Source organism: Candoia aspera, chromosome 2 (assembly GCF_035149785.1).
Source record: "Candoia aspera isolate rCanAsp1 chromosome 2, rCanAsp1.hap2, whole genome shotgun sequence".
Lineage (NCBI taxonomy): Eukaryota > Metazoa > Chordata > Lepidosauria > Squamata > Boidae > Candoia > Candoia aspera.
In genome coordinates this window covers 138,944,866-139,180,233 of record NC_086154.1, presented here as the reverse complement: position 1 = coordinate 139,180,233, position 235,368 = coordinate 138,944,866, and the positions used below count along the sequence as shown (strand labels likewise).

General features: G+C 43.1%; 1 protein-coding gene across 1 annotated transcript; it reads left to right on the top strand.

The window, feature by feature from the left end:
• Positions 1-53,987: 53,987 nt before the first annotated feature.
• ZNF385A (zinc finger protein 385A) lies at positions 53,988-204,524 on the top strand. The gene is made up of 8 exons (XM_063293871.1): positions 53,988-54,253; positions 107,916-108,058; positions 150,842-150,952; positions 154,513-154,678; positions 194,239-194,577; positions 201,921-202,099; positions 202,811-202,906; positions 203,032-204,524. The coding sequence occupies exons 1-8, from the start codon at positions 54,244-54,246 to the stop codon at positions 203,260-203,262; spliced, it is 1,275 nt and encodes a 424-aa protein (XP_063149941.1). The 5' UTR covers positions 53,988-54,243; the 3' UTR covers positions 203,263-204,524.
• The last annotated feature ends 30,844 nt before the right edge of the window (positions 204,525-235,368 follow it).

Sequence of the window (235,368 nt, the reverse complement as noted above, 5' to 3'; positions counted from 1 at the left end):
GGCAGGGCAGCAGCATTGGCATAGGGTTTAGAAACCCTAACCAAGCACTTGCGCACAGTGGACGAGTGGGGATGCCAAGCAGGTCTTCTGCAGCCTTTCACAAGCAGAGCAATGAGCCTCGGTCACTGTTTATCTCCCAGCAGTTAATATCCAAAAATAAGTTGGGTCTGCACATGAAAGCTCCATTTATTAACTAGACAACTCTGTGATCCACTGAGTCATCCTTTGAGAGAAAGTAGCGCAGTCTGACGTGACCAGAATGAACATTAAATTTTAGGCTGACTGTATTTTTCTTAACCCCAGTGTGGACAGTCCCATGATCATCTAAGAAGAGTATATATCATAGATAGAAAAATAATTGAGTGGCAAACAAACTTCAATAATAAGTCAACTCTTCCATAGCGCCTGCCCTCTGGAACATCCTCCCTCCAGAAGTTAGGATGTCCCCGACCCTGCTGGCTTTTCGTAAGGCCATGAAGACCTGGCTTTGTGCCCAGGCCTGGGGCCTCGAATGTGTGGATGGTCCCGTCTCTTGGCTGTATTAACATTCATGCATTGCTTGCTTGGCAGCCATGTATATTTATTCTGTATTTATTTTATATTTTAACTGTTTTAATTGTAATTGTTTTAATTGTTTTATGGTTTTATTGTTGTAAGTCGCCCAGAGTCACTCTCTGAGATGGGCAGCTATAGAAATCAAATAAATAAATAAATTTACTTACCTAAACAGATAAACAAAATGACCACGACTGGGCAAAAAAGCAGTGGGAGCGGAAGCAACTTCCAACTTCCTGCTGGCTTCCCCATTGATTTTGCTTGTGGGAAGCTGGCAGGGAGCTTCAGAAATCATGATCACGTGACCATGGAGATGCTGCAACAGTCACAACTTTGCGAATAAAACTGGTGTAAACATTATGCAAATTTCAATTCCACAGGAATAATGGGTCCCAGATTTTTTATGCATTCTTTAAGTTAGAAGATTTTGGGTACCTTGATTAAAAAATTGTTGCAAGTATAACACACCATTTGGGCTAATTTGAGGGTACAAACAGACAAAAAGATAAACACCATAAGAGTTTTAGTAGCATATAGATGATGTTAAATAGGAGCACTGCACACTTGAAATGTGAGCTGCTGTTGAATGCAGAATTTTGAAATCCATGCTGGGATGAGATGTGCTCAGCCATATGGACGTCACAGGTCAAAGGAACCTGTTACTATTCAGTGTTTTTCCAGTTTCCCCTGTATTCTCGGGGATCAACTAGAAACACTGAGAACCACAGATCTTCCCTCCCTCTCCTCATGGGTGGGCCAATAAGAAAAGAAAGCAAGAGGGGAGGGAACATTTTTCAGGCCCTCTGAAATACTTCTATTTCTTCTATAGGACAAAGGTAGCATTCTCCCTCATGGATCTCTCTTTCTGATCTCCTCCCACATCTTGGGTTGGCATCCACGTGACTCCCACAGCACTGAGTTTCCTTGTGGCTTCTGACAGGCTCCAATGGAAGCAAAGGTGTGTAAGTGCCAACCTCAGTTGTCTTGCTTCCATCCCTCCTATTGTTGCCTGGATTTTCCTGTGCCTTCCTCATGTTTCATGAGATGCTCCAATTACAGGTAATCCTCAGCTAACAATGGTAATTGGGACTGGAATTTCCATTGCTAAGTGATGTCGTTATAGAGTGTGTTGTCACATGACTGCATCGCTTAGCAATAGCAATCCCAGCAGTCCCCACTGCTGTCATTAACAAAATGCCACCACAAGGACCCACCACAATCCAAGCCATTCCTGGCTTGGTCCCTCCCAGTCCCAAGCCTCGGTAAAGTAAGGGACTGCCTCCTCTGCCTCCTCTTTTTTTTTTAAGGAATTTTATTAAGTTTCAAGACAAAGATAAAAGCTACAAAAGAAAAAAGAAAAAAAGAAAAAAAGAAAAAAAAGAAAAAAAACTGAAAAGATGTGAAAACACAAGAGAATTTTTTTTTTCAAGATTACAGAAAGATGTGACTTCCGACTTTACACCAAGGATATATAAAAAATTTCCATAATCAATCTCTTACTCTATATTAAACCAAAACCACATTATTTCTATAAGCCATTCCACTTTAACACGTTATAAAAATCACTAAGTAGTTACTCCCTCCCCTTATATTGAAATAAAGAAAAAAAAACATTCATATAAACCTCCTAAGCAACTTTTTCCCCTCAAAAGATAACACTTATTTAATTATTCCCTTCCTACTACTATTCTATACATTTCTGTCTACTATAATAAAAAATCAAACTAAAAAGCACATAAATTGTCTGCCATTGTACTTAATAATACAACAGTTTTAATAATCTTAATCTTAATAAACCCAAAAAAGAAAAAAAATTGAAACAGTAACCTTAAATCAAATCCTTATAACCATCCAAATAAACATTTTTAATACCCTAATAATCTTAATCCAAATCCTTAAAAACAAATAACATCAGTCAAACCCTAAAAGCAATCCAGGTAAATATTCTTCAACCCTTACCCCACTTCAAAATAAACCAAAGCATTTATATATCCCCACAATGTGCACAGAGCTTTTCTATTGAAAAAATCAAACAGCCCAACTACCCCCCTCAAAAATTCCAACTTCTCTTCAGGAAACCTCCCATGCATAATGACCCCTTCTTTTTCATGGCATTTCACCAGGAAGTCAATTTCACTCATTGCTTGCAGATCCCTCTCTCCCTTAAATTTCTCCAACTCCACTATCCAATCTTCATACAGCATCTCAGCAGAAATCCCAATCTCATTCTTAGAAGAAACATTTCTATCACTGTTGAATTCCTCAGTTTCAACTACCACATCCCCAACCAGATGACACATTTTAGACCTCATGTTTTCCATGATGTCCTGAATGTCTTGTACAAAAGCTTGATAGGAGTCAGAAAAGATCTGTTTAAAATCTTCCATGTCTCACGCAGTAGATTATGGCACCCCCTAGGAGCTTAGCCAGTGAAAGTTGAAGATATGGAAAGTTCTGGAGTATGTTTGCATAAAGTGAAAGTGAGATAAGCAGACAGTTCCCAAGGCAAAGCAGAAACAGAAAGCTGAAGGTTTAAATTGTTGGAGATATTTACAAATCAGCATGTCTCATGTTACCATATTTATGAGTTGCTCTAAGATGCAGACTCTATGTGCGAGGAAGCTGTTTGTTGCCACTCCCACTTCCTCTCTCTCCCTCCTTCTTCACCATCTGGGAAGAAGTGTGCTTTGCTTCTCTCTCCATCTTGGGCCTAAAGCCATGTGCTTGCCCCTTTCTTCCATGCAGCACTTAGCAGCTATAGGGCTAAGAGTTCATTAAGTTTAGGGAAAGAATAGAAGAAACAAAGAATCTCCATTTTTCCACCGAAGATGGATGTAACTGAACCAAGAATAAAGTCAGTAAGACTCTTTTTACTTATTTTAAACCTACTATGTCTAAGCACGTGATTCTTTATGCTTGGGAGGGCTGAGTGAGTAAGATCAATAACCTATGTTTCTCTAACGTGCTCATTAAAGCTATTTAAGATAATATTCTTTTTCTGTGCACAGCTCCTCCACTGTGTTAAGCTCTGCTCCATTCAGTGGTCCTAGCTGTCCACTAATAGCTTCATAAATCAGCCGATTGAACGTGTAGGAAAATGCTAATATCTTCAAATTTAATACCAAAATAATAACAGGAAGACATTTGTTTACTCTCAATCCTCCTTTATATTTGGAAGGAAAACAAATCCCAAAACTTTAAAAAGAATTTTAAAAAAAAGTAATCACAAAAATAATAATAAGCATCAAGAGATCGAGCTTCTCCTCACTGTAGAAAGCCGCTCTTAGGATACGTGTACGTTAAAAAAAAAAAAAAAATTTGGTGATTTAGAAATGGGGTGGCCGGTCTTAGTGTCCCTTTAAGGCTACAACGCGGCTTGGAAAATGGTCCCAGCTTCCCAGCTGCTCTTACCAGTCGACCATGAAATGCTGTTTGCAATCTTCTGGCTACAAGCAGCCATCCGGAGGACAGATGGGGTGATTCCAGGTGTTTTCCTTTATCTGGAAAAACACTCCTGGGCTTCAGGAAAAATCTGCCTGAGCACGAAAAAAATTGCTGCATTGTGAGTTCCAACCACTAAGTCTGTGGGTGCAGCTGCTCAGTCCTCCAGATCCACACCAGAAGCCCTGCTCCTCTGCCTCCTCTTGAACTCCCCTCACCTGCCTATCTCCCCCCCCCCATCTCTGCCCTTTTGGCCACCTGTGTACCTGCTGCAGCCAGCTGCCCCTGCCACCCAGCCCTGCCTGTCACCACCATGCCCGCTGCACTGCACATCACTACTGTACCGGTTGGGGCCTTCTTTCATGCTGGTGCAGCCGGGGCTTCTCTCACGTACCAGCCAAGGCCTCCATTTGTGAAAGAAGGACCTGGCTAGAAGGTGCGAAAGAAGGCCCTAGCTGGTAAAGTAGCAGTACATGGTGTAGCAGGTGCAGCAGTGGCAGGCAGGACTGGGTGATGGGGGCAGCTGGTGGCACTAGGTAGGCAGGTGGCCAAAAGCAGTCATAAATGCAGATGGGCCCAAGTGGGCCCACATTTTGTTTATGTGAGTGCAAGGGCACTGCAACAACCAGAATTGCAAGCACTAGTCATATGTCTCTTCGTTCAGCACCATCCTAACTTCAAATGGCCAGTGAATGAATGGACTTTCAGTGAGGATTACCTGTAACAGCATGGCAAATTTCAGCTCAGGTTAGGCTCAGGTATATCCTAGGATGACTTTTCCTCCTTGGAGCTTTATCACTGTTAGACTGATTAGCAACTGATCTGCTCAAGCAGAGGGGCAAGCCTGATGCCCAAAGGCAGAAGCCCTCAGAGACCGGTGAAAGTTGCTATTAATTTGCAATATTTCTGAACAAATGACCAGAGAATAGTGACTATATGGCATGGGAAAAGATGCTAAGATTAATTTTAATTAAATGTACGAGAGAACAAATCAAATTTTGTCATGGCTTTCTGTATGTGAGCCAGAAATGCTCTTCAAAGACCAAGCATGGGTTTTGGCTCAGAAAAAGTTGTTCACCCCAGCCCTAAAATCAAGAACAAGTTCCTTTTACTCAGGACCATCTTATTACAAGTGAGATATTTAACATGGGCCCCAGTGTTCCTTGCTACTTTCAGATCTGTTAGCATTGTATAGAAAGCGGCCTTACAGCAAATCATACCATGGCAGAGTTTATACACTCATTAAACCATGAGTGTGTAAACTCTACCATCTCCTTAGTAGACTCCATCTGCCTGGTCCCACCAGATGTAGCTCCTTAGCAGACAGGACCCCCAACATACCCGCTGGATCTAATGGGACAGGCAGATGTAATCGGGAAGAGGTGATCCTTTTCCTGAAGCATCATCCACTTGGTTCATATTATCTCTCCGGTCCATCCTGTTCCATCTCATCAAACGTTAAAACCAGAAAACTGCATTTTAACTTACCTGACTCTGAAGATTGGTTGACCATTTAGTGCTCTTGAGTGAAGAAGCCAGGGGGAGTTCTGGGGACCCTGGTTCAGCCCTCCTTCTGTTTTTGCAAATAAAGACATGAGATTACAGTTCAGAAAGAAGAAATGTGAAGAGGGACTGTGGCAAAGGACTGTGTGTGTGAAACAGGGGGTGGGGGGGTGGGAGAGAGAGAGAGAGAGAGAAAGAAAAAATGGAGACAAGGAGGGAAGGTAAAGGATAGGAAAGATGGAGTGAGCTGCCCCAATTTTCTGATGGCAGATGTGTGCATTTTCAGCAGTCAGAGAACCAGCAGAATAGGCCTGGAGGCCATATAAAAGGCTGCGGGGCATAAGTAGGTCTGCATTCATGATGTTACAATGGCTAACAGTTTTGCCCTTGTGCTTTTAACATCCATCCAATATGCAGAAACGTAGCAAGGAACATTTTCTATACTGCATGCCTTCATTTTTGGAACCGTTGCTCATTTACATAGTATTATTAATACCCTGCTTTCAGGATTAGATCCTCCCAAACTGGCTTACAAATGGTACTCATTTTTAGGTTTTTTTAAATAATTTCTTAGAGAGAGAAACTGAGTTGGTCACCTTTGATGACTCTCATTTCACTTCCCTGGAATGTCCTTGATGTGGGATATTAACTATTCATTGTGCCTACCACAAAAATAGCCATTCCCCTGAAAAATGTATCAGAAGGATGCAAAGTCCAACATGTTCTGGGAAAATGAAACAGTAGCCAATAGAAAAAGTTAAAGGTAAAGACTCCCTCCACTCATGTTTGACTCCTGATGCTACATGAACACATCTGTGTGGTCTCCTTGACAGCACTATTGAAGTGGTTTGCCATTCCCTTCTCCCAGGATTTTTTAAAATTGCCCAATTGAACCTAAAGCCTGGCATTCCCTGGCCAAATAACCAGACCTGACTTTACAGAAGCTAAAAATCAGCTGTGCAGCTGCTACCAAAACTTCCACAGCCCTGAATGAATGGGTGCAAATAAAGAAATGAAACCAAGCTAATTAGCACCAATTTGTTACTGTACTCAAGACGTTTATTCAGGAACAATGTGTCATGTTCACCATTTCAATGTTCTGTTAACATCGTAACGTTTCACATGTCAAACCTTTAATCCGTGTATTACATGCTTGAACGCTTCCTGGTATTTTCCATTATTGCTGTGCTCTTTATTTTGCTACTTTGGAACGTATGTTTGGGTTTGCAACTCTGTTCAAGGTTACTTTCCCAGGCACATGTAACGGTTGCTAGCACCTGGGAGGGGGTGGTTGCTAACGAGCGCTCGGGGCGGGACTGGGTTGGAAGCAAGGCTTTTAAGTTTGTATTTGGCGCGCTTTTGCTCATTCTCAGCTTTCTCTGTATTTGCATACTATTCCTTTAATAAATCAGTTATCTTTAAGCCCGGGCTTGTGAGACTGAGTATTTGGGATTAGGCAACCATTACATAAAGCTGAGAATCATTTATATCATCTTCCGCTATTTGGGATTAGGCAACCATTACACAATGCAACCAATTAGCTCCCATTCAGTTCAGTGTTTGTATTTATTCCAAAATGTCTCTCCAGCTGGGATTAAGGTTGTAGTTTTGAGTAGAGATAAATAATATCTGCTTTAATCTCCAAATGTTTTCAACTCCCATCAACCCCACCTAGCATGACCAACAGCAAGGAGTGGGAGTCTCCAAACATCTGAAGAGCACTGGGTTGCATGCTTTTAGGTTAGAGACTCACTACCTATTATTCTATAAAGGAGAAATATGTTTCTTACTCACTGCTGAGCGTGCTGGTTCCCAGGTGAAAATGCACCCTCTTTCCATAGCTAATAAGCCCAAGCATATGGAATTCTAGCTGCTCCAGCATCAGCCCACCTGCCTCAGGTCACAGTAACTGAAAAATCCCAGATTTTGCAGCCTGTAAATAGTGCTTGGAGAGGAGTACGTGGGACCATAAGCCCTGGCTCTGCCCCATGCTAAGCAATGAGAAAAACCAGTGTCGAGGTCTTTTTGAAACAATCCCATTGAAAAACAAGCCAGCCTGGAGACTGATCCAGGAAGTTTTAGTTTTTTGTTTTTGGCCCTAGTAAATGGCAAAACAGGGATGGATATTCATTCTTGGATAGGTTAGTTTAAAACGGGAAGTTTCACTACCTATTTTATAATTTGCAAAAGTGGTAGGCATACAAAGGATTAAATCTGTTTTCAGTGATATTTTTCTGTTCTGTTTTGTTGGAACAGGAAAAAAATCGGCGTACATTATTCAGCAAATGCTGGTTGAATGGTCTGCGGATTGCCTGCAGGATTGTCCCCGTTGTTGGCTGTGCAAAAAGGAGAATTTGGAAGTTGACAGCGTTCTATGTCACACTGCCTAGGAGTATGTGCTGACTTCACCTGTTGTTCTACATTACTATTCCAGATGTCCCAGCCTTTTTGACAATGAAAGATGTTTACAATGGTAATTAAATCAGATTTAACATAGTGTTCATTGCACTGAAGAATAAAGGAGTAGTTGTTGTGGTTAGGGTAGGATCTCAGCTGTACAGTTTTAATACAAATCCATGCCTAGATCCCTTAACAGTTAGCAGCGTTAGTTTTTATTAGCATTTACCTTAAATTTATTGTATTCTTCTTTCAAGAAACAAAGGGTAATAAATATATCCATGATTTTCTTCCTTCCCCTTTTTATCTTTACAACTGTTCTGTCAGATATCTTATGCTAAGGATTTGCTGTAAGGCATTTAAATCTGTATGTCTAGTCTTACTTTAGATAAAATAATTTATATGGAATTCATATTATGGGAAGATTTCTCATACTTTTAAACCACAATACCCAGCTTCGCTTGATGTTCTAGATCTCCTCTTGGCCACCCAGTAGCAATTCCTATTCAGTGGCTGAGATCAGAAAATCTTCATTTATTTATTTATTTGTTTATTTGTTTGTTTATTTATTTTTATCAAATTTGTCACCGCCTATCTCCTCCCACCAAATCCACTCTATTTGTCTGTATCAGGGAAGTATTCTGATCCACTGTGAGTTTAGCTTTTTTGAATTTAAAAAGTATGTACAAAAGTTATCTCCCTTTTTGTCTGCAACTATCTCTAATGTATGGAGTTTCCCTATGCAACTTCCACTGTTGTACATAGTTTTTAATATAAATTTCTTGATGCGATGAACTGGGACCTCCCACTTGCACCAGTTCTGTTAGGATCAAACATTATTGGCTAAGAATCAGGCTTATGCATTTAGAAAGTCTAAAAAATAAGGTTATAATTAATGATTGATCAATATATTTTATTTAAGAATATTTGTAATGGCATGTGGGAATGACCTTGGGAGACAGGAGGAAGAGCTGCAGACTAGGCAATGGTCAGATGAGAGGCAGAAGTTTCTGCTAATGTAACCTTACAATAAAGATAGAGCTAGTACTCCTCAGTGTGCTTCTTATCTGGACTACCTTGCAAGGCTGACATCAGTCTTGCAAGTCTAAAGGCCACATCTCTCCCCCCTCACCTTTACAGTCCAAGAAACTAGGGAAGGTCCCTTCTGGAACATTTGCCACACCCCCATTCCTTCTGCTGGCTCAGCTGCCTCTTATTTGATCATTGCCTCGACTGTGGCTCTGCCTCCTGTCTCCCACTGTCATTCCCACATACTGTTACAGTATTTGAGGCTAATGAATATGCAGAAATCAAATAGTCACCTGGTGCTCAATAGTTACACTTAACCTTTTGCAGGCTAACACTGAGATCTTAAACAGTTAACATTTATGGGGAATTTAGGACATTCAGTTCAAGGACAGAAAGGCAAAAGGCAAGGATAAAAGAAGGCTGGAGAAGAAAGGTATTTTGAGTAGTAAATAACTTTAATGGAACATTCAAGAATTCAGCTATATGATGAGAAAGCAGAAGAGGTGTAGTATTAAGGCTTCTTGACACAGCAAAGAAAAAGATAAGTTTTAAGGCCTCCTGTTACAGCAATAAAAAGGTTAAAGATGTAACCTTATATTCACACCACATACACTTAACATTACAGTTATACACAAATACATACGCTAAGGGGAGGCACTTGAGTGTGTTGCAGGGCACAGCTCAGTTTGGGGGAAAGGGAGGAAAGGAAAGGGAAAAAGGAAAAGGGGGAAGGGGGAAGGGTAGGGAAGGATTTCTGGTTATGGAGAGATACAAACTTTCTGGGCAGAACTGGGCTGTTTTAGCTTATATTGTTGACATATCCGAGTCATCTAAGAAAATAGGGTGTCTCAAGAAAAAAGTAAAAGAGGGGCATGTTGGGAATGATACTATGTTGACTTACAGGAGAAAGACAGTCTGAAAGAAAGAGAGAGAGGGAGAAGGAGGGAGAGGGGGAGAGGCCATTCAGAAATACGACATACTCTTTTTGTAGAGAATTTCTTTCCTGAGGCACAAGTATTACAAGTTTACCAAAGAAGAATAAGGAAAAAGAGAATGTGGCAGAGAGACTAGAAACAAGGGATAGGAAGAGATAGATTTTGCCTGGAGGCTGGATTGTTTTACTCTTGGCATGAGCAAAGAATTGCAAAAGTTCTAGCTTCTTCTCAATGACTTGTTGAAGAAGAACTCACGATCCAGAGACATTCCAGCGCAGATATCCTTCCGTTACGTCTTTTACTGTTTTATTAGGACACACCAATTCTGCACGCCTTTAGAGATCTATAACTGTTTGAGAAAGTTACCTAAATACCATATCATTTCCTCCCAAAAGCTTCCAGCTGAGCAGGAGAACATGGATAGGCTCTGAGGAAATCCTGCTTCTCCATAGGTTAAGTTCCTTGTTCAAGGTAGCCAGACTTGCTTGCTAGCTCCTTCTAGAGCAGGATTTCTCAACTGTGGCAACTTGAAGATGTGTGGACTTCAACTCCCAGAATTCCCCAGCCAGCATTCTGGGAGTTGAAGTCCACACATCTTAAAGTTGCCAAGGTTGAGAAGCAGGAAGCAGGAAGATTTGGAGAGGCTGATTGGGCAGAGTCCAGAGGAAGGTTTGAATCTTCCAATCAGTGCTCAAGAGAGGAGAGAAAAGAAGCACGTCAGGCAGAAGGCAGCCCGATTGGCTACAGAGGAGAAATGGCGAGAAAAAGATGGGATAAAAAGGCACCAGAGCAAAGAGCAAGTTGCTGGAGACAACCAATCCTTTGAGCTGCCAGCATTTGCAGAAGAGTCCTTGACAGGAAACGGAGCTTTGCCTGTAGATGATACAGAATCAGCGCCAGCTTCTCCTGCCTCTGAGGATCCTCCTTCCTCACTCCCTGATTCAGCCAAGTTGTGCCTTGTTCGCAGCTCTGAGCCTTGTCTTGCTGCCTTAGCCAGATACAGCCCTGCCTCCAGATCTCTGCTGCATCTTACCACCCCAGCCAAGTTCTGTCCTGCCTCCAGCTCCAAGCCTCTACCTGTCGTTCCAGCCAGATCCAGCCCTGCCTCAAGATCCCAGACTCTACCTGTCGTTCCAGCCAGATCCAGCCCTGCCTCCAGCTCCAAGCCTCTACCTGTCGTTCCAGCCAGATCCAGCCCTGCCTCCAGCTCCAGGCCTCTACCTGTCATTCCAGCCAGATCCAGCCCTGCCTCCAGCTCCAAGCCTCTACCTGTCATTCCAGCCAGATCCAGCCCTGCCTCCAGCTCCAGGCCTCTACCTGTCGTTCCAGCCAGATCCAGCCCTGCCTCAAGATCAAAGCCTCTACCTGTAGTTCCAGCCAGATCCAGCCCTGCCTCCAGCTCCAAGCCTCTACCTGTCGTTCCAGCCAGATCCAGCCCTGCCTCAAGATCAAAGCCTCTACCTGTAGTTCCAGCCAGATCCAGCCCTGCCTCCAGCTCCAGGCCTCTACCTGTCGTTCCAGCCAGATCCAGCCCTGCCTCCAGCTCCAAGCCTCTACCTGTCGTTCCAGCCAGATCCAGCCCTGCCTCAAGATCAAAGCCTCTACCTGTCGTTCCAGCCAGATCCAGCCCTGCCTCCAGCTCCAAGCCTCTACCTGTCGTTCCAGCCAGATCCAGCCCTGCCTCCAGCTCCAGGCCTCTACCTGTCATTCCAGCCAGATCCAGCCCTGCCTCCAGCTCCAGGCCTCTACCTGTCATTCCAGCCAGATCCAGCCCTGCCTCAAGATCAAAGCCTCTACCTGTAGTTCCAGCCAGATCCAGCCCTGCCTCCAGCTCCAAGCCTCTACCTGTCGTTCCAGCCAGATCCAGCCCTGCCTCCAGATCCCAGACTCTACCTGTCGTTCCAGCCAGATCCAGCCCTGCCTCCAGCTCCAAGCCTCTACCTGTCATTCCAGCCAGATCCAGCCCTGCCTCCAGATCCCAGACTCTACCTGTCGTTCCAGCCAGATCCAGCCCTGCCTCCAGCTCCGAGCCTCTACCTGTCGTTCCAGCCTGATCCAGCCCTGCCTCCAGCTCCAGGCCTCTACCTGTCATTCCAGCCAGATCCAGCCCTGCCTCAAGATCAAAGCCTCTACCTGTAGTTCCAGCCAGATCCAGCCCTGCCTCCAGCTCCAAGCCTCTACCTGTCGTTCCAGCCAGATCCAGCCCTGCCTCCAGATCCCAGACTCTACCTGTCGTTCCAGCCAGATCCAGCCCTGCCTCCAGATCCCAGACTCTACCTGTCATTGCAGCCAGATCCAGCCCTGCCTCCAGATCCCAGACTCTACCTGTCGTTCCAGCCAGATCCAGCCCTGCCTCCAGCTCCAAGCCTCTACCTGTCGTTCCAGCCAGATCCAGCCCTGCCTCCAGATCCCAGACTCTACCTGTCATTGCAGCCAGATCCAGCCCTGCCTCCAGATCCCAGACTCTACCTGTCGTTCCAGCCAGATCCAGCCCTGCCTCCAGCTCCAAGCCTCTACCTGTCGTTCCAGCCAGATCCAGCCCTGCCTCCAGATCCCAGACTCTACCTGTCATTCCAGCCAGATCCAGCCCTGCCTCCAGATCCCAGCTGCGTCTTCTTGCTTCATCCAAGTCTTGTTCCCAGCTCTAACCATCTTCTTGCTGCTCCTGCTGTGCCTAGTTGTGCCTCCAATTTTGAGTCGAGTCCTGCTGTTCCAGCCATGCCTATTCTTGCCTTCAGTTCCAAGCCGAGTCCTGCTGCTCTAGTCATGCTGTCTCGCCTCAAGTTCTGAGCCTTGTCTTGTCACTCCAACTGCACCTAGTCCTGCCCCCAGCTCCAAGTCTTGTCTCTTTGCTCCAGCCGTGCCTAGCCTTGCCACTTCTGCCAAACTTACTCTCACCTCCAGTCCAGAGCCTTGTCCTGCTGTATTGCCAAGAACCGGTTCTGCCTTCGATCCTGCAGACTTACCTTGTTGCCTTTCACTGCCTAGGTGGACTTGATTATCTAACTTACTAAGGACTTTCTTCTGATGTAAATAGTTGTTGAAAATAAAGAATTCTTTTGTAATTCTGTCTGGCCACCTCTTAGTCTGAACAGGACAAAGGGGTAGCAAACCAGGAAGCTACAGTTGGTGCAGAATGTGGCCACACGAGCAGTTTTGGGAGCCCCAAGGAGGGTGCATATAACACCACTGCTACACAAGCTGCATTGGGTGCCAGTTTGCTTCCGGGTCAAATTCAAGGTGTTGGTTATCACCTTTAAAGCCCTATATGGCACAGGACCAGTTTACCTGTGGGACTGTCTCATCCCCATTACATTGACCTGTCCCACCCAGTCAGGCAGAGATGGCATGTTACAGACCCTGCCTATAAGAGACTGTTGATTGGCAGGGTCCAGGAAGAGGGCCTTCTCTGCCATAGCACCCGCCCTTTGGAACAAGCTACCCCAGAGGTAAGGCAGGCCCCCACTCTCCTGGCCTTCTTTAGCAATCCTACTTTGCTTAGCTGCTGTGCCAAGTAGGATGCATCTCATTTGCCTGGGAACAATCCCAAGTGATGTAGATATTTAAATGCCTACCCCTATCATCATTCCCTTGCAGGACAAATAACATTATGTGGGGGCAGAAAAGGAGTAAGCAATAGTAAACAAAATAAATTGAAGGCATGACATAAGAAAGAAGGAAATACAGCTAAATCACCAACACCATTCAGCTCATACGGTCTATTCTTCCTCCATCAAAACCATCCTTCTTTCTATCCCTCATCTATACAGTGATTCATATATTGCCTTTTGTTCTTTAAACTTCTCTCTCTCTCTGTTTGAGGATCTCATTAATTTAATCAGCCATAACTTTCTCAAACTTCTCCTTCTTCTGGAACAATTTGCTCTTCCATTTTTTAGTTCAATCACAATTCATCCTTTTGATATCACCAACCAGCTCAAAATATTTATGTCATACTGTTCACTCACTTTCGTTTTCAATCCATATTCATTCAGGACCCATTCATTCTTGATTCTTTGTCTTCTTGTTTTACCACACACACTTATTATGAAGCCTGTTTCCATTGTACTCAACTTTTATGTTTCTCATCCAGCTTTTAGGTTTACTAAGCTCTCATATCCATATAATAAAGTAGGCAGAAGCACACTCATACAGCCACTTCTGTTTCTTTCAACAAACATTCGTTACTCACAACAGCTCACATATTATCCACTACTTTTCTACCAGCATCTCTGTCTTATAATTTCTCCAACCATTTTCCTATTTCTTTTGGAAACAGTTTACCAAGGAACACAGATTCAGCTACTTGGGTAGCACCTGGGTGCTCTAACCTTGCACTTCAAAGGGAAGGCTAGAGGAGAGACTACGAGCAATGGAGGGGCAAGGGATAAGAAGAGAGCTGATGGCAGCAACCCCATTCACAACTGAGAGACTGAGAGGCCACCATCACGCAAGCTGTCAACGCAGAGGAAGGGGTGGGACAAAGAAAAGGCGGGAGGACAAAGCAGGGAGGCGGGAGGAAGTGGAGCCAGTTGTGGCTTTGACAGTCTGAGGTAAAGACCTAATAAAGAACTTCACACATCCATTGTGGCTTGTGCTGTGAGTTTCTGAAATTAGGCCTTAAAATAAAAACCTCACAACCAAGGAACACAGTTTCAGCTACTTTCTCTTAGTTTTCACCATTAATGTGTAGTTATAAATATATATCTTCTTGGTTGCTCTATTTTCCGTGACAAACATATCTGCTTTGGTCATTGATATATTAATTTTCAAATCCATACTCCTCACGGCATCAAGCATGCAGTCTAACATTCACTGAAAATCATTTGGGTTCTCAGACAGTAAAAAAAAAAAAATCACCTGTATACAAAAGACTCTAATGTCACAACAAACATCAAACAATCAAAGGGACATCACATATCCATGTTTTATGTTGACCCGCTCATTAAGCATTCTATTTATCTCCACACATTTTTAATCTCATTCAAATGCTGCTCTAATCAGATATAGCAGCCATCATTCAACTCCATATTAAGCAACGCTTGATTCGAGTTATTTTCTTTATGTTTTCTCTAACCCAAGAAACACAGTAATCTTTCTTTCTCTCATTCATGTTTTTTATATTACCTTCTGAAAAGCAAAAGTTTGGCCTGTACATCTCATGTCCAGCACAAAGCACACTGCACTTCTCAGATGTTGCCCACTGTAACCACTTGTACCCTTTCACTCAAAAGTTTGCCACTTTCCCAACCACACTTAGCAAACTGATCCCCCTGGAGTTTTTGCATTTATTTTTAACTATAGTTCCCTTTGTATAGGTGAACAATAGCAAAATTCTTCCAATTGTCAGACATGCATGCTAGCATCGCACATAAGTTAACCAAGATACACAAGCATTCCATAAGGAAACTGCATCCATATTTGAATGTTTCTCCATTTTCACTGTCTACACCTGCAGCCTTAACATTTTTTGACATTTTTGCAGCATTTATGACTTCTTTTTCTTTTTTTTTCTTAGCCACTAACATTTATAGCATTCATTTCAATTCCACTGAAAGTATCACCATCATTCCCAAATAAGTCTCTAAAACACCCATTCCAACATTCCCTCACTTCAGTCTCATCTCATCTCATCTCATCTCATGATTGCATTTGTTCTTATTTCCATTCATTCTAGAGGTTCCTTGTTAAGCCCTTTTCATTCATTTCAAAAACTATTTATTTCCATTAAAATTGGTCTGCATTTTCTCTTCCTCTTTTAGTCTTAATAGTTCCTTGTTCTCTGACTATACTCTTTGCAACTTTTTCTCTTTATGACCATTATACATACCTTTCTTGGTCCATTTTTCCAAAGATTCACTCTTGGCACTATCAATAAATGGTCAGTTCCACATTCAATACCTCTCAAAACCTGTCTTACATTCAGAACTCCCATTAAATTATTTTCTGAGTAGACATGGTTCAGATCATGCTGGTAAAGGTCTGTGACTATTTTTACTAGTCCATCATCACAAAAATCCATATATATATATATATATATATATATATATATATATATATATATATATATATTGTTCTAGTATCTTGATTGTAGTTGTAAGGAAGCCTGATTTTCCTCCTGCTTAGCTTCTAGAACTTACTTTTTCAGCCTTCTGCAATTTGGCATCTTCCAGTTCTTCAAATCCATATTCCCCAGCCAGTTGGGAGGATAGCCTTTGCTCCTAATTTTTATTTTTTAATTTTACATGCCAGTTGAAAATTGTCAGGTTCATAGAGCAATAATTCTAATCTTCCTTGATATATCTACTCAACTGTGGCTACATTCATTCATTTAGTTTATTACGTTTTAATATCTTACCCATAACCCATATGTTTACCTAGAGCACTCATTTAGTGGGAATGAGTTGGAAAAAAACTGTCAGCAGTGGGAAACTGAAAAAAAGCTAACAGGGCCACCTATGAATCTCTTCCAGACGTTGCTACCAGATGGGGACTGACCATCTTATTCTTGAGTTGCTGTATTTTGTTTAGACAAGTAAATAATTTAAAAATAGTACTTAAACTTTTCCCCATAGAACACAGAAACTGCTGAATTAAGGAGCAGCTAATCACTAACCCTCCAGCTGCACTGAAGAAGAAATAAACACACAGAACAAGCAGATAGGAATTGCAAAAGACACAAAAACTTATGCCCCAGTTAAGCTGGGTCCTGAAAAATCTCACTGATTTTGCCAACTCACATTAGTGCTGCAACAGTGTTTTATCATGTGTGCACCCTGCCAAATTGGTCAAATACGAACTCTGAAGAAAACATGGGAGGACACGATAGGAATGCAGTAATTTCTCAGCAGTGCCATTTGGGCTGCCTGTAGAAAGTGATTTTAAAAATGGTATTTCAAAAGAAAGATCTAGCATGACTAACCAAAGATATTGTATTAAGCCATATGGTAGCTTGTTTAGTTTTGCCTCCATGTTGAGTGAACATGGCCATTGTGGTTTGTCAGCCATGGTTCATGGCTTTATGCAAGGTATGAGGCCAGAAAATTGTGGTTTATTCAATAGATCATTGTTAAGCAAAAACTGATGTAATGGAATTTATGAATCCTGTCATTGCATTCTGCCCTGTTTTTCCACCCTTACCCTTTTGCATACCTTCAGTCAAAGTTTTGACTGGCGACTGCTAAGCTTGAGGGACTGGAAATGCCTAAGCAGGAATAATTCCCAGCCACCACCATCACCAAGACTTAGAAACTATTTCTTTCAAAGTACCCCTTTTTTGCATATCTTTGCAGGTGTCTTATATCCTATCAGGAGAGCTCTGTATAGTTTGTAATAATACTGCACAGTGTTGATTTAAGCCCACAGCTTTGGAATATCCTCTGCTTTTCTCACTGGTTCTCATTCCAATGAAGTCATAATACCGTTTCAGTTATTTATTTATTTACACCATTTCAGTGACATCACCATTGTCTTATGGCACTTAGAGACTGCGTGCCCAGTCACAGAGGTCAATACTGAATCAGTGGAGGGCAGTCAATAAAAGAGGAGGGTTTAGAGAGGCTGGGAATGTATCTGACATCCATGAGAGATGTTATATTTAGATAGCATGGTAAGGGAGGCATTCACAGTTCTGTAATGAAGGAGTTGGAATTGAAGCCTGGACTTTGCCTAGATACTCAGCCAAGGTGCACCTGGACCTTATAAATCATGCTTTTGTCCTAATAGAAGTTTCCCCTTGATGCTTCCTGTCTCCCAAAAAGAGGGTGGTGAAATCTGAATGTTGTGGAATCTCCTCATTAAGTCACAATAGCTTTCCCACTAAGTAGGCACTTTACTTGAAAAGATTTTGATTTTTTTCCCCCTCCATGTTTACCTTGATGATAGCTTGCAAATGAGTTTAAAACCTTTGAAAAATACTAGTGTTATTAAAATATTTGAGAAATGTCACAGAGGATAAGAATACCCAAATTCAGTATATATTCAAAAATAATTGTTTAATATATGAATAAATACATTGTTATTTATTGGCATCAATTCTGAGTGAAACTAGTTAACAGAGTATTCTGCAATTCACCCAAAATGATTAGTTAAGTGCATCAGAGCTGGAAGTGAAGTGTGAAATTTGGAATTAAACAATAAAATGTCAGCATATAATACCAATTTATATTTTAATGAATTGGAATGTGAGAAAGTTCTGTGCACAGTTGTTAATTTAAAGAAAGCATATGATAAAATGAATAACCCTGAATTTTGGAACATTTACACAAATAGGCAGCTAAAGCTTGATTGCTGGACGTGTTAAGGAGTGGAATAGGATATGATGGAAGTAAAGCAGGAATAAGAATGAAATATTTACGATATGATTCAATGCTGAATAGGAAGTAAGACAAGGATGTGTGATGTTCCCTTGGTTGTTTAATGCGTTTATGGATAAATGTGTAAGGCATGCTTGAGATGTTAGAAGTGTATTGATCGGGTACATGCATGTGTATATATTTTATATGCAGACAATGCTATGGTATTGGCTGAAGGCCTAAATGATTTGCAGTAAACGTTAGATAGATTGTATGATGAAACAAGGAATATGGATCTGAATATTAATATACCGAGTATCAAGGTAGTTGTGTTTGACAGGGGAAAATGGAGTGAGTGATTTACAAGTTATACATAGAAGGTGATACCCTGGTAGAACTTTTACTAAAGATGGGAAAATAGATGGAGAAATTGTAAAATGTGCAAATGCTGGTAGAAAGGTAGTGAGTAGTATGTAGTCTCTTGTGAGAGTTGAAATTTTGTCAAAAAAAAAGAGCAAAAATTGGGCGGTTTTGCCCACTTATGGAAGAGAGAGGTGTGCCAGGAGAAACGTAAAATATTTGGTATATTAATGTTCAGATTCATGTTTGAACGTAATGAGAATATGATACTTTAATGTGGTGAAGCAAGAAGAGATAAGGTCAAGAATATTTTACTTTATTTTTAGACCATTCATTTCATGAGGGCTGAATGAATATGGCCTAAATATAAAATTACAGTGTGTGACTGGTATGAAAGAAGTATTTTGAGGTGGTTTAGCCATATAGAAAGAATGAATGAAAGACTGAATTACAAATCAAATGGATGAAGGGGAGGTCCAAACAAGTGTGGCTGGATGGAACTGATTAGATCCTGAAACAGAGAATGGTGAATTGTTTAAAGAATGAGAAGCAATGTATGGATCAGTATATGAATGTGGAGAAAGCAAGAATGGTTTGGTATGGAGGGATAGAAAAATATGGAGAGGTACAGTGAATGGTGTTGGTAAAAATTAAGTTTAGTTCTGCTACCTGATCTAATTCTTAGCTCATTCCTTTAATTTATTTGGCTTACTATTTCTTACGATATTGTCTTTCTGAGCTTTCTGTAACCATGCTTACCCAAAGGGAACAACATGATATGTATTTATGTATCCATGCATACAAAGTTCATAGGAAAGCCATTTAAAGCTACTAAAAGTTATGAAAAAGCAAAGCCACTTTTCAGAAGCTGCCATATATATTCCAATATTAGTTATAGGTACAGTTTTGTTTTCTCCTCATCCTGACCACATGAAAAGGAAGATGCTTTTATGGGGTACATATCCTGATGAACAAAATAACGTGTTGGAATAAATCTACCTTCCCAGTTCTGAAAATTATTTTCTTTGAACAGTGATAGCAACCATTCTCTAAATATTTACTCAGGGTGAAACTGTCACCTGCAGCATAGGCATTTATCTCCAAGATTTTTCACTAGCCATCAACATTTGACAGTCTTTGACAAATACCATCATATGACAGTATTTGACAGCTAACATTAAACAACATTCTGTGTGACAGTATCAGAAAGAGATTTTATTGCAACTCCACTTATTTAAGAGTACAGAGCAAGTGACTTTTGATATCACATTTTAAACTTAAACTTCTAAAAGAACAATTTGAACAATTTTGAAATACTGTAGTGTCTGCAAGTACATTGGATGATGTTCCTAATACCAGGTATACAGATCAAACCAACATTACTTGTTTGTATATATGTTACAGGAGATGAGAACAGGTGCCATTTACCCATACATTAATAATACTATTTTTAATGAAAAGCTAGATTGTCAGGACCTTTTGTGATCAGAGTTCCAAAATATATACAATTTTGCAGACAATTGGGATGGAAAGGGATTAAGTACCTGTATAGCAGCTATTTATTTGCCCCAGTCTATGGTGGGAAGCAGCCAGGAGAAGAGTGGTATAAGAGGGGCAGCATGTTGGAGAGCTGGCATAAACAATGGAGGGCTGGCATAAGCAAGCTGTGCTTTGCACATTATACTACTGAACCGTCAGCCTGGGCACCCTTTACTATTGGTCAGATTGGCTGGGTTTGCTGGGAATTTCCTCACCCCAGATGTAAGGTATGATGGGAAAAACAGCCCTAGGGAAAACTCAAGGCACCTGGCTGGCTAACAACAAAGCTAGAAATGTCCAGGGTCAAAGGCCTTCCCTAGCTTGTCAGTTTGACTAGAACAGTGTTTTTCAACCCTGGCAATTGTAACATGTATAGACTTCAACTCCCAGAAATCTCCAGCATGCTGGCTAGGGAATTCTGGGAGTTGAAGTCCACACATCTTAAAGTTGCCAAGGTTGAAAAACACTGGACTAGAGATTAGAAGGACTGACGAAACCATCTTTGTGTTATATGTCCCAATCATACAGCCGGAGGTAGCAGTGAGCAAAGAAAAAGAACTAGGTACATGATGTAAAACAGTTAGTTAGTTACAAAAAGGGGGAGAGCTTAAAATATGAATATATATTACATAATATGATGGAAGAGAGACAGCAGAAAATGATGGCTGAAAATGTGCTTTGGGTAAAATACAGTTCATAGGTTGTGCATGAAATGCAGAAAGATTATAGAGTAATTATAAATCTGCATTACTGAACAGCCACCTGCTGGGTACAAACACATCTAAAATAGCCATTTTGTCTTTCATTCGTGTATGGTAACAGGCCCAAAAACAGTTCTGTTGACATCTGTGAAATAAAAGGCTGTTTACTGCAAAGTGGGGAGCATAGCCCAAGAAAAGGTATGCTTCCATACTTTTGGAGATTAAATCTGATGATACTCTGCTGAATTAGATATTTTTACATTAGAAAAATGTTATGGCCTGAGTTCATACATTGTATTGAATGACAGTTTGTTAAAGAAGCTATAATTGGCTGGATTCACACAACATGCCAAGACATAAAACATGGTTTAGAAATTACAGTGGCTGTGTTCAACTAAGATGCTAAGCCAATAAACACAAATAGCAGCAATTTGGGAGCAGAATGTTCTAGAATGCCATGTCCTGAACATCTTGAACAGCTTCCCATTTGGGAAATTTACTTCTGGAAACAGAGACATTATTCCTGGAACAGCCTGGTCCAGAGGGGGTTCAGCATAGTGCAGAAGGGTAATACAAAGTTCTCTAGAAATTCCATTCCTGAATTATAGAATTTTGTTCATCCCTATCTGGCTCATAAACTCTGCAAGCCCTCTTTGGAATCCTGGAAGTACGTGGAAACTAGCACTCCTCACCTAAGGAGAGTGACTCACCACGTGCTATTGAAGACACCATGGGTACTATTGTCCCCCATTATTTTGACACCATCCAAAGGCATGAACAACATGAAATCTGTTAAACTTTGTACCTATTTGGAGGGAAGGCAGATGACTGCAAAGACTTTCACAGAGGCAACAGAGGGAGGCTAGGGATCAGCAAGCATAATGCCAGTATAGTTTTCTGCTGACTCAAGGATAGTTGGAGAGGACTTCCACTCAGCAGTGGAAAAAGGTGCCATGTTCAAGCAACTATTGCTGTTCCTGCATTTGTTCTCTACTAATACAGGCAAGATGTGGCTGTCTTTCCCTCAGATACTACTTTCAGAGCACTTTACATTCCAGCTAATGAATTACAGGACTACTGGGGAGGAGAACCAGGTTGCAGAGCCATCCCAGTTGGTCAAGGAGAGAAAACACAGGCAAGAAAGTGAGAAGGAACTGGCATTCTCTTTTTTACACACTAGAGGGCACTAAAAGTATTCACTTAAGAGCACTTTTTAGCAGTGGACAGAAACAAAGTTTGTGCACTCTGCACCGTCAGCTGCTGAATCACAGGAACAGAGGGAAGAATCACAACTTCCTTATTTTGTGCAAACAGGATAAGATCTGCTAAGAGATGATAATGGTCACCAACCTGGATGTCTTTAAAAGGAAAATTGACAAATTAATGTGGGATCAGTCTATCAGTGGCTATGCAAACTTTAATCAGTGTTGGAGGCATCATACCCCTGGATTCTAATCTCTGGGGATCACAAACAGAAAGGTGCTATTGCACTCTTATTTTTGTGGGTTCCTCACAAGTACTTGGTTTGACCACTACTGAAACACAATATTGGACTAGAAAGGTCTTGGTCTGATCTAGCTATACGGCCCTTCATTTGGTCATTAATTGCACTCAGGTGTAATAATTTTCAGGGACAAGTAGGAGTCCAGTATACCTAAATAAACTAATTCAGCGTGTTTACTGGAGTCATTCCTAACTTGATGATCTTAAGGCTTTTCATTTTATGAAAATTTAAGTGCAGCTCCATAGGCTATGCAATCAAGGGGGTTCTAGCATAGCTAGGCTGACCATATTTCCTTGAGACAAAAATGGGACATTGGGATGGCAAAACGGGGCAGGGCTGGGTGACGGGCTGGATCAGCAGGCAGGAACTTCTCTGGTTTTCTCGGGCTGGGAATCTTCGGATTCCTCCGTTTGCGAGAGGCAAGGCTGGGCTGGAGAGTCTAGTGGTTGTCCTGACAAGCCATTCCTCCTCTGGCTGTGCTTTTACGTTCTTTTCTTCCTGCCAATCGGCTCGCCCTTTGATCACTGCCTATCAGCTGATCCTGTTTTTTTCTTTTTAGGTTTCCTGCCAGGTTGAGTTCTGCGGCTTTTTTCCTGCTGTTTCTGCTGAGCTCCCCCTCCTTCCACTCAAAGTCAGACTGCATTCTGACAGGTTTGCAGGAACTTTCAAATTTTTAAGTAAGGTTTTTAAGAAAATGGGACAAAATGGACATTTATATTAAAACGATGGGACAGTCTGGAAATGTTAAAAAAAGGGACTGTCCTGTTCAAAATGGGACATATGGTCAGCCTAACCCTAGCAGATCAAATGATTCATTTCCAGAAGATTACAGCCTGATTAGTCTGTTGCAGACAAATTTAAACACAGTTTATTATGGCATAAACCTTTGTAGACTACAGGCTACTTTCTGAAATAACGGGTGGTTTGCTGAGGCCTTTCTACCTACTGTATATATTCCTCTGCATTCCATTTGAGAAATCATAGTTTGACATTAAGATTTCAAAGATTATTCTTCCCTTAACATCATGCAGTCATTTCCTCTCAAAATATAATAATGTATCTAAGGCAAATATTGCAAGATGTAGCTCTTAAGAAAAACAAACCATGTTTACGACCAAAAGTAACAGAGAATAGCTGCTATTATCAAAAATAAGAAAATAAAAAAATAAAAAGCTGTAACAACTTTGTAAAGCTACAACTACTATATATAAGGTAGACTTAATGGCTGCTCCAGATACTATAGTTTTTGCAGCCTACAATGAGAATACAATGGACTTTCTCCAGCTGTGAACTTAAGCATGATAGTGGGGAAGAGGTGGTTCTCCTGATGCTGTTGAACTAAAACTCCAGCATTCCTAGCCAAGGAAAATGGGTAGTAGGAATTGTAGTTCAGCAATATCTGGAGGGATACAAGTACTCTGTCCCTGATTTAGGGTTGGAGACATCCTCCATCGATATCAACTCCAGAGCTGGCTTGGACATGTCTGCTTCCTACTCCACAGACTAAAGAATCTGACAAGCATTCTTCTTACAGACTGGGTTCACAGTCTCACAAAAGTACAATGAGACATGTTTGTTTTTGGCTTAATGTTGTTGAGAGTCAGCAATATGTACATTTAATAAATCATTATTAAATTATTAATTATTATTAATGTGCTTTGTGAACCACTGAGGTTTTTAAACCACCATTTATGGCTTATTTGTATATGTAAATTCAAGTATGATGACTTGTTCAAGAGACCATGGTTAAAACAAATCATGGCTTAGTATGTATAGAATTGACTGCCCAAAAGGTCCATGATGCTATCTTTGATCTTATGATTGGAAAGACATCTGCTAAGCAGAATTCAGGTCTGAAAGATTCAGGTCAAGTCTTAAGACTACAATAACACCCTGAATTGGCCTAAAAAACTGATCAAGAGCCAGTAGGGTTGGTTTAAAGGCTCAGCTGCACTTTGGCCATCCATATGCCAGGTGACATGTTTGAAATTAGAGCTTCCAGGTTCTAAGAGGAAGCCACAGCAGTTTGAATGGCTCCCCTTTGTAATGCACATAGGCAATTGTATTGCTGCAATGAGAGAATGGATGCCTATATATTTTCTTCAAACTAGGATAGTTTATTCATAGTTTAGATTTCTGTTCCTCATTTCTAGGTTTTAGACTTCAAGCAAACAGAATTGATTTCCTTCTGTTCCATTTTCCTCCATGTGGCAGACAAATCTTTTATACAGTACTGCTAGTAAAATAAAGGCAAGGGAACGCCTCCTTCAAGTCAAACATGACTGCTGATGACTTCATGGATACGTCCATGTGGTTTTCTTGGACATAATATAGAATGGAGTAGCTACTGCTTTCTTCTGAGATGTTTTCCTAGCTTCCTAGTCTAGCCTACTTCCCTAGAGTTTCCTGATGGTCTCTAATCCAGGTAGCAATCAGGTTCAATCTGACTTCAGCCAAGGTTTGTTAAGGGCCGTCAGTGCAACCTTCAAAGTGCCATTTCCTTCACTGTAGCTGGGAAACTTCTTCCAAATTTTCCAAGCAATAGAAGGAGCTCTGTTAGCCAGGGGAGGACCAGGGATAATGAGAGCTGTAGCTCAGCATACCCAAAGGAAACCAAGTTAAAAAAGGCTGCTGTAGCTCCTGCCTTGCACCACTAGAATGTATCTGCACAATCTGTCTCTCATGGGAGGAAGAAAGGGCTGGAATTAAGAAAGAAATGTATACTATGTGTGTGCAAAGGCAATCTCATGATTTAACACTAAATAGCATTTTTCAAATATCCAAACTACTTCTGTTCATACACATCTCGGTAATCCTCACAACAAATCTGTAAAATATTCATTTTAAGGAGGTGAGGGTAGTAGGAGCAGCTTTCAAGTTATGGGAAAATGGTACGGAACATTAGTGAAATCTAAGCAATTTAACCAAATTGAGCTCCTTCCTGTTAGCCACCCAAAAAGATAAGGAGGCCATATTCAATCTGACCTCTTTGCAACTAGAACATGGGGAGAAAAGGCTTTGAAGTGGCGGGGGTAGTTTGCCTAAGGCTATTTAGCTAGTGCATTCATAACTCAGTTAAAATTTGAACTAGCCACTTCCTGTCTCACAGTTTGCACACTACATCACACACAGTCTGCTGACTTCCAAGGCACAATCCTAGCACATAAAAACAGGTTCGTCTCAGGCTAAGTCCTGGAAAGAACCTCCTGCAACTGAGCTGGGCAGGTTTTAGTGCTACTTTTCTCATCTCCTGAGAGCTGCAAAAACATATGCCTAAAGCAGAATTCATCCCAGAGGCCCTCCAAATGCAGATGCTGGCTCCCACATGGACCTCCTTTGGTAGACAGAAGACTCATTCGGATGGAGCAGAAGGTGTCCTTGGGATAAGTGATACCTGAAGGTGTTTTAGTGGGAGGAGGAACCATCCTCAAATTTCCCTGATCCTGTGGAAACCTGCCTATGGCAAGGCAGAGGGGGTGGCATGCCCAGCACCTGAGCCAGGCAGCTGGCAGCATGGCTGGGTTGGGATCCAGCTCTCAGGTTTCCCCCCTCTCATCATTACATCCATTAAAGTCCCGTTCAGCCAGCATACAAAAGGATGGAACAGCAAATTAGCAGCAAGCTCTTGAGCACAACATGACCCAGCCTGCATTATTAATGTCACCAGGGAATGGGTAATGTGAGCTTCCCTGCAAGGTCGGGGCTGAAGCTTGCTTGGTGGTAGTCATCGGTGACTTTTCTTCTCACCTGCTGGTGGGTCTTTCAGAGGAGATTGGTGGAAAGTGAAGCTTCTCATCCTATGATACAATATTGGATATGCAGCAGCAGTTTAGCAGTGGGTGTAACAGATGTTTTGGCACTCTTGGGAAAATGCTAAAATCTGATCTTCCAACCCAGACTTTCATTAGCCTGTTCTGGTAAGAGCCCTCTCCCCTACTTTGTCCATTCGGTGCTTCATTCCATCTTTAAATGCCCCAGTCCACTTCTGGAGAACTTAAAAGCTTACATGGTTTTGTATAAAGTCATATAGAGATCTTACCCAACGATTGATTTTGGATTATAATCTGCAGTGTGCTGCAAGTTCAGTCATGCATTGTAGCAAACAATCACTTAAGCCATGTGCAGACTGCAACAACTGCAAGCAGTGGGGAATGCAGGGTTAGTGGCTTCTTTGGCTAAGTTATAGAGAGCTTCAGATCATTCTGGCCACCAACTGCTTCTATTTCTATCAGAACAGAACCCGTTCTCCAGCCTTAAAGAAGATGCTAACAGCCTTTCTCTCCTACTAAGTTAGTGCTCTCCACCCATCCTTAAGTCACCAGAAAACTCATGAAACTTGCGGTCCCCATTAATGACCCTACCTCTATTGTGTCTTTTCTGACTCACTGACAAATAACACTGTCCTGATTTTACATGTGTAGCATGTGATAAGCAAAGCAATTGGTTGATTCTTTGACTTTGTCACCCCTGCCTTTCAGCACATAATCAGCTGCTGAGAAAAACATCTGCCAGTCATGGGGCTCCAGCAGGAATGGGGTGAGTCTGGTTACAGGACCCTGTCAAACATCTCTAAGCTTTTTCCTGGGCTCCTCTCCTTCTATACTCCATTCTGTTGTAACCTGAGTTGAATAAAAAAAACCAACAACAATGCTTTGGAATCAGGAAGAGGACTGAATCATAAGCAGTAGCTTTATTTCCAATTAATCTCCTTCTCCACATGTTCTTTATATAGGCAACAAATGCCAACTTCAAGATTCCTCAGGGCTGTATTAGGAAGGCTTTGGGAGGGGGTCAATCCCACTATTTCAGTATTGCACTATTTCAACCTGTTATACATTTCAGTTTTGCACTAAGTCAGTAAACGTCTTAAGGCCAAAGCACTTAGGATATTGCTGGCTGAGCAGTTTAGCACCATTGCACAATTTGAGTAGACCACTGTGATGGAGTTTTTAAAGGTTAATAAAAGAATTCCAAGTGGCTAACAGCAATCTTGCATAGTAGAAGCATGAACCAAAAAGGAGAACTTGCACATTAAGCTTAATTATGTTCAGAAATAAATTCAGTCTTCATACTGTAGTTAGATGAAGAAAATAGAGATAGCTTACTTTTATTCAGTAGATCTGGATACAAGTAGATTCATAGTAGAAAGTGTCCATCACTGGTTCTTTGTAGACACTTTCTATAGGGTGAGAGCTGCATCCTGCAGCAGTTCCTGCTTGCAGGTCTGCCCACGAGGTAATGGAGATTGTTAATCCCCAAGCCTGAGTAGGAGGAGGAAGTGGAAGTCTGGTGACCCATGTGACATCCAACAAGCACAACAGAGATGCATTTGCTAGAGAGACCCTCTTATGCTTATGAGACAATGCTGAGTTGACCCTGATAATTCCAACACACTGAACATATTGCTGGTGTATCCAGCTTTTTTAGGAGATCACAGCAAAATGGCAGCAGACAAGATTCACCAGGAACTGGAGGAGAGAAGGCATGCCCACATCAGCGTGAAACAGCCACTACATACTGTTTTGATCCCATTCACTGCTGGTCACCTGACATTACCATGACTCCACATGATAGGTGGAGAAGCATAACAGAGCTTGTATTTCTTGCATTGACTTTGGATGCTTTCAGAATAACGGTGGAAATACTACTTTAATGCTGGTACAGCAAAGATGTCTGAAGCCTGTCTCACTCATGGGTTGGGGATATGATAAGAGCAACGTCATATGGATGTGGCAGAACCACACACACACACACACACACACACAAACCCATGTTGTGGGGCATGTTTGCCTTGTGTTTAGCAGGGAAGGCCATGTCAGTCACTCTGTCTACAACTGACCTCCTTGCTTTGTGCCCGCTCTGTCCATTTCATTCAATATATAGCAAGATTTTTTTAAAAAAAAATTAGGATTAGAAGGTATGATCTGCCTTGATCAGCTGTGTTTTCCACATAACAACCCCATCAGCACCACCAATTTTGCAAGATGGTGCATGCTAAAATAAATTAAACCAATGCAATAAAACCTTGGCTTGAACAAAACAAAAATTCAGGAAGACGGTGTAGGAACAAAAGAGTCTGGAACTTACTCAGAGTCTCCTCAATAGGCTGGGACAGGTTTAGGCAGGCCTGGGATTCCAGAAAGGGTGTGCCACAGCAAGTGAGCCTCTCTAGGCCACATCCCCATCCAGTGAATATTTTTAGCAGAGGGGACACAAAACTAAATCCCTCCCGCAGATCTTAGGGAGCCTACAGAGGAGGAACGGAAGGGGATTTCATACAGGTAGAGTCTGAAAATAAAAATCATTATGTACAGTGTAAGTCTATCAATTTCAAATGTAGCTCAAGTCTGAACTGGAGGGTAATTACTAAACATCACCACTAGTGAGGGCAGAGCAATCTGCATACCTTTGCGTTTTTTCAGAGAATCCTTTTATCTAAACCTTTTCCAGGGGAATATCCTTCCCTCCTGTATACAACCAACACAAAACTGAAATAGGCACCTCATATTTGAGGTGAGCACTACAATTCCCAAAGGTTGCATTTATGAGCTAGGATGGCAAATCTGAACGGAAGGCTTTGTCTATTTTCCCATTTCATCGTTTTTTAAATAGTTCAACCTGATGCATCTCTATTCAAGCATAAGCTTCAATGAATTTGAATGGATCTGAATATAAACACCCTATTTGGAGTAGTTTTAATTTTGTCCATACTTATCTGGGATTAAGCCCCTGTGAGCTGGCTGGATCTTACTTCTCAACAGGAATGCAAAGGACTGCATTATTAACTATACCAAGTCCTGTGGATTAACTATCACTTATCCATGAAGTGGAACAGAGACATCAGGATAGCTTCTTTTTTATATTATGAATCACATTTATAGGCCAACTGACTCCATCCTGATTTCTCGTCTTCTAATGTGCTGGACTTAAGATGTGCTTCTTAAATTTGAAAGTTGTGTTTGACCACTTTATACTTCGTAAAACTGTTTTTAATGGTAAAGGGCTTTTGCTCTGTATGTGTTTATGGATGTATGTGTTTATTTATGCATATGAGATTTTAAATTAGAGCTACCAGGTCTGGGCTGCAAAAATCCAGATGATTGCTAGTTTTCTATATCTCTTTTGTGCCATCTAGTGGTTGCACAGATTTTTGCAGCCACAGTCCCACAACTCTTCTTCAAATCTGTTTCTTTCCTTTCCTAAATTGACTGCTTCCCAGTGCCATGAAGTGGAAATGTCTCTTCTTCAAAGGCTAAAAGGAGATGTTGCCATCACATAGTAGGAAGTAGCCAGGAACAAGCAATCCCTCCCCATCCCTCCAGATGATTTGATGAGACACGTTTTTATGCCGGAAGACATGCTCATTCTTAGTATAACCAGGCTTAGCTTCCAAGTTTAGGAAATCAGGCTAAGTGGGGCTGCACAGGAGGGATCACTCCCACCCCCACCCCCAGGTGTTTGAAGGATTCACTCAGGCAAGGACCATATAAAGATCAACCCCTTAAAAACCCTTCTCCCAAAGGCTGTGTCGAAAAAGCAGTATGTAAGTGACCTCCTGTTCCCTTGGGAAGTTGCTTTCCCTCGCAGGCCTAGAAAGCAGAGACTGAGTCCCCACTTGGGCAACTATTATCTAGGTTCCCACTGCCAAAGGACGGCAGGCACGGAGGACACCTCAAAGTCACAGGCCATGTCAGGAAACCAGGAGAGAAAAGACCAGATATTTGAGAGCCCAGCATTGAAGCAAAAACAGAGAGGGACCAGGAATACAAATGCAGGCTTGGCTTTTCATCAGCACTAGTCACCTGTGTGCACCCAACAATTTTCCACCACCAGAAAGGGAAAGCCTTGGAATGTTCATTGGTCCTTTTGAGATGAGATCCTGACCAGCAACAAACAGAGCTGTGTGAAGCCAAAGGAAAATAGGAATTATTCACCAAATCACCTTTAGAGTAGACATGACACAGATTAAGCAATTTTGAAATATCTTTCTGATTCAAAGGAGCATGCCTTATAATATTGGTTACTCAAAATCAACAGTGGAAAGAGGCTGTGGCCCTGCAGGTCAGGTCTGTAAGCTTCCCAAACACATCCAGTTAGCCACTGTGTGAAACAGAAGGCCAGACTAGATGGTTCTAAGACTATATAGAGCAGGGTCCTTATATTTTTTATGCACCAGGGTGCAATCTATTCCTTTACTACAGTGTTTCTCAACCTTGGCATCTTTAATGCTGGCTGGGGAATTCTGGGAGTTGATGTCCACACATCTTAAAGTTGCCAAGGTTGAATAACACTGCTTTACTGTAAGACGGTATAGGCAACCTAGTGCCCATGCATACCAATTTGCCCATGGACGGCCCCCAGCCCCCATACTTTATCCCACCTGATTTGAGTTTTGTAAGGCAAAGGAGGACGTTATTTCAAGAATGCCTTTGGGGCATGTATAGGCCATATAGGCTATCTTGGAAAATAACAATGATGGAGAGAGAAAGAGAGAATGATAAATTGGTATAGTAGAAAACATCCTGGGACTTCAGGAAATAATGAAGAGCAACTTTTCCAGTTTACTCAGCAGCCATTTTGTGAGAATGCCTGTAACATGTTCTCAAAATTTCATATATACCCACTGGCCAATACTGCTTTATGAAATATTGTGTGAGTCATGGAGGATTCTGATTTCTTCTTCAGGATTATGAGATTACATAAGGCATCTTTCACTGACATGTCGTCTCAAACCAATTATCAGCAAATTTAAGGGAAAAAAACCTATGAGAGTCAGTCTGGTGTAGTGGTTAAGGCATCACACTAGAAACCCAGAGACCATGAGTTCTACTCCTGCCTTAGTTACAAAGCCAGCTGGGGGACCTTGGGCCAGTCACTTTCTCTCAATCATAGAAAGGAGGCAATGGCAAACCACTTCTGAAAATGTTGCCAGAAAAACATTTTTTCAGATAGTCACCAGAAGTCAAAACTGATTCAAAGGCACAAAGACAAAACAAAACTAACTCTTCCCCCGGAGATGAGGCAAGCCCCCTCTCTCCTTACCTTCTGGAAAAAGCTGAAGACCTGGCTCTGCCATCTTGCTTGGGGCAGGAAGGGGAGTAGTCATTCTTGGGAATGGCTGGTACCTTAAAATGGTCCTCATATATACATTAATTGGATTAGAACTTCTAACTGCCATCTGGATTCTATTTTATACCCATATCTTGTATTTATATTTATATTTTATGTATTATTAATGGTCTTACTGTATTTTAAATTTTGCAACCCATTTGCATTGCCACAGTTCCAGTGAAATGGGTTGCCGCCCCCCCCGCCCCCGCTGTTGAACCATCCAACTGCGTGAAGATCAAAGGATGCTGGAGGGGAAAGCTAGGCAGGTCCAAAGCAGCGACCAGATCAGGGTGAATTAAACACCTGGAACACCCAGAGTCAACTAAAGCCCATACCTCTGTAGTCTTTGTGCAGGAACCTAATTTCACTTTTACTGCTAAAGTGGGACAGTCAGCACTCACCATAGCATCTTCGCGCCCATCCTCTTCCACCTGCCCGCTGGAGCTCTTCATGGCAGGTGGCTGGCGTTTCCCGCCGGCTCCTTAGAGTTGTCTTCAGCCTCTCCTGGGAAGTAGATTACTTCCTCAGCTTCGGCTGTCCCTTTGGCTGCTGTCATTCGCTGCGAGGGGGGGGCGATTTGGCCGGCGGCTTCCCCACTCGATCTCCAGCCTTGGCTTTTGGGCAATCAGCTGCTTGATGGCCCTCCTTTCTGCATCGGAGACACTGACCCCTCGCGTAGCGCCGATCTCTCTCCTCATCCCAGGCTCTATAGCTTGGCCGGGCAACAGTCGCATCACTTTGGGGTCCCCTCATGGTGGCGGGTGGTTTTTCAGATTTTCTAGTTTGCATGAAGGTATGCTGAGCGTGCTCAGCCTTGCCTGCCAGACAAATCCGGTCGTACAATGACTCCGGGTCGTCTCTACACAACGCCCAATGCAGGACATCCTGGTTGAGTCCCTCTTTAAAACGCTCTATTAGAGTGGACTCAGACCAGTCAGTGATTTTCCCAGCCAGAGCTTTAAACTCTAAGGCATAATCAGCTACTGACATTTGGCCCTGGGTGAGATCCTTCAGCACCTTCTTAGCTCTTGCCTTGGCCAGAGGATCTTCAAAATGCAGCTTTAACGCCCACATGAAATCATCGAAATAATCAAGTGCAGGGGAGTCAGCATCACTTAATTGAACATACCAGTCAGCCGCTCGACCCTTCAATTTGGTGGCAATGGCAGTTATTTTAGCCTCTTCGGAAGGGAAGCATGCCTCAAACTGCCTCATATAACTTTTAGCATTAGTTAAAAAGGAAGATAACTTTGTTGGATCCCCATCAAACTTGACAGGAAAGTCTCTCACCCCCACTCCGGTTGGAGCGGAATCAGCAGCCACTTGAGTGGCTGGGCCCCAGGTTACAGTAGCTTTCCCTTTTCAGGGTGGGGATACTGATGGCTGGGCTCTGCAGGGTGGAGATTCATCCCGGAGCCATCTCCGGCCCCGCTTCGCTGGCGGTCTGGATGGGGGGATGGGGGATGGTTGCGGGAAGCTGGGATCTCCTCCGTGCCTCCCCTGCCCCTCCAGTGACAAAGACAGGTTTCTCAACATGTACTCCATCGATTCTATTTTGGCTTCCACCACTCTTAGTCTCTCAGGGGTTCGAGAGTCCCCTCTCCTTCGCCTGCCCAGTTTCCTCTCAGTTGACACCGTAGTAGATTCTTTGTCTGGGGTTAGCGGGAACCGATACTTCCAGGACGTCCCCAACATCCCTGGTTGGGGTTCCCCCACTTCATCCAAGGTGATCAACTCTGTGAGCAATTCGCTGGGTGCCAGTTGCTTTGGCTCTTCCCCGTTGTCAGATTCCTCTGCATCAGAATTGGAATTTGATTCATCCCTTGACAGGTCTCGGGATTCTGAAGGTTCTGGGGTGAGATTCAGTTCTCCGCTCTTGACCGTCGACTCGGGCATCAAGCTAGCCGTCTCCTCGAGTCCCCCGGTCATGGATTTTGACTCAGCCATCGTTAACTATTTTCCCTCACAAGAGACTGATCTTGGTAGGAGCTAACGGTACAGCTTTGGGATTCTCAGCTTTATGTAATGGTTGCCTATTCTAAAACACCGTCAGACTCATGAGCAGGAATTCAAAGATACCTGATTTATTAAAGAATTGTGTGCAGGATCACAGAGAAAGCTGAGAATGATGAAAGCGTGCCAAATTCAAACTAAAAACCCTTGGTGCAAATGAAATCCCTTCCCCCGTAGAATCTTCCCAAGTTCACAATGCCAGGTGCTCCTAACGGTTTCTGATGGTCTGCGGGGAAAAGGCCTTGAGCAGAGAACATAACCCAAACACATTCCATTGTACTGATTTCACATACAGAGCTTGGTACAAGGTCTCACAGCAGCTCCCTCCCAAACAGAAACGTGCGTCAGCGCCATGGCATGTGAAACGTTACGATGTATAAACTACACTGAATCAGTGAACATGACAAATATGCGTAATGATATGAATAAAACACTGAGTGATTATTTTTCCCTTAGGGTACCTAAAATTAGTGGCTGTGTTCACAGATCAGATTAATTAAGCCATGATTTCCATATCATAGTTTATTAAACACGTCACATTTTATTGAATTTGCTGGATTTACCCACAAACCGTGGTTTACAAAGTGCAGTGGCTGGGTTCACACACCATGCTACCACAAACCCAAGTAAATCTTATTATGGTTTAGTTTGACGTGTGAAACTAGTTACAGGATCTGAGAATAACCATTTTGAAAAGCATGCTGCCTTCTTGCCCCTTTGCAAGTTTCAAGGAATTTGTGAGCACGCCTTCTGCTTCTTAGGCCCCATGCCAAGCCACTTTAGAAGCACTAAGTGCAGTGATGTTTGTCTTCACACTACTTTCAATATATTACCATAACCCAGGCAAGGATACTGGCTTGAGTTCACTTTGGCCTGATTTGCCTATCACAGGGTTTCTCAACCAGGGTTCCATGGAGCCCCAGGGTTCTGGGAGAGGTAACTAGGGGTTCCCTGGGATATCACAATTTATTTAAAAAATTATTTCAAATTCTGGCAACTTCACATTAAAGAGGAAAGTTTCACTATTTTTAGTTTAAGAACACTGTTAACGCGTATATACAGGCTTACACATGAAATGAATATACAGTAGATTCTCAGTTAACCAGAACTCAAGCAACAGGCAGAAAAATCACACAGGTACTCTCAAGCAGCTGGAAGAAAAAAACAAAACCGGCACTCTCAAGCAACAAGCAAAAAAAATCTGTATCTCTCTGCTGCCATCTAGTGGGTATTAGGGTTTAATAATAACTCTCAAGCAACAGAAACTACATTTATCCGGCATCTACCAATCCCCATGGGTGCTGGTTAACTGAGAGTCTACTGTAATAATTTTGTAACTTGTGGCCTATATTTGAGCCTGAATGTGCAGGGGTTCCCTGAGGCCTGAAAAATATTTCAAGGGTTCCTCCAGGGTTAAAAGTTTGAGAAAGGCTGGTCATGCTAGGCAAAGCAATCTTGGCCGAAGTATGATTTTTTTGAATATCTGAACCAATCCAATCAACAAATCACAGTTTGAAAACCCTGCTGATTGTTTATATATCCTTGCTTGTTTTAACCATGGGTTATTGTTATAGCTGGCTTACTCCTAGTCTGGTTTTGTGCTCTTGTCCACATATCTTGCCAACCCACAAAGATTCCTTTAATCCTCTCAAGATTGCCTGCAGCTTGTTCAGCAAACCATGACTGAAACACTGCCAGGCTTCAACTTTATTCTCTCCTACTCAATGCAACGTTTTCCTACCCTTAAAAAAAAAAGACAACTTCATAATCTGAAAAGGGGGGAAATTAATATATTAGAAGGAAATTTAAAAACTTTATTCTTTACAGATTGCAGTGATAAAATTATTCCTATAACTTCCCTCTCCAGTTCCTTGCATCAGATGTATTATAGGAACTTTTGTTCCTTGGTTGCTTCTATACTGATTGGCACCCCTACTCCCTGTTTTTGTGGGCTTTTAATTTTCCTGGAAATTGTCTTTGGAATGGCTCTGAGCAACTGGGCTGATTCTCCTTTTGCTTTGATCACTCTACTTTTTGGACCCATGACAAAACTGAACCTCCATAGCCAAGTTGTATGCCCTTTTTAAAAAATAGTCTCTGTCACACTTCGTGATATTTAACTTAACTTCCTTCCCCCTCCCTCCATCCGTCAGTCATCTCATTTGAGTGCTCTTTCACAATAAAGGCAGTTTAAAAATTATGTCTATGTAAATATATGGCAAATCTTTAAAATGGGACTCCCAGAATTAACGCCATTCAAAGTACCAATCCTTCCTACCCTTCCTTAACTTTAGCAGTACTGCAACACAAGATGCTTTGAAGTAACTCCTGGAACTAAGCAGATACACAGTTGTTACTCAGGTGTTGCAAGGAGGGCAGGCCAGCAGGAGCCAAACATCTTTGTTCAAGCAAGAAAACCATGCTGCAGGGAAATACGTTTTTGGAACAGAACATACTGTTGATGGAAAACTGTGATCCTCTTCCCTCCCCCAACCCCCATACAGAGTTTCTGTTTCACTATGGCTGTATAATGCCCTACAGGCACTGAGTAGATAATGCAATACCACAGGTGAAGGCTTGGAAGAATGATTTCATTCACTTGTCTATCTTTCACCCTGAAACAAAGCAATGGGCTCCTTCTGGGTCTGCCGTCTGCTCAAAGTCTGGCACAAGGATGGGGTTGGGCAGGAGATGTGCAGCTGGCTCACCTTGAAATCCAGAAGCAGAAAGTAAGTTCTGTGGCTGGAAGCTGGTACAGCTCCTGCCACTAAGTTCTTCCTCTTCTCCCTTCTTTATAGAGCAGCAGGGATGAATCTAAAAACCCTGGTCACCCCTAGAATTTCCCAAAGGACATTTTGAGAAGAAAATGGAATCATTAGGGCTATCATATTGGGGCTTTGAAAAACAAGAAAAGCATTAGTTGGCAGCAATGAGCAGGAATTTTCAAGGATCACTTTGTGGCCCTCAGATGGTGGTCTGGATTTCTGCAGGCTAAATCTGGTAGTCATAACAATAGCTGCAGGCTAAGCCTGCCCCCAAAGTGGCCTCCTTATTGTGCCACTCTGTGCTCTCTTCATCTACATTTATTCTCTTTTTTACACTGCAGTCTTCTACAAGAGCTCTCCAGCTGTGTTGTGACTCCTAACCCAGATTTGCCAGCTGGTGTGGCCATCTCCTGTTACTGTATCCAGGAATCACCTGGGAGGTCAGGAGGAGAAAGAAATATTTTCTTTAGCCACCTATTTTCCTTTCCACACAGCCCAGTCATGACTGATGAGGCTGGCTGGTTCTCTATATTTTGCTGCCTGAGGCAAAGCTGCATATCCCTCCCCTTCTCTCTCAAAGTCAATAAGCATCATATATAACGTAATAGAAAATCTGGCCATTGTTTGCTCCCCTCCCTGGCTGTGCTCAATGTGTAAGGAGATTGGATTCATCATAAGCCAGGATCAGGGGAACGTGAGGTATGGGGGCTGAACGAATATCTGCTAGGCTTTCCTGATGTCAAAAACTCAGCTCTCTTCCTGCTCATTTTTCATCTTTGGAGGGCAAATGGTGTCCTCTCTGGTCACTGGCATTGATCGGGCTGTTGCTAGTGTGATACAGCCTGATTAGAACTTGCACAGAATTCTGTCAAGGGAAGTGCACAGTGTGGATGAAAGCTTGTCATGAAACTGATGCTGACCAAATCAAACCAAGCAGTATATAATAGATTTATCACTTGAATATTTGGGGACATCTGGCTGAATTGCCCGGAAGTTTCCTGGCATTGACATCTACCTATGCTTCTTGCTATTAACAGAGATTACAGTGGTTTGGCCTGGTTGGATTTAAAAGCTGCCAGCACTTGATCATGGAAAACTATTCCAGGCTGGAAATGGGGCTTGCTTTCTACTGCTTGCACTGAGACCAGCAGCTGTGTGTTTAAAAGAGGCCTTAAGGATTTCTACCCTGTTCTTCTACCAGTGCACTTTCTTACATAGTGGATCCTGCATTGAAGGCTTGGCTTCTGCATCTGGCCCTCTGCAACCAATGCCTATGAATGTTTCAGCTATTTAGGTAAGAGTGACATGATAACACTTTCACTTCTTACTCAGCCAGCTATTTGGGACAGCAGGAGTTGGGGACTGATTGGCTGGAAGTCAAAATGGATGTGCCTATAACACAGGCCTTTCCTCTTGCCTTTTGGTGAAAGAGAAGGGCCAACTCGCATTAATTTGCACACATCACACTAAACCATGGTTTGTCAAACAAACCATAAATAAACCTGTCAGGCTGTGCTCTCACTTTATACTAAACCATGGGTGGCTTAATCATGGTTTACTGAAGAAATCATAATTGGATGAGTTCACAAAATATACTAAGCTATTATCCTGGATAATTATCAGCGGTTGAATATATACATTGCCTAGGCCAAAATGAAATAAGCTGCATTCAGTGTTAGGGTAAACATATTTACTTTGAAGTAAATTCCATTGTGTGTTATTTCCTTGTGAAAACATATTTAGAACTGTTGCCTTCAACCAATTTGTTAGTTCTGTTTTGGCCTGCAACTAGTGTGCATTCTAGGACCTCCAGGGAAAGATTTTAACTCAGCAGCAGAGCACATGCAAAAATTTATTCTGTAACATCTGTGAAGATCCAAAGAAAACCAAAGGGACTTCAGTTCAACAGAACTGCAGGAGGCAGATATTCTAAAGTCTCAATTTATCTACTGAAGGGTTATTTATTTATTTATCTGTCAAATTTATATGACCGCCCATCTCACAAAAAGTGACTCTGGGTGGTGTACAATAAAATGATAAACCAGTAAACATAAAAAACATTATTTAAAAAATTTAAAAATCACAAGGCTAAGAGGGAAGAGTGGATGTCAACAACAATAATGGAGCCACCTCAAGATCTCGCTGGTCCCCTGGGACCCACAGGCACGGCCGCAACTAGGGTCTGTGTCACCCAGGGCAAACATGGATTCCGCACCCATTTTGGCACCCCCCAGTGCTCATTTTGGCACTCCCCCCAGTGCGGCACCTGGGGCACATGCCCTGCTTGCCCCCCCCCCGTAGTTGCGCCCCTGCCCCCAGGCCTGATGACACAACCAGGTTTTGAGGGACATCTGGAAAATCAAGAGGGATGGAGCCAACCTCACTTCCAGGGGGAGAATATTCCATAAGGCAGGCGCCACGGCAGAGAAGGTCTGCCTCCTGGGACCCACCAAATGTAAATCCCTAGCAGACAGGACCTATAGCATGCCTCTTCTGCTGGATCTGATGGGCTGGGCAGATGTAATTGGGGAGAAGCGGTCCCTCAGACAACCCGGCCCCAGGCCATGAAGGGCCTTAAAGGACAAAACCAGCACCTTGAATTGGACTCAGAAGCAGACTGGCAACCAATGCAGGTTGTGGAGCAAAGGTGTAACATGTGCTGTTCTAGAGGCATATGTAACTGCCCATGCTGCTGCATTTTGCACTGGCTGAAGCTTCTGGATACTCTTCAAGAGCAGCCCCAGTTATGGGCCCTCTATGCAAGAGGTACCTTGACTAATTTTCTTAAACTAGCAAGTGAAGTGGTTAGATAAAGCTTCTGACCAGGAATTTCATAACTGGGGCTGCATCACTCCACTAAGAAGCCTGTTAGTCAATGTTACTGCTTCCTCACATATCTTGATGGGTGCAAAGAAATGGGTTGAGTAGACTTCATCAGGAGAAGGGATAGACCACTCAGTGGTAGCTGCTTATGAGTGAATGTAATAGATGAACTTTATGAAAGTTCAGAAGAGACTTCATTGAATAACTAGGTCTCACAGAGATCCTAGAGATGATGATGATGGGGGAAAAAGTCATTCTGACTTTGGATGTTATCTCAAAGTTTCAGCCACAGAATTATTTTTTTCTGATGGGAGGAACCAAGCTGGAGAAACCGAACAGTATACAGAACAATATCTGCTTGTGACATGAAGCCAGGATGCTTCTGAAATCTTCTTGTTCTGGCCAAACCCATCAATGAAAAGTACATTTGCTTCTATCTTAACTAACAGATGCAACACTCTTTAATGTTGAATAAAAGTAAACTGCATGTTCTGCATATTTGGCTCAGTTGTTATATCTTGGTTGTAATTGTTCTACACTGATAGTCCACTCCAGTGTAACCATAAGGTGCTCTCATTTAACTTCTTGGTTTCAGACATTTTGGAGGGGGTGAAGTGAAAAGTCTTACACATGCTTCCAGTCCCATTTACATATAAAACAATACAGATAAAACCCCTGAATTTCCCCCCTGTATCTAGCCATTCCTGATAGACGACCTACGGGCAGAGCCCACATTATTGCCTAACTACAACCTATACTGCCTTTCAAGGTGTCCTCAGTTTCAAAACTGTTTTGTCCTCTCACTTTTTCTTTAATGTGGTGATGCAACAACCTAATCCCACAAGCAAACCCATGTCTCCTCATGCAGTAAGGGGAGAAGTACCCTCTTCCCAAGTCATATCACTATAAACTGAAAATCCCATTTGGCTTGGATACGAAACAGTCAGGTGTCTTCCTTTCCACATTATCAGCTTTAACAGGCATTGCAGAGCTTCAGTGCATCTTTGATGGTCACTGCGTATCAACACAAAAGACAGTGAGGTACTGTAAGGCTTTGTAAGTAACCAGTATAATTCAAGTTGCAATGCTCTAGGAGTCTCTAATTTTTCATTGGGGAATGTGTAAGAATATGTTTGTTTCAGTTGTTCTAGCAACTCTGATATTCTTTTGTGTGTATCTCCAACTGCAGACAGACAGATAGATATACACATGCACACTGTATATATATATATATATATCTACAGTTGGAGTAATATACTGTACATTAATTAATCCAACTGGGATCAGAATTAACTATGATTCCCTAAGGACGGAGGAACAAACTGGCCTTCCAGAGGCTGGCATGAGCACCACTTAATGTGGCCAGGGGTCAGTGATAATGAGTGCTGGCAGATTCCAACCTCTGCAGGGCCATGGGCTCCCCATCATAGCTGAAAGCTTGCAGGGCTAAAAGCAGCCACCTGTTTTTCCTTTGGACATCCAAATTCCCTTGCAGTGAAGAACTACCCTGAAGCTGGACTGCCAGTTATCCCATCTCAAAACGATATTGTAGAGATGAGAAGGGTTCAAGGAAAGACCAGTTGGCTATAGTGAGGCTATAGTGAGACAGAGTGTGTGGAAAGCTCTGAGCTGTAATGTGGTTTGATATTTTGTGAACTCAAACATTTGTGGTTGTTTCAGTAAACCATAGTTAAACCATGATTTATGGTAATGGATGAGTCCGGTAAGTGATTGTTCTCAATCTTCCTAAACACTAAGAAACATCAGATGAAGCTGACATCCATCTTAGATTAAGCATAATGTAGTATTTCTTATTACAGGGGTGAACAACTTTTTGTGATTGGGTGCTACATTTTTAAAATAAGTTACTTGATTCTGAGGACCACGTGGAATGTGATTGGCAACAATGTGACATCACTGGATGGCTGGCCAAACTTTTTGGCCAATCTTTGGTATTTGGGGTAGAGAATTTTTGCTTAACTCCCCCATGGTGGGGAGGACATTTTTGGCAGGGTTTGGTGGTGAGTGGATGCCTTAAAAATCTGCATGGCTTAAGGCAATTTTTCCTCTTAAGCCCCCACCTTAAAAAAAAGCTAAAATTTTTAATACCACCAATCCCAGAATGTGCTTGGATTATGTGCTGTCGACTTGTTGTCGACTCTTAACCACATAGACAGATCTTCTCCATTATAGGAATGTCCTGGGGGCTTCAGAAGGGATGCTGAGAGACCCCTGAAGCCCATGGGTCACATATTGCACACCTTTCTTCATGTGCACATTTAAGACAGAATTTTTACCCACAAGATGATATGGATCCATCCATTGTGTAGATGCATACTGCATGCAAAAAAATCCTAAGACATGCAATTTATATCCCATAATAAATGATGGTGCTGATAAGGAGGGCAAGCTCTAGGTAAGGGAATTTGGGGTAGAGCAGCAATGAGCCACCGCTTCCCCATTTCAGTCTTTTTTCTAGAATCTACGTTTTTTTCTGAAGAGCAGCCATTTGATTTTCCTCAAGTGTGCAGTATGAGTCAATGGTGTAGTTAGGTTCACAAGCTGGACTTGCGAGTGTTGTGGTGGCTCAACCTGCCTGGTCAGGTGCATTGCTTCACTTCCAAATGTGGCAATCTAGCCCTATTGTGCTTGGGAAACCATCTGTTCTGAGGGGGCCCTGATCTTTTTGTAAAAACCTGCCCTATAATGGTCTTTAGGTACCATGGCATTGAGCAAAGTCAAGGGTGGAGTAGGCATGGGGATGTTAGCCATCAAAAGCTAAGAATGGAAGAGAGAGCTTCAGCAGCTGTGTCTCTATAGCTGTTGGGGGTGGGCAACAAACAGCTTCTTAAAGGCTGCCTTGCTTGCAAACTTCTATAGGGCACTTGAGGGATAAACCAAATGGACTGGACCAACCATTGATCTGATTCAGAAATTCATGACAATTCAGTAATTCTCATATTCTTGTGGGTATGGTGAGACCAGTCTGAAGATGCTGCTATATTTCTACTGATGATTCAGAACTTCCCTAGGTGCTATCCACACCACTGGATAGGTGGTGTGTCAAAAAGAAAATAATTAAGTGTTGCTATTATATAAAAACACTTTGTCCCCTGGCTTTAAAATCATTGTGTTTAGCTGCATTTTGTAGGAAAAGGACAACCGGGGCATTCGTCTGTACTTATCCCAGGAGTAGGCTGTGATCGTTGCAATTAAATGTGGCTTTTTATAAGCATGTCTGCACCTGTCTTTGTGCATGAGTTAACATACAGGCTAGTAGTTGTGAATGGCATTCAGCGGTTCACATTATGGAGATGACTGAAGCATTTTGCTGTGGTTAGTTTTTTTTTCTTTTTTTGCAAAAAGCTCCAACAAATTGCCTAAAAGAAAATTTCTCAAAATGATCCAGTCTTTAAGAAGACCTCACACTAAGCGTGCAAACTTGCTTCCTATTCTTCTGTTCTCACTGTGGATTAATTCAAAGGACCACACCAGAGGCCGATGAATCACACAAAAAAGCAACTTTCTTTTGCAACGCTCACATGATAATGTGGGAATCTCATGTGGTTTGAATGCAGACTTCAGCACTTGTTAAAAATTAGTTTTTCAAAATGTCCTGATTGTGCCATTGTGGGGAGCTTTTATAATGTACATGTATAACCTGTAGGGTCCATTGTGGCTCCTCAAAGCTTAGTATGAAGCTTTCAGAAATCCTCCAAGAATTGCCACTGTTGGTCATTTTTAATATGATGGACAAAGGAAATGATTAAATATATGTTAACTGAAATTAATTAAAAGTCATTTTAATGAGGTTTATGACTAAATTAAATCAAATTTAGATTTTGGTCTAGCGCAACACACTTTTCAGAATACATCCCCTGGAACACCAAATGCCAGGTGTTGCCCCTGACCAAAAAATCAGACACACTTCATTATGAAATCTGTTTTTTTAATTAATAGCCAGTATGGGAGGGGGGATTTAACTGAGATCCCAGCAGGCTGAGTGGGGAGGTTTAACACTTCGCTTTCCCATCCTAATCTTGATATAAATTCTCCATCTCACCAATTCTCTGGTCCCATATTAGCTCTATAAAAAGCTCTCTGATAACAATAGGAGGTTTTAAAAAAAAAACATTTTGGGGCCTATAGTAATTCTAGAGTGCAATGCAGGAGGAAAGGAATGCATTTCCTTTCTGAGTGTGTTATGATCCCAATGGATCTTCTTTCAAAATCCCTATTGCTCTTTAAAATTCACATCCACACGACCCCACTTTTTATGATGTCTTTAGCATCACACCAAGCCTGGCCCTAAGAATTGTATTTCCAGCTTTAACAAGGATGGAGTGGATACTCTCTATTATCACTGCAGAGTATTCTTCAAGTCACTAACATTTGAATAAGCCAATTTCTTTCATCAAAGAAAAATTCTGGGATATTGTCCCATAGCTGTCACACTGTTCGCAGAGGGAAGGCTGGGGGCCTCCTCTGGATATTACAGGAAGAATGGGTGCTTTTGGATCTGCTTGCATAGCAAAAGTGATAGTGGACCAGAGGGGGGGAAAAGATCAGCGATATTGACTTATCCAATGGATGTTGTTCTGAGAAGACTAGAATTGGATTATTGTCATCTACGCTTTAATAAAGTTTGGGATCGAGATTGGAATGCTTTATGTCCCTTTAAAACTATTCATAAATAGTTTTCTCAATAAAGATAGTACAATTTTGGCCTGGAATGTTGAAAGCATATATGTTTCTGTTAGGTTTTTGAGAAGGGTCTCATAATACTGTCTACTTCTAAGATGGAATTGTTGGGGGGGGGGTTGTGTGTGTTTGTGTTCTTCTCTCCAGTTGTGAATTTCTCTTTTCTGTTAAAGCCCTGCTGTGTATTATTTTATAAGGACAGCAAACACATGGTTATTTTATCAGGGCTTTATTAGTGAATCTAAATCTGTTTCATAATAATTGGAGGGCAATTTGTTTTTACTCTGTATTAAAATGTTATGCTTTGCTCACAGCTTTGTATCTCCTTTTTAAAAGAAACAGGAAGATGGGAATTCATTCTAAGACCCAGATGCCGTGAGAGTTGTGGAAATGCTTTGATCCTGCAACAGCCACTGAGAGTCATTCCATGCCTGGCTTCCCTTCCCTTCCACCACCATGCTGTCACTTAAGCCTGTTCCTTCATCTCAGAAAAGCTCCATACCCTGTCCCAGATCTGTCCTAAGCTGAGCGGTTTCTACTGCCTGAGCCCATCCCAACCTAGCACCTTTTCACAGATGGTAAACAACACAGATAGCACTGCAGTGCCTCAGTAAAATAGGGGAAGCAAAGTGTTAACGTTAGATAAAACCGGTGACAGAAGAGAACAGAGGTGCGCAATATTATATTTCAGGAAGAACCACAGAAGCCCAGGTGCTTCTTTCTTCCATCTGAAGAGGTCTGGGTAAATGAAAGGCTTCTTTGTCAGCCAAAGATGGTCTAATGAAAGATATCTGATTACAGGAACAAGTAGCGAGGTATGGTGTTAATGGGTTGGAATAGGACTGGGGAGAACTAAGTTCAAGTTCACTCTGAGCCATGAAACCCACGTTGAGCCAGTCACTGTCTCTCAGCCCAACTTCCCTCTGAGGATTGTTCTTGGGGTGATAAACTATTATCTCGTCCTGGGATCCATGAAGGAAGAACAGCCTATTACAGAGTAACACTAGACTTATTCTTGGAATTTATGTATTCATGAAAGAGGTATTGCCAGGTTTGAGGGAAACTTAAAAATATAACCATGCTCTAGTGCCTTTTACAAATGCATGACAAAATGGAGATTCATCTGGAGCAGCTTTCCTTATCATTGCATTTCATCTGCATTCTGAAAAAGCTTCGTCTGCTGAATTTCTGCTTGTCAGAAACATGGGAGCCTTGCCTTGCCCAAAAGTTGGCAACCCTGTTAGTGATAATAAATATTTACATGCAAATTCATCCTGGAACCATACATTTCCAGAGCAGTAGCTGGTTAGCTTGCTGCCAGAAAAACTTCATAGAGACATGACATCTTAAAGAGTAATGGATTTGTTGCATAGATTTCTGAAGACCGAAGTCTCTTTACCCAGATGTGTGAAATGTAAGCACAATTTTCACTCTTCAGACCATAGCTTGATTTTTTTTTTAACATGGAAAGAGGCAGGTGGTTAGCAGTACAGTGGTTCTCTGTACATTAACTCAATTATGCAGTTTTTATAGGAAACTAACTAGATCTCCTGAGGGCCAGTTTGGTGTAGTAGTTAAGGCAGCCTAGCAACCAGGAGACCATGAGTTCTAGTCCTGCCTTAGGCACAAAGCCAGCTGGGGGTCCTTGGGCCAGTCACCCTCTCACCCTTAGGGCCATAGCAAACCACTAATTATTGTTTATTTAATAAGCCATGGTTAATTAATGCATAAGCCCAGCCACTGATTTTTAAATCATGGTTTATCTTAGCACAATGGATATATCCAATTAATTGTGCTTTATTCTTTTTACTGATCCATGGCCTGTTAGATAGTCAGAGTTATACAAATCCTGGCTTAGTGCAATGTATGAAGCAGTTTCTTTCACATTTAGACCCACTAATGAAGCTTGTTAGTCATGGATCCAACTTCATGATATTTAGATTATTTTTGGATAGATATTAAGAATTTATTCAGCAGAAGCACCTTAACGCTACTCTGTGTGTGTGTGTCTGTGTGTATTTACTAGCTTCATAGTTTCAAAGTTCTTTTTCTGAAGAGTCAGCTCTCTACGGACGAAGGCCTCATTTACTGAGCACAGTCTGCTTACGTCTTCCCACAGGACTCTACCTCTATTACTGAGATAATTAATGTTCCTAGTACTTACACTGCAGTCTTTTGCAGACAGGGAAAATATACTTCTGTCCCTGGATACTACATTCACTGCTGTTATGGTTGCCATGTGGAATGTGGATCTACAAACCTCATGCCTACCTACAGCATATCCCTTATGATGTCATCCATAATGAAGGCTGCAACACCTTGTCTCAAAAGCAGGCAGCAGTAGCTGTGAGCTTTTCCCTTATTCCACAATGGCTGTACACTCAACCACGCTGCACCACTAATGCAAGAATGCTCACCCAGATTCTTTTTGCAACACACAAGAGCAGGAATGTATACATTCTTCCATACCCCTCTGTGTACGTGTGTGTACATACTTTGAAGTACTATACTGGGGATAGGGGGAAAACCTCAGTTGCTCTTGTTGCCATTTTTAGCAGTATCTCCATGGCAAGATTAGCATATGTTTCATCCTTCACTGGATCAGCCTAAAGGTTCACCAAGAAGACAGCACTTCCTTGCAAGTAGACAGAGCAATATTCTGGAAAACTCACATGTTAGATATTGTAGAGATCTCTTTACTCAGCTATTTGCCACAGAATCTGGATAAATGTATGTAGCCTTCACCAGTTTATGGCACTTGCTACTGTATTAGTTGGTCATATTTATAAACCACATATTCCTAGCAAGTCAACTTATAGTGGTTAATACCATAACTCAGAAACAATATAAATAAAATTCAACAATATAATAAACCTCAAACATAAAATTTATAAATATTAATACCACCCAGAGTCGTTATTGAGATGAGCGGGGAAGAAATGCGATAAGGAAAATAAATAAAAATAAAAATACTGTATTCAAAGCAATGCCTGAATACAAACTTCAAAACATCAGGATATAGCAATGTTAAAAGACAAAAATCCTAGGGGAGGAAGATTTGAGAGTAAAAGCGAGTCTTAAGTCTCCTCTTGAAAGAGGCCGGGGAGTGAGCCTTCGGAGGGAAGTAATTCCATAAGGCAGGTGTCATTGCTGAAGCTCTTGCTCTACTCAGCTAGGTCCCCCTCCAGGCTGGCCTCAGCCACACATCTTTCAGCTGATCAAAATAATTGAAACTCTTGGTTCATAATATACAGGAGAAGCCATTCTTTCTGATCAGCAGGGCCCAGGCTGTTGAGAGGTTTGTGTGTCAAAATACTTTGAATTTAATCTCAAAAGTTAAGAGGTAAGCAATGCAGCTTTGCCAGATCATGAGGTACATGTTCCTGCCAGGAAATACCAAATAAAAGCTGATCGTGGCATTCTGGATCCACTTTAATGTCTGAGTTTCCTTCAAAGTCACTCCCATGTAACTACATTAAAATGGTCTCCTAGGAAGGCAATGAGAATGTAGGAGGAGAGCCATGTTAATCTATGGTAGCAAAAATCACAGTCTGGTAGCACCTTTTCCAACTAACAAAAGTCGTTAAAATCCATAAGCTTTTATGAGCTGTGGCTTGTTTCATCAGATGCATAGAGTGGCTAGACAGGTATAGGGTTTAAATTGGGATGTGGGGAAGGAGGGGAAGACAGGTTGGTTGTGCATCTGTTTATGCCTTTTAACAAAATCTGTTGGTTGGAAAAGATGCTACCAGACTCTGATTTAGAAGAAGGGCAGTAGACCTACCGAGGCTGGAACATACAACTGTTGTGTTGTATGCTTTTTAAACTTTTAATATGACTATTTTTGACATGTTTATTGTTTTATATTTTTGCTGTACGCTGCCCAGAGTCACTTATTGTGAGATGGGCAGCCATATAAATTTGATAAATAAATAATATAGCTGGTAAATCATTTGTAGCAGGAAAAAGGTGCTCCTTGCCATTGCATTGAGCTGAGTGCTCATGGACTGCACAGGCTCAAAGGTACCCCTAGAATGGATAATTACTCCTTCAAGGGAAAAGAAGCCCATCTAGGGCAGGTAGAGTCCCATCCAAACAGATTAAGCCTCCCCTGACCACCAAACCATCTGGATTCAATTTTAGCCTGTTTTATCTCATCCAGCCTGCAATCTGGCTACATCAGGAGTCTACCAGAGAGCCCAGCACATCTAATAAAGATGGAACATCTTTGCTGTTGGACACTTAGTGGGAGAATCTGAGAATAGATGACATCACCGAGCTGGCCTTTATCCAGTTGTCCATCATATCAGGTCAGCCTGTTTGTCCCAGATCTAGTCACCCAGAAAATGGGTTTTATTCACAATCAATGTGGCATCGATAGAAGAGAGGCAACAGTGGGATTGCTGAGATGTGTCCATGACTTCCATTAACTGTTAACTGTGTCCATGACTTCCCCTGACTGCACCTCTGCCTCCTGAAACAGCCTTACTGGTCCCATCACAACAGCACTTTCTCTAAGTGCTCTAAATTATTTTGTCTTTCTCTCTGTAACTGAGAACTAAAAAGCAAATACCCTTCCCACCCAGGCTACAACCCCACAGTCCAGCCAAAAATGTATCCATCCAAAATAAATGACCTGTCCTGCTATTTAACACTCCCTTCTCATATCACCCTCCCCCCAGCCCCCACCAAGTAGCCATAATACCTAGGCAATAACTTACCATTTTCTATAGGCACCAGTGTGGACCAGTTTCAATAGTTGTCCCAGAGGCATTGGCCTGGTGTTTCCTCCAGTGTGTCCCAAGGTCAAACTGAAGAGCCATAGCAGCAACACTTGAAGAGACAGATGGGCAATGGAGATCCACAATGGCAACAGTGGTAGATGGCAGAAGTCACAGACGACAGTGACAGAAGCTGCATGAAAAGCTCTGTCAGCAGCAATAGAAAGCAGCAGCAGCAGCGATGGAGAGCAAGGGCTGAACATGGCAAAGACCATGACAGGTAAACACCCAGTGACACAGTAGACAAACACGAAGCAGTGCACAACACAAGCATATGCATGTGTGGAGGCAGTGAAAGGAGCCACCGTGACAAAACAACAGCAGTCTTCCCCAACCTAGAACAAGCATCAATGGTGAAGTCAGGAGTGATGATGAAGAAGTGGTAAGGCTGATGGTGAGATAGCTGAGCCAACAGTGGTAAGGCCAGTGGTGATAGTTATAGAACTGGGGCACAAATCATCTTCATAATTTTATTAAAAGTTTTTTTTAAAAAAGATAAAAACTAATCCCAACTAATAAAGGTAAGAAAGAAAAAAGAAATCAAAGAGAAAGCTGAAAGTGCAAGAAAGGAAAACAGTAAAAGAAAAATAGAAAGAAAAAGATACAGAGAAGAAGCTTCTGATCTTTACAGCAGTTATAATTATAAATTTACCTCTTTCTCTAAAGTTGCAGCATGTCTCTCTCCTTTCTATAATCTATCCTGTCTAATCATCAAAACTATAAATCATAAGTTCATTTTTTTCTGTTTTCTGCAAAAAGTCCATAAGAGATTTCCAGTCAGCAATAAATATAGATACTGTCTTTTCTCTAATCAAAGAAATCAATCTGGCCATCTCAGTGAGTTCCATCATCTTCACCAACCATTCCTCCATTGTGGGTATTGCCGAGTCGTTCCATCTTTGTACATACAATAATCTCGTTGTGGTTATCATATAGAAAAACAAAGTTCCATGACGTTTTCCCTACTGTTTCTCTATCAGTCCCAAAAGAAAGATCCCTGGTCTCAATTTGTATAGTAATCTTTAAAATCCTCCCAATCAGAGTATGTATTTGAATTGGCCTATAGTTTCTTGTTAAAGTCAAATCTTGTCCCTCTTTAGGTATTAGTGCTATATTGGCCTCTTTCCAACTAAGTAAAAGGCAAGCTTGCCCCTTTTTTTAAATCTTCCTATGCCCTTAATACCTCTGTCTCAAATGGCACTCTGTAGTTACAGTCAGAATCACCATCTGGATCATATTACCTTTATATTTTGTTTTGTAAAATCCAACAATTGTCTGCACTCTTTAAAAACAACAAATATTCCCATGAGTTCCTGTCCGTTTGTCTGTTTTAATTCCAATTTGTTCAAAAGCACTTTCATACACACACACAAAACCTCTTTCAAAAATACTGTCCCATTTATCTGTTTTAAACTTTCTTACATCCATTCCTTGTTAAGCTTTTTGCAATTTTTTTTTAAACTTTAAAACCCCCTTTTCCCCCTTTTTAGCCCAGAAAGAATATTGACTCACCAAGTGGAATTCTCTTATCCTGCCACTCAGAAAATCTCTCAGCCCAATCAAAGAACTCCCAAGGAGAGAACAACACCCCTACCAACACAAGCAAGGCAAGCCACAGGATATAAACTGAAAGCCCATTCCCTCTTTGCACTGAAGATGTTGCCTAGTCTGGCAATGAAACGTCTGCAAGAAAACAACAAGGCTCAGAGAGCACCAAGGACTCCACAAATCTCTTTTAATTGTAAATTAATTACATCTGAAAGTGTTTAAAATAGTGAGTCTTGTGCAAACCTTGTGTCCATATAAGCTGCATTATGGCTGTGAGCTTGGTTGAAATCCCTTGACTGCTCAACTCAAGGATCAACTGCAAAAACCTCAGTTTCTGCAGTCTACTTATGAGGAGCAGCTGTCCAGAGTGCAAATGGGTCACAATCCTTCCTTTCTCTGGAAAGACAGTGCTGGCAAGAATTCACTGTCTGGCCACCAATCTCTGCTGCAGTGCTGTCCCTGCTCCTTCAGGGACATCTAGTCCACCATAGATCCTCACCTGGAAGCCCAGCTGTAACACAAATGTTCTGATCATCACACTTTTCCTTAGAGTTGGTATAGCAACATCACGGTCCCTATCTCTGTACTCAAACATTCTTTAGGGAAGGGGGGAAAGCAGGAAGTTTCTGGATTTAAGCTGGAGTAGAAAACTCAGCTCAAACCATACCATCTGCCATCTTTAGGGGAATATTCCTTTTGTTAAAGCATGCCCATTTTTGTTCATATTCTGTCTCAGAATGATGAGGAACCATCCTGCCAATTTTCAGCACCAATGCCTGAAAAGGCTGGCTATAGCCACTCTCAGCATAAACCTGGGTTTATAAAGCTCAGTGATTGGGTTCACACAGCATACTAACCATTATGTAGTGTGTGGCAGGAATCAGGTCACTATGACTCAACAAACCCTTGTATAAACTCTTGGATTAGGGTAATGTGTTGAACTCAGCCACTAAGTAGTCCTCTCTCCTAGAGTACAGGAAACAAGGATCAGTTGTGATTTGGCTCATCCCTTTTGTTATGTCATGTACAGTAATGCTTAAAAATGACCTAAAATGTGATCTGTTTCCCACACAAGTCCCAAAACTAGGCAAAGAGAACCCAATTAAACAAATGAGTCAGAAACATCATACTTGTTCATTTATTCGTTGAAGAAAGTGATTCAAAGCTACATATTTGTGTGTGGTGAAAGTATGTGAACCTTTGCTTTCAGTACTGGTGCAACCCCCTTGGGCAGCAATAATTGCAACTAACATTTCCGATAACTGCTGATCAGTCCTGCACCTCGGCTTGGAGGAAATTTAGCCCAATCCTCCTTACAGTTCAGTTTTAACTCAGGGATGCTGATGGGCTTCCTCACATGAACTGCCTGTTTCAGGTCCTTCTACAACATTTCAATAGGATTGAGGTCAGGACTTTGACTTGGCCATCCCAAAACATTAACTTTCTTTTGCTTTAACCCTTCTGTGGTCATTTAACTTGTGTGTTTTGGGTTGTGGCCTGCTGCACAGCCCACTTTCTCTTGAGTTTCAGTTCATGGACAAATACCCTGACATTTTCCTGTAGAATTTGCTGGTACAATTCAGAATTCAAAGTTCCATCAATGATGGCAAGCTGTCCTGGTCCAGAGGCAGCAAAGCAGGCCCAAACCATTACATGTTTCACAGATGGGATAAGGAACTTATGCTGGAATGCAATGTTTGCCTTTCACCAAACACAATGTTTCTCATTCAAGCAAAAAGTTCCCCTTTGGCCTCATTCGTCCACAGAACATTCTTCCAATAGCCTTCTGGCTTAACCACCTGGTCCTTTGCAAACTGTAGACAGGCAACAGTGTTCTTTTTGGAGAGTAGTGGCTTTCTTCTTGCAACCCTGCCATGCACCCCATTGTTGCTCAGCATTCTCCTTGTGGTGGTCTCATGAACACTGATATTGGCCAATGCAGGAGAGAACTGTAGTTCCTTAGACATTACCCTGCAGTTCTTTGAGACTCCCAGAGTATTACACACCTTGCTCTTAGTGTGACCTTGGTTGGTTGACCACTGCTGGGAAGGGTAACAACGGAGCTGAATTGCCTCCATTGGTACACAGTCTGCCTGATGGTGGACCGGGGGAATCCCAACTCTTTGGAAATAGTTTTTCCAGCCTGATGAGCATCAACAACTGTTTTTCAGAGGGCCTCAAAAAATCTCCTTTGTTCAAGCCATGACATACACATGTCAAAAAGATCAGACTTTGATGATAAATACCCAGAATTCTGTTCTTTAAATAAGGCAGGACCTCCCACACTCACACCTGATTATCATCCCATTGATTGAAATACCTGGCTCTAATTTCTCCTTCAAATAAACCGATAAGCCTAGACGTTCACATAATTTTGCCACACACAAATATGTAGCTTTGGATCATTTTCCTCAATAAGTGAACAAGTATAACTTATCCATTTATTTACCTATATTATTTAAAGGTTATATTTAAGCAGAAATATTGAAAATTCAAAAGGGTTCACAAACTTTTAAGCACCACTGTAGTTATTGGCTTCATATGTCATGCTGAGGCTTTACAAATACAGTGTAAAATACAAAGTTTACAAATACAGTGACTGGATTCATGTAATATATTGTCAAAACCAAGCAGAACAAATGGATGCACGCAATGTGTGAAAAAGGCTAGTAGCTTCAATATTTAATGTTGTGAAAGAAAACTGTGAACGTATAAGGTTAGATTGTGGGGCTCTCTCTTTAAATGGTAGAGTGTGTGAATCATCAAATCATTTCAAGTAGTAAGCTACCTATGCTCTACTTAGGTACTTCAGTGGGTGAGAGATTTCAGATTTTGCCCCAAAGCCTACATTTATAGTAAATTTCTTAGCAAGAGAGAGCCCTATAAAGGAGAAAGTAAGTCCATTCACAGGTTTGTTTTGTAGAATACATGAGATTAAAAAAACATATGGTTAATATGCTACACTGATGTGTTCACACAACATGTCAAACAAATATATCATACAGTGGTGTGACATGATGGCCTGGGTCACTACATTCCTGAGATGTAACATGTTTTGTCTGGCATGGGATTATCTTTTGTGCTTTGTAAATAAGAGCTTGTGATGTCACCACAAGTGGCAGTACTTGACTGATCATGGTTGATGCCAAAAAGCTGAGCAGGTTCAGCTGTGGTTAAGATTTGAATGGGAGGCCACAAGGTTGCATACTAATACTTGCTACCCAGATGGTAGCACAAGCAAATCAGGTGAGTAATGATTTGAAAAAAGCTGTATGAGCATATTTATGAAGTCAGCTTGACTCAGGGGTCACTTCTGAGATGTGAACCAACTGGTTCCGGCTTTGATTTAGAAGGTTCTGTAGCACCAGGCAACTGAGGCTTAGTCAAACCGTATTTCAACAATTGGCTTCACTTAATGAGTGAACCCAACCGAAGACTTAACTAATCCGCCGACTGAACTGCCCTCTTCGAAAAGTCTGAATTGCTACCGCGAGCTTAACTGGGAAGACCAAGGCAGGTCTGCCGGTGGTGCGTCCACACGCTTTGCGGCGTTCGCTGCGCCCCTCCTCGCTTCTTTTAATGCCACCCCGCCAGGTAGGGATTTGGAACTCGGCCCGGACTCGCTCTTTCAGCTGTCGGGCGTGCACGCTCGCTTGCGCGCGCGCGCCTCAACACGAGCGGCGGCGTTTCAGGCGCGTCGAAGGTGCGTTTTACCTGCTGGCTGCCACTGCGGAGAGCCTTCGCCAGCTCGGCGTTGGGCGTGCGGGTGGGGGTGGATGGGTAAGTGAAAGGGCCCCCTCCCGCTTGCGGTGGGGTGGGTTTTTTTTTTTTGGAACGAGTTGGCTTTGGTCCCTCTCATTGGGCGCCCGAATTGGCGCCGCGACCAATTGCAAGCCAGGGAGGGTGCGCGAGCCGCCTGTCGGGGGTGTAGAGCGAAAGCTTGTGCTCCGCTGCGCTGACATTTTTTGGCGATGCCTCCTTTTACTCCGGCTCTCTCTGTCGCGAGCCCTGCTGGACCGGGGGCCCCTGCATTGTTGCTGCCACCGCTGCTGCTGCTGTGTAGTCTGGCCCGTTCCTAGCGCCGCCGCCGCCGCCGCCGCAGCGGACACGGGGGAGGCGGAGGAAGAGGCGGCGGCGGAGGCAGCAGCAGCTGCTGATCCTCTGCCTAGGCAGCTGCCATCCCTGCTGCGCCGCGGCCAGACCAGACGCAAGGTGCTGCCCCGGCAGCGTGAACTGAACAGGGATGATCCTAGGTGAGTGGCGGCGCCTCCGGCTTCTCGGCTTCTTTCTCATCTTTGCACCTTGGTGTCGTTCGGTTTTCCCGATCTCCTCGCTCTTCCTCTCGCCGTGCTGTAGGCAGCCTATTCCTTCCCCTCTTTTCCTCTGCTTCTCACTTCACTTGTTTTTGCCCATACGCTCTTCTGTAGTGCTGTTCCTTATTTCCTAGCATGGGCACTCTAGTTTGCCCTTTCCACAAGTAACCGAGGTGTAGCAAAAGCTCCCCTCAACCAGCATAGACTGCAACCTCTCTTTCGGATGGGAAGTGATGGCCGTCTGGACGCTGGCTATTCCTGTCAAAAAAGGTGGTAAGTGAAGGGCACTATCCTTAAGCTCCCTGCTTGTACCCCCCCCCCCCATGTCTATGCAGTTTTAAGGCATCGGAATTCCAAAGAAACCCACAACCTGATGGCATTGCACTATACCTTCCCCCCTCCCCTCTCTTGACAGGGCTCAGGTCTGCGTCACAAGGTGGAAGTTATTGAACTGTTCTGAACAGCAGGATGGGGGAGCGGGGAGGATGAGGTGAGGAAAAATGAGATGAATGAACTGTGAGGATGAGAGAGAGAGAGCTTGGCAATGCAGTGGGGAGGATATCTGGGCAGAAGAGAAAGCTCTGTGGGGCACTAATGAAAACTCTAGTCATGGAAGATTGTTGTTCTTTGTGCACCTTTGAAAATAGTGTCTCCAGATTCCCCATCAACTTGGGGGCCCTGTTTCAGCATTGCCTGGCTGTGGAATAAGCCCCCCCCCCCCCACATTCAAGGGCTGTTGGGGGAGAGAGAGCTGGTTGCCAGGCAGGAGATGTGGGGGGAGAGAGAGACTGGATGAATCCCTTATTCTGATAAACTGTTTGATAAACTGACGCTTGAAGCATCAGTGTTGACCTAGATCTGCGTGCATGGAGAGGGAGGGAGCTCCCACACGCAGCCAGATGCTCCTCCTTTTCTCTTTCCCCACCTTCAGAGGCTCTTTCTCTCCCTGTTTTGGATGGGAGATGGGTCAAATCATCAAGCTCCCCATTATTTAGAATTGGCAGTGACGTTGTTTGGGACATTGTCTTGTAATTCTCTTTACATACTTATGTAGAATCATTTTGAGTTAGTTACATGTTGCTGTAAAGGAGGGGCAAAACATGGGCTCAAGGTTCAAGAGTACCTATCATGGATCATTTCCCCCCCCCTGCTTTTTTTTGACCCATTAGCCCCTGTTGCACACTTCCCATTCAAGGTGTTGGAGAAAGGTCTAGTCTTCTCTCCATGTAGTGCCTGCTAGGGATAAAAGTTGGGTTCTAGCAAGTTCTTAGGTGCTGGTGGTGATTCTGGGTTACTCCATTTATAGCAAAAAATGCTGTGTTTATATGAACAACACTCCTCTTGGGGGGCCCTTGGTCACAGGAAGTGTCCACACTGATCTGGGTTATGGGGTTGGCCCAGCTTTTGAAATAAAGTCTCAACTATGAGCAAGCCTGGGTTGGGGTGAGGAGGGGGGTAGAAAGAGGCACAGCTTGGTTGGAGGTACACATAGAGGAAGCTTGTTCTCTCCTATCTCCCTGCATTCCAGCAGATATAATTGAGAGCCTTCTGATCTCTGTTGCCTAGGGGGATAGACAGAGTTTGTAAAGAAGAGGAAGTCTCAAAATAACAGAGGTTGGAAATGAAAATGAGGACATACTATCCTGGTCAGCTCTTCCATCACTGAAAGTACTGCTTTTGTGCTGCTCAGCATTTGGTGGGTGGCTGGGGGAGCAAAATACCTAAAGCTGTCAGGGTTCTGGAGTCAGGTCACACAAAGAAAACATAGGCAACAAAAGGACCCAAGCAGGAATACCTCCAGCATCCCAAACTGATGTTCTTTGGTGTCATACTTTTCTCACCCATTTCACCATTTGCAAACTCCTTATCCAGTTCTGTAGAAACCCATTTTGACCTTGCAGAAAAAACCCACATGCTTCAGATTGTCTTTTGCAATCTCTTTAACTAGCTGTGTGCTTTGCCTAGGGCCAAATTGTGCTCAGGATACGTTTCCTCCATCCCTGTTTTCCCCCAATCTTTGACACTGTATCCCTCTGTCAAAATAATGTGTTGTGTTTCTCTCCCACCCCCATTGCTACAGATCCGATCGCAGCGGCTTCCACTTTCCTGGATACCTAAGCCTCATCCAAGATGGCCCAGGAAGGGATGCAATTCTGATCTGTGACCTCTGCCACTGAATCATAGGGATTGTCTGCTAATCCTGCCTGACTTCTTGATTGCAGTGGCTCTTCACTTTGCCTTCCTCCTGTTTATAGGCCTAGCATTGACATTTAAGGGAGTCAGGCTCTGGCTAAACCAGTGTCTTTTCCCCATTTTGCAAAACAGGAGAAGGAACCACAGCTCAGGAATGGAAAGATGGGTTGGAAATGTTGGGTTACCAACACCATTGTAGGGGAAACTCTCATTGCCTCTGATCACTGCTCACATCCCTCATCATTTTGCCTTTTCATCCCTTAGGCTTCCTTGCCTCATTCTCGGTCTGCCCTTTGTCTAAACCTTGGTGCTTTTCCACAGTTTCTCTTTGCAGTACACCTTTCTGTATCCATTTTTCTCTCTCTGATCTAGTGTGGGGTTTCAAGCTGCATAGCAGTTTGTGTGTCAGAGACATGCAGTTGGGCCAGAATCCCTGGTGTTTCCCAGATAAGTGCCTGACTTGCCTTTGGGAAACACCAAGACTGGCATGTGATCCATGACCATGGGTTGATCTCTTTGGAGGGCTATGATGGATGTAGATGTACATGAACCATGGCATGGTCTAGTTGAGACATTACAATGAGGTTTCTAGTTTGCTTAGTGTGTTGCAGTCTTATGTTCACAATTTGTGTATTCTCCTGTATTCATTGGACCAGGTGAGCAAGAACCAGCATCATGCTTACATTTGTAAAATGGGAAAAATAATCATGAACTGTTTCTGGATGGTTATGAAAATGAGTCATGTTGCTTTAGAATTGACTAATAAATAAGGGATTTGCAACAGAGTATTTTAAGGGGTGGCAGTTTTCAGTAGTGACGTTCCAGGGAAAGTCCATGGGAGCACAGTTAGAAAACAGGGATTGAAGCCAAGGAAAGTAGCCCTGTGGAGCTGAACATGGGGGGCGGGGGTTTCCAACTATTGGGGTTTAATTATATGCTCTCTGAACAACAGAGAGTGGTGAGGCTGGCTTTAATGCAAGTGGTATGAGTTTTGCAGACCTGGTTAATTGGATGAGAAGTCACTGAACAATTTGGTAGTAGAGGGATCTGGGGGCAGCAGTTGCAGTCAGGGAAAGGATTATGGTGCAAATGGCAGTGACAGTGACTAGGATGGGGCGGGAGGACAGGCTATAGTGCAGCATGTGTTCTGGAAAATGGTGATGTAATTTTATGAGCCATGTTGGGGTTCAGGGCAAGGGAATTACTGCACAGCAAATCTTCCTGCACTGTGGAGCAGCCAATCAAACATGCTTATGGACAGTTTGGGCTAAAAGCAATGCTTCCCACTACCTTCTCCCCCAAATAACCTAACGTCTTTTTCTGCTTGGCCCAAGATTTGAGAAGCCTTTGCTCCACAGAGGCTTATGCTCTCCTCCACATTCTATCCCTCCTGTTTGACTATTGAGTGCCTTCCAGGGTGCAGCCTACCAGACCATCAGGGCTCCAAGTGAACTTGGTCCTTGTTGCTAAAGCTGGCAGCAGGCACCGGCCTGGCCATTGCCTTCACTTGAGCTCCCATACCTGATTTCTCAGCCAAATCTGCTTTGCGCTGCCTGTGGCATGGCTGAGTGGTTGTGGTCAATAATGCCAGCAGCTGAGTGTTTTCAGACTGTGTTGCTGTCTTTGGTTTGGAGTCGCTGCTTTTTCTAAAGGCCTCGGTTGTTTTCTTCCTGGCATTTATCTTATCTCCTTTCTCGTGAGGTAGCGGGGAAGAGGGTGCCATGGAACTGAAGTACAGAAATATCCGGGGTAGAGTTGCAGGTCCAGCCGTATCGCAGGCATTGGTCTGGAGGAAGAAGGAAAGCGAAGAGCAAGGCTCCTTGGGTTGCCCTTGGCTGTTGTGGTGAATTAAATATAGCACATTCTGTGTCAATTTGCTTCACTTCATCTCAGGCCTGAGAGCTGTATTTCCGATCGCCAAGGAGCCTTTATCAGAAGGGAAAATATCGGCCAAGATTGTGGGGGCTTCATACACAGGGCAAATGGTTCCAAAACCTATCTTGCAGAAACTTGCTGAAGTGAACGTTTGGGCTTGTGTGTTTCTGTATTAGCTAAACAGAGGCAGAAAGAGAGAGAATTGCAGCCATTTGGTGAAAGAAGGGAACTTTTCCTTAACAGCAGCTTAGGGAGCCAAAAATATACTGCTTACCCAAGCAAGAGTAGGTACGTGTGAAGAAGTGTAGGATATGTTTTAAAACAAAACATCTATTAAAAAAAAACCTTGATTCTAAACATATTGAAGTGCAGTGATGGGTGGTCAGGCCTGGCTTTGGATCACTGAATGCATCCTTGTTGTTGGTGTTATTCTTTTTTCCCTGGGGATTATCTTAGACAAAACAGATCCCAGCATCTCCAGCCTCATTTCACTATTAAGGCCTGTAGTTTTCCAGTTTATCCTTCAAAAAGCTCTGTTTCTTGCTGGTGTGGAGAAACATACAGTGTCCAGAAACAGAGCAGCCTGGAGACAGAAGAGGGGCTGGAGGCTGGGGTTCAGAGATGGGGGTGGGGGGGGGGGCTGGGCGGCCCTGCTCAGAAGGAATGAAGAAGGGAATCTGCCGATGCTGAAGGTGCCCCTGCAGAATGAGAGGAATGGTGTAGCAAAGGCAGGAAGAATGGAGTGCCGTAGCATAGAAAGTGTGTGTGCGTGTCTATGTTCCCAGGGAATGTTTTTTGCGCTTTTCAGTCCTCTTGCAGCAAAATTTAAGGAAGTTTCCCTGAAAGTTTCCAAGGGAGGAAAGCATCTGATGCTGCCTTTTCAGTGCTTCACTCTTCTCTGCCCAGTTGTTTAAAAGCTAAGCAGCAAACGCAGAGAATAAGTTATATAAAAGTGCTGACGATTGAATGTGGGTTTACTGAGTGCCATTGATTGTGTTGCTGAGAAATGCCCAGCCTTCTACAAGGCTGTCTCTGGCCTTGGCTGCCTCAGCTCCTGGGGGGGCAGCTGAGGCTGGCTGGGAGCGGGGTGGAGGGCGGGGCCAGAGGCAGCCATGGTGGGAAGCCCCCGACTGCCGAGTCCACTGGGAGAGGCTGCTTCTGCCTCACCTCCTTTTTTCAAGTGCCAAAGTAGTGAGGGAGCCAGTGTCGGTAGAACTTGGTGCCAAATATTTTTTTGATAGGTTCCCACCTGTAAAAATGGGAAGTTTAATATATTGTCATTCATCTCTTCCCTTGCTTCTCAGCACATAGTGAAAGTGAACACATTTGTACTGTCAGTTAAGTTGCCTAGAGTTGCTGCCCCAATTACTGTAAGGCATCATCCAAGTTTGTTGAACTAATTAAGTTCCCATATTACAGGTAGTCCTCACAACCATTTGTTTAGTGATGGTTCGGAGTTATGATGGTGCTGGAAAAAACAGCTTATGACTAGTCCTCACACTTACGACTGCTGCACTGTCCCCACAGTCACGAACATGATTTGGGTGCTTGCCAACTGGTCACATTTATGACCGTCACAGTGCCCTGTGGTCACGTGATTGCCATTTTCTACCTTCCTGGCTGGCTTCTGGCAAGCAAAATCAGTGGGGAACCACATAATTCACTTAACCATGTGGCTTGCTTAATGCCCGTGGTGATTTGCTTAACAAAAAGGTGGTAAAATTGGGTTGGATTCGCTTAATAACCTGTTCACTTAGCAACTGAAATTCCAGACACAATTGTGGTCATTAAGCGAGGACTTACCAAGTCTGTAGCAAAAGAAACTAATATGGATCCCAGAAGTTTCTGAGTAGGTCTCCAATAATAGTATGTTAGAAGGGCAACAGGTTTAGAGATTTCACAACATTCCTTTATCTGAAGAAGAATCCTGTGCAATTCAGAAGCTTGCTTTTCTTATCCTACCTAGCACAACCAAATCAAGCAAATGCATCATTTGGGTATGTTGAATTTTGTCTCTTTAAAAGTTACATTTTAAAAATACATGTGAAGAGCTTCCCAGAGCTATTCCTTTACTAACTAAAGTTTAGTTTAAATTTTTTCCATGGATTCTGTCCCATCCTTTGGGGTGGGGGACAGAATATTGAGACAGCTATTGCAAAGATGTACTTCTGTATGGACAGAAGCAAGTTTTGTGTTAAAATGACACTGCCTTAATTGACCGCCCACAAGTGGGAAGGAAATTTGGAAATCTTGATCTCCAACATTCCTAGACTGTCTCATGAAGGAGATTTAGGCTGTTTGTTGGCCTAGTGCCTTAGCTGAAAATTGGATCTGCCCTATTTGCTTTGCCAGTTATCCCTGCAGCTAGGTGAGCAAGGTGTGGGCTGCAGCTTTCCCCACGTATCTAGAAGTACAGTACAACATACAGCAAGCGTGAGCATTTCTTCATTTTTTGGCTTGGTTCTAAACCATGGTGTAGGCTGCCGAGAGCTTTGGTGCCAAGGTATGAACTGCCTGTTCCAACATTTGCATTTCTGTTGTTTTGCATTGTGTGCCATAGTTGTGCATCTGCTGCTGCATTGCATTTTTTAATGTAGACCATTGCAACTTGTTATGAACTGGGAGGAGTGCAGGTGAACCCTTTCTTCAAAGGGTTCCTTTCCTGACACAGCTTAATCTATCTAGCTGGGAATGCTTTGGGGCTGTTCCAACATTTGCATTTCCAGTTTAAAATCTGGGATCTTAGCTCTGCTGTTAATGGGTATTTTGGATCTCCTTGCCCTAAACCCAAACATACTGAATTTCTTTTAAAATTGTGGGAATGCTGAAACAAAAAGAATAACTGTGCAACTGTGACACCCAGTTTTGCCCAGGCAAAAACAAAAACCAACCCCCCCCCCCAAACCTTCAGCTCTGTTACCATGGGGCTATCCTCCAAATAAAGTTGGGCGATTAACTCACCTTGTAATGATCTTAAGCAAATGATAAAGGTGCTGACTAGTTTTCAGTCCTTACGGTATACAGTAGTGTAAAAGTAATTACAATGAAAGGGCACATACAATGAGCTATGACCTATTCAGGCCCCCCAGCACAAGGCTGACTTACCTGACATTCTAGAGGAGATTGTTGAACCCTGTCATCATAGGGGTTTGTCATACTCTGGCTTTCGAAGCAGATTAAAAGGGAATTGTGCAAACCTGTTTAATTGTTTGCCCATTTGTTGCTGGCACTCTTCCTCCTCCTCCTCCTCCTCTTGAATGGTGATTGGTGTGAGGGCATTTTAGCAACAACATAGTCTTTTTAGAAGCCCAGGAACCCAAGTTCCTTGTCTATGGCTTTTAACAGATGAGAACTTAATCTGTAAGGGGCATGTAGGTACGGCGCTCTAGCATTCTATAGTATCCTTTTATCTGACATCACATCACAGTATTTCGAATAGCCCATATGCTGCAATACAGTTCAGCAGTGTTGATAGTTTGCACCTAGCCTCAGAAATGAATCTGTTCTCGCTAATAGTCTTCATCATCCTGTCTAAAGTACCATGAGAGGTATGACAGATCTATCTTTGGAAAATGACATGGCGGATATCCTATCCCAGTTCAGTAACAATGGGAGCCTCCTGTCTCGTGGGGCAGCAGAACAAAGAGAAGACCGGAGAGCTGTAAGGCATGAAATCAGATCAGGCTCCCTTTTTCCTTCTTTCTTTTCCCCCTACGTTCATGTCAAAAATATAAAGTGTGAATGGTATGAATTCATTTGCAAATACTCCTGTGATGCAGATGTGTCCATCAGAGTTATGATGAGCTAAAGTTTTCCCATGAATATATAGTAGAAGGCAAGCTAATATTTGCTCCTATGTCAGGTTGCAAGTGGATTTTGACAAATAGATTTCCGGGTGTTTTATGAAGGTTTGGTTGGGGAGACGTTAGTGAGAGTGTAATGGTTGCACCCACTGAATAACTGGAGCAATCTATTCTACCTTGTGTCACAAAAAACTGGTAATCTGTATCAGAACTACATAAGGAGAAAGTGAAAATCTCCTTCCCATTGCCATCCCATAATTTCATATTACTGAAGACTCTTCAATTTCTATTTTTTTAAAAAAATCACAACTAAAATGTATTATTATTACCATACAGGTAGTCCTCATTTAGTGACTGCCTTGTTTAGCGACTATTCACACAACAGTGATGAAAAAGTAACTTTGCAACCAATTCCTACATTTTACAACCTTTGCAGGTCTGTCAAACAAAGGGAAGCTGAACTAAGATTGTAAGCACAGGCGTGGTTTCACTTAGCGACTGCTTTGCTTAACAACTGAGTTGCTAGTCCCAATTGTGGGTGCTAAACAAGGACTACCTGTATCTATCTGGGCCTTTAGTTTGTGAAGTACCTGAACACCACATTGTTTATGGTCCCTCTGAGGGCTTTTAATGTAGTAAATCCTATTTGTCTTTAAGGGATGCCTCCCCAGCCACCTTGATGCCTCAGTGAGATTGTTCTTATCTTGTATGTATGTGAATACAAATCCACAAATCATGGCTACATTTACTGATTTTCCCAATTGGTTTTACAAAGGGTGTCCCTTTAAGTGGTCATAGTGGGTGGGCTCCTCTTGGAGGCCAATAGAAAGTCAGACTGCGTGACTGTGTCATTCCAGTTCCTCATAAAAGGCAACTGCAGAGGAGCAACTTAACTTCAACATCTGGAGATCTTGATGTAACAGAGGTGACCTAGTGGTTCAGATTGTTTGATGTACTTGATTTCCAGTAGAAGGAACTTCTTAAATAGAACTCTTCAGTCAGGAAAGTCCTATTTATATTGTCAAGGGTCAGATATTATTCTAAGCAATAAGTTGGCTTGCTTAGTTCTGGCTTAGCATTTATGTTGGCTCCAGGTGTTGTGGTTTGTAAACCATGACTTATGACCTTGATGTGTCAGTTGTGGCTTATTCAACAAGCCGTAGTTAAGAAAGCTGCGGATGGTGCAAAATGTGAATTGGTGTGCATTGTTTGGCCTTGACATGGTAATGGTACTCCAGCAGTCCATCTTCCTGTTATTTAACTTTCTTTCCTGTGCTTTGGACTAGAACATGAATAATTCCAGGAACAAACTAGATCAGCCTTTCTCACCCTTTTGACCCTGGAGGAACCCTTGAAATATTTTTCAGGCCTCAGGGAACCCCTGCATATTCAGGCTCAAATACAGGCCAGAAGTTACAACATTACTATATTCGTTTCATGGGTAGGCCTGTATATATGCATTAACGATGTTCTTAAACTGAAACTTACCTCTTTAATGTGAAGTTGTCTGAATTTGAAATAATTTTTAAATAAATTGTGATCTCCGAGGGAGGAACCCCTAGTGACCTCTCGCGGAACCCCAGGGTTCCATGGAACTCTGGTTGAGAAACTCTGAACTAGATGCTCAAAGAAACCCTGAGTGTCTGATCATCTCAGTATTTAATCCTGACACCTAGAGGGTCTGTCTCAGTTTCATGAGGGGATGTGATAAGGTACTCCTGCATAATGATTCAGATCAAATCAAATCTTTATTATGGTCACAGACCAGAATAAGCATAATGATTGGATATCATACATAAGCCAAAAAGCAAGCAAGCCAGCAAACAAGCCCTCCAACTCTTAAATAACACTTATTTGTTACACGATATCAGCAGATCTTTTGAGTGTCACTTCTGTTGTTGGAGGCATAGCATTGGTTAAAAACATCTGGAAAGCAGCAGGTTAGAAGTCTGTCTCAATGGAAGTTTCAGCATTCTGGTGAGCTACTGTTCCTAGAATTCTAGGAGGTGAATCCACAACAGTTAAAGTAATCTAGAACTCATTTTCTTACTGGAGTGTTCAGCTACTTTCATTTTTTATAAAGAAAGGTGGCAACATCTAGAGGTCTTTAGCTGATCTCAGAAGCTAAGCTGTGTCAGTCCTGGGTAATATTTAGATGGGGAGCACCTGGGAATTCCAGAGCTGTTAGCTAGACTGGAAAGTTGAAAAAACATCCCAAAAGACAAATCAGTTCCGCAACATTGTCAAGAAAATGTTGTGGATAAAGTCTTTAGGAGTCAAACTCGAAGACATGTTTACTTTTAGTAGAAATGCTGCTACTACTAAATTTTCCCCTTCAGTGTTTGTAATCTGGATGTGGGGAGGTGGTGTCAAGATGCCGGATTGGGCTCAACTATTACAGAATGGATAATCATGTGCAGAAAATGTTCTTTACCTGCAGGATAATAAGCGTGCATGTGTTGTCGAGTGATATGGCAAGAACGGTTCCTAAAAAGAAAAGTATGGGACTTAAAATGGGAAAACAACTGACAGCAACTATTGACTCAAGAATGTCATGGGGAACTATCTACCACCCAGCGTGCACGACTTTAATTGGGCCTCTAATATGCAGATGATGATTTTTGATTAGGCATCTGTTTGGGATCCTGTTGGAAAATGCCAATTTCACATATGGGTACTTCCTAGGCTCTGAGGTCTCGTGTAAGGTTTCTATTTGCTGATTATGATCTCTGATCATTCTTCTGCTTACAAGATGCTCCAAATTATCCCTCTGAATGGAGGATCCCAGCTAGAGCAATACCTGCCCCTCCTAAGGCCTTCTCTGTCACGGGCTGAGTCAGGCATCCAGACAGCTTTTACTGCTTTTATGTAACCAGGTAGACACAGCTTTAGTGGCTATTTTTATCTCCTGAGCAGCATCTCATTTGTGGGTTAGTTTGTATCAATTGCCCAGATTTTCAGCTGCAGTAAATCTAATGTTCCTCCAGAGATAGCAAGATGCAAGGCACTGTTTATCCCCTGGGAAGAGAAGAGGAGATACTCCAGGCGCTGATACCCATGCCCACCTCTGACTTCCTGGATGACCTTGAGTTGTTGGGCTCACTCTGCCAAGATGCTGCTTACACAATTAGCCAGGTTGCAGTCAGAAGCTGGACTTCGGTATCTTGGGAATATTTTCTGTATTCACAAGCAAGAAGACCAAAATCTTTCCCTTCCAAATAGTGACTGCATGTGGCATCTCTTAATAACTATTGGCATCTTTTAGTTTGGGAAGAAGAATAGCCTGGAAAGTCTTGAGTTATCTTCATTCCAAAGATTTGCTGGTTAGCAATTCCCAGTTCTTAATTCTTTTGTACCTGCATATTAAAATAAGAATAATCAATGGTAACTTTGTGGATCAAGGACCCACTAATTTTTGGTCTGGATATTGCTCTGTGTCTGTGGTGAGCTATGGCTCTGTAGTGAAAAGGGAAAGATATATTGTCTGTCTTCAGAGGCTTTATTATCTTCATTATCGAACAGCAGATGAGTCTCTGTATTTCTCTGCATAGAATTTGCTCCATGGATTCCCTTTTGAACAAATACAGGTGTAAGAGTCAAGCATAACTATTCATTATTCCTGATGATTCTTGGGTTGCTTCAGGATAGTCAGGTGGCCGTACACATTACAAATTAAAATGTTATTCCTCAACGTGTACCCTAAATAATCTCCTCCTATACTATTGATGTTGCTATCTGATTATTGTGTTCACTGTACTTCTGCTAAGTCAGAGTGCTTGTTTTATGCAACTTGGACCTGGTCCAAGTGGTGTCATCCTGGGCTGCTTTCTCATGGTTCCATTTCTATAGGGTGAGGAAAAATGAAATGGGGGTGGTAGCCGTATCAACACAGTGCAAAAAAGTTAATTGAGTTAGATACCTAATTGGCCTGAAGGTAAATGACTTGCTCAGAGCTGAATTACATCTTTGGTGGTTTCTTTCTCTTTGGGACTCTGCTCCTTGAGAACACAAATGGAGGCATCACTTTGTTGAATCCTGCCTAGTCTTAACTCCTTGAAGCATAGTAGCTTAAGTCCTTGAGCATCTTAGAGAGAAGAGCCATTCTCTTTGACATAATAGTTTTCTTTGATCATCTTTGGATATTAAATGTGTGCTGAAAGTTATGAACCACAGAGACTGTAGACTAAATTGGAAAATTAAAAAAGGCAATAGCAAAGCAGTTACATATTACCTTACTTCACTGATATTCTGTCTTTTCCCCTGAGAACTTGAAGATGATGTGCATGCCTTTCCTTCCTTATTTTATCTTCACAACTGGTGGGTTAGGCTGGGCTGAGGTCAACAGTAGGCTTCATAGCATGATGAGGATTTGGAGTCCAGTTTTTCTACTCCTTAATCCAGCTCTCCCCGTTTCTTGGCACCATTGTCTTTTGCTGCTGTTTCTGGCCAGGCATCTCTTGATGAAGTGGGTCTGGTTCAGAGCCCTCTTGGCTAGCTCCATGGGCTTCTGCTTTCTAGTAAGAGGTTGCTGAGAAAAATTTTAGAAGAGCTTCTCTCTTACATGCTTTGAACTGTTTGCTAAACCTGAAAGTGATGTAGTTTTCTCCTGATCATTTTATCTCATTTCAGAGAAAGCTTCATTTGAAAATTTATGAGAGCACCTCTCCAGATTAAAGAGAGTTCTTATGCCTATGAATTATGGCTTGAGAAACTTTCTTTCATCATGTTCTGGTTATGTAAGCTGATCTGTGATAACTGTTCTTCAGGATTGTATTGTCATTACCATCCCAATGCTTCATCAATCACCAGAGGCACATGCTTAGATCTACCTCTCAGCCCTTCTCTTTCCATCCACACCATTATCTAACCTGTCCTCATTTCCTTTTGCAGTAGCCTGTCTGTGCTGTTTTAAAAGACCCAGGGGCATCTGTCTCTGTCCAGTTTGTTTTCATGCTTCAGACAGAGGTTCTTTGGCATGTAAAGTGTGCTACGTGGCCCCTTGTGCATTGAGGTACATGCAAGAGAGATAATTTCATTTATCTTCCAGTCTGACATCTGGAGACCTCGGGAAGAAGCTGAGAAAGAACTCTGAACAGTGGCAACTCGAACAACCTGCAATAAGAAAATGTTAATATGGGTTCTGTAAGAGAAACAAAATAAGGTTGCGGATTTGGGGGGTGGGCAAGCAAAGATTGTTTTTGTCAATAGGGGCAGTGAGATCAAATGGGTTGATCTCCCTTGACAGCCGTGCACAAAAGTGCACAGCACTTCACATACACACTTTGAATTGTGTTACACTATAGTAAATGGCCTGAACTACAGTTAGGTATTCTAGTTCAGATATAAAGGTTTGATACACTGTAGGTTTATCTGACTGTGGAGAATGAACGTGGGTTTACAGGTATCCTCCCCACTTTTCTCTTCCCCTTGAGTGCAAAAATTGAATTTTTGCCCTTGAATGCAAAAATCCCAAGATTTTATATAATCACAGTATGCAAGGATTGGGGATGATCTAGTCCAACCCTGTGCCCAATGTAGGAATCCACTAATACAGCATGCCCTGTACATGGCCTTCCAGCCTGTTTGTGCACTCCAGAGAAGGAGGGACTCCCAAGGTGGTCTGTTTCATTAGTGAACAGCTCTTATCATTAGGAAATTTTTCCTGATGTCCAGCTATCTCCTCCAAACAGTTCTGCTCCATTGTCTACATGAAAGCCCTTCGGATACTTGAAGAGAGCGAACATGTCTCCCTATAACCTTCACACTAAACGTACCCAATACCTTCAACCATTCCTTGTAAATGTTTCTTTCCAGATCCTTTATCATCTTTGTTGCTCTTCTCTGGATCTACTCCAGCTTGTAAATGTCCTTCCTAAAATGTGTTCCCCAAATTGAACAGAATGTTCTTGGTGTAGTCTGATTAATACAGAATAGAGAAGGCTAATGGCTTCTTCTGATTTTGACACTATACTTCTGTTGATGCAGCCTAGGACTGCCTTTGCTTTTTTTGCAGCTGCGTCCTGCTGCTGGCTCATGTTCAGCTTGTGATCCACCAAGACACTTGGATCTTTTTCACATATGTGGTGAAAGATCCCCCGTGCAAGCACCAAGTCATGTCTGACCCTTTGGGGGGATGCCGCTTTCGTGACGTTTTCTTGGCAGACTATAGCGGGGTGGTTTGCCATTGCCTTCCCCAGTCGTCGCCTTCCCCAGCAAGCTGGGTACTCATTTTACCGACCTTGGAAGGATGGCAGGCTGAGTCGACCTGAGCCGGCTACCCGAGAATCCGGCTTCCGCTGGGATCGAACTTGGGTCGTGGGGAGAGTTTTGGTTGCAATACTGCTGCCTACCACTCTGCACCACACGAGGCTCTTTCTTCACATGTACTGACACCCAATATAGTTTGCTGCATAATTCACATGTCTTTTACTTTTCCTGCCCAAATGTAGCTCTTTCTATTTCTACCCATTGTTCCAGTTTGTAAAGATCCTGAATTTTGATACCGTTCTCTAAGCCTCCCCATCTTTGTGCTATCTGCAGATTTGATAATCATATTTTCTAATCCCTTGTTCAAGTCATTTATAAATATGTTGGAACAGCGCAGGGCCTGCAGTATGCCCCTTAACACTTCCTTCCAACTTGATATATGCTCATATAATTATCCAAACAACACTTTTATGAATCAAATGGTAGAATAATCCAGCCTACATTCTTCCAACTTCTGTAGCAGAATCTCATGGAAGGCTGTTTATTGTTGTTGCTAAACTGGGAAACCATAGTCTGATCATATACTGTAGTTTGCAAGCTAGTTTTGTAGTTCAGAGCCAAATGTCAGTTTCCAAGTTTGCATGTAATGGGCAAGGTATTTCACAAAGTTTAAGATCTATGGCAGGAGGGAGGGGGAGAAAGGAGAGACTTTTCAGGCATGACCCTTGTCTTTCATTCGATAAACATGATATATTCGCTTGACATTGCTGTGTCTGGATTAGGCCATTTTGTGCTTGCACAGCATTTAGTATTGAGCATAAAATACAGCAATCTCAGACAGTTTTGAAAATAATAGACTCTGAGAGCAAGCTTGAGAAGAAGTGAACAATAACTGGTGTAATTTCAGATTAGGTAGTAGGCAAAACAACTGAGGGAGAACATCATTTAAGAAAAAAAGGGCTGCAGGACTCTGCTTGTAATTTCATATGAATTATATAGTATGTGCAAGTTTATGCAGTGCACGCTTGCATAATATATGTAGGCTTTTCAAATTGGCACAAGTTAAAGGGTAGATTGTACCCAGTTCTGATTATGATCTGAACCCTGGGTGTAGCTTAGCAAAGTTCCTTCAGGATACGGGGAGGATTTTGATTGTTGGCTGCATCTATGCAGGGCATCTTTGGGATCTGAGAAGCCATTCTCAGCATTTCCACTTTCTAGAGAAGTGAAGTCTGAGAAAAGAAAAATCTGGAAAAATTAAGCAGGAAGAAAGTGTGTTTTTCCTTTCTCTTTATTTACAGAAGAACCAGACACCTTGTGGAACTCTGAAAAGTTGGTTACAAAATAGAAGTTGAAAACAAAAGTAGCGAATGAAAGAAAGCGTATGATCTAGAACAAGGGGAATGCTATGTAAAACAAGATTTTGACTTACTGAAATGTAGAATATGATTTTTTTTCTGGTTTTTTTTTCTGCAAGAAGAGGGAATGAAATTCCTGTATATACAGCAGATACATCCAATATTCATATAGTTTCCGGTGTTGTTCTGATGCTAATTTCTGTCTGGATGCACATAGAAGAGAGTGCTGCAAGGCTACTGATTGACTTGTGTCCCACAGGGCTCTATCTTGTATCAAGCTTAGGCAATGTTTGAGGAAGCAGTCACTGCCTCAAACATTGCCTAAGCTTGATAACAGACTGGATCAAAGATAACATCTTGAAATTAAATCCAGACAAGTTGGAGGAGCTGCTCATAAGGAGAAAGCTGGATCTGGGGATTGAGGTGATAGGGTTGGGCTTGCCCAGAAAGAGCAAGTTTGCAGTTTGGAAGTGTTCCTTGACCTCTAGATGTTCCTGGATTTTCAGGTGACACCTGTGCAAAGGACCACTTTTACCACTAATTGTGGCTTATGCAACACTGTGACCCTTCCCTGGGCTGATTGAATTTAGCAATGGTTATTCTTTCCTTGGTCCCACTATTTAGGAAAACGTCCAAAAACAAAACCAAACCAAACCAAACCCATTTTCATCAAGCTTTCAATTGTCAATTGAATTGATTTTGATTTTAATGCTACTGATTTTAATTGCACTGGTTTTATTCTTACATTGTTTAATTTGTACTTTTATTTGCTATAAGCCAGCTTTGGTGTTGTATAAAGAGAACAGTGGGATATAAATTTAGTAAATAAAGAAGTACTCTGTCAATGGCATAAATATGTCAAAGAAAGCAATTAAAGACAACAATTAAGAGATCAGGGTTTTAAATGATGCTTTTTTGGACCACACTGTAGAATTAGCATGTATTTATAGGAGAGGAAGTTTTACATATATGTTTTCATAAAATGTCCTTAGTGTGAAAAAAAAAAATCATTTTTACACACTTGTAGCTCATCTCCCAAGTATGCACAGGAAGGGTAGGCAGTACTTGGACAATGGGATCAGTGTGGATAGAAATGAATGGGATATAAGCAACATATTGTTTCCTCTTTCGTGACTTTTATAGGGGTCTCAAGCATTATTTCTAACACTGCCAGCTGGCCAACAGGGCCGGAAACTCCTAAGCAGTTTTTGGTAATGCTTTCTCCCACCTCTGTCTCCCAAATTTAACTGTGGTGTTAGAATGCCAGAGAAGGAGTGGAGGAATGCAAGAGATGTGAGCCGTAATGAGTGATTATGACTTACTTTTGTGGGTTTGTGGTGATCGGTGTAGTTTGATAGTCCAAAAGGAGCCCTCTTCAAACTAGTGTGATTTTTAAGAAGGAACAGTATCTGTTCTTGGTGAAGATTAGAAAGGTCAGGATCACTTCTTGCATTACTGTTTATTGACAGAAGAAACTTCTGTTATAATCTGAGAATGGTGTGTGTCTGTGTAAACATACGTGCATGCATGCACACATCTGTAAGCTAGACATGCAAAAGTCACAGAACTCAAAATCTTCTCTGCCTCACAACTCCAACAAAAGAAAAGGTAAAAAGCAGAAAAAAGGGAGGAGAATAAGGTAGGGGTCAGCTGCTGGTGCTCTTTCTTTGTAGATGTTTATGTGTGTCAACCTACGTATTCCAATCTGGAGGGCATTAGGTTAGTAAATTCCACTGAATAACAGCTATTGTTTCTTATAAGAATTGCATTTCCCTTTCATTTGATTGGAATGTGCTGATCAATAGCCAAAAGAGCATGCTGTCTAATCAGCCGCGGTGCCTCTTCTTGCTTCGGTTAGTGGTGCGTCTGTATGAAGAGGCCTGGTAAGCCTGCCTGCCCATCAAGAAGCATTATAAATAGATGTTGTTGATTTTCAGTTTCGAAAGAGGAGCCTCTGCTGATGCTTTTTATTCTTCTCTCTACACCTGTGTGTTTATGTATCTGCCAGTTCTGGATATCATTCGATGCATCTAAGGCAGTGTTTCTCAACCTTGGCAGCTTGAAGATGTATGGACTTCAACTCCCAAAATTGCTGCCTGGGGAATTCTGGGAGTTGAAGGCCACACATCTTCAAGCTGCCAAGGTTGAGAAAAACTGATTGCAGGTAAAGCTTGTATGACCAAACAGACTTTTTGGCTGCACCAATTCTGTTAGTCTTCAAGGTGGTTTTGCAGCAGTCAACTAACATAGCTGGATATTTTTACCAGTGTTTAAGGCTGCTCTTATATATAATACTGCTTTCGCTGAAGTCCTACAGTTCTTTGGAACAAATTTTGTCAGAAGTACTGAACCTCTAGTGCTAATAATAGTCATGCTTCCAAGGTCAAGACATGTACAACCCTCAGGTCTTACTACTCTTAGCTGGACAGTTCACATTGCATATTGTATGTGTGCGCTCCTTTGAGTCAGTCTTGACTTACGGTATCTACATAGAAAACTCCTTGCAGTTTTTTGGCAAGGTTTTTTGGAAGTGGTTTGCCATTACCTCTTTCCTAGGGCTGAGCGGGAGGGACTGGCCCAAGGTCACCCAGCTGGCTTCGTGCCCAAGGCGGGACTGGAGCTCCCAGTGTCCCGGGGTTCTAGCCTGGTGCCTTAACCACCACACCACACTGGCTCTCGGTGTTTTCTCTGGACCTAAGTAAATGTTTTTGTTCTTGGCTAAGCAGTCTACCTTTTTATATTTTTACGTATATTGACCACTGAATGTATTACTGAATATATTACATATATTGGCCACTGAATATTTTCATATATATTGGCCACTGAATCTTGTTAGAGCTTCATATGGGTCCTACTGCTATATAAAGGGTTGAGTGAATAAATAGCATCAGACTTTGATGCTTCTTTCATTTTCTTCATAGACAAAGTCATTCAGTATGCAAAGGGCCACTGTGAAAAAATTCCTGCTTCAGTTAATTCAATTAAAGGGAGAATTAAGTTGTGTGAGTACTTCATTAAACAATTAGGGTTGATTTGGGCTAGCCCTGCCCTTCATATATTTCACACTCCCCTCATCACAGTAAAGTTCTCACCACAGAGATCCAAGAGGATCCCTATGCTCTGCTTAAAAAAAAAAAACCTCCATAAAAAGTAATTGATGCCTATTAGTGTAGAAGAGGTTACACAACTGTTTTTAAAGTACCAGGGTTTCACTTATCCACAGTCAGAGGCGTAGACTTTTTTTCTAAGTTAATTGTTTTATAGCATTATAACATATAAATAATACATTATAGGATACAGATAATAACTATTATAGTGGTATTTAAACTGGAAACTGTTAACACTGTGATGATTTAGATGAAGTAATCCTTTAAAGATGAAAAATGTTCATATCATTGTTAAATATGATTTCTAAGATATCAGTGAGCCTAAGGTTCCTTAAGTTGTACAATTAATACTAAGTATGACGTTGATTAAAAAGTTGCAAAATGCATTGAACTATTTTATGTCAGAGACATAGTCTTGAAATGGAGGTTTGGAACCATAGTGAATCTTCCCATGACTGGCTATAATATCAAAATCTTTCCAAGAGCTCAGTATAAAATTGTCCAGGAAGCCACAGAATATCCCAGAACAACATCCAGGTATCTCCAGGGCTCTCTCACCAAGGCTAAAGGAATTGCTCATGACTCTACCAGTAGAAAAATACTGGATATAAATGGGATTCATGGGAGAGAAGCAAGGCAGAAAGCATTGCTTACCAAGAAAAACATCATTGCTATTATGAAGTTTGTCAAAAAGAACCTGGATGACCCTCCAGACTTTTGTAGAAATGCTCTATGAACAGATAAATCAAATGTGGAACTTTTTTTAGAAGAAACTTTATTAAATTTCAGAATATAAGTGAAACATATAAGAATAGAAAGAACTTGAAGAAAGAACGAAAAAGGAACAAACTTAGAAGTGCAGAAACAGATAGAAAAAAGTGACTTCCGACTATCTTCAGTACAGATACAAATATAAAAATACATTTATTCGATCTATAAAACACATTATTTCTATATTCTTATACAGTCCTAACAAATGTGGAACTTTTTGGTTTATATGGATGACATTAGGTTTGGTGGAAACTAAAATTGTATTCCATAATAATAACTTGGTACTAGTTGTCAGCCATGGGGGTGATAGTATTACGGTTGGAGTTGCTTTTCTGTCTCAGGCCTGGATGACTTCCCGTCACTGAAAGAAGCTAGACTTCTGCTTTCTATCAAGGAATTGTCTAGGCTATTTGCCTGTCAGTTGAGACTAAATCACCAACTCTAACCCAGACATCAACTCCCTACAAATGTGGCAGGACCTAAAGCAAGCACTTCATGCTAGAAACCCCCAAAAGTTCCTGAGTTTAAGCAGTCTGCCATAGAGAAATGGACTAGAATTGCTACACAGCCATGTGACAGCTTGAACACCAACTGCAGGAGTATTAGTTTCAGTTATTGCAGCTAAAGATGGTTCAACTAGTTACTGCATCCAAGGGAACGAATACTCTTTCACAAGACTACACTTGCCAAATAGTGTGTGGTGTAGTGGCTGTCTCAACTTTGGGAGAAGGTGACCTGCAGTCAGTTCTTCAGCCATGAAATTCCTGGAGAAGATCTTGGCTTAATCCCTATTTTTAATTTAACATATCTCATTGGGTTGTTAGATTAAATCATGGAAGACTTTTCTTCTCGAGATATGCATTCCTGTCTCCAGAAGCACCACCATTGTCCCAAGAGAAGAAAGATTTTCCCTTTTTCTAAAAAAATCTGTTCCTGAAGAGGTCTCAGTCAAACAACAATGGAGTGCAGTGGAGTGAGCAACAGTCCATTTGTTCTTATAAAGATTAGATCAGAAACTAGGAAATGACTGGAGAAGATTTTGGGGTTGAAAGAACTCCTCTTGGTTATCTGTCTTTGAGATCCACAAAAGAGGAGAACAGGAAAAAGAAAAAAAAAGGAAAGACGGTGCTATATCAAAAGATCAGAATTCAGTATACATTCTATTTGAGCTTCACAAATATATTTTCAGTAATTTATCAAAAAATATATTTGAATTCTTGCTAATCTGATACTTTGTGGATGATCACCTGCTGTATTTTTGTGATTTTATAAGCAAATTTATAAACACAGTTGTGATGATAGTAACATATCAGAACAACTTACCAGGACTCAAAGTGCCTGCAGTATTCCTATTTTCCCAAAACAATGGTGTAGGAAAATACTGTTTGTTTTTCCCTTTTTTTTTTTTCCCCTTTCCAGTTACAAAAATTTCTAGAAATGTTACACCTGAGTGACACGCATAATATCAAGAGATGGGCTTGGAGATGTAGTTAGGCTAACAGCTACACTAGCTATTTATCACTGTTCAACAAGGCTATTTGCAGCAGCCTCTGAGCTGGGGGTATCAACAGTTCTGAATTTAAAGTGGGGCTCAGACTATTGAATTGCAAACAGTTTCTCTGGAAGCTGTTTAATTCTGTAAGATAAAATACAGAGTTCTACCCTACACAGAAGTTATGCCCAGTCATCTTAAAACAGGACATTTTAATGTTAGGATCATAAGATTTGTAGTGGTTTCTTAGCAGAGAAGAAAGTGTATTGCCACCTTGGTGCCTTGAGTTGGCAGGCTCAGCAAAACCCAGATAGCTCATCTCATGCATGGTTATAAGCTGATGCTAGTATTATGCTGACTTTTGAAACATCTCCTAGAGTTCTGGTTGAAACTGAGATGATTTAAAATCAATCAGTGGCCTGAAGAGCAAGACATGAGCTGGGTGGGTGGGTGAGAAGCATCTTGATGCTCAGTTGACTGTGTCCAGATCTGGCTGGTTGTCATGTCACAGATGGTTGTGCATGCATGTTGGGGGCAGATGTAATGGATAGAACAGGCTGAGGGTCATCATCTCTCCTGCACAGAGCAAGTGGCATCATCTGCTGCCTTGGCTGCCCTTTGCAGTTGCCGGCTGACTCCGACACACCCTGGATGTACTTCGGGTACTGGGAATAGAGAAGGTTGTATTGGGGAGGGGAGTTTGGGCCTTTGCCAGACACCTGCTGTTCAGGGGATTGGCCTGCAAGAGATTTCAGCTACCAAGGAGGGCAAGAAGAAGAGCTACTTTGTGCTCTGAGTGTATTTCAAGAGCTCATCCAGTTCTTCTGGGTAGTAATGTTTAGAAACACTTGCACGAATGACGTGCAGAATGTAAAGCAGAATGCAAAGCATGAGGTGTTCTTAAAGCACCGCATTGGGGACAACAGCGTATTTTTGATCTCCGATATTGTTCTGTAGAGCTGGGTCTGTGTTTCACCATCAAGGTCACAGGACATCATTGTTTCCTTAGAGCCTATATGCGGAGCTATCAAGACAAATATTTGATAGGGATTTCCATCCATTTTATGTAGTAAGTAGGTGGAAACATGTCATGCTAATTACGTGATATAAAATCTGTCTGAACCCCCCAATGTGAGATTGAGAGCCTTCCTAAAATCAGCAAAAGTTGCAGTCGGATGTAGACAGTGTTGATGGCATAAGATTTTCTTACTAGCTGCAGGTATTGCCCATCCATAGGTACTCATGAGAGAAGAAGTGGTTTAGTGTTGGGGAAGTGTCGGATAAGAACAAGATTTTAGGTTTCAAAGAATGGAAAAAAGAACAACATTCCAGTTCTGATTATTATAGAAGAAGAATAAATGCAGCATCTCTGAGCGTGAGCTGGCTGGTGAATTTCATTCCTGCAAAGGAACTTTTTTCTGTCCTTTGTTTTTATGTATAATGCAGTCCTTATTTTGCCCCAGTAATTTCCACTATCTCAGGAAGTTCCTTCCTCCTCCCTCTTTTGCCATTAGAACATGGCTGTCTATACTGGATTGCATGATGCTGTTTCAACTCAAAATGCTCATTGTTGCAGATGTGCAAAACTCAGCAATGTGGGAATGGAACATTTTGGAGAACTCTGGAATGTTCCATTCACTCAGCGGACCATGCTGAATCTCCTGCCAGGATATGGCTGAACTCACCCTTCCCTGGAATGGCATGGTCTGAAAGGGGAGTGGAACATTTTGGAGTTCATAAAAAAATTATACATTTTGCATGTCTTGACTACTTCTGTGAAGGAGAATTAATCCTTGGAATATGGGTGGCTCAAGTTTCAAAGTCCTTTTTTTTTTTGAGTGAAATAATCTAATTTATAGCACTTCCACTATTTGCATTATATACAGTATGTGTGTGTGTGTATGTGTATACACTAAATGCAGGCCTTAGCTTCCTTGGTAATAGCATGAGATCTGCAGTAAAATAGTGTCTCTTGAAATTAGATTCTATTTACCTAAGTTACCTATGGCAGTTTAAAAGTTTCCCCAAGTCATCCAATAATGCCGGAAAAGAATTAGATACCAAATAAGTAAAATGCATATCTAAGTATTTGGAGATGGGACTTCATTGAACACATACTGTTGCATGGGCCCAGCTTTAATTTTTAGCTAAATGTAAATAATGTAAAGCAATCAACCCAGAGTTCTCACTCGAAGCATGAATACCCAGGCTCAAATTATCCTACTTCAGACACATTATGTGAAGACCTACCCTCTACAGAAGGCTCTAATGTTGGAAAAGGTAGAAGGAAAGAAGAAAAGAGGATGACTAGCAACAAAGTGGATGGACTCAATTACAGTGGCGATGAAGGCACTGTTGGAGGACCAGACTGGGGACAGAACATCATGGAGAAAACCTATCTCTGTGGTTGTTAAGAGTCAACACAAACTTAAGGGCACATAATCAATCCAATAATATAAAAGGCCTCTGTCTGAGAGCTTGAGGAACTGTGCCAGACTGTGCGAAGCAGGGATAGGCCACATGAAGCCCGTGGACAACCTCGCAAATACTTTGTTGAAGTTTCTGCTAAGGGAGTTGCACTCTCCTAGCGCAGAAACTCCTAGAGGTGTCGGAGTAATTTCACTAAGATGTCTTCCATTGAATGATTATCACAGCAGCCATTTTGTGAGTAGGGAGGCCCTCAAGTAGCACCCCTTTTGTGAGAGAGACAGCAAGACTTGCTCTCAAAATTCCAAATGTGTCCCCTGGTCCAAAATTCATTGCCTACTCTTGAAGTGGATAGTGCTGGTCTAGCTGGACAAGTGGGTGAGTTCATGTCTTGTGCTAAGCCATGGCATGTTTTACCATGGTTTATTGACTCAGCCACAACTGGCTGGACTATCGCAACATGCTAAATCAGAACCAGATAAACCCTATTATGCTTAGAATTATGTGTGGACCAGGTATAAGGCAGCTTGTTCAGTTCATAATGCACTTTAATGACACCCAGCAAGCTTTGGGCATTCCTGTTTCATCCTCACTTTGATGATAAGCCAGACCTAGGAAAGGTGGCTTGCCCAAAGCTGCTTGTACTCTGTGACTGAACAGGAATTTAAAGCTCCATCTTTCCAGTCTAGCTCCAGGATTCTGTTGCCTCTTGTATGCTGCCAATTGGCAGAATCTTCACTATGCTCAGCATAGAAACGTGAGGTGCCTTTCGGTGTGAATTATTGTATGACTCCAACTGTATTTAGGTCTGCAATTATTTTATGCAAAACCTCCTGCAACCAGGTTGTGTGCCAAAAAAAAAAAAGATGAGTACTGTCATCTATATGGATGATGCCATTTAGGGAAATCTGCCTATAAAAGCTTATTTGCATAACATTTTCTAGATAAGTTGAAAGGCAAGGAATTAAGCATATCCCACACCCTCCTAACTACTGGAAAATCTGCTTGTCCCTGTTCTGCTTCCTGCAACTTGTCTGAGTCCTTGCCTGTACGATTTCAGACTTACCACCAATTATGGTTTTAACCTATTTGGAAAGTTGATGGTGGGCTTTCTAATTACATGCTAATTCAAACCTGGTAAAATCTTATTTCGTCACTAAAGCAAATAAACAAATCCACCTTACATGGAAAAGAAGCTAATTTTCTTGACTTCTGCTATTTTGATTTGGGTAAAAATATATTTCCTAACTTCAGAATTCTACTAGAGCAACCACTGCTATATCATAAGATACAAAGGCACCCTATGTTCTGCACTTAATCTTTCAAAATGTCATTTTACTGGTTTACCTGGGAAAGATCTCCAGAAGAACCAGGAGAATCTGATATTTTCCATTGCTGGGCTGAGAAAGAAAATGAAATTCTGCTAGTTCCCAGTAAATCAGAACTGAGGTCCTGAAGAGAAATTATAAAAACATTGCTCACAGCTGGCTAGGGAATCCTGGGAGTTGAAGTCCACACATCTGCAAGTTGCCAGGGTTGAGAAATACTGCTGTATCCTAAGTAGTGAGGGTTAACTGTATCTAAAGGGAGTGTTTGTCACTGGGAGCAACCTTCCCCTAACCTGAAAGACACTGAAATAAGAGAGATATAACCAATACAGAAATGAGCCTTGTGTGGCGCAGAGTGGTAGGCGGCAGTATTGTAACCGAAAACTCTCCCCACGACCCGAGTTCGATCCCAGCGGAAGCTGGATTCTCTCTCGGGTAGCCGGCTCAGGTCAACTCAACCTTCCATCCTTCTGAGGTCAGTGAAATGAGCACCCAGCTTGCTGGGGACGGTGACGACTGGGGAAGGCAATGGCAAACCACCCCGCTCTATAGTCTGCCAAGAAAAAGTTGCGAAAGCGGCATCCCCCCAAAGGGTCAGACATGACTCGGTGCTTGCACAGGGGATCTTCCACCTTTCACACAACCAATACAAGCAGGTATTTCATTTTATTTACGCAGTTAAGCCCTGCATGAGAAGGCTTTTGTCCCTGTTCTCCAGCAGCATGAACCACAAGAACCCGCCAGTCCAATGTTTGCCTAGCAGTGGTCCGTAATGATGTACATGGAAAAAAACTAATGACATTTCTGTGGTAACTTCCTAGGCATGTGCATTTAAAATTAATGTCCTGATTCTTTTGGCTCCCTCTGCAACCTACTAGGCTTTGTTTCTGGAGTTCAGGTCATAAAACTCTGATCCAAAATATTCCTATTTAAGCAGTCAGCTGCATTCTCAGCTCATGATTAATTTTGCTCAGGCTGTTTTTAGTACTTGTTTCTTTTCATGTGGTCTTCTACACCACACCTCTTCTCTTCTCTTCTCTTCTCTTCTCTTCTCTTCTCTTCTCTTCTCTTCTCTTCTCTTCTCTTCTCTCTGACCTTCAGTTCCCCTTAGCTGCAGCCTCCATACCTCTGGCTGTTGTGGCAGCAGCAGCAGAAAACTGGGCCAGGCTGTCAGGACAGATCAGAGTCTCTTCTGCCTGGGTGCTTGCCTACTCTGCACATAGCTTTGGTTAGATTGGGTTGGGGGTGAGAAGACGGCTGCGTGCGTGCCAGGCCGCTAGGGACTTCTCATTGCTCAGATGTGGCCAAGCCTCGAGGCCCAAGAGAGCCTTCTGCATAGGTGGCCAAGTGATGCATAATGTAGGGCCTGGTCCTCTTTTTTCAGGGCTGCCAGTTGCAGAGGAATGAATTCCCTAACACCTGAGCTTGGTTCATAACCTTGGAGTCTGCTTTTGAGGCAGAATCTCAAGGGACCCCTCACAGTTCGCTCGCTCGCTCGCCATTAGAACAAGGATGGGGGAAAGGATCCACAGGGCAGCTTCCCACCAACCTCTCAAATCATCAGTTCCAATCGAGATTTTATTTTATTATTTATTATTGAATTTATACAGCACCCATCTCACTATAAAAGTGACTCTGGGCGGCTTACAAATAAAACTTTTTTGAACCTCATCCTTGTACTGGTACCTGGGAGGCAAACGAGATAAAAGATGGCAGTATGCCCATTGTAGTATTCATAGTATTTTTATTTAGTAAATCCAAGTCTAGTATAAGAGCTATCTGCCCATTTTCTGGATTTTAAAAAAATGATTACATCAAGGTAACTAAAAATATGCTCCTAAACTAACTAAATCCTTTGATTGGAATAAATTGAGCAAATTAAATAGATTGATTTTTTTTCCTGGTCATCTGCATGATGAATTCTGTTTCTGGTAGTCTTGTTTAGGGACTAGGAACTTTGTGAATTTAAAGTGTTATTTCCTGGGTATTGGAAGTCTTAAGGGTGTGTTCCTGAGAGTTCCATCCAAGTGCTGCATATTTCTTTTTCTCGCCCCTGCCACCAAGTTATGAAGGCTAGAAATTTACTAAAAGAAATGGAGAAGGGGAGTTTGGTCCTCAGAGTGCAAAGTTCTGTGCTCTGCTTGAAAATTGTGGTCACCTGATACGTACAAATACTCCTGCTTGCAGCGAGAGGCATGATTGTTTAAAGGTGGGTTTGCTAGGTTTCCTGTCAGACTGGCAAAGAACATTCTAGTGATCTCTTTTGTGTCATCTTCCCCTTCCATTTTTAGTATCTCTCCCAAGCATAATAATTTCTTCTAGTCAGTGATTCATTTGCATGACATGCCCAAAGTATGTGAGTTTCTGGTTGCTGATCATTGCTTGGGGAGCAGTCAGCCTATGATTGGTCCAGGACTGATTAATAGTTTATTCTTGCAGGCCATAAGACTCTTGTAGGTAAAGGTAAAGGTTTCCCTTGACGTTAAGTCCAGTCGAGTCCGACTCTAGGGGGCAGTGCTCATCTCCGTTTCTAAGCCTTAGAGCCGGCGTTGTCCGTAAGGACCCGTCCGTGGTCATGTGGCCGGCATGACGACACGGAGCGCCGTTACCTTCCCGCCGAAGCGGTACCAATTAATCTACTCACATTTGCATGTTTTCGAACTGCTTGGTGTGCAGGAGCTGGGACTAGCCACGGGAGCTCACCTCGCCGCGCGGATTCGAACCGCCGACCTTTCGATCGGCAAGCTCAGCAGCTCAGCGGTTTAACCCGCAGCGCCACCGCGTCCCTTGTAGCCATCTCCAAATCCATAATTCAAATGCCTCTGTCTTCTTTCTCTGGCCCTTAACGTTCAGTGTTTACGCATGTACATAATCTTGGAAAGGCCCTTGCTTATTTTAACTGTTCTTGCTTTAGCTGTCATTGAAATATCTTTAATCTGCATGAACTTGCCCAAGTTTGTCATTGCCTTTCTACATAGGATTGATCTCCTTTTTATTTCAACATGCTGTCCAATCTATACTTGAGCCTAAGAAGACAAAACTACCTGTTTTCGCTTTTATCACCCTCACCTCTAAATTCATTAAGCATGCAGTTTTTATTAATTCTGTCCTAGGTAAAGGTAAAGGTTTCCCTTGACATTAAGTCCAGTCGTGTCCGACTCTAGGGGGCGGTGCTCATCTCCGTTTCAAAGCCAAAGAGCCGGCGTTTGCCCGTAGACACTTCCGTGGTCATGTGGCCAGCATGACTATATGGAACGCCGTTACCTGCCCGCCTAAGCAGTACCTATTAATCTACTCACATTTGCATGTTTTCGAATTCTGTCCTATTAATACAATATTATTATTAATAATAACCCAGATTTTCATTTTCCAATTTTTCTTTTGTAATGGGTTCTTTTAAGTTTATCTAGTTTTGACTGACAAGGTGGTGAGCTGTCTGTGTATCTGAAACTGTTACTATTTTGACCTCTAATTTTGATTCCAGCCATCATTTCTTCTAGTCTTATAATAGGTTTGCTGTGTTCATTGAACAAATTATGAAGATGATCTGCATCTTTATTTTCTATTTTAAAGCGCTCTGTGTTTCTTTCAGTTCTTAAAGTAGCATTTCCTTCCATGTAAAGATTCCTCAGAAGAATAATCAGGTGTTCTAGAATATTATTAGCCTTAATATTTTCTGCTATGAAAAAAAAGGACTACAAAGCTCTTGCTGTAGTCAATGAAGCAAAAGCAAACTTTTTTCATGTACTGTACTTCCTTGTTCTCTCCATTATTCATCTTATTTTAGCTGTCTGATCTCATGTCCCACTGGATTTCCTGAAATCTGCCTGTTCACTTAGCATTTCTCTCATGAATTTAGGTTAATTATTCGTTGTAAGCAAAATTTTGCATATGTGTGGAAAGTCTAATGGTTAGTGATTTGCACATGACTTATATCTCCCATTTCCTGTACAGGCATATACACTGATCTTTTCCTATTGCTAGTCTGCACAATCTTCTCTATGTCTGTTGAGACAGAGCTGGTAGCTCTAGCTGTCTTTTCCTATAGCTTTAAACTGTTCAGTGGGCATTTTATCTGCCCCTTTTGTTTTCCCATTTTACAGCTGGTTTATTGTTTGACACACCTCACTTTTTGGTGAAGCTGATTCCTGAATATTTTGCTTCTCCACATATGCTTCTGTCATTGTATGGTCCCATTTATAAAAGTTTCAGTATATTTAGTCTATCCATTTAACCTAATTTTTTTCTATCAGATGTCTTCTGCAATCAGTTTCTAATATTCTTTCCTTAGCTGTGATCAGTGGTGATATCCACGTACATTGGTGCTGCTTGAAGCAGAAGTTGGCGGTAAACAAAGAATGATATTTTCAAAACTAACTTTCTGCTTTGTTACATTTGTCCAGTCCAGAAATTCCTGTGATTCTGGGTTCTTCCACTTCTCCAACTTGCATTCGAATCACCCATTTGTTGTAGTGCATCCTTAATATTAAATCTAGCATCTCTTTCAAGTTGCCGGAGAATTTTGTGATGTCTGGGAGTTGAAGCAAATCTGTAGTTAGTACATACATTTGTATAATACTGAGATTTACTGGCTAATTTTTAATTCTAGTAGGTAGGATCCTGTTGCTTATTGGGTTATAGCCAACTCCTGGATCCTTGCATAGGGCAGTCTGATTCTGTCTGAAGTAGCAGGTTCCTAAGGAACCCTGGGGCCATGCCATGTGGGCTTTATAAGTTAATGCCAGCACTTTGAACTGGCCTACAGATCTATTGGTAACCAATATGGCAAGTGGATTAGTGGTGTTACATGGCTTCTTTCTGCTCGTATCCTGGCCGCTGTACCAGGCGTATTTGCCAGATCCTCTTCAAGGCAGCCCCATTACAGCAGACTGTGGCAGTGTAAACTTGGGGATAACAACGTGAGTCAGCGCCACTGGGTCTTTGATGAGTCGTACCCTTATTGCTGACAAACTGTGCCTGGCTTAGAAGCTCTACTAGTGTGTAAACAACTGTGTGGAAGGTAACTCTGAGGAACTGAATTTAGACAAGATGCTTAGATCCCAACTCTTATTTGCACTGGGATTAAGAGGGTTAAAGAGACCCTTGTTCACCCATCCAAGTTGAAAATAAGGTCCTTGTTAAAAATTGCTGTTAATTCACCATAAATTAATGTAGCAGCATTCTCTAGTCCCCTCTTTCAGTAAGAGCAAACTTTTAGGCCCCCAAGAAACATTGCATACTACATTCATGTATTTTTCTAATTGGGGTCAGTAGCTGGTCTTCATCTAGATTCTGTCCTTTTTTTGTTTATATATATTTTAAAAAGGTGGAAGTGCATGCCTAAATCAGTCACAAGTCTACTACCTTCCCCACAGCTCCACTGCCCCAGTTATGGGATGCTATTTTGAATTAAATGAATGGCTTCTTTCCCTAGGAAGAGTAGATGAAAGACAGGGAGAAGATAGCAATTGGACTATGGATAAATGGTGAATTCAGCTGAGATTCAGACCTGGCCTTCCCACATTCCAGCCTCAGGGTTCCATCCATCTAAATGTTCCATCCAACTCAAGTCGTCTTGGCTTTTGACTTCTCCATTTGGCACCACAACACAAAGGTACTACTTGCCAGGCCATCTATCTTTGTTCTGTGGCAATTATGCTTGATGATTTTCAAGTTCTGAATTTTTTTCTCACTTTTTTCCTTGGCTTATGGCTAAACTTGGAGGGAAAAAAGTATTTAACTCCAAAGATTGAATGGTGTGCATGCATGTGAACAATTCTGCAGCAGAAGCACCTTGCCCATCTTGCAAGATCCTGCCATTAGAGAGAACGGGAGGCCAACTGGGGTGGTGCCTATTGGCACCAGGACTGATGGGCACAGTTCCATCTTGACTCTAGGCCAGGCCAGTTAGCTTTCAAGGACAGGAGCAGAATTGTGCTGATTTTGTAGAATAAGATGCTCCTGCCAAAATGCATTCCCTCATACCATCACGGCTGAAGTGTGAAAGAGAGAGAAATCTGTCAGTCTCTGTGAAACTCAGGTGATCACGTGCATCTGTCATCTTTTTTTCTGTACAATTGCAGGACCACCCAGTCTCCCCCATCCACGTTAAAAAAAAAAAATTGTGTTTCACCACTGGGGTCACTTTCTCATCTTGGATTCTGTGCAATCTGAGATTGAAGCAAACATCTAAATGGTGTCAAGGCTCCAGCTAGGAATCCTCTCCAGAGCTGGAAATGTGGACAAACAAGAGCCAAGGCAAAGGGGCTTTGAAACAAAGCTGCCCAAGAGAGACCTATTTGGAGATGTTGTACCAATAAAAATCAGATAGAGATGGAGAGGTTTTCTGCTTATGCCAATTCTATATTGGTCACTGAGCTTTCCTTTATGTTAGCTCCTGGAGAGAGAGTTATCAAAGGGAAAGTGTTGAAAGGCCAAGAGGGTTGCTAACTTGGTTCTCCAGATGTTGTGGGACTTTCTCTAAGGTTCCAAGACTTTCTCATCCTCTGTTGGTACCCCCTACCCCAGTCCACCTGTGGCTATGGCTCCTAATACTTTACTGCTGAGACAGACTGGATGAATATAACACAACTGTTCTTGGATATTACTGGTCTCTAACCTTCTTTGTTCAAGGATTCTTTGTGCAGTGATACTGTATGTCTGCTTAAGTATTTACAAGAGGTAAAATGCAGGTAAGAGCTGAAATTGCAAGTAAAGTTCAGTTTTGTTACAATTTTACAATTACTTAAACTGAGGAGTACCTAAATCTTTGTTATTTGTCTGGCTGGGACTAGCTTGTATGAGGAGGGAGGCAGAGAGAAACATATTAGGCCTGGGCATGCTTTCCGCGTAATTTGGAAAACCTTTTTGGACTTTGCATGAGCACAGCACTTCTTTGCTATACATTAAAGCACCTGACTCTTTCAAACTTCTGCACATGCTTGAAAATACTTTAAGAGTTGTAATAACTTTAATGGTGGACTCCTTAAAACAGGGATTTTTCTTCTTCTTTTTTTTTAGGCTCACATGGAAGCCTGAAAAAAGTCAGGCTGCTTTAATGAATAATAGAAAAGTGTTGCGCCTACACAAAGTCTGAATTGCTTCTTTGAAATCAATTTTGAAGCATGCACAACCCTAATCTGGACTGAAAATACTCCTAGTATGCTGTATCTACCAGGAAAGTGGAGTTTGTGAGTGTGAGTGTGTGTGATTGTACTCCTGCATGTTACAGAAAACTGAGGGCATCGTCTCTGTTCATGTGCATGTAGGATTGTTAGGTCTCATGGTTATTGTATGTGAGGAAAATCTGCCCTAGAATGAACTCACCTGTAGCCTTTTACAGCTGTGCATTGAGGGGAAATATTTGCCCCTTATTTTCTCACAAAGGAGTCTGTGTTAAGCTTCAGAAGTCCTTGTGGTATATGGCCAAATCTATTTTGAGACAGGTGTGGTTTTAGTTTTTTATGGGCTACTTGTTGATGGTGCCTAACTCTAACCATTTTCTTTCTGCAGGGTGGGGAGGAAAGGGGAAAGGACAGGAACCAGTTTCCAAGCTGAACCTCCTCCTTCCACCTCTTCAAACAAGAAATTCTGCTATGACTTATTTATAGTATGTCTTAACTTTTCAAAGAAGTGCAGAGAGGTTTTTGATGCTTGTTAAATTGCTTGTAGCAGTTTTGTGAGCTGAAGCATTCTAATTCCCAGATTGGGAACTGAAGATAAGAGGGAGGATCCAAATGTCTTAGTACCACGGGTGTTCCTTGAGGCTCACATGAACTTTAGTCTTACGTCCAGTACTCTGGTTCAAGGATGGGCAACCTTTTTGTAGACAGGGTCTGCACTGTTAACTATGTTGGTCTCTGAAGGCCATAGAAGGAATGTGGCAGTGATGTTACCGGAGAAGCAACGGCAATGTTTTCTTGGGGGATTGGAGGGGGTGGGTGGGTGACGATTGCGCTCTCTGCGTATATTATAAATAAGATATATCTTATTCACAGCTTTGGTGAAATGATCTTGGAGGAGGTCTCCAGGGCCACAGAAAAGAGAACCAAAGACACACGTAGCTCATCCTGGCTCAAGGCTTTGGAGCTTAGAAATGATGGGTGGAGCCAGACCTGCCTCATTCCTGCTACAGCATCATGACTGGTAGACGTTTCCCCCACTGGCCTGGCTGGTGACATACAGAAGAGGGAGAACAGCAAAGCTAGAGGACTTGTTCAGTCTGTTTGCTTATCAGACAGCATCATTCAGCAGTGGGTCAAAACAGGGGCAATAGTGGCAGGGTGAGGATTAGCAATGGGGCAGCAAATTCCATGACAGTATAGTTTTCTGTCAATTCAAGGATTAGTGGATAGGATTTTAACTCAGTGGGAAACGCCCCAATATCTAGAAACTACAGCAATGTATTGCCTTCTATTGGAGCCAGCAAAAATATCACAAATTAATAAGCAGTGCAGTATTTTAGGAGTTCTTCCTGAGTCTGGATGAATATTGTATGTATCCAAAAGGAATATGAGGCTTCCCTAATAATTCCCTATCAGTTAGGATTAGGATCCTTTTACATTTGCTGAGACTATGGTAACAGAGAAGGCATTGAAAATGAGCAAGAGGGAAGTGCAAATTCCTCCTGTCCCCCTCTTCATGGAATGGGTGGGTCCTTGCAATGGAGAATCTCTTGGGTGTAATCTGGGCAAAAGATCCATGCATATGCATATGCATATGCATATGTATATGTATATGTATATGCGTGTGTGTGTATGTGTATGAAAGAGAAAAAGTTGTTCGTGTGTGACAGAATGGTTTCTGCAAATGGAATCAATTAATTTTTACAAATGGGGTGGCTTCTTTTATAGGCAATTAATACATTTAATCAATTCAATTCATATATTTGTTCTGACCACACGCCTTTTTGGAGTGTGGTCTCTGGCCAATGGGTATGTACACATACCTGCATGCATATATATCTAGTTGTGCCACATGCATGAGCTGGTTAGGACAAAAAAAAATATCGCTGTCACTGGGATTTGTCAAACTGAATGACAGTCTAGAGAAGCTGGGCTGTGTTTAAGATTTTGAGATTTGTTTATAACTTTTTTCATGTTCAGTCTTCCTTTTTTGGGGGAGTCCCCTTCTTTGAAGGCTATTAAAATATGAAAGATTGATTGATTGATTATGTGCCATCAAGTCATTAGAGAGCCAGTTTGGTCTAGAAGTTAAGGTTCTGGGCTAGAAACCAGGAGTCTGTGAGTTCTAGTCCCGCCTTAGGCATGAAAGCTGGCTGGGTGACCTTGGGTCAGTCATTCTCTCTCAGCCCAACTCAGTGCAATGTAGACTAGCCTCCTCGTGGTGCACCCTGGGCAACTGATTGTCACGGCTAAATATTCTACACATCTGGCTGCTGGACCTCATAAGGATTTCTCAGCAAGAAAAAGCAGCATGAACACCAAACTGCTATGCCATACGATTAAAAAAAAATGAAGTCATTGTCAACTCTTAGCAGCCACATAGATTTTCCACAGGACGATCTGCGCCTAGTCTGGTCTTTCAGGCCTTCCAGTGGTGCACCCATCACTGCTGCAGTGGTCCATCCACCTAACTGCTGGCTGTCTTCGTCGTTTTGTTCCTTCCACCTTTCCCAGTGTTACAGATTTCCCCAAAGAATAGGTCTTCCCATAATGTGTCTGAAGTAAGATAATTTGAGCCTGGTTATTTGTGCCTTGAGTGAGAACTCTGGGTTGATTGATTTGTTTTCTTGGCAAGGTATTATCAGGAATCTTCCAGCACCAAAGTTCAAAAGTATCAATAGTTTTTCCATCCTGCTTCTTCAAAGTCTAAGCCAGAGTTTTTCAGCCAGGGTTCCATGGAGCCCTGGGGTTCTGTGAGAGGTCACTGGGAGTTCCCTGGGAGATCACAATTTATTTTAAAAATTATTTCAAATTCCAGCAACTTCACATTGAAGAGGTAAATTTCATTCTTTATTTTGAGTTTAAGAACACTGTTAATGTGTACATACAGGCCTACCCAGGAAACAAATATAATGATTTTGTAACTCCTGGCCTATATTTGAGCCTGAATGTGCAGGGGTTCCCCAGGCCTGAAAAATATTTCAAGGGTTCCTCCAGGGTCAAAAGGTTGAGAAAGGCTGGTCTAAACAAAGGAGGGGGAGGGAACAAATATTTCATAGATCAAGAATATTCTCATCATTTTCTGAATATTTCCTCCTCCCTTCCCCCATTTTTTCTAAACACCCAGTCCTGAAAAATGATTCAGGAGAATTCAGAAAGTTGTTTACTGTATTATGGTGATTGAGCTATTCTCATGGAACTGAAATTCAAACCTTTGAGATTTCAGGTACGGAGAAGCTGGGTCCCTCTATAGCTCCTGCCACTGGATCCTGTAATTCCTGCCTTATAGCTATTGCCATAGCTCTGGGGAGACTGCTTGTCCCTGCCTGCCCTCCATTTATATGGTGAAGCAACTCACCAGAATCTTTTTCAAGTGGCGTTGTGCTGAGATGCACAGCGATGGAGCTGTAGGTGTGTGGTTAGCAGGTTGTTCAGGTGTGTGTTTAGCAGCGCTTCCCAAACATTTTCCTTCATTGCCCAAAACCGCTTATCAGAAAGTCCTTTTTACCCAACGTAGGTAAAACACTTTAAGTCAATCTGTTGGGTTTGTGTGCCGTTGCCAAAAGCAAAACCACTTTTACCCAAGTTTGGGTAATTTACCCAAGTTTGGGAAGCACTGCGCTACAGTCTGTTTGGCAATTAACTTTGCATTGCTTTCAGAGCAGGTCTTCTCACCTCCATGCCACTGAGTATTTCTTTTCCCAGTGGATTGTGTCCCCTGTTTGACATCAGAGGTGGGCTGTTCAGATTTTCAGTTTCAGGCACTAAACTGGGTAGAGCTTGCTCTGCATCAGAGCACGTGAAAGGCAGGGAAGTTTGCGTTACATGAGCACCGTGTGCAACATCAGAATTAGGAATGAACACATCCAGCACTTAAAGAACCTCATATTTCACTTAAATAGATCTAAATCCTTAGGCGGTAAAGGTAAGAGTGAAAGTGTGAATGTGTAAACAAGCAAGTTGATGAACACGGAATGCCTGGTGAAATTTCAGAAGTCCAGGAGGAGGCATAAGCAGCATAAAGAGTCGGGAAAGCTTGAGCAAATCGTCTGAAATCTGCCATTGGCCCATGATATGTCGTGGGCACAGATCGAGGTCTTTTTCTACTCTAACCGTGCATAGCACAGTGATGGTGACCTTGGTTCACTTTTATATATAGGTGTGTGTGTATCTGTCTCAATTTATCTGTCTCTTTCTCTCTTAATGTATTTGTATTTTTAAGTGAAGTGCTTGTAAGTACTGGAAACATTTGTAGAGGAGAAGTCTCCAGTGTCCTCCTTACTCCTGTTCTTTGCTTCCCCACTCCAAGAGGTCTAATAAACAGGTTTCATTTGTATATTTTTGTAGTTTGCAATACGTTGATGGTTCTCAGTGTTGTGGGTTGTTTCTTTTGCGCAGTATATTCAGCCCAAACAAAACTTAATGAGAAAGTGAGTTGGTATAACTTTGGGGGATCTGTGCTGCTAAGATCTAATGTTCTTTCCTTCTCCAACCCCATCCACCTAAGATCATTGCAAGAAAAACTACTTTTTTTAGTCAGAAACTTCATTCCTTCTGTGACTAATACTTTTACTTCAATTACATTTTCATTTTTGCCTATCGAAATGTGGCTTGACTCACTTTCATGAGTCATCCAGCCATGTTGCTTTTGAAACCCTCTTATGTCCTTTCTTCAGCTGCACCAACCATACCACAGACATACCCTTGCGACCTCTCTTTTCTGCCATATCCCCGTGATCTTCTCCCAGTCCATACTTGAGCTTAAAATATGGTCTCAAAGGATTGTTCTCCCTGCAAGTATCCAACAAGCAATGGCAGGTTTACTGTGGGTACAACCTGATGCATTTTGTGTTGTCAGGTGTCCCGAGAGCAGTGGGCAGAGGGGATGTTGCATGGTGACTAGGCAGAGAAAGAGTCAAATCTCTTGACAATTTCGCAGCACAATTCCCCCTGCCATAGTAAACCTGGGTTCAAAGGAGCCAAACAATAGTTAATAGGGTGGGTTGCACAGTGAAGCCACAGAGAGAGCACTGGCTTATGCAGTCCCCTATTGTGCTTGTCAGCAGTAGTTTGAGCTGCTTTTGAACAGGGATTTACTGCTCATCCAGCTGTTGCTTGGACTGTCAGCTATTCAGACTGATCCAGGTCTCTGAACCAAGGACTTACTTGGTGAACTGGTGGGCGAAGAGTCTCCTCTCTCTTTGCCAGCCAGCTCTCCCAGCCTTGGTAGCCAATCCTCAGAAGTGACAGGAGAAGGGAGTTCTGACAGAGGGCTAAGCCTGCCCAGGTCTCATTGTTGGTCAAAAGTACCACCAATCTTAGCAGTGCTGTGATTGGAATTTTCCCACTGGTTGGTGACATTAAGAGGGTGGAGGAAGAAAAGAAATTGAGGAGACTGTCCTCCAGCTATAAGCCAGAGCAGAGGCAATGGGGACAGCAGCACGGATGCTGGTCTGGTTTTCTGCTGGCCCACAAAGGGGAGGAGAGCGTTTAAGTGAGCCATAGGGAAGAGCCTTGATGGGAGGAGAAGATGACCTCCCCGTCACGATCTCCCTGGTTCTATAATTCAGTGGTCACTCAGCTCCAGGACTGAACCTTTGCATGTGGTTCCTGCCCCCACTGTTGCCATTTTTACTGTACTACGAGGATTGTGTAGAGCCCTGACATAATGCCCTAGACCCTTATGACTTTCACGTTTGTTTTAGTTGGGGTTGGGTTACCTGAGCATCTTTCAGTCTCGACAGTTTCCTCACCTGGCTGAGGAGCAAGAGAGCAATGAGCAACCAAATAGTTGGTGCTTTTTCTCTCGATTGCTGCTTACCGTGGCCCATTCTGCCTCTCCACTCATCTCAATGGATCTTGGCCAGAGTGGAAAGGATGTTCTGAATTTGAAATACCGGTAACATTTAGAGCTGCGAAACTGAAGCTCAGACACCTGAATTTCTGGATTGAGAGAAATTTAGCTCATTACCGAGGACTAGCGGTGAGCTACAACTTCAGTCTCATTCCTTTATCTCCCTTGTTTGATTATCTTATGAAATTCACACCCACACCTCCCCCGGCCCTGTGGTTTCTAATTCAGTGCTCAATTTTCCCATGAAATTGGGGAAATACCGTCTTTGTGTTCACCTGCTTGTTTGGGGAGGCAGTCTGCCTTTCTCTTTGCTGAGCTTGTGCTAGACTTCCCGCTTCTTAACATTAGGCAGAGGAAGCACAGGAAAGCAACTTCTGCTTCGCGTTTGGGGCTTTTCGTTTCAGGCGTCTTCCTTGCAGTCTTTCGCTCAAAGAGGAGTGGCTTGTTGGCTACGCCACTCCCAGCACCTGCTTTCCCCCAAACAAAGACCTTTTGTCTCACCTGCTTCCCTCCTCCCTCTTGGCCACTTTATGACCCAGCAAATAGCAGCAGGGAGTAGAGTTCCTCCAAGGTTTGTATTTGGAGGGGAGAGGAGAAGAGAGGAGAGATGGGGTCTTTGGCTGTTACTGTTTGGGGCTGTGGAGTGGAAAAAGGCCACTGAACTCCCTCCCCTTCCTTTCCTGGGCGCTGTGGAGGATTTTAGTTTAAAGACCCTGGGGAATATGTACTTTTCCTAAGGGGTGGTGCGTGCATAGAGACAAACGGGGGCCTGTGTGTGCTGTGCAGGGAGATGAATGTTGCCTCTGAGTTTGTGAATTATGGATGCCCACTGGTGAATTTATGACAATTGGGGGGGGGGTGCCCTGAGAGGAGTTATGTTGGCAACACAGGAGAGGGTCTGCAGTGCAAACTCAGTTATGCTTGTGTGTGTTAGGTATCTGCACCTGCTGGAAAGGACATGGCTCAGGCTGCTTTTGGGGCAACCTGTGCAGTGTATCTCTGCTTGTGCATGTGGCGTAACAGTCTGTGAGTTCCTGAGCCCAGACAAAGTGGGCGCTCTGATATTTCCATAAATACACTTGTAGGTGTGGCACGAGATGCATGCCTCTGTGTGGGCCAGGGGGATGGTGATGGAGAAAGATAAATCAAGAGAGAGAGAAATTGCATGTGTGTGTGTATCTGTGATCAAGGTTGCTTCACTGGCTTCAAGCCTGACCCTGTCCCAGCTTTGGAAACACAGCCAGGACTTGCTAAGCACTCCACCCTCAGCCTATCCCCAAGCCCAGGAACAAACTCAATTATGCCTGGATTTCATTTCAGCTGCAGCTTTTCATGCAGAGACCTGCCTATGGAGAAGAAGAGTTCTCAGATATGGCAGGATGAAGGGAGAGAGAATCAACTCTGATTAACAGAGGATAGGAGAAGCCTAAGAGGCATGCTGGGAGTGAGAGTATTCTAATAAGCTTTGCCCTACATGGGCATCAGCAGCAGCGCTGGGAGAGCATTAACTGGTGGAATCCTAAGAGGATCAGCAGGGCTGACCCATTTTGGACTGAAGGACGGAGGAGGTGGCTCACATCTTCAGCGTTCCTGCTTGTAAAGCAGTGGGCCTTTGAAATGCTCCCCATCCGTCACTGAGTCGGCAGAAGACCACACCAGGATGAAATGGGCTACCTCCTTTGCTGATCCCTCTCCTGCCTCTATTATCTCTGTTCCCAGTCACTTTGCTCACGTGACTTCCTTCCAAGGTAATGGGTGACAAAGCTTGAGAGATTTAATTCCCCTTGAAGCGGCCCTTGGACAGTGTTGGAATAAGGGGGAAAATGCTACTTTAGTCCAGGAAATTGCCTAGAGCAAATTAAGGCTGTGTCACTGCTGGTCTGGAACAAGTGGAAGCTATCAGCATCGGGCAATGTTTCTCAACCGTGGCATCTTTAAGATGTGTGGACTTCACCTCCCAGCCAGCATGCCAGCTAGGGAATTCTGGGCATTGAAGTCCAGATATCTTAAAGTTGCTAAGGTTGAGAAGCACTGGCGTAGGGACGTGACAAAAACAAGATGATGTTGGGATATGTTTTGTACCATGGTTAGGTACAAGAGAGGAAGGACCTAGTTTCTCATGCCCAGGGTATTGCTTGCAGTGATTGGAATACCTCTCCTTCGGATACAGGCTGAGCTAGATCTTTTATCTCTGATGCTATAGCTTTTGCCGTTTTGTTTTCACATTCAAAGATGTCCTTAGATGAGCAGTTATAAAGGCAACTCCCTACTTGCAATTTCAAGTAGTAAAGTCCATTCTGTTTCCTGTGCAGACCACAGTAAGCTTAGGTGCAGAACAGAGGTGGATACCGGGAGGGAGGTTATGGCGACTGCAGCTCTTCATTTCTTGTCATTGGCAGGGGATAATGGGAACTGTTCTTTAACATTGTCTGGTAATCCAAGGTTAGGAGAGGCAGTCGGGCAACGTAGAGGACTAATGTTAGAGGCAGTGGTGATAGTTCTCAAAAATACCAATTGCCAGGGATAAATATATCAGCCTTGAGTCAGTTGCTAGGAACTATTTCCTTCCATGTTGCCAAGAATTCCATATTCTCATGACTATTCCGGACATTACAAGAATTTGCCAGTTATTCCACTGCATCCATAAGCTGCAACTGAGGTTCCTTATTCCTGGCCAGCCTTCCCCTACCTGGTGCCCACTATTCCAACTATTATGCCAGTTTTGGTGGGCATCAGGTGGGGGAAGTCTCTGCCAGATCTTTTGACTGTGGGCATGTGATGTCCTTTACCCGTGGCGTACCTTGGGTTGACTTTTGAGTTGGCCATCCTAATTCTATGCCTTAGAACAAGCAGGGGGTTCAACAGAGGAACTGGTTCGAATGCTAATAATTTCTGCCTAGGGAGATACATTTGGTGCAGCCTTGGCATGGGGAAGCCTGGCCCCCGACTGCCACTCCTCTGTCTGATTTGCTGCATTTCACTTTGTTGGATGATCTTTGGTTGCATACAGGGAGAGAGCGTGCATGTGTGTCTACTGTGGGTTGTTTTAATTTCTGCCTCTATTTGCTCATTCCTTCCCATCCCCTTTGGAACGCGATTGGTGACAATTTCATTCTGAGGTGGTGGTGTGGCTTTCTCCTCTCCTACAAGGCCACCCCCAACCTGTCCTTCTTCGGCAAGTACCCTTCCTCCTCTCCCGCATGCTTGCCCCACTTTTAAACATCTTTAATTGGCTGGGCTTTCGGAAGCCTATTATGAATAGTTGGGAGGAGGGAGGGCAGCCTCATGGTGGGGGAAGGGATGGTTTGGGAGGGAAAGGAGGAAAAAGGTGGCTGGGCATCGCTGCTGCATCTGGTCTGTTGCCAGCATTGTTCCTTTTCTGAATATGCAAGTGAGCATGTGGATGAGGAGAAGCCACCCAAAGAATGGCCATTGGCAGTCCTTGGGCCAGTTAAACAGCTTGCTGCATCTGTTCCCTGACCCTCTCCAACCCCAAGGCAAACATGAACTGGGACAGTTGGAAGTAACCTTGTATCTGTCTGGTCTGCTTAGCTGCCCTACCTCCTGAAATGTCTCTGAAATTCAGTGACCTCAATATTTGGGGGTGGGGTTGTTTTCCCTCTCCTCTTCCCCTGAGCTTATGAAATACTTCCTTTGCCTGCAATGAGATTGGAGGCTGGGAGTTGCCACAGGCCGCTCTGTCCCAAAGGCTTCCTCTCCCATGACCAGAAAATTGATTGATTGATTGATCAAATTTAGCCACCGCCCATCTCCCCCAAAAGATTTATGGAAGTGAGCAAGGATCTCCCTGTAAGTAATTCCCAACAACACCCACATGCACACCAAATGTATCATTCCAGTCTTCCCTAGCCTGATGTACCCTCCAGAGGTGTTGGGAACTGCATCATCCAGAATTCCCAGCCAATACGATGAAAGGTTTATTTAAGTCTGCCTGGTAGTCCCATAATCCTTAAGGCTCTCCTTAACACTAATACGAAAAGAAAGAAGGCCTTCTTCCTCTCCTGCCTTGCCTGTTCTCAGAAGGTTTATAGCAGTTGCAGGAGGCAGGATGACATGGGAGAAACAGTGAGGGACTGAGATAGGTTAAGCATCTTTCATCTGGAATAGTTGCTGTCCAGAACTCTTTTCTGCTCCACAGCAGCACTGCAATAAATATAAAACTATTGGGAGATCCAGTTGCTAGTCTCCTGCATACATTGAAGTTTGATCTTGTGCTTGGGGAAGAAAATAGGATGGCTCAGTGATTCCTGCTAGGAACTGCTATTTATTTATTTATTTATTTACTTACTTACTAACTAACTAACTATCCTGCCTTTATTACTTTTATAAATAACTCAAGGCGGTGAACATACCAAATACTCCTTTCTCCTCCTATTTTCCCCACAACAGCAACCCTGTGAGGTGAGTTGGGCTGAGAGAGGGACTCTTTTTTCTAGAAAGAATGGATTCATTAAAGGTTGGCTGTTTCTTGCGTGGGATTAACAAAGTTGAGAAGAAAACCAGTATGTCGGCTAAGGCAAATGCATCCACTCTGTGTGTAAAGCCTGGGGTGGCTTGTTTGTTGGATAGGTGGGATATTTGTCTCATGAATCAGAATTGTGTGTAGGTTTGTACTGCTGCTACATGTGATGGCTTCATTTGAGTTTTGCCTATTTTTAAAGAGTTTTGCCTATTTTTTTTTCTTAAAAATGAAAGATTGTGAAAACAGGTGAATTCATGTTCTAGAAGAAAGGAAAGTGCTACATTGGCTGTAAATTCAGCATTTGTAGTACAGAATTAATTGGAAATAAGTCTTGATAGCTTCCTTGACTTTTTAAAATATCTACATTGATTGGGATCTGGCTTGGCATGTTTGACTTCTTACTGGCAAATAAAGTAAAGACAAGTACACCATGTTCATTGGGTATAATTAACTCTGGAGTTTTAAAGGATGTTTTTTAAGCCTTTACATTATTGTTGGTATTTATTTTTAGTAGAATGAATGAATGATTGAATGAATGAATATCTCTGTTGAGATATAGATAATGATAATAAATTATTAAATTTATATGCTACCCAACACCCAGCAACTCTGGGTGGTTTACAAATTGTTAAAAAAAATTAAAAACGTAACAATACAAGAAACACAAAACAAAGAAACTAACACAGCTATAGATATAAATGAAATTTGCCAAGTTCTTAGCAATGGCTATGACTTACAGATGTCAGCTGGTACCTACTTTTAAGGACCGTATTTGTGTTTTATTGGTCTGGGACCATAAGTAAATCAACAGTTTTTCCCCCAGGTAGGAGTTTTCTGCTTTAGTTTCGTTTCTCTGGGTTTTCACATTCTTATAGCAGAAATTTTGATGCTTTTAAACATTCCCCCCACCCCTTGTTTTTTGCTAGCTTTTCATTTCTTATCATTGTTGGTTCAGTGGGAGGGACAATCAGGGGAGTCAAAGCCTTCTTGTGTTTGCTTTGAACATTCCACTTTTTGCTGCTGACACATATTTCTTAAGTATAATTATGTGGGTTAATTTCAACTTTTGAAACTATCCAATTTGATATAGTATCTAGCATTCCTTATTCTTCTAATTCATTTTATAAAACAGTACTACTTCATAAATATTTTTTCTTTCCCCATGAAAAATGCAGCAAATTTTGTGTTTGTGGGTACAAAAAAGAATGGGCAATAAAAGAACAGGGCCCAGAAATGGGCTAATTTATAAAAATAGAGATATTGATCATCAAACTTCCTTGAAAGCTACTCTCTTTGTTCTTGCCTCTAATCCCAGATATGATAGATGTTGCTCTTCAGTATGGATCAAAAGCCTGCTTTCTTGGTGTTGCAGTGCTCCAGTACTGTTTGTCTATGAACATCCTGCTTTTAAGTTCGCAGAGCTGGTTCTCCTGTGCAGCAAGGTCGGGTGACCTTTGTCTAGCGATCCTATGTAGGTGGTGGTAGATGAAGGTCAGAGCTGGTATCAGTGGTACAGCAGAAGTATTTAATATGGTGACCCCAACTGGAGTGCTGGGAGGAGGAGATTTGCATCTTTCTTCAGGTGACAAATGTCTTGAGCCTTTAAATATTTAGTTGTAAGCTGTCCGCTGCTTAAATTTAATTCTCTGTGAGTTTTAGAGAAGAAGCGGGGAGGGTGAGAGTTGTTACTAGGAGCCCGAATTTTGAAACTGATCTCATACCGGTTTCCTAAAATTTGGGCAGTTTCCAAGAGGTAGGAGAACATTTCTATGTGGATTATTGTGAAAGGGCTTTCTGATTCAAGAACTAGGTTCCGGATGAGATGTGATGGAGAGTCTTGGCCAGCTCCAGCATCTAGAAGGGATGTTGCTCTGTGATTGCACAAGCATTAGAGGCTCTGCTCTAATAATAAGGTTATGCAGAAAATCATAAAGCAATTGTCACTCCATGTGGGTGTAAGGATGCCTTGAAGGTGGTTATCCTCCTCAGACCTTGGGATACTTCCAAACAACAGTTGACAAATGCTCTCCCTCAGTTACAAAATCTTATGGGCCAAGAGCAGCTTCCATTTCAAACCTTGTTTTCTCCACTCACTCCTACTTCTGTTTCTTTTTATTACTGGGGGAAGGAGGGACTGGAGAAATATTGCTGGAAGCCCTCTGTTTGAAAACATTCCCAACTTTCCCATGAGCTGGTGATCCCAGGCAACAGATTTAAGGCCCTATTACAGCAGGATAAAATATTGCAAGATTCTTTTATGGAAGATCCCCTGAGCCTTAATATTGATTTCAGTTAGGCTTTGTGAAGTAATCTTAGATCTGTTCTGCATGTGAGGAGATAGGAAAGCCCTGTTTGGCATTCCAACCTAACAGAAAGTAAGAAGATATTTTGAACCAGTTCTGGTCCTGCAAGATATAGAGAAGTAAAAATGTCAAATTAAAGGTGCAGGTTGCTGAGAGGGAGTAGGGTATCCCATTTCTGGCATCAGATTTCTTAAAAACAAAATCCTAAAATTGCCTGGCAGTTTTCTAATCACAGAACCTTGTTGAAAACTGGCCTGCTTTGCCTTCCTGACTGTACACAAACCCAAACACATGCATGCCCTGCTGTTGACACCCACACAGTGTAGAGTGCCATCTTTTATTGATGTTCTGCTTGGCTTTGTTAAAAGGAAAACATGTTTGTAACATAGGCAGATGGCTGGGGTGGGGGTGGGGGTTCCTTCTGTTTTTGGTTGGCGTGGTGGATCAAATCTCAGACTCTTCCATCTTCAAATTTAGGGAGATTTCTCTTGCAAAGCTTTTTGCCAAGCCATTTGTGATAGTGGGTGGCAGACTTCACTGTTCGTTTTCACAGCTATCCTTCACTGGCATACTCTGCAGAGGATCACCCATATGTGGTTTGTTGGGAACATCTCCCAACATTTGGGATATACCCAGAGGATTAATTTATAGCATGGGTGACAGGACCATGTACAGTGTATCAGTACCGAAGTGAAGTTGCAATACCGTTCCATACTGGATGAAAGAGGAGATATTCTTAGTGAATCCATGAAATGTGCATAGGCAATGCTATGGAAATGGTTTCTTGGTGCTTTTTTCCCCCCAATAGCTCCTTTGACTTCTCAGTGTAGTTTACAGCTCTGGGATTTCCTAATCAGATCCCAGTTTGCTTAGGTTTTCAAGATCAGCTAAGGTTGTCTGGGGACTCCCCCATAACTGGGCAGAGAAATCTACCCTGTGCACTGAATCTCTTTCAAAACAACACTTGAAGTGCAATTTTAAACATATTTAGTAGGGAATAATCCATGGGCAAGATTTCCAAGCAAATGCAGAAAACTGGGCTGTTAGTTTCTAATTATAGAAACTATAATTGGGGGTGCCCTAGTTTTTTTAGAAACCATATCTTCCCATTAGAAATTTCAGACCCAGCTTGGAGATCCTGCTTGTCTGGCTCAGGCAGAGGGACATGCAACTAGAGGACATTCCTTCCTTCTACTTTACCTCCAATATCCACATTGCGTATTTTATTTTATTTATTAAATTTATATAGCCATATGCTATAGGAGGCAGTGGAGAAAGAGGGTGCCAAAGCCCAGTTGAAGAATTGGGGGGGGGGGGAGATGTAGTAACTGTGCTGCATACCCTCTTCTCACTACTAAAGAAAATTTGGCAGGACACACGAGATCAATTCTGCCATGATTATCCTATCATTTCAATAGTTCAAATTCCAGATGGATGGGACCATTGGTGGCTAACTTTGGGGGAAATTAGAGTGCGAAGCAGAATATTAAAGCTGGGTAGGAAGTTACAGTTCTGAATACTGACCTTCATTTCTTAGTGATGCTCACTGAAAAATAAAATGTTGGAAGCATTAGGCACAAGCTTTTGGTCCCTCAGCTGATGTGTATGGGTATGTGTGTGATTTGAAACCCTGAAAGGTCTTGCTCTCTCTCTTTGCTCTTCTAGAGAGATCCTCTAGCTCCCATTCTGGAATCTTGCCATTGTGCTGCTAGTTAAAAGCGGACAATAAGCCACTTTAAACCCTCACACTATTCTAGTCCTCTCAAGCAACTGTGCCAGGGACAGGCCGGGCACAGCAAGGACACCGAGAGCCTTCAAGCAGTGGGTTGTCTTGTTTTCTAGGTTGCCTTGGAAGAAAGAATTGAGGTGGGTTTTCTTTGAGGAGGTGTGGTCCTGTTTTGTACCCTGAATACAAATGATACAAGGGGAGAACTCTGGCTGAAGAGGCTGGTTGAGTCTGCTTCTTCCCTGTGGTTTTAACCAGAGCAGAAGGGGCAGCTGGTTGACAGGTCCTCAGATCCCTGTGGTGTTTTCCTTTCGTCCTCTTTTATCATAGTTCGGTCCAGCTCAGATAAAGACCAGATATGTATCTGTGAGGTAGGGGAGGAAGCTAGGTTTATACAGAGCTGGAACTTTTTATATTCAATTGAAAACGGCCACAGGGCGGGACTCTTTTTGGACACAGGGAATGCTGAATTCAGCCACCTCCCCAAATCTGCCCCTTTTTTTTAAACCTTCTCCATAGTTCTGTTTTGATGTTGCTTGTGGTTTGGGGGTGAGAGCAGAATTGTCATGATTGTGTTCCCAGTGGTATGGCCATTCTCCCCCCCGCCACCTGCCCCCAGCCATCCCTGCAGCAGTGAAGGCAGGAAGCCAACTGCACTCACTGGCTCTCTAAGGACACAAAATAGTGGCACCAGGTCAGCCATGCAGCCAAAGTGAGAGCAGCACATTTTGCCCTCAGTGGAACGAGAATGTGGGGAGGCGAGGTGGGGGGGAATGTCACTTGCTAGCCATCAAATGTAGCAGCAGCAGAACAAGCGAGCGGAAGGTTTGGCGACGGTCTCTTCCCCTCAATCTCCCTCTACCAGGCTGCTTTCAGATAAGTATTACAACTGGGTGGGCATCTAAATGACATTCTTGTCCATTCTCAGCCCCTTTTAGGTTTTTTTATTTTAAAAAACCCTTCTTGTCCATTCTAATTTCTTTTAATGCATAGTCAGAATGACCCGGGACATCACAATTCTCCAGAGGGATCATTGGTTTATAGCAACGTTGTGGGTTTTATGTTATACTTCAATGCTGGCCAAGGACCAACATAAAGATTGATTTGATCTGCTACCCTTTTTAATTTTGTTGGCATTGTGGGGAGGCAGCCTCAGTTGTAGTAACATTCATCGACCTTCCCTCTTGTCCTTTTCTTCATTTATGCCCCCAAAGACTCCAGTTTATACACACACATGTATCCATGTACCTGTACAGCACTTCTGTATACATTTCTTTACACAGGAATTTCTACTGACCCAGTGTCCTCTGAGGAGAAATGTAGGCTATAAAATAATAATAATAATAATAATAATAATATAAAGTAAATTACTAATTTAGTAATAATTTAATTAATAATTTAATTTATAGGCCAAACTGGCCTATAAGAAAGACCAAATGAAGGACAGAAAAGAGGCATGGCAAGGCAAAGTATTACATGGCCAGTACATTAAAAAAAACCAGCAGGCAAAGCCAATAATGACAAGACCTGGCAATGGCTAAGAGCAGGAAAGTTGAAGAAAGAGACAGAAGAGCTAATTCTGGCTGCACAAGACCGAGCCTTAAGAACAAATGCATACAAAGCCAGAACTGAGAAGACAGCAACAGACAGCAAATGACGTCTCTGCAAAGAAGCTGAAGAAACAGTGGACCACCTATGATTAGCTGCTGCAAGAAGATTGCACAGACTGATTATAAATAACGGCATGACAAAGTAGTAACAATGGTGCATTGGAATATCTGCAAGAAATACCACTTGCCTGCAAGCAAGAACTGGCGGGACCACAAAACAGACCAAGCACTAGAAAATGAAGAAGCCAAAGTGCTTTGGGACTTTAGAATTCAAACAGACAAGCACTTGCCACACAACACCCCAGACTTAACAACTGTTGATAAGAAAGACAAAAAAGTCTGGATAGTGGACATTACAATGCCTGGAGACAACAGAATAGAAGAGAAAGAGCTGGAGAAAAATCACAAAATATAAAGACCTGCAAATAGAAGTAGGACGACTGTGGCAAAAGAAAGCAAAGACAGTACCAATAATAATAATAGGCGCCTTGGGTGCAATTCCAAAACATCCGGAGCATCACTTGAACACTATCAGCACTGACAAAATCACCACCAGTCAATTGCAAAAAGCAGCTTTACTTGGAACAGCTTACAACCTGTGACAATACCTTTAATATTATTAAACAACAACATCTGCCTTATCCCAGGTCCTTGGGAAGGACTCAATAGGTGGACAAAAATGCCAAATCCAGTCTAAACCTCTGGCTGACTGTGATGATGATGATGATGATGATGATGATGATGATGATGATGATGGACTTCCAAATATAGTGTGATAAATATTTAGCTCATAATAAGGCAGACATGACTATGGTTATGAAGAAACAAGCATGAATAACTGACAACCTAGTAGCTAGAGATAGAATGGTTAATGAGAAAGAACTATAAAAAATAAGGAAATATGAAGACTTTCAAATAAAGATCGAGTGGATGTGGAAGAAGAAGGTACTTGGGATGCCACTAGTGGCTGGTGCATTTGGTGTCATACCAAAAGATCTGGAAAAGCACTTGGACACAACAGGAATAGGCAGAATCTCAACACATCAGTGATAAAAAAAAAATCACATGATTTGGAATAGCACATATATTACAATGGTATCTTGAGCTACCATAGATCCTTGGGAAGGATCTGATTGTCAAAATCCAGTCAGAACTATCTGGTAGACTATGCAAATAACAACATCAATCATGGTGATGATAATGCTTCCAGGTTGTAATTTTAAAACTTTAGAAGAATCTTTTTTCTGTGGATATAGAAAGATGAGCTGTCTGCCTGCACACAAGCACTCTTTATAACATTACACCCACCTTTGTGTCCTTGAATTCTGAGGAATGCCGTGTTGATGGTAGGACTGAGGGGGGAAGGAAGGTCTGTGAAGCAGCACCGGCCTTCAAGTAGATTATGCCTTAGCTGTTGCTCTTTCAGGGCAATTCCTTTATGTCTTAATCTGCCTTAACTGACCTCATGAATCCTATTATTAAAGGTTTTGTTGCAAACGCCGGCCTTTTCATCTGCAGTGTCAGTATTATAACAGGAGGAGGACTAAGCGAAAGGTCCTGAATATTTGGAGTGCCTGGTGCTGTTGTTTTTCTTTCCCTGAAGGGAGGGAGAAGTGGAGGCGTGTGAAATGCACGTGTGCATGCTCTCAGTTACCACTGTGCTTGCTGGAAGTGTGGTAGGATGGAATAAGAGCCCAGAGTGGGCTGGACAGTCTATAGAAATCTGCCCACTGATATGGATGGAACAGCAGTTGTAGTTCTGTGAGTGGCAACAGCAGCACAAGAAGAAGAAAAGGAAAAGCAATAACATGGGGTCACAAGATGGCTCACATCTAGACACAACTGAAATTTTTACTGTAAACCCGCTGGCTCAGTTTCTCAAAGCCCCACTGATGTAAATCAGATGCTTTGCTTCGAGTAGCAGAAGTACCCTTCAGGAGAGCACAAGGACTGTGTGCCTTCTTAGGGAAGACAGTGCAGGGGGAGGTTGGACCTGATCTCCCAGGATGTCCAACTTGATGCATGAAAAGTTAGGGCTGTTCTGTAGAGTTTTCAAGCTGATTTGTGATCAGAAATCTTGGAGAACCTTTTCCAACTGGCTGCTGATGTTCCGGGTTAGGGATAGCAGTGTGGGTCGCAAAGGCCTGCATGATCACTGGAAAGTAGCAGAGATACACAGAAAAAACTAACTTTTGCTGGCATCCATTGGTCACCTGCATTTGCAGCCTAGATCTGGTGGTCCTGTTTTTGATTCCAAGTGTGTTTTCACCACTCTTAGAAGTAGCTCCTTTGGCAGAATCCTCATGAGGACTATCAGCTTATGGCTAACTTTACAGTAGGAATGGGGAAGTTCTGAAGATCTTTGTTATCCTTTCTATACATTTTGAATGGATCCAGCTTTGAATTGGTTCAGGATAGTAGCTTTGGAGTTGGGCATTCCATACTTAGCAGTGTTAATGCTCTGTTTCTAGAGGTTTGTGCCTAAAAATTAGTGAGTCTGCTAACAATATCCTGGCGGTAGTAGAAAAGCACACAATGGCAACCATGTTTTTTTTTTAATGCTCCTTAATCAGGGGCAGCTAAATTATTTTGCTATCTGAGGTGGAGTAGTAAAAGCATCCCCTTCCCAGCTCAAAGTACATTATTTTGGCATCTCGGGCAGAAAAATCTCACAAGCATCAGTCCCCTTCCCTGGTAGTAAAGACACCATCAGCAGCAGCAGCAGCAGCAATAATTTTCTGCCTTTTCATGGCATCTCTGAGGCTGCCACCTCAGTCTGCCCAGTAATAGGAGTGGCTCTAGCTTGCACCAGTTGTGATTTGTGGCAATTTCATATAATGAATAGCATTGGAGGTGGAGGAGGTAGAGAGGGAAAGAGGCCCCTTCTGAGAAGGAAGCAGAGAGTGAGGAATGAGAAAGCCTTGGACTGGGAATTACTGAGTTGGCAGTGCTTGGAATGATGGAGATTCAATTGTAGTCAAGCACCTCAAAGAGCATGACTTTTCTTTGGCAAAAGCCTAATGTTGGTGATTGCTCTGATACGCATGGGATATATCAACCAACCAGTGGAAGTGCTTTTTTTAATTGATTAACCGCCTGGCTTTTCATCAATACATTGTTTGCATGTAAATAAAGTGTGCTCTGTACATCCTCTGCAAGATCTCTTCCTGACATTCTCGAAAGAAGAGTTAACAGTTTAATGGCCCCATAACTGTATGGTGTTTAGCCAGCATTCTTCAATCGAAATGTTTTAGTGGGTAAGCACACTGCCTTTGACAAAGGGGTTTTCCAAAACATGTTAGCTTTTATACAATAAAGATTTGTCTTTCTGGCACTTGAAGACATTATCCTTGCCCAGCCACCCCCACCCTTGTTTTTCAGTACCTGCCCTCTTTTTTTTCTTACTACTATGCTATCCAGCAAGTTTTTTATGGGAGGGCTAGAGGTAGGCCCTTGCAAACATGCCTAAAACCACATTGCCCAATTAATCAGCATATTGATGGTAGCAAGTGTTTACCTGCATATTTTGTCCAGCTGACCCTAACAAAGCATTTAATTCTTTTATATTTTCAGCCTTTCTGCTTCTTTGCTTCAGTATGCATTAATATATCTTACAATTTTGTGGACACAGAAATCTAGGACTGATATTTCATTTCTTTTTAAGTTAAACTGAAAACATAGGTGATTAGGCAATCCAAATTCTGCATCCAGAAAGGCTAAATTCTGCTACCTGAATAAATTAAACCATGTAAACACATCTATCTTACTCTGCATTATGAAGATCATTTTAATTTTCTTGTGTGAGAGAAAGAGAGCTGGGCAAGCATTAAAGACTGGTTCCTTATTACAAGCAAACTACAGTACACGTTTGCTTCCCAGATTTAGTCTTACACTGAAGCCTGTTAAAATAGAGAGACTTACTGCTGAATAAATGTATGTGTAATATACCCCTTACACTCATACTTTCAAGCATTTAATGGCAACTATAAGAACTAGTAATTGGCTTTTTAAGGAGTTGCAAAGTTCATCCACTTTTCTTCCAGTTTAAAATCCTTGTCTATTTCACTTCTGAGCTGAACCTGCTTTCCCCATTTGCTGCAGAGAATGGGAGAAAGGGCATACCAGTTTCATCACCACCTTTTTCAGCCTTTGCCTTGGGGGTTAGATAACCAGCAATTACCAAAAATAGTTACATAAGCAAACAAAGAGAGAAAGAATAATTTTTCCCAGTAGTTGCTTGAAAATACCACTCACAGCTACTGCACATTTTACTGTGACCATCAGACACTGCAGTAGAACGGTGGGAAGTTCCACTGAATTAACTCTCTCCAGTTCCACAGGTGAAGTCGGGGCGCATCATGTGCTGCAGAAAATAGGCCTTGAAGGTATGGAATCATTCACTGGTGTACAAAGCTGTGGCAGAGATTTGTGGCTAATGGCCCAGATTGTTTTCTTCTTGATAGATGCTGGAGCTCCACAAGCTAGAGAGAGCTTTCTCCAAAGCCCAGGCCTATCCATATGGTGCTGAGTGTTAGGTGATGCAAGTTTCAGGCAGTGTGTGATTTCTGGGATCAGAGCAGGTACCCGCAAGACCAGAGCCACAAGACTAGTTTTCAGCAATGTGTGTGTGGAGCCTAACAAGCTACACGTTGACTCATTGGCCTGTGTTGAGAAACTCAGACATGATTAATGCACACAATGCATATCTGAAAGTCTGAGTGCGCCAGTCTCATGTTTATTCTTCTCCCAGTAGATTGGCATGCATATGTATGTACACTTAGTTCTTCCCCATGGGATTTACTAACTGATGTATGTACATTTTCTTAAAACTTCTTAAGATTCTCACTGCTTAGCCAGAATAACTCACATATAACTAGGATGGTGGTGGTTGATCCCTGAGCTTAATCTCATGCAGGGTTAGGGTTCAGTAATAGGCTTCCAATCCTTGTTGAGTCATAAAGCCCATTCAGATCTGTTGCTGTCTCTCGGCCAAACCTTCCCTGAAGCTTTTGTGAAGATACATGGAATCATCTCACCTGCACTCTGAGAGGAAAGAAGAGGAGAGAAGCAAATCCCCTTGCTTTCTCCAAGCGGAGAGCTCCGTATTCAGAGAATAAAAACTTTCGCTGTTGTTCAGGCACACCGGCCTTTCTGCACCAGCTCCACCTTTCCACCTCCACTGTGATCATAGGGATTAGGAAAGACATTTAAATCTTATGCAATGGATTAAATTAACACTGTGCAATTAAAAACTAGTGACTTCAAAATCTGTTGTATTTATTTAATTGCTGATGGTATTTTTGTGCCACTAAGCTCAGTTCGACTCTTGGTAATTTAAATAAGTGTTTAATATAAATTATCCAAACAAACAAATTATGTGGTTGTGTGTAGGGAATAATGGACAAACCAACTCCCCAAACTGATCATAATACTGAATTAAAAGCTCAAGCTTCAAATCATAGTTTTCTATCTGCAGATCTGAAATTTTGAGGACCTGGGAGGGAGTCTGCAGGGGTCAGTTTGAAATATTTATTACAATAGGCATTTACAGGTAGTCCTCATTTAACAACCACAGTTGGGACTGGCAACTCAGTCGTTAAGCGAAGCGATTGCTAAGTGAAACTGCGACTGTGCAGTTACTTCTTACTTCAACTTTCCTTTGCTTTACAGAACCTGCGAAGGTTGTAAATGCTAGGATTGGTCATAAAGTTACTTTTTCATCACTGTCATAACTGTGAACAGTTGCTAAACGAGGACTACCTATTTTCCATGTTGCAGCTGATAACAACTTGATCTAGATCTCCCCTTTTCATTTCCAATCTTGTTCAACCCCATCTTTTTATAAATCCTTATCTCTTGTTCCTTGCACTTCACCTGCCCTCCAAACCACCCATACTGGAGGGCAAACTGCTTATGCTTCTCCTTGTTTCTCCTTGCCTAGGCAGCCTGAGCCGGGCGGGCCCAATTCCTGCAATCCTGCGCCCGCCGCCGGCCATGATGCAGCCACCCCTGGATCTCAAGCCCTTCCTCTCGTTCCCCGTGGAGGCACAGCCAGCCGTGGGTCTCTTTCCAGGTTTCAACACGGTAAGGCCGTGGCTGCTTCTGTCCCAGGAGGTGCAGGCTCGGGTAGGACTGTTTGTATAACTCCTCCTACTCTTCTCCTTCTCTTCCTCTGCCCCCACCAGGTGATCTGGATACCTGGCCCCTGGGAATGCCAGGTGAGGCACCCAGAGTCTGTGGACTGAGTGCGGGTGGGTGTCGGAAGAGGTTCCTTGGCCCTGGAGTTCTTAACACAATCACCTCAGCACATGAGTCTGGTTCCTGGTTCATTTGCCTCTCTTAAGCTGGTGCCTCTGGCTGTGCTTGCAAGGAATCCTAGGAATTGCAGTCTGCTTCCTATCCATCTGGAGGACCCCTCATTTGGAAGGTTCAGTACATGCTCCTACCAGCTGACTAAAGGACGCTTCACCCATTTTATCAGCTTCTCCCTACAAGTAGCCCTCAAAATTTGCATTGCAATTCTCATCATCTTTCCCCATTGGGAGTGCTAGCTAGGACTGTGTGGAATTGGCATTCAGAAATACCTGAGGGGGTTCCCCACCCTGATTTAGAATTTATTGGATCTTCAGACCCTGGCGCAGAATGCAGCCTTGCTTGCCATGCCAAGAAAGAATGAGTAGCTGGTGGACAAAGCTAACTGATGACGGATGTTGGACCAGTTCAAGGAGGCAATGTAGGTTTTGGAGATCAGCTGTAGAGCTTGAGTGCCTCTGATGTCCTCAGCCAGGACATGCTGAGAGCTACCTCATGAACCTGTAATCGGTTCATGAGTGCTTCTGAATCACTACAGTATTAGAACCAGGAAGTCATAGCTAGAATTTGCTGTCTCATTGAGAGGTGTGATTGCATATGAATATTAGTGATTCCATGCTCAGATCTCTGGATGAAAAAGGGACATTCCTGGTCAGGATTTGAGGAGATGTGTTACGTCTAGCCTTCTTCAACCAACTATCCAGAGATCTTGGAGTATGGTTCCCATCACCCTGGCCAACACACTAATGGTGCTAAGTGAGGCGATGGAACTTGTAGTCCAACACATTTGAAAGGTACCAAGTTGGGGGAAATTGCTTTAGTTTATTTGGCTGTGTTGGAGTGCCCTCTGCTGGTGGCAGTAAGAAACTTGATGGCACTATATGATTGTGGAAAATGCAAATAAAGAAGATCCCTTTAGTGACTTGGAGCCTTTTCTCACTTCTACTTAACCATGGCACAAACCATGCCCTGGTAACATCTATTTTCTGCCATGTCCCTATGACATCACTTTCATCTTGTCCCAGCCCATGAAGGAAGTCAGTGCTAATGTAGTATTTCCCCACTTATTCTGATACTGTCTCAACAGCAGCCCAAAGGTGAATCCATCTGTCAGACCTGCTAGGCCATTGCTTTGGAGGGAAGTCCAGTGACTGGCAGTGACTTGAAACAAAGGCAAAGGAGGCAAGATAGAAACCAACAATGGAGGCAGCACTTTTTTTGTGAGTAGTAGAGTTTCCGTCATCTCAAGGAGGTGGAAAATACTTGGCCAGTACTTCAGCTCAGGAGTGATTTAATTTTAGTCCTGACTCCAATTCATCCTCCCCAAACCAAATCTGAACAGCAGCTTTCAAGTGAGGAAAAAGATAAATAAAGAGAAATGCTTGGGGCTCTGCAAGTTGTAGCTCATTTATTAATTAGGTGCTGACCTGTTAGATTACACCTGACTCTTTAGTCCTGGGTTAGTAACAGGTGCTGGGATTGATGCTTTTCTGTCTTGATGCTCTCCACATTCATCTCTGCTGGAGCTCCCAATTCACAATTGACACAACAGTGCTCAGCTGTATCCTTTGGAAAGGGAGCGGTCCAGTCAGCAGTAACTTTATATGGGGGAAATAGACAGGTCCAGGAGAGGATCTATCGTTCTGTATCGCTTTTCCAAGGCTTACTTGTTGAGCTTTGTAGCCACGTGGATTTGAACAGAGGTCTCCCAGCTCAGAATCAATCCCTTAAAACAAACCCACATTCTTAAATAAACTCACAAATTGCTTTGGTCACCTTATTACTCCGTAGGTAGGTAGGTAGGTAGGTAGATATCCTTTATCTGTGGGCTGCAATGATGTTTGGGGATGATGGGTGCTAGTCAGTGGGAGAGTGCCTGGCTGGAAAGCCTTTTTTTATAACTCTCACACCTCCTTTTTTCCCCCCATTCTCCCTCTTGAGAATATTTAGCTCTGAAGAGTCTATTACATTTCAAACCAAGCTTTACCACTGGGGTGATGATGGGGTGAAATATTGGAATGGGGGAACACATCTCTTGAAACCATAGTTGAAAATTTGGCCTGGTTTTCAAAGCATGTGGGGTTCCTATTTAAATACTGTATAACATTTACTTTTTAATTTTATTTTTGGAGGGGGTGGCAAGCTCCGTGCTCTCATTGCCCCAAGAAAGCTAGGATTGCAAAAGGCAATCTTGCCTATCACTTGCATCCCTGAAAGACCTTAGCTATCCCTGAGGTACTCCATTATAATAAAATCAGAGACTGGGGGTAAATTTGATCCACATACAATGACTCCCTAAGCTTGCTTGATACAAGAGCTATCTTGTCTTTTATATTAAAAAGAGATAAACCACCGAAATCAAGTATTTCTTAGTTTTCTTTCCCCCATGGCCTAAGCCTATTCTGATATTTTCCCCCTTTCCATGTTGAACTCTGGGATTTATTTATTATTTAAAGCATGTTAAACTTGTTATTCAGACAAAAAAAAAACCCTTATTACTACTATCAATCAATACAAAAGATGCCCCCTTGCCTGCAGGCTTATGAAAATGAGATAAAGGCAGATATCAGGAAGGCAGAAGAAGCAGCAGAAGACCAGTTTTCTACATCCACATGATTTGCTTTGGCACCAATACAGAAGTGGCTTGGCACTGTGTTCTTCTGGCTTTTCCCCCCCCCCCCTTATCTTCCCTGTCTCACCTACAACCCTGGGATTTCCTAGTGGTGCCTCATCCAAGTACTATGCAGGTCCAGCCTTGCGTAGCTTTATGAAATTAGCCAAACACAACTCAATACCATCCCCTGCTGGGGAAAGATGCCTTCAGGTCAAGCTGGACTCCTGGGACCATATTTATGCAGTTTTCTTTGCAGCATTAGAGAAGCATTTGCTATTGTCTTCTTCCTTTTGGACTTCAGAGTCTGCCTGGCTGCTCTTGAATTCTAGGTGATCTCCCCATCCAGGCACCAACCAGGGCCGGCCCTGCTAAGCTGCATCTTGCTGAGGCAGTTTCCATATCAAAGCCAGAAAAGGCTCCTTCAAGGCGAGCTTGTTTCTTTGTGACTCCACAGACGCATTGGGGTTGTTTTCTTGGCAACCATGACAGGTGGCACATGCCTTCTTCTGGGATGTTTTTCCAACTTACCAGGATGGTCTGTGGCCCTGGGATTCCTGGTGGTCTCCCATCCAAGTATGATTCGGCACAGCTCTTCAGATCGGTTAAGTGCTGTTACCTAACTGAACAGTTCCCATATGCTGTACCAGATTATTATATGACCAGCTGGATACCGTTCAAGAAGAGCAGGAGCTGGGTGCAGCTGGACTTTATGCAGTTAATCCATTGGCCCTGATTCCCACGTCATTTTCTTCTGCTGGTGCTATTGCTTATGGAATGTTAGTTGGTTATAATTTGGCTCATGCTGTGTTCCCCCACCCTGCCTTCTTCCTTCCAAACACAGAACAGACACAAAAGCCATCGCTCTCTCCCTTTTCTTTCCAATTGCATATAAATGTTCATCTCTCTGCAGTAATACTTGTCCCTTCCCTCATTAATGAATATGCATCTCACATATGGGATATATAGTGTGGCTGTTCTTTTCTTTAATATGTTAGGAAGGCCTTGGGGGCTCCTTCAGAAGATCTCAGTTGATAAGAGCCACTTGGGGATGTCTCAGCTATGGGGGTGGCATTTCAATGAAGGGCTGTGTACTGTGTGCATTTTTTTCACCCCTGAGAGTGGAATTAGCTTGCTCTGATAATCCTGAAATGAAATTTGCCCCTCTCTTGGCATTCTGGATTTGAGTGCCTGAGATTCCACAGATAATTACATTGGTGTTGCTAAACCGTCTTTCATCTGCAAGTCTGTTCGCTCTTCCTTCTCAAAGATCTTAGGAGGGATCTTCTGCCTGTGGAAGAAACTAGGAAATCTATTATCTAAGTGGATAACTAATAAATCTATTAATACATTACCTCCCAGAGTTTTTTTTATTTCATTTCACTTTATGGCAGGGATGGGGCATGAATTTGATGGGTACTGGGATAATTTGGTATTTTCCCCTCTTCCTAAGCCATCTTCCTTCCAAGGTGGCTGTTAGTCCCTCAGGCAGGATGGGGGAGACAAATGTCTGCATATCCTTCCTTCCTCTATTATGGTGGTAACAGCTTTTGGGGACAGGATTGATTTAGACTGGTTAAAACCTGACATTTTCTCCTTTTTTTCCCAGCAACTGCATTATAGCAAGAGTAATAATATCAGGAGATTGATTAACAGAGTTTCTTGTGCATATGCCCTGTGTAATTTGGTGCTGATTGCAGTTTAAAACTTAAATGATTAGTTTTCCAGCCTTTCAGTATAGGTGTAGGGAGGAGCAAGGCAGTCTGGGGTGTGGATATCAGAATATAGTCTTCTAGTCCAGGGTCTTCTCATCTTTCTTTCTGGGCCTCTCTGGGAGCTGAGTTGCCCTGTTCCAGGGATGCCAACCTACACAGACTTCAGTTGTCTTTGCCCTGAAAAAAATTAAAACTTGTTTGAGCATCTTTCTTGGCTGTTCCCAAAATTTGCCAGGCTGATTAAGCAGATAGTTGCCAGTCTCAGGTGTGGTAGCATTCCATGTTCTATTACAACCCTTTCCTTCCCACAATGCTAGTTGCTTCTTCCTCTTCGACTCTATAAAGGCTAGGCACAGACTTACCGTATGCTGATTTTCAATCTTCACTGGGTAGTTAGCTAACAAAAAGGCCCTTAATGTAGTTAAAGAAGCCACCTTTAGGATCTCCTAAGGACCTGTAAATAGGATGAGGAGGAGAGTCCAGAATCAGAAGCTGCCAAGAGATCTGGAGGATCCATTGTAGTTGCACAGTGTACAGTCCCCGGCATAAGTCCATTAGGGTTGTTTTGGAACCCAAACTGTAGCAGAAATTGGACTGAAAGTGATCTGAATCAGAGGTGGCACCCTTTTCAGGCAAGGGTTGACCCTGACTCACTCCAAAAATTAAACAGGGCCAGAAAAAAGTGATGTGCCAAGAGAAAAGCTAAATGTTAAATTAATTTAATTTAAAACAATGTAATGTCATTAATAGCATTACTTCCCATGTTTTTAATATTATATACAGTATTATACTTTATTATATACAGTATAGAACATCCTCGTGTGGTGCAGAGTGGTAGGCAGCAGTATTGCAACCGAAAACTCTCCCCACGGCCCAAGTTTGATCCCAGAGGAAGCTGGATTCTCTCTTGGGTAGCCAGCTCAGATCGACTCAGCCTTCCATCCTTCCAAGGTTGGTAAAATGATACCCAGCTTGCTGGGGAAGCAGACGACCAGGGAAGGCAATGGCAAACCACCCCGCTACAGTCTGCCAAGAAAAAGTCTCGAAAGTGGCATCCCCCCAGAGGGTCAGACATGACTCAGTGCTGGCACAGGGGACCTTTCACACTCATATACAGTATTACTTCCCATGTAGAGAGCCAGTCTGGTGTAGTGGTTAAGGGCCTACGCTAGAAACTGGGAGACCATGAGTTCTAGTCCTGCCTTAGGCACAAAGCCAGCTGAGTGACCTTGGGCCAGTCGTCCTCTCTCAGCCCTGGGAAGGAGGCAAGGGCAAACCACTTCTGAAAAACCTTTCCAAGAAAACTGCAGGGACTTGTTCAGGCAGTCTCCAAGAATCGGACACAATGGAACAGATATTTTTTTTAAAAAAAACTTCCGATGTATTTAATAATGTTCTCCTGTCCTAACTACCAGGAAACACCCTGAGACAATGACTTGGTCTCTAATATTTATTACTAGTACTTAACAAGAATCCTAACAAACTGAGGAAGCGTGGGAAAAACCCAGCCATATAAACCCCAAAGGTTAAGGCGGTCCCGATCTGTGTCTCTTTGAATGTCTGAACAGTTCCTCAGTGCTACGCATGCGCTTGACAGTCTGGGTGGGAGCCCCCTGCTCGCCATCCTTACTCATGACATCTCCTTTGGTCACATTAAAAATGATGATTCTGCATTATTTCTGGATTGGCTGCTCTCAAGGCACTGGGGGCTCTTTGCAGCCCTGGGGCCTTCTTTTTTCATCCCCAAATAATACCATTATCCATCATTACTTGGAGTTGAGAAACCACCATATATTCCAACTTCTAAAAGAAGAAGAATAGACATTAGTAATTATCCCAAACCACTGGGCCCAAGTTGAGTTTCTCTAATAACAGCCACCCTTGTATCTTGTTCATGGGAACAAAGTCCCTTAAAAAGGCATTAACCTCCCCCAAGATTTTTATCTCAGCTCAATTTTCTGGAAAATTTCAGTGAACCCATGCTGAGTGACAGTCATGGGCTAGACAAGAGCTAATAATAATCCAGTCTTGACAGAGGTGCTCTGGAGGTGAGGATGGAATGGGGCAGATGGGTGATAAATTAGAAATCCACCCTCTTCTGAACTGGATAGGATTCCCCTTGAAGAATCAGGTTTCCTCTCTGAGGTTGCTTTGGAACTCTTAGGGGAGATTCCATTATTACTGTATGATCCTAGTAATTTGTTTTGCCTGGCTCGGGCTCGTGTGCCCCTGTCTCTGTTCCTGACAAGGTCATGCCTTAGACCTACTAGCATGTGCCTTTCTCGCTTCTAGATTGCACTGCTGCAATACATCCAGCTGGAGAAAGTGCTGTTGCCCAGGATGTGCAGCTAGTAGGGTAGTGTACACTTGCTTGCAGGACATCTGCAACATCTGCTCTGCAAGGTCTGCACTGTTAATTGCTTTACTTTCAGGAACAATTCAGTGTGTGGGCGATGACCTTTCAAGACCCCCCAGTGGCTTAAGTCCTTGTTAGCCTTTCTGTCTGGAATAGGCCCTTTTCTCTCTGGATGAGGCTCAGCTGAAGAGGACTGGGGAAAGTAGTTCACTTAAAGGGTGGAACTGTAAGCCAAGAAGGGGCTTCTCATTTTGATCGGGTAGTAAAATAGTTGTTTCTGTTTATAGGCATGTATTCTGCTAGAAACATCTATGTTGAATGCCTTTGCTTTCTCAGCTGTGCCTGTCACTACACTGCACATAGAGAAGGGTGGGTTTTATTGTATTTTAAACAGCCTGATACTAACAAGGTAGAAGATCACTTTTCAGACAGAAAAAAGTAAGTGAAGAAAAAGGCTTTGGCTGCAGGTCTTTATCAAACAGACTTCTCTAATATTAAGCCTCCTGTTGCACTGCATTCCTATCAACCCAGGCAACATTTGAATGTGCTGGTTGAGGAATGAGGGGAGTTGCAGCCTGAAGCTTTCAGAGAGGATTGTGTGGCATGTAACCCTAAGTGTGCATCCAATTCAGGGTAGGGTTTGTGTCAGTGAACTATGTAGAGAGTCATAGAGGTCAATGGGGAAAGATAGGAAATGTAACAATCTGTGATGCACACACACACCACTCCCCAGGGTTCAGGAGCAGTGAAATCTTGCAAAAAGTCGCTTTTGCTCAAGGTTCCCCCATTTATGGAATGGGGTAGGCAACCCATGACTTACACGTATTTTATAAGCCCCAAAGCATATGGGTCCAAACTTTTTGGCTAATTTTTAGGAGGTTTGGGGGTGGGATTTAAAGAGTTGAAATGAGTGTTCTAAGTCCCTGCAGGATGTCAGTCACCAAGCCTCTTAACACCCCCCACACCCAAACATCAGTACTCCAAAAGGGGCTGAAATGTTTGACTGGCTGCAAATGAATGTCTTATACCCGCTTTAGAAGTTCCAAGGAAGTACTGGAGGATGGATGCGCTGTATCCCTTGCCATCTGCCCCATTGCCCTGACTGCAGTTACGTTGCTCTGGGCCACAATTAAAGAAAACACATTAGACCCCTCTATCTGGGTTTCTCCCCATCCTACCTAGCAAAGCTCTTAGGTCTTTAACAATTCCCTGTAACATAAAGATGCTAACAAATAAGATAGTTTTCTAGGCCAGACCTGTTCCTAAAGGCTGAAGCAGGGAGTCTGAAGCCCATGATTTTGAAAAAGGATGGTTGGAGTCATCTGAAGTCTCATTGTTTGGGGAACAAGACAGTAGTGTGACTGTCACCCCTGATGAAAAAGGTCCCCGGGTCTCCGATGTTTGTGAAGGCCCTTTGTAATTAGACCTTGTGGGAGGGGTTTGGTGTTTTTATGCAGATCAGATGTGGTTTGGATTAGCTGTTCCAGGAGTATTAAGTGTCTCATCCGAGTGCACAGAAGATGGTGAACTTGCCACACAGCCATACGTCCCAAGTGTATCATATCCAGAGGAATGGCAGCTCTTCTCCCAGCATTTCGGAGATGGGAAAGGCAGAGTTTTTCTGGGACCAGCTGTTTCCTTAGGCCCAGCAAAGCCTCTGCCCTGTTCTTCGATGTGCACATTCTCCGGAGCAGAAAGTCATCCAGAGAAGCTGGATTTCTGCCTATCTCCGGATCCTGTTTGCAGTTGCTGCACAGTGGCAGCAATTCAATACAGCATGTGGCTCCCTTTCCAGCCCTGCCAGGCAGGGGACTATCCGTCCTTTATTCTGCGGGGCAGTGCTGTTTCCAGGGGGAAGGTTGGCTTCAGAGGTTTTGAAGTGTACTTGTGAATCGAAGCCAGGTAAAAAGATTGCACTGATGTCCCACTGCCCAGTCTTTCCAGGACTGTCCACTGAGTTGTGTTTTCTCTTCATTGATGGTCAGCTGGGCTTTTTAAAATTCATGACATTTCTATCCAGCAGGAAGGCCTCAAGGGCTGTCCCTTTCTTTTGAAGCTCCTGAAAGAAGTAGAGAAGCAGTTTCTCTTTTACAATGTGAAATGCCTTGAAGCAGTTTCATACCTGGATTGCAGAGGAGGCTATCTGCACCTGGGCTGTGTCTCTTCAAGTTTGCAAGTGCTTAAAATTCTTCAGTGCAAATGGCCTTTCCTTTGCATCATATGCATGAGAAGACCCTTGAAGAGTCCTCTCTCCTAGATTTATTTTCCCTTCCCAGAACAAGCTCAGATTAGTTTTACATGCAGAAACAGTTCTTTGGTAGAGTCCCTATGAGTAGGAATTACCTCTTTCAGGGAGCGTAAGAGGAGAGCCATGTTGGTTTATGTTAGCAAAAAATCAGAAGGAATCGGACAGCCCCTTTTCCAAGTACTGTAACAGATTTGATGGATCCAATGAAGTGAGCTGCAGCTCACAAGAGCTTGTGCCTTTTAATAAAATTTGTCCATTGGAAAAAGTGCCACTAGACCCCTCCCAATCTCTTTCAGAGATGCTCCTTTGGTTCAAAGCTTGCTGCCTGAACATGCAGGCAATCGGGGAAGAGAGGCTTAGTTGTTCTATCTCCCTCAACTGCTTAATGGCCAGATACTGGCAACCAAGGACATTTATCTCCATGCAGTTCAAAGCTTCACTTGACTGCCTGCTTTTGGCACATCAGTGCTGCTATTAAAGGCATAAGAGCAGTTAGAGTGGGTGTCCCTCTTCTCACCCCTCCCCATCAATTAGTGATTCTAGACAGCTGGTTTTTAAATATCCAAATTAGTTCTTTACCAATTGTAATTGTTGACCATAAAATTGAGCATGCAAGCCAGCATAGTTCATTGCACCTGGAGGCTGGGAATGTCATAAACATTTTCCAAGTTAACATCACTGAGGTTTCTAGTCTGCCTCATTGAGGTCAGTAGTATTAGCAAAGCAGGCAGGCGTGTTGCTTTACTATATATTTAAGCAATACCAAAGAGTGAATTCATTTTCCATCAGGGACGGGTGTGTTGTGCTGAAGGTTAAAATATTAATCTCTTTTGAATATGAGAAGTACAATACAAATCTGGCTGTGGGGTGGGAAGAGCTAATGTTTTGACTAACGGGCAAAGATTAGTAAGAGAATACGTTGGAACTAGTGGGGAGCTGCTGCTGTTCTGTAATGACAGGGTGTTTCTGTATGGTTTCCAAAGTCCAGTTGTTTGTAAAGATATACATCTAGGGGATAATGTGTGAAGTATGTTTGGGCCTGAAGCCATGTGTTTCAATCTGGAGGTTTCTTATGATGTCATTTCATGCATGGCTATGTATAGTACATTTGGCAACTTGACCTCCAGATGTTTGAGCCAACTCATACTGGTTCTAGCCAGTACTGTATAGCTAATTGGTAAAAGATCATACGAATTGATGTCCAAAACATCTGGAAGACACCCAAGTTGCCTACCTCCCATGTAACTCAAAGGTGCAACTCTCATTGCCGTAGGTGAGGAAAGTACACACACAGCAGCCTTTTGTTTCAGTGCTGAAGAATCTGGTGGCATTGAAAAGAGGTTCCAGACCAAGTACCAATGAATAATTAGGAGCATGACAGTTCACTTATTCAAATCTCAAACTCTTTGGTTGGTTCACCTAACACACTGTGTTTGGATTCTGACAACCTGTGAGCCACCAACTGCCCAAACCCATTCTAGCCTGGTGCCTATTGTATATTGAGGGAGGGAGCTGCACCCACTACGGTTTGGGAAAGAAGGCGTATTTCTTTGCATGCTCAGGCGCTGTTTACGCCCCAGGTTGGGCGGCTGCGGAGCAGAGAGATTTCGGGACTGATCTCTTCGCGTTGATAAATCCCCGGCGCGCGGATTGGAGAGGCTGGGTCTCTCGAACGCATCCTTTCAAGGCGGCGATGGAGAAAGGGGCAGTTTCCCGGTGCGAACTTGTGGGGTGGGGTGGGGTGGGGTGGGGTGGGGAGCTGCTGGCCGGACTTGCAGAGATTTCTCTCGCGCCCCCACTCCTGCCGCTCGCGAGGCGAAGGTGGGCGGTGTGGGCGGGAGGCTCGCGCTCGCTCCTCCCCGGCCGGAGAAGGGGGAGGGCGCACTGATCGCTCGCTGCCGGGATGCGCCGGCGGGGGCTCAGCCGGTCTGGGCAGCGCACTGAAGCTGCACGGGGTAAGAGGAGCGCGCTCTGGTGATCCGGATTAAACGGGTCGGGTCGGTTAGGGGGCAGTTTCGAGAGGTAGGGTAAGGAAGCAGATAAGCTGCTGCGACCCCTCCCCAACCCTCCCCCCTTAGTTCCGCGCGCGGCTGAGTTTTGCTGCGTTACCGCCCTGGACCTTGTTCTTACACAGCACAGCACGTCTCAAAGCTTCTCTTTACTTCGGAGTAGCTTCATTCCCATGCCTCGCAGCTAGCTACCTCTCTGTGCTTCTCTCCCCCACTCCCGCTTTAATCTATTTGCGAGCATAGCTTTGTAAAATGGGATGCAGGCACCAGTATTAGAATAATTGCTGATGAAACAGAGAGGGTTGCAGCACCGTGTTGTCTTTTCCCCTACCTGTCCACCGTGAGACTCTCCTGTCCTCTGGTCGGGAATTAGCTCTGGAATCACTCAGTGGAAGTAGCATCCCATCTTTTTTAGTTAGAGATTTCTGGCTTAAGCCCAGCTCAGTTCCTAATCTGGTCTCCAAGGCTGTGGGGAAACAGGGCAGATGAGCAGCTCTTGGTTATTTGACTTGCCTACTATTATTCTGTCAGAGTCTTTCTTAAGAGGCCCATCCAAGGATCTTTAACTGACTCTTCATTCTTTCCTGACACTTGTGGCCTTCAGATTCCCTCTCACCCACAGCTTTAGAATTGCTGCTGATTTGGTTGCATAATGAGTTTTGTGTTCTTTCACAGTCCCCGGAAGAACCGGTGTGTCTCTTTGCAAGGTTAGAGAGATTGAAATGTGAGGAGTATTGTGACAAACCTCTCCACTGGGTTTAGTATCATCCGGTCAGGTACTGGAAGTTCAGCGCTGTATTGCCCTTGCCTCCCCAGTTACCAGCTGCTATGCTGGAGCTTGACAGCAAAAGCTTGAGTGGAAGTCTTGCAGCTCCGGATTACAGAGAGAGCAGTTGGGATACGCACATGAATATCCTTGACCTGAATTAACATTGGACATATTGCGTTGGATTCAGCATCTGCTTTTGGCATTTTTTAAAATTTTGTATTCTAATTTTCATTCAGTAGATTCCAGTCTGGTAAACAATATATTTGGGTATATGTGTGTGAGAACCATTAAAATATCTCTTCAGGAACTGTGCTAGGCTTCGAATAATAATAAGGGTAGGATTGATCTAAAGGCCCTAGACTGTGGCAATCAGTCCCCTTTATGTGGAACAACCACCAGGGTTTAGGCCTGTCTTGCTCAGCTTGGCACTTTTTAAGATTAAGATGCCTGGTGTCCTGATCTGAGACATTTGGAGGCTGCTAAATTGGGCACAGCTTGTTTGCACTTTCTTCCCATCCTTGTCTCCTTCAGAGTGTGCTCACTGCACTTGGACAAGGACAGGCTTCATAGCGCTCCCTTACCATGTATCTTCTACCCTATCAGCTGATCAGTTCACCTGTTGTTCAGACCGCAGGCATTTAGCCCTCAGCTCTATTGGATGTCTCCTACAAATGTTACAGTCTTATGCCATCCTCTCATTCCTGTCTCTGGAGATATTGTACAAATTATATGTATCATACTATACATTTTATATCTTCTCCTTTCAACCGGTAGCTGGGTTGCCTGTTCTTCACTGATGTGCATCCCCCCATCCCCCTCTGTTTTGGGCTTTTTTTTATCTTGGCATCTTCAATGCTTTGCAGTTGCTCAGACTCACAGTATTTTGGCCAGGCAACAGGGGGAAGAATAAAAAGACAGAACTGTCCAAATCCAGGGATGGCGACTAAGTAGAAGCTTGGCTCCCCCCCCTCACTTCATCCAACAGCTACAAAAGGTTAGAAAAGTGGATGGAATATGGCATAAGGGTCATCTTCCATAGCATAGCCCACTGTTGTGAACTCAGAAAATTTGGTAAGAACTTTTCATCTCCCAGAGCTGGAACAACTTTTAGGATCTGGCTCCAATCTTGCCCACCCTTCCAATCAGGAGATGTCACGTTTGGGGAAAAGAAACCAGCAGTCTTGGCTTCCACTCCTATATTTCCAGTTATTACTAAATGTATTCCCTGAACTAGGGCTCTGGATCCCTGAGTCCCTCCCTCAGTTATAAATAATTATGACATGACAAATTATGTGTCATGAGAGATGTAGTTAAAGGATGCTTTGAGTCCAAAAAACTACTTACTCCATCTTTGCACAATCCATGGCCTTACCTACTTTCAGTCAGTCAGTGCTGCAGGTCAATTCTTTTGCTGCTTGCCTGGATCAGAATAGATAGGATCCTTTTCTTGCTTTTGACATGACATGAACTAGACTTCTTGCTGACAGGGGAGGATGTATGTTGCACCTCTGCAGAAGTCTCTGCTCCGGACTTTGCATTTTTCATCCAGAAGGCCAACTCGGAACACTCATGAGAAATTCAGAGTGCAAGATTCTTCATGGAATCAGCTATTCCCAGCTCCATGTACTCTATGAAAGTATCTTACATGTCGTTAACAAAAGTGGCCTCCAATTTTAAACACTTCAGGAAACAGAAGTTTGGGGAATAACATGTACTCGCTATTACACGCAGGATATACAAAGAAGGCTTCAGGTGTTTAGTTCCCTCTTACTGGGAATTAAATGGATGCCCTTTCCCTTGTAAATGTCATGTCACCCATAAGGTCTGGCTCCACTTCCAAGCTCGGAATTCTAATCCCCGGGATAAATGCCATGATGCCATTGTTCTGTCTTTCTTTTCAAAAAACCTCCCGCAAGTGGACTTCCCTTGCTTCCGAGGTCTTATTTCCATAAAGTTTTGCAGAAAATACAACTTTTGAAGGAGACATGGGCATCTTTTGATATCCAGGGAACATACTTCGCCTTTGAAAAGGAGCTCAGGGCTGCAAAGCAGGGGAGGCGTGCATCACATGGGTGGGGGAAACTAGGTTTTGAGGGTTGTACTGGTCTATGACCTTAATAAGGATTGATTTGGTTTGATTTAGGTTTTGAGTGGGGTTCTCTTGGTTTTTAACAGAGACGTACTTATTGCAGATTTTATACCCAATCTGTTAATTGTTAACAATCAGTTTCCCACCCTGGAATGGAAAGAATCCGTGTCTTCAGTTTTCAGCAGCAATAGCCAGAGAGGTCTTGAAGGGGCAAAATGGGGTACTCAGGCCACAGGCATGCAATGTTGCCAGTTCCTGCTTTGAGAGAAACTTCAAGGGCATTTTCTGTTCACGAGGGAGAGGTTGTGAGTGAGTATATAAGAATGCTCAAGGCTATTGTGGGAGGAGGAGGAGGCCGTGCTGTGTGGAATGGAAAAGAACCTTTTCCCCTGTATGTGGGATTTGTGGAGGAGAATACATTGTGCGGCTGTGGGAGTGCATGTACTGGAAAAAGGAAAAAAAAGTTGCGTATATTGCAGATCAAGGGCTGATTACAATGAATTGTGTATCTGGGGCTTGGTTCTCCCTCACTCAAGAAGCAAAATGACCCCTTCACAGCTCGGTGGTCTGTCATACAATAAAATATCCAACGACACAACACTGGCATGCTGGGGAGTAAGATTCAATCATAACCTTTTCTCTGACGTGCAGTTTTAGGGTGGGCAGGGAATATTTCTTTTTGGGTGGAGAAAAACATGCAGTTTTATAACACAGACACCCACACAGAGATATATCCAGGAAAAACTTTCCCCCCCCCCCCAAATCTAGGAAACTAAACAAAAGCAAAAGTCCTTACTTCTGTCCTGAGCTTACTAGGGTCAGACACCACGGCCAGGGCAGCTATTTATGGCACAGGTATTATTTTGAGCTGTAATCTGCTGAACGTGGGGTTTCTGCTCATTGGATGTCATGACAAGATGTAGTTACATTACCCCCTGGCGTTTCCCAGCTCTGCAAACTAGAGAAGACGCTGCGGGCTGCCTGCAGTTGAACACAGGCAGCCTGAGACTGTGGCTGCCCTCCTGCCTGACATTGGTGGTTTGTTGGAGAGCGGGGAGGGAATGATTGAGCTGCTAGCTGTCCTAGGGTAAGCTGTGCTTTGGGAGCCCCAGGGCCGGTAATAATAAGGCCTGCTCAGATCATCTCAGCCTTTGCAGTTGCTTCCGGGGAAGAGCCCCACCTCAAGCTTTGTGTGTGCACATGACTATGTGTGTGGATTTAGCAAAAGGATATGCCCTTTGTGTACAGAGCAGAGAGTCAAAAGGAAGCAGGTTGGGAGGTTCTAGGAATGCCCTCTGAACAAACCCATAGAAACAGGCATTGGGGTTTGCTGGCTGTAGTATCTTTTTCAGGAGAACAGAGGAATGTGTTCGTAATTAACAGGATTTTGCTGTGATGGTGGTAGCTAATACGTTATTCCATGCTGAGATGACAATTCCATTAAACAAGGAAATATTCAATCAGGGCTGGAAAATCTGTGAACTTCCTCTTAGCCATAGCTAATGGGAACAGTAGCCCAACAGCAACTAGTGAACAAGAGGTTTTATTTATTTATTTTATATCCCGCCTTTATTATTTTTACAAATAACTCAAGGCGGTGAACATACCTAATACTCCTTCCTCCTATTTTCCCCACAACAACAACCCTGTGAGGTGAGTTGGGCAGAGACAGAGTGACTGGCCCAAGGTCACCCAGCCAGCTTTCATGCCTAAGGTGAGACTAGAACTCTCAGACTCCTGGTTTCTAGCCTGGTACCTTAACCACTAGATCAAACTCCCTCTCTCTTTCAGTACTGATACCCTGAATAAATGTTGGCAACTGGTACTCCCTGGATGTAGAGAACCAAGGAGATCACCTTGGAGGAACAAAGCAGAGACTGTGAATTAGTCTAGTGAATTAGGGAGAAGTCAGTCTGAGCTTCTGTCTCACTCTTTCTCTGTGTTGTGGACTTAAAGTTTATTTTTGCAACCATTGTCTCTGCCTTGTTTCTCCAAGTTCATGTCCTTGGCTGTCTACACTAGGACAATTCTTCTTCCTTGGGAGAGCTGATACTGCCTCCCCTCTGCACTCATACACCATTGACAGTCTAGAGATGGAAAGGGGAATAGTAGTTGCAATAATGGATTAAAAGCAGACCACATATTTGGGGTGAAGGCCTGGGATTTTGGGGCACTCTACCTGCTCAGTCGTCTTTTTGAATTTCTTACTAGTTGCTGATTTGGGAAATGAAGTGTCTTTGCATGCTGGCTGCTGTTTGATCTTAGGCATTAAGTAGTGCTTCTGAACAAAGGAATACTTGATAAAGTCAGGAGAAAGCAGAGGCCATTAGAGAATTCTGTTCCTTGTTCCATCACTGCTGTATGGAATCACAGCAGTGCCATCTGTCCCTGTGCCATTTTCCCCATTGATGCAGATGTAGCATAGTGAAGACTTAAGGCTTGCAGAGAACTGAAGTTAGTGGCTGGAGATGAGGCTGCAGTGGAAGACACTGAAAGAAGAGTTGGGCCTAACCAAAGCAAGCCTTGCTTCTGGGATGTAGTGCAGAGGTCCAGCTCTCTGACCTTCTTGGCTGTCTGCCAGTGAGTTCTTTAGCTTGTCAGCTCGGCTCGGTTGAAAAAAAAAAGTGCTATTCTATTCCACCCCACTGTCCTGCAAGTATTCTCAACTCCTCCTCAACTCCTGCACTTTCCTCGTGGAAAAGATTACAGCAGAGGGAAGGATTTTTCTTTTTTCTTCTCGGTGGCTCACTCAGTAGCTGTCAGGGCTGTGCAAGTCCTTGAAAGAGGTGCTTTGCCACACGTGGAAGCAAGCCTAAATCAACACACCTCTTTTTAAACTGTTAAAACAGTCGTGTGTTTTGCAAGGCTTATATGGCTGCTGTGGAAGCTGCTTCTGGCTGTCTCCACATACATGTGCATGCACAGCTGCTCCACTTTCTCAAACTGGGGACCTTCTTGGGCAAAGGAGCTCCCCCAGCGACTTGCACTGTCTTGTGTTAATATTATCAGCCCTCTCTTTACTGTCTGCATGGAAGAGAGCTTCCTAGTTAAACTGAGTGCCTGACGGTTTTTTTTTAAATCCGTTCGATCACATCCGATTCTTGGAGACTGCCTGGACAGGTTCCTGCAGTTTTCTTGGCAAGAAATTCAGAAGTGGTTTGCCCTTACCTCCTTCCAAGGGCTGAGAGACAGTGACTGGCCCAGGGTCACGCAGCTGGCTTCATGCCTAAGGCAGGCCTAGAACTCACTGTCTCCTCGTTTCTAGCTTGGTGCCTTAACCTCTAGACCAAACTGGCTCTCACGTGCCCGATACCTGGCTGTTTATGAGGATTCTTTAAAAATACAGGGGTTTGTTGTCCCTTATTTTGATGTCCAGTCAAAAACATAAATCCGTTGAAAAAGATTCGAGCTAATAATTTGTCTTTTCATCTGCTTCCAGAGAGATGGCGGTGTTAGATTGTTGCAGGGAAAAATGGTGGTTGCAGTTTAGAGACTGACAAATGTATGATGGCATCAGCTTTGGTGACCATCACGAGAGGCAGAACTATGAAGGATGAACTGGAGTGCATGAAAACTTGAGCCATAACAAATATGTATGTCATGGAAAGGCCCTAAGGCTTGCTTGTTTTCATTTCAAATTAGTACTAATTTTGCTTCAAAGGCTGTGCTCCAGCTTTGATGGAAAAGCGGGATAAACATTGAAATGCTGCTGGTCCTTGCTCTTGAGAATGCTGTGTTTGCATTACATCCTGGAAGGATTTCTTGCCCTTTCTAATAGCACTTTCAACCTGGTTACACAGCTGAAAAAGGTAGCATTTCAATGGTGATGCTTTAAAATCCAGTTAGAGACAGTTAAAACATTTATGTATGTAGTAGATAAGAATAAAAACATATTTTACAAAGGCAAGGAAACACAGTCAAGTCCTTTTTATAGTTGAGCCTTTTCTACTAAGCTTCTTTACGTGTCTTTAGAATTATCGTTACTTGTACTGTGGGACTGGAATGCCCGATGGTCTTTTAGGTTCCTGTTTTTCCCCATAAAGCTTTATTTTTTGCATTTTAATTGTCTTTTAGAATTGCTGGTTTTAATTCTTGCTGGTTTCATTTAAGATTATTTATATTGTTCTTTTTTTTCACTGCTGTGGGCTTCTTCTGGAGGAAAAGCAGTATAAAATTAAAATTAACAATAGTAATAATACTTCAGTGAAAAGCTTGGGAGGCTGGTGTCTGTTGACTCATGATGCAATCCTTTGCATGTTTATCTGGAAATAAGACCTATTGTGTTCAGTGGAGCTTATTCTCTAGCTAGCACATTTAGAGACTGAGCTGAGCTGCAGTCAGGAAGTCTCTAAAGCTATGTAGCAGAGATGCTACAGCAAAGATTTCCTCCACTGGAAAAGGATTGATCTGGATTACCTTTGAGGACCTGTCCAGTGTTATACTGTAGTTGTCCATAATGGCAAATATGTATTTATCATTAGAAAAACAATTTTGAGTTAGAGAACTGAGCCCCTTCAGGGCAAATGCTGGAGCAGAAGGAACAAACCAGGATTTGCCTCATTATAGCAGTTGCCTATTTTCAATCAAAACTTCCCTAAAAACCCGACTGCAGCCTGATATTGTTGCTCTGACAAGTCATACGTCCTGGCCTACCTTTTGTTAACCTGCCCGCAATAGAAGAGTCTTACCTTACTAGAGGCAAAGTGACTCTGCATCTTTTCCACTAGTCTTACCCAGCAAAAACATCAAAATGTGGCAGGTTAACGGCTACAGGTTTATATTATTGCATAAGCTTTCATGGATCACAGTCCTCTTCATCAGAGGCCTAAGCTGTGGTCTTATTTTATTTTGGATCACTACCTCAACCAATTCTTTCTCCCACCCCTTTCATCTTCCTGTTTTCCTTTCTCTTAGTCTCCCTCCCCAGCAACGACAGTCTAAATATATTACTTCTCTCACAGGACTGTATTCCACTCCATGAAGTAGACTATGATCCATGGAAAGTTTAATTTGTTAGTCTTTAAGATGCTGCAAATCTCTACTGTTTTTCAAAGAAGGCCATTTACGCCTTATTCCCAGCTGATTAAATAAAAGGAGTTCCATTAAAATGTAACTGTCTGAAAGACTATCGTGGGTCCAAATATTTAAAGAACTTCAAGTCTTAAGGCTCATGGATCATTTAAACTCATAACTCTGTTCAAAGGTCAGCAAATACATCTTCCCCCTGGATTCACACTCCTCTTCCCTCTCTTCCTGCTTGGCCAGGAGAAGGCATTTAGAAACATTCCGTAAGAATTGGGGTTGTTATTAGTAATGGTCAGAATAGCTGAGGAAGTGAGATGGGAGTTGCAGCCTTAGTGCAGAGCAGGGGAGAAGCCAGTGGTTCCCCAACAACAATAAAAGCTGCCTCTTCAAAGCCTTAGAGAGCCAATCGTACCTCAACAACCATAAGAGAACAGCAGACATTTCAGCAGTTAGCTGCCGAGGAGGAAGGAGAAGACATTTGCAGGGGAAGTATTGGGTGAGAATATTTTAGAATCAGTGTTTATTTGCCATGCTTACAATCCACCCTGCATGCTCTAGGCAGTCTGCAGTAATACACAGAATAAAAATACATCATCGTAAAACCCCAAAATTAAAGGTAGAATATGAACATCCCCACTTCAGAGCACTGGAGGCTGAAGTCTCATTGAAAGAATACTGCCTAGGAATATTAAAAGGCAGAGGCTGCTTGTAGATTCAGATGGGCAGAGTTTCATAAAATGGGGGCTGCCACAATGAAGAAATGTTGTAAACTGTTTAAAATTTATAGCAGGGCCAAGGATAGAGAAATTGACTCATTTCTTTATTGACTTATTTTACTCTTTGGGGCGGGGTGTATTTTATACCCTTGTTATTTTTGGTGACACCAGTTGTTTTAGTAGTGGGTGGAGATTTTTGTCACCTAGATATGCATTTCTCAGCTTTCTTCAGTGGCATTGTTGCCCACATCCAAAAAATGTAGGGCAGGCCTGTACAACACATGGTCCGGGAGCTGCATGCAGCTTGCTAAGCAGCTTTGTGTGGTCTGCTGGTGTTTTTTAAAAAGTCAATAAATTCACCACCACCGCTTTGAAAAGATGGGCTGCTGAGTGCTTCCGACGCCTCCAGGCCTCACCGTGGCTACCAGCTTCAGCATTGCCACTGCTCCACTAGCCATGATACAGCTGGATTGGCCTGCCAGCTGTTCCTCTGTGGCCCATAGTGATTAATTTATCAATATGGCCCTTTCCCCTACACATGTTTGTGCAGACCTACGGTAGGGAAAAGAGCAAAAGCACAGCTGAGAAGGAAGGTTAGACTTACTTGGTCAGAATACAGCCTTTTGATGTCTCTCTTATTTTACCAAGGTATGTCTGGGGAGATACTAAAGGTGTTCAGGCCAGTCTCCAAGAAAAGGCTATCATCTGTAATCTTACAGTCTTATCATAGGGAAAGGTAATATCTGGGGTGTATCATGGAGACCTTGTCAGATGAGATCACCTCTTGAGCTGGAGTGGTCAGGGAAGGGGGTGTTTCTTGATTCTATGAGGATTTGATCTCTTTTTCCAGACCTCCTCTCCTTCTGAAGAGATGTAGTTCAGAACTGTCAAATGAATACAAAGATGGTGCTGCTCTGCTGCTTAATTGAATCCATACTGAGCTGTCTTGAAAATAGTGTTGGAAATTCTAGGACTTTTGATCTTGGAGGACTTGAACATTGATGTCAAGGCTATCTTGACAGATTTGGTCAAGGCTTTCTCAAGACTGTATAACCTTCATGACTTTCATGGAATTTATCCAAGAGGTAAACCATAATCTTAATTTAGCTTTTGTCCTGAAGGGGGCCAATAAGCATTATGGGATCCTGGAAATGTTGTCCTTGCCCTGCATTGGTCACCACCTGGTAAAGGTCTGACAGTTGCAGCAAATTCACTTATGCAAGGGCAGGGATTGGTCCGTATCCAGAGATTCATGCATCCGTTTGGATTCCAGGAGGCTCTGGGGGATGTCTTCTCAGTTTGTCCAATTGCCCTTCCAGTGATTCCTATCTGCCCTTGTCTCATGTCAGCCCCCTTGACTCCCATGCTAAACTGAAAAATGGTGGTGATTGAGCATGAAAGTAGGTGGGTTGCCTGAGGTGCAGGTCTAGAGTTAAGTACCAGAACCAGGATAAGTGCCTAAGGTGATTAGGGAGAAGACCTTTTGATTCTTTTCCTCTCAGCTAGTGGAGACCTCCAGGGCCATTGGGCAAATTATCTGGTTCTTGGTGGCCCCAGCAAGTCTCTCATACTGTCTGAAGTCTGTTATGAACAGTTTACTCAGTTCTTTGCAGATATTACTGCTCAAATTCATGCTGAGCTTAGTACCACTTTGGACAGTGTTGTACTAGGGTATCCAACACATAGTTTGATAATGTCAGTCTGAAGCAGTTTTGTTGGGGAAGTGGAGAAGGTCCTTGAAATAGTTTGTGCAACTATTTGCTTGTTAGCTCTCTCCCAGCTTGACTTATAAAACCCTCTAAGGCAGTGTTTCTCAACCTTGGCAACTTTAGGATACATGGACTTCAACTCCCAGAATTCTGAGAGTTGAAGTCCACCCGTCTTAAAGTTGCCAAGGTTGAGAAACACTGCTCTAAGGACTTCATTCAGCCAATGATTTTTGAGATTATTAACACATTTCTGTGGCAGGCAGAGTTACTTGCCACCTTAAAGGAAGTGGTGGTGAGGCCATCATTTTTAGCAGCTATGGGTGGGTGTCCAATATTCCATACTAAATTGGTGGAGAAGGCTACAACTCCAGGAATTCTTAGGGGATTCGAATTATTCACATTCTTTCCAGTCTGGGTTCATACTTGGATTTAGCAATGATAGTGTTGGTCACCCTGATGGATGATCTGTACTTGGAGAGTGATGGGGAATGCACCTCTGTGGATACCCTTGAATCTCAGCAGTTTTTGATACCACTCACCACTGTAAATGCGGGTTATCTGCTCAGTCTGTTGGGAATTGTCCTGGAAGTTCCTGTAAGGTTTGCTTGTTCCTGTGTCATTTAATATAGTATTTATGAGAAATTGCTAGGAAAAGTCATACATGGTATACAGATTATACTCAGCTGTATTTTTCCTTTCTTGGAAACAAGGGTTTCTGCCAATTTCCAGGTAGTAAGGGACTGTATGTGGCAGGTTGAAGAGCATTCAGACAACATGGAATTCCAGCAGCTGGGCTTCAATATTTGAATGATACAGTATGCCTGTTTTGGATGGGATCACATTCCCCCTTAATGGGGACAACCATTTAGCACCTGTGGCTTTTGATCAGCTTTGACTGCTAAGCAGTTGTGCCTCTGCCTGGAGAAAAGAAATGTGACATCAGGGAAAGATGCACTGATGATTTAAAGGTTGGGCTACTGCATGTACTTTTTGTGGGATGGCCTTAGAAGAGGATCCAATCATTGCAGCTAGCTCTGTATGTGACAGCATGGGGGCTGAGGTGTACCTCTTGGAGGTACCATCTGACTGCTTTACAGTATTGAAATAGCGACATGATTGGCAGTTGCCATCCAAGCCTAATTCAAGGTCTTCATTTTAGTGTTCAAAGTGACTTAGGCCCAACTTACCAGCAGGACTGTCTGTACCCATACAATTACCTGCACACTCAGGTTGTCAAAGGGACATCTTTTGCAAGTTCTGTTCTTGTTATATTTAACTGGGAGCTTAAAACTCTGCTCTACCCAGGTCTTTAAGAATGCTTAGATTTATTCCTTATTTGTTTTAATGGTTTATAAATAATATTTTTAATGTGATCTGTGTATAAGTGCAGATAAATAGGAAGCCTCCCAGATCCATACAGGAGTGGACAACTTATAAACAAAACAAAGAAATAAAACAACCCAACCATATAAACCACAGTTGGAGTTTGATTTCTCTGGAGCTAACCACAGTTAAAATAAGCCACAGTTCAGCTGAATTTGGAAAATCAATCAAATTGTGTGTAGTTAAAAGTGGCTGCAGTATACTGTATTGTAGAACAGTGAAAGCATGCTAACCTTGGGGATGTGTCACAGCTTAACATGAGTTGTGAATGCAGTAGTTACATAAATAATACAGTTGTGTGGCAATCTCTGATGGCTATTATGTTAAACAGAAGACTTTTGTGTTACTACCATAGAAATTTAACACAACTATCTTTCTGGAGTCTCTGTTAAAGAAACTCTTCTGTACTTATCAACTGGAAGGTATTTATTTATTTATTTATTTATTTAATAAATTTATTCACTGCCCATCTCTCCCCTTTGGGGGGACTCTGGGCGGCTTACAATAAAACAGGATTAAAATATAAAACTATTACGTTACAAAATACAATAAAAATATAAATATAATAAAATCTACATGGCGAAAAGATCTTAATCAGTCCTTCAGTGTGGTAGGCGCTAGCCATCCCCAGGTGTAATTATTCACCCTCCCATTCCAAGCCTGCCTACAAAACCAGGTCTTTAATCTTTTGCGGAAGTCCAGGAATGAGGGGGCTTATCTCACCTCTGGGGGAAGGATGTTCCAAAGGGCAGGAGCTACAGCAGAGAAGGCACGCTTCCGGGACCCTGCTAGATGGAATTCTTTTATAGATGGGGCTCGTAACATGCCCTCCCTGCATGACCAGATAGGGCAGGTGGATGTAATAGGGATGAGACAGTCACTCAGATATCCTGGTCCCATGCCATGTAGGGCTTTAAAGGTGATAACCAACACCTTGAATTGGACCCGGAAGCAAACTGGGACCCAGTGGAGCTCACGCAACAGAGGTGTTATGTGTGCAAATCTTGGAGCACCCAAGATTGACCGCGCAGCCGCATTCTGGACCAGCTGTAGCTTCTGGATATTCTTCAAGGGTAGCCCCATGTAGAGTGCATTACAGTAATCTATATGGGAGATGACCAGGGCATGAGTGACTGTTCAGAGGGCCTCTCGGTCCAGGAAAGGGCGTAACTGGCACACAACATGAAGTTGTGCAGAGGCCCTCCTGGCCACGACTGCTATCTGCTCTTTGAGCAGGAGTCATAAGTCATAAGAGGACCCCCAAGTTACGCACCGGGTCTGTCTGGGGCAGTGCAACCCCATCCAGCACTAAAGATGACAAGTTCCTGGCACACGAGGTGCCATTAATCCACAGCCACTCCGTCTTACTGGGGTTCAGTCGAAGCCTGTTGTTCCCCATCCAGGCCCCCACAGCCCCCAGACACTCAGAAAGGGTGGCCACAGCATCAGTTACTTCACCTGGGATGGAGATATACAATTGAGTATCATCAGCATACTGATGATACCTCATCCCATGGTGATGAATGATCTCGCCCAGCGGTTTCATGTAGATGTTAAAAAGAAGAGGGGAGAGTACTGATCCCTGCGGCACCCCACAAAGAAGGGGCCGTCCCTGGAGGAAGGAGGTAAACCAGCACAAGAGGTGGTGTTTACAGTCCAGAGGATCCTGTCCACTTCCTTGGGCTCAGCAGGATCGAACTGTTCCCAGAGAACAGGGTAAGAACGTTCCCCGGGTATCTCCCCAGATACTGCCTCATGCTCAGAGTCCAACTTGGAGCGAATCTGAGCAATTTAATCCTGCAGATGCCTAGAAAACTCCTCAGCTCAGCCCTGAAGATGGATCTCTAGGTCCTCTTTCCCCAGAAGGGATCGGGTAATCTTGAACAGGGCCGCCGGGTGGCATTCTGCGGATGCAATAAGAGCAGAGAAATACTGGCGTTTCGCCGCTCTTACCGCCACAAGGTAGGCCTTAATAGCAGCTCTAACCAGTGTTCGGTCAGATTCAATCTTTGTCTTCCTCCAGCGGCACTCTAGGCGTCTCTTAATCCTCTTCAGAACCCTCAGCCCCTCTGCAAACCACGGGGAGTGTCGGGTTTCATGGGATAAGAGAGGCCGCACAGGCACGATCCTGTCCAAGGCCCCAGCCACCTCCCTATTCCAGGCGGCAGCCAGGGCCTCCGCTGGACCGTGCAGCAGATCCCCGGGTATAACCCCCAGCTCCCTCCTTTTATTTTTTATTTTATTTTAATCCCATCTTAATTATTTTTTATAAATAACTCAAGGCAGCGAGCATACCTAGTACTCCTTCCTCCTCCTATTTTCCCCACAACAAGAAGCCTGTGAGGTGGGTTGGGCTGAGAGGGAGGGACTGGCCCAAGGTCACCCAGCCGGCTTTCATGCCTAAGGCGGGACTAGAACTCACCCTCTCCTGGTTTCTAGCCCGTTGCCTTAACCACTAGACCAGACTGGCTCTTTGGATGAAGAAAATAACAACAACAGTAGTGACAACAACATGGAAGATGGCAGGGAGTACAGAATTGAGTCCCTGAGAATTTCAGTTAGTGGGGTTGCTTGTTTTCAGGAGCTGGTTTCTACTTCTTGTACCTCTATGTTCTGGAATGCATTTGGTGAGGTTGGGCTGAAACACACATTTCAATACTTCTGCCCCATCCAGTCATAACAAAAGCAGATTAAAAAATAACAAAAATATATACATACACAAAATGCAGAGTTGCACCAAAAATAAAACAATACAAATTTGCATACTTTGTGATAGAAAGTGATAGAAATTTGAAAAATAAATACTTTATGCAAGTCACAGAATTCTGCTTCTCCTGTTGTATTATTTATATCATATGGGTATCTTATCTGTAATTCTGTATGTATAGAATACACACAGCCTTTTGAATTAACATTTTCTGCTTTGTTCAGCGTAATCATTCAGTCCTGCTCTCATCTAAATAATTTTCTGTTCCTGTTTCCTTCATACTCTGCATTTTGTGATATGATCTTTAGTCTTGTTTTGTATTTCTCCTCTTTAAAGGTTGCAGCTCAATTAAGCTTTGATACATAAAATACTGTGTCTTAATGGTATTCTCTCAGCTACTGTGAGTATGTAAATTCTTTTTGAGGAATCTGTTGGGTGCATGGTTAGGCTTCTACATGTGAACTGAGGCCAGATTTTGCAGAAAAACACTGAGCCAAAATATAGTGTTTTATTTAGATCCTATGTGGAAGGGGGACATATCGGAGTAGAAGTTCAAAGATACTGAACTGTGTGGGTTTAGATGGCATTATTTCATCTTGAAAGCATGGAGCATGATTAAATTTTCATCTTCTCTCCTGATAGGTGGTTGAGTTGTCACTCTGATCCTAATAGGAGCCCTACTTTAATGCAGTTGTTTATCAGAAAAAGCAAGGCTTCTAGTCACTTGATGTTTCTGTGTGTACAGTCAGTCGCATTGTTCTTTTGTACTTATGTTAAACTGAATGCATGAAGGCTAGGCAACCCATGGCGTTTGCAACTCTCCTGCTTTTTCTGTGCAGCAACTAAGGGATCTAAGAGGAACCATGATGACATCCCCACCATGTGATGTCATACAGTTCTGTCAGTTCTTTGTGATAGTGGATCCCAAGGGAATGGAAGTTCATCTGAATGGAGCAGCATTGTTATTAAAGAGAAAGGGAGGCACTTATGGTCTTTCCTCCAGTCTAACTCATGACTGGATCACGTGTTTGGGAGGTGAAATGGTGCCTGGGCTCAGTCAGATAATTTCAGATCTACTCTGAAATCAGTACAGTGGCAGAGGTGGAGTTTTTCCAGAATTCTACCTGTTTGCCAACATTTTTGGATCACCATTTTGGTTTTTTAGCTAAATAATAATGTTAGGCTGCCCAAATGGAACTCTAGGCTATATCAGTAGAAGTGTAGCTTCTGGATCATAGAAAGCAATACAGTAGTTTCATTCTGTTACACATTAGTCTAATCCCATAAGTAGCTGGGTGTTATACTTTAAGGAGGAGACAAATTGGGATGAGTTCACGAAAGAAAGCAAGAATAATCAGGAGGTTGGAGAGATGGAGACCACTTGACGGGTTCAGCCTTGAGAAAGGAAGAGATGGCAGACTGGTGGTAGAGCAGATGGCTCTCTTGAGGTAACTGAAAGGGAAGGCGGTTTCCAGCTGAATGTTAGCATATAAATAAAATGTTCCAGCAGTAAATGGGGTGGGCACCATTTTGCTGGCATGTACTTAATATAAGCAAAAGTAAATGGGGTATACCCAGGCAGGTAACCCCTACCCTGTAAGTCATGACACTCTTGTGCCAGACTTTGCAATTGGTATGAGCACACGGTTTACAGTAATTCTCCTTTTAAAATATTTTGTAACTGTTTGTGCTGTCTGTGGGATTCTGGGATAAAAGCCAAAGGGAATTATTGAAACTCCTTGGTCATTAATATTCATTTAAGTTTTCATAACAATGTCAGGAAAAGTAATAACCAAGATTTGAAAACTGACAGAATATGTATTATTATTGTAATTGATAGATGTCTCTATTACTGTTTTAATTAATATTTGACATATTTAGCAATTAGTTTGAGTGGATGGGTTTTGGGTGTTGTGTCAATCACTGTAAATTGGGTAAATTTTAATTTGTAATTAAATAAAACATGAGCAAAGCACTTTCCAATCATATAGATTACACCAGGGCTTAGTCTTATCCATTGGAATAAACGAAGCTAAAACTTGACTGAGTCTGGCTCCTTTATGATTAGTCTGCTGCAAAAAAAAAAAAAAAGCATGCCCCCCCTTCCTTGACTGTTGATAGAAAACCTTTCCTCAGCTGTCCTCTAGCAACATATTGTTAATTAGCAACATCTTACACTTAATTAGAGGAGGAGCATGTCTAAATGGATCCTTGCTGAGAGGCTGTGATGACACTCTCCTTGGCCTTGAGCAGCAGTGATATCTATTACAAGTTGGGCAAAGTCAGTGGAAATGTTAACAGGTAGAGTAACAGGGCCTGGGAAGTTGCCAGGGTCTCTGGGTTGGTGAAGAAAGCTAGTTTACCCCACACCTAGGACTCCTGGGTTCCTTCTGCCCTCTGCTGCAGGAGAAGGGATCTGTGGCTGGGATAGGGGACTGTAATGCCAATGCCCTAAGCTTTGGTGACCTTGTATAACCAATGGCTTGGCTTGCTGCCTTGTGACTTCTAGGTTGCCATCTATCTGGCTCAAGACTGAAAGTAGCTGGATATCTGATATCCCAACATGTTTAAAAATCCTTCAGAATACCACAAAAAGCCTCATTTTTGACCAGAATGGCTCCAGTGTTTGTACGTGTTCAGCCTTTTTCGTCCATATTGTCTCTCTAAATCCCTGTATCCTCTCTTTCTTGAAATTGCTATTATCTTGGTGGGGAAATACAGGTATCCAAATTGTTTTCTGCTTTGTGTGGGGGTGGGGTGGGGGCAGAATGGACAAAAAGGAGCATAGGAACAATTTAAGTAGAAAAATAGCAGTGGAAAAAAATGCCTTAAAAAAAAAACCACTATTCAGTCAACATCTGAACCTCCTGTGGCTATTTTCAGGCTTTAAAAATTGGGAGAGCTGATTCTGGACTCCTGTCTCACATTGTTTCGACTCTCAAAGATACATATCCAAAAAGATATACAGAGGAATCATAGAAGTGTAGACTTGGATTGGACTATGCTTTGCTGTTGGAGCTTGTGGCCTTAGGTCATCAGCATTTGTCTGTTGGTTACACATTTTGATAGATAGATAGATAGATAGATAGATAGATAGATAGATAGATAGATAGATAGATAGATAGATAGATAGATTTTTTACAATAAGCTTCCCTAATTTGCCATATCAACCAAATTTTGCAGCCGCCAGTGCAAACCTCCTTTTCAACAGACCAGACATTGGATTGGAATATAAGTGTCCCTTCCCAAGTATTCATTTGTGGATTCATCTTTTATCAATTTCATGCCCACAACCTGAAACCATGCTGAAAGCCTGAAGAATCATGTTGGACTCCTCTCCATTTCCACCTCTCCAAAGGTTAAGAGCAAACTTACCCTATTACCACCTCAAACTCACCTTAAAAGTGGGGGGGGGGACATCTAAGGCAGCCTTTCTCAACCTTTTGACCCTGGAGGAACCCTTGAAATATTTTTCAGGCCTCAGGGAACCCTTGCACATTCAGGCTCAAATATAGGCCAGAAGTTACACAATTATTATATTTGTTTCCTAGGTAGGCCTGTATATATGCATTAATGGTGTTCTTAAACTAAAAATAAAGAATGAAACTTACCTCTTTAATGTGAACTTGCCTGAATTTGAAATAATTTTTAAATAAATCGTGATCTCCCAGGGAACCCCTAGGGACCTCTCATGGAACCCCAGGGTTCCACAGAACCCTGGTTGAGAAACCCTGGTCTAAGGAAATTTCATTAGAACAACCCCAGCTGTAAAAAGTTGTCTCTGTCTTCACTGACAAAGCCAACCTAGTGTGGGAAGGCAGAGGAGAAACGCTATTAAGGTGGGAGAACCTGTAGCCCGCCAAATGCTGTTGCACGACAGCTCTTGATGTTCCTCATCACTGGCTACATTGGCTGACGTCACAGCATAGCATCATTGGAAGTCATAGTATAGTGATATTGGGAGAGTCACAGGACCCACCTTTCTGCCTTAATTTTACTAGTACAGCTGCACTCAAAAGTAGGTGTTACTGAGTTTGTTGGGTTTTATTCACATTTAAGTGTGTATAAGGCTGTAAGTAATCAGGAATGCACAACTTGTATCCATTCAAACGTCGATGGAAAGCAAAAGTCAGAGCAGTGGGACAGCATTGGAAGGTTATAAGTGGAAGGTGACATCATCATCTGTGAATGAGGCAGGCAAATGCCTTGCCTGGCAGCACATCCTTGTCTTCGTAAGGGAAGTCTTAATGGGAGACAAGGCCTCAGGCAGTGCCATAGAGACCAGGTGTTATGAAAGAAGGATCCCATATTAAAATGCTGTTGCTTAGCAGCAACACAGGAAGGAAGTAGGGAAGGAATACCCAGATTCCAAGAAAAATCAGGGTGGTTGTTTCGTACAAAGTGCTGATCAATGGGACACAATCCTTCAGGAGCCCTCCAGTGCACATCGCTTGGAACTCACAGGATCTCATATTTGGCTATTTTTGGAGGGGGGTGCCCCAAATGCCTTGGGCTGGCTCTTTTTTTCCTTTTCATCTGTATATTGTATATTTCTAATATAAGTGTTTTCTGAGCAGGGAGACCTGTCCGTTTTCTTTTGTGCAAAGCAACTAGCAGTGCTGGTGAATCTGAATCCTATACCAAGCAAGCTGCATTGATCCGCCACCCCCCTTAATCCTCGCAATAGCTCCCTTCCCCGTATTTCTGGCAGATGATTTCACGAGGTCAGTCCTGCAGAAGGATCAATAACAGCCTCCAAAGTCACCTTTCCCAGATTGGTGCTGACTGCAGTAACTATCTGCTCCCCTGAGTCTTCTTCCTTCCCTCAACCGCCTTCACTTCCCCTCTCATCTTCCACCACTTTTCCTTGCCCTTCTTGGATTTTGTACTGTTGTGGTGACTTTTTTGCAAAAGTGATTTTTTTAAAAAAACAAAAGTTTTTATTTTTGGAAAGGCGTTTTCTTAAAATAGCTGTGGCCTCCCTTCCCCTTTTTTGTTCTTTCCTATTCCAACTGTTTCGTGGTTCCTTCTCCAAAGAAAGGGAATAGTCTATGCAGACTCCTTGTCTCTTGGAAAAGAGATCACTGAATGTTTTTAAGCTGCAAAGCCAGTTGTGCCAGATGAGTTGAAGATTCACTCAGTCCAGGCCTTTGTCATTAGAGCTTGCCAGCCAGATGGGCAAGGCGAAATTGTCTGAATTGGACAAGGGGATAGTCATCTGTTCTCAATCTCTCGTAACGAGTGGTATGCTGACTCTGACTGTGCAAGCTGCATCCAGAGCAATCACGTTAATTAGCCAGTGACAGAGAACTTCTTGGAAATGAAATCTAATTCTTTTTAAAACGCACGTATGTCAGTGAGGTTACCAATCAGTAAGGAAAAAAAAACCCTGAGCTGGTAATAGATTGCCTAACAGATCAACTGGTTTAAATTTAACTGAATTTACTTACTCCCATTTTTTAAAAATTTAACTCTGAACATTTGATACAATGAATTGCCCATTTGTTCCTTATTTATTTATTTCAGCATGAACAGGCAAGCAGATACAACCATTCATTGCTGAAAACAAAAAAAGCCATTTTTTTCCTTCTGTATCTTAGTACCACTCCAGAATCAAAAATAATTGTAGAACACCATGTGGGCCCTTTATGCTAATCCCACCGATCAAGTAAATTGAAGGTTGTTTTTTTTAGATTTTTATCCCACCTTTGTTATTTTTTTTATAAATAACTCAAGGCGGGGATCATACCTAACACTCCTTCCTCCTCCTATTTTCCCCACAACAACAACCCTGTGAGGTGGGCTGGGCTGAGAGAGAGGGACTGGCCCAAAGTCACCCAGCCGGCTTTCATGCCTAAGGCGGAACTAGAACTCGGTCTCCTGGTTGATTTCTAAATTTCCTGAATTTAACGTGAATTAAAATTTGCAGAAACTATAGCAGGCCTAGGCAGCATATATGAAATGCTTGTTGTATGAAGCGAGTTCTTTGCTTGTCCAGTTTCATTTGATGGTCTTGAATTAATAATGTGTGGGGAGAGGGTAAGCAATTTTGTTTCTCCTTGCAGACTGTTCCTTTGTTCATGGTAGGTTTGCAGTTTTAAAAACCTCTTTCATGTTCGTTCTTGTGGCAAATTCAGAACAGTATGTTGATACCTAGAGTATTAAGTTATGACTTCGTATATAATGTGTAATATGTCTCTATAAAAGGTGGCAAGAATATACAGAAGACCTGTATAGGAAGGATAACAATATCGGGGATAGCTTTGATGGTGTGGTCAGTGAGCTAGAGCCAGACATCCTGAAGAGTGAGGTTGAATGGGCCTTAAGAAGCATTGCTAATAACAAGGCAGCAGGAGACGACGGCATCCCAGCTGAACTGTTCAAAATCTTGCGAGATGATGCTGTCAAGGTAATGCAGGCTGTATGCCAGCAAATTTGGAAAACACAAGAATGGCCATCAGATTGGAAAAAATCAACTTATATCCCCATACCAAAAAAGGGAAACACTAAAGAATGTTCAAACTATCGAACAGTGGCACTCATTTCACATGCCAGTAAGGTAATGCTCAAGATCCTGCAAGGTAGACTTCAGCAGTTCATGGAGCGAGAATTGCCAGATGTACAAGCTGGGTTTAGAAAAGGCAGAGGAACTAGAGACCAAATTGCCAATATCCGCTGGATAATGGAAAAAGCCAGGGAGTTTCAGAAAACATCTATTTCTGTTTTATTGACTATTCTAAAGCCTTTGACTGTGTGGACCATAACAAATTGTGGCAAGTTCTTAGTGGTATGGGGATACCAAGTCATTTTGTCTGCCTCCTGAGGAATCTGTATAACGACCAAGTAGCAACAGTAAGAACAGACCATGGAACAACGGACTGGTTTAAGATTGGGAAAGGAGTACGGCAGGGCTGTATCCTCTCACCCTACCTATTCAACTTGTATGCAGAACACATCATGCAACAAGCTGGGCTTGAGGAATCCAAGGCTGGAGTTAAAATCTCTGGAAGAAACATTAACAATCTCAGATATGCAGATGATACCACTTTGATGGCTGAAAGTGAAGAGGAACTGAGGAGCCTTATGATGAAGGTGAAAGAAGAAAGTGCAAAAGCTGGTTTGCAGCTAAACCTCAAAAAAACCAAGATTATGGCAACCAGCTTGATTGATAACTGGCAAATAGAGGGAGAAAATGTAGAAGCAGTGAAAGACTTTGTATTTCTAGGTGCAAAGATTACTGCAGATGCTGAATGCAGTCAGGAAATCAGAAGACATTCAATTCTTGGGAGGAGAGCAATGACAAATCTCGATAAAATAGTCAAGAGCAGAGACCTCACACTGACAACAAAGGTCCGCATAGTTAAAGCAATGGTGTTCCCCGTAGTAACGTATGGCTGTGAGAGCTGGACCATAAGGAAGGCTGAGAGAAGGAAGATCGATGCTTTTGAACTGTGGTGTTGGAGGAAAATTCTGAGAGTGCCTTGGACTGCAAGAAGATCCAACCAGTCCATCCTCCAGGAAATAAAGCCAGACTGCTCACTTGAGGGAATGATATTCAAGGCAAAACTGAAATACTTTGGCCACATAATGAGAAGACAGGACACCCTGGAGAAGATGCTGATGCTAGGGAGAGTGGAGGGCAAAAGGAAGAGGGGCCGACCAAGGGCAAGATGGATAGATGATATTCTAGAGGTGATGGACTCGTCCCTGGGGGAGCTGGGGGTGTTGACGACCGACAGGGGTGTTGACGACCAGCTCTGGCGTGGACTGGTCCATGAAGTCACGAAGAGTCGGAAGCGACTAAATGAATAAACAACAACAACAACAAAAATGCCTCTATATGTAATATGTCTTATTAGAAATCAGACCCCATAAAGCTTCTGTAACCATGCACCATCTTTTAATTGGAAATAGTCTGTGCATGAATCATGAAGTGATTTATATCCATGAATAGATTTTTTTTAATTGATTATGTGCCCTCAAGTCATTTTCGACTCCTAGCGACCACATAGATAGATTTTCTCCAAGACGATCAGTCCCTAACCTGGTTCTTCAGGTCTTCCAATGGTGCACCCATCGCCACTCTAATTGAGTCCCTCCACCTTGCTGTTGGTCATCCTCTTCTTCTCTTCCATCTTTCCCAGCATCAGAGAGTTCTCCAGAGAGCTGGGTCTTTGCATAATCTGTCCAAAGTAGGATAATTTGAGCCTGGTACATACATGGATTAGCCTCTAGTTAATCTCCTCCTCCCTCTGGCTGTCTTTTCAAATTGGCATAGCTGGAGAGGGGCAAGGTGCAGAGATGTGCCCCTTTGTTAATTCCCAGCTGTATCTACTCTGGCTCTTCTCCAACTACCACCTTCTTCCCTCCCTTCCTGGAGCAGCAGATACTGTAGAGCTATACAGATATTCTCATGCTGGCTCTTACTACTTTGTGGCAAAACCAGGCACTGCATCCACAGTCCAAAACAGTTTACTAAAACATTCTTCATTTTAATGGTAATTCAGTTAACATTGTCAACCGCAATTGGCATTTTCCTCTTCTTTCACAGTTTGTACGCCTATATTTTAATTTAGGTGAGTTTAATTTAGGCACCTTTAAACTTTGTATAACTTTAATAGCACCCAGCTGCGGACAGTTTATTGCAAAGATGGCTTGGGAGGTTAGGTAATCTTGTGAAGATCTGGCAATTATCTCAAACTATTGTGGTTTTAAAGTCAGCTTTCCTCAATCCTGCAACCTGCGGTCCTACTCTTAAACAGTACTTGAATCTTATGTTTATTTGTGTTTCTCCATTCCAAATTGTAAATTGTACTCTTGTACTTGCTTGGGAATCGCTAGTTTGTCTTTGCAGCAGTTACGTATCCTCAAGGGTACTCTGCACTGACATTTCTTTTTCCAGAATAGCCATCTTTCCAGATTCAGCCAATCACAGTAATTACATTTTGTTGCCATTTTACTATTCCACTATAGCTTCTGTGACTTACCATTCTTGCAAGCTTTGCTCATGTTTTCCCACTTTCTTGGTAGCAGCAATGGAACTCAGAAATGAGGGAGCTACAGGCAACATGCATGCTTAAGTAATTGCCTTTTAGAAGGTATTGGATAAGCAGGAGCAGCAGCTTGTCGGATGAGTTTGTGTAGATGGGTGGAAGCCAGCAATGTTAGTGGGCAGACCTTGTTGAGCTGCAAGTGAAAGAGATGTGCTGAACTGCTCCTTAGAGTTCTGTTTCTCAGACCCAGGAAAGCCATGGCTTGTAACAGGGTATAAAAGCATGGATAGGCAACATGGAGCCACCTGTCTCTTCCGGCACTGTGACCCATTGCCCTCTCTGGAACCTCCTCCTCATTATACTGACTTATTTTTGAAGTACCTAAAAGACTTATTAAAAGTTTTGTCAGAAGATAAGAAAAGCAAAGAACAAGTATGGTCCTCAGACACTAGAAAGTTGCCTACCCAGGGTTATTTATTTATTTGTTTATTTTAAAAATGCCTTTAATTAACGGAACCAAAAAGAAAAAAGTGCCTCTGTGTAATAAAAATGTATATATAAGAGAGCCAGTTTGATGTAGTGGTTAAGGCACCAGGCTAGAGACTAGGAGACTGTGAATTCTAGTTCTGGCTTAGGCATGAAAGCTGGCTGGGTGACCTTGGGCCAGTCACTCTCTCTCAGCCCTAGGAAGCAGGCACTTCTGAAAAACCTTGCTAAGAAAACTGCAGGGACTTGTCCAGGCGGTCTCCGAGGATCAGACACAATTAAACAGATTTTTTTTTTTAAAGTATATATATCTGTGTGTGGTGTGTGTGTTATATATAAATCATGCATATATACATGCATGAGATACACACATACATACACGTATCTCATGCATATATATATGTATGTATATAAAGTTTATATGTATATATATGTGTGTGTGTGTATATATATGTACATTTATATATATATATATATAAAAATTGCTGTTCTTGCATAACTATGATATCACGCCAAGATGAACATGGTTGAATGTTCCTCTGTCTGAGGCTAGAACATTAAACAGAAAATTACCCCGTTAAGTTTAGACTTAAATCTTGTCCCAGAGAGCCCAGTTTTCAGGATTGCAAAGGGCATCAAGGATTCATTTGCAGCCTAAAATGATTCTATCCAGCAAGGGCTGCATCACAGTATTTTACTCCTGTACATCTCAGATCTAAGTATCTGGAAGATACTATCTTAGTGCAAGGGGTGAACTTGAACATCCTGGCCAAGCGTGGGATGAAGGGGGGGCTATTTAAACAGCTGTTGCATGCCTCCCCTTCCCTGTGGAGCCATGTGAAGCAGTTCCAGTTTACGGCCTGCTGTTTTGACAGGGATGCTGTTACTGGCGGCGGAGCAGGGGAGAGTAACTAATTTCTAATATATGTCCTCAGAGCAGGGCAGCAGCTCCTACAAGAGCATGAAAATCCTTCCTCGTCGCAGCAAAAGTCTAGAGAGGCCTGCAGAACTTGGTGGTGGCCCATCCTGCTCAGCTACGGTGTGCAGGAGAGACAGAGATTTACAGGGGCTCGGTTATTCTCTGCCAGACCTGGACTTTTCTTCCTTATCTATACTAGGCAAATGCATTGTGGTTCAGCAAACTTTCAGAAATTCCCCAGGAATGCAATGTATGTCTTAAAATGACAGTTGATTTGGATTTAACCAAGAGTGAACTTGTTTTCATTCTCTTAAAAGTAACTGAGCGAAGGAAGAATAGAAGCATAGCCTGTCTTTTAACTGGTTGTTGACTGAAGCTGGGGCCCATGCCAGTCACCTTGTGCATCCTCCATTCATCATGGAGACCAGGGAGATTTATTCTCAGTTGCTTTTACTGTATGGACAAGCTGAAATCAAAGGAAGTTGCTTGCAAAGCCAGCCTGATGGAGCATTACACTGTAGTGGAGGATTTATTATATTCTTAATCAAATAATAAAAGTTTTTTTGGCTGGATTATAAACTAAGATTACTGTATAGCAATAATTAGCACTTTATACTACCCTACACAAATATATGAAGATCCACATGTAAAATGTGCCTCTTCATATATTTAAAAGGCCAAACAAAGCTGTTAAAGTTTTATTTACATGCAGTGAATTTCTTCTGCATAAAAGATTTTTCTCAGCTTGGTGCATTTGAACCTGTTATAGTTTACCCCGTAACTTTTGTTCCCCTCAAATAGAAGAAGGCTATATCTTTCTTGATAGGTTAACTTCAGAATTGCTGATGACTAAAAAAGTAAAGGAAAGCTACCTCTTTGTGGCTGTTTGTAAGTTACCTGGTGCTGAGAGATTCACATCATTTCTCCCTTCTTTCCCCACACCTTGAGTAGAAAGGTGAACTGAGAAATCTCTTAGAAAAGCAAGAATGTTTTCTCACAGGGAATGGGGAATCAACTAATCTTCCTAAGGTTTTCCTCCAGTATTTGTTAGTTAACTTTTTACCATGATTAGATGATTGTGCGGAGTAGGATCTTCTGGAGTAGGGTTGTCTCATCTTACATTTCAGGAATCAAGTAATGTCTGAACAGTTTTATTGTAAACTGCCCAGAGTCCCCCATGAGGGGGAGATGGGTGGTGAATAAATTTATAAATAAATAAATAAATAAAATAAAAAACAGCTTTGATGCTTCAGATCTCTAGTGCTGGTTATCATAGCACATCCAAACATTACTTGGGAACTGTGAGCAAAGGAAGATTTTTCTAAGGACCTCTCCTATTACATGCTTGTTTAATTTTAACTCTGTTCCTTTATCTCAAATCAAATGTTCCTCTGCTTTCAATACATTTATATATTTCCTTTTTCTGGACTAATGCACATTGGATTGTTGTGCTGCTTCTCTTTTTACCTTCCTGTTGTAAAAATGAATTTATGTGATTATTTCCTACACAACACCTACAGTATTCCATAAATTTGAACTAGTTTGTCAGAAAAGAGTGGGTGGGGCGTGAAATGGTACTGTGAAGTAACTGGGTTTACAGATAGCCATTTTTAGTTTCCCCTGGAAAACATGTGCAGGTAAAATTAAGATTTTTTTCAATGAGAAACAAAAGCCCTCAGAGAGGGGAGACAAGACAGGACACGTGATTAAATAGAGACATGCAAGATATTTGTTGGGACTTAATCATCTGAAAGCTTGTGCGCTGTTTTAATAATAGACAAGCTTTTGCATACAAAACACTCTCTGCTGTAACAGACACAAAATGAGGTACGGAGAGCACACCCTGCTTGGGTGAATCAGTAGCCATTTTCATAAATTGCCTTTGAGCCTCACTTAGGCTTTTGATGTTAACCCCATGGTAATTATTCAAGTAGAAAAATATGCGGAAAAGAAGCATTTGAAGTGCAGAGGAGCATTTTGGCTAATTTAAAGTTTTCTATTTGTATTACAAATCCAACTGGAGCAGAGATGGTTTAAATACTTCACCCAAAGGGGAGAGGATGCCATTTCCTTAATGGGGTACTTGGGACTCTACTTACGTACTCTGAGAGTCTCTGTATGGTGCTCTGCCCTCAATTTTTGTCTTTCTTCATATATTAAATGTCTCTGTCATCAGGCAATTGGTGGCAGACTTTCGGCAGCTGCATGTTGTCAATTTATAATACAATCACAGAAGTAAGGGCCAGAGAGCTAACCCAGCCTGGGCCATGTTCCAGGTTTGTGCCAAGACTTTATTTATTAACTATATTCTGGGCTGCCAGAATTTTCAAGGGGACACTTCTAGCCATGAAGTTGCTTCTTCCCATCCAGTTGCATTTTTGCACTGGGTTGTAACAAGCCAGTACAAACATTGTGTTTGCTGTAATAGTTGGGAATGTCATAAAGGAGGAATGGAAACCTATGGCCTTACAGATATCTAACTTCCAGCATCTTTCATTGTTGGCCAACTTCAGTGGGACTACTGGGAGTTGTAATTCAGTCACATATGAGGGCTAGAGTCCTCACTCTAGTGGAGAGTAAGCGAGACTCATGGCTCTCCAAGTTCCTGACAGCATTGTGCATTCCACATGGAAGTCCTTGTCTCAATATGGAGACATCCAAGGCAAATGTATAATCACTGAGATAGAAAGAGTCCAAGGAGAGACATGTGGGAATAACAGGGAGACTAGACTGTTGGTTTTCCCAAGAAATGAGCATGTTAAATAGAATGGCCAGAGCAGTAGCCCAGGAAACGCCCAGAATCTTTGGCTGCCTGACTGGCTAATTATTCAGTCTGACCTCCAGTTAGTTATGCTACTGCCAGAGACAACAGAGAAATGTATGAGCAGAACTCAGTCCCTAAGCTGCTGCCCTTGGTTGCAGAATACAGGCAAATATAGGTCCCAAAAGAAGAGAAAGAACCGAACACCTCCTTGCCAGCAATCAACACCCAGATAAGCAAAGATTAACACCAGACAAACGATCACGCAGAAAACAATACCCCAATCAAGGAACTACCAACTCAGACAAACAAACACACTAAACCACAGCCTAATCAAGGAGAGAACCACACCCCCACCAACACTGTCAGGGCAAGCTACGGTATACAAACAGAGCAAACCCCATTCCCTTCTCACACTGAAGATGTTGCCTAGTCAGGCAATGAAACATCTGCAAGCAAACAACCAAGCTCAGAGAGCACCCAGGACTCCACCATTATAGGTCCCCCTAGGATAAGAAGACAAAGGCGATGCCAAACTAAACACTTTGCCATACCCTCCACTTTGTCCTTTCTGACCCACATCAGCCCAAATGAGCTTTTCATACTGAAAGAACAAAAGTACATACTGTACATCTCACAACCCTCTCATATACAGCATGGTGGCAAGCTCAAATAGCTTTGCATTTGTAAAGCACGTCAGGAAGTTCAGAACTCACCGTCTGCATTAGCTCAGTAAGCTATTCAAGAAGTGAGCTGTTGATGGAAGTCAGTGGGATGTAGTAAATGGTGTGGGGTCTTAGAGAGTGAGGAGACCCTCTGTCTCTTGACCTTACCTGTTCTGCAGGCTTGTATAAGAAGACCATGTGATGGTTCCATCAGTGTTACTCAAAGCATCTTGCAGTTAAAGCAGTATGAATGCATGGTGTTTGTTTTGTTTTGTTTGTCCTTCCCCCTACTTCCATGATAGGACAGCCAAAGCTGAGAAAAAGTGCCTTGTCTAAGGCCACCTAGTGAGTTTATGGCTGAGGTGAGAGCTAAATTAGGAACTTCCCATTTCATGCTTGTAGCTACAGTACAGCCTTACTTCATTCCTCTCTTTCACCATTATGCCAAGGCATCTGAAGATTATTCTTCCATGGATCCCTTTGTTCCCCAATTGTCCTGTTTGTAGCTTTCTGTTCTCTTGCCTGCAGGAGTGTCCAGGCTTATGAGTTATGCCATCCGTATCTGGTATACCCTATAATCGAAGCGAATATTTGTAGCTGTTGAGCCTTGTTGTTTTCTTGCAGACATTTCATTGCCAGACTAGGCAACATCTTCAGTGCAAAGAGGGAGTGGGCCTTGTTCTCAGTTTATATACTGTGGCTTGCCCTGCTTGTGTTGGTGGAGGTGTTGTTCTCTCCTTGGGAGTTCTTTGATCGGGCTGTTGTTTGCTGCTTGGTTGATTGCCTGAGTTAATAGTTCCTTGTTTAGGGTGTATTATGCTGTTTGATGGTTCATCTGGTGTTAATCCTGGTGTTGATTTTTGCATATCTGGATGTTGATTGCTGGCAAGGGAGTGTACTGGTCTTTTGGCTTTTCTATTGTCCCTTTTGAATGGTGTGTAAATGTTGTTTACCTCTATGTGTCTGCTGATGGCTGCTTTGTTTGAGTGCCAGGCTTCCAGGAATTCTCTGGCGTTTTTGGATTTGGCTTGGTTTAGGATGCTCAGTTTCCCAGTTGAAACTATGGTTGAGTCTGTCCATGTGTTGTGAGATTAAGGAGTTCTCATCGTGTCTTCTGACTGCTAGTTGGTGTTCGTGGATGTGCTCTGCTAGTCTTCTGCCTGTCTGTCCTACACAGTGGCTGTTACAGTCTTTGCATTGTATATTGTAAATATAAAAATATAAAAAACATAAAAACAAAAACATAAAAATAGAAGAAGATGAGATCATGGTATCATTCGACATTAGAGCTCTCTTCACATCCATAGACCCGGCACTAGCAAAAGAATCTATGGCTGCAGTTCTGCACAACACACCTGACCTAGCCAAATACACCAAAATAGAAATACCCAGGATAATGGACCTCACCAACCTCTGCCTTACAACCTACTTCCAGTTGGATGGAGAAATATACCAACAGGTCAAAGGAACACCCATGGGATCACCGATTTCAGGACTTATAGCAGAGATCGTAATGCAGCGTCTGGAAAGGATAGCACTCCCACACGTACGACCCAAAGTATGGATCCGGTATGTAGATGACATTTTGTCATAATACAAAAGAAACAACTGGAAGAAAGCCACAAAACCATCAATAACATCTTGAATGGAATAAAATTCACAAGGGAGGAAGAAAACAACAACTCACTACCATTCATGGACATCCTCATTGGTAGAGGAAATGATGGTAAGTTAGAAACACAAGTCTACAGGAAAGCTACCCACACCAACCAAGTGCTCCACTACCAGAGTAACAATCCAACCTCCCACAAGAGGAGCTGTGTAAGAACATTATTCAGACGAGCACTTACACACTGCAGCAACCCAGAATACCAGAAAAAGAAAACATCTGCACAGCATCTTCCAACAAAATGGATACCCACTCAACTTCATCAAAAAGTGCCTCACCACCCAACCCACTACAACCTAACCAATGGAAACTATGAAAAGGAAAACACTGCCATACATCAGAAACATCTCAGAAACCACCAACAGACTGTTACAACTACATGGCATCACCGTACCACATAAACCAACTAAAACATATTCTTCAAAACTTATTAAGCAACCCAAAAGACCCAATAGCCCAAGAAGAAAAAACAGGAGTTATTTACAACATACAGTGCAAAGACTGTAACAGCCACTGTGTAGGACAGACAGGCAGAAGACTAGCAGAGCACATCCATGAACACCAACTAGCAGTCAGAAGACACGAGAGCTCCTTAATCTCACAACACATGGACAGACTCAACCATAGTTTCAACTGGGAAACTGTGAGCATCCTAAACCAAGCCAAATCCAAAAACGCCAGAGAATTCCTGGAAGCCTGGCACTCAGACAAAGCAACCATCAACAGACACATAGAGGTAAATAACATTTACATACCATTCAAAAGAGACAATAGAAAAGCCAAAAGACCAGTACACTCCCTTGCCAGCAATCAACACCCAGATATGCAAAAATCAACACCAGGATTAACACCAGATGAACCATCAAACAGCACAATACACCCTAATCAAGGAACTATTAACTCAGGCAATCAACCAAGCAGCAAACAACAGCCCAATCAAACAACTCCCAAGGAGAGAACAACACCCCTACCAACACAAGCAGGGCAAGCCACAGTATATATACTGAGAACAAGGCCCACTCCCTCTTTGCACTGAAGATGTTGCCTAGTCTGGCAATGAAACATCTGCAAGAAAACAACAAGGCTCAGAGAGCACCAAGGACTCCATACCCTATAATTTCTAGTATCTCTCTAGGTCATCATTTTGAGAAGATTAGCATGTATATAAAACCTAGCTGTATAGCAATATAAAATATATGTAGGAAACAGTTTACATAATTTGCACAATCACCTCCTCAACAGCTAAAGCTAGCCTGAGACCTTTTAGTGTCTCAGACATTCCTCATCACAGGTGATGACAACAAATAAATAGTATTAATTTGTAAAATAGCTACCTTTCAGGGGTATTTTGAAAGGTAATACCTGAGATGGCCATTTCACCCAGCCTAATATAGGCAGAGCCTCTCTCCTTTGAATCCAGCTGTAGATAGATTCATCAGCCTACAATAGATTAGCCAGATTCCATTAGAGCCTTTCGAGAATGAACTCAACCCAAGTTGTCTTTCAGGATAAGCTTGAAAACACTTATTGTAGCACTAAAAGATGAGGTAAGAATAGGGTTGGGACACTGTTGGTACTGGAGGTGTGCAAATACTTGCTGTGCCATGCATTGACAGGATTATGTGGTTAGGCTTCCAGTTCATCATTATATGAGAAGTAGGCTTTTATAAGTCCCAGGTACAATGTAGTCACTGACCACAATTCCTACTTATTTTCCCCTGGCAGATGGACCCGGTGCAGAAAGCAGTGATCAACCATACATTTGGGGTCCCTGTAACCAAGGCCAAACGCCCCATCATCTCTTGCAACGTCTGTCAGATCCGTTTCAATTCTGAGGTAAGTCTTTACAAAGTCATGACATTCTGCTGTGCCTTTTGGTGGCAGAGAGTGCAGTTGATAGTAATGGGCATATTACAAAGGATATATAAATAAGTTGCTGAGATCACATCCCTTTTACTTGTCCGGGTTCAGTTCTTTAGGGAAATTGTATATATATAACAATTTGGAGAATGGGTGAAGTTTCTCATATTGAATTAGGGGATGATTATATTGTAGGTTGTAAAAAGGGGTTGATCGTTGTCCAATTTGTGTCTCAAGACCAAGTTTTTGTTTACATTTGAATAAATTTCATAGTCCTGACTGTAATATAACACTAATATAAAGAAAATAACAAAAATGCACCATATAGCAAATCTGCAGATTAGCATATGATCCGACAGAGTACTAAGTCAGATTGTAGGTCTGTCTATTCTTTGAATGATGGGGAACTCCATGGTCTGAGACAGAAATGAGGTCTTGGTGGAGTTACCAAGAGAGACATTCTATGAGCAACTTGCCTGCTCTGTCTTCCTTCTCTGTCAAGCACATTAGGGAGAGTTGTGTTAACCCTTAGTTGTTCCTCATGCTAACTACCATACTAGATATAAGAAAGTTAGTGAAGATGCTGAGTGAAAAAGCAAAACAAACAAATCATTTAGTCTTGACCTCAGATATGATTTCAGAATCAGGGCAGATCGTGTTCTTTCAAGATCCAACTAATGCTATGGTGGCACTTCTAAAGATTCTTATGCTTTGTATTTTTAAAAATCTTATTCCAGTAAAGTTTAGATCAGGACTTGGGGCTGGTTAGCCCTCCAAATGTTAGTGGACTGATGGAGTTGGTCAAGCACCATCTGGAAGGAGACCAGTTCCCTTTCTCTGATGTAATACAACAAAATGCAATGTGTTTATCACACAGTGCACTTCCCTTCCTCCAAAAGCCTATGATGTGATATTGATTGATTGATTGATTGATTGATTATGTGCCATCAAGTTGTTATTGACTCTTAGTGACCACATAGATAGATTTTCTCCATGATGATCTCTCCCTAACCTGGTTTTTCAAGTCATGATGTAATGTAGGTGTGGGGAGATGCACAAGACGATGCACAAGACATTGTCATCAACATTTTATTTTTCTTTTTAATGTTGTACATTATTGGAAAGAAAGGAAGGAAAAAACATTGAATTGTTCAGAGATGTATTTTTTGGTTATGCTTAGTTCCACCCTATCTATGTCAAGATAAGGTTGTTAAAGTTAGAATTGTTAGGCACTGTTAAGGTTAGGAGACAAGGGAAGGTAAGTAGCCTATGAGTTCCCAAGTTCTTCCCTTCCAAGGAAGCAGATGGTTTTGACTCCTGATATTCTCTTGCTTCTATCAAGAACTGAATTTAATGAAGCAGTTGCTAACATGGCAAATTCCATCTTGGGATGCTTTAACAGAAGTAGAGCATCCAGATCACAGACATAATTGTCCCACTCTGCTCTGGTCAGACCCCATGTGGAGTATTATATCCTGTTCTGGGCACCATAGATCAAAGAGGATAGTGACAAATTGGAGCAAGTTCAGAAGAGGGCTGTTGAGATGGAGAGGGGTCTGGAAACCAAGACTTTTGAGGAACAGTTAAAGGATCTAGGTATGTTTAGTCTACAGAAAATATGAGTGTGGGGCGTTATGATTGCAGCCTTCAAATATCTGAGTTCTGTGCATATCTTTATGCACAGAAGAGAGAGTAGATGTATTCTCTATTGTCCCAAAAGGTAGGAACAGAACTAATACAGGGTTTCTCAACCTTGGCAACTTTAAGATTTTTGGACTTTAGCTCTCAGAATTCCCCAGCCAGCCATGGGTGTTGAAGTCCACACAACACCTTAAAGTTTTCAAGGTTGAGAAACCCTGCTAATAGATTAAAATTAGTAGGAAGCAGGTTCAGGCTACACATCAGGATAAAGTTCCTGACTATAAGAGTTGTCAGACAGTGGAAGCCAGGCTGCCACATGACATGCCAGAGGTCTTAAAACAAGACTGTTAGTTTTCTGTCAAAGATACTCAAGTGGCTCTTGCACTGACCAAGAGGTTGGACTAGATGCCCTCAAACACAATTACTGAATCATAGAGTTGGAATTGACCTTAGAGGGCATCTAGTGAAATCATATGAAATTATGTTGTTCTGATGTTTTGCACTATTAAAAATGTTCTGTCTAGGTCAAAGAAAAGAAAAGCACTAAATATTATTAAAATATGCAAAAAAAAAAAGGAAATTGTTATTAAAACCTTTATTTTCCTGAAGACAAAGGCAATTAAGATGTGTTTATCTCTTGGTACCAAGACGGTAAATGGGAGTATTTTCATTCAAGAAAATTTGGAAAGGCTTCATTTTTTGCTTATGCATATTAGACAAGCTAGTGCTATATTCATGTTGTATCACATCCCACCCCTGTTTTCCCAAAATAGTCACAAATCAGGTCTGGGAAAAACTGGGGAAATTAACAAAATATTGAGGTGGGGATTTTGCATCTTTATTAAAGAAAGCACCAAAATACAACCTAAGAAAGATCATGTACAAAAGCAAATTAAAATAGGAAAAAGTATAACAAAGTATGAACTTACATACATAAAAAGGTAAATTACATGGTGAGTACAGAGATAGGTCTGTACTGTTTCCTTGGCATCAATCACAAAAAAGTGGTTTGCAATTTCCTTCTCTGAAAGTTGGGTTTGTCTGTTTGTTTGTTTACTCCTTAGTTTAATTTACCTCTTTGGAATTTCCTGGTGATCTCCCATCAAAGCACTAACCAGGTCTTACCCTGCTTAGCTTTTTGGTGATCAGTCAAGGATGGTTAGGTGCTACCATCTTCTGTTGTATACATAAACTTAAGTACAAATATAAATATTGTAAGCATCTATATTTAAAAATTCTCTCCAAGATCACATGAAAGATGATGAAAGTAATCTATTAGGAGAACATTATTAGTATAGATAATAAATGGGATCAGATTTGAATTAATTAGTTCTTCATTGTCACAATGTTCCTTAAAAGGAAAGGAGACAAAGGATGCCAGTTTCAAGGGGGAAAAACCAAGTTAGTCTGAAAGCATTTCTGGCAATTTATTTGGGTGTTCTACTTAGATATCCGAGAGCCAGTTTGGTCTAGAAGTTAAGGTTCTGGGCTAGAAACCAGGAGTCTGTGAGTTCTAGTCCCGCCTTAGGCATGAAAGCCAACTGGGTGACCTTGGGCCAGTCACTTTCTCTCAGCCCAACTCGGTGCAATATAGACTAGCCTCCTCGTGGTGCACCCCAGGCAACATGACTTGTCACGGCTAAATAGTCTACACATCTGGCTGCTGAACCGCACAAGGATTTCCTAGCAAGAAAAAGCAGCATGAACACCGAACTGCTATGCCATACGATTTTAAAAAAACCAAACTTAGATATCCTGGCCTAGCCTGGTAGAAACTTGTAACATACTCCAGAAATGTTATAAATGTGTGCAGTTCCCGTCAACCAGTGCGTGTAACATTATGGGTTCGGGATCTCATACTGCTTTGTCCATGAAGTTCTTTCTTCTTTGCACAGAGCCAGGCTGAAGCACACTACAAGGGGAACCGCCACGCCCGGCGAGTAAAGGGAATTGAGGCAGCCAGAACGCGGCAGAAGGAATCGGGACCCCGTGAGGGAGACAAGCCAGGATCTGCAGGCAGTCCATCCTCCAGCACTGGGGAGAGTGATTCTGACCGCACAGGTACTAAACTTCTTCCTTCTTCATTTCAAGTTCTCCCTAGAATCCAAGGGCTTCCTGAGGAACATGTTGGTGTGTATGTGTGTCTGATAGAGAATCTGTATTCTCCAAAAATATTGAGCTGATTTTCATGACTTCTCTGTGAATCTGTTGCACCAGAATATACTCCAGAACTTATGCTTTGAAGTTCTAGAACTGGCTTCTTTTGGATTTTAGCGAAATGAAGAGGTATTCCCAGGCCAGAGCATAAGAAGAGGACGTTTCTCAGCCCAGCCCTCTGTGCCAGTTCTCTTCACTTGCCAGGAGGGATGATGAGCCTTTCCCCTTCTGCAGTGGAGCCAGTTCTGGGCAAGCTAAAACAAACATTGATAATGCTGGCTAGGAAAGAAAGACAGGGCTCTGGGCACTACCCACATTCTGCTTCAATTACAGAGTTCAATAAGACCTTAGCTGTATTTTGCATCAATTACAGGGTTGAGGGTGAAACCTTTGTGCTAAAGCGAGAGGGGGGAAGGTTAGATTTTACATCCTGTCTTTGACGTTGCGCCTGTCCTCCTGATGCTGGGAACTTGAGCTGGCTTCTCAGTGCGAGTGACCGCTGAGCTAGCGGGTAATTAAATCGCATCTAATTAAACATTGATTATGGCTCCAATGGCTGGTGGAAATGGAGCTGGGGCTGTAGCCAGCGTGCTTGCCTGGGGAACTCTGCCTCCCAGCTGCAGAAGAGGGATTTCGGTGACCTGCAAGGGGGTGACTAACCTTATCCAGCCTCGGTGCATTTCTGACGCTGTAGCCTCCACAGAAGTGCAACTAAGCAGCATATCCAACTGGTAGCTCTGGAGAAAGGGAGATGAAGGAAAAGGGGAGACAAGGGAAGGTAGGGGGAATAAACCCACTTGTTAAGACTAACAGCCACCTTTATAAATGTGAGGCAAGCCATTCTATGGACAGCCAAGGATTAGAGGAAGTATGTCATTCCATGTAGAGGCTTTTTAAAATATCAGAGCCTTTTCCAAGAACAGAGTGAGATTTTGTGCTCTTTCTCTGTTGTATACAGGTGGTCCTCATTTAGCAACCACAATTGGGACTGGCAACTCAGTCATTAAGTGAAGCAGTCACTAAGTGAAACATCACAATTTTACAATCTTACTTCAGTTTTCCTTTACTTTACAGACCTGCAAAGGTCATAAATGTGAGGATTGGTCATAAAGTTACTTTCTTTTAAATCACCAATGTAACTGCAAACGGTTGCTAACCTAGGCAGTCTCTAAATGAGGACTACCTGTATTATCCTGTGTGAAAGCTACAAATGACTGCAGTACTTTAGAAATCACTGAATTAATAGGCAAAATCTGAGACACTGCTTGATGAAGGATTCTGAGAATAACAACTGCAAAAAAGGGAAATTCCATATTGGGAACTATTAGAGAAAGATTAGAAAATTGAACTATCTGTGTGACAACACCTTACCCAAATCTGAATAGTTTCCATCATTGCATCACAAAAAGGATTTTTGTGTTGAGGCAAGAAATGTGATTGCAAAGAGTCGACACAAACTTGATGGCACATAATTAAGATGAAGAAAAGTGGAGCCAAAATAATCAAGCCACTAGAGCACATCTGCAAGGGAAGTTCTAAATTTGGAGCTTTTTCATTCAAGGGAATGCAATTTAAGAGAAGTTTTGAGGGAGTATTGTAAAGTTATGCGTGATGTGAATACAGTGGGTAAAGGAGAATTTTCCTCTCATCATATTAGGACCTGAGGTCATCCAGTAAAACTGACCAGAGGAAGATTCAGGAGAAGTGGCTTTGAAAAGGAAGACAGGATTGTCCCCATGTGTGTCTTTTGGGGTGTTTCTCAGGGATCTGGTCCAGCCTTATGTAAATAAAATATATACTTGCCTACATGCTCCAACTTTAGGAGGCAAGCTTAAAAGTTAAAAAAAAACAACCCATTTTGAAAAGAGCAACAATGCAGGAGCTGAAATTAAGTATCCAGAAGTCAATGGCCCTGCAAATGTAGAATTATTTTAAATGGAAGTTTAATCTGCATCCCATCACTGCATGAGTGATCATTACTGCTTAGAGTAGCTTAACCAAGCCATTTATTCTTCAAGCTAGAAGAAATGAAATCATGTCCTGGTCCTTTAAATTCACAGCCTAATAAATGTGGTTACTTTGAAGTAGTGATGCTGCTAAAAACATGAAACTAGATGATTTTATTAATCATGATAATATAAGTAATAAAATGACCTCCAATTTAGACTGAATTCAAGCTCAGTTATTCAGAACAAGTTAACTGAATTTTGGTTGGATGTCCCTGCTTTCTACAGTCTGCAAAGAAGCACATTGTCTGTAGTAAATGTATGAAAATGGAGTTGATCTTATCCCCCTTCCCCCCCCCCCCAAAGTAAAAACAAGAACACCTCAGGGAGAGCTAGAAATACATTCTTGGAAATGGTGCTGTGTGATCATGTGACATTGTGTCAAGGGACCATATGGGAGAAAATATAGCTACGGCAACCCTACTGGGTCACAAAGAAAGGACATCTTTTTTCTTCTTTCCATGCAGCACTGTTTCTAGAAATAATTCTGGAACGTATGGCAGGAGTTCATATTCAAGTTTCCAATTGGAGAATAAGATAATGGATTCTCATATCACTTTATTTTGGTGCTAAGTACTGCTGATTTACATTCATTATTTCAAAAATCTTGTAAGATCTGACCACTTTGGCCTGATTTTAAGGCTTGAACTTAAACTAAAGTATCCTACTGGAGAGAGCTTTCTGACAGTTAAACAGACTGTCCATTGTTGAAGGTGCATCAGTGGAGGTAGCCAGCTATGGGGAATGCTGTAGTTGTGGATCCTGCCTTATGCTGGGTTGGACTATGTCAGCCTTCTCCAGCTTTGGCCCCTTCCAAATGAGTGGATTTCAATTCCCAGAATTCCCTGGCTCTCGTGGCCATTGCTGAGAATTCTGAGTTGAACTTTGTACATTGGGAAGTCACTAGATTGGGAAAGGCTGATCTAGATGTGCCCTAAAGTCACTTCCAGTCCTAAAGTTCTGTCAGAGAGCATATCCCAGATTACCACGTCATCAGTGGCAGCCTCCAGGTGTGTGGAGCAAAACAACTGCCAAGTAAGAAGATGAAGGAGCCTTTTTCATTTAAGTAACTACCATGGTACGTGGTATCTCACATTAGTCCTCATTCTTCCCTCTTTATGTGTGTGTGTTGTTTTCTCCAGTGGTTTACAAAATTAGTTAAAATATGCAAAATAGAGCCAGAATATTGGAGCCACATGAAACAGCTAATTAAGGCCGATCCATTCACAGCAGCAATTCGACAGAGCGGGGGGACCATAAATGCCTGCCTAAAAAAAGATTTTTTTCCAAACTCCTGAACACCACCAGCGAGTAAACCCAACATCGCCCCCTTAGGATTTTTTTTCTCTGTGAAGAATTGGCTTTCCAACATTTCTTGTATTTGAATGCCTTAAGAAGCTTCAAGACTTTTGATTTTAAAAAGTTAAAAGCAGAGTTTCATAACCCAAATTTTAAAATGACCGTTGAATTTTGCCTTTGGGTACAATTCTGTTTCACTGACACAGTGAAACAGATAGTGTTTATCTATACAGTGGGCCACACAAAGTTCATGAAATGTCCCTCAGTTATTTGAGGGAAGAATCCTAAGTTTGAAAACCAAAGGTCTCTGGTTCTGCCCCAGCCACCTTTGGTTACAAAAAGGATCAGACAAAAAGTGATGGGAAATACCTCTTCCAGAGATGCTGAAGGGCACCCCTGCCAATCAGGACAGATGATCCTAGGCTAAATCAAACAATAATCTGATCTGTCATAAGGTAGCTTCTTATAAAATGCATGCCTTCCCTTCTGAGAGAACTGGGAGTGTGATATGTAGTCTGCTAACTCTGCAGCTATGCAGATGAGCAAAAAAAGAACACAGGCTGAAACACAATAGTCAGAATTCAGAAGATGGATTGGATGCCCCGCATGGTTGTGTCCATATCTTGAAATAATCCAAATGGAGAACTCAAACACAGTGATATTTCAAGCACTTCAGGGTGAGTCTGTCTTAAGATGAAGGATGGTATGAATGTGGGTCACTCAGCAGAGAGTTCATTTCTGCGTCTTTCCAAGTGTAAGGCCTTGCTGCCAACCTTCAGCTCTTCCTGTATCAACAGCATTGCTGTGCAGGATAAAAACATATAACCTGTGCGTCACGGTTTGAGTTTGTGTGTTTTCAGTGCATTTGATTCCTGTGCTGTAAGCAGCCTGTGCTTCCATCTGCACTTCTGGAACTACTGCAGGCAACCTTGTCTAGGAAGAGTTGCTTAATGTTACTATTATTTTCAACAGTTGGAGCTACAACAGAAGGAAAAGGTGGCGATGTCATGTCACAAAAATAAGAGGCTTCTGGAGCGGGGAATTGCATTTCAGCTGAGCTGCTTTATCCAAACAATTTATTTCTTCAGTTTTCCACCAGAAAATAGCAGGAAATCAGACAAACAATTTTCACCAGGTCACTCCTAAATTTCAACAAGCAATCCTGCAAGATTGTGCAGCCTTTGATTGCCCAGCTCTGTTGAGGAGCGTAGGGGCCATTTGATGACATCAGACTAACCTAAACTTACGCTGTGACCTGTTTCCTATTTTGAGCCCAAGGAAGGAATCTGATACTTGTTTAGTCCAGGGATGCAGTCCTGCAAGTCCAGCATCCCTCTTGTAAAAGGGTGCCAGCTGTCTCTTATGCATGGCTGTGCATTTCTCTCTCTGTCCCCAATGAAATTTTGCAGAGAACTAACATGAGCCCTCTCCTGCTATTTGGTTCAGCAAAGGTCTCCTCATTTTCTCTTACATGAATTTTAAAAGTGATATACTGATAAATGCCCAAGGCTATATTGGTTGATAACAGTGGGAGTTGTGGCCCTCCCAGCTGGATGGCAGCAATTCAGGGAAAGCTGGATTTGAGGATCAGATTAGGACCGGAATCCGTGATGCAAATCCTTACCTGACCATCAAACTCAGTAGGGCTAGCCTAATCTACCTTCCAGAGCTATGGGGAATCATTTACGCTGTTTTGAGGAGAGACAGGCTAGAAATGCGTTTGTTTTCCTGAGTTGTCCACTCAGTGGAGTGGGCATGTGCACATGGATTAAAACAGAGAAAACAGTACTTTAAAGCCACACACACAAAAAGACCGTCATATGAGGGGAGGAAAAAATTAATCTGTTAACATACCTTGGCACAATCTCCATAGCAGATACACACCCTATCCTAGCTGAGAGCTTGGGGAAACAGCCAGGTCTCCTTGAGGGACAGCAGGGTTGGCACTGTCTGGACCTTGGGGAGATGCTGCTCCAAAGGGCAGGCACTGCAACAGAAGGTGAGCCACCTGGATCCCTTCAGGTTGCACTGCTTAATAGATGGGACCTGAAACATCCCAACCCCATCGTATCTTATAGGATGGGCAGAAACCATTAGAGGAAGTCCCTCAAATATCCAGGTCCTATGCCGTGCAGGACTTTATGGGTGATGAGCAACACCTTGAATTGCACCAGGAAGTTCACTACTAACCACCGCAGCTCACGTGGCAGAGCTGTTACATGGCCTATTGAGGGATGTCCTTTATGACTCATTCTGCTAAATTCTGGACCAGCTGTAACTTCTAAGAGGTCTTCAGTGGTAGCCCCATGTAAATTGCATTGCAGTAGTCCATACGTGAGGTGACAAGGGCATGAATGATTGTGAGATACATGACTAAGTTTCTAATTGCCACTGTTTTAGTTTGTGACCTTCCTAGATTATTGGGGGAGGGGAGGGGAGGGGGGTGCCTTATTCCTAGGAAATAACTACATAATGAGTTCCTTGGATTTCATTTGCATGCATAGAACAGACCTTATTTGTGTTGCAGGCTGCATTTTTTTTCCTTCTGACGATACGTATTTTGAACTAGTTGTAAGGTAGATTCAGAACTGCCTTAAGCCCATGTTTAAAACAGCTTCAGTGCAGCTATTTAATGGGTGAATTGCTCTTGTTTTCCCTTTTTGCAAGGTGCTTCTTACATCTGTGTGGAGTTCAAGGCAGCAGCCTGCTCCTCACTGGAATGATACGATCTAGGAAACACTTGGCAGAGATGCTGTTGTCTTGAGGCGAAGAATTTATAGGGAGAGTTACTCAGAGGTGCTGGTTCCCAGCCACCAATGACCTCAGAACTTGATGGGCTTTTCCCTCCCTCCCTCCCTCCCTCTCTCTCTCTCTCTCTCTCTGTGTGTTATGTAAGAGATCCTGTGTTTCTCATTGAGGATTCAGACTTGGCGGGTGGGGGAGGCTAACAACCAATGAGAAGAGTGAGGCACAACAAAAGGGTGTATCTTACCCAGAGTGCCCAACACTTCCCAGATGTGTTCTCATGTCTCTTCTGGTGAGGCTGGGCAGGGGGTGATGCCATAACAACGCCAGGCAGGTTTCCAAAGCTGTGTTCTCTCTTTTGAGATGTTTCGCACACTATGCCCTTGGACCCCCGGAACTGCTTCCAGTAAAACCAGTGCAACATTCTACGCATGTAACCCCCTAGTATGTACGCAGCTCCTGTTTTTATACACTGTCTCAGCTATTCTGCTTTAAAATTTTCTAAGAAGTCATTAGCCCATTTCTCTCATTGCCAGATCTACCCTGTAATTAAATCTAAGTCCATGCAACTGCAATCCCTGGCCCTTTTGATTTTCATTGCCACCAACTGCCTCCTACCACTCCACTGTTGTCTCATTTGTAGGGCTTCTAGATTGCAAGCCACTTTGGGGTGGAGGATTTGCCCTTCCATTTACTGGGAAGTGCCATGTACAAATTCACAGAGCTAGTTGTTCTCTGCTAAACATCAGTAATTCCCTTTTCCTACCCCAAAAGCTTTTTGTTTTGTTTTGTTTTTGTTTGGGATTTTTGTTGTTTATTCATACAGTCGCTTCTGGCTCTTCATGACTTCATGGGCTGGTCCATGAAGTCACGAAGAGTTGGAAGCGACTGAACAAATAAACAACAAAAATCCCAAAAGCTGCATTTACTTATCATCCAATCTTCCCCAAAAGTAAGGGAAGCTCTTATGTTAGGATGGCCATGAAACTCGGACAGTGAGTTACGTCTGGTCTTGCTGTACCAAGAGGGAGGGAGAGAGAGAGCTTGAAGCCAATGTGCTCCCATAGATAAAAGGGAGCTCTGTGATTAAGCTAGCTGCTGTCTTACACAGGCTTTCCTAAAGAAGCCATTGATCATCGTGGAAGCTCAGATCTGGGATCGTCATCAATATTTTTATTAATGACTTGGAGGTGGAGGGAGTGCTTATCAGATTTGCAGATGACACAGAATTGGGTGGGATATCTAATACCATGGAACACAGAAAAAAATTAAAAGCTTTCTTGATTGGTTAGAAAAATGGACTGAAATGGAATGTAGTTTATCAGAGACAATGGCAAAGTACTTCACTTAGGAAACAAAAATCAAATGCACTGATTATTGGAAGGAATTTAGATTTTTTTTTCCAGTCCAACAAAATTTTGAAAAGATAGTATATAAAGGGGCTTGGACTCTGTCCGTTTCTCTATCAACTAGCAGCATAAGTCTCCAAAAACTAAACACAGTGGGACTAAATTTGGTGTGTATGGGGAAGAGAAGCAGGCAAAAGAAAGACCGAGTTCAAAAATGTACTATATGTGATCAGATTGGGGATTACAGGGGGGGAAAAAATCCAGAAAAAAATCTCCTTATGGAAGACAGTTCTTGGAAAAGTAGTTGCTTGCAGACTGAATATGAGTCAATAGTGTAATGTAGCTGCCAAAAAAAAAAAGTCAACTATATCTGTAACCTACATCAACAGAAGTATAGTTTGCAAGTAACAGAATAAGAGTCCCACTTTATTCTGCTATTCACACCACCATCTTAAGTATTGTGTCCAGTTGTAGGCATCTCATTTTAAAAAGGATTCACACAAACTTGAAACGGTTCAGAAAGAGTAACAAGGGTGATAAATGGGCTCCAGAATAAAGCCTATGGAGAGAGATTGAAGGAATGTTTAGCCCTGAGAAGAGAAGATTGAGTGGGGATATGATTGACTGATTGATTATATGCCATTGAGTCCTTTTTGACTCCTAGCGACCACATAGATAGATTTTCTCCATGAGGGAATGTAATAGCACTCTTCAAATACCTGAAAGTATTTGACACCTGTTGTCAATTGTGCAGAAGTAGGCCTGTTCCAGAGTGCAGGACATGAAATACTGAGTTTACATTATAGGAAGGCAGATTCCAATTGTACATTAGAAAAAAAAATCCCAACAATGCCATTTGACAGTGAAACCGATTTCCCAGAGTGATGGCACACTGTCTTCCATTGGATGTGTTCTAACAGAGGTTATATGACAGTATGTTGGGCATGTTTTATTGTGGATTCTTGTGTTGAGCAGGAGGTTGGACTCAGTCTGAATGGCTTTTCCAACTCAGTGATTCTGTGAGGGAATAAATACGCCTGGGATTGCACTTTCCATGTATTGAAAAGCAGTGGAATGAGTTTGCAACTAGCTTAAACTGCATTGGTTTCAGCAGGAGGTTGCTAACATGTATGTTCAGCTAGTGTCTTCAGCAGCCAATTCTTAGATTTATTTGTTGCATAATAATCAAGAAGATAAATATTTTCTCTTGATGTTATTGCTGTGTTGGACCAACTTCACCTGACACAAATGCCATTAAAAAGCAAAGCCCAGCTACTGAGCTTGATTAGTTCAAGGCCAGGCTCTTTAGTGAGCCAGTTTTGTGGCATGGATAACTGGTGGTGTTTCTGGAGCTTTCCTGATATGGAGATGAAGTGATGAAAAAGCTTCCTGTATTAAAGTTTGGCCTATCCTGAAGCAGGTTCAAGGGCACGGAGCAAGTCTAGTAGAAATGTAAAAGTCAACTGAAGTTAAAGAAGCTAAAAGCATCAGAATCCTACCAGAGTAAAGTTTTGCAAAATGTTATTTGGGTTCTTCCAGTCTGTCAGAAAAGAATTGTTGTGCTTTACTTAGCCATTAGTGTGGTTGTAGACACACACACACACTTAGGGTTGTACAGGCACTTTTGAACATTAATATTGTTAGGAAGTATTTTCATCACAGGAGACTGGAATGCTAAGGTGGGCAGTCAAATGACACCTGGAATTACAGGTAAGTATGGCCTGGGAGAACAAAACGAAGCAGGACATAGGCTGATAGAATTTTGCCAAGACAATTCACTCTGCATAACAAACACTCTCTTCCAACAACCTAAGAGACGGCTTTATACATGGACTTCACCAGATGGACAACACCGAAATCAGATTGACTACATCCTTTGCAGCCAAAGGTGGCGGACATCTGTACAGTCAGTAAAAACAAGACCTGGAGCTGACTGTAGTTCAGATCACGAACTTCTTCTTGCACAATTTAGGATCAGACTAAAGAGATTAGGGAAGACCCACAGATCAGCTAGATATGAGCTCACTAATATTCCTAAGGAATATGCAGTGGAGGTGAAGAATCGATTTAAGGGACTGGACTTAGGAGATAGGGTCCCGGAAGAACTCTGGACAGAAGTTGGCAGCATTGTTCAGGAGGCGGCAACAAAATACATCCCAAAGAAAGAGAAAACCAAGAAGGCAAAATGGCTGTCTGCTGAGACACTAGAAGTAGCCCAAGAAAGAAGGAAAGCAAAAGGCAACAGTGATAGGGGAAGATATGCCCAATTAAATGCAAAATTCCAGAGGTTAGCCAGAAGAGATAAGGAATTATTTTTAAACAAGCAATGCACGGAAGTGGAAGAAGACAATAGAATAGGAAGGACAAGAGACCTCTTCCAGAAAATTAGAAACATTGGAGGTAAATTCCAGGCCAAAATGGGTATGATCAAAAACAAAGATGGCAAGGACCTAACAGAAGAAGAAGAGATCAAGAAAAGGTGGCAAGAATATACAGAAGACCTGTATAGGAAGGATAACAATATCGGGGATAGCTTTGACGGTGTGGTCAATGAGCTAGAGCCAGACATCCTGAAGAGTGAGGTTGAGTGGGCCTTAAGAAGCATTGCTAATAAGAAGGCAGCAGGAGATGATGGCATCCCAGCTGAACTGTTCAAAATCTTACAAGATGATGCTGTCAAGGTAATGCATGCTATATGCCAGCAAATTTGGAAAACACAAGAATGGCCATCAGATTGGAAAAAATCAACTTCTATCCCCATACCAAAAAAGGGAAACACTAAAGAATGTTCAAACTATCGAACAGTGGCACTCATTTCACATGCCAGTAAGGTAATGCTCAAGATCCTGCAAGGTAGACTTCAGCAGTTCATGGAGCGAGAATTGCCAGATGTACAAGCTGGCTTTAGAAAAGGCAGAGGAACTAGGGACCAAATTGCCAATATTCGCTGGATAATGGAAAAAGCCAGGGAGTTTCAGAAAAACATCTATTTCTGTTTTATTGACTATTCTAAAGCCTTTGACTGTGTGGACCATAACAAATTGTGGCAAGTTCTTAGTGGTATGGGGATACCAAGTCATCTTGTCTGCCTCCTGAAGAATCTGTATAACGACCAAGTAGCAACAGTAAGAACAGACCATGGAACAACGGACTGGTTTAAGATTGGGAAAGGAGTACGGCAGGGCTGTATACTCTCACCCTACCTATTCAACTTGTATGCAGAACACATCATGCGACAAGCTGGGCTTGAGGAATCCAAGGCTGGAGTTAAAATCTCTGGAAGAAACATTAACAATCTCAGATATGCAGATGATACCACTTTGATGGCTGAAAGTGAAGAGGAACTGAGGAGCCTTATGATGAAAGTGCAAAAGCTGGCTTGCAGCTAAACCTCAAAAAAACCAAGATTATGGCAACCAGCTTGATTGATAACTGGCAAATAGAGGGAGAAAATGTAGAAGCAGTGAATGACTTTGTATTCCTAGGTGCGAAGATTACTGCAGATGCTGACTGCAGTCAGGAAATCAGAAGACGCTTAATCCTTGGAAGAAGAGCAATGACAAATCTCGATAAAATAGTTAAGAGCAGAGACATCACACTGACAATGAAGGCCTGCATAGTTAAAGCAATGGTGTTCCCCGTAGTAACATATGGCTGCGAGAGCTGGACCATAAGGAAGGCTGAGAGAAGGAAGATCGATGCTTTTGAACTGTGGTGCTGGAGGAAAATTCTGAGAGTGCCTTGGACTGCAAGAAGATCAAACCAGTCCATCCTCCAGGAAATAAAGCCAGACTGCTCACTTGAGGGAACGATATTAAAGGCAAAACTGAAATACTTTGGCCACATAATGAGAAGACAGGACACCCTGGAGAAGATGCTGATGCTAGGGAGAGTGGAGGGCAAAAGGAAGAGGGGCCGACCAAGGGCAAGGTGGATGGATGATATTCTAGAGGTGACGGACTCGTCCCTGGGGGAGCTGGGGGTGTTGACGACCGACAGGAAGCTCTGGCGTGGGCTGGTCCATGAAGTCACAAAGAGTCGGAAGCGACTAAACGAATAAACAACAACATTGTTAGGAAGTATTTAACTGAAAACAGTCAAATCAGCTTATGTGTCCAGAACAACAAATTGTTAAATAAATTGCGTAAATGTGTATATACTGAGAGATTGCAATTCATGTCTTCTGTGCTAGATCCAGAGGGAAGGGGTAGGGTTCAGAGCAGAGTACTATAACTCCATGGTCCAGCTACAAGAAATCCTGATCATGTTCCTTCTGTTTTTTAGAAATAAGACTGAGAACTGCATTTAAATTTTCAAGGGTATTTCCGCAACCGAACTAGAAACTTTTTTTAATTGAAAGTTGGGGATTTCAGGAGATTGAATTAGGCTCAGACATTACATTTTACATATTCCTTACGGCACTCCCTATAGTCTGCCGACGCTGTTTCTCTTCTCCCACTTCTAACCCTGAACTGGTGCCTGTATGGTGACTTTAAGAGAGAGATCATGGAAGAAAGGGCTGTGGTTGGGACCGGAAGTCTTGTATTTCAGCTTTTGTTCATTTCTCCCATGTTTTTCCTTTCTGGGGTAAATGGGCAGTCGGGGACTAGTTAGGTGGGAGTCCTCTTTAAACTTGTGTATGAATTAAAACCATATGTAGATTCGCAAGCTTGCTAGTTCTGTCCTTTGGGCACACAAAGAGTGTGTGTTTTGCACACACACAACCATTCCCCTCTCTCTAATATACATACACATCCCCTTTAATGTATACAGGAAGAGAGGCTGATTAAACAAATGAACACTAGGGAATGTCTGGAATGTAGAGGCTGTACCAAGCCAAACCCTTTGTTTTCCTCTACAATCCCAGCCATGAAGTTTCAAGGAATGGGGAGGAAACTAGGGCAAGGAATGGGGAATCTGTGACCCTCCAGTTATTGCTGAAATTCAGCTTGCAGCATGGACACCACTTCCTAACCTTTTGCACATATACAGCAAGGGGGGTTGCAGACTTTTATTTCACTTTTTAAAATCTAGTCTGTCCTTACACCTCTGATTACAGCTTGATCCACCAAGTTTTTTACCATCATCAGGGACTTAAATAGTCCCTTCCAATGCTATGATTCTATGAAATCCTCAGTGGTGTCAGGTTGCTGTTAAGATAAAGGAACAGAGCTAGTTTAAAAACAAAAAACAGCAATCCTTGCATAATCCTGGAACTAGTTCCAACATCCGGTGAAGCTGTAAGCCAGGATGCACAGCTGCAAAAGAAAATGGACTGGCATATCTTTAACAGCTATACAGAAAGGAGAATTTTAGCAGGTGACCTTGTGCTGCTGAAAGATGGAAGGTGAATCTGGAAACTGTGCTGGCTTTCCCTCTTCTGAATAGCTATTAAAAGTTCCCTTTTAATTGCTGACACCTGCCTTACTAGTTTGAACCCCAGCCTCTCTCTCCGTTTAAATATTTAACTTCTTTATTCCATGGATTGCGGCATCCTCTCTCATCTCGCTTATTGGCTGTAGCGTTAGCAGGGTGAAACCAGAGCTATGTTCCTAATGGAAGAAGTGGTCCTTAAGTTCAGCAGCAGAGATGGTCAGGCACAAGTGGCTCACCTTCCCTGGGAAGGCATGCCCAGAAAAGGCACCGTGCTCACTGGTGGACTTGTCTTCCAGCGCTGCCAGCCCTGTGTGCCAAGCTCCAGGGAGATTTTTCTTTTATTTTGTGGCTGCATTAATGACATAATTGGAGCACGTTGGGAGTAATTTGGAGCACATGCCTAGCTCCTATGCCAGGCCACTTTTTATCCTGATGATCTGGATTGAGCTGATCCAGGCAGGCATCTACCAAAGCCCAGAATCCGTCAGTAGCAAAGCCTGATTCTAATTGTTCCAAACTAGGTCTAATAATAGCTCCCTGCTTTGAGGCAAAGGAGAGCAACAGCCATGAACTGGTGGCATTACAGAGATGAGGCACAGCTTAGGGAAAGGAGTAGCAGGCAGATGTTGATGATGCGAGAGATGCTCTGGATCAGTGTTGCTGTTAGTAGGGCAGCTCCCATCTGCAGAAGAATTGCCACTGCATCTCCCTCTCTAGGATGCCCAGAGGGTTCCAGGACAGCGATAATGCACGGGGGCATCTTTGTTCGGAGAGGGACTTGTAGGTCCAGTTTTCATGGAGAAGGTCTTCAGTACAGATTTGGAACAGCCACTACTCTCTTTTCTCAGCTTGGGGGCCTCTGAGACAAGGGAGGTACCAAGGGAGGGAATGGGTGGAAAGCTGAACCCATCTGGATTTGCTCTTGGCAATTCAAGCAAGGATGTCACCTATTTGAAAAGGGCTGTTTAAATGATACAAAAAAACCCTCCCCCCAGATTTGACCCTGGAAATTCCTCTGAGCTTTGGCACCTAAAGAGCCGTCTGCTCTCTGTATTTTATTTAATCCTCTTTTAAAGCCATGTATATCACTGGCCATCCACATGTGTCATGGCACAACATTCAGTTATCCGATATCTAAAGAAGTGCTTAATCACCTGAAGCCTTAATTGTGGCTCAGTCCTTGAGCTGAGCCCTGGGATGTTTTTACTGACAAAGCTCAGTCACGGAGCACGCACAGAGTAATATGCAGAATTTTTTTGCGCTCACAGCCAGTCCACACACAGCAAAGAGTTTCAGGGTGGTTTCCAAGCCACCCCCTTTGTCTTGCTTTCCCAGAATTGGGAAAGATTAGAGGCCAGGGTGAAGTGTGGGTCACACAGACTACGTGAGTGGTGTGGCATGAGAATAAAGCTCCTCCTTTCAGCTCTCGAAGGCCAGTAAAGGGGTAGACTAATAAATGAAACCAAGATGAAGAGAAGTTGGGAGGGAAGTGGGATCTTGTGATTGTGTTAACATTTGAAACTGGGATCCAGCTGTTCTGCTGCTTCAGAATTCTGCAGAAATATCCTTGTTTATAGAGATGACTTCTCATCTCCTTTGGCTTCAGGCTAGTAGGTTGCTATGTTGTGGAGAGCAAATGCAGCCCTCATGCACTGGTTTGGAACAGCAGATTTGCCCTAAAAAGTTCTCCTCGCAGGAGCAGAGTTCTTCACTCTGTTTTCTCATGGCTCATAAGCCCCATGGTCATTCAACTTGGAGACACAACAAATAAGGCTCAGATCCCAGCGGAAGCTGGAATTTGAAAGCATCGGGAGATCCTGGGTTCATTCTCTGCCTGCTGATAGAAGCCAGCTGGCCCTGGAGAAGACAAGGTGAAATGCAGTCTAAACGTTGAAGGTGGGCCACTTGCATTCTGCTGATTGTATTGAGAAATAGGAACAAGGGTGGACCACTTGTGCTGCTAGTTTCCCTTTTTTGCTTTTTTAGGAGATTGGGGAGATGTTAAGGACAAAACAGGTATCATAATTTTTGTGGAGGTCTGAAGCATCCATTTCACCCTTTGAATTCCAGTGACCCACAGTGACTCTGTTACTCCCTTGGGAAGTGCGACTTGAAAGGTAAAATGGGTGTCATGAGTCTCTGCAGTCTTAAAACATTGCCTGCTTGATGCTGGAAACTACTGTGAAACGCTGAGTTCAAAATATTGCTTACTCCAGATGTAATCAAAGCTTGCCAGTACTATCCCAGTTTGGAGTAACGTCTACAGGGACCAAGCCCAATCAAATGATAAAGGTTGTGCAGTCTAAGCAAAGGGAAGGCGTGGCTGGAACACACCTTTGCGTCCTCACATTGACAGCATTGGGATTTATAGGTTATTTGGAAAGAGGCCTTGGGCCGTGGTGGGTAGCTCAGTGACTACAGAGTAGTGAAAAAAGCCCATCTGTGTGAGCAATTGTGAGGAAAGAGATGGAAGAAATACCTGAGTGCCTTTAACCAAACCTACAGCACAGCACCTCTGGCAATGCTGCAGACATTCCCAATCACCATATTTTGAAAGGATGAAAAAAAAAAAAAGATAGGAGGAGGAGGAGGGAACCAAATGGCTGGGGCCTTGAAAGCAAAGACTGAAATTTTTGGAGCTCTTTCACCAGGGAAAGGCCTTAAACTTCAGGAATTTGTATAGTATGTTGTGCCTGGACTGGGAAAGGCTCATGCTTAAAATCCTAAGAGCCACCCGCTGTCCATGCAAAAGGTCAGATGGAGTTAGGATCTGATACAAGAGAGCTTTTTTCCTAGTTTAAAAAAGGCAATAATCATCTAAGAGACACTATCATGGTTTATAAAATGATGATGGTTGGAATGGAGAAAGTGTGCAACGGGAAGGTTTTCTTCCTGTGCCGTTGTGCAAGGAATCCCTGGGGTCATGAATGAAATTGATTGGCTGCCTGGAGATTTAAGACAGACAGAAGAAGTAGTGCTTCACACAAGGATTTGGCATTTCACACAATGGCATTTGTTGCTACAAGGTACCCTGATGGCTACTTGGCTAAGATGGTTTTAAAAGGTGCTGGCTAAGTATTCCCTTGTTTTTAATAGGCTGGTTGTGTTGTTCATAGCTCTGTCAGGAGCAATTAGCTATAAAAGTTTCCAGACCCTGGATTCTCTTACCCACCCTCCCCCTATCCTTTTTATTGTTTCCTTCTTTTTATATATAATAATGTTATTAAAAGTTACAATTAAAAAGATAAAAAATAATACAAACTAAAAATATAAAATGAAAAATAGAAAGTACAGAAATGAAAAAAGAAAAATAGAAAAGAAAGAAAAAAATATATATAAAGAAATGACTTTTCCCTTTATCACAAGTATAAACAATTTTAGTAACTTATCACCTTCACTTAAAATACAATAAACGATCTCTTCTTCCCAGATCCCATCTCTTATCTATAAACAAATCCTTAAAGCCTCCCTGTTCAGTCCTGATCAGCAAAAGGTTCATTAAAGGTTACCAGAGATAACAACAAATCTATTTTATTCTTGATCAAATAAACTAACTTTATATTCCTTCCTTTTACTTTTAACAATCTGGAACTTTAGTCCCTTCAAATAATATCTCAGAATTTGATTTCTTTTCATTTTTTCTTTGTCCCTTCTCACAAAATTCTTCAAAGCAAAGCCTTAACAAGTCTCTTTTGTAAATCCAATATAGGAAAATTATCCAGGTCACTCTCTTGGTTTGTTATTTGTATATCCCTTTTAATTATTAAGACATCAGCTGGTTTCTTTTGTATGTCCAGTGTAGCATCTTTTTCCATGTCATTCTTATAGCCTGTCATTTTTAAATCCACTTTCAGATCAGTCTCAATCTTGTAAAGTAAAACTTGTTCCTCTTCCATAACGTCTTTGAAACACAGCCTATCTATAGAGGCAGACACTTTTAAAATTAACTTCTGGGTCCACTGTTCAAAAATATCCTTCAGTACATCCAATGTTAAAGTATTTTGCTCCATTCTGTATTAGTAAGTCAAATTTATGTGTTTGTCTCCTTTAATTGTAATCTGTAGTTCCTTCTCCATAACAAATTGTGGCAAGTTCTTAGCGGTATGGGGATACCAAGTCATCTTGTCTGCCTCCTGAAGAATCTGTATAACGACCAAGTAGCAACAGTAAGAACAGACACGGAACAACAGACTGGTTTAAGATTGGGAAAGGAGTACGGCAGGGCTGTATCCTCTCACCCTACCTATTCAACTTGTACGCAGAACACATCATGCGACATGCTGGGCTTGAGGAATCCAAGGCTGGAGTTAAAATCGCTGGAAGAAACATTAACAATCTCAGATATGCAGATGATACCATTTTGATGGCTGAAAGCGAAGAGGAACTGAGGAGCCTTATGATGAAGGTGAAAGAAGGAAGTGCAAAAGCTGGCTTGCAACTAAACCTCAAAAAAACCAAGATTATGGCAACCAGCTTGATCGATAACTGGCAAATAGAGGGAGAAAATGTAGAAGCAGTGAAAGACTTTGTATTTCTAGGTGCGAAGATTACTGCAGATGCTGACTGCAGTCAGGAAATCAGAAGACGCTTAATCCTTGGGAGAAGAGCAATGACAAATCTTGATAAAATAGTTAAGAGCAGAGACATCACACTGACGACAAAGGTCCGCATAGTTAAAGCAATGGTGTTCCCCGTAGTAACATATGGCTGCGAGAGCTGGACCATAAGGAAGGCTGAGAGAAGGAAGATCGATGCTTTTGAACTGTGGTGTTGGAGGAAAATTCTGAGAGTGCCTTGGACTGCCAGAAGATCAAACCAGTCCATCCTCCAAGAAATAAAGCCAGACTGCTCACTTGAGGGAATGATATTAAAGGCAAAACTGAAATACTTTGGCCACATCATGAGAAGACAGGACACCCTGGAGAAGATGCTGATGCTAGGAAGAGTGGAGGGCAAAAGGAAGAGGGGCCGACCAAGGGCAAGATGGATGGATGATATTCTAGAGGTGACGGACTCGTCCCTGGGGGAGCTGGGGGTGTTGACGACCGACAGGAAGCTCTGGTGTGGGCTGGTCCATGAAGTCACGAAGAGTCGGAAGCGACTGAATGAATAAACAACAACAAAAGTTCCTTCTGGTTCCCTCTAGTGTCCAACCTTCAAAGTCTCATCCTATCATGTTTTTTTAAAAAAAGAATTCAAGACAAAAGCATTTTCCCACAGGAAGGAGTCTTATCACAAATTCCAAAATCTTATTTCAAATCCATCTGGACCCTTAGTCCATTTTTAACGTTCCAGAATGAAAGTTCTAATCACCCTTTTGCTGTTTATTCCAAAAGGAAAAAAAAAATTAAGTCCTTAAACTTGTATTTAAAACTTCTTTTGCTAAGGATTGAAGGAAACTCAGTGCTGTAAAACTTATCGATCCAAAGGTTCCTAATAGCTGAAAAGCAGTTTACAAACACTTTTCAAAAGAGATTAGAAAAGGAAGTATGCGAACCCAGTGTCCTTTTGAAGGTGCTGACCATGGTTTGAGCAAAAAGACAGCTATTCCTTTATCAGTTTTAAACCTGTCAGAGACCGCTTTCTTGAGGTCTGCTCATGAGGAGCAACTGTATGAAGCACTTGTGGGTGATCTCAAGCCTTCTCTTTGTCCGGAGAGGAATTGCAAAGAGCCAGTCTACTTCATTCTGCTGCGGTCATCAGCTCTGCTTTTAGCCATTTCTTCCCCGGAAGTCCCCTTTTTATTTTTATTTTTTCATGAGGCCTCTTGACTCATGGGTTTCTTTGACTATTATGGAAAACAGGATGCTGGATTTTGTTTTGTGATCTAGTTAGTCTGTCTCAAGTTCCATTCTCTTAATGCAGAAAACCAGCAGTGATTTGCATGTTGAAGGAGGAGATTTAGTTTCCTGAATATCCATGAAGTGTGTTCTCTGTGTGCGTGTGTGTGACTGCAAATAAATTGTTCTCCACAGGGTCTCTGTGCAGAACATAGGGGCTGACATTAATAAGTTAAATTCCTCCTCCTCGGCAGAAAGAAAGAGGGATGAAGACCAAGAGTAGCACTGGAAGGATGTAGGATTAAGGAGCAGATCCTTTTAGGGAGTGATGTTCAACCATCTCTTCCCAGTGAGGAAAAAGACATTAAGAGTACAAAGTTGGTGAAGAAAGCATGTTGGAGGCAGGCTCATTCTCTGTTTCATGTATGTGATAGATAAGCCCAGTCTTATTTGGAGGTTTGATTCTTCTCAATCTCAAAAGTAAAAAACTTTTCTGTGTGGCCAAAGAGAAAGTCTCCCCCCCACCGCCCCAGTTAAAACAGATACAGTAGAAGTAGTAGCTTACCTACGAAGGATGAATCTGCTGCATCAAGAAAGTATTTTTGGTCCTCTAGTTGGCATCTTTCCAAGAAAAGGACTAGGATTGCCTGGAAGCTGAGTAGGAGTCACAGAAAATAGGGTCCAGCCCAATAGGGATTACTTGAAATTAATAAATATATTATGCCATTCACCTGAAGCTTTGGAGATTGTGTTATGCATATGCATGTATGGGAAGAGATCTCACAACCAAAATATGCTCTGGCTGTCCAGAGGAAAACAGAATTAGATCTAATCTAATTTTAAGATATAGGAGGCTACATTTTGCTTGAACATAAGCATTACTTACCTACAGGAGTAGTAAGTATGGGTTGAGCTAGATAACCTACAATATGGTCTCCTCCTACTTTTGTGATGCTCCAGTTTTACTGCTGGGATTAGAGCAATAGACTCTCAGATGCTTCCACAAATGTTCTTTGTTTCTGGCTTAGTTAATCAGGGGAGATTCATAGCACAATGTTTGTCTAAGTCACTTTGTCTTCAGTAGAGTTTAATCCCAGGAAATGTTCAAGGCAATTCTGTGGATGGTTATTCAAAAATAACTCCTACTGAATTTAGGGTACATGAAAGAATGGCTTAATTAAATATTTACCAGGCTATGTTTATTTTTCTCATTTTTATCTCTTCAAAAGGGTAAGAACACGTTTTAGCCATCCCACTAAAGTTACTTAGGATGAGAAACAGCAACTTGACTAGGAATATCATATGCTTCATAGCTGAATGAGATCTTTTAATGTTCAACATTTTGATCACTGTATTAAAACTAGCAGATCTAGGTTACAAAGCTCTGGATAAACACAACAGAATCCTTTGCTGTCACCTAGCGGTCATCCAGATTTCTGAAGGCTAGATCTAATGACCTTAAATGTACCTAGCTGGGCCGTATTTGATGTGCTAATAATAGCAGAACTGGACAGATGGGGGATCAAGACAACACATGTGGGCAGGTTTATTTTTTGTGCAGCCAGGCCCAATATATGGCTGCTGTTTTGAAATCTTCATTATGTAGCATGTTATGTCATAGGAATTACTCATATAAGGATCATTAATTAAAATAAACTATGTGTCACAGCTCACATAACTGTGGAAGAAACTTCCACATCAGCCAGCAGTTCATATTAGAAACTCTGCTGCTATAATTGGAAACAAACATAGACTTCACAATAATAAATGAATTGGTTTTGAATTTGGTTGGATTAAGTGTCCTATAAAATTTTAGTTCATGAATGTATTTATTACAAGGGCCATACTAGCAGATAGTTAAATAAATGTTCCATTTATTCTGCACCAAGCATGCAGAACTTTGGCTGCTACTTTTTTTAACTAAATCATCACTTCAGATACAGTAAATCAGGAAAAAGGAAAAAAGTCATCAGTGTGCTGCAGAAATTAAAAAGGCAAATTCAGAGTGGAGTATTGTTCGCAAAATAAGCCAGAAATGAGTCCTATTGAGTCTAATTTATTTCCAGGAAAGCATGTCTTCTGGAAGGCAGCATTAAGAAAAATTGATCAAGCAGAAGGTCTTTGCTTTAACTCATCTGTATGACAGGTGAGCAGACAACATCATGGATCTACTTGTAATTGAGAAGACATTTTGCTCCCCTGAATTTAACAGCAGAAGTCACAATGAAAATGCTTTCTTCTTGTAATGATGCTTTTAGAATCCCTGATTACCCTCTGTATATAGTCAGTATTTGCCCCCCACCCCTGTTCTCCCAGGTCACAATTTTTCATCTGGCTCTTCTAGGATTTGACATGTTTTATGTCAAGATACAAGCCTTGTTTGTATGTAGTGCAAATCAAAGGGATAATTTGGAAAACAGTAATTTGCATGTTCTTCAGCAAAGGATCGTTACCTTGTCATGGTGCTGGAGCTTGAGCACCTCAATGATGCCATGAGCTAAACCGTGAAGGGCCGCCCAAGACAGGAAGGTCATGACAGAGAGGTCAGACTAAATGCGATCCCTGGGGAAGGTAATGGCAACCCACCCCAGTATTCTTGCTGTGAAAACTCAATGGATCAGTACAACCAGAGATATGTCAGTATACCATCGGAAGATGAGACCCCCAGGTCGGAAGATGGTCAAAATGCTACTGGGGAGGAACAGAGGATGAGTTCAACTAGCCCCAGACGTGATGACGCAGCTAGCTCAAAGCCGAAAGGACGGCTAGCGGCCGACGGTGCTGGTGGTGAACGGCGAATCCGATGTTCTAAGGATCAACACACCATTGGAACCTGCAATGTAAGATCTATGAGCCAGGGCAAATTGGATGTGGTTATTGGTGAGATGTCAAGATTAAAGATAGACATTTTGGGTGTCAGTGAACTGAAATGGACTGGAATGGGCCACTTCACATCAAATGACCACCAGATCTACTACTGTGGACAAGAGGACCACAGAAGAAATGGAGTAGCCTTCATAATTAATACTCAAGTGGCTAAAGCAGTGCTTGGATACAATTCAAAAAACGATAGAATGATCTCAATTCGAATTCAGGGCAAGCCATCTAACATCACAGTGATCCAAATATATGCCCCAACCACAGATGCTGAAGAAGCTGAAGTAGAGCAGTTCTATGAGGATCTGCAGCACCTACTGGACAACACACCTAAAAGAGATGTTATTTTCATCACGGGAGACTGGAATGCTAAGGTGGGCAGTCAAATGACACCTGGAATTACAGGTAAGCATGGCCTGGGAGAACAAAACGAAGCAGGACATAGGCTGATAGAATTTTGCCAAGACAACTCACTCTGCATAACAAACACTCTCTTCCAACAACCTAAGAGACGGCTTTATACATGGACTTCACCAGATGGACAACACCGAAATCAGATTGACTACATCCTTTGCAGCCAAAGGTGGCGGACATCTATACAGTCGGTAAAAACAAGACCCGGAGCTGACTGTAGTTCAGATCACGAACTACTTCTTGCACAATTTAGGATCAGACTAAAGAGATTAGGGAAGACCCACAGATCAGCTAGATATGAGCTCACTAATATTCCTAAGGAATATGCAGTGGAGGTGAAGAATCGATTTAAGGGACTGGACTTAGTAGATAGGGTCCCGGAAGAACTATGGACAGAAGTTCGCAACATTGTTCAGGAGGCGGCAACAAAATACATCCCAAAGAAAGAGAAAACCAAGAAGGCAAAATGGCTGTCTGCTGAGACACTAGAAGTAGCCCAAGAAAGAAGGAAAGCAAAAGGCAACAGTGATAGGGGGAGATATGCCCAATTAAATGCAAAATTCCAGAGGTTAGCCAGAAGAGATAAGGAATTATTTTTAAACAAGCAATGCACGGAAGTGGAAGAAGACAATAGAATAGGAAGGACAAGAGACCTCTTCCAGAAAATTAGAAACATTGGAGGTAAATTCCAGGCCAAAATGGGTATGATCAAAAACAAAGATGGCAAGGACCTAACAGAAGAAGAAGAGATCAAGAAAAGGTGGCAAGAATATACAGAAGACCTGTATAGGAAGGATAACAATATCGGGGATAGCTTTGACGGTGTGGTCAGTGAGCTAGAGCCAGACATCCTGAAGAGTGAGGTTGAATGGGCCTTAAGAAGCATTGCTAATAACAAGGCAGTAGGAGATGACGGCATCCCAGCTGAACTGTTCAAAATCTTGCGAGATGATGCTGTCAAGGTAATGCAGGCTATATGCCAGCAAATTTGGAAAACACAAGAATGGCCATCAGACTGGAAAAAATCAGCTTATATCCCCATACCAAAAAAGGGGAACACTAAAGAATGTTCAAACTATCGAACAGTGGCACTCATTTCACATGCCAGTAAGGTAATGCTCAAGATCCTGCAAGGTAGACTTCAGCAATTCATGGAGCAAGAATTGCCAGAAGTACAAGCTGGGTTAAGAAAAGGCAGAGGAACTAGGGACCAAATTGCCAATATCCACTGGATAATGGAAAAAGCCAGGGAGTTTCAGAAAAACATCTATTTCTGTTTTATTGACTATTCTAAAGCCTTTGACTGTGTGGACCATAACAAATTGTGGCAAGTTCTTAGTGGTATGGGGATACCAACTCATCTTGTCTGCCTCCTGAGGAATCTGTATAACGACCAAGTAGCAACAGTAAGAACAGACCATGGAACAACGGACTGGTTTAAGATTGGGAAAGGAGTACAGCAGGGCTGTATACTCTCACCCTACCTATTCAACTTGTACGCAGAACACATCATGTGACATGCTGGGCTTGAGGAATCCAAGGCTGGAGTTAAAATTGCTGGAAGAAACATTAACCATCTCAGATATGCAGATGATACCACTTTGATGGCTGAAAGTGAAGAAGAACTGAAGAGCCTTATGATGAAGGTGAAAGAAGGAAGTGCAAAAGCTGGCTTGCAGCTAAACCTCAAAAAAAAACGATTATGGCAACCAACTTGATTGATAACTGGCAAATAGAGGGAGAAAATCTAGAAGCAGTGAAAGACTTTGTATTTCTAGGTGCGAAGATTACTGCAGATGCTGACTGCAGTCAGGAAATCAGAAGACGCTTAATCCTTGGGAGAAGAGCAATGACCAATCTCGATAAAATAGTTAAGAGCAGAGACATCACACTGACAACAAAGGTCCGCATAGTTAAAGCAATGGTGTTCCCCGTAGTAACATATGGCTGCGAGAGCTGGACCATAAGGAAGGCTGAGAGAAGGAAGATAGATGCTTTTGAACTGTGGTGTTGGAGGAAAATTCTGAGAGTGCCTTGGACTGCCAGAAGATCAAACCAGTCCATACCCCAGGAAATAAAGCCAGACTGCTCACTTGAGGGAATGATATTAAAGGCAAAACTGAAATACTTTGGCCACATCATGAGAAGACAGGACATCCTGGAGAAGATGCTGATGCTGGGGAGAGTGAAAGGCAAAAGGAAGAGGGGCCAACCAAGGGCAAGGTGGATGGATGATATTCTAGAGGTGACGAATTCGTCCCTGGGGGAGCTGGGGGTGTTGACGACTGACAGGAAGCTCTGGCGTGGGCTGGTCCATGAAGTCACGAAGAGTTGGAGGTGACTAAACAAATAAACAACAACAACAAATTTGCATGTTAGGTTCTCACAGCACATGCTTCATAGGTAAGGAATCTAACACTGAGTCAATTGTAGGAAATCTTTTTGAAGTAATAACCAGATTTGGGATTATGAGAATATGTCATGGGCATGCTCATAAAATGGCTGCAATGGGAGGGAACTTCTTATTCACAAAATGCTTGTGATGATGGGTGGAACCAAATGCAAAACTCCTATTTAGTAGGAGGCAAATTGAATCCCATCTCTCCTTCACATATGCCTTTCTTCAGATGCTCAAAAACAGAGCAGTGGGTTACAGCTACCATCATTTCTATTTCTTTTTTTAAGACCGCCTTTAGGGCCCAATGAAGATTATGCTGGGCACTTTGCAGTTTATCAGCTTACGATTGATTTATTTCTAATTAAATGATCTTAGGAAAATTAGTATAAGGCAGGGCAGGGAGCATGGTAAGTTCAGGAAGGTGCTTGTACCTATTGTCTTTTATAGTTAACATTTGTTTACAACTTAATTTTCCAGGTTCTTTTTTTCTTGTCTTCTTTTTATTGTTATTAGGATTAATATTTTGAAACTAGTGTTGTCCATTAATACTGTTGTATGTATTGATATTTTTCTTTTGTTAGTTTTCGTAATAATAATACACCAGACATTACTATTATTGAAATGAAAAAAGTGTAGTTCTTAGATGTAGCAATACCAGGAGATAATTAAATTGATGAAAAACAAATGGAACAACTCACGAAATGTTGGAATTTGCAAACTGAAGTTAAAAGATTTTGGAAGAAAAAGCCAATTATAATACCAATAGTAATTGGAACCCTTGGAGCCATACCAACGGCATCAACCAAATATGAAAGTTTTTAATTGATTGGATTTTATAGCCCTGATTTTGAAGGAAAAAAAATGCCTATATACTACAACAAGAACTCCAGGATTCCCAGGCTGTAGGTTAGAACCTGAATCATCAGAAGATACCCAGTCTAAAAACGGTGATATTCATTGGATGAACAGATTGTGATGATGATGATGATGATGATAACAGCAACCTTACCTATCCTTTGCCTTTGATTGTTCTGCATGGATTTGAACTCTGTTAGCGAAATAAAAATCTGCAACAGTTAGGAGGTGGTCCTGGAGAGGACTTTCTCTGTAGATTTTCCTCTGGGTAGGCACTGAAGAAAACCCACCCTTGGAAAGAGAGGCCCACTCCAGAGGTCCTTTCTTGTCTGCAGCAGGACAGTCCTCTTCTTTGAGTGTCTTGCTGGCAGTAAGAGAGGCGGGCAGGAGCTCTTCCTCCTCCTCCTCCTCCGGTAGCATGTCTAGTAGAAGCAAATTCAGCTGCCCTAGTATAAGAGGACAGGTGTTGGCATCTGGTTAAAAAAAGAAAGAAGCAGAGAGGAAGAATACATGAGCAATTCCCACAGTGGCGAGACATTCATAGAGGGATGGCTCAGGGATCAGTGCTGGGGCTGCTAGTGGAGTTAGGAGTAAGCTGGAGGTAAATTTAAAAAACAGATTGTGAAGAACTCCAAAAGTATCCATCCAGACTGGATGAATTGGCTTCAAAACTGCAAAAGCAGTTTAATGTAAACAGTGATGATGTTGGCCACCTCTACCTATGTGTTAATGGGATCTGAGCCAGCAGTGACTGGCTTTGAAGGGAGACTGGACAGCTGCAAAAATGTCCACTGGGTGAACAGCTGCCGCAACAAAGGCAAATTCTATGTTTGGAAATGTTGGGAAGACAACTTAAAATAGAACTTTTGATATTTATTTATTTATTTAATTAATTAATTTTTATGGCCACCCAACTTGCACACAGTGACTCCAGGCAGCCTACAACAACAACAATGATATAGTAATGCCTGTATACAAATCTGTGGAGAGACCACACTTAGAATAGAGCTGGTATGCAGTTCTGGTCACCACACCTTAGAACTAGAAAAAGCAGCCAGAAAGGTTAGGTTTGGGGGGCAGCTTTCCTGTGATGTAAACCTACAGTAATTGGAGTGAAGGTCAAGAGAGACAGAATAGAGATATATAAAATTATGTGTGGCAGAGATAACATGGATCAAGAGAAGATTTTCTCCATCTCTTACAACGTTCTAAATTCTGGTCAGCAACTGAAATGAAATACAGGGAGATTCGGGACTGTCAGAAGAAAATACATTTTCACACTGTCCGAAGAAAATACATTTTCACACAAGACGTAGTTCGTGGTTGAGCTATGGAATTTGCTGCCAGAAATTGTGGTAATAGTAGCCAGTTTAGATGGTTCTTGGAAGATCAGGCTATCCATGGCTCCTAATACTGAGGGGGTGCACCAGTGGGAGGAGGTGCTTGCTCTCCAGTCAAGGTTTGTGAACTTCCTAAATGCATCTGGTTGGCCTCCTTTTGATCTTATGTTCTTAACCAAAGCTCTTCATGTTCTGAACATGCTCCTGGAAAAATTGCAAATACTAAATACTCGTTTGCTTTCCACTGGAACCCATTGGAGGGGGAAAGTGGCAATAGTAAAGGAGGCAAGGTGAAAATCCCCCTCCCCCCCACACCCTCTCCATCTCTTTCTCTCTGGCTGGCAAGAGAACTGCTTAGGGAATAGCATCTGCCACTGAGTTCCCCCCTCCCCACTGCCACAAGATTGCTCTGACCTGTATTACCAAAAGCCTCCAGGCTGCAGTCATATGCATGTTGTTGTAGGAGGAAATCCCTTTGAACTCAGTGAGATTTCCTTCTGAATAAAGATGTATAGAGTAGATTTGCCCTGTTTGTCTAATGTGGCTCACATGCAAATTTGTACCATCTTCCTTGATCTCTCTACTTTTTGTATGGATAGAAGTTCCTTATTAATTTCTCTCTGGATGTATTTTGGTGCTTTTGTTTCACTACTTCCAGGCAGTAGTTTTATCTCTGACAGCAGTAGAAAAATAGCAATCTCTAAATTGTAGGCAAGCTTTCCTTTTGCCTGTTTAGAGGAACCCAATACAGGTAGTCCTGGATTTATGACCACAGCTGGGACCAGAACGTCTGTCACTAAGTGAGGTTGTCGTTAAGTGAGACAGACCTGATTTCATGATTTTTTGCCACAGTCATTGAGTCATTGATTCACTGCGGTTGTTAAGTGAATCACGTGTTCATTAAGCAAATCTGGCTTCCCTCATTGACTTTGCTTGTTGGAAGCCAGCTGGGAAGGTCACATATGGTGACCCTGGGACGCTGCAACCATTGTAAATACATGCCAGTTGCCAGTCGCCTGAATTTTGATCACATGACCACAGGGACACTGCGACAGTCATAAGTGCTGGTTGTAAGTCGCTTTTTCCAGCACCATCATAACTTTGAACGGGCGCTAAACGAATGGTTGTAAGTCGAGGACTACCTGTATATTATTCTGCCATACCCGCATAATCCAGGATAGGGAGATATGAGAAGTGAAGAATCTGGTATTAAAGGGGAGGGTGAGTAGGGCTAGGAATTAGGGTGATGAGCCAGATGGAATTTGAGTTTAGAAAGTAGAAAGTGTTGAATTGGCAATCAGAATCTTATTTCAGGCATCTGAAAATTTAGGGAAGTTTGCAGTCTCACAAGGGATCATAATCATGTATTTCAGGTAGATCAGAAATAGGTGCAGTAATTTGGTGTTAGCCAACGAGGCTAACTTGGCTAGATGTTGCTGAATTGGAAGTTGAAGTTGAAAACATCTGGAAGAAACTAGGTTGCCTACCTCTGTTGTAGATCAGGCGCGCCTTCATAGGAACAGCTTTAGGATGTAGGCAAGGAAGAAATGAAAACCCAACTTTGATATGCATTTTTGCCCCTAGAAGGATCACTTGGAATTTTGCCTGTTCCATTCCTACATTCTTTGATTAAAATACAGCAAATCAATACCACAGAGATGGAGGAAAAATAAGAAAGATGCATTGCATAGTTTAAAAGATGGATATTTAAAAGGTACTCCTATGGACAATAGTGCAGTGCATAAATTGAAGGCTGCAGTTCGGTTAGTAGCACAGAAGACTTGTCAGAGCAACTGAATGAGAGATTAGGGCTAACAGCAAAACTGGGGCAAATGGGTGGCTGAGAGTGTTTTTGCCTGGAAAACCAAACCAGCCGTTCGCAGAGACTAAAGGCCCAGGTGGGATGAGATAGAAGTGTTCGCATCTACTGCTGTAGTAACTTTCCCGAGCTGAGCCCCCACTGGATACATTGGACTGAACCAATGTATCATTACCCCCAACCACTTATGTCAAACTACAGGGGGTGGTTCAGTATTTTATTTTATTTTATTAAGGAAAGGTGCTGGTGGGGAAGAACAGCAAAGCTGTCTGCCAAAGGGGCAAACAGTTGGAAGCTGGTATTAATCCTTTCCTTTCTAGCTATTTTTGTACAAGTAGTTCTCGTTTAGCGACCACAATTGGGACTGGCAACTAGGGTGTTAAGTGAAGCGGTTGCTAAGTAAAACCGCTACTGTGCTTATGACCTTACTTCAGTTTTCCTTTGCTTCACAGACCCATGAAGATTGTAAATGTGAGGATTGGTCACAAAGTTACTTTTTCATCACCATTGTAGCTGTGAATGGTCGCTAAACAAGGACTACCTGTAATCAAAATTATCCATACCCGTTCCCTCTTTTTTCCCCATGGGCAAGAAAGTAATTCTGCCCTCTTTCACCTTTCCTAAGCACTTCTCCACTGCTGACTTAATGGTTTTTATCTGGCTGTATTTCCCTAAACAAACACTTTCCCCAAGAGACTGGACAACAGCCCTAGCAGAGTTTATCTCACCCTATTCTGCCTCTTAGCCTCCCACCGAAGCAGTGGGGATGTAGAAACATTCAGCAACTTTGTTCAGTTTATGTAATCTATGCTGTCGTGGCCACAATGTGACATTTACATAAACACACACAAATATAGTTTGGATTTAACAGCAGTGGATTTCCTTTGCATCAGCACAGTCATACCTTATATTTTGTTTTTGAGTGGAGATGCCACTTCCTAATCACAACTAGACTAAAATTATGGATTTGTCTATTGTTTTTTAACAGCAGTACTTACATTTTCCACCAGGGAAAACAGAATGTATTGATTCAAAATGGATCAGAGTGTTGGTGCACGGATGTGGGGTTCAAACCTCTAAAGCACCTTCAATGTCACTTATAAATGCAGTTTCACTCATTAAAAAAGAAAAAGACTTTGAAAGACAGGTCCAGCTTCCTTCTTACATGAGCTATAGAAGTACAATAATAAAAAAAAGTCACATCTAGAGACTTACTTATTCTAAATGAAAAAACAAGAATCTGGGCTGGTTTATCAGGTCAATGGTGACCTGTTGACATGCCTAGAACCTGGCTAAATCTGTAGAGAGTAAGGACCTTGATGGAGGTATTCAGGATTCTGTTATTTCAGCCAATCTCAGTAAAAGTAGTTTTAGCCTTCCTGTGGAGTTGATTTCTTGGCCTGGTCTGCCTAGTGGGGCTGATATCAATCTTGCAAGTCTAATTATGTTGTACCTCCTCCTCCTCCTTATAGTTCATTGGGTTAGTGCGGTGTCTACCTGAGTCGCTTCCAAATGTTATCTGGCTGTTGTGGACTTAAAATATGTGCCTTGTTGCTTTGGCAACAGAGCTTGCATATCTCCGTCAAAGTTGTCATCCTTACTCTCTACAAAATCCTGCACGGACTGACAGTTTGGCAGTCATATCTTCTCTGCCTTGTTACTATTTTGAAGTTGACTTGGTTCCATGGACCATGGGATTCTGGAGAGAATGTCATAGTGGAATTCTACAAGCCTGAAGATTCTAACGTAGCTTCAGGGGCGTTATCTGGCTAATTCAGTCTAGTTTGTGCAAAACAGTTGTTAAGTTCTTTCAGGTCTCCTTGGGCATCACGCTGGGTCCTGATGCTGAGCCTGCATGCCCACTCCAGGCAGCCAGAGCACTGGACCTCTTGCTTCTTGCAGGAGGACACCTTACAACAGGGGCAGTGCCAAGAAGGAACCCAGGTAGAGCCACCCTTGGAAGAAGGCCTTGATGCTGGCCAGGTCATCTTGGGCATGTTTTATCTTCCTTGCAATAATACAGCTTGCATTGTATTGTAGATATAGCTTGAGTATTAACTACTTTAATATTTCTCATTTTGACAGGCTAACATAACAAATTATCATCAGAACCAGTGTCACTTGATTTAGATAATACCCCTGCTTTGTCCTTGTTGTCTGAGCCAATAGAATGAGAAGAACATAGGAAAAGCCTTAGTAGTTAGGCTGAGCCTCTGTTTACTCTAGGACTCTGCTTCCATGGTAGTCAGCCAGATATCATTGTGGATCCCACAGATAGGCATGAAAGAAATAACCAGTCCCTTCCTCTGGTGTTCTCTTCCCCATTCTTGGACCACCATAACAGCTCATCATATTTACCCCAATCTCAGCAAGTGGCCATTCCTACCAAAAATAGATACTGCCACTTCCAAACCAGCCTGCTAGTGGGTAGTCCAGCTCCATTTACATAAGTTGGTGTCAGAGTAGGAGGGAGGCTCAATGCCCAGCTTTGTTCCTTAAGAAAAGCCCAGTTAAACATTTTAAAAATAAAAGAAGACAATCTTTTGAGCAGTTGAAGCACAACCTCCTCCAACATTTCTGTGTGCAGAAGTGGTAGATACCGGGAGTGGCCTAGCAAAAAGAAGTACCTATGAAAGTCCTGTGGATGCTCAGTTGGAATGCATGCAAAACATCCTCTTTGTTCCAATACCATCAAAATCCTGTTCTTTGGGGGCAAAGTGGGACTCATTCCTTTTTAAAGCTATGTGCTCTGTGGTAACAAGTAGTGGCAATTATTGTGTCTATCTGGAGTCTTCAGTCAAGTTCACTGGATGCCCATGAGCTCTAGTGCTGCAGAATGGGGCTTTAAAAAAAAACAACAGCAAATTGTGGTGAGAAAATGCTTCCTCCATCATGCACTGCTTTTGAGCATCCCAGAAGCATAGGGTAGTGGATCCCTTGGTGAAAGCACATGGACTAGGTGAACTTTTACTGTGATTCAAGGAGGCAAATTATATTTTTAAGAGTGGAAAACAGGTTTCAGCTGAATAGCAATGTTACTTTCAATTACTTTGCATCAATAAGAGAATGAGGATCTATTAACAGATGCAAGATTGCTCTTCATTTCTGTAAGGCTGAATCCTCTTTTTGTGTAGTCTTGGTATTTATTCATTCACCAAATTGATATGGCCCCCCCATCTCACGAAAAAGTGACTCTGGGCAGTGTACAATAAGACTATGAGAGGAGCCAGGTGACTCATCAAAAGTCCGTGCAGCTGCATAATTTGTTCTGCATGGCTTGGCCAAAAGTTTTGAGTTTTGGGGATCTGCCAGTTCATTTTTTCTTTCTTTTTCTTTTAGTGCCAAAATGATCAAAAGATCTCCCTTTTCCTTCAAAGTCATGCCCTGTTGTGCAGCCCTCTCTTCAAATTAGTTTCTCTGTGCTCACTCGGTAGGTAGCGATTGAAAGCAAAACTGTACATCTTCAGAGTCTGCAAGATGGGCACTTGGCGTAGCTGCTGGTCTTGTCAGCCTGTCCACTCAGCAGTTTTTTATGTTGTAGAATCGAACTTGTGGGAGTAATTTGCACAGTAAAGATGAAAACTCCCTTCCCAACTTTGAAATTAGGACAAGTTTTCATGCAGAGATTCCACAGCTGGCTGTTAAAACTGGCTATGATGTGACATGCCAGAAGTGTGGTAAATTTATTTGTCTCAGGCATTCTTACCCCATTTTCAGCCAAAAAAAAAAAAGGCTCCCAGAAGAACTCACATACATTCAGTGATAAAAGATCATCCATCTTTGCAGGATTATAATCTCAGATACAACACAGATGTGAAATGTGATGAGGAGAAAAGAGGAAAAAAAATAAATTCAGTGTTACTAATGGGGATGGGGAGACTTAAAAACCTGCCTGAGAGATTCCTACCTCCCAGCGTTCCCAGCAAAATATAATGAGATGCTGCCACCAGTCAGGTTAAGCCCTCTAGCCCCTCCCACCCCACGTCTGTCTAGCTGGGGACTTCTTAGTCTTTCCATCTAGGATTTCTCCCTTCAGTCTAGCTTTAGGAAAAGAGAAAAGAAGGTGCTCCAGACTTTCCTGCCCAAAGCCCAGAATAAAGAACTTAACAGACCTTGTGCCAGTCCTGAAACATAAACAGCTGTGCAGTTATGCATTTTTGCTCCTGGGAAAGTTGTAATGAGAAATTCCCTTCTCAAACCATTTACGCCAATTCTGAAGGTTAGATATATAGTAAAAAGGACTATAATGAGCAAAGAGAAATATAGGAAAAACAGGAAGGCAGCAATCACACACACACACAATTCCAAATAAAATCAGCAGAGTCAGCCTAACTAAACTAGTTACATTGTACCTCCTTAAATGAGGCCTTACAGAGAGGAAAGCTGGAGTAAGACCTTTTGAGTCTTGGGCTTGAATGTTTGCGGGCAAGCCATCCTCTTTCTGCTCTGTGCCTTGTAGTTTTCTCCTGAGCACTTACCCCCAGCTTTATAGAAAGTGGGGGGAACTGAAAGCCAGCCTCTTTGAGAAAACGTATTGTTGCTTGGCTCAATCAAGGACAATACTCCAGCTATTAAATCCTCAGTTCAGCCAGCAAATCAGAAATGATCTAGGGATTTAACCCACCTTCCTAATGACCTTTGATGTAACTTTAAAGGCATGGTCTGGTTTTGCATAAATAGGGTTGCATGGAAGAAACACTTGGAAACAAAATGTAAATTCTGCCTGTTCAGGCCTCTTGGCATTGGCTTAATTTTTCAGCTGCTTGAGGGGCACCATCATGCATATCAAAACTAGAGTTTTTCACACTTCAGCAGCAGTTACTAGTAGTAGTTCTTATCAAGGTACTGTCCATATTGATGATACTTTTGAATCTTTTATAGAAGGCACAATCAGATGATTTTGATGAGTCAGTAGTGTACAGCCGGGCAGATTTGGAGGGCCAGGAGCAAAGTTTGGGTTGAATGTAGTGCTGGGTGTGTGGGACAGATCAGAGGGAACAGATTTATCTGAGTCAGGGTTATAGGAAAAATGGATTGTTTCTTTAATTCAGTTTAAGGCTGACTCCTTACAACTCTGGGAAGCTTACAAATAAAGAAGAAAACAATACATATTATACATGCATACATACAGTTAAATGCCTTCCCTCCTCCATTCCAAAATACCTAGTCTATTAAATAAAACGTCAGTCGCTGAACCTGAGGTCAGAACATAAAATTGGTTTGCAAATATACCTGGCAGTTGCCAGTTTTATTTTAGAGTAGGAACCAGGGATAGAATAGGACTCAAGTGTCTTAGCGTGTCATCTTATCTATGGTATTGGGAGGTAGAAAAGGTGGGGAAAGTGCTAAGTCAACTCCAGCAGGCTGCTGATGGCTCAACACGTTTTGTTGCCATCCATTGCTCTAGAAAATCCTGTTAAGCCGTACCAAAGTGACAACAGGCACCTCCTCCTGCTGTTGCTGAAACAGCACTAGTAACAGTTCTTTGTTGAGCTATTTCGTTTTGGGGATCAGACAGCTAGGGAGGAGGATACATGGAAAGAGTAAGATGATTCTCTGCTCTTTTTTTTTGGATGCACCTTCCAAAGGCAAAGGTACTTCTCTTTGAGCAATTCTGTAAATTTCGGTCTCCAGGTATATAATACAACACAGGGAAAAAGCTGGATTAAGAAGGGTTCTCTTGACATAGAGAATGCTGGGACCTGTAGTTGTTTGGGTGAGTGGTACATGATGCACTCTTCAGGGAAGAATTGAGAAGAGAATTGTACCTCTCCTGAAGGTGCACCTTTAGCTCAAAGTCATGACCTAATGCTGATTATTTGCTGCATAATCCCAGACAAAGGGTCATTTGCAGTTTGTAACCTTGCAGGGATTTGTTGGTTGAATTAACCATGCAGCTGCTTAGGATAAAAATGTGAGCTTTAATTGGGACTAAGCCAAGAGGCACAGGGATTTGCTTTATATGAATACTTTAAGCAGCAAGAAACGGAGACTCTTTTGCTGTAATTTTTCAGAAAATGCAACCAAAGATGGTGAAAGTGTTTGATGGTTCAGCATGAAGCTAGTGAGCCCATTGGTTGAGATTACAAATACCTCGTGCAGGAAATATTGTCCTCAGGCACAGTTGGTTTGATTGTTCTCAGCATCATCATCACATAGCTAAATTTGGCCATGACATCGTCATGTTTCCTTGATTCTGAACAAGAAGAAAATGAAGCCCTAGCAATTTTCAGCAGGGAAAAAAATGGGGGAATTATAGCTATGAATGGTGGGATAAAGGATGAGCATTCTCAAGGACAGAAAGATGGTTGGAAAACATTTTGGGTCTCCCAATAGCATTACCTTGTCCCTTCCAGTTTGAAAATGGAAAATCTTTAATACAGATTTTTTGAGTTAATGGTTCCACTACTACTTTGACAACCACTTTTCTCACAGCCACTCAAAGTAGCTTTCCGATAAACTATCATAATGCAAATAAGGTGTTTTGGGCAGCCAATATAGATTTTGAACCTCTCCGTGTTCTCATTCCCAACATAACTTCATCACGAAAAGAGGGATATTGGCAAGAAAACAGCTGAGGCGTATCCATGAACTCACCAGGAGTTGAGTTCAACTTAAGAGACTTTACCTTTTTGTATGTTAAAAGCTAAGTGGCACAGAAGATGAGTAGTCAGGAAATACTACACGTAGCTCCCTACAAGTCTAATTTAACTATGTGGGTTATGTTGGGGCTTTTCTGGTTGCAAAAATAATTTTTTCTCCAACAGTATGATCAAAATATTAGGTGGACTGTGAGCTAGAGCCTGGTACTGAACTTCTGGCCAAAGGCTCTTAATGGCTGGGAATAGTTGGGTGAGCAGCTGTTGTGTTACAGACTTGCATAATCTGTTGCCTAGAGTCTTGCCCCTCACCATTCATCAGGCACTCTCCTGGAGTAGTCATACAGGGATCATGTGCTCCTTGGGCCTTGATGAGGAAGAAAACGGTTGCCGGATTGAATGGCCATAGTCCATTAGGATTATCCCTGGTATGCTCTCTCCATCTTTTTAACTTTATTCTTTTCTGTAAGATTTTTTTAAATTCTTTTTTACTTGTAAGCTGCCTAGAGTCACTTATATAGTGAGATGGGTGGTGTATTAATTAATTAAATTTCTTGAAGGATTTCATATAGTATAGCACCATGGAATCAAGCTCATCAATTGCCCTTTTTTGAAAATATCAGAAAGGCATTAGCTGCTCTTTTGCTTGTTCTGAGGGTAAAATGGAAAAGAGAACTGTTTGTTCTTTCCTCTGGGAGCTGATGTGGGTCAGTGAGAGCCCCTGGTTTGGAACCTGTCTTGAAATTTGAGGTAGGGCAGTTGCAGTGTTGTTGCCCATGCCTGGGACTTTGCATGCTGAGGAAGAAATGCTAGAAGACAGGCACACCACACAAATGTCTTGACATCTCTCTGGACCTGCTCAGAGCATAAGATGTGATTATTAATTATTATCACCACTGCCTGCTTATCAGTCCAAATAACTTGTTTGTGCTTGAAGTTCCCCTCCAAAGAGATAAGAAAGAACTCCAGGAACAGCTACAAGGGTTGGCAGGTGGTAGCTCAGCTGAGGTCAGCTGAGCAGACCACAGTGAAGCCTTCAGGTTTCCAGTTCACATGGCCCTGCCCCTGCCCACATGGTCTCCTTACAGCAGCAAGTAACTATTTCCAGAGTTGCAAGGAAGATTCTATGCTGCAAGGAAGATTCTCCTTGCCTAAACTCTACGTGCTCATGTGGAGCAAATAACACACACACACACACACACTACCAAGTTGCAAGTGAGTTCTTGTCCACCTCTCACTTGGGCTGCCCAGTTCACACTTAGAGCATAGAGAAACAAGACCATTCAGAGTCTCTTGACTGATGATAACTATTTTCACTGCCAATGTTGTCTTGAATCCTTTGTCAGTTCTTTCCAGCTCAAAGTGGGGTGGGCAAAGTGTGACCTCCCCCACGCCACATGGGCTCCTCCAGCCTCTTCTTTGTGATCACTATTGCTGAAAGTAGGGGGCACAGTTTCCCACCATTTGGGGGCAAGAATCACACAAACATTTTAATGGGAACCTGATAATAGATTAGTATGGCTTTTTTAAACATGGAGTTCTGCTGTCCTCACTCCCCACAAACAAAAGGGAAAAATAGTCCAGTGCAATTTACATCATTGCTTTATCCACTGTAGCCCTTAAACTCCCCTGGTCACCAGATGATTGCCCACCCCTGAGCTAGAAGGACACAGCGCTATATTCTGCGTGCCTGCCCAAAATCATTTTCTATCCCTAGGTCACATGCAGCTGACATCTGCACCTGCGTCATATGAATAGCTCTTTTGTAAATATAACAATGGAGTAGTTGAGTTCTCTATTTGCCACCTGCCAAGGGATTTATAAATCTAAGGGTGAAACAAGCTTGGTTTTAACAACTAGATCTTACTTTATAAACATGGTCCTCTATAATGTCAGTTCAGTGGTTGTATGTTGTATAGGTACCTTAAGAAAAATAAATTACTTCTGTATTTACCTGAAAAGAAAGAAAGAAAGAAATTTTCAATGGCAAAGATGACTCAGATAAAATATGGTAATATAGGCAAGCAAGTTTTTTAAAATTATTTATTTATTTGTTCTAGCTGATGCCGCCTGACTCCAAAGGACTCTGGGGGGCAAGTTTTTATTGTCCAGTCTTCCTTGGTGGACATGCCATCTTAATTTCAGGGGTATCTTCCTCTTGGGTAAACACATATTTGCTCTTTTTTTTTCCAGCAAGCCTTGGAGAATCCTTGGTGCAATTTGATATCACTTTTGCTCTTGTTAGGATCCAATATACATGTCTGAAAACAATTCCCCATACCCCTCCTTAATTTGTGCAGATATGGCTTAAACACCATCCAGTGCGCTTGTAAAGTCAGATGGTCATATGGTACAAATGGGATATTTTCTGCAAACCTGTCAGCCTGAGAACTTTTGCCTCCAAAGTACCTTCCTGTACTTCGATGCAGCAAAATCTTTTTAAAAATACAGAAAGGTCTAGGAAGAATTTCCCAGGGGTCCTGTGCTGTCCCACTCCAGTGAGTATTGTACGATTTAATCCAGTTAATCAATAGGTTAATGAATCAAAACTTCAACTGATTAAAATTATGGTAAGCAAATATTGATCAGTAGAATTGTGGCTTTCAGAGCATACCTGATTCAGTCCATTTTATTTATTTACTTAGCCATTTTGACAGGAATTGGAGGGGAAGAAAGAACAAATTAAATATAGCATTTTTTTTTCTTTTTAAAAAAATAACGGGGAACTTTTGTTGTTTCTGTAATTCATAAACTTCCTCAGTCTTGCATTTATGCTTGCTTAACAAACAAATATTTTAATGCTCAGTCTTGGCAGTGGAATTAATTATGCCATGCTAATGCATGTGCAATGTACGCATATTTCTTCTGACTGTGGAACAGAGGTCTCCTGGGCATGGCTCTTGTAATAACAACAGCATATTAGTAGGCTGCATGACAGCCTCGCTTGTTTTCTTTTCATAAAGAGAAGGTCTCCATAATCTTGCCCCAAAGGCAAGATTTAATTTAAAACCAGGATTTAATTTTAAACCACAGAACCTGTTTCAAATGTCAGGGCTCAGATTAAAACACAGCAAGTGATGTACTGATGCTTTATTCTTAACATCTTGAACATAGGACCAAGAGTTTCCAAGCCCTACCTACCTCATTTCTTCAAGACTACCTATTCTATGGGGATAAAATAGAATGAGGAAATGAATGCCTAGCCTTTATGACTGTCAGATAGATTTTAGTGAAATTATAATTTCCAGAAATTAATATGCTTTGTTACACCATAGAGTGTTATGGATGACTGTATAAGGCACTGAATTTCCATGATAATCTGTTTATCTATATGTACGCTGAAGTTATCGTTTCTGAGCATGTGACTATAGAACTCACTGCCAAATGTTGTTGTCTTCCTTCCTAGTGTCTAAAAAAGGTTAGGTAGCACTTTTAGAAAATAGATGTATCTGGCTTGGAATTCTGGATGCCCAACACATCTGGTGGGTAACTAATTGGGGAAAGCTGGTCCAAGGCTACAGGGCACCTTCAGCCTAGTGATTAATTTTAAAACTGAGAGGTAGTTTGAATCCAGATGTGTGCTTGCCCAGATGCCTAATTTGGTGTTTGGCTGGTGAGAGATAGATGGGTGCATTGTGCAGTGGTCGTCTATTATTGCTGCACTTGCACTCTGCTTAATAAATTTATTTATTTATTTATCAAATTTATCACCACCCATCTCCTAAAAAGGGACTCGGCGGTTTACAATAAAACATAAATAAAAATATAAAACTGTAAAGCAGTATAATACATAATACAATAAATATAATAAAAACCTTGATGGCTGGAAGTTCTTTATGATTTGCAGGCAGAGCTGGGTCCTTCTAAGAAACTAACCATCCCCAGGAATGGCTACTCTCTCTCCCGCTCCAGGTGTAATTACAGAACCAGGTCTTTAGCTGTTTCCTAAAGTCCAGGAGGGAGGGAGCCAATCTCACTTCCGGGGGAAGGATATTCCAAAGGGCAGGTGCTATTGCAGAGAAGTCCCGCCTCCTGGACCCCGCCAGATGGAATTCTCTTGCAGACGGGGTCCGTAGCATGCCCTCTCTGCACGACTGGGTGGGACGGGTTGATGTGATGGGGAGGAGATGGTCCCTTAGGTAACCTGGACCCGTGTCATATAGGGCTTTAAAGGTGATAACCAACACCTTGAATTGGATCCAGAAGCATACTGGCAGCCAATGCAGCTCGTGGAGCAAAGGAATGACGTGTGCTGATCTTGGGAAACGCAAGATCGCCTGCACGGCTGCATTTTGCACCAGCTGTAGCTTCCAAATACTCTTCAAGGGTAGCCCCACGTAGAGTGCATTGCAGTAGTCTATATGGGAGATAACCAGGGCATGAGTGACTGTTCGAAGGGCCTCTCGCTCCAGGAAGGGGTGTAAGCCCTGGAACTGAAAAGAAATACTGAGGCTGGAGTGAGCTTTAACTATAAAAGCGCCTCTGCAACCTTTTGATTCCTAATTATACACTCTGGTTAGATTTGTCTGTATCTTCTCTGCTTCTGCCCCATTCCTGATGCCTTCTCTCTCTCTCTCTCTCTCCCTCTCTCTTATTTTCTTACACAGCTGAGCAGCTGAATGGCATTGGAGCCTCAGTGATGGCGCCCCCCGTGCCAGCTCCCTCTTCGCCAGATAAACAGCCCTGCCTGGGATCTCCAGCAGCAGCAATAGCACCCCACCTGGCCACTTGCCCAGAGCCAAGCCAGAGTTCCAAGAGTGGGCCGGCCTGGGGGACCAAGTTGGGAGAAATCTCAGCCGCACCTGCAACCCCAGCCACTTCAGGGGTGACTCCCCCTAGTAACGGCAGCCCCAAGCCCGATGAAGAAAAGGCCAAGAAGCTGCTATACTGTGCCCTTTGCAAAGTGGCCGTCAACTCGCTGTCTCAGCTTGAGGCACATAACAAAGGTATTTGTGGAGAGTTGAGAGGTAGGTTTTTGTGACAGGGACTGTTGAGGTAGGTCAAACGACGTAGCCCCTTGCCCTGTAACTGTTAGTTCAGCTCCCTTTCTGTGCAGAGGGAAACAGTGCTTTCACCCCCAGCCATCTAGGCCAGTGTTTCTCAATCTTGGCAGCTTGGAGATGTGTGGACTTCAACTTCCAGAATTCTGGGAGTTGAAGTCCACACATCCTCAAGCTGCCAAGGTTGAGAACACTGTTCTAGGCACATGCTTACGAAAGAAGCTTGTATGATGGCATGTAACAATTAAGACTGAACTAATTCAGGAATTAGTTGTTCCAGATAGGTATAACCAGAGCCATATTTTGGCATTCCCACTAACTAACCCCTTAAGGCAATTTAAAACCAACCAGTAATTGTTTTCATTGCTGCTGAGCTGTGAAACTCTGTTGGTGCTCCCCTCACTGCCCAGTACAAGAATGTAAAGAATGGCATTCAACGTCCCATCCCTGGTCCATTTTCTGGTGTTTGGCTGTTAGGTGTTTTCCCCCAGTTACACTGTCCCTCAGCTGTATTTAAAGGACCTGCTGGGTGTGGGGGCTGAACCTCAACTGGAAGGGGGGAGAGGCCGATTTGAGCCAAGGACCTGGGAGTTGGAAAACATGGCTTCCCCACAAGATCTGCAGAGTTTCAACATTTTTAATGGTGTGATTCTGAATGTAATGCAACTGAATTAGGGATCAAGCAGCTTAGCTGTGAAACAGGCTGATAATGTGGGATTTTATAAACGGAGGGGTGCAAAGACTTAAGTGTGGAGGTACCATAGCCTACTCCACACCTAAAAGAAAGACCAAACCTTTATTTTTCTACCTCAGTCTTTAAAAACAACTGAATTCTGTTATCTGTCCGTATTTATTTGCCTGCATTTATTTGTTATTTGTCTGTATTGTGAAGGCTGGGCAAATCTGCAGACTCCCCCCACCCCCACCCCGAATTCTAGTTCTTACAGATACAGAGGGCAAGGAACTGTATTTCCCAGCCTCCCATTTGGATTCTCAAGTTTTATAGATATTAACCCCACACTCTTTTGAGCATAACTTCACAGCCATAGTACTAACTGATTAGACCCCAAAGACCTTGTAAATGTTTTAGTGCTCTGAAAATGGAGCTGTATTTTCTTTTATTTCTCTGCAAGTCCAAACCAGAATAAAAGAAAAACATGTCATGCAAAGGGCCTTGAAATGGAAGACATGTGAAGCAACGGCAAAGCATATTTCCTAATGGCTGTAACAGAAAAGCTCCGCTCCGGGTCCACGGCATTGCTACTGTGGCTGGGATCAGCTCCCCAGCTTGTCTTGGTACACTTGACTGAAAAGTAATTGTTCTGCCCTCCTCTGCTGGTTTCCTGTCTCTGCTCAGTGCATGGATTTGGGGACGACAATCCAGTCCCATCTGTGGTCCTTCTACACCTCAAAAACATTGGCACCATTCATCTAAACAGCAAAATAGGAAGGGAAGGGCCTATTCTGTTTCATTACTACAAATAGCCTGGCTCTTCTACTCTGTGCTTAATTGTAGGAGGAGAGCCGCATTAGTCTATGGTGTCAAAAAGTCAGAAGGATCTGGTAGCTCCTTTTCCAACTAACAAATTGTATTAAAAGGTATAAGCTTTTGTGAGCTGCGGTTCACTTTATCAGATTGACCTTTTTCAAAAATGGTTAGTCAGAAAAGGTGCTACCAGACTCCTTAAGATTCTCTGCTTAACATTATTGCATTCTTGCCTAAATTCTGCCAATTCTGATTATGGTTGTTATTTTTTATTAAATTTATACACCGCCCATCTCGCTATAAAAATGACTCTGAGTGGCTTACAAATAAAAATGAAGATTCCCCTGCCCCCGAATTCCCTCCCCAGCCTAACTGTGTTTTTAGAAGATGGAGGGAGCAATCCAGTGGCATCACAGCAAAATCAACATGTGCACCTTCCCATACAGAGTTGCTGAAGTGGGGTGAAGAAGTGACCTGTTGAATATTGGCCTTTTACAACTGTGGAAGACACAGGAGCCCTGTGGGAGGGGTCAGGAGTAGGTTCTTCCTTTTCCATGCACCTTGCCTCTGGGTGCACCCAATTAAGATTTTTATCTCCTTTCCCCCAAATCTTTTGCATCTTTGGCCTTGTAGCAAGAGCTTTGGGTGTGGTTGCAGAGCACGTCTTGGCAATAAGACAGACATTCCCCACCAAGTGAGCTCACAGCCCCAGCAGCTCAAGCCTCCTCTGGAAAACTGGCTCTCCTGCCTTTCAACCAAATTTACAGGCCAGGCCGAGCAGATGGAGATCAGAATGCATAAAACTCAGTGGCTGTCCTTCCGGCTGCGTCTCCTCCCCACCACTGTTTCATCCTGTCCATCCTCGTGCAGTCCTGGTCTGGAGCTGTGGGGCTGCAACTGAGGAGATGAGGAGTTGCTGCTCAGGAAACAGGCCCAGTGGTCAGAACTGCAGGGCAGTTGCATCACTAGGCCCATCCAGTCGGCCAGTTTAACATGCTTCCCTCTGGCCCGTGAAGCCCACAACAGTATGCCGGCATCACTTGCTCTGTCCTGGCAGCTGAGTTCTGCTTTGGCTCAGGGACGCGTCAGGCAAGTATGCCTGTCCTGGCAGATGTGACATGGCGCAAGCCAAGGAAGGTGATCGGTGGAGTTCCTGCCAGTGGGAAAACATCCACCAACCACTCTCCCTTACGTTAAATGGGGTGGAGATGAGTGAGACCAGAACTTCTCAATCCCAGCAACATTAAGAGGTGTGGACTGGGGAATTCTGGGAACGGAAGTCCACACCTCTTAACGTTGCTGAGGTTGAGACACACTGCTTTAGACCAGCCTTTCTCAACCTTCTGACCCTGGAGGAACTCTTGAAATATTTTTCAGGCCTCGGGGAACCCCTGCACATTCAGGCTCAAAGTTAGGCCAGAAGTTACAAAATTACTATATTCGTTTCCTGGGTAGGCCTATCTATATGCATTAACCGTGTTCGTAAACTGAAAATAAAGAATGAAACTTACCTCTTCAATGTGAAGTTGCTGGAATTTGAAGTAATTTTTTAAATAAATTGTGATCTCCCAGGGAACTCCTAGTGACCTCTTGTGGAACCCTAGGGCTCTGTGGTTGAGAAACTCTGGCTTAGACTGAGGGGCTTAGCCATCCATTGGACTCTGATTTGCAGGGTGCAGGGGCAAATTTCCAGCTTTCCCACTTGTCCTGCAGGCCCCATTCAACCTGCAGATGGTCTTTCTGGTTGACTCACCCAGCCTACTTGCTCTGCCTTTCTCACTCTCTTGAATTCCTCTTGCCCTCCTCCTTTGTTCATCCTCTTACTTCCTTTTGCTTACTCCACCGCCCCTCCCTCTCAGCCGCCCCCTCCCTCCATTAGCATCTCTCTTCCCCCCCTTGCCCTGTCACACTCCCGTGATCTCCTTTGCTCCTACCCATCTCTTTTCCTTGCTTGCTTGTTCTGCACTTGCTCTCTTGCTTGCTCTCGCCCGTCTCTCTCTTTTGCTCCGCCATCCTCCATCTTTCTCTCCCCCTCCATCGCTTTCTCCACGGCCATCTGTTCTTGTCACCCGCTACATCACTGGCTGCATTGCCTGCTCACTGCCTGCCTGTTTTGTGGCTTGCTTTGCCTGTCATTCTGCTTGCCAGGCTGAGGGCCTCTTGCTTGATAGCTCCCACTTCTCCGTCTGTCTCGCAATTTTGCACTTTTTGTCTTCTTGCTCTTTCATGGGTGCCCATCCTTCTCTCTCCCTCTCTTTCTCAATCTCTTGTTTACTCACGGCCTTGCTTTGTTTAACAATAGCTGCCTGAAGGCTGTTGTGACAGGTGCTGGTTCGGGGCATCTGCCACTTCAGCCAATGCCGCTTTGCTGCGCAAGCTACCAGCCAGGGCATTTATTTACCTGGATAGATAAGGAGCCTGTGTAATGCCTGAGTGGCCCTTTGCATCAAAGGCAACGCCTGATCACGCCTGTTGCTCAGATCAAAATGGCCATGGAGGACAATAGTCTGGTCAGGAGGAGGAGGGAATGTGCCCACCACAGCCCAAAACAGTCAAGGGGAACTGGGCAGATCCCAGCCCCTGCAGTCAATCAACACAATCTCTGTGGAAGCACCACAAATTCATAGTTTACTGCAAGTCTTGTGTTGAGAGAAGAGGAAAAACATCACTTAAACATTGGAACAGATAAATATGAGGTTAGATGTCTTCAGCTATGGATTAGGGATAAGGAAATGTTCCTGAAGAATTATTAGTGAGGCATCTTCCTTCTGCATATAGGAAAGGCCATGCTTGAAGCAGAAGAGGCCAGTGGTTCCTCTCCTGTTTGGTCCCTATGCAGCTCTTGGTGGGCTGCCTCTTGTTAGCACACATCTAGTGTATTAAGAGGTGTGTGCTGGGAAAAAGCCGTATCTTCACTTTGCTAAAAGTGTCATTGTAAAATCTTCTGTAGCTTCAAATCATTCGCTGGAAAACTAACTCATTGAGAATTGGTGACAAGGGAAGAGAATATCAGAACAAGAGTGGAGTTAACTGTGATCCTAAGTACCCAACAGAATAAGGACCAAACATGGTTAAGACCTAATTTTTGTCATATTTTGAGACTAGTTACCTATTGCATCTCTCCAGTCTTCTCTAAGATAGTCATATCATTCCTCAGATCTCAGAATGTGGCAATGTGAAAAGATGTTTCGGTACTATAATGCTAATAGTTAACATGTATAAATCCATCTCCCCCTGTACCTAATGCTCTTGTAGAAAGAATAGGGCTGCAAATCTGGGCTGCAAAAATCCAGATAATCCCTTGATGGCAGCAAATTCTAAGTCTTTGCTACCATCGAATGGTCATCTGGATTTCTGCAGCCCAGGTCTGGTTGCTCTAAACAATATAAACTGAATAAATAAATGCATGTTTAATTATTCAGAGCCCTTTGCTTTTCTAAGGACAAAAGTTCAAATTAAGATAAACATTTTTAAGTAACATGTTTAGAACCTATATATCTTTTAGAAGAGAAAAGAGACAGCCATAAATGCTTCAGTTTGGATTGGAAGCTGAGCTATTTCCTCCTCCACTGGATTTCAGTTTAGGAAATGCTGGATGCAGAATTCAGCATTTGAAGGATGTCAGTATTACTATACTTACATGGATCTCCCCCTCCCACCCCCCAAAAAATACTTTTGAAACAGGGGCATCATCTCTGAATGAAACTCATAATAGAGGCAGATTTTTTTCCAGTCTGAACTTTGGGAAATATTTTTACATCCAAAGTCATGTTCCTTTTGGATATGCACAATATTTCAGAAAGCAGTAGTTTCAACAGGATTCAATGGGATTTACAGCACAGAGGACAAAATTTTAATGCCCTCCAGGGTCATTCTTCTTTCTCTATGATTAACAAAAGGAGACTTTTATTATAAAATGTAACCCCATTTTATTAAGTTCACACAAATGACAGAATTTAGCTGTTTGTGAAGCATAATTTGGAAAATTTTATTCCTCCTTGCTTTCTTTATTTAGTAAAACTTATGCTCACTCCTTATTTATCTAGAATATCACAGAAGTTCTGTGCTGCTTAATTAGACTGAATAAAAATATTGAATCAAAGTGCAGATTTTTGTGTCTTACGTGATCAACCCACAACCTTTAAAATCACTTTCCAGGGGTCAGAGTGTGTGGTTGCTTCTGATTAGTAATAGGGCTGAGTTTAGGGCTGAAAAACTCTTATTGTTTTTCATTTCCAACGAGAGCCACTTTCTGGCCTTTCAAACTGGATATTCCAAGTCTGTTTGCTACCTTGAATAAACAGATTCCAGGCAGTAAGGCACTGGTAAAACATAAACCTCTTCTTGCCATTGAGATTGTAATATTGTACCGTCTATTTTAATATATTAAAGTTTTTCTTGCAATTTCTCATTGCAATTAATGTCCTCATCCTACTGGCATCACATTAGCCTTTTTGGCATTTGTGTTTTATGATAGGCCTTTGGTGTGCCCTGTTAATCCACACTCAGAGTCTAAAGTGGCACAATGCAGGCATAGATCTGTTCACCTCGGTGGCAGTTTGCCCTTGGTCTTGTCTCCTTCCTAAATTATGACCTAACACTGAGACGGCTGTAGGAAGAGCAGCCATGGTTTGAAAGACGGTCCTCACTTCCTTTGCGAGGATGTCCAGTTGTGAAGAAAAGGAGGTCTTGCAGAAGACAGAATTAGGACAGCAGTATTTAAATGGAGAGCTCGAACCATAGTGTGGGGTTCTGTCCTAACTGCCAGGAAACACGCTGAGACAATGACTTGGTCTCTAATGTTTTATTGCTTGTACTTAACAGGAATCCTAACAAACTGAAGAAGCGTGGGAAAAACCCAGCCATATAAACCCCAAAGGTTAAGGCGGTCCCGATCTGTGTCTCTTTGAATGGCTACCTAATTCCTCAGTGCTACCCATGCGCTTAACAGTCTGGATGGGAGCCCCCTGCTCGCCATCCTTACTCATGACAGGTTCAGCTTTCATATTCTGTCTTTTGCTGTAAACTTTTTCATGTTCATCTTATTATACTTTTAGCAGCAAGTTAATGCGCAGATATTAGAAGACGATAATGTTTATCTTCAAGCTGTGAAAAGCTTTGCCTGCCCGTATGTATCAGTGAAGCTCTCGCTAAAAACTCAAGCAAAGCAGATTTTTTTTCCCCCCATTCCTGGCAGGCATACTCCTTGCACCTCTCAATCAGACAGGAAGAAAACTGTTTGTAGAGGTCTGCTAAAATGTATGTGCACGCGCACACACACACCGAGACATTCTGATAAAGTAAAAGCAATACTCAGATGCAATAAAAAAATCAAATTGTCACCTAACAATATGAAAATGGGACTTCAGAATTTCTATAAAATGTGGTGGTTTGATAGCCAAAAAGCTGTAATGTAAAAAGATCCTTTATTTGAAGGTAGAAGTCATCACAGGAGGGGAACCTGATAGGTTTGTTAGACTGCAGAATCAGTTCTATAAAAAAAGATGTCACTGCAGAAAAGTCTGTTCTGTGTCCTTTCTGATCTTAGTTTGTCAACGAGATGGACTGAATTACAGGTTAAATTCCTCTAACTATAGACTTACAATTCCTAAGATTACAAGGAAAAAGAACTGTAGATGGAGGATAAATTCTGCTATTTTAGAGGGCTAGATTATCTCTACCGGTTTTGCTAATAGGAAGAGGAAGCGTACAAGAGAAAGCGTCGCAAGAAATGTTTGGCGGACATTTCTCAAGAGGGTGCTTTGAGCATTTGTAGTTTCAAAATTGGGTTATACTCTCCTAGGTACAAAGCACAAGACTATCCTGGAAGCGCGCAGCGGACTGGGGCCTATCAAAGCGTATCCACGTCTTAGTCCCACCTCTGGAGGGGAACCAGGCAACCAAGACCCCAGTGCTCAGGAGAGAACCTTCCACTGTGAAATCTGCAATGTCAAAGTTAACTCGGAGATCCAGCTCAAACAGGTGTGCAACTCAGTCATGACACCATGTCAGTACATCTTGCCAGGGGAGAACCTCCTCCTCCTAGGAAGAAGAGTTGGTGGGACACAAGAGCACACAGGGGTGTTTTATAGTTATACTTCAGCCCTAAAAACATTTCTCTACTTTTGTCAAGGCTCAGGTACAAAAGCAGTACAATATGAAAGGATGCAATGCCTCTGAACTTACATACGCAAAGTATATCTCTCTCCCCTTGATGAGAGATTTCATGTCGAAGTTCATAGCTTCCTGGGAATTTTGAGTCTCAAGATCAGGACTTGATCTCAGTAATTGCCCAGGGCCTGCTTATTAAATACAGATTGCCCCAGATTGCTCTACTATCAGTTTGGAAGATGGGAGGAGACACTGGGATTGCCACTGGAATTACCTGATTGAGGCCATGCTTGCACTCGTGAGCCAGCCCTGCATAGGGGCTATGGACTGCTACTAGGGGTGGGAGTCCATAATAGGTATATGCATGTTCTCCGACGCATGGCCTCTCTCTCAGGTGCATCCTCAAAGAAGTACCAATTTTACCACCAGAAGCATCTCCAGTGAACGTCTTGGAATCTGAGTTCATCAGCCTTGTGCACGTGGCTGGACTTGCAGTGGTGACAGACAACATCCGGTCAGGGAATCAGGATTCTTTGCTTGCTATTTAGCACACTTTCTGCTTCTTCCCCTTTGGTTTTCTAGCATATTTCCAGCCGGCGGCACCGGGATGGAGTTGCTGGGAAGCCTAATCCCCTGTTGAGTCGGCACAAGAAGCAGCGTGGCATGGCAGAGCTGCCAGTGAGTGCACATGGGCATTTGCCAAGATGGGCTGTGGTAATAGGCTTGAATAGCTGGCACCCCCTTAATCAGACAACCAGACTGAACCTCTCTTTTTCTCTCTCTCTCTCTCTTTGTCTCCACAGGGCTCCCTGGCCTTTTCCAAGGAGCTTCCCAAGTCCCTGGCAGCTGGATTGCTACCCAATCCCCTGGCTGTAGCAGCTGCCATAGCAGCAGCAGCTTCCACACCCCTGACGCTGCGGCCAGCCCCAACGCCACCCCTGTTGCAGGGCCCGCCTCTGACGCACCCGCTCCTGCGTCCGGCTCCGGGGCCCATCCGAACTGCACATGGACCCATCCTCTTCTCACCATACTGATGCTGCCCGTCCACTCACCTGCCTGCCACAATCCCGGGACTCCTGGCTCCACCAGAACCACACCGCCCTCCCCCCCGGCAACTAGCAACCAGTCCCGGCACTCTCACCAGGCGTCCAGGCCCACTGAAGGGAGCATTTTACTCTTCCTCCCCATCCTTTTTCTTTGTAACAGGAAATGGAATTATTTTTCTGAGAAGAGAAAGAGGAGGAGCCCGCCCTTCTGCATCCCCACACATCCGTGCGCCTGCTCTCCACCCGCTCGGGACCCCAGCCAAATCTGCACAAGTGCTGGGCTCCTGCAGGGGGCTGGGCTGAGGCGTGCTTCTTGGGGTGTGCCTGGGCGTGCACGCGCGTGTCGGTCTCATCTTCCGAGGTACGAAAGGTTGGGGAACGGAAGTGCCTCCCCAGGACTCTGTGGCGCATTGGCAAGAGAGGCAGTTCTGGTACCTCAGGGACTGATCAGCAAGCAATCTCCTTTCATCCCAGAGCTAAGGGGGCCGTTGCCCCCCTTACTCGTACAAGCCATTGTCCACTTGCACTGAGAAGTGGGGGGTGTATGTGTGTGTGCAGGACAGAAGACAGGGCCTCCCGAAAGAGTCCCTACTGCAATAATGCTGGCCAGCACCTCCATGTACATATCCCCTGAGGTCCCCCCCCCCGTCGGCACCCGCCTCCCCCTGTGCTGGCCCTTATCCTTACTGCGCTTCCATGCAATGGGGCTCCCCTTGGGCTCCTCACCACGGCACCTCAATAAGAGACTGGCAGAGCAAGTACTGTGCCCCATTTTCCATGCCCCCCGGTCCGTCCTGCACTGAGCAGCAGACAAACCCAAGCCTGTTCAGTTGCGTTATTCCAGTCTACAGAACTTCCTGTCCTCTGAATGAAGAAAAAGGTGACCCCATCAGCTAGCCTGGGAATGGCACGTTGGTTAAGAGAGTGCATCAGAGTTGGGAGGAGTGGCTGGCATCTCTTTCTGCCTCTAGACCATTCCTTTGGGTTTTCTGTGCTGTTGCCATGGTAACGTGACATCTCCCCGCCTCCTTACCTTCCCTTTGCCTGTTTCTACAGAGATGGGTCTCCACCTCTCCCTGACTGAATGGGACATTAGCCAAGAGGCCGGGTTGTTCTTTTCCTGGGGATCAAGCAGCCCCCTCCTCCAAGCCCACCCCAGCCCACCCCACAGCACCTAAAATTCCAGATGCTTGTAAATCCTTGGCAAGCACCCAGGTTGGTGCCTGTTGGGGCACGGCCTATGCTGTAGCTGTGTAAAAGTGTGGGCACTTGTGTTTGGAAGAACAATTGAGGTTAGGTTCTGTCTGTCTTTGACACACTTGCACACACAGAAACAGACATTGCCATTGGCCGATTCCCATTTTGTCAAGCGGAAGAAGCGTGCCCGGCTCGACGCAGAATCCCGTAGCCCGGGGTTGGGGGGAAGGTCTTCCATGTTGTGGCCCTGCTATTCTTCCCTGCCCCTCTCCAAACTGTGACCGAAGTTCAGAGCAATAGAGACACAGGCGTGGGAGGGGAACAGGACCCACCTTCCCCCAACTGGCATGACCCACAGGGCAGCCCCCGCCCCCTCCATCCCCAGATGTCCTGCATTCCTCCAAGGCTGACCCTTTGTCCGCCATTTGTCTGATCATGGTAGACTCTCACCCTCTCTTGCTGACACCAAGGACTGTCTGCTTCGCCCCACACAGCACCTTTTCTGCCTCCCCTCCCTGCTCCTTGACAACAATAAAAGAAATGATAAGGCTCATTTACGCCTGCGCTCTGTCTGTCTTCCTGTCTGTCAGGGAGTGGGGAAGCCATTATTTCAGGCTGGGATGAATCCTGATGAACGACTACGGACTCTCCTTCCTCTGAGCCCAGGGCCCAAAGCCCAGGATGGAAGGAGCAGAGGAGCAAGCAGCAGCAGCAGCAGCCCTGGGTTTGGTCTGCTGCCACAAAGGGCTGCCTTTTCTGCTTTTCCAGCCCAGCAGACAAGTATATTCTGCACTTGTCTTGGGACAACTCTTTCTAGGGGTATGGCAGTACGACCATGAGAGTTGTCTCCCTTGGGGAAAGGGGAGGAATATTTAGGGGGGATCAGCTTTCTTCTCTCAGCCACAGCTCCTACTTGCCAATTTGCGAATCTCCCCGCAAGGAAGACGGGCATCTTATTTAGCTTGCAAAGCTGCCAGATTGCAAAGTTGTTGATCTGTTCAGCTGAGCTCCTGCAAAGCTTTTATGGCTGTTATCACTGGATCTGAGCCTTCAGTGCAGAAACCAGGAGACAATATTTTCAGTGGGAAAAACAAAAGGAAACTTGAAAGCAAACATTCTGCTATTTAGGGTCATTTCATTCTCTATTATATTAATGCTGTCCCTGTGCACCTCCTGGTATGTGTGAGCAGCACCAACACTTGAAACATTGCCGTTTTAAGCGGTGCACTTCACTGATCTGTAACATGCCCCCATTAAAGCTGTAATGTTGAAATGACCCCCAGGGAAATTTGATAGATTTCTCAGTGGACATTGAATGCCCTCAGAGGCAAGACAAGGCAAGTTTTGAAGCACTGTAGTGGGAATCTCATTGTCACCCACCGAGTTTAAACCACTGTGACTTGCACATGCCATCCATGTCTGAGCCAGAGCATCATGTGCTCCTTCATACTCATTTCAGTATTTCTTGTACTAGCAGATTTCCCAGGGGATAGTGCCTCTGCCTCATAAAAATAGATTAAAGATTCACCCGTGATTCTTAATTCTTTCTTGGAAGAAGGAAGGTGGATTAGAGGGTGCCCTGTTCATGTGACTTCAGCTTGCCATACAGGTAGTCCTCATTTAGTGACTGTCTCATTTAGCGACCACAGTTACAACGGTGATGAAAAAGCAACTTTGCAACCAGTCCTTGCATTTACGACCTTTGCAGGTCTGTAAAGCAAAGAAAAGCTGAAGTAAGATCGCTAAATGAGGATTACCTGTACAGGCCTTGGATGCTTTATTCAGGCTGTGCATTCATGAATGCCTGAATCATTTCTCTGAGAAGTTCTTGGGCTCCTGGGTGTCCCCTGTACTATAATCTAATGGCGTCTCTGGCAACTCGGTTCCTAACAAACTCAAATTCTTGGCAGCTCATTTTCTTACTCCTGCGGTGTGCTATGCTGACTCCTGTCAGTAGGGGGCAGAAGAGCACACTGGTACAGAACATACCCTTGTCCCATATGACATCAGGTCGTCTTTGAATTGGGGAACCAGATTGCTTGATGTCTTGTACCATTACTGTTATGAGGCTGGGCCTAGAGATTTGCTTTAATTATTTTATTACTTTTAACAATTTCATCACATGCAGTCAATGACAGAAGCAGTGGCTTGACCTACTGGAAAGTGACATACATCCAATTAGCCTTGAGCCAGGGAGTCCTTATGACTGATCTAGCCATTCATAATTATCAAGGTTTGACCCCAAATCAAATTGAAGATCTGGGAATAGGATTGCTAATTTGGAAACTGTCCATGTATTTTCGAGCTTGGAGATGGCTGGTTTGATAGAAGGGAAGCCAAAGGGATCCTTGAGGCAGGTGGGCAGGCCTAATTGCTGGAAACTTTCTGTTGCTGTTTTCAAACACTACATTCATACCATGGACCCAAGAGCCTCAAGATACGGTGGCATTACAAAGAAGATCAGGTACAAAGATATACAAGTAGTCCTTGTTTAGCAACTGCCTCAGTTAGTGCCCATTCAACAATACAGTGGTAATAAATGCTAATAAAAAAATCATTTTCTGACCAATACCCACAATTGGGACAACAAAAGGTTCAGTGTGAAAATGTTTAAGGTCTGGTCAGTTTCAGGCAGCAGTTGCCAGCCAGGGGAGGATTCTAATCAACTAATTAAGATCACCAGCTGAGCTTGTTAACTTGCAGTTAGCCTGTGCCCCAGAGAAAAGCAGTTCAGGAAAAGATTGCTTAAGCAAGCAATCTCTCCACCCTGCGAAGGGGTAAAGAAAGGGAAAAAATGGGTCAGGTATAGGACACTGTACAGGAGAACTTTATCTGAATGAGATGGCAGCAACCAGTGATCTTCACAGCATCTCTCTGTCACATATTCACTTAGCAGCCATTTTGCTTAATGACCAAGTCTTCAGAACCAATTAGAGTCATGAAACGAGGACTACCTGTAGCTACATAACAAAATTTCTGGGCTCTAAGGAAGATTCCCTGAAAATGGCAATGCAATTCAGTCATTATTATGGAAGTGTCTGGTTCTTAATTCAGAAGGGCTAGAGGTGCTGGCATCCACAGGTGACAAAGGACACATGAATCATGATGCATAGGATGTGACTTCACATACTTGGGTCAGATGGTATGACTCAAGTTTTAAGTTACAGTCTTTGTGTGATTATGTCATGACGTGTCATTATTTTGATATTGTGATGTGTTATGGACACCTCTGACTAGTTGGCTGTTAATGTGCATGGATGTTCTCAAGGTTACATGAGAAGCATGCCTCAGCATGGTGGTGAAGTTGCACACAAGCAGAAGTCCCCAAAATGTGGGAAATCACTGGGACCCCAAATGCTTTTCCAGCAAGGGGGCCAGATGTGAAATTCCACTTGGCTCTAAGTACTTTGGTCATCTCATAGGAGAATTTTAAAAATGAAAAAGAAATGCCTTGCAAGTAGTTATGAAGACGTAACTAGGTATAATTTTTCCCCCTGATGTGGATTTTTAGATCTGTGCCCAAGAGACAAAGCATCTGCCCCCATTGATCGTTTTCCCATGTCTCTCTATCCACAGCAGTGTCCCCATTGGCCCATTGGAGATGAGCAACAGTACTAGGAGTCACTCTGTATGTGAGCTGCCATGCTTGGTTTCTGTTCCATTTCCCTGGGAAAAATAGGGCTACCGTACCTGAGCTGCCACAATCCAGACAACCACTAGGTGAAAACAAAAGTTTTCTGTAGGGTTTTTTTTTTTTCCTGCCATCTAGTGCCATTGGGATTTTTGAAGCCCAGGTCAGGTGGCCCTAGCAATGAGGCATGTCTAAGATATGCTGTCATTAAGAATCACAATGTCATAACTCATTCTCCTTTTAAATACATTGATTCAGTATTGCATCCTCAGCTGGCTAACATTTCCCAATATAAAGAAGTGGTCATGAAGTTCATTATGTAAGAAAGTAAACTGACAGAGTACCTTTGCCATAATACTAGGTAATCCTGGCCTTTTTCTGTCTCTTCCCATGCGCACACCCCATAAAATTAAAGAGATAATCTTCCCGCTGAGAGTTTTGGGCAAGTTACTCCGCACGCATACACCTCCCAGCCGCTCCCACTGAAAGCACTGCCTGCAATTTCCTTGACAGTACTCTGAGCAGACAGGCCAAAAATGCTTTTAAAGGTTGCCAAGTTATAACTCTAGGCAGCATTCCTGGACACCTTCCTGTGTAGAGTTAGATTAGGTGGATATATGGGTGGACGCGCGCGTGCACACACACAGCCGCCTTCTTTCCAAGTCGCTATCCCGAGCCTGGCCCTGATGCTGATCATGGCAGATATCCCCAGCTTTACTATACCCAGGAGTGCATAGGAACTAATGTAATTCTCTTCCTCCAAATACCTCAGCCAATCCAGAGAGGCATTCCTCAGGCTTTTCATCCAAGTTATGCTTGTTTAATTTATCTACTCAGGTTTCTATACCATTTCAATCTACATAGTAGAACTTTTGCTTTATTTACTTGCAATCCTTCAAGTCAGTTTTTCAGGGATCTTTAAACAAGCAACACAGTTCCAAAACTGCATTTCTGAATTAGGCAAGGGTCCATGTGTCTGCTTTATTGTGGAATATGTCAACTTCCTTTTCTCTGACTTCACTTTTGTATATGGAATGGTACTGGCACAAATGTTGATCACATACATTTAACAGGAAGCCTCAGCTGGCTGTAAGTATTTGTCTGCATGTAGTAAAATAAGACACCAGTGTATGGACGTGGGCGCACATAGTATAGTTGGCCTATACGGTACATATTTAAAAATTGATTCAAAGTGCTTTGGAACATATGGGAATGCCAGCAGAGCAATTCTTTAAAGCAGCCAATTGCTTTTAGGCTTCTGCACAAGCCCAAAAGCAGATGCAGTGGCTTTAAGGAGTCTCTTTAAAGATATGGCTATTTTAATGACTTGTCTCCATAAAGCAGCTGTTTTAAAGAGGTGTTCAGCTGTTGCTTCCTTGTGTTCTGAAGCTCCTCTTCCTAACCATTTTTGAAGCATGTACATAATGTGTGTGTGTGCACGAAGTCTGTGGGAAGAGTTTGCAAAAGGAGCTGTCTTAAGTCTTATAAGTCCCTTATAACAAGGCACAAAAATTATGCTATGCGCATACCAAGCATATTCCCTCACATTTTTCGGTATATAAAACCACTTGGTTTTCTGAAACTTGTGACAGAGCTTTTGGGAGCAGAAATTATGTAATGATGTTGGTGCAGTTGTATACGCAGAATAATAGAGTAGGCCATGTAACATGAACATTGGTGGTTTGAGAAACGGATTCATAAATAGAACAGAAAAGTCACTTATGATGAGCAAAAGGACGATGTTGTGGACTGGATGGCAAGGCACCACCCACACTTTGGCTGACGATTTTTTTTTTCTTATCATCATAAAGTGGGCTTCTTAAATGGACTCACTAGTGACCCTCCAACATCAATATATAAAAACACCATTAGTTTTTATGTCTATAGGGCTTCTAAAGTCATTTTCAAAACACTCTGCATCATGAAAGACATGCTTTGTTTCCAACTGATGTCACTTTTGCTTGTCCATTATAGACCATCTATACAGGGACTGTACATATTACAGTTACATAGGAATCCAGCAACATGCTCCAGAACTGCATTTTAACAGAACAGTATTATGAGAGGCTGAGGTCAGGAGCAGAAAAAAGCTGTGTTGGTGGTCAGGATGGGGGTTGCCTGCTATTATCCCTCAGAATTGCCTCTCAGATATACAGTAGTTCATTTCCTTTGAGAGGAAAAATAATAATTATTTTTTTCCTCTCAAAGATGTCAAAACATTTAGGGGATTGAGATAATTCTAAATGGACAAGAGGCCAGCCTTAATGCTTTCTATTTCTGTCCACCTTTGCTAAAGCCTGAAAGTCACTTTGCTGGAATTGCCACCAGGAGCTCTTCAGATTATTCATCTCCGTCCACAGATTAGGAAATGGTGTGTAGGCGTTTCCATGTAAAAGACAGTCCTTTCATCTGACATAGCTTGAAGGACATCCTCATCGTGAAAGGAAACATAACTCAGAGGCAGTGTAATAGCCTTCTTGGCAGCTCTAAGGTACAAATCAGATGGCTGTGGGACCACACAACTTTTCTTGAGTTCCTAGCTGCTCTCAGAGTAGATTTTACTGCTAGAGAAACAGACAAAAATCACAGATGGAATTGAATAGCCCATTCTAGCTGAAAGGTTGGATTAACCCCTACCCCAAACCTGGCAGGTTGGACAACGTAATGAAGAATCTAGGAGGGGAGAAGCTTCTCCCTTTCCCCAAAGTTCTTCCTTTCATAGCACCTTGTATGCCCACCAAAGGAAAGATTGCAGAAGGCTACACCTTTCCAAAACAGTGGGAGCCTAGACCTTTCATATGGCAACCACAGCAGCAAAAAATAAATAAAACACTGTGGCTCACCTGATTTCCAGCAAGAGCCTGGGGCATCCTGGTCATGAACTCAGCCAGTTCTTTGGTCATTATTGTACTGGGGACTGAGATTCTGTCAAAGAAGTGCTTCCATTCTGCAGCTCACATTGAGTGGGATTGTATGGCCTTGTCAGCCCTCTCAATGATGATTTGATGTGTTCTTTCTGGCCCCAGATCCATGGATTTCTTTTTTTAGGGAACAGAAGCCATCCAACACAGAAAAGGTTGCAGAGAAAATATTTTCCCCAGTTAATCTCTACATTGTTTAGCATTTGGTATCTAAACCAGAATCCAGCAACATTCAAGTATCCAAGCAGCTTTGAGTTGTTTCCTTAAAAAAAGAAGCAAGCTTTATAACTTTTGAGAAGCATTCCCCTGCCATGCTACAGTATAGCAAAGAGTGTCTTTCTAACCTTCTAAGACTACAGTAGATGCTCTAACACAATATAGAGGAATTCCATTTTGCATTCAGCTGCACAGAAACAGATCCATTCCTTCATCATAGTTTATCTTCCAACATATCCATCTCTGTTCTTTTAAGGGCTTGAATTAATCATTTCATTATTGTCTGCACTGGGGAAACTTTCCAACGATGTTGCCAAACCAATTTACACAGCAACTCAAATCTCTTACAACAAAAATGTATTTGCCCTTTATAAATTATCTTTTGCTAGATTATTTAAGACCATACCATTTAAAGTACAATTTGTTCCTGATGCCTCTCCCTGCCAGGGCCCTCCAACTGGAAGCCAATATATCTCAAGGTAGAAATTCAAATCAACAAGTTGCCAGGAGCATTTCCTGCCTTTGAACCTATCTGTTTGTACACACTGACTTCAGTCACTGTCATGTTCCCCGTTTCAATGTTCTGTTAACATCGTAACGTTTCACATGTCAAACCGTTTTCCGTGTATACCCGCCTTGCTCCTTTCTGGGGTTTTTCCATTCCTGCGCTCTGCTTTGTTTTGGGACTTTGGAATGTATGTTTGGGTTTGCAATCCTATTCAAGGTTACTTTCCCAGGCGCATGTAACGGTTGCTAGCACCTGGGAGGGGGTGCGTGCTGACGGGTGCTGAGGGCGGGACTGGATTGAAGGCAAGGCTTTTAAGTTTGTATTTGGCGCGCTTTTGCTCATTCTCAGCTTTCTCTGTATTTGCATACTATTCCTTTAATAAATCAGTTATCTTTAAGCCCGAGCTTGTGAGACTGAGTATTTGGGATTAGGCAACCATTACAGTCACAGGCTACAGAAGTCCAGAATCTTAACACTTCCTGGCATTTCTGGGAAGTAAATGGCTCAGGAAGGTCCATCTGTATGCAGAAGCAATTCCACAACTGGATAGCTCCATCAATGGTGTGTTCAGCACTCTGGCTTATTCCTCTTTTAAGAAGCCAAGTCAGAAGCCATTGTTTATTATTGGCTGCTGAGTCTGCTTGCTTCAAGAGCACCACACCAGCATACTGGTCTTGTGTGTACCGCTAAACCATTAATGAAGCCATTCAAGTTTGTTCAACCATGCCTGTTGGCTGAAGAAACAAGACTGCAATCTACAAGGAGAGGGCACCAGGACCTGGCTGATTCCCTGGGAAGCAGAAATGCTTTACGTTTCTGGTTTATGATTGCAGGCAAACCTGGATATTTAATCTTGCAGGTGTCACGTACATCAGCAATGTTCTAAATTATGCTGAGCTTCTTATAAAGATGAATTGCCATTCAGAAAGACACACACAATAAAAGCTGAATGATTTATGCATTTCCTCCTAAAATGCTCTGACGTATATCATGCTTAAACCTCAGTGTCAAATATGTTTGTAAGAACTTTCCATCATTTCTAAGTCTGAAATGACCTTGTACAACTGTGACAGATTCTTTTTTTTTCCCTCCAGTTTTCCCAACAGTTCTTCATATTGCACTGTGCTTCTCAATTGGCTAACTACCATTAATTCCCCAGCATCTGTACTGTGATTTAAAATTATCCCCCACATGTGTAATGAAGGTGTTACATTTCATCAAGAGTTTAAAGGGAGATATGATTTCCCTACCGCTGAAAACAGCCCTCCTATGTGTCTGCTAAATGGGGAAATATTTAGCTTCAGCTTATTTCTATATTTTCCCCAGGCTTTAAATATATCAGTGATACTAACTCTTGCCTAACATTTAGGAACTACATAATGCTTCACATACATCCCCTGTAAAAAAATAGGAACTGAAGTTATTTTTTTTCCAACTGAAGACAAGAATCTGCTTTATGCTAAAACATACATAAATTGAACCAATAATCCTTTACAGCCTCATGATATTACAGAAGATTGGAAAGGGCAGGACCACTTTTTGAAATACAAACTTTGCATGGTGGAATATTAACTCAAGTTTTCCAGCTGAGTAGTTCATCAACTTCCCTCAACTCTTCAATAAAACTATAGTAAAGACGTGAATGAAAATTCCACAGAGCAGCTCTCTTTGTTCCAGTGATCTTAATGGACCGCAAGAGGTGTAACCAGTGCTACTTTTCTATGATAAAAATAACACCACCAATAAAGCCATCATGGAAATGATGCTTCACAAAACACACGTCTCTCTCCAAGGGGCTTTCAAGTTAAAATATGACCATTTTCAATTTTATTAACTGTAAAAGAATAATCTTACGGCAAGAGGGAGTCCATGTCTCAGATGGGAGTGGCTTTCTCATTCACTCTCTGTTGTGGTTTCTTTTTTAAAAGACCAGCTATTACGTTTATAAGCCACCAAGTAACAAGAATTCCCTACTAATTCCCCTCTGCTGGGTTCCAATAGCTAGGAAAATAACCATGTGAACACCAGAACTGATACAAGTTTTGCTCCCAGCCTTATTGAGAAGACCCTCCCCTCCAGTGCACCCTGGAAACCTATCATTTTTTCTTATCAGAGTAGCAGCACTGGAGTTTTCCACCAGCAGTCAAAGAAGGATCCTTTAGGCAGGCTATGCTCTCCACCCACAGACAAGGAAATCTACAATCTTGAATATCCCTTAAGATGCCATCACCAAAGTGCTCACCAGTTGGGTTAAATACAATAACAAGATATGGTATCCCATGTACAGATGGCCTTCCTCCCTGAATCCTGTCCTGTCTCCTAGATCTTTAACAGGACAGGAAAGTTAAGCATAATGAGGCTGTTCCCCACTATTGAGTTGAAGTGCTCTCCACTCATCCATGAGTAAGCAGAAAACTACTGGCATAAAAACTGCTGTTCCCTCTCCTGCCTCCTAGCAGAATTCATTCACCCTTGAGCTTGCCCTTGAAAAGTGGTGGAGCAAGGAGGAAAATACTACTTTTAACCCTTTCAATGCTTCTTTAATTAAGGCTGTCTCACTCATGAGCTGGGGATGACAGGAAGGCTGTGTCCTGGGAAGGGGGTAGAAGAAAGAATTGTCACAGCATGTTTGTTCTGTGGTCAAGTGCAAAGCAGAAAAAGGTTCATAGAAAAGGATTCCAATCCCAAAGCCAACAGTAAGATGGGGAAGATACTTCTACTTCATCCCATGGATTCACAATGGGGGTAGACAGAATCAACTGTTATTTGGGGGGCTGCAATTGAATCTAGTGTATCTGGGTAAGTCTAAACACTGCTAGGTTCTGGCTTGAACAGATACAGTTATCAGCTCTCTTGGAACCGCCCATAAGAGAGATCTTGAGATCTTACCAGTTTTCATCCCTCTGGATGTTGCTCCCCAAGTTTTGCTCCTCAGAAGCAAAGTTACAAAATGTACTTTATTTGAATTATCATATTTATCTGAGACATTACTACCCTGGCTGGTGTGAACCACACCAATATTTCATCGTTTACATTCAATAATGAAATCTGGGAAAAGAATCTGTCTCTTTGATCAAAGCAATATGGATTCACCAAGATAAGTGCCAGTATTTATGAGCATGCATGAATGTGAGCACCACACCCTCTCCACCCAAGAGAAAACATACCGATGAAATCACTGATACCAGAAGCCATGCTCTTTTTTAGAGACTTAAAATCTGGTTTATTTTCTCCTGAAGAGAAATGGGTGCAATTAATTCTTTATTGTTTTCAATCAAGTCTTTAGGAATTTGCAGTCCACCCCTGCACCCCCAGCCCAAAAAAGGAGATATCTAAGCTACCAGAGAATTTTTCTGGGTGAAGAAATTATCCTTTTAAAAATCTTGTTAATAACTTTTGTAATGTTGGCTAACTCATCAGAAATTTTCTTAACCTGAAAAATAATATTCCCATTTTGTTTTTTTACAAGCTGAAATTCTCATCCTATGTCTGCTTCAGTGCTTTTTATTAGAATATTTTTATTTCAGGTATTCAATCCAATGTCTCACAAGCAACCCCTGAATATCCTGTAATCCTGGTGAAATTTCTTTCCTAGATCTTCTTTTCTATTAACAATATATCTATATCCTATCTTTGTTCCTGTTGAAGAGTACAGATGAAAGAACCTCTCATTAGTTTAAGTGAATCCCATTAAACTGTCCTACTACCTCACATCCTGCTTTATCACCCCAGAATATGTTGCTGTTATGTTTTATTGTATCAGAAATACTGGGTTGTTGTAGCTGCTTCCAGATCATTGATTGATCGATTATTTTCCACCAAGTCAGTGTCGGCCTTAGCAACCACATCGACAGATTTTCCCCGTGACAATCTACGCCTAACCTGGACTTTCAAATCCTCCAAAGGCACACCCATCACCAGCTGAGTCCATCCATCTTGCTACATCCTCTTCTTCCCTTTCCTTTCACCTTTCCCAGCATTAGAGCCTTCTCTAGGGAGCTAGGTCTTTGCATAATGTGACTAAAATAAGATAATTTGAGCCTGATCATCTGTGCCTTGAGTGAGAACTTGGGCTGATTTGCTTGATTATCCTTTTGTTTATTTTCTTGGCTGACCAGTGTATTCTCAGGAGTCTTCTCCAAAACCAAGTCCAAAAGCATCAATACTCTTCTCATCCTGCTTCTTCAAAGTCCAACCTTCGCTTCCGTAGAGTGTCACAGGGAATACCGGGGCTTGCACAATTCTGATCTTTGTAGGTATACACATATCCTGGCTTTTGAATATCTTTTCTAAGGCCTATATGGCTCCTCTACCAAGTTCTAGTCTGTGGTATATTTCTTGACTGCTTGGTTCTTTATTGCTGATGGTTGATCCTAAAAGGCAGAAGCTAATCGAGGGCCTTTGCGCAACTCTGTGTTGTGTGCCAGTTACGCCCTTTCCTGGATTGAGAAGCTCTCCAAACAGTCACTCATGCCCTGGTCATCTCCCACATAGACTATCACAATGTGCTCTACATGGGGCTACACTTGAAGAGTATCCGGAAGCTTCAACTGGTCCAGAATGAGTGTCATGCGCTGCCTACCTCCGAATAACATTCAGACGCTGGTTTGCAAAGCAGGTTCTGGTTTATTTCAGGTTAGGTACAACGTTGGTAGAAAAAAGCTGAGAGTGACAGGAGCGCGCCGGTGCGGGGTTTAAATACCCCGCGCCGGTCAGCGCCCCCTCGCTCACGGTCACGTCACCCCCCTTTGTCCCATGCGTTGCCCTGCCATTGGTTGAGGGTTTCCAGGATCGCCCATCCTCAGGTTTCCATTCTTCTGCTGATTGCTTTCAGCTGGGCGATCCCCGTTGTATTGTCGCTGATGGCTTGGGTGGCTCCGTGATTAGTTTAGCTATTGTTTGTTAGCCGTTAGTCGTTGTGGGTTGATGGCTACTTAACTTGTGCCCCTTCACTTATTTCCTTGTCATTGTCATGAGTGCCATTGCGCTGATGACTTTAGCTCAACGGCACTCATGACATACTGCCCCCTTTCCGAATAGTGTTCTCCCTCGGGTTTCTGGGTTTTCCCCGTGGAGCTGTCAAAACGCCACACATTTTTTTTTTTTTTTTTTTTCAAAGTTCCCGCCGGAGTAGTTGTCGCCCCTCCCTTTGCTCCTCCCTCTACCACGTGCCTTCCCAGGGTGTGTCCATGGTGCGCATGCTCGGGTTCTGACCTGGCGTGCGCATGCTCCAACCACACCCTGTTTGTTTGGCTCAGTTCGGCGAGGCGAGAGGCGTGGCTGGTCGGGTGCTGCTCAGCTCCAGGTAGGGCCCTTCTTTTCTTATTTAGAGTGCGTCGCCTTTGTTGTGTCTCCTGGGCGTTGCCCCCAGGTTGCCCTGTTGACTTGCTTGCCACTCCCCCGCGGCCGGGGGGCGGGGGGAGGGTGCTGGCGATCGTTTGTCACCACCCCGTGGGCCCGGGGCGGGGGGAGTGAGTCCCGGGGGGGGGAAGGTCCACCCAAGTCGCGGGCTTGGGGGGGGCCCTTTCCCTTGGGGCACGGGAGGCGGGGGGGGCCTGCGGGGGGGGGGTTGGATTTGCTGACCTTGGTTGCGGTTTGTCGGGGTATGCCCGGTGAAATGCTCTGGTCAGGTCAGGCGCGTTAACGTTGTGCGCCGCCACCCATTCCGGGTGGGGGAAGTGTTTCCACCTGACCAGATAGTGTAGAGTTCCTCGTTGCTTGCGGGAGTCGAGGATGTCCCTGATCTCGAAGTGGTGTTGCCCGTCGATCATTAGCGGTGCGGGCTGTGGCGTGCTTGGGTGCCATCGGGAGGTGGTTGCCGGTTTTAGGAGGCTGGTATGGAACACCGGGTGGAGTCTCCGGAGGTTGTGTGGCAGGTCCAGGCGTATTGCTACCGGGTTCACTATTTGCGTGACTCGGAACGGCCCGATGTACTTAGGCCCCAGTTTTTTCGAGGGTTGGGTTGACTTTAGGAACTTGGTGGAGAGATAGGCCATATCTCCCGCCTGGAACGGCGGTTGTTGGCGCCGGTGCTTGTCGGCCTGCTCTTTGTAAGCAGCCTGTGCCTCCTTTAGCGCCGCCGTGATTACTGGCCATGCTTCCGCGATCTTCCGTCCCCAGTCGCTGGCGTCCACCTGGGGTTCCGGGGGTTGAGGTAGCTCCGGTATGGGGACAAAGTCGCGCCCCGAGACCACTTCGAACGGGGTTTTCCCCGTGCTCGTGTGGACGGCGTTGTTGTATGCGACTTCGGCGAACGGGAGCAGTTCAGCCCAGTCGTCTTGGTGGTAGTTCGTATATGATCGTATAAATTGCTCTAAGGTGGCATTAAGAACCTCAGTGGCTCCGTCCGTCTGCGGATGCCAAGCCGTAGATAGGGCCTGTTGGGTCCCCGTCAGCTTCAGGAAGGCCCGCCAGAATTTGGAGGTGAACTGTGTGCCCCTGTCGGTCACCACACGTGCGGGACATCCGTGTAGCCTGTACACGTGGATGAGGAAGAGTTTGGCTAGTTGTTGTGAGGATGGGACCGACGTGCAGGGGATGAAGTGGGCCTGCTTTGAGAAGTAGTCCTTCACCACCCAAATGGCCGTTTTCTTCTGGCTGGGTGGGAGGTCCACTATAAAATCCATAGAGATTTCCTCCCATGGGCGGGAGGGTTCTGCCACTCGTTGCAATAGCCCCGCGGGTTTGCCTGGTGCCCGTTTGGCCCTAGCGCACGTTGGGCAGGACGCCACATAGGTTTTTACGTCTCGCCTGAGCGCGGGCCACCAGAATTGGCGCCGTGTTAGGTGTAGGGTCTTGAGGAACCCAAAGTGTCCCGCTTGCTTGGCGTCGTGTGACCTATGCAAGATCGCCTGGCGTTGCGAGTCCGGGACGTAGATTCTGCCTTCCCCCCATGCCAGGTCTTGCGCCATCGTTACCTTGTCGGGGTTTGCCAGGAACCAGGGGTCGGTTTTGAGGGCGGCGGCGAGGTCCGTGCGCATTCCCCCTGGTAGTTGCGGTTGGCTTCTTTCCGTCGCCGGTTGTCCCGCCGTCGGCTGCGCCGTAGCGTCGAGTTGCCTCCGTGCGCCGCTTCGGGTGGTCACGGCCATTCCCAGTTGCGAGGCGGATAGGACCGTCCCAATGGTGTCTGGGGCGGGCTCTTCGTCTTGGGGCAGCCGGGAGAGGGCGTCGGCCAGGAAGTTCTTCTTGCCCGGCATGAACTTCAGCTGGAAATCAAAGCGGCTGAAGAATTGGGCCCATCGGACCTGTTTTGGGCTAAGGCGTCTAGGCGTTCGTAGGGCCTCGAGGTTCCGGTGGTCCGTCCAGACCTCGAATGGTTGGGTGGCTCCCTCGAGTAGGTGACGCCATGTCTCTAGTGCCGATTTCACCGCGAAGGCTTCTTTCTCCCAGACGTGCCATCGCCTCTCTGTCTCGGAGAACTTCCTTGACAGGTAGGCGCATGGTTTCAGGAGCCCCGTGGAGTCTTTTTGTAGCAGGATGGCTCCCAGGGAGAAGTCTGAGGCGTCGGCTTGGACCACGAACGGCCGTTCTGGGTCCGGGTGTGCGAGGATTGGCTCCGTCGTGAACAGCGCTTTCAGCTTGTCGAATGCGGTCTGGCACGCGGGAGTCCAATTCAGCACTGTGCCTGGGTTCTTGGCGCGTCGGGTGTCCCCCACCCCTTTGGTTTTGAGGAGGTCCGTTAAGGGGAGGGCTATCTCAGCGAACCCCCGGGCGAAGGACCTGTAGAAATTCGCGAATCCCAGGAAGCTCTGTAGTTGCCGTCTGTTGCGGGGCCGCTCCCAGTTTAGCACCGCTTCGACTTTTGCGGGGTCCATTTCGATGCCGTCCCCGGAGATTCGATACCCCAAATAGTCTAGGCGCTCTTTGTGAAACTCGCACTTTGTAGGCTTTGCGTAGAGCTGCGCCCTTCTGAGCTTGTCGAGGACTTGCCTGACTAAGGTTACGTGTTCCTCGTGTGTTTTTGTGTAAATGAGGACGTCGTCGATGTAGACCAGGACCCCTTTAAACAGATGTTCATGCAGTACCTCATTGATGAGCTGCATGAACACCCCAGGGGCCCCCGCGAGTCCGAAGGGCAGTACCTTGTACTGGAAGGCGCCTAGGGGGCAGTTAAACGCCGTATTCCATTCGTCCCCCTCCCTGATTCGGATGCGATAGTACGCTTCGCGAAGGTCCAATTTGGAAAAGACTTTGCCCGTGGAGAGGTGGGCGAGCATGTCCTTTACCAGGGGTAAGGGGTATTTGTTGGACAGGGAAGCCGCGTTTAGGCCCCGGTAGTCGGTGCAGAGCCGTAGGGTCCCGTCTTTCTTCTCCCGGAATAAGACGGGGGCTCCGACCGGTGAGCATGCTGGCTCTATGAATCCCCTGTCTAGGTTTTTATCGATGAACTCCCGGAGGGTTGCCATCTCCTTCGGGGTCATCGAATAGATCTTTGGTCTAGGTAGGGGGACGTCGGGCAGTAGGTCGATCCGGCAATCCGTCTTGCGGTGGGGGGGTAGTTGGTCTGCCTCTGCCTCTCCGAAGACCTCGGAGAAGTCGGCGTATTGTTCTGGTAGGTCTGCTGTGGTAGCGGCGTTGTCTTGTGTGGTCGCCTCCGCTCGTCCTACCGTGGGGTTGCTTTTGCCAGCTGGTGCTGGTGCTCGATACTCGCCGTCGCCGAATGTGAAGGTGCGGGTCGCCCAGTTGATCCGCGGGTTGTTTTTCGCGAGCCATGGCATCCCCAGGACTGCAATGGGCCGTCCGATGGGCGTGACTACGAACGATGTGCGCTCGGTGTGAGTGCCCATTTGCAGGGTGACCGGCTCGGTTTGTAGCGTGGCTGGTTTCCCTCCCGCTGTAGAGCCGTCCAGCTGGTGGAATGCCAGCGGCGTGGGGAGGGGGAAGCAGCGGAGGTCGAGTTTGGCAACTAGGTCGGGGTGGATGAGGTTTTTTGAGCACCCCGAGTCCACTAGTGCCGCGGCCGTGGTGGCTCCGTTGCCGGCAGAGAGTTGGATTGCTGCCAATATTACGGAGCTTTTGTCGTTTCGTTGAGGTGGTCCGCGTTGCTGTCCCACTGCCTGCCTTGCCACGCGTCTCAGAGCAGGCGGGGAGCATTTCCCGCCGGCTGGTCGGGGTCGGTATTGTCCTCTTCCCCCCAGTACGCGTCCCAGCCCTCTTCCGGTGTCGCTGTGGCCACGGTCATTCGGCGGTGAGGGGGCGGCCCCGGGTTGGGTGGTTTGGGGCTAATTTTCGGGGCGGGCTTGGGCGCGCTGGTCGGCGGTCGGTTGGCGAAGCAATCCGCCGTCTTGTGCCCTAATTTGCCACACCTCCCGCAGGGCTCCCGGTTGAACCTCTTTTTTGGGTATATGGGGCCGGCCATCCCCCCGTGTGGTGCGGGTACCTTTTTCCCGACATAGTTTGTGTCTTCCGTGGTTGTCATAAGGAAGGTGCGGTGCGCGTGTTCGGCTCTCCCCGCGAGGTGGATCCACCCGTGTAACGTTTCTGGGTCGTCGCGGTAGAGGGCCCATTGGAGAACGTCGCGGTTGAGCCCCCTTTTGAAGATTTCCAGCAGGGTGGTCTCAGACCAGTCGCAGACCTTTCCCGCGAGGGCTTTGAACTCCAGGGCGTAGTCAGGGACCGTGCGTGTGCCCTGTTTAAGTCTCTGGAGTGCGCTTTTCGCCCGTACTTTAGCTAGGGGGTCTTCGAAGTAGTTTTTCATCTCTTTGATGAAAGCAGGGAAGGTGGCGAGGGCGGGGGAGCTGGACTCGTACAGTTGGACGTACCAGTCCGCCGCCCTGTCTTGGAGTTTGATCGCCACGGCGGCGATCTTGTCGGCCTCGGAGTCATAGGAGTGTCCGTGCCTCCCCATGAACTCCCTAGCGTTGGTGATGAAAAACGAGAGTTTTGAGGGGGTCCCATCGAAGAAGATGGGGAAGTCCTTTGGGGCCCGGGCGTTTTGTGCGGCCCCGCCTCTCGCTTCCTGGGGTGTGGTGTCGGCCGCCTGTGCCGTCTGCTGGCTCTCCGCTGGCCCGTGTGGGTTCGGTGCTTCGCTCGGGGTGTGGGCTTGTGCGGGGACGTCGTTGGGTGGCGTGGGGGGCATAAGCGCCTGGAGCATGGTCCGGAGTTCCGTCAGCTGAGCCCGCATGGCCGCGAGTTCAGCTCGTGCCTCCTCGTCCACAGCCCGCGCCGCCGCTGGGGCCGGTTCCGTTGGCGCGTCCTCGGGGGTGGGTTGCCGGTGGGGTTCATCGTCCCTCCGCCGCGGGTCCGCTTCCTCCTCCGTCTGATGGGTGTCTCCGTCGTCCTCCTCCGTGTTGAGCACCGTGGGGCTGTCGCTCCACGCCCGTTGCTGGGGTGCGATGTGGGGCGCGGGGTCCTCCGCTGGTTTCGGAAGTCGTGCTGCTCCCTCCCGCGGTCGGGTTGCCTCCGTCGCCATCTCCCCTTGGGGTTGGAGCTGAGGCTCGGGTCGGGTGGGGTGGGCGTCCATGGCTCCGGGAGTCCGCGGTGCCTCTGGCCTCGGTCGGTCCTCCTCTGTCTCTTGCCGCGCGGCTCGCCCTCCTTGCCCGCGCCGTTCCGGCCTCATCTTGCTGGTCTTCTCGCCGTCTACTCCTCCCTCGGCTCGTTGTCGTCCGGTGGGGCTCGGCGAGGCTGAGTTTATGACTCTCAGCTTTATGTCATGCGCTGCCTACCTCCGAATAACATTCAGACGCTGGTTTGCAAAGCAGGTTCTGGTTTATTTCAGGTTAGGTACAACGTTGGTAGAAAAAAGCTGAGAGTGACAGGAGCGCGCCGGTGCGGGGTTTAAATACCCCGCGCCGGTCAGCGCCCCCTCGCTCACGGTCACGTCACCCCCCTTTGTCCCATGCGTTGCCCTGCCATTGGTTGAGGGTTTCCAGGATCGCCCATCCTCAGGTTTCCATTCTTCTGCTGATTGCTTTCAGCTGGGCGATCCCCGTTGTATTGTCGCTGATGGCTTGGGTGGCTCCGTGATTAGTTTAGCTATTGTTTGTTAGCCGTTAGTCGTTGTGGGTTGATGGCTACTTAACTTGTGCCCCTTCACTTATTTCCTTGTCATTGTCATGAGTGCCATTGCGCTGATGACTTTAGCTCAACGGCACTCATGACAATGAGGCTGCACAAGCAGTTATTGGTGCCCCAAGATCAGCATGCGACACCACTGCTGTGCGAGCTGCACTGGGTACCAGTTTGCTTCCAGGTCCAATTCAAGGTGTTGGTTAGCACCTTTAAAGCCCTATATGGCATGGGGCCAGGTTACCTGAGGGACCGCCTCATCCCCTTAACAGCGACCTGTCCCACCCAGTCATGCAGAGAGGACATACTACGAACCCCGCCAGTAAGGGAATTCCACTTGGCGGGGTCCAGGAGGTGGGCCTTCTCTGCCGTGGCACCCACCCTCTGGAACATTCTGCCCCCAGAGGTGAGACAGGCCCCTTCGCTCCCGGCCTTCCAGAAGAACTTGAAAACCTGGTTCTGCCGCCTCACTTGGGGTGGGAGGGGCACCAGTTCTTCTTGGGGGTGGCTAGTATCATAGATCTCTCACCAACGAATAAGATCTTCACCTCTTAGATTTTATATCTATTTTATCTTTATTTATTGGTCTGTTATATGTAATTTATATGCTTTTAATTTTGATTTTATTGTAAACTACCCAGAGTCCCCCTTTTGGGAGAGATGGGTGGTAACAGAAATTTGAAAAATAAATAAATAAATAAATAAACACCTTCAATTCTAACCTGGGTTGTTCTACCTGTTGTCATTAGTTTGGTCTTCTTTAATTTTAATCCTTTTTTTTCCCACTGTGCTCTTTGTCTTTTATTACTAGAGCTTGCAGATCCTTTGCATTTTCAACTATCAAGTTAATGCTGTCAGTGTAGTGCAGATTATTGACGTTTCTTCCTCCAATTATAAAACCACACTCATTTTCTTCCAATCCAGCTTCCCTTGGTATATATTCAGCATATAAGTTGAATAAATAAGGAGAGAGCATACAGCCTTGTCTCATTCCTTTGCCAACCTGGAGCCAGTCTGTTTCTCCACGTTCTGTCCATACTGTGACTTCCTGACCTGTATATAAGTTTTTCATGAGGAGAATTATCAGTGTATGAATATTGATGCTGATACAAATAAAAGAATGACGCTTACATTCTTTTATGCTTTATTTTCACTTTGAAAGAAACAGAAGCTGCAACTTACCAATTGTCCTGACAAAATGTTACATGGTACAGTTTGGTACAGTTGCCCAGAGAAGAATGTCTTATACAAATCTTGAACTAGGGTTAGACTGATACAGGAATAGACAGTCTTTCAAATAACTTCACACCAAGCCATTTAAGGTTGTGATAGTGGTGAGCACTATGAGACATCTGGAACCTAATGGATAAGCAAAGAGCTGCGAGATGGGAGAAAGCCAGAGGGAGTGGGTTATGTTAATGTTTTCTACTACAGATTAAGGTTACTATGGTAACCAATCATTTTGGCCAGGTGAAGAGGTTGAATTCAACTGTCCCCTTTTTGAATGTTAATTTTTGCACCTGAGGGAAAGAACTTGCCTGGACTTGTTTTAGTTTCATTTCCCTTCTGTATAGGCATGTAGAGCAGCTCTTACTGAGAGCCTGTAAGAATGCAGAAGCTTTTAAATATGTTTTGCTTTCTGTAAATACAATTATTTTTATAGAAATGCCTGGTGTGTGACTTTTCTGATCTCTCCTGGGTCAAAGGCTTTCCTAGCAATCTGCCAACAGGTTATGGGCCCAGTAAGCAGCCCAGTAAGCCCAGTAAAACACAGAGAGAATAGAGAGATCAGCTCCACACCTCATGCACATTTTTAAAGGCAGGTAGCAAAAACCTGTGAAGATTTTCTTTGGAGCCACCTGGAGATTTTCCAGCAACTGCCTGTCTACAGGACAAAGAAGTCAGCTGAGGTAACTTGCAAAAGAAGGAAGAAGCCATGGCTACCTCCCAGCCCTCAGCGATGCCTCTGGAGCGCCTATCAGAGACCAACTATTTGAATTGGGCCCTGAAGATGGAGATGGATCTTCACAGAGAGAATCTTTGGCTGCCAATTGGTGAGCAAATCCCCCAAAATCCCAGTGCTGAATGGCTGAGACAGGATGAGCAGGCTAGAGCCACCATTATCCTGGGAGTTGAGGACAATCAGCTAGTCCACGTGCGAGGTATGCAGTCTGCAAAGCAACTTTGGGATGCTTTGAGAGACTTGTATGTAAAGGCAACAGCAGGGAGTAAAGTTACCCTGACAAAAAAGCTGTACAAAGCCTACCTTGCAGAAGGAGATAGCCTTCCTGAGCACCTGCATCATATTCAGCAGCTGTTTGTTGAGTTGCAGGAGAGAGGAATGGAATTTACACCTCTCACAAAATCCTATATCCTCCTGTCCTCACTGAATGAAATGTGGGACACACTGATTTGTACCCTGGAGGCTATGCCTGATGCAGACCTCACCCTATTGTATGTTACACAGAGCTTACTCGCTGAATGGGAGAAGAGAGAGGAAAGATCACCCCCCATCTCTTCTGGAAAGCTGCAATACCAGAAAACAAGGGAAAAGAAGGGAAAGGAAGCTGAGGCCACAGCGCTAGCCAGCCAGCGATGCTTCACCTGTGGTTCAGCTGGACATTTGCAGAAAGACTGTGCCTTGAGACCCAAGAGTAGAAAGACAAAGAAGAAGAACACAAGGGCAACACAGAAGAAGGCTCTTCAGACAAGCCAAATTGCACAGGTTGCTGAGAAGGGTAATTCTGATGTATGGGTGTTAGATTCTGGGGCCAATTGTCATTTATGTAATTGTAAAAGCTCTTTTGTGTCACTGTCTAAAACTGAAAGACAAAGTGTATCTTTGGCTGATGGGTCTGTGACCAAAATTATGGGACGAGGTGACTTGTATTTATCCTGCTTGGGAGAAACTGTAAAAGGTGTGTTGTATGTGCCAAATTTACAATCAAACCTTTTATCTGTGGCACAATTGGCTGCAACAGGGTATATCATAACATGTAAGAAAAATGGTTGTGAGATACGCAAACATGGAAAATTGTGTGCTACTGGTATATTAAAAGACTCCTTGTATATTGTGCAAAATGCAAGGAGGCCAAGCTGCAAGGCTGCAGTTGGCAACACGCCATATCATGACCAATGTGTACACCTAATGCACAGGAGATTTGGTCATGTTAATTTCAAGTATATAGCACAAATGCCACAGCTGTGTGCTGACCTAAAGATAAAATCCTGTGACAAATACTTAGACTGTGTAGTTTGCAAAGAATGCAAAACACTAAAAGCTCCCGTGAGTAAGCACAGTGACAGAGTTACAACTAGACCTTTGGAAAATGTACACTCTGACATTATTGGTCCTTTTGCTCCAAGTTTTGGACAAGCAAGGTATGCAATGACCATCATTGATGATTTCTCAAGATACACATTTATCTACATCTTAAAACATAAAGATGAGGCATTTGAGAAATTTAAAGGTTTTGTGACATGGGCAAATGGAAAATTCCCTAGGCCTGTATCTGCACTCCAATGTGATAGAGGAGGAGAGTACCTTTCTCACAAATTCAAAAGGTTCCTAGTGGAAAAGGGGATAAAACAAATTCTTTCTAACCCTTACACCCCTCAGCAAAATGGTGTTGCTGAAAGAAAGGGCAGAACCTTGCAACATGCGATGGAATGCATGCTTAAAGATTCACATTTATCCTTTAAGTATTGGGGAGAGGCAATATCTACTGCCTGTTATGTACAAAATAGATTGTATAACTGTGATTCAGGACACTCCATTCCATTTGTTTTATGGTGTGAAACGAAAGGTAAACCATCTTAGAGTGTTTGGTAGCACTGCTTGGGTTCATATTCCAAAACAACAGAGAAGGAAAGGAGGCCCCACAACAAAGAAAGCCGTCTTTGTTGGCTATGAACAAAGCCAAAGGGGCTACAGGTTCATAGTGGGAGAGAAATTAATAATTAGCAAAAGCGCTTCTTTTGTTGAACAAAACTGGGGGAGATTAAACTCTAGTTCTCCAGTTGATCTGACCACAAGAGAACAGCAAGGACTTGCTGATGGTGATCTTTTGCCTGATGAGGACATTAAACCAGAAAAGCAAACTGAAGATCTGTCTGATGAGACAGATGCTTCTCAGGAAAGTGATAGGAGTCAAAATTTAAGCCCTGTATTACCTCTCAGGTCTCAGAGGAGTAATAAAAGCGTTCCTCCATCACATTTTCAGGCTGAAACAGTAAAGGCTTTTCACATATTCACAGAACCTGAGTCTTTAGAACAAGTGAATGCTTTACCACCTGAGATTGCACAAAATTGGCATTCTGCCATGCAACAGGAATTAGCATCCTTGAAAGAAAATAAAACATGAAAACTGGTAGATCTACCTCCCAATGAACGCTGTCTAGGTTGTAGGTGGGTTTTCAAACTGAAAAGGGATGCTGATGGCAAAATCGAAAAATATAAAGCAAGGTTAGTTGCAAAAGGGTTCACTCAAAGGAAAGATTTAGACTTTGACATGACTTTTGCACCAGTTACTAAAGGTGAATCAATTAGATTACTGTTAAAAATTGCTGCACTGAAATGAATGTCAGTTCACCACTATGACATACAAACTGCATTTCTCTATGGTGATTTAGACCACAAATTATACATGCAGCAACCCCCTGGCTATGAAAAAGGGGAGAATCTAGTCTGTGAACTGCAGAAGTCAATCTATGGATTAAAACAAGCTGCTAGATCCTGGAACCAAAAATTAGATGAAAAACTGCAGAATTTTGGTTTTGAAAAAGGAAAAGCAGATCCATGTGTATATATGAAGAAGGACAAACAAGGCTGTAGGTATCTGTGCATTTATGTTGATGATTTGCTGCTGTTCACACCAACAAAAAAACAAAGGCTTGATTTTGAAGCCTGCATGAAAAGTAATTTCATATTAAAAAGCCTTGGAATTGTAACGAATTACCTCGGTTTGGAAATACACAGGGAGAAGGATGATAGCTTTCTGTTAAACCAACATAGTGAAATTCAAAAGCTCCTAGAGGATTTTAATATGCAAGACTGTAAACCAGTCTCTACTCCGATGATAACAGATTTTCAGAAAGATATATATGAGAAACTGAATTAACTGAGGCAGAGAAATATAGATCTGCAATTGGAAGTTTACTGTACATTGCAAATAATTCTCGCCCAGATATCTCAAATTCTGTGGTCATTTTAAGTACACAGGTAGAGAAGCCTACATCTACTGGAAAAGCAGCATTGAAGAGGTTAATGAGGTATTTGCAAGGAACAAAGAATTATTGCCTGAAACTAAATGCCTGTGGAACAGAGAAATTGCAGGCTTTTGCCAATTCTGACTGGGGAGCAGATGTCAGTGACAGGAAATCCACTTCTGGGATTTTAATTCAATTTGCTGGGTCTAGCTTAGGCTGGCATTCTAGAAAGCAAACACTTGTTGCTCTTTCCATTGCAGAAGCAGAGTTTTATTCTCTAACACAAACCTGTAATGTCATGAGTACGGATGGAGAGTGGGGGGCTCCCATCCAGGCTGTAAAGCGCATGCGTAGCACTGAGGAATTAGGTAGCTGTTCCAAGAGACACAGATCGGGCCCGCCTTAACCTTTGGGGTTTATATGTCTGGGTTTTTCCCACGCTTCTTCAGTTTGTTAGGATTTTCCTGTTATGTAGCAGCAATAAAACACTAGAGACCTGTTCCTTGTCTCAGCATGGTTCCTGGCTGTTAGGACATGTAATGAGGTTATATGGTTTAAACATTTGTTAAAAGACATAGGCATGGAAGTGAACCAGCCTATAACTGTTTATGAGGATAATCAAGCTTGCATTGCTATGGCAAAATCTGAAGCCTGCAAAATAGGACAAAACATATCGATATTAGATATCAGTATATCAAAGATATGATAAGCAAAGGAGAAATAATGTTGAAATATTGTGAATCAAAAAACATGATTGCTGATATTTTAACCAAACCTCTTGCTGTACCAAGACACAAAGAGTTAACAAAGCAAATTGGTTTGCATCTTATTCTGTAGTATAAAAAGGGGAGTGTTAATGTTTTCTACTACAGATTAAGGTTACTATGGTAACCAATCATTTGGTTGAATTCAACTGTCCCCCTTTTGAATGTTAATTTTTGCACCTGGGGGAAAGAACTTGCCTGGACTTGTTTTAGTTTCAGTTTCTCTTCTGTATAGGCATGTAGAGCAGCTCTCACTGAGCCTGTAAGAATGCAGAAGCTTTTAAATATGTTTTGCTTTCTGTAAATACAATTATTTTTATAGAAATGCCTGGTGTGTGATTTTTCTGATCTCTCCTGGGCCAAAGGCTTTCCTAGCAATCTGCCAACAGGTTAAGCAGAACCCTTTCCTCTCCCTTCCTCCTTGCAGAGAAAACCTGGGACTTGAGGGAGGTCTACACTTTGTGTATAATTTTTAGAAATAAGCCTGCCTTCTCCAGCCAGGTCCTCCACAAGTTTCAGGCTCCATCCATAGGCCATGCTAGCTGAAGCTGATCGTAGCTGTAATCCAAGCCATCTAATGGGTACAGTGCTGGGGACGGCCGATGTACTTAAGAAATTGCCCTCTCCTTGCCTTAATGAATAGGATGGTGCCTCTGAATGCTGTTCTCTTAAACTGATGCACAGGAATTAAGAAAAACCTCTCAAGGTAGGAAAAATCAAAGCTTCCTTGGCAGCCAGCAGACGTGCAGCTGTGTTTGGCTGTGGTGCCCAAGCAGCCAAGTGAAAAGCATGAAATAAGAGAAGAGGGTTTCTTCTCAAATGCCCCTGCAGAAAATGAAATCTCTCCTCCCCCCCCCACCCCCCCCCACCCCCCCCCACCCCCAAAATACAAGGAAGGTTTTCAATCAGGCTGTCAACAGAGCAGAGCTCTTTTGGCGTAATAAGCCAATTAACTGTGGGTCAGCCAATGGGGAGAAAAAAAATAAAGGACACAGATTTTTGGCAGCAGAAAGTTGAATTAAGGGAAGCATTCAAATATTGCTCAAATGAAGAGGCATCAGCAGTGCTGGAAACACTGCCCCGTCTTTCTTTTTAATGGAATGGGTCCAATTAAAGATCTACATTCTTAATCTATTAATGAATGGACTCTTTTTCTTGTGAACTCAGTGGGCCTCCCAAGAGTGCAGGGAAAACAGCTTTGGTTGGGTTTGGAGAAGTCCAAAAATCAATCAGTCCAATAGACCATGATTCAAAAGGGCACAACTGTCAGCTCTGGCTGTCTGCTGCATAGAAACTTAGGATCTAATCATATCTTCATAAAGCAGGCTGTTTAAATTTTAGCAGACAACAGCAATGAGGAAAAGGCATGCATGGTCCCACATTGAATTTCTGTCAGTAAATTATGGGATTTGCCAGGATCCTTTTCCATCTAACTGACTTCACCCAACCCCTGAAGTTAGTAAATACTGTGTTAGGGAAACTTATATATGGATGTAGGTCTTCCCTAAGGGTACCAGTAACAAATCAGTCGGTGTTGGAACAAGTTGTCTAGTTAAGTAAGACTTCTCCAACCTGAGACCTTCTTGATATGCCGGAATAAAGCTCCTCTATTTGCAAACAGCATATGGAACTTGTTGTTCGGTCTGTCTGAAAAGACTGGCCAAGCAAGGCTGAGTTAGGACTTCAGAAGAACATTCTACTGGGATCAGATGGAACTAGGTCCATGTAAATGTTCAAAAGTTTGCTGTCTTGGGTTTCAACCTATGTTGCCTACCCCATTGGGAGCAAGTCCTGGAATATTCAAGCCACCACCAAAAGCAGCTGGAAAATGTCAATATGCTGTTTTTCTCATGAGTAAACCAAGAGACTCTTCAGACATACACCACCTTGTTTGATAAAACTCTTGGACTTCAGGCTGTTAGAGGATCATGTGCTTGAATGCCCTTCTGTGCTGGAAACAAAACACTATTTGAAAATATAAAATTAGATGCCAAGGAGAACATTCAAACCTTCTTGCCATGTTTAATGATGTGCTGACAGACTCAGGGAAGAAATTAGCATCCCGAGTCTCTGTTAGTACACTGCATATCCCTCTTGGTTGGTGAGATGCAAGCCACAGGATGTTGGTCTGCAAAGTAATCTCTGGACTGAAGATCTAGCTTGCATAAAATAGTGTAAGCTGCTTGGGGCAAAACTAGGTTTGGGTTATGCTTCTGGAATACTGCTCAAAATGTGCCAGACCTGAGTGGTACTATCGTTATCGTTAGCAAGGAATGCTGCATGTGGCACAGGTATGACTGAAACTAGTATGGAGAGATATAGTGAATAAAGTTAGTATTAACTAGTTTTGATCTCATGCCTTTGGTTTCTTCGTCTTGCTATTTCTTGCTCCTTTTCTGCACTTAGCATAACATTGCTTAACCCACAAGGGAATAGGGGTGTGGCTATATATGTATGTTACAAGGACACTTATTATGCCAGTTCCCCAAACGCCACCCCTTGTTCCTGGGCTCACTGCCATCAGAGCTCAGCCTTTGACAACAGCAACCAGCTTTGCAAGATCAGCACCATGCCTGAAAAAACTCTGAAGGCAAATCTCCCTTGCAGAAGGCACCCGGGCACAGAGATTAGCAACCCAGAGGCCCTCTGCTGTCCTCTTATGGAATTCAGGATTGTTTAGCCCCAGTTACAACCTTTCCATTTTTTATGTAATACATTGTACTTTATGGTTGGTAGGTAAGTAGGTAGGTTCATAGATTAGATAGATGATAGATAGATGATAGATAGATAGATAGATAGATAGATAGATAAGAGATAGATGAATGATAGATATAGTTTAGATACATAGATACATAGATATAGATATAGATAGATGATAGATAAGTTGATAGGTAGATAAGATGATAGATGATAGATGATAAATAGAGATTAGATAGATATAGATAGATAGATGAGAGATAGTTGATAGATAGATGAGAGAGAGAGATGCCATTTTTAAAGTATCAAACAATACTGGACCAGTTTATACTGCCTATTTAAGTTTATACAACTTTTTGATGTATTTTACTTCCCCATAAGAACAGTCAGCATTGTTACTTGCCCCTCACTTTTGCTGATCAAAATCGTTGGACAGTCACCATTGCCCAGGGTGCTGTAAAGCACAGGTGGAACAAAACTAAAGCCACGGGGTTGTAACTCAAGTCTGGGCCTTGTCAAGGAAAAGCAGTATAGGAAGGGATGATTGTGGACAAGGCAATGCCCAAGCAGCATTAAAGTGGAAGGGACCATTGATTGGTTTCGTGCTGCCCAATAGGACGTTTCTGGACTTGCTGACCAAGATCCACAGTAAGGAAGTGCTCAGAGTCCTGGTTCTGTGACTGGCTGCCTGACCATCTCCTGACTTCATGTGGGTCAATCCAAAGTTTATCCTTAGTTCAGGTTTACTGGGAGAAGTGGCCCATGTTTTGTTTTCCAAGTGCACTTCTATTTGCCTGGAACTTTAGTGGATGTGGATGAACAGATGTGCCAGAGAAACAAACTGGCTAGTTTTCTCTCTAGGGCACTGCCCACAACTTGTGGCCAAGAGATTAGAGATGGCCAATCAGGGCTTCCAATGTGGCCCCTACCATCTCCCTCCATTCAGCCTCATTCCTTTTCTCTGCTACTGAGGCCTCTCAATATTCATTCTCTCTCTCTCAAACCAGCTGCCACATCCTCTCACCTCCCTATCCTGCCAGCAGGGACACCTCTTACCCTCCATCTCCACCTGTCTCAGCTGTTGTCCTCCTTCCACCAAGCAGCAATTCTGTAAAGTTAAGTTTACACTGAAGACCAGTACTTGGTAGAGTACCCTTGGAAAAGATATTCAAAAGCCAGGATGTGTCTATACCTACAAAGATCAGGATCGTGCAGGCAATGGCTTTCACTGTGACACTCCATGGAAGTGAAAGTTGGGCTTGGAAAAAGCAGGATAGAAAGAGTATGAGCACTTTTGAATTATGACATTGGAGAAGACTCCTGAGAATACCATGGACAGCCAAGAAAACAAACCAATGGTTCATCAGACAAATCAACCCAGAGTTCCCAAGGCACAAATGACTGGGCTCAAATTATCCTACTTTGGACACATCATGTGAAGACCTAGCTTTCTGGAGTATATTATTATTATTATTATTTATTTTTGAATTTATGCTTATTATTTATTTATTAATTCTGGGAAAGGTGGAAGGAAAGAGATGAAGAGGACAGCCAGCAGCAAGGGGATGGACTCAGTTACAGTGGCGATGGGTGCACCATTGGAAACCCTGAAGGACTAGGTTGGGGACAGATCATCCTGGAGAAAATCCAGCTACTGTCTGTGGTCACTAGGAATGGACAGTCACTTGATGGCATACAATCAGTCAATCAATCAATCAATCAGAATTAAGTGTAATGCTTGTTCTGCCTCCATTTTAAAAACTACCCAGCTCCCTTTGCAGTACGGCCCCCAATGTGCCCTTCAAAGGCTGGTGTGGCCCTCAGATCAATGGCATCAACTCACTCCCTCATCGAGGGGTCTGAGCCGAGTCAGGGATCCAAAATCATCCAGGCAAGAGGAATTATCTTTCTGCTGCCACAGGACAACGTATGGAACGCAGAAACATCCCCCACTCGCAAGACTCTGAGTAATATTAAATATGGAATTCAGTAATTGGTGATATAAAAACCTGAATAGTAATAGAGATTTTCCCTTTCCCACCATGCCATCATTCTGATTCAAGTCTCTCCTGGAGCTGCTGCCTGACAGGGCCATTTTTCCCTCCCACCCTGGTAATAGCTGCAGGGGGAAGCCTTCATTAGGATCTAGGCTGCTTAATGCCCTTCTCATCATACAAGGGCAGTCCCATAAGGCTTAAATCATGGCTAAAGGATCCCATTTGTTGTTTTACTTTGTTTTGTCTTTAAATCACACAGTGCCAAATGTCCATTTAATGCAAAGGATATTTTGACCCTGAGATAAACACACCACTTTGGACTTCAGGCAAGAAAAACTGCCAAAAGATATTGATAATCTTCAGGTCTTAATTCAGCAGGTAAAGGTCTTCATTCTTTAATATCTGCCTCTAAGGAGTTTTCATTTGAAGTAAGTGGGTTTTGGTTTTGGTTTTAAATCTGTGTGTCCAGACATGTTATTTTTCAGGTGCCCACATTTCTAGAAATTACTAAAAAAGCATATGAAGGGGGCAAAGTGTGTCCTCAAATGGAGATTCTATGAATTCCACACTTATGACTAAAGGCCTTGAAGCCCTGAACCAAGGCATCTTCATAATCACCGTTATTATCATTATTATTATATTTTTATCCTGAGTTTTTAAAACATAACTCAAGGCGGCAAACATACCTAATACCCCTGCCTCCTATTTTCCCCACAACAACGATCTGTGAGGTGGGCTGGACTGAGAGGGAGGGACTGGCCCAAAGTCACCCAGCCACCTTTCGTGCCTAGCAGAGGACCAGAACTCACCATCTCCTGGTTTCTAGGCCAGCACCTTCACCCCACACCAAACTATTATGTTGCCTAAGCCAGGTTATCAGGTGACTCATCTTCAGTCCCGACTGGCCCAAGCTCATTATAATGGATGGTTTCAGATTTTCTTTAACCAAGTTATGTATCCCTACAGATAGAGTTCACATTTTGCTTGGTACACTTGTTTTCACTGTTTATTGAAACATGCTGTTAAAATTGCAATAGAAGAACCCCTTCTGCTACCTTCCCTATTACCTAGTCGTTCTATCACACATAGAACAAATTGCTTCCATCCTATCGTTCCCCCACTGCCCAACAGGAAGATGAGTCCCACGCAGTCCCGCTCTGCTGCAGGACAGAAAGTAGAATGGATTCTTTGCCTATAGAAAGTTAGCACGTCAGCAGAAGAAATAGGCTAGAACTCTTCTCCCTGTGGTGATGTTCTGTAGGAAGGGATTTTTTTTCTTTTTAGGGAAACATTTTCTCTGCTCAGACAAGCAAGTCCCCATCTCAGGTTTATTGCAGTTATTATAAAATATGAGGGACCCTTTCCAAACCTGCTGCTGCCTAGAAATCTGGGGGATTGTCAACCTGCGGCATGTGGCTGGGAGAAAACCAAACTAAGGCATCTTGGACATTAAAGCCAGGGGTGTTCATCTTTGGCGGGGAGAGGTGTTGAGGGCCACTCATGAATTTTGGAATGCACCAGGAGCTGAATGGAAAAGCCAAAACGGAGTAAGTAGATGTGATGTGATCAAACCAGAAAGTGAGTCAGAACAGATTTATTCAGTCTCCTAAGTTTAAATGTGATTTTCTTACCAAATTTGGCAGTAAGTTGAGGAAGGGGTAGAAGGCTGCACGAAAAGCTTGTGGGAAAGTAACGTGTGGTCCTAGGCCACTGGCTGTACCCTAATGTCCTCCAAGAAAGGACTGACATTTTGCTGATGGTGGGGGGCACACTTCACCCTTTTCTTTCAATCATGGAGTGTGTAATGGTTGCCTATTCTAAAACGCTATCAGACTCATGAGCAGGAATTCAAAGATATCTGATTTATTAAAGAATAGTGTGCAGGATCACAGAGAAAGCTGAGAATGATGAAAGCGCGCCAAATGCAAACTAAAAACTCTCAGTGCAA

What these genes read in the sequence shown, in the direction of transcription:
- ZNF385A (XM_063293871.1), top strand. An exon ending in TCTTTCCAGGTTTCAACACG is followed by an intron (nt 108,059 to 150,841) that starts GTAAGGCCGTGG and finishes TTCCCCTGGCAG; the next exon opens with ATGGACCCGGTGCAGAAAGC. An exon ending in CGGAGATCCAGCTCAAACAG is followed by an intron (nt 202,100 to 202,810) that starts GTGTGCAACTCA and finishes TTGGTTTTCTAG; the next exon opens with CATATTTCCAGCCGGCGGCA.